Here is a 242,826-nt window from a genome sequence, read left to right on the forward strand (position 1 = left end):
ACAGAATGCTCAAAGGGCTCTCAGTAAGATGTACTCCCTAAGAGGTGAGAGTGGACTCCATTATTTGCTTGAAGAGAGATCAAGATAAGGCCTGGGCCCCACAAATCTCTCTTGGGTAATCAAAGAGAACTAATTCTAGTTTTTTCTTTCCTCTTCCTTAGCAGAAACAACAAAGATACTTGGCAGTAAAGGAAAGGGTGAGGTATTGGTGGCAGGAGGTGGGGAGGGTATGTGTGATTAACCTGCAAGCCAGGAAGAGATAATCAGTCAATTAGGGGTTGGTTTTGCCAGACAGAACAGAGAGAAGATAAATAACTTGAACAAATTAGTCTCTTTCACACTTTCTCCTCCCCACTCCTCCAAAGTTTAAGAAACTTCTTTTTTTTTAATTTAAGAGCACAAACAATTGTCAGATCCTCTCAGGGTCACAGGTCAGGGGCATTACAGGTTTAAAAATAAACAAGTTTTTTTTTAAGCCAATACAGAAAGGGCACTGAAGTTCATCTGATGAAACAGAAACAAGCGAAATACCAAGATATAGGTTTTAGGCTCAGCAAGTAGAGTTATAAAAGATTCAAAGGGGCCAGATGCTATTCCTAGGGAGGGTCCTGGCCAGTGGAAGGGGGCGTTTCCCTCTGTTCATGTCAGCAGGAAACCCAGCTAAGCCACCAGTGTGCCCAGGGCACTACTTGCACTCTGGAGAAAACCAGCCATAATTTATGGATAGACCAGTTGGAAAAATGTGATATTTGTTGAATTTTATCTCTATAGTCAGGATGGTGTCTCTGGAAGGAAGAACTGGGGTTGACATAATCAGAATGCATGAGTGTCAACTGGAAGTCTATTTATGGTTTCCTGAAAGGCCGATAAAGCTGAAAAACCCACCCAGTATACACACAATCAGAAGGACAGATGCAGGTAGCTCGCCTAGGTTTCTGCAAGAGGAGCAAGGGCCGTTCAGTCTGACCCAAGTGGCTTTTTGTTAGGTCTCAGCAAGACGGACTGCAGAGGTTTCTCTTTAGTTCTTACAAAAGTTGAATTTAATCTCTCCTGTTGGGTCCACTTATGTCTGAACCTGGACAAAAAGAGCTTGAAGGTGCAGGAAGGAAGGTGCTGGGATGTAGGATGGCAGTGTTTTCTAGAACAGGGATCTAATTTTAAGAAGAAAGTGTTTTTCTATACATCAGAACCAATCTGTAGGTTTGACTGAGTCTCAACTCCTGGAAATTCCCTCCTACTTTACAGAGGATTCCACTTCAAATTAAGAGTCAGGGACTTTCCTGGCCGTCCAGTGATTAAGACTCTGCCTTCCAACCTAGGGAGTGCGGGTTCAATCCCTGGCCAAGGAACTAAGATCCCACAGCCATGTGGCATGGCCAAAAGATTAAAAAAGAAAAAAAAAAGTGTTGCTACTGATATTGACCACTCTGTGGAGGAATGCTCTGTTTCCCACAGCTGTGGGCTTTATCCTAGGCCACTCACTCTCTGCTCTTCCCTCCCTTCCTTCCCATGGGACACTCAGAGAGTAAATACAGTGGCATAGCCCCAGCTTGATCCAAATCTAAGAGGGTGGAACAGGGCTGTAACTGCAGATCAGTTTCATGCTCCCGTGTGTTCAAAGCACACACTGCTTGGGTGTGGTGAGGAGTAGAATGAGGAAGCACTAGACAGGACTCACCTGTCACCTGCAAAGAAAAGAAAGAGGTCCGGCTACACTGGCTACATCTGATCTACTCTAGCGCTGAAAACTTTACCCTCAATTGAGAGCTAAGAATTCAGTGTATAATCTGATTCTCACTCAGGGAAATACTTATCTTTGGCAAGTGTGTCCTTGAAGGCTTAAAGATAAGGGTTTGAAGGTTCTAAACTGGCAGCTGGCAGGCAGGATCATTTACAGACCTGTTTTGTTTTGGTGTGCACAATGATCTTCTCTTTTTAAAATTAGTTCTTGACATTAGCAGAGCAGAAGCTTTCACATAAATATCTGAATTTCTGCCATTTCTTGAAAGATTGGAAGACCTGGTTATGCTGGGCTTCCCAATTCCACAGAGCAGTAGTCACAGATTTAGGTGGGGCTTGGGGGTCACAGTTCACCCCAGTTCTTACCACTCCCTGCAACCGTAATCTGAACTGTTTTAGCCTTACCTTATCTGCCCATATCAGAAAATAGTTTATAAATGTTCTGTTGCCCCAAATTAGTCAAAACCACCCTGTGAGCACAACAGCACAAGACCTTGTGGGTTTTTATCTCTGAATCTCTCAACTTGGCCTCCTGATCTTACAGGAGTCCCTTAAAAATTAGCTTTACCTCTGACCAGGGTATTTGGGTAACTCTTTATGTTAAGTGAAATTAGAACCATGGAGGAATCTTGGAGGAAATGGTTTTAAAAATGAGGCTATGAATTAAGGTCCTTTCTTTGCTTTCTTTGAAGAATGACCATCTCTGCCACAGATCTGTCTGATTATCTTAGAAATAAATTAATAATCCTTGAGTGAGAAATCCTAGTTTGGGTTGCTTGAAAATAAGAGGTTATCTTATTTTATTATTATCATCACAATTTATAACAATAGCATTGGTGTAGAAAATCATTGTACTGTAACTTTGAACTTGGACAGGCATCTGTTTCTGGAGCTAAGAATTCTTTTTAAATTCCACTTACTATCTGGTCAGCTGTGTATAATTTATAGTGAATATAACTTTATTATTACTGAAGTAAAATTCATATTGTATAAAATTAACCATTTTTAAAGTGTACAATTTAATGGCATGTAGTACATTCACATGGAGAAGGCAATGGCACCCCACTCCAGTACTCTTGCCTGGAAAATCCCATGGATGGAGGAGCCTGGTAGGCTGCAGTCCATGGGGTCGCAAAGAGTTGGACACAACTGAGCGACTTCGATTTCACTTTTCACTTTCATGCATCAGAGAAGGAAATGGCACCCCACTCCAGTGTTCTTGCCTGGAGAATCCCAGGGACGGGGGAGCCTGGTGAGCTGCCGTCTATGGTGTCGCACAGAGTCGGACACAACTGAAGTGACTTAGCAGCAGCAGCAGCAACAGTACATTCACAATATTGTACAAGCTGCCACCTCTGTCTGGTTCCAACACATTTTCATCACCCGCAAAGGAAACTTTGTACCCATAAAGCAGTTGATTCCATCCCCCTCTCCCTATCCCTGGAAAGGATCAATCTGCATTCTCTCTGTGTTAGTTTACCTATTCTAGATATTGTATGTGAACAGAATCAGACAATAGGCAACCTTCTGTGTCTGGCTGCTTTCGTGTAGCATAATGCTTTCTTGGTCCATCCGCATTGTAGCATGTATCAGCACTTCATTTCTTTTTATGACTGAATAATATTAATAATAATTTAATGACTGAATACTCTTTATTATTTAAAAAAGAGTACTTATTCTTGGTATTTCTGGTTTTTTTGCTCATTGACTGCTTCGTACCATAGAAGACCAAGACTTGAGATAAGAAAGGGAAATAGTTTTTCCACAAAACCTCTCACCAAGAAGGTGGAGATAAAGAAAAATGTACAATACTTGCAAGGATATGAAAGCCTTGTATTTCAAGGTTAGGCAAGTTTCCCTCAGGCTAAGATTGCAAATTGCCTTTCACAACTTTGTTGTTGTTTTTCAGTGGCTTAAGTTGTGTCTGACTCTGCAACCCCATTGGTTCAGACACCAGTTAGCCCCTTTTAAGGACCTCATCTCTGAGGTTTATGCCAAACTTCCCTGTCCTTCACTATCTCCCGGAGTTTGCTCAAACTGAGTTTGTCCACTGAGTTGATGATGCCATCCAGCCATCTCATCCTGTATCGTCCCTTTTCCCTCCTGCCCTCAATGTTTTCCAGCATCAGGGTCTTTTCCAGTGAGTTGGCTCTTCGCATAAGGTGGCCAAATTACTGGAGCTTCAACTTCAGTAGCAGTCCTTCCAATGAATAGTCAGGGTTGATTTCCTTTAGGACTCACTGGTTTGATCTCCTTGCTATCCAAGTGACTCTCAAGAATCTCCAAAACCACAGTTTGAAAGCATCAGTTTTTACTTGGGTGCTCAGCTCAGTCTTCTTTATGGACCAACTCTCATATCCATACATGACTACTGGAAAAAACATAGCTTGGACTATAGAGACCTTTGTTGGCAAAGTGACGTCTCTGCTTTTTAATACACTAAGTTTGCCATAACTTTTCTTCCAAAGAGCAAGCATCTTTTAATTTCATGGCTGCAGTCACTGTCCGCAGTGATCTTAACAACTTTAAGTTTCTGTAAAGGGTCTGTCGAGTTCTCTCATTTCCTTTCACTCACATATAGCCACCAGCAAAAGAGTGACCTGTAGGTTTTGGAAACCAGGTCAGAGACCCAGAGATGTTATCTCTTCATCTTGTGAATGTCCTACAGAATAGGTTCAAACCACAGAAAAGGAGCAACAGCTTTCACACCTTGAGCTCTTGCCAGGTCTCCCATTCAAGGCCCTCAAAATAGCCCTATTAACCTTACTTCTCAGTTGGAGAAACTGAGGCACTGCAAGGGTAAATAATCCACTGGAGGTCACACAGCAGGCTGGTAGTAAAGAGCACAGATGGAAGCAGTTTGAGTGCAGAACCCATGCTCTTAGCCAGAACACCTTCTGGGTCTGACATTCCTAACTGCTAACAAGATGTGCCAAGGTGCTACACAGTCCTTCTGGCCACTGGGGGTGCAGGAGGGCATGGCAGGTTGGGAGACGGTGGCAGCAGCGATGCTGATCCAATCTTCCTTTAGGTGAGAGGAGGGGCATCTGGCCCAGGCTCTGCTCAGTCAGCCTGTGTGCCATCTTGGGCTTGTGGACCAGAGATGGAAGGCCCTTGACTGCACCGTGATTTACCATTTCAGTGTATGCAGGAATCACAATTCCAGGGCCCTACCTGCAGGGAGTCAGATGCAATAGGTGGGTAGGACACAGGAAGATGTTTTTTTAGCAGGTGCCCAAGTAATTCTCATACCACATGGTCCTCAGACTACACTGTGGGAGAGATTTGTTATTCTCATCCCAGATCCGTTGTTATCCCTTTTCTCCTTCAGGCGTCTCGGAGAAGCACAGTTGCAGAGGTCCCAGTGGAGGTCACATGAAATGGGCCTGGGTCAGAGCCTGCAAGAGAGGTTCTGGGGGCTGCAGGTGGTCTCTGGGCATGCATTCTTAGATGTGCTGAACACTGGCAACATACATAAACATTAATTTTGTTACACGTCTAAAACAGCTGAACTTTGGCCCAGAGTCAGCTTCTTCCACCCCCTAAACTGCTGAGTCACCCACCTTTGTTCTGGCTCTCCTGCCCCTATAGCCCAGGGAGGAAGGCAAACAAAGCCCTGGGCATGTGGCCCTCAAATAAATTCCTAGAGACTTCCAGCTCTCTGGGTTCTCTTCCTCTAATACAAGGAATGCACTATGGATGAGGGAAGAGAAAATGCAAAATCCAAAGCCATTTAAAAGTCTAAGCATGAATTCTTCTCTATTCATGAAAATTCTCCCCTAATTTTTTTTTAATTGGTTCAGCTATTCATTAATTGTTGAATCTTTACCCTAAAACCTTTTAGTCTACAAATGTACTTGTGCTTAGGCCGGAGATGAGGTTTTGACATTGCATTCCCCTGTTGGATCACATCCATGCTGGAATCAATTTAAAAACTGCCTTCCTAAGGATTAAAATGCAGCAGATTTTAAAGTGTCTTCCTAGGCACAGGGTTGAGGAGCCTGAGGCTCTGAAAGGGAACACTGAGATCATGGTAGAAAAGGTGGAAGAGAGAGAAATGAATGAAGAAGAAAAAAAATCACCCACAGAAAACCACTGTCATTGTATCCATGTATTTCCTTCCATGTTTTTAATATTCTTAAGTATATCCTTTATTCAATTTTGGCTATTTTTTTCCTTTCTGTTAGTATTTACAACATGAGCATTTCTCCCACATTATCGGATAGACTTTGGCAATGTTGTATTTAATACTACATGATGTCCCACACTCTGGATGTACTATAATTTATTTGACTGGATTTTTATATGCTGAAGTCATTTCCACATATTTGACTTTAATAGATGAGCAATCCTTTTGCATTTAAGAAAATTATTTATTATTTGTTTTTGGCTGTGCTGGGTCTTCATTGCTGCACAGGTTTTTCTCATGTGGTTCATTGCGGTGGCTTCTTTTGCTGTGGAACACAGGATCTAGGACGTGCAGCTTCGTTAGTTGTGGCACCTGGGCTTAGAATTTGTGACGCCAGGCTCTAGAGCACAGGCTCAATATTTGTGGTGCACAGGCTTAGTAGCTCTGTGGCATGTGGGACGTTCCCGGATCAGGGATCAAACCTTTGTTTCCTGCATTGGCAGGTGGATTCTTTACCAGTGAGTCACCAGGGAACCTGCATATTTCTTTTCCTTTTTTTTTTTTAAGTTTATCACATCAACATGTTCCTTCATATGAAAATACTACATCAAAAATTGTGAATTCTTTTAAAGCTCCTGGTACATCTTACCAAATTGCTTTCCAAAAAGGCATTTTGATAGTTATTCCACCTACATCATGTAAGTGCTTATCAATCAAATTTTTGTCAGCATGCATATTGTAATTAAAAATAGAATGCAAGAAGCTTTTTCCATGTGATAAGTTTAAAATGGTCTACATTTTCACATGTGTTCCTTTGATACAAAGGGTGACTGGTTTACATATTTTTCTAATGAGGCATTGATATTTTTCTTGCTGACTTTATATATATTAAGTTAAATATAGCTATTAATTTATAATAAATTATATATAATATATAACAAAATTAGATATGTACATTGAATCTCTCAAGACAGAGGGGATGAGAGACAGTGTATAAGATATTAGTCTCTTGTTTTAAAAACTTGTTTAAAATAATGTTTCAGGTTTGTCATTAGACTTTTCATTGTTTTGGTCATTGTTTTTGATACGCAGAAATTTTGAATTTTATTTGCTCAACATGTGACTTTTTTTCACTTTATGATTTCCTCTAAATCTTTTTTGATTAGAGCCCTTGGCCATTTTAAATCTTAATTATAATTTTTAAATTATGATTACCTTATTTTCTATCAGTTAAAAAGTTGTTCATATTCTGATTTCTACTTGATTTTGGGGGAGTGTAATGTGGCACAAGTTTCCAGTTTTATATTTTCCTCCAAAAGAGCCAGTTTTCTTACCCTGTTGGTTTCCAGAAGGTCTTTTTTAAAAAATTATTTTTTATTGAAGCATAGTTGAATTACAATGTTGTTAATTTCTGCTGTACAGCCAAGTGACTCAGTTATACATAATACACATTTTTTCATATTATCTTCCATTATGGCTTATCACAGAATATCAAATATACTAATAGTTCCCTGTGCTATACAGTAGGACCTTCTTGTTTATCCATTCTCTATACATATCAGTTTGCATATGCTAATCCCCAGCTCCCACTCTTACACTCTCCTATTTCCCTCCCCATTGGCAATCACCAGTCTATTCTCTATATCCCTTATTCTGTTTCTGTCTCATGCTGCTGCTGCTAAGTTGCTTCAGTCATGTCCAACTCTGTGCGACCCCAGAGATGGCAGCCCACCAGGCTCCCCTGTCCCTGGGATTCTCCAGGCAAGAACACTGGAGTGGGTTGCCATTTCCTTCTCCAATGCATGAAAGTGAAAAGTGAAAGGGAAGTTGCTCAGTCGTGTGTGACTGTTAGTGACCCCATGGACTGCAGCCTACTGGGCTCCTCTGTCCATGGGATTTTCCAGGCAAGAGTTTTACTGGAGTGGGGTGCCATTGCCTTCTCCTTCTGTCTCATAGATAGGTTCATTTGTATCACATTTTAGATTCCATATATAAGTGAAGTCTTTTTCTTTCTGAATTATTCACTTAGTATGACAATCTCTAGTTGCATTCATGTTGTTGTAAATGGCATTATTTTGTTCTTTTTTATGACTGAGTAGTATTCCATTGTATGCATATACCACAGCTTCTTCATCCATTCCTCTTGTTGATGAATGTTCAGGTTGTTTCCGTGGCTTGGCTATTGTGAATTGTGCTGTTATGAACATAGCAGTGCATATCTCTTTTTGAGTCATAGTTTTGGGGGCTTCCCTGGTGGATCAGAGGTTAAAGCATCCACCTGCAATGCAGGAGACCTGGGTTCGATCCCTGGGTCAGGAAGATTCCCTGGAGAAGGAAATGGCAACCCACTCCAGTATTCTTGCCTGGAGAATCCCATGGATGGAGGAGCATGGTGGACTATAGTCCATGGGGTCGCAAAGAGTTGGACATGACTGAGCGACTTCACTTTCACTTTCACTTTCTTTGTCTAGATATATGCCCAGGAGTGGGATTGCTGGATCATATGATAATTCTATTTTTAGTTTTCTGGGGAGCCTCCATACTGTTTTCCACAATGGCTACACCAACTTAGATTCCCATCAGTAGTGTAGGAGGGTTCCCTTTTCTCCTTGCCAGCATTTATTATTTGTAGACTTTTTAAGATGGCCATTCTGATTGGTGTGAGGTGATACCTTATTGTAGTTTTGATTTGCATTTCTCTCATAATTAGTGATGTGGAGCGTATTTTCATATGTCTATTGGCCATCTGTATTTCTTCTTTGGAGAAATGTCTCCTTAGGTCTTCTGCCCATTCAAAAGACCTTTTTAGTCAGATATAAGTTCTTTCAAAATTAGAGCATCTCCTTTCCAATTGGCCATGGAAAAGGGTAATTGGACATGGTGGCTTCAGCTATAATGCAACTGGACTGGTTTTCTACCTCCTGTGTGGCCACCAGTGACAGGACACTAAGGAACAGGAGGGACCAGCCTGGAGTTTGAAGGGGAGGTAAGAGTGGTGTACTATCACCCTCGTCCTAGGCTCCAGGGACAGCTCAGCTCATGGGGGTAGAAAAACTCTAAACAAAAGGGGGATTTGCAGATCTGGCTTCTGTGCCCTTGAGAAAGCTCTTTTCTACCACCACTGTTAGCTCCCAGGCTGCCTGGCTTAATGCAGGTTCTTCTTGTAGCTGATACATTGTCACCAGCTCTCAAATATTCCCTTGCAGTGTGGCATAATTGGGAAGACCAATTGTCCCTTAGCACCCTGAGGCCCTCACTTAAGCCTGATGGGACCTGAACCCGCCCTCTGACCCCCAAATAAACAAACCAGAAAACAAACTAATGGTGTCTCCTGAACCTGGGCATAAGCCCTATTCCTGCACATTTAAACATAGTTGACCCATCCTCACACCACCTCAAGTGAGTACATCTAATCCTGTTGCTGTAGCAATAGGACCTGTCTACAGTATTTATCAAAGATCTCTTGCCTTTGGAGTCACTGTTCTTGATTTCTCAGTCTTTGATCCTCTATTAGCCTCTGACATCTGCTCTGTCTTTTGCAAATGGTTTGGATTCTCTTTCCACCTCTTGGCTTGGCACCTCCCTTGATGTTAAAGTCAGTCCTAGAGAACTTCCACCATATCCCCCCACTAGCCCCTCTTCCAAGGAAGAAGGCGCACAGGTCGTGAGATGACCTCTGTGGAAGACAGAGACTGGCAATTCACCTGAAACCTGACAACTGGCATGCCATGCCCTTCCACTCACCTTGGCCAGGTTAATAGGAAATAATGGAGAGATGGCAAACAGGGACTTGGGACTCTCAGTGCCCATCAAGTTGGTTTAACTTACTTGGTCATAAAGGGACACATTAAAAAAAATAACATGTTTGTCAGGCCAGATGAATTGAGTCAGCCTCACTGATCAGTTCTGTTTGACTGACAACCAGGCTTTTTTTCTACTATGGCACATTGCCTCCCATGGAATATTGTCAGAAATGCTTTGCAAACATTATGTGTTCAGAAAAAGAAGGCTCAAATGACTTAAGTTGTAACCTAGCTCCTGAGAGGTAGAATTTATCCCTAGGTTTTCTGACATCCACCCAGCTCAGCAAGTCACAGTGTAAAGTTTAAAAGACCATGAGATGTTTGAGCCCTACCCCTAGGAACTAGAGACCTTCACATCTTGTCATTCTGTGTTGGTAGAGGCATTTCTGAGGTTTTACCTTCTAAAGATAAGGGAAGTGCTGACTCTTTAGAAGGAGACAAGACAGCAAGAGAGCTGGTTCTTACAAAGGACAATATATATTCATTTCCTCATTCAGTAATATGTATTGAGCAATGACCACGGGCTGGGCACAGGACTAAGCACTGGGTACACAGTAACAAAGAAATAAGATAGCCATTGTCTTTGGTCTCATGGGTCTTAAAGACTAAAAAGGATTTTATTGATCTAAAATTATGCTTCTGCCATAAAACTGTTATGATTTCATTTATTCACACAACCAAGAAATATTTATTGACAACATAGTACATATCATGTTTTCTGTTAAGAGAAGGAAATAAAATGGTGAGCAAAGCCAGATATGATTCCTGCCTTAATGGAGCTTACAGTCTAATGAGGAAGATACTAAATAATTACATGCATACAGTTGCTCAGTTGTGTCCAACTCTTTGCGACCCCATGAACCGCAGCACACCAGGCCTCCCTGTCCATCACCAACTCCCGGAGTTTACCCAAACTCATGTTCATTGAGTCAGTGATGCCATCCAACCATCTCATCCTCTTTATCCCCTTCTTCTCCTGCCCTCAACCTTTCCCAGCATCAGGGTCTTTTCAAATGAGTCAGCTCTTCGCATCAGGTGGCCAAAATATTGGAGTTTCAGCTTCAACATCAGTCCTTCCAATAAACACCCAGGACTGATTTCCTTTAGGATGGACTGGTTGGATCTGCTTGCAGTCCAAGGGACTCTCAAGAGTCTTCTCCAACACCACACTTCAAAAGCATCAATTCTTCAGTGTTCAGCTTTCTTTGTAGTCCAACTCTCACATCCATTAATGACCACTGGAAAAAATATAGCCTTAACTAGACGGACCTTTGTTGACAAAGTAATGTCTCTGCTTTTTAATAATGCTTTCTAGGTTGGTCACAACTTTCCTTCCAAGGAGTAAGCGTCTTTTAATTTCATGGCTGCAATCACCATCTGCAGTGATTTTGGAGCCCAGAAAAATAAAGTCTGACACTGTTTCCACTGTTTCCCCATCTATTTGCCATGAAGTGATGGGACCGGATGCCATGATCTTCATTTTCTGAATGTTGAGCTTTAAGCCAACTTTTTCACTCTCCACTTTCACCTCCATCAAGAGGATATTTAGTTCTTCTTCACTTTTTGCCATAAGGGTGGTGTCATCTGCATATCTGAGGTTATTGATATTTCCCCTGGCAATCTTGATTTCAGCTCGTGCTTCCTCCAGCCCAGGGTTTCTTATGATGTACTCTGGATAGAAATTAAATAAGCAGGGTGATAATATACAACCTTGATGTATTTCTTTTCCTATTTGGAACCAGCCTGTTGTTCCATGTCCAGTTCTAACTGTTTCTTCCTGACCTGCATATAGGTTTCTCAAGAGGCAGGTCAGGTGGTCTGATATTCTCATTTCTTTCAGAATTTTCCACAGTTTATTGTGATCCACACAGTCAAAGGCTTTGGCATAGTCAATAAAGCACAAGTAGATGTTTTTCTGGAACTCTCTTGCTTTTTCGATGATCCAGCAGATGTTGCCAATTTGATCTCTGGTTCCTCTGTCTTTTCTAAAACCAGCTTGAACATCTGAAAGTTCATGTATTGCTAAAACCTGGCTTGGAGAATTTTGAGCATTACTTTACTAGCATGTGAGATGAGTGCAATTGTGCGGTAGTTTGAGCATTCTTTGGCATTGCCTTTCTTTGGGATTGGAATGAAAACTGACCTTTTCCAGTCCTGTGGCCACTGCTGAGTTTTCCAAATTTGTTGGCATGTTGAGTGCAGCACTTTCACAGCATCATCATTTAGGATTTGAGAGAACTCAACTGGAATTCCATCACCTCCACTACCTTTGTTTGTAGTGATGCTTCCTAAGGCCCACTTGACTTCACATTCCAGGATGTCTGGCTCTAGGTCAGTGATCACACCATTGTGATTATCTGGGTCATGAAGATCTTTTTTCTACAGTTCTGTGTATTCTTGCCATCTCTTCCTAATATCTTCTGCTTCTGTTAGGTCCATACCATTTCTGTCCTTTATCGAGCCCATCTTTGCATGAAATGTTCCCTTGGTATCTCTAATTTCCTTGAAGAGATCTCTAGTCTTTCCCATTCTATTGTTTTCCTCTATTTCTTTGCATTGATCGCTGAGGAAGGCTTTCTTATCTCTCCTTGCTATTCTTTGGAACTCTGTTTTCAGATGCTTATATCTTTCCTTTTCTCTTTTTGCTTTTCGTTTCTCTTCTTTTCACAGCTATTTGTAAGGCCTCCTCAGAGATTCATTTTGCCTTTTTGCATTTCTTTTCCATGGGAATGGTCTTGATCCCTGTCTCCTGTACAATGTCACAACCTCCATGGGTAGTTATCATGCACTCTATCAGATCTAGTCCCTTAAATCTGTTTCTCACTTCCACTGTATAATCATAAGGGATTTGATTTAGGTCATACATGAATGGTCTAGTGGTTTTCCTCATATTCTTAAATTTAAGTCTGAATTTGGCAATAAGGAGCTCATGATCTGAGCCGTGAGATCTTACAATTAGGGGAAACTGGATTCATTAGATTAGGAGGTTCTTGCTTGAGGAAGTTCCACTTAAGCTAAGACTTGAAGGATAAACAGGAGTTAAAACTAGGCAATGAGGGGAGGGAAGAACATTCTAGACAACTCAGCATGTGAGAAGATCCTCTTGTGGAAGGAAAGATGGTGAGCAGGAAGGACTTTGAAAGGCCAGTGTGGCTGGAGAATTGGGAATAAGGAGTGCCCTGGTCTCAAGTGGGCCTAAGTGGTAGGCAGGAGCAGACCAGTCGGGTAGTGCACCTTCCCAGTCAGTCTCTAGGTTAACAGGGTACCACAGCAACTCCATGTTGGAGATGCGGAGCTTTGAAGCAGACAGGCTCCTTGCAGCAGCATGCAGGAAGAAGACTAGATGCTCACTAGGATATACTCTAAAACCAAGGCTCATCCCCCCACAGGGCAACATGGAGGGAGGAATACCTTTTCTAAACCTTCCTTTCCAGAGTGCTATAAGCAATAGGCTGTTTTGGGAGCCGACTAAATTAGATCTAAGTCCTTCATCTGTTACCTGTAAGTTCCTCAGCTATTAAGTGGGAATAAAAATACCTTCTTTTCAGGATTCTTGTGAGAACCAAATGAGATAGTGTATTAAAGCACTTAACACGGTGCTTGGCTCCTGGCAGGTATTCAAGAAATAATAGCTATTATTTTTCTTAGTCTGTTAAATGGAGTCAGTGTCTACCTCACATGGTTATGATGATCTGTGATTAGATCACAGTACGTGGAAGCACGAGGCTAGGGCTCCTCTGTGCAGTCCTATTTCTAGTCTGAAGGGCTAGGAGCATACTATTTTTCAGAGCCTGTTCTAATGCTCCCTGCACAAGCTGGGCCATTGCCTTCATGATGCATAAATGATGACCCTCGTGCGGTCTTTTAAAAGCAGTCTCTTTTCTCACGTTTCCAAGTTTATGGAGATCAGTGGAGAAATAACTCCAGAAAGAATGAAGGAACAGAGCCAAAGCAAAAAGAATACCCAGCTGTGGATGTGACTGGTGATAGAAGCAAGGTCCGATGCTGTAAAGAGCAATATTGCATAGGACCCTGGAATGTCAGGTCCATGAATCAAGGCAAATTGGAAGTGGTCAAACAAGAGATGGCAAGAGTGAAAGTCGACATTCTAGGAATCAGCGAACTGAAATGGACTGGAATGGCTGAATTTAACTCAGATGACCATTATATCTATTACTGCAGGCAGGAATCCCTCAGAAGAAATGGAGTGGCCATCATGGTCAACAAAGAGTCCGAAATGCAATACTTGGATGCAATCTCAAAAATGACAGAATGATCTCTGTTCGTTTCCAAGGCAAACCATTCAATATCACAGTAATCCAAGTCTATGCCCCAACCAGTAACACTGAAGAAGCTGAAGTTGAATGGTTCTATGAAGACCTACAAGACCTTTTAGAACTAACACCCAAAAAAGACGTCCTTTTCATTATAGAGGACTGGAATGCAAAAGTAGGAAGTCAAGAAACACCTGGAGTAGCAGGCAAATTTGGCCTTGGAATACGGAATGAAGCAGGGCAAAGACTAATAGAATTTTGCCAAGAAAATGCACTGGTCATAATAAACACCCTCTTCCAACAACACAAGAGAAGACTCTACACATGGACATCACCAGATGGTCAACACCGAAATCAGATTGATTATATTCTTTGCAGCCAAAGATGGAGAAGCTCTATACAGTCAGCAAAAACAAGACCAGGAGCTGACTGTGGCTCAGACCATGAACTCCTTATTGCCAAATTCAGACTTAAATTGAAGAAAGTAGGGAAAACCACTAGACCATTCAGGTATGACCTAAATCAAATCCCTTATGATTATACAGTGGAAGTGAGAAATAGATTTAAGGGCCTAGATCTGATAGATAGAGTGCCTGATGAACTATGGACTGAGGTTCGTGACATTGTACAGGAGACAGGGATCAAGACCATCCCCATGGAAAAGAAATGCAAAAAAGCAAAATGACTGCCTGGGGAGGCCTTACAAATAGCTGTGAAAAGAAGAGAAGCCAAAAGCAAAGGAGAAAAGGAAAGATATAAACATCTGAAAACAGAGTTCCAAAGAATAGCAAGAAGAGATAAGAAAGCCTTCTTCAGCGATCAATGCAAAGAAATAGAGGAAAACAACAGAATGGGAAAGACTAGGGATCTCTTCAAGAACATTAGAGATATCAAAGGAACATTTCATGCAAAGATGGGCTCGATAAAGGACAGAAATGGTATGGACCTAACAGAAGCAGAAGATATTAGGAAGAGATGGCAAGAATACACAGAAGAACTGTACAAAAAAGATCTTCACGACCCAGATAATCACGATGGTGTGATCACTGACCTAGAGCCAGACATCCTGGAATGTGAAGTCAAGTGGGCCTTAGAAAGCATCACTATGAACAAAACTAGTGGAGGTGATGGAATTCCACTTGAGCTATTCCAAATCCTGAAAGATGATGCTGTGAAAGTGCTGCACTCAATATGCCAGCACATTTGGAAAACTCAGCAGTGGCCACAGGACTGGAAAAGGTCAGTTTTCATTCCAATCCCAAAGAAAGGCAATGCCAAAGAATGCTCAAACTACCGCACAATTGCACTCATCTCACATGCTAGTAAAGTAATGCTCAAAATTCTCCAAGCCAGGTTTCAGCAATACGTGAACCGTGAACTTCCTGATGTTCAAGCTGGTTTTAGAAAAGGCAGAGGAACCAGAGATCAAATTGCCAACATCTGCTGGATCATGGAAAAAGCAAGAGAGTTCCAGAAACACATCTATTTCTGCTTTATTGACTATGCCAAAGCCTTTGACTGTGTGGATCACAATACACTGTGGAAAATTCTGAAAGAGATGGGAATACCAGACCACCTGATCTGCCTCTTGAGAAATTTGTATGCAGGTCAGGAAGCAACAGTTAGAACTGGACATGGAACAACAGGCTGGTTCCAAATAGGAAAAGGAGTTCGTCAAGGCTGTATATTGTCACCCTGCTTATTTAACTTCTATGCAGAGTACATCATGAGAAACGCTGGACTGGAGGAAGCACAAGCTGGAGTCGATTGCCGGGAGAAATATCAATAACCTCAGATATGCAGATGACAGCACTCTTATGGCAGAAAGTAAAGAGGAACTAAAAAGCCTCTTGATGGAGGTGAAAGTGGAGAGTGAAAAAGTTGGCTTAAAGCTCAACATTCAGAAAACGAAGATCATGGCATCCGGGCCCATCACTTCATGGGAAATAGATGGGGAAACAGTGGAAACAGTGTCAGACTTAATTTTTCTGGGCTCCAAAATCACTACAGATGGTGACTGCAGCCATGAAATTAAAAGACACTTACTCCTTGGAAGGAAAGCTATGACTAACCTAGATAGCATATTGAAAAGCAGAGACATTACTTTGCCAACAAAGGTCCGTCTAGTCAAGGCTATGGTTTTTCCTGTGGTCATGTATGGAGGTTTGAGTTGGACTGTGAAGAAGGCTGGGTGCTGAAGAATTGATGCTTTTGAACTGTGGTGTTGGAGAAGACTCTTGAGAGTCCCTTGGACTGCAAGGAGAGCCAACCAGTCCATTCTGAAGGAGATCAGCCTGGGATTTCTTTGGAAGGAATGCTAAAGCTGAAACTCCAGTACTTTGGCCACCTCATGCGAAGAGTTGACTCATTGGAAAAGACTCTGATGCTGGGAGGGATTGGGGGCAAGAGGAGAAGGGGACGATAGAGGATGAGATGGCTGGATGGCATCACTGACTCGATGGACGTGAGTCTGAGAGAACTCCGGGAGTTGGTGATGGACAGGGAGGCCTGGCGTGCTGCGATTCATGGGGTCGCAAAGAGTCGGACACGACTGAGCGACTGATCTGATCTGATCTTCCATTTATTAATCTGCGTCCCAATGCCAGGCAGGGAACTCCTGCATAAGAAGGCACACCCATCACACCCAGTTGGCTCTGGGCGCTGCCGCTGAGCCTCAGGCAATCTGCCCAAAGAACCTGAGGCGCGGCGCCGCGGGACCGGCCAATCAGAAGAAGTTTGGCCCTCTGCAGTTTCCGTCCGCTCACTAGGAGGCGCTGCGGCCGCCGCGGCGGCTCCCAGAGCTGTAGCGGGCCGGGGCGGTTGGACTGGCTGCTGATTCTCGTGGCCATGGAGTGGGCTTCGGAGTCTGGGGCCGTGAGGCGGCACCGCATCGGAGGGGAGCGCCGGGACGGCCCGGCGGCTGCACAGCAACCGGAGAGGGAGGCCCTGGCGCCGGAGCCCCTGGCGGACGCGTGCGGCGGCGGCGCAAGGACGCGGAAGCGGAGCGGGGAGGGGAGCGGTGGCGGCGCGAGACGGGGCACGGGGACCGGACTGTCTGAGGCGCGCGCCGCGCTGGGACTAGCGCTTTACCTGCTCGCGCTGCGGGCGCTTGTGCAGCTCTCGCTGCGGCAACTCGTGCTCCGAGGGGCAGCTGTTGGCCACCAGGGAGAGTTCGACGCGCACCAAGCCAGGTACTGCCCCTCCCACCAGGCCGGTGCTTTCCTTTTCGGCCCGGGGCACCTCACCTGGGTGTACCCGCCCCGCGGGACCGCCCGGGCTCGCCGGCCCTGTCCGGCTGCACGTGGGGTGGAGTGAGGGTGGCCTCGCGTGTCCCCCTTCTAGAGGTACAATTTAAGGGACGCGGGGCTCGCATTGTCCCCTCTTTAAGCTCGTGTTGCTGGTGGTCAGGGCAATACGTCGGCTTTTCCAGCCACTTTTTGGTTGTTAGTCGTCCCCTATCTCTCAGAGCAACTTACACTTTTTACTCGCCCTCCTGCTATACAAACGAAAAGCTGTGAAATTTGTGAACCCAGTTAGGTTTTCGGGGAGGGTTCGGAAGGGAATAATGCAGTGATCTAAGTTTTTGAGGGGACAGGTCTCAAATCTGAGCACTCTGGAGGCTTTCTCTGGAACACGGCACATTCACAATTTTACAGGTTTAGAAGTTCTGAGATTCCTGGAGCTTGTTCTTGGCGTGTCAGGTTTTTTTGTTTGTTTTAATTAAAACTTTGCTCATTGGTTTAAGTGTGCCAGAAAACGTGAGTTAAGTCAGAGGTTTTGTAAAAACCTAAGTGTAAAAACCAAAGCTCATAAAATCATATGCTTGCAGAGTTTTCAACAACTACTGTGTTTCAAAAAAAACTTTTAAGTACAAAGCACTGGAATCTTATTTTTTTTTAAAGGCTTCCTGAAACACACCTCCGCCCCCTTTTTTTACTGATTTGGAATGCAGTGAAAAGACAAAAAAAAATTTTGTTTGTTTTAGGGGTAGAGTTGGTTTAGCCTGAATTGAAGTTACTAGGCCCTATGTGCACACACTGGGAGGGCTGAGTCCATTCTTCAAAATAAAAAGTTCTTTGCTTATTTAACCTCTTGTCTAAATTGTCTTTGCTCATTGGTTTCTGCTGCTTAGAATCAGTAACCCAGAGTCAATAACCCTCCAGAGTATGACAAAATAAAGTTGTATGCTGTCCTATCTAGCCATCAGCAGTTACGCATTTTGAGTAAACTCCCTGGTCCTTGTATCGTTTCTTTGTGGGTGCTGGGAGAAGTTGGGAGTGGTGTGGGTGGAGAAAACTGAAGGGATGAATTCATGAAAGGCAAAAAAAATGATGGAACTCAGCAAGTGATTTTCACATGTTACCTGAAATATTAAAGGCAGCCTTTTTGTGTGAGAAGAACTTGTTTTATGTCAAAGAACTTGTCTTTTGGGGAGGGAGAGTGTGGAGGGAAAGTTGCTCAAAGTGTTAGTTTTCAGCCAGCATGCCTTGTCATCATGCTTCTTTTCGTTGCTTCCAGGGATTATCTTGAACATATAACATCCATTGGCCCCAGGACTACAGGAAGTCCAGAAAATGAAATTCTGACAGTACATTACCTTTTGGAACAGATTAAACTGATTGAAGCTCAAAGCAACAGCCTTCACAAGATTTCAGTAGATGTACAACGGCCCACAGGCTCCTTTAGCATTGACTTCTTGGGAGGGTTTACAAGCTACTATGACAACATTACCAATGTTGTGGTAAAGCTGGAACCCAGAGATGGAGCCCAGCATGCTGTCCTGGCTAACTGTCATTTTGACTCAGTGGCGAACTCACCAGGTATGTGCCTGTTTTTTGGTCATTTTGAGGTCCTCATAGCCTCCAAAGTTTAACTCCAAACTGCTTGAGTAATTGTGGGACACCATTTTTTGAGACAAACCCTTTTTTCATTGTGGTGGAAGACAGGATAATTAGAATAGTATAATTTTGTTTATGATTCTACCTTTTAGTATTCTCTCAAGTGCTTTATTTACTTAATTTTCAAACAGTGCCAGCCGCCCAGCTACAGGGCATCGAGTGTTTCTACCAGACTGAAATAGCCTTATCATTGTTACCAGTGTGTGTTCTTGAGTCCTGGAGTTAGGTTCTGCCCCTTCAAGTGTTTACTCAGCTAGGTGTTGTGCTAGGCTCTGGGAATGTGGGATAAAGGAACAGTCTTGGCCTTTATGGGACGTGTAATTGGAGACTCATTCTCCTAGCAGTTTCTTTCAACCTGTTAAGTGAGAATTTTGATCCATCGGGGATGCCATACTCTTAGAGCACGTTAATTATTAATCCATAAATCTTGCCCTGAAAATAGTTTACCAAAATAGAGTACTTGATGTTTAGGACACGGCCTGAAACAATAAATATTTGTTGAATGAATATCTCCTAAATTCAACTTCAGTTTTTTAAAGCAAGATTCCTCAGAGAAAGGTTTTCAGTAGCTAGGGAATGTACATAGGGAAGAACAGAAAATAGCATTTTATAGTGAGATGGCATCTGGTTCAGTCCCCTCATTTGACATAGGAATACACTTAGCTGACTACCACTGATCTGAGACAGGGCCTGGACCTGGGTTTCCTGGCTAGTCGGTTCTTTTAGCTGTATTTGAAAGAAAGGAGAGTATTAGGATGTAGTTAATGTTCCATTTGGCAAACTACTTAACCTCTTCTTTCCTCAGTTTCTGATCAGAAAAATAGAGAGATAATAGTACTTTCTTAATGGCATTGCTTAGAGGATTAAGTGAAGATTAAATATGAGTGAAACAGTAGACTAGCAACTGGCATGAAAAATCCTTTTTTTTGTTATTAGTATTTATTTAATATTAAGTTCTTCCAGAATGTTTAAACTTAAACCAGGCCCAATGTAGACATGCAGAGTTATACAAAGTCTAAAATAAAATTTATCTGCTTGATAAAATTTTTTATACTAGGATATCTTTAGTGGGAAATCTTGCCAATTACATTTAGAATGTAACATGCTTTTTCAAAAATCAGCATGCACTCATGTTTTTTTTACAAAGTCAAAAATACCTTTTGTGTTGGGGAAATTAGTTGTCTTTTATGTCCAGTTCAAACCGGTAATAAGCATCACCTTTTGCCTACTGTTTTGATGCTTAAAATCTAGGAAGGAACAAATTAACACCATGGTTATTTAAGAGCATTATGTAAGAAAGATGTGTCTACAAGTGTCAGAAACAGTGCTAAATGTTAGAAATCATATATGGAGTCTGGGCATAAGGATGGGATTATTTGGTTACTGGAACCCATTTTTAACTAAAATTTTATAAGGATACCCATGCCAACAATCTCAGGGAAATTTCTGTCATTAATAAATTGTTAAAGATGGTTTTAAAGACATTTATAAAATAGACTATCACCTAAATTTTTTTAGTGGATGAACAAATTGAAGCATGAGTATTTTTTAAGAGTGCTTCTCAGCAAGAGATTTGAAACTTAGGAACTGATATCAGTTAGGAGTAGTGTTACCCACAGAAAGGCCTTAAATACCTTCTTGGGTTTGCACGGTTCCAGGCTATTATTCTGGAGGTGGCTTCAGTTTCAATGATAATTCTAAATGGAAAGGGATGTTGGTTAAGGATACAGCCCTTTTGACACTGTCCTCTAACTTTCCTTCTCTTTCTTAAAGATGTCTGACCCTTCTCTAGGTTTGTTCTCAGACACCAGAGCTATTAAAATAGATGATAAAAGTACAGTTTAACTTTTAATCCACCCTACAGAGATATATATCTTTCAACTTCCATTTGTCTTCTTTTGAATGAAGAAAAATTTTACTGCTTTTTATTTTAAAGTAACTCAGAGTCTCAAAGTTAAAGACCATTTATTTCATTTGGTTCTTGAAAGATGGCACTTTTTATTGATAGCTACATGTATTTCCTGCTCGATAGTATTGAGGTAATTATTACTTTGTTTCACTTTGATTAAATTACAGTCCAGTAATCACTACTAAGACAAGTATAGCTAACAGGTAGTTTCTTCTCAAGCAGGAGTGAGGTCTTGAATTTAATAGCACCAGAACAAACACTTTAGCTGGCTGCAGAGCAGTCCATAAATGTGTAGAGAAAAGAAGGGAAAACCGACACTGAACGCCTACCACGCATACTAGACACTCTGCGTTACTTTGTCATCCTCACAGCACATCTGTGAGTAGGTGTCGTCAATTTGCCCTTCAGTCCAGGAAGGAGAAAAGGGGCAGAGCTAGAATTGACATCCAAGTCTTTCTTACTCCAAAACCTACACTAATCTCTGTAACACCCTGCCTCCCAGCATGTAAACCCAGAAATGCTGTTGCCTGGGTTATTACTGTGCCTATTTACTTTGATTATTCTTTAAACTTTTCATTATGGAAAATTTCAAGTGTATACACAATGAATAGTTTAATGAACCTGAGTGTACCTATCACCCAGCTTCAACAGTTCAATCTTGTTTTTTCTGTACTCCCCCACCCCCTCCCCTTGACTATTTTGAAGCAGATCTCAGGTATATCAGTTCCTCTGTAGATATTTTGGGCTGTATCATTGAAAGATAAGAACTCTTTTTTTGACATGCTTATAATACCATGAATTACCTCACTAAAAAACTCAGTAGTAATTCCTTAATACCAGCAAATTGGAATAGGAAATGGCAACCGACTCCCATATTCTTGCCTGGAAAATCCCATGGATAGAGGAGCCTGGCAGGCTTACAGTCCATGGGGTCACACAGAGTCAGACATGACTGAGCATGCTAACGACATCAGCTAATATCCAGTTAGTTCCTTTAATTACCTCTTACGGTACTTTTAAAAGTGTCTAAGTACAAAAGTCACCTTTATAGTCATGTTTAATACCTAAAGTTTCTGAATCAAGAGGTTAAGTGATTTGATAAGGTTCTCTGTTTTATCAATTCTTAGACCTCGGATATTATTAATACTTTGGTCATTAACCCCCTTTCCTGTTTCTTATTAGGTGTCTTCTTTATATTTTTCCATCACACGATCCCCTTGGAGAAACTTTTAATATAATGCTACACTATCCAAACTGACCCCTCTAAATGTGGAATGATCTGCAGCTTTTATGATTTTTGGCAGAAAAACTAGCAGGAAAGGAGTGGGTGGCAGCTGGAGATGACATAGGAAACCAGAAGTGAAGATACTACAGAGGATATGAATAAGGATAAATTAAATTGCTTTTGGTGATGAGAATGCCAGTGTTCAGTATTGCTTTAGGTCCCCTCTAGTTGATTAGTTAACAAATACTAACTGAGCAACCGCTGTGGGACCAGGCACAGTTGGAGTTACTGAGAGTAAGTCAGCGAGCAAACCAAAGATCCCTGTCCTCCTGGAGGTCACTGCTGGCAGGTGCAGTTATTACCTGATGATGCCAGAGCGGTGCTACTGCAGATGTTCTGATGCTGCCTTGGTAGGAAAACTCCTTTTCTTGCCATGATGGTTTGTGCTATAAAGGTTTTAAAATCTGAGAAGCAAATCTGTTTTTCTGATTTAAAGGTGCCAGCGATGACGCAGTTAGCTGTTCAGTGATGCTGGAAGTCCTTCGTGTCTTGTCGACATCTTCAGAAGCCTTACATCATGCGGTCATATTTCTCTTTAATGGTGCTGAGGAGAACGTCTTGCAAGTGAGCTTTTACTATTTTAAAGACTAGGCTTGAGTAATAGTGACAATGAGAATAATAATAGTAGCTAACCCATGGGTTTTGATGGAGTAGTATAAAATGACATGTGAAAGAAATACTGTACTAGGCAGTACTTTAAAAAAAATCGATAGCCACTTATGTATTCATGCTTAATTTTGAAAACTCAGGACAGATCATCTTGTCAGTGTTTTAATTCATTAAAGGGCTCTCTGATGGCATAATTGTTTGCCTCAGGTTTTCTAGAGTTTCAGAGATGCTTTGAGGCAGGCATATGTCATGAGTGCCCAACCATAGGAATAGTGCCTTCTTTTGTTTTGTGCTTTCTTTTGCACAGGCTCACACTTAACTAAAGATGCTATTTGGCTTCACTCGTGGGAATGAGGCCGCCTTCTGTGACGAGTGACTTTCCACTGAGCAAACTGCACACGGCTGTTAGTCAGAGGGACAGAAACAGAGGAAGTCTTTCGATCCTGCCTTTGAAAAAAATGATTGTGCTTTTTTTTTCCTTTTTCTTTGCCTCATCAGCGTAGACGTTCCATCTTTTAAAAAAGCAACATAAAGACTTCAGTGATATTAGATTGTTTACCCAGTATTTGTTTTCTTCTCATTCAGGCCAGTCATGGTTTTATTACCCAGCACCCCTGGGCCAGCTCAGTCCGTGCATTTATTAACTTGGAGGCAGCAGGTGTAGGAGGGAAAGAACTTGTATTCCAAACAGGTACGTGAGGCTATGCATTGTATATTGTAATGCAATTTGTGTTTTTATAAAAGTGGAGAATTTCTGAATGTAAATAATCTAATGAACATTCTTTTTAAAGCATGAGATAGTTTTAGCTTGTCTTTTTAAAGTTTTTAACAAAATAATATTTAATGTTGTAAAAATCCGGTAAATCATACTAGAGTTCAGAGCTCAGATTTGTTTAGTTAGGAGATACTGAAATCTGCTGTTGGTAGTTTCATGCTATTATTTTTCTGCTCTGTTAGAAGTGTGTGTAATGCATTTTAGTGAGAGATGTTGCATTTGTTAGAAACTTAATAATGAACACTGTCTTTAGGCATGAGGTGGGCTAAGGGAAGTGAGTAAGGTGATATGGGAACTTTCTAAATATTTTTAGCACTTTTCACAGACATGGTATTGTTTAAGTTATAAAAATATGCTAAGTGTGTCTTCATAACCTAAACAATACACATTTTAATATTCTCCATCCAACTTTAGATTTTTTCCACTCAAATGTATATTTTAACTTCAGTTAAACCTTTGAGAATATCAAAGTTACGTGGTCAGAAGCAAGGTTCTCCCTTCTTTTCAACTCATAGCTTTCTGCTTACTCTTCATCTGAATAGTGAGAAGAAGCTGCTATGTAATGTCTGTGGGGGTAAGTGGATGACTCACTATTATTCATTTCCCTCTAATTCTTGGATATTGGTCAGGATAGGAGAAACACTTGATATAATAACTACCAGATCAAAAAGCAGCAGGAGAACATTCTGTAAGCAGAGAGGACACTGTGTCTTTCTTTTCTCTGAAAATATCTGGACCACAGATGGGCAGGAGTGTGTCTTTTTATAGTTTGTCTCCTGGAAGTATACTATAAGTACCTTCACATCCATGCTTTATTTGTTTATTTTTGGCTGTGGTGGGCCTTCATGGATGCATGCAGGCGAGCAGGGGCCACTCTTCACTGCTGTGCGCGGGCTTCTCATTGTTTTGGCTTCTCATTGCAGAGCACGGGCCCTAGGCGAACAGGCTTCAGTAGTTGCAGCGTACGGGCTCCGTAGTTGTAGCTCGTGGGCTTAGTTGCTCCACGGCATGTGAAGTCTTCCAACACCAAGGATCAAACCTGTGTCCCTTGTATTGGCAGGTGGATTCTTATCTACTATTCCAACAGGGAAGTGCCACACGCATTCTTTTTAATTTTTTATCACAGGACCCTGCCCCTGAACTTCTGTAACCCAGAGAAGAACCAGTTTTAAGGTTTAGTCTGTGCCTTTCCTGAATTTTTTCTGTGCATATGTATTAATTCATGCATACATATTCTGTGTGTATATATTAATATATCTTTCATACATATAATCCAGAGAAGTTAAAACACATTTACCTAACTCCTGGGTATATATCCAAAAAAAAAAACCCCCCAAACCCTGTTAATTCAAGCATACATGCAGTGTGATGTTTCTAGCAGCATTATTTACAATTGCCAAGATATGGAGGCACCTTGTGTCATCAACAGATGAATAGATAAGTGTGTGTGTGTGTGTGTGTGTGTGTATGTACAGTGAAATACTATTCGGCCATACAAAAGAATGAAATTTTGCCATTTTCAGCAATGTGGATGGACTTGGAGGATATTCTGCAAAGTGAAATAAGACAAAGACAGATACTGTGTGATATCACTTATATGTGAAATCTAAAAAATACAACAAACTAGTGAATATAACAAAGCAGGAGCAGACTCACAGAGCAAAACTAGCAGTTACCAGTGGTGGGGGGCACTCTACAGAGGTGAGGGAGGAAGAGGTACAAACTGTTGAGGGTAGGACAGGCTCAGGGATGCATTGAACAACATGGGGAATATTGCTCATACTTTGCAGTAACTTAGATGCAGTACCCTTTAAAAATTGTGTTCAAAAATTTTAAAAAAAGAGACACATTAACCTAGGGTTAGTGAGAGCAAGACACAAGTCATTTATTTCTTTACACTTATTGAGTACTCACTTTACTGGTTTAATTTATAGTCCATGCTCTTTCTACTAAATGCAGACAGTTAAGCTCAAGAATCCTACAGTTTACATTTTAGATATATTGGCATTATTATGATAATAACAGTCACCACTGGATGGTGGGCATTGTTGATGGAGCTGTGGTGTGAGTGACTAGAGGGGAGGATGGGGCAGACTGTGAAAAGCCAATTTGAATTCTCCATTGCTTCATAAACTTAAAACCAGAGTTGCCATTGCAGCTTTACTTATACTCTTTATAGTTTTCTGTACTGTTTACATTTTTGCATTTCATATGGGCTTCCCTGATAGCCCAGCTGGTAAACAATCCGCTTGCTATGCAGGAAACCCTAGTTCGATTCCTGGGTCAGGAAGTTCTCCTGGAGAAGGGATAGGCTACCCACTCCAGTATTCTTGACTGGGAAATCCCATGGAGGGAGAGGCCTGGTAGGCTACAGTCCATGGGGTCACAAAGAGTCGGACACGACTGAGTGACTTCACTCACTCACTCACTCACCCATTCCAGTATTCTTGGGCTTCCCTGGTGATTCAGATGGTAAAGAATTCACCTGCAATGTGAGAGACCTGGGTTCGTTCCCTGGGTTGGGAAGATCCCCTGGAGAAGGGCATGGCAACCCACTCCAGTATTCTTGCCTGGAGAATCCCCATGGACAGAGGAGCCTAGTGGGATATAGCCCATGGGATCGGGAAGAGTTGGATACAACTGAGTGACTAAGCACAGCACATGATTAGTAATAAAACAAAAAACAGACTTGTTACTAGTTAGCAATATATATGGCTTAGTGAGTAAAGAATCTACCTATAGTGCAGGAGACAGAGGAGTCGTGGGTTCAATCCCTGGGTCGGGAAGATTCCCTGGAGTAGGAAATGGTACCCAGTCCAGTATTCTTGCCTGAAAATCCAATGGACAGAGGAGCAATATATATACAGCTTAAGTGTTTTACTTACTCTAGAATAAAATTGCCATATTTCAAAATTAATTTTCTTTGTGAAGGGGCATTCTACAAAAGATTTGTAAAGAATGTCTTTCCCTTTTCTTTGAGTCTTTGTATGCTGTTTTCCCTCTAGATTTTGGTAGTTTATCCTTGTGGCTAAATGCTCTACCCCAAAGCTTTCTGGGCATTTTCGGATGGTCTAATACCTTTCTCAGTATATCTCTCACTTCCCAATGTTCTTGCTACAAAACACTAGCTTTCTCATGGGCATTGCTTTCAGAAAGCTAGTTAGTGTTGCTTCCGTGTCTGAAGAGGCAGGAGGAGGCCTCCTGGGTCTGGAGTCCTGGGGATCACTGCCAGACCAGTCCGTCCTCAGCTTCTGCGGCAGGCGCTTTTATCCTGAACAGTAGTGTTTGTCCTGCCTGGGAATGTTTCAGTTAAAACAGTTTGTACTCTGTAGTGTCCTGTTGTCGCTTCAGAGAGACATTCATTTGGGGAGGTTTTAGTGACTAGAATAATCACTACTACTTAATTTTTTTAAAAAGGGCCAGAATGCATGAAAGAATGGCATAATTTATCAGACTGATGATATATATCATGAGTCAAGGCTTAATTTAATAGATTTGAAGGTGTTACAAAATTCATTGTTTAAAATTTTAAAGTGATTAAACCAGTAATATATGTTCCTTGTAAAGAAATTATATGCTACCAACCTTGAGTAGAAGGAAGCCCATAAACAACGGGGTCAATGAAATCTTTTTTTTTCCCTCTTATGAAAAATATCCATGACCCTGTAATGTTACAACCCAGAGCAAACTATTGCTATAGTTTAGTCCCTATCCTTCTGGGATTTTTTTTTAAATTCATCTCTATATAAATATATAAAATATATACTATATGTAATCTTGAATTTGACTTGAACAAGTCTTTATTGAATTTGTTACAATATGGCTTCTGTTTTATGTTTGATATTTTTTGTCTGTGAGGTATGTGGGATCTTAGCACCCTGACCAGGGATCAAACCCAGACCCTCTGCATTGGAAGGTGAAGTCTTCACCACTGGACCATCAGGGAAGTCCCCAGTAGTTTTTAGGTATATTCACAGAGTTGTACAGTCATCACTACAATCAATTTCAGAATCTTTTCATCTCCCACCCTTTGGGGTGATAACCCCAAAGAGAAACCCCATACTCATGAGTGGTCTGGCTTCTTTCACTTCTTACAGTATTCTTTGATGCTCATGCATGTTGTAGTGTGTATCAGTACTTCATCCTCTTTTAAAAATTATTATTACTGTTATTTTTTGGCCACACCACATGGCTTGCAGGGATCTTAGTTCACCAACCAGGGATTGAACCTGCACATTTGGCAATGAAGACGTGGAGTCCTGACCTCTGGACCACAAGGGCATTCTTCATTCTTTTTTATGGCTAGATTATATTCCATGTAGGAATATCCTGCATTTCATTGATCCAGTCATCAGTTGATGGACATTTGGGTTGTTTCCACTTTTATGCCATTATGAATAATGCTGCTGTGAGCATTTGTGTGTAGTTCTCTGTGTGGACATGTATTTTTATTTCTTTTGAGTGGATTCCTAAGAATGGAATTACAGGGTTATATGACAAGTTTATGTTCTAACTTTTTGAGAAACTGTTAAACTAAGTTTTATTTTAGAAGAAATGTAAATTCAAATAACAGTAAGAACTTTTTAATAATTAGTTTTGCAAAAGGTAAGTAGAATGATAATGCCCAATTCTGATGAATAGAGAGGAACAGGCATTTTTATACACTATTGCTAGAAGTATCGATTGGTGCGGTTTTGGGGCAGTTTGGCCATATATATCACTTTAAAAAATGTACACGTCCTTCTTCTAGCAGGTCGCCTTGTAGGAATTTATTCTGTGGAAATAGTTGTACACAGATGCATAGATCTAAGTCCTGCATAGTCTTTTTGATTTTTTTTTCTTTTTTTATAAGAATGAAAAATTGAAAACACCTTTCAGGTCCATGCATAAGAGACTGTTTATATTAATGGTGAGTTTATTGACATTGAGATCTGCCTTCCCTTATTATCACACATGTGGATAACTTTTGCTTTAAGAAAGATGGGGTTCATTCTTTAAGAAGAAATTAACGCACAAGAAACTGGGAGCATTGTGGGATTTAGATGATGGTAGGAGAAAGACTATAAGGTGAAAATATTTCTCTATGAGATAATTAAGATAAGAGCTTTCTGGGGGAGGCAGGGTAGGTGGTGATAAAGAGCACAGGCTCTATAGTCTGCTGATCCAAGTTCAAATCTCAGTGCTGTAGCATTGCAACCTTGGACAAGTCACTCAACCACTCCATACTTCAGTTCCTTATCTGTAAAATTGGGCTAGTATTGGTGTGTACTTTTAGGATGAGTAACTACTTGCTAAAAACCTCAAGTCTGTAATTTCTTGTGGAAGAGCTCCCTTTGCCTTTTTTATATCATAGAGACTATCTTAGCCTGGAGCTCATCTGTCTTCCCCATCCCAGTCTCTCCAGTTTTCCCTTTTACACCATCACTGGACCTGTCTGTGGCCTGTAGGCCTCCATGGACAATCAGTGAGAGCCTAGGGTAGAGTTGGAGCACTGCTGTACAGCCATGGCATCTGTAAAGGGTCAAAGGCCAGGTAGCAGCTACTCAAAACCTTTTCCTATTGATGGATCTTATGGTTTTCTCAAGTATTTTTTATTGTACAGTGCATAAATTGAACTTTTATCTTTAGGTGTCTATTTCATCATTGATTGGTTGATTGGCTGTATTGGGTCTTAGTTGTGGCAGACAGGATCTTCTGTTACTGTGTGCGGGCTTAGATGCTCCGTGGCATGTGGGATCTTAGTTCCCTGACCGGGGATTGAACCTGAGTCCCCGGAATTGGAAGGTGGATTCTTAACCACTGGACCATTAGGAAAGCCCCTATGTCATGTTTTATTATAAGCTAAGAAAAGTGCACAGCTCTGAATGCTCAGCTTAATGAATTTTTATAGACTGAGTAAGTAATGTAACTAGAACCCAGATCAAGATTGAGAGTATTTTGGTTGCTTCCAGAAGCCTCTGCTGTGGTCCCTTCTCAGTCATTCCTTTCCCAGGATCACCGTATTTTAACTTGTTTCTTGGTAGATTTAATCTTGCTTGTGTTTGAACTTTAAATTGACTCATACATAGTGTTTCTTTTGTGTGTGGCTTTTTTTTCTCAGTATTATGTTTGTAAGATTCATCTGTGTTACGTTTAGTTCATTCTTTTTCATTGCCAGATAATACTCCATTCACAAGGATATCCATTGTACTAGTGATGTTAGATTGTTTCTAGGCTTTGGCTCTTATGAGTGGTCTTATGAACATTCTTAATGAGTGTCTTTTGTATACATGTTTGTGTATGCACATTTCTTAGTGAAACTAGAGTCATAAAGTGTGTGTAGTCTCAGCTTTGGTAGATAGTTTTGGTAAATAAATGCCATGCAAAAATCCTAAAAAAAAAAAATTAGTAAACTGAATCCAGCCATGTATCAATATGGGTATTTATATGTATATGTGTACGTACAAAAAAGGTAACGTTTCCAACCAGGTTGAGCTTATTTCAGGAATATAAGATTTTTTCAACTTTCAGGTATACAACATAGTGACCCAGTATTTGTATGTGTTGCAAAATGATCATCAATAAGTCTAGTTAACATCCATTACCATACAGATGCAGATGTTTTTTCCTTACGTTGAGAAGGTTTAAGATGTTTTCTTAGCAACTTTGTTAAAATTAAAAAAAATTAACTGGAAGATAATTGCTTGACAGTGTTGTGTTAATTTCTGCTATACAACAACATGAATCAACTGTAAGTGTACATGTACCCCCTCCGCGTTGAGCCTGCTTCCCATATTCCGTCCCACCCCTCTCGGTCGTTGTGGGCCGCTGAGCTGAGCTCCCGTGTTACACAGCAGCCTCCTGCAAGCTATTTCACGTATGGCAGTGTATATGTGTCAGTGCTGCTCTCCCTTTATCCTACTCTTTCCTTCCCCTGCTGTGTCCACAAGTCTCTTAGCAGCTTTCAAGTATGCAATACAGTATTATTAAATTTAGTCCCCATGCTGTACACACATTATGTCCCCGTAACTTACTTATTTTATGACTGGAAGTTTGTGCCTTTTGGCCACCTTCACCCGTTTCCCCCACCCCCCTCCCCCCATATTTGACAACCACAGTCTGTCCTCTGTTGTCTATGAAGTCCTTTTTTCAGGGGAGGGGTCAGGATTCCATGTGAGATCAAATGGTGTTTATCTTTCTCTTTCTGACTTAACTTCATTTAGGATGGGCTGAATGATATTCCAGTGTGTGTGTGGAAGAAAAAAATTTGCAACTGTATGATAATGGGTGTGTGTGTGTGTATACGCATACACACACATTTTCCTTATCCATGCATCTGTTGATGGATGCAGGTTGTTTCCATGTCTTGGCTATTGTAAATAATGCTCCAGTGCATATGGGGGTGCAGATATCTTTTTGAGTTTGTTTTTGTTTTTTGTTTTTTGGATAAACGCCCAGAAGTAGAATCATATAGTTTTTAATTTTTTGAGAAACTTCTATACTGTTTTCCCTAGTGGAAGCACCAATTTACTTTCCCACCAACAATGCACAGGATTCCCATTTCTCCACATCCTTACAAACACTTATTTCTTATCTTTGTGATAACAGCTGTGCTGACAGGTATGAAGTGATATGTCACTGTGATTTTGATCTGTGTATACCTGATGATTAGAGATGTTGAGCACCACTGAAGTACATCTTAGGCATCTGTTTACCATCGTTAGACAAGTGTCTATTCAAGTCCTGTGCCCATTTTTTAATCAGATTGTTTGGGATTTTTTATTTTGCTCTTAATTTGTATGAATTCTTTATATTTTAGATATTAACCCTTTATCATATATATGGTTTACAAATATTTTCTCTCATTCAGTACACTGCCTTTTCATTTTGTTGATGATTTTCTTTGCTGCGCTGAGGCTTTTTAGTTTGATGTAGCCCTGCTTGTTTATTTTTTGCTTTTGTGAAATCCAAAACATCATCACCAAGACCAATGTCAAGGAGCTCACTACCTATGTTTTCTCCTTAGAATTGTATGATTTCAGTTTTATGTATTCAATCTTTAACCCATTTTGAGTTAACTTTGTGTATAGTATAATACAGTTGTTCATTTCCATTATTCTGTGTGTGGCAGTCCAGTTTTCCCAATACCATTTGTTTCAAACACTGTTCCTTACCCACTGTATATTCTTGGCTCCTTGTTGTAAATTAATTGACCATATATGTATGGAGTTACTTCTGAATTCTCTGTTCTGTTTCACTGATCTGTGTTTCTGTTTTTATGCCAATATCATACTGTTTTCATGAGAAGAGCTTTGTCATACAGTTTGCAATCAAGAAGTGTGATGTCTCCAGCTTTATTCTTCTTGCTTAAAGTTGCTTTGGCTATTTGGGGTTTTTTATGGTTCCATACAAATTTTAGGATTGTTTTATTTCTGTGAGAAATGCCATTGGCATTTTGATAGGGATTGCATTGAATCTATGGAGAAGGCAATGGCACCCCACTCCAGTAGTCTTGCCTGGAAAATCCCATGGATGGAGGAGCCTGGAAGGCTGCAGTCCATGGAGTCGCTGAGGGTCGGACACGACTGAGCAACTTCACTTTCACTTTTCACTTTCATGCATTGGAGAAGGAAATGGCAACCCACTCCAGTGTTCTTGCCTGGAGAATCCCAGGGACGGGGGATTCCCTGCCTGGTGGGCTGCCGTCTATGGGGTCGCACAGAGTCGGACATGACTAAAGTGATTTAGCAGCAGCAGCAGCAGCAGCAGCATTGAATCTATAGATTACCTAGTCTAGCATGGATATTTACCAATATTAATATTTCTAATCTGTGTTGTTCAGTTGCAAAGTTGTGTCTGACTCTTTGGGACCCCATGGACTGCAGCACACCAGTCTTCCCTGTCCCTCCTTATCTCCCAGAATTTGCCTAAGTTCATGTCCAGTGAATCAGTGATGGCATCCAACCCATCTCATCTTCTGTTGCCATCTTCTCTTTCTGCTTTCAGTCTTTCCCAGTATCAGGGACTTTTCCAATGAGTTGGCTGTTTGCATCAGGTGGCCAAAGTATTGGAGCTTCAGCTTTAGCATCAGTCCTTCCAAAGAGTATTCAGGGTTGATTTCCTTTAAGAGTGACTGGTTTGATCTCCTTGCTTTCCAAGGAACTCTCAAGAGTCTTCTCCATTACCACAGTTCGAAAGCATCTATTTTTCTGTGCTCTGCCTTCTTTATTGTTTGGTTCTCACAGTTGTACTTGACTACTGGAAAGACTGTAGCCTTGCCTATAAGGACCCTTGTTGGTGAAGTGATGTCTTTGCTTTTTAACATATTGTATACGTTTGTCATAGCTTTCCGGCCAAGAAGCAATTTTCTTATAATTTCATTGCTGCAGTCACCATCTGCAGTGATTTTAGATTCCAAGGAGAGGAAATATGTCGCTGCTTCCACCTTTTCCCCTTTATTTGCCATGAAGTGATGGGACCAGATGCCATGATCTTAGTTTTTTTTAATAGAGTTTTAAGTCAGCTTTTTCACTCTCCTCGTTCACCCTCGTTAAGAGACTCTTTTGTTCCTCTTTGCTTTGTGCCATTAAAGTGGTATCATCTACATATCTGAGGTTGTTGATATTTCTCCTGCCAGTCTTGATTCCAGCTTGTAACTCATCCAGCCTGGCATTTTGCATGATGTGCTCTGCATATAACTTAAATAGGGTGACAGTAAACAGCCTTGACATACTCTTTCTCAACCCTGAACCACTCCATTGTTCGGTATAAGGTTCTAACTTTGATTCTTCTTTTTTTTTTTTTTTTTTTGGGCCTCGATCAGAAGGACTTGGGCCCCTAACTTTGATTCTTGACCTGCATACAGGTTTCTCAGGAAACAGGTAAGATGGTCTGGTATTCCTATCTCTTTAAGAATTTTCCAGTTTGTTATGATCCACATGGTCAAAGGTTTTAGTGTAGTCAATAAAGCAGAAGTAGATGGTTTTATTGGAGAAGGCAGTGGCACCCCACTCTAGTACTTTAGCCTAGAAAATCCCATGGATGGAGGAGCCTGGTAGGCTGCAGTCCATGGGGTCGCTAGAGTCGGACATGACTGAGCGACATCACTTTCACTTTTCACTTTCATGCATTGGAGAAGGAAATGGCAACCCACTCCAGTGTTCTTGCCTAGAGAATCCCAGGGACGGGGAAGCCTGGTGGGCTGCCGTCTGTGGGGTCGCACAGAGTCAGACACGACTGAAGTGACTTAGCAGCAGCAGCAGCAGATGGTTTTAAGGAATTCCCTTGCTTTCTCTATGATCCATCAAATATTGGCAATTTGATCTCTGGTTCCTCTGCCTTTTCTAAACCCAGCTTGAACATCTGGAAGTTCTTGGTTCATGTAATGCTGAAGCCTAGCTTGGAGGATTTTGAGCATAACCTTACTAGCATGGGAGATGAGTGCAGTTGTCCAGTGGTTTGAACATTCTTTAGTGTTGCTCTTCTTGGGAATTGGGATGAGGATCGACCTTTTCTACTCCTGTGGCCACTGCTGCGTTTTCCAAATTTGTTGACATATTGAGTGCAGCACTTTAATAGCATCATCTTTTAGGATTTTAAATATCTCTGCTGGAATTTCGTCTCCTCCAACCTTTATTGACACCAGTGCCTCCTATGTCCCACTTGACTTCACACTCCAGAATGTCTGGCTCTGAATGACAGACTACACCAATGAGGTTATCTGGGTCATTAAGATCTTTTTTGTACAGTTCTGTGTATTCTTTCTGGATATTTTCAATCTCTTCTGCTTCTATTAGGTCTTTACAGTTTCTGTCCTTTATTGTGTCCATCTTTGGAAGAAATGTTACTTTGATATTTCCAATTTTCTTGATGAGGTCTCTAGTCTTGCCCTTACTGTTGTTTTCCTCTATTTCTTTGTATTCATTGAAGAAGGCCTTCTTGTCTCTCTTTGCTGTTCTCTGGAACTCTGCATTTAGTTAATTTATGAGCACACAATTTATTCCATTTATTTGTGTTATTTTCAGTTTCTCTCATCAGTGTCTTAAAGTTTTCAGTGTATGTGTCATTCACCTCCTTGGTTAATTTGTTCCTTGGTATTTTATTCTTTTTAATACAATTGGAAATGGGATTGTTCTCTAAATTTCTTTTTCTGATAGCTCACTGGTGTATAGAAATACATCTGGTTTTGTGGAATGATTATATATCCCGAATTTTTACTAATGGTATATGAAGATGGCTTAATATTTAAAAGTCACTCTGTGTAGTTCATCACATTACCACCTCAGGTGAAAATCTCAGTGTAATCATCTCAGTATATAAAGAACAGGGTTTATGTTCCTTCAATAACAGTACATTTATCATATTCAGAAAGTATGATATTAATATAAAACTGTCAGTGAATAAACTGCATATTCAGATTTCTCTTGTTTTGATAACATTTTAGCTGTTTTTAATCTGAGTTCCAATTCAGGATCAAACAGCAGAGATATTTTGATGTATAATAATCATTACATAACATACAAGTAAAAAATTGTGTGAACATAATTATTATAAAGTCAATACACATCTGACTTCAATATGTGAAAGAGGATAGACTCTGGCCACATGCTCCCAGAAGTTTTCCACCTGCCTTTTCTCAAATACTAGGTTGGTGCAGAAGTAACTGTGGTTTTGGACCCTGAATTTTAAATCAGTATAATTAGGCTAAAACACATCTTTATTAATAAAACAGGAACCATCACAGTCAATACATTTTTGCCAACAGGAAATAAAAATAGGAACCATCACAGTACGTTTTTGCCAGTAGGAAATAAGTTTATTCCTATAGCATAAAAATCTGCTCTTTCAAATTCAACAAACTCTTGGAAAGCATTTTCTGTGTCTCCTGGTTGTGGAAGCATTTTCCCTGCAAAAAGTTGTTGAGATGCTTGAAGAAGTGGTAGTCGGTTGGTAAGAGGTCAGGTGAATATGGCAAATGAGACAAAAGTTCGTAACCCAATTTGTTCAACTTTTGAAGTGTTGGTTGTGCAATGAGTGGACAGGTGATGTGGTGGAGAAGAATTGGGCCTGTTCTGTTGAACAGTGCCAGCTGCAGACATTGCAGTTTTTGGTGTATCTCATCAATTTGCTGAGCATACTTCTCCGAGGTAATGGTTTTGCTAGGATTCAGAAAACTGTAGTAGATCAGAGAGGCAGCAGACCACCAAACAGTGACCATGACCTATTTTTGATGCAACTTTGGCTTTGGGATGTGCTTCAGAGCTTCATTTTGGTCCAGTCACTGAGCTGGTTGTCTCTGGTAGTATAAAATCCACTTTTTGTTGCATGTCACAATCTGATTGAGAAATTGTTCGTTGTTGTTGTATAGAATAAGAGAAGACAACATTTCAAAATGATGTTTTTGATTTGTAGTCAACTCAGTTCAGTTCAGAGAAGGCAGTGGCACCCCACTCCAGTACTCTTGCCTGGAAAATCCATGGATGGAGGAGCCTGGTAGGCTGCAGTCCATGGGGTCGCTAGGAGTTGGACACCACTGAGCGACTTCATTTTGACTTTTCACTTTCATGCATTGGAGAAGGAAATGGCAACCCACTCCAGGATTCTTGCCTGGAGAATCCCAGGGACGGGGGAGCCTGGTGGGCTGCCGTCTATGGGGTCGCACAGAGTCGGACATGACTGAAGTGACTTAGGAGCAGCAGTAGCAGCAGTTCAGTTCAGTCTCTCAGTCATGTCCGACTCTTTGTGACCCCATGGACTGCAGCATGCCAGGCCTCCCTGTCCAGAACCAACTTCCAGAGTTTACTCAGACTCATGTCCAATGAGTCTGTGATGCCATCCAACCATCTCATCCTCTTTCATCCCCTTCTTTTCCTGCCTTCAATCTTTCCCAACATCAGGGTCTTTTCCAATGAGTCGGGTATTCGCATTAGGTAGCCAAAGTATTGGAGTGTCAGCTTACCATCAGTCCTTCCAATGAATATTCAGGATTGATTTCCTTTAGGATGGACTGGTTGGATCTCCTTGGAGTCCAAGGGACTCTTCAAGAGTCTTCTCCAACACCACAGTTCAAAAGCATCAATTCTTCGGTGCTCAGCTTTCTTTATAGTCCAACTCTCACATCCATACATGACTACTGGAAAAACCATAGCTTTGACTAGATGGACCTTTGTTGGTAAAGTAATGTCTCTGCTTTTTAATATGTCGTCTAGGTTGGTCATAACTTTTCTTCCAAGGAGCAAGCGTCTTTTAATTTCATGGCTGCAGTCACCATCTGCAGTGATTTTGGAGCCCCCCAAAGTAAACTCTCTCACTGTTTCCATCGTTTTCCCATCTATTTGCCATGAAGTGATGGGACCAGATGCATGATCTTAGTTTTCTGAATGTTGAGCTTTAAGCCAACACTTTAAGCTTTTTCACTCTCCTCTTTCACTTTCATCAAGAGGCTTTTTATTTCTTCTTCACTTTCTGCCATAAGGGTGGTGTCATCTGCATATCCGAGGTTATTGATATTTCTCCTGGCAATCCTGATTCTAGATTGTGCTTCATCCAGCCCAGCGTTTCTCATGATGTACTCTGGATAGAAATTAAATAAGCAGGGTGACAATATACAACCTTGACATACTCCTTTCCCTGTTTGGAACCAGTCTGTTGTTCCATGTCCAGTTCTAACTGTTGCTTCCTGATCTGCATACAGATTTATCAGAAGGCAGGTCAGGTGGTCTTGTATTCCCATCTCTTTAAGAATTTTCCACAGTTTGTGGTGATCCACGCGGTCAAAGGCTTTGGCATAGTCAATAAAGCAGAAATAGATGCGGTCAACTCATGAGGCACCCAATTACTGACATTTTTCACCTTTCCAATTTGCTTCAAATGCCAAATGACTGTAGAATGGTTGACATTGAGTTCTCAGGCAACTTCTTGTGTAGTTATAAGAGGATCAGTTTCAATGATCTTCTCAGATGGTTTTTGTCAACTTCTGATGGCCAGCCACTGTGCTTCTTACTTTCAAGGCTCTTGTCTCCTTTGCAAAACTTCTTGACTACCACTGTACTGTACGCTCATTGGCAGTTCCTGAGCCAGATGTGTTGTTGATGTTGTGAGTTGTCTCTGCTGCTTTATGACCCATTTGAAGTCGAATAAGAAAACTGCTCAAATTCGCTTTTTTTGTCTAACATCATTTCCATAGTCTAAAATACATAGAAAATAAACAGCAAATAATAATTTATTAGCAGTTGACTGGCTACAGTCCAGTCCAGTTCAGTCGCTCAGTCGTGTCCGACTCTTTGCGACCTCATGGACTGCAGCATGCCAGGCTTCCCTGTCTGTTACCAACTCCCAGAACTTGCTCAAACTCATGTCCATCGAGTCAGTGATGCCATCTAATCATCTCATCCTCTGTCTTCCTCTTCTCCTCCTGCCTTCAATCTTTCCCAACATTAGAGTCTTTTTCAGTGAGTCAGCTTTTTGCATCAGGTGGCCAAAGTATTGGAGCTTCAGCTTCAGCATCAATCCTTCTAGTGAATATTCTGGGTTGATTTCCTTTAGGATTGATTGGTTTGATCTCCATGCTGTCCAAGGGACTCTGAAGAGTCTTCTCTAGCTCCACAATTGAATGTATCAATTCTTCCGTGCTCAGCCTTCTTTATGGTCCAACTTTCACGTCATATATGACTACTGGGGAAAGCATAGCTTTGACTTTATGGACCTTTGTTGGCAAAGTGATGTTCCTTTTTAATACACTGTCTGGGTTTGCCATGGCTCTTCTTCCAAGGAGCAAGCGTCTTTTTAATTTCCTGGCTGCAGTCACTGTCCACACTGATTTTGGGTCCCAAGAAAATAAAATCTGCCACTGTTTTCACTTTGTCCCCCATCTATTTGCCATGAAGTGATAGGACCAGATGCCATGATCTTTGTTGTTTGAATGTTTAGTTTGAAGCCAGCTTTTTCACTCTCCTTTTTCATCCTCATTAAGAGGCTCTTTAGTTTCTCTTTGTTTTCTGCCATTAGAGTGGTATCTTCTGCATATCTGAGGTTGTTAATATTTCTCCCAGAAGTTTTGATTCCAGCTTGTGATTCATCCAGCCCACCATTTCTCATATTCTCTGCATATAAGTTAAATAAACAGGGCGACAATATATAGCTTTGACATACTCTGTTCTCAAGTTTGAACCAGTCCATTGTTCCATGTCCAGTTCTGACTGTTGCTTCTTGTCCTTCATACAGGTTTCACAGGTGACAGGTAACGTGTTCTGGTATTCCCATCTCTTGAATTTTTCCAGTTTATTGTGATCCACACAGTCAAAGGCTTTGGCGTAGTGAATGAAGTAGAAGTAGATATCTTTTAGTATTCCCTTGCTTTTTCTATGATCTGCTGGATGTTGCAATTTGATCTCTGGCTCCTCAACCTTTTCTAAATCCAGCTTGTATATCTAGAAGTTCTCAGTTCATGTACTGTTGAAACCCAGCTTGAAGGATTTTGAGCATTACTTTGCTAGCATATGAAATGAGTGCAATTGTGTGGTAGTTTGAACATTCTTTGGCATTGCTCTTCTTGGAATTGGAATGAAAACTGACCTTTGCCAGTCCTGTGGCCACTGCTGAGTTTTCCAAATTTGCTAACTTGGTGAGTGCAGCACGTTAACAGCATCATCTTTTAGGATTTTAATTAGCTCAGTTGGAATTCACCACCTCCAGTAGCTTTATTTGTAGTAATGCTTTCTAAGGCCCACTTGACTTCATACTCCAGGATGTTTTGCTCTATGTGAGTAACCACACCACTGTGTTTATCTGTGTCATTAAGACTTTTTTCATGTAGTTCTTCTGTTTATTCTTGCCACATCTCTGCTTCTGTTAGGTCCTTGCTATTTCTGTCCTTTATCATGCCCATCTTTGCATGAAATGTTCCCTTGGCATCTCCAGTTTTCTTTACGGGATCTGTAGTCTTCCCCGTTCTGTTGTTTTCCTCTATTTCTTTGCACTGTTCACTTAAGAAGGTTTTTTCATTTCTCCTTGCTATTCTCTGGAATTCTGCATTCAGTTGGGTATATCTTTCCTTTTCTTCTTTGCCTTTCACTTCTCTTCTTCTCTCAGCTCCTTGTAAGACTTCTCCCTTGTGTGTGTGTGTTTATTTCAGTGTTTTTCATGTGTTTTATTTTATGGATTTTATATTATGTTATAACCATTTTAATGCATGACTTGATCCAGTTCAGGCCAATGGCAGCCCCTTCAGCTGGTGCCTGTCCTTTTGACACGTCTCTGACGTGTTTGAGCACTTCCTTTCTGGCACAAGATGTTCCCACTTTTGAGTATTTTCCTAGCCTCAGATTTGGAATTGGGCATATCTCTAGGGAGAACTGGTTCTTTTGGTGGATAATGGTATTCAAAAGCAAAGAGCCTGATGCTGAGTATGTTTTTCTTTATGTTTATCTTGTTTTGGCTTTCTAGGGCCTTTTGAATTCATAGCTTGGTGGTGGTTCCTGTAAGTTTTCAGAAGTTATTGGCCTTAACTTCTTTTAAACATTGCTTCTGTTCCCATCCTCCCCTTCCTCTGGGATTCCAGTTACTCATGTTAGACCTTTATACCCTATCCCATATGTCTTATAAGCATTTTTGAGTTTTCTATCCCTGTTTCCTTTTGTGCTTTAATTCTCTGGATCTATCATTTTTCTTCTGCTGTTTTTACCTTTGTTTCTTTTTTTTTTTCCTGTTATCTCCAACTTTTATTTATTTATTTTTAATATAAATTTATTTATTTTACTTGGAGGCCAATTACTTTACAATATTGTATTGGTTTTGCCATACATCAACATGAATCCACCACAGGTGTACACGTGTTCCCCATCCTGAACCCCCCTCCCTCCCTCCTCCCCGTACCATCCCTCTGGGTCATCCCAGTGCACCAGCCCTGAGCATCTTGTATCCTGCATCGAACCTGGACTGGCGATTCATTTCACATATGATATTATACATGTTTCAATGCCATTCTCCCAAATCATCCCACCCTCTCCCTCTCCCACAGAGTCCATAAGACTGTTCTATACATCAGTGTCTCTTTGCTGTCTCACATACAGGGTTATCGTTACCATCTTTCTAAATTCCATATATATGCATTAGTATACTGTATTGGTGTTTTTCTTTCTGGCTTACTTCACTCTGTATAATAGGCTCCAGTTTCATCCACCTCATTAGAACTGATTCAAATGTATTCTTTTTAATGGCTGAGTAATACTCCATTGTGTATATGTACCACAGCTTTCTTATCCATTCATCTGCTGATGGACATCTAGGTTGCTTCCATGTCCTGGCTTTTATAAACAGTGCTGCGATGAACATTGGGGTACACGTGTCTCTTTCAGTTCTGGTTTCCTCGGTGTGTATGCCCAGTAGTGGGATTGCTGGGTCATAAGGCAGTTCTATTTCCAGTTTTTTAAGGAATCTCCACACTGTTCTCCATAGTGGCTGTACTAGTTTGCATTCCCACCAACAGTGTAAGAGAGTTCCCTTTTCTCCACATCCTCTCCAGCATTTATTGCTTGTAGACTTTTGGATCACAGCCATTCTGACTGGCATGAAATGGTACCTCATTGTGGTTTTGATTTGCATTTCTCTGATAATGAGTGATGTTGAGCATCTTTTCATGTGTTTGTTAGCCAGCTGTATGTCTTCTTTGGAGAAATGTCTGTTTAGTTCTTTGGCCCATTTTTTGATTGGGTCATTGGAACAAAATAGAAAGCCTAGAGATAAATCCACGCACCTATGGACACCTTGTCTTTGACAAAGGAGGCAAGAATATACAATGGAGAAAAGACAATCTCTTTAACAAGTGGTGCTGGGAAAACTGGTCAACCACTTGTAAAAGAATGAAACTAGAACACTTTCTAACTCCATACACAAAAATAAACTCAAAATGGATTAAAAATCTAAACATAAGACCAGAAACTATAAAACTCCTAGAGGAGAACATAGGCAAAACACTCTCCGACATACATCACAGCAGGATCCTCTATGACCCACCTCCCAGAATATTGGAAATAAAAGCAAAAATAAACAAATGGGACCTAATTAAACTTAAAAGCTTCTGCACAACAAAGGAAACTATAAGCAAGGTGAAAAGACAGCCTTCAGAATGGGAGAAAATAGCAAATGAAGCAACTGCCAAAGAACTAATCTCAAAAATATACAAGCAACTCCTGCAGCTCAATTCCAGAAAAATAAACAGCCCAATCAAAAAATGTTTTTACCTTTGTATTAAGCTCTGTATGTATTAAAATTCTTAACAGCAGTTATTATTTTCAGTTCTAGGGTTTCTATTTGACACATTCTCTGTTAATGGTTTGTGCTTGTTTAGTGATACCCTTGCTATTATCTGTGTTTTTGAATAATTAATATTTATTTTAAAATTCATGCCTGGTAACTCCAGTATCTGGGTCACCTAGGTATCTGATTCTGTAGTGTTTCTTCACCCCTTCTGTCCTCCACCATTTATGTGTTTTTTTTTTTTTCCTGTAGGAAAGCAAATGATTATCTGGTTATAAAGTTATGAAAATGTTAATATTCTTGGATTCTCTGAAATGGAGTTACTTGATCTGTCAACATCAGATAACTTTTTGCTAAATTTAGTTATAATATACAACCCCTGAATCTCAGTGGATTACAACAGCAAAGGTTTATTTGTTGCTCATGTTACATTCTGGTCCCATGGTTATTGTGTTCCATGTGTCTTATTCATCCTGGGATCCAGGCTGAAGAAGCCCCCATCAGGGACATAGCGATCTCAGGGCCAAAGTTAATGGGAGAGGTGGACCATGTGATGGCTCTTCAGGGTCTGTGTCTCTCCCATTCACAGTCAGTTGGCTGAAGCAATTCATGTATGTGCTGCTTCCACAGGAGGCATTGTAAGTTATGTGAGAGGGAACAGTGAATAATTGGGGACAGTAATGTAATTTATCTTGTTATCTGAAAGAAAAAACTCCTTTATTTGAAAACTGTATATGATGGAGATGTTAATGTGGAATTGTTAATAATGATACAAGTTATGTGTAATAATAAGGAACTTTATGATATGTTCAGTAATTACACAGTTATTAAAATGATCATTTAAAAATTATTTGGCTGCTTTGGGTCTCCGTTGTGGCAGGCAGCATCTTTTCACTGCAACGTGCAGGCTCTCTAGTTGTCGTGTGCAAGCTCAGTTGCCCTGCAGCATGTGGGAGCTCAGTTCCTTGACCAGGAATTGAACCTGCATCTCCTGCATTGAAAGGTGGATTCTTAACCACTGGACCATGATCACTGTAATATCTAAAATAATCATTGTAATAACTAGCAACATAGGAATGTGTTTAGTACAACGTTAAGTGAAAGAGAAATGTAAAGATTATACATACCCTATCAGTACATCTGTGTACACACATACATTTATAAGTCATATATAAGTCGAAGACTTAAAAATGATAATAGTTATCTTTGGATGATGGGCTTGTGAGTAGTTTTTCATTTTTAAACTTAAACTTTTTATAGAGCTGTTACATTATTATTAAAAGCAATTTTGTTGTCCACAAGGTTATTTTTCATTTAAAAGAATCATATGCATTTATCAAAGAAATGTTGGAAAATATAGAAGAGGATTAAAAAAACAAAACTCTTGACCTATCTCCCCAAATCACCATAGTAACTACTTTATGTATGTTAAAAAGTTCCAGATTAACCTCATATTGTTGTCATATTTTATTTTAGGTCCTGAAAATCCTTGGTTGGTCCAAGCTTATGTCTCAGCAGCTAAACACCCATTTGCTTCGGTGGTGGCTCAGGAGGTTTTCCAGAGTGGAATCATTCCTTCAGATACTGACTTCCGGATCTACAGGGATTTTGGGAACATTCCAGGTATTGTCAATTGTTATGGACTTTTCTGTGACAATGATTAATTAAAAACAAGTCTTACTTTTTGGAAGTTTGTGGGTAAGCAGCATTTTCTAAGAGCAGATTTTTATGTGAGAACTGTATATACTGACTCAGTCAAAGAGAGTTCCTGATAGTCTCCTTTTCGTTAAACTCCAATTTACTTTAAATGCTTCCTTTTTCTAGAACATGTCATCTTGGCCCACAGTGTGACAGAAGAACAGGGGAGAACTGTTAGCACTTCATTCGCAAAAGATGGTGATAGATCCTTCAGGGGTCTTTTTCATCGTTACCTTGCTTTGCCAACTGCCCTGGGGACTTGTACAGCTTATTTAAAGTTAAAATTTGGCTCTGGCCAAATTCTACATCTGGCAAGATGTAGATGGTAAAGTTTTGATGACCTCCCATGCCAGTATTCCTACTCCTTGCTGTGTGACTTGTAATGCCCCAGTCATTACATATTGAATTATGTACCATAGCTATAGGTTCTGTGAGAATTTCATCATTCCTCCATGAATGTGACAAAGCAGTCATGCTACTGCTTTGCTGTCTTTTAGGAATTTAATACATTAAATACATTAAACAAAGAGGCCTTAAATTGAGGTCGATCTTTAAAGTAAAATGACTTTTATTTTGTTTTTTTTTTTCTGTATGTCTTAGGAATAGACTTAGCTTTTATTGAGAATGGATACATTTATCACACCAAGTATGACACAGCGGACAGAATTCTAACAGATTCCATTCAGAGAGCAGGTTGGTACTCTCATTTAGACTTTTGATATTAAGATGGAATATTATGGATGACCTGTGAGCCTATAGATACTCTGTGTCCTGTGCATTAAGGAGGCAGTGTATGGTGTGAATGAAGTGGGGCTTTGGAGTTAGATGAGGCTTTGAATTTTAGCCTTGAACTCTAGTTTAGCAGTTAGGAACCTAAGACTATTCATTATGAGGAATTTGAAAGGGAGTTGACTTAGGGTTATGGAAACATTGCTGAGTATTGAGAGTGTAGCCAAAATGGAAGCTGTACATTGGAGGTGGCACAAACACATTTGGGCAACTTGCCCAGGTATGGAAAAGTTACATTGATCCAAGGTTGGGTGGTGAGGACAGGTGAGCCAGTTATATAGGACAGGTGTCAGGACGGGAGTTAAAATGCTTTCCAGTGACATCAGTAGTAGTCAGGGGAGGTGAGTCTGAGGCTGAGCCTTCCAAAGAGTTGGGATTTGGCACAGTGGGAAAGAGTCTGTTTGAGTAAGAGCTCTACGTGAGTAGGGCTTGTTTGTGCTGAGGACTGTTAGACTACAGTGTGAATGGAGGTTGCATTTTTCAGACATAGAGGGAAATGAGGCAGAGGTGTATGGAGGTAGAGAAAGCTGTAGATGGCTTTAAAAGTCAGCAAGCGGATGCTATAGGAATAAGAGATCATTAAAGGCCTGCATATGTGAATGAATGATGGTTTAAAATGCTGTCAGTCTGGTGATGCAGTATGGAGTGTATGGGAGAAAAGGGGAGACAGCCAAGAGTCAGGGCTGTTCCAACAGTAATTTTAGTGTGGAATACGAAGACCTAGACTGTAGTGCTGGCAAAAGATAGACATGAAAGCAAGGGTGGAAAACTAGGTACATTTTGAATGAAAACTCAGTAAGACTTGATAGGTTACATAGCAGGGATGAATCAGATGGATGGCAGCAAAGAAGACCTCAGAGGGTAAAGCCTGGCTGGCTGGGGAGAGATGACACCACTGACCATAATTGGACATGGGAAGGTGGCTCTCGCCCAGAGCAGTAGTGAGAAGGGGGAGGAGGCTGTGAACTCTGTCAGATACGAGACAGAGGGTGTCTGTGAACTGACCAGATGAAAATGTAGATATGCCATTAGAGACTGTGGCAGAACTGGGTATCTGGGTTTGGAAATTAAAGGCACAGTCAAAACCACGGAAGTCTGGAGAATGGAAATGGTGTTTGGAAGGGTGAAACAAACCTGAGCTTAGGGGAAGATGCATTTGAAGGCGGCAGGAGAGCTGATGAAAGAAATCCCACAGTGAGACAGTGTGGTGTCTTCAGTGAAAAGAAGAGGAAGTCCAGGACGGAATGAGCATCAGGAAGATATGCCAGCCATTCAAAGCTTCTTACAATTCTTCATTATAGTTCAAACTCAGTCATTGATTGATGTAACAGATACTTATGACGGCCTCTGAGGTGCCAGCTTCTGCCTGACAATGACTCAGCCCGCTCTCCAGCTTCATTGCAAAATACTCTCGCTCCTCATTCTGGACATTTTTCCCCTCCTCAGGGCCTTTATCTACACGGGTCTCTAAACAAAATCTCTCCCCTGTCGTAGCTCCTATCCATCCTTTAGCTAGTTGATTTCTCCAACTCCACTAGTCTCCCTGATATGTTCTTAGGGCACTTTCTCCATACTATTTCTTTTTTTAATTGAGATATTATTGACGTTCCTTATTATTTTTTTTTAAAATATTTATTCGGCTGTATCAGGTCTTAGTTGCGGCACACAGGGATCTTTCATTGGGGCATGCAGGCTTCTCCAGTTGTGGGCACAGGCTCCAGAGCATGGGCTCAGTAGAGTAGGCATGAGGACTGAGTTGCCCCATGGCATGTGTGACCTTAGTTCCCTGAACAGGGGTTGAACCTGCATGTCCTGCGTTGCAGGGTGGATTCTTAACCACTGGACCAGCAGAGAAGTCCTTATTAATTCTTAATGCATGTGTAATAACTTGTTTGGTGTCAGAGAGCTTCTTGAGGTTCTTGGTTCCCCACTGAATTTCTATGTCAGAGCAGTGTCCGCTACATTAAGTATATATTAAATGAATAGAGACTGAGAAATAGCTGTTGGGTTTGTCACCAGCGAGGGTACAGTTGATCAGGGAGTAGCTATAATAACTAGAAGAGAAAGGATGAAGACCAGGTCACGGAGCTTCAAAGCAGAGAAGAAACAGTGTAGAGGGCATGGACCTTATAAGAGAGATTTAGCAAGAAAAACTGGGGCGAACAGTAGGATGGTAGAAAGCTGTTTCTGTTCATAGTCTTTCTAGGTACTCCTTGACTCCAGCAGTGGATGGTTTATTCAACGTTGTTACCTTTCATTTCTTTTTACTAATAGGTGACAACATTTTAGCAGTTCTTAAATATCTAGCTACATCTGATATGTTGGCTTCTTCTTCTAAGTATCAACATGGAAACATGGTCTTCTTTGATGTGCTTGGCCTGTTTGTCATTGCCTACCCGTCTCGTGTTGGCTCAATAATTAACTATATGGTGGTAATGGCTGTTGTTTTATACCTGGGAAGGAAATTACTGCATCCCAAATATAAGAGTAAGTATTTTCCTCTCAAACTACAATACTGGATGGGTATAGAGTTTACCTAAAGTTGTTTGGCACTTTTCTTGTATCTTTCCAAGAAGTTACAAATCTTAAGAAAAATAACATTTGATTTACACTATTGTAAGAAATACAATAAAGGACAGAAATGGTATGGACCTAACAAGAGGTGGCAAGAATACACAGAAGAATTATACAAAAAAGATCTTAATGACCTAGATAACCATGATGGTGTGATCACTCACCTAGAGCCAGATATCCTGGAACTGAAGTCAAGTTGGCTTTAGGAAGCATCACTATGAACAAAGCTAGTGTAAGTGATGGAATTCCAGTTGAGCTATTTCAAATCCTAAAAGATGATGCTGCGAAAGTGCTGCACTCAGTATGCCAGGAAATTTGGAAAACTCAGCAATGGCCACAGGACTGGAAAAGGTCAGTTTTCATTCCGATCCCAAAGAAAGGCAATGCCAAAGAATACTCAAACTGCTGTACAATTGCACTCATCTCACACGCTAGCAAAGTAATGCTCAGAATTCTCCAAGTGAGGCTTCAACAGTATATGAACCAAGAACTTCCAGATGTTCAGGCTGGATTTAGAAAAGGTAGAGGAACCAGAGATCAAATTGCCAATAAGTATCCGTTGGATAGAAAAAGCAAGAGAGTTCCAGAAAAACATCTGCTTCTGCTTTATTGACTTTGTGTGGATCACAACAAATTGTGGAAAAACTCAAGAGATGGGAATACCTCTGCCAACCATACCTGCCTCCTAAGAAATCTGTATGCACATCAAGAAGCAACAGTTAGAACTGGACATGGACCAACAGACTGGTTCCAAATTGGGAAAGGAGTATATCAAGGCTGTATATTGTCACCCTGCTTATTTAACTTATATGAAGAGTATATCATGTGAAATGCTGGGCTGGATGAAGCACAAGCTGGAATCAAGATTGCTGGGAGAAATATCAATAACCTCATATATGCAGAGGACACCACCCTTATGGCAGAAAGCGAAGAGGAACTAAAGAGCCTCTTAATGAAAGTGAAAGAGGAGAGTGAAAAAGCTGGCTTAAAACTCAACATTCAAAAAAGAAGATCATGGCATCTGGTCCCATCACTTCATGGCAAATAAATGGGGAAATGATGGATCAGTGACAGACTTTATTTTCTTGGGCTCCAAAATCACTCAGATGGTGACTGCAGCCATGAAATTAAAAGATGCTTTTTCCTTGGAAGAAAAGCTATGACAAAGCTAGACATCGTATTAAAAAGAAGAGACATTCCCTTGCTGACAAAGGCCCATCTATTCAAAGCTGTGATTTTTCCAGTAGTCACGTATGAATGTGAGAGTTGGACCATAAAGAAAGCTGAGCAGTGAAGAACTGATGCTTTTGCACTGTGGTATTGGAGAAGATTCTTCTGTTGAGTCCCTTGGACTGTAAGGAGATCAAACTAGTCAATCCTAAAGGAAATGAGTCCTGAATATTCATTGGAAGGACTGACGCTGAAGCTGGAAGTTCAATACTTTGACCACCTGATGTGAAGAACTGACTCAGTGGAAAAGGCCTTGATGCTGGGAAAGATTGAAGGCAGGAGAAGGGAACGACATCCAACAGACAGTTGGATGGCATCCCTGACTCAATGGACATGAGTTTGAGCAAGCTCTGGGAGTTGGTGATGGACAGGGAAGTCTGGCATGCTGCAGTTTGCAAAGAGTTGGATACAACTGAGCAACTGAATTGAAGAAATTTCTAAATGAGTATCAGGGTGATATGCTCATTATACTTTTAGTCTTGGTGAAGCATGCAATTTTTATGTACTTATGCACTTCATGGAAGTACTTCAAAAGCTTGTAGAAAATGGTTTGTAAAGATTGACTTTTAGTGAAGAGTCCCTTAAAAAGCGTTGTCCGCATTGCAGACCAGTAGCACCCTGTTCTGGAGTATGAATGAACTGTTTCTGGTTAAATTGGTCTGCTTCTGCTTGAACTGTTTTATAGTCTTAAGTTAGTGTGTGCTGTTAGCAGGTCAGATATTTAGCAGCGATTTAAATATTCCTTAATCACTGGTTATTTTCTCATGCTGCTTCTCTTACTGTGTTAAGTTTCTTTTGGTAAGACTTTATATGTAACTCTGCCTTCCATTTTTGCTGTTATTTCAATACACAAAGCATTCCAGAGGTGATAAAAATCAAGATGACTCCCTTTCCTAGTCAGGAATATAGCTGAACTTTTCCTGAAGACTTACCTCTTTGGGACCTTTGTACCCACAGACTCTCAGCAAATGTTCATACTTGAATTTTATTCACTGATACTTTCCTTGTTTGTTGTAATGTTTAACAAACCTTACCCCTAGGAAATTTTAATATTTTCAATTATAGTGGTAAATTTTGTTTTAATGTTTGCTCCTTTAATTCTACTAACTGGTGGTGAAATTGATTTGATAAAGACAGTGATCACTACTCTTGTTTTCTCTCCATCAGCTGCTACCTACACAAAGGACTTCTTCTGTGGACTTGGCATCACTCTGATAAGCTGGTTTACCAGCTTGGTTACAGTTCTCATTATAGCAGTGTTCATCTCACTTATTGGACAGTCCCTCTCATGGTATAACCACTTCTATGTCTCCGTTTGTCTGTATGGAACTGCAGCTGTAGCCAAAATAATATTCATACATACCCTTGCAAAAAGATTTTATTATGTGGTAAGTGTTGGGCTTTTTTATTAATTTCTTTCTGCCACCTTCAAGGATTGAAGTCAAACTCAGGTGGGGTTCCTTATGTTTGGCCTTTTGTGACACCAAAAATTGTTTGGCATGGTTATGGAAAATCGACTCCCAGAACCATGTTGACTTTCTGGAAAACTTCTTATTCTGAGGGTTGCAGACTTATTCAGTGAGTTTACACGGCTGGCAAACAGTGTTTGGGGTGTTGGTGACAGCAAGGCGTGTTAGCATAGCCTTCTGCCTCTGCTGACAGTGGCAGTTTTTATGATCATGCTCTTTAATCTGCCAGCCTTCCCTGGGACCACCGGTTATTTTTATTTGAATAGCCCTGTTCTCTGGTGGACTGTCAGCTCCTTGAGGGCAGGGATGATTCTGTTCACTGTCCCCTGTGCTTAGGCAGTCTCTGGCACAGAACTGACACACTGTTTTCTGCCTGGATGAGCACTGTATCTAAAGCTGCACTGAACTTGTTCAGTCTCCTTTACTGTTTTTTTTTTAAAGCTGTGTGTTGTTGATACAGATTCTGTCAGCATGCTAGGTGGTCTGGGGGTTAGTGACACATTGCTGAGGAGAGAAAGGGAGGGGAGATAGAGTTCCAAAATATTACATGCTGTCTTAGAGAAATAGCCATAGTCATGGTTTCAACTGTATACATTTGTTTGGTAAAAACAAAGTTAATATTAGGTTTATGAGAGAGCAGGACTAAAAATTGAATAATTAGTGAGAGAGCAAGCCACACACATTCTGATTTTCTAAGATAATAAAAGGGAAAATCTTTCTTTCTTCCCTCATTTTCAGTATGGCACGTGCACACCTGTTTATTTCAGTTTGTCCTGCTGGGGATTAGACTGGGGACACGGAAGACTGTAAACAGCATACTTTCACTAGCATGTCTTCAGTACCTGAAGCTTGGTCTCAGTTCAGTTCATGTTGGGATATGGTGTAAGGAGCCCTTCTGTGTGGCAGGCCCTACTCAAGAAAGATTCATTGAGGTTAGCCATCTGTTTATGGTTGAGCCAATACTTATATCTTCATGACTTCAGTTTCCAAAAGAACTACATGATGCGGCTCAATTTCAAGTGTTTATTCTTGCTGCAGTGGGATGTAACCAGAGTGTGGCTGACACTCTGGTTGATATGGCATTGGGGTACAGTAGAGGGTAAGACAGGAATGCTTAGTAAAATTCTAATTTCAGTTGTCCAATTATGAAACTTTGGGCTGAAGGCACAGTAGAAAGAGTAATATTTTCATTTTTGTCTCATATTGTCTTTGAGTACCCAGTGGGTTCCCATCCTCAGGCCTAGTCTTTTCTTTGAGAAGGTCACAGTCTCACTGGGGGATGAAATGATGGGGAAACCAGTGACTCCAATGCACTGGGATAAAGTGAAATAGTGATAGCTTCGCAGTGCTGTAGGATTGTAGGGCCAGGAGAGATTAACTTTGTGGAAGTCAGGAAGACTTCATGAAGGTGGTGACATTTGAACTGCGTTTTTTGTGGCCTGAGTAGAAATGTACCAGGGAACTGGTTGATGGGCAAAGGTTAGAATGTACAAGATGTATTTGGGTCACAGGCAATAAGAAGTTCAGTGTGGTGAAGATAAGGTTGATAGTTAGAGCATAACCCTAAAAATCACTGGGGCCACAGTTTAAACTTTCTAGGCAGGATATTGAATGAGAAGATTTGTGATTCAGCAGGAACACTCTGGTAACAGTATACATTACCAATGGACTGGAAGGGGGAAAGGGTGATAGAGGTAGGGAGAGGGGAGCTAGATTTGAGGGATGTTTGAACTTGGTATAAAGTGGGAACAGTGTAAAACATCTTATTATATAGTCTTCATTGTTGATATCTTTGTTTTTAAATATCTGAGTGGAATCTGGCTTCAAATTGAATCCTGAGAACTATTTTATTCTTTTCAGAGACCATGACTCTTGATTAATAGTGTTGAACATCTAACATTTTACCAACAATAGCCTATCTTTCATTGTCCAAGGAAGTTTGTCAAGTGACCTTTAGTTTGTTTTGAAACATGTGTGACTGAAACTCTTTTGCATTTTTGAAGTAGGGGCCCTTTTAACAAACATGCCCTGGACTGTACAGAAATGAGAAGGCAGAGGAGAGAAAAGCTTAAACATACCTATTTCTGTTTTGATGTTTCTGCACTGAAATTATAACTTTCATGTTTACAGTAATAGAATCACTGGTACAGAAGTTAAAATGTATAAAGTTCAAAAGGCAACCTTCTTCTGTAGAACTCAAGGTGCTGTACAGGAATCCTCAGACTTTCAGACTTCAAAGCTCAAAAAGTGTTGATCAAACCCCCCATGGCCCTGTGCTCTAAAGGTCCTGCAGTTCTTGAGGCATGCTGTTGGAGGCACTGCAACAGCTTATACTGTTCTTCATATGGGTTGTTTCTCTGGTTTGCTTGACATTCTTTGAAAATTTCATGAATAAGAGCTTATAGTAGTGAATGTTTTAAGGGAAGTCCTTTCTTCTACTTTAGAACATTTCCAAAGGTCTCTCAGCCCAGTGGAGGGAAAGCTTATATATAAGTAACGATGTTTTTACCCTAACTTGTTAAATTCTCCTTTCCTGTGCAGCAATTTGAACTTATTGCTTCCTGAGAGGAGGTAGCTTTGTCAGTGTTTACTTCATAGTTTAAAGGATAGACCCTGCTCAAGACAAAATGTAGCTTTTCTGAGCAGTGGAAATTATACTGCAGTAGAAGATCTTGATGAGTTGTCTGTATTTTTTTTCTTTCAGAATGCCAGTGGCCAGTATCTGGGAGAAGTATTTTTTGATGTCTCGTTGTTTGTTCACTGTGGGTTCCTTACAGCTCTCACTTACCGAGGGCTCTGCTCTGCATTTATTAGTGCTGTCTGGGTGGCATTCCCGTTGCTCACAAAGCTTTGCGTGCAAAAGGACTTGAAGCAGCATGGTAGGGTCTTTTTGGTTGCAATACAAACGGGAAATGCCTTAAAATACATTAAGGCTTCCAGAAACGTGTCTCCTTATTTGATTTTATTGGGTAGGCTTTCAAAATTGTTGCTGTTTTAAGATCACACAGATGTTTATCTTATACCCATCATTCTTACATAAATGAACACATGGTAATATATTACATTTTTTGTTTTCTTATTTGTATTTTACCCTCTCAAAGTGTTTTATCTCTGTTTATAACATGTACCAAAAGGCCAAGTTATTGCTAACCTAATTTTTGTTAGGTGTAAAGATACACTGTTGCTATAAAAAGCTATTATCTCACTGGAGAATTTCAGAGATGTATGTTTTCTTTCTCTTTTTCTCTAGGTGCTGGAGGAAAATATATTGCCTTTTACCTTTTGGGGATGTTTATTCCATATCTGTATGCACTGTACCTCATCTGGGCCGTATTTGAGATGTTTACCCCTATCCTTGGCAGGAGTGGTTCAGAAATTCCACCTGACGTTGTGCTGGCCTCTATTTTGGCTGGTTGTACCATAATTCTCTCATCCTATTTTGTAAGGAAAAAGTTTTTTTTTTTTTTTCATTTCCTTCTTCATTTTATATATAAATATGTGATGAGTTTAACCATGCTAGATCTTACAAAATAGTATTGAAGAGCTTCCCTGGTTTCTCAGACTGTAAAGAATCCGCCTGAAATGCAAGAGATCTGAGTTCAACCCCTGAGCCGGGAAGATCCCCTGGAGAAGGAAATGGCAACCCACTCCAGTATTCTTGCCTGGAAGATTCCATGGACAGAAGAGCCTGGCGGTCTACAGTCCATGGGGTCGCAGACTCGGACACGACTGAGTGGCCAACACTTTTTCTACTCTTAAGCCAAAGAAATGGTGCATATTGTAGGTTTGGTGTGGTCAGAAAACGTAGAAGTGGGGGTTTGTTAGTTTTGCTTTCTCATGCTCCCAAATCCTCTGATGATACTTTTCAGATAGCTTTCAAACCACCTGAATGTAAATGTGTGGAATGAATACCAAGTGAGAACTGGTAGAGATTGCTTGGTGGTGAATTTTTAGACTGTGTTTTGAACTTACTGACTAGAGGCAAGTGTTAATAAATACGTGGTAGTTTCACCGTTGCTGGTAGAGCCAGTGAAGGGAGACTCATTCTGATGGGGACTTTTCCACTGTCATTCACCCGCCTCATTGCTGGCACCGCCAAGGTCACTAGTTGAGTCTGTGTCCTTGAGTGACACACTTAAAGCACCCAAGCATGCTCATTTACCAAGTAATAAGAACGTGTCACAGCTCTTGTCATTTTGCTGTCTGTGTTCTGCCCGCAGAGAGAGAGTCCTGCCTTGCCATGCCTGCTTCTCTTCCCTGGGACTCTACAGGGGAGAGGGGGAAGAAATGGTGCAGAGTGGATAACATCCACCCTGCTGGAGCAAGCTCCAGGCAGAGCTCTGCCCTTCGAGTGGTGTCAGCACTCCCCAGTTCTGTGGTTCTTTTCATTGCAGTTCCTAAGAGTAAGACATAGTCATTGAATACCTGGAGTTATACTCTGAGACTTGAGGCTAGGGGACAAAACAGAAAAAATAGTTATGACTCTTACAATTCTTTCCTCCATGGAAATGACAGTGAGCTTTTGACACCGATACAGTAAAAGGCATCTCATGTGAAGACTCAGATCTAGGAACCAGAGATAAGAATACCACATGCATGGTCAGCACTATCCATGGAAGTCCCTTCAATAGACAGGTTGTCCTTGTTTAGTCACTAAGTCGTGTCTGACTCTTTTGTGACCCCATGGCCTGTAGCTGGCCAGGTACCTCTACCCATGGGATTTTCCAGGGAAGAATACTGGAGTGGGTTGCCATTTCCTTCTCTCAAATCACCAATAAATAGTGTATGTGACTGTGTCTATAGCCCTGTAGAGTAATTCTTATACACAGAACTGTTTTTTTTTTACCATTAATACTATGGTTAAGTCTTTACTGGTATTTGCAGGGATGGATGGAAAATTCTAAAGTGCTCTTTGTTCAAGGTTTACTTCTCTTGGTTTTAATGTTAAGCCTTTAAATCCTCTGTGTTTCTTGATAGGTTGGCTGTTGTGAGAATTAAAGGAGTTTGTAGTGTCATCATATGTAGATTAGGTTTAATCTAGAGTAAGAGAAGTTATGAACTGGATCCTCTACCCCCCAAATGTATTTAAATCATCTTCCGTGAGTGAAGGCTCTTGATGGCTCATAAAAGATGATCAAAGTGTGGGGCATTTCAGATCAGTTCCATATGAACTGGGGACAAAATGAACCCTGAAACTGGGAGTGACCCCAAAGCATGGAAATCTTTGAAACCGTGAACAACTAGATTAAAGTTATTATCTTCTAAATTATATTTTATTAGGAAAGCTTTTGGAGGTGCCTCTTGGAATATTTTAAGCTCTAATTTGATTGTCATTATAATGTGAGATAACTGCTGCTCTTTGATGCTGTGGGTTACCATTCTCTTCACTCCTATTTGTGTGTACCTGTGGTATAGATAGTGGCTTTTTAATAGAGTGAGCCTTTTCCCCTTGGGTAGTGAAGAACTGAACCATAATGCATACTTCTGAAAGCTTTTCTCTAAGTCTATGGGGATTTATTAACTATATTTGCTAGAAAGCAATTAAATTGCCGTCAAATGACTGGTTAACAGGCTTCTGGGAGTTATCCCATGCTGGGGCCGTCATGGTTATATTGATTACATGAGACTCCTGGTAGGAGGGGGATCAGGAGGAAACTGTCAGAGAGAAACAGAAAAAGCCAGTACACACTGGACATTCCATAGTCCCTTCTCATGCTTCTCTTCATTTTCATTCACACCCATTTCGGAACCATATCAGATATAATATTTAAGACAAAAGATAGTGACAGTTAAGACAGTGGGATCCAGACACATTGTTACTTAGGCCATTCTCTTCTTCCTTCTCTCCCTCTGTGATCACCTTTTCATTTATCACCATTAACCAAACCTCTTCCAGAAGGTGGACAGAAGAGGCAGAAGATGAGCCTCATAACCTGGAGAAGAGAGAATGTGGATGTGGGAACTATAGCCGAACCGGAAGCTGTAGGACAGCTCTAGGTGGAGAATGACAGGAACCACAGGGAGGTTTTATCTGGACCCACATGACTTTGTACCGAAACCTAACCAGCCTTCCACTGGAGGTGAAACTCATTTTGTGGCAGGGTATTCGGTACTGTGCTAAGGAGCCACATTTTAAATATTGTGATTCCTAGGAGGAAGAGGGACAGAGAGGGTAACAAACTGTGTTCTGCTAACTCACTACCCTAAATCCTTGGGTACTTTTTCTCCTTTCTGGCTCCAGTGTGAAAACATAAGGCCAGTACTCCTTTGCTGGAGATTACTCTGGATGGCGCATGTTACACTGTAGATATAAAATCTCTCTATTAGTTTCATATAGTTGAGTACTTGGTATGAATAATTTTTCATTTTCATCTCAAAAAAATATTTTCACCTTTATGTTCTTCACTTTTCTTTTTATTGACCGACCCTGGGAGGGTAGCCAATGAGGGGAGCTGGGATTAGGTCATTGTTTTTTGGAGTGGCTCCTTCAGAACCCCTAAGGGATCTGTGAACATATTCTATGAGTTGTGTGTCCCCCAAAACTTTAATTCAGTGATTTATTGCAATTAAGAAACTAATATATTTAGGACTTTCAGGATGCCCATCTTGAGACTGAGCTACTTGTTTTTCCTGCCCAAGTTCAGATTTGTTGTTTTGTGTTGGCTTTGGTTAACTCGGCAATGAAAAGAGCAGAATGACTTTTATTTTCCTAGTTTGTTTCAGTTTTCAGAGTTTTGTTTTTTTTCCAATTGAACTAAAAGTTGATTTATGGTATTGTGTAAGTTTCAAGTGCAGAACTACTTTTATAGCAGTCCTCCCTTACATGCAGCTTCACGGGCAGTCTTGAAGGCGCATCTGAATGCGCATTTGGGTGAATCCGGCAGCAGCAGCAGCACCTGGGCATGTTATGAAAGCATTACAAGTAGAACTTTAGTTTTGTTTTGAAATAGGCCTGCTTACTTGCATAAAGGGTTACTTCTTTAATAAAAACATGTCATGATGTCTAGTACAGTTAAATAGTTGTCTGCTGTACAGTTTTGGCTACAGAGTATTGATAGAATCAGAAATAAAGTAAGGCCATGGTTTGACTGACAGATGTACATGCTCTCATCTCTTGACTGAGCAGAGACCCTGTCTCAGTTTCCCTGATCTCCCTTACTGTCTGGCTGCCTTTCAAGAAGCCATCATCAATGCAGATAGGGGCATCTCTCATTTATTTAGACTCTTGACTTGTGATGGAAATCCCTTATAATTAGTGCCTTTTGTACTGGAAGCTGGAGTTATGTTAGCACATGCTGATACATGTCCTTCATTATCTGCTACAAGGCCTGTTAGAAAGTCACTAAAACCACTTTCCTGCCAATGGTAATTTTTCTGTTTTTGTGTTTTTAGATTAACTTCATCTACCTTGCCAAAAGCACAAAAAGAACAATGCTAAGTTTAACTTTGGTATGTACAGTTACATTCCTCCTTGTTTGCAGTGGAACTTTTTTCCCGTACAGCTCCAACTCTGCCAGTCCAAAGCCAAAGAGAGTGTTTCTTCAGGTAAGAGTGATTTTGTGTGAGCTATTTGAGAGTCTAGACAGGAAAGGCTTATGGTGTTTAGAGCTTCACTAGTCAACAGTAAAGCTCAAAACACATAACTGACTTTTCTACTGTTGACCTGTTAATTGTACCTTGACTATTTTGTGTAAGGCAGTGAGGAAAAGATTGACCATCAAGAGGCATTCTGATCAGCTAGAAACCCTTCTCCCAAGGGACTGAATGGAAACCTCTGTTTGTTTTTACTACTGTTCAAATTACAAAAATGTACTTAGAAAAACGAGAGCATGTATGTGTCATGGAGTAATGAACTGTTAGAAGTATAGATTGTAAAGCTGTCTGCAGACTGAGTAAAAACTTGAACTCCTATCAACTGGCAAAAGGAAACAGATTATTTAAAATGCTAGTAAGATTGATCTTAGGTAATATTCAAGGTAATATGGGATAGTGAAAGTATAACAACTTAGATATTAATAGAATGAGATTGACAACTTTCTTAGATTCAGGTTTTTCTGCAAACTTTTTAGAGCTTTTAAAAAAGAGGAAAAAGAACTTAAGTCATCTTACTTTCATTCTTTGTTAGAGGGCATGGAGTGGCCAAACAGAAAAGCCAAGAGTCATAACCTAGATTACTATTCAAAGACTTGAGTAAGTTAATAATAATACGTTTGAACTTAAATATAAGAGAGATTTTGAGGAAGAGTCAACTATTCCTTGTTTACAGACCTGTAGGACACAGTGATCCATTTTATGTGACTGATGTTACATCATTAGTCATTAGGAGAAGCTAGACTTTTATTATTTTTAAAAAACTCCTGTCTTGATTTGTTTTGGGGTTCTCTTCTTCCCCAGTTTCAGAACTTGGCAGATTTTTCCTATAAAGGGCCAGGTAATAAATATTTTAGGCTCTGCCAGCCATGCGGTCTCTGTTTTTACAGAGTGAAAGCTGCCGTGGACAATACCAGCAGATGCATGTGGCCGTGTTCCAGTAAAGCTTTCTTTATAAAAATAGTAGCAGGCCATTTGGCCTGTGGGCTTTGGTTTACCCCTGCCCTTTGTACTGTTTCTTTTCGAATTTGATATTCTTCAGGCTGGTTTCTGCTGTCAATAGAGCTATTCAGGATGGAGCAAGGTGCCTTTTCATTCTGTTAGGCACAAGCCTGTCATCTAGTGGTGAGCTGTGATTTCTGTTTTTCTTTGCACATGAGTTAGCTTCATGTAACAGACTGAAAGGGAAAGGGGTGTGTGTGTGTGTGTGTGTATTTCTTTTAGAATGTATTTAAGACCTTTAGGAGTTTTAGTGTTCATGTGTTTTAAATCTGAAATAGTTGGTTTTCAAAAAAATTTGTATGAAATACAAATATAGCAGTATATTTGTAAGAAATAGTAAAACAATCATCTTGAATTAAAGGGTCATTAATTGCACCTGAGAAAACCCTCGTGTTCCCTTCTTAACCCCAGCTCTCTTGCTCCTCTCCCTCTTACCACCCTCCAAAGTACTATCTTAAAGGTTGCAGTTAACCATCACTGTACCACATATGTATGAATCTCTAAACAACAACATATAAGTTTTGCCTGTTTTTGAACTTCTTATAGATAAAGCCAAACCATAAACGCTCTTTGGTGACTTTGCTTCTTATTGCCCAACAGCCTATCAGTGTTCCAGGTTGAATTGTGTCACTGTAGTTCATTATTTTTCATTGCTGGACTTCTGTTCTAGGATGACACCCTAATTTATTTGTCCATTCTACTGTTAATGGACATTTGGGTTGTGTCCAGTTTTTGCTAATACAGACAGTGCAGAACCAACACTCTTGTACCCTGTTTAAGCTTCTCTAAGGCCCACACTCAGGAGTGGAGTTGTGGGCGTGAAGGGTATGTGCACGCTAACTTTACGGGGCAATGCTAAGCAGTCTCCTGAAGTGTTGGTGCCACTGGTGCGTGAGGGTTCCTGTTGCTCGGTAGCCTCTGCATTTTTTGGTATTGTCACCTAGTCATTTTTGTTCATGTGGGGCAGGGATGTGGGTGAAGGAGTTCAAACAGTAGTTTCCTCATTAGGCTTGTTCTTCTCAGCATACAACTAGAACATTTCACGATCTGGATGGAAACGTAGCTAAACGGGACTCTGGAGTATGGATCAATGGATTTGATTATACCGGCATGTCTCACATAACACCTCACATTCCCGAAATCAATGATACCGTCCGAGCTGACTGTGAGGAGAACGCCCCGCTCTGCGGTTTCCCTTGGTACCTCCCTGTGCACTTCCTCATCAGGTTGGCTCACTACTTCTCTGCTTTAAGTTAGGGGTTAGTGTGTTCTCAGTTCCTGTCACTATGTCGGTACTCTGTTATTTAAACTGGTTAACATAGAAGTTGAGTGTTGTTTATATTATTTTCTTTTATATCTCTACAAAAGCTCTAATATCACTACAGATAAAGCACTCAGGAGTTTTTTGGTTTTTTTTTTTTCCTTCAAAATTTGCTTTTTCAAATTTAGTACGTCTTTCCTCTAGAAACCTGAACAAAGGGTAGCCCTCTTAACTGGTCTAACAGGTAGCAAGCAGCTAAGCATCAGTTTCTAATTGTTTTATTTCTGGGAAGTTTAATGGTTTGGCACTGAAGGAATGGAGGAGAAGAAATAGTATGGGTAATGGAACTCAGATCACCTGGGATCCTTGTTCTTAACTTCAGGAAGGTTTTACTACATAATAACCTGGGCTTCAGAGAAACTGACATTGTTTATCATCATTTCCATCAGAGTTTATGTGTTTGTTATATTCTGAGTGTGTCCATGAGTTATAGCTAGAAGTTAGTCAATAAAGCAGCTTAAATATTGAAGTTACCTTTCCAAATAGGAAAAACTGGTATCTTCCTGCCCCAGAAGTTTCTCCAAGAGAACCTGCTCATTTCAGACTTGTATCCAAAGAACAGACACCCTGGGATTCCATAAAGCTGACCTTTGAAGCAACAGGTAAGTCAGATAGTTTTTTTTCTTCTATCACTTCTTAAAAATTTCAATACGCATGTATATTTTTTCCTCAAATTTATAATACTGACCAGCAACTTAGGAAGAACTTAAGCGTTTTTAAAAGCAATTGAAGCTAGTTATGATTTTTAAAATAAAATATAATACTTTTTTTTTTAGAGCAGTTTAGAAAGTTTACAGAAAAATTTGAGCAGAAAGTACAAAGATTTCCCATGTTTGCCCCCCACCCTCCAGCTTACCTTATTATTCTCCTTTTGCATTAAGTATGGAACATATCTTATCATTGATGAGCCAACCTTGATACATTATTAATAACAAAGGTCCTTATTCTTTGTGTTGCTCAGTTCTGTGGGTTGTGACAAATGCGAATTGTCATGTATTCATTATTAAATATGATATAGCAGATTCACTGCCCTCAAGTCCCCTCGGTGATCCTCTCTGCTCACTCCCTCTGGCAACCACTGACCTTTTACCATATCCATTGTTTTGCCTTTTCCAGATTATCATATAGCTTGGAATTTTACTTGGTACCTTTTCTAGATTGGCTTCTTTTATTTAGTAATTTGCATTTAAGGTGCTTTTATGTCTTTTAATGGCTTGATAGCTTATTTCTTTTTATTGCTGTGAATGTACCACAGTTTATCTGCTGATCTGTTGAAGAATATCTTGGTTGTTTACAGTTTTTGGCAATTCTGAATAAAGCTGCTATAAACACTTATGTGCAGATTTTTGTATAGAATAAGTTTTCAACTCATTTGGATAAATATCTAGGAGTGCAATTGCTGGACTGTACAATAAGCCTATATTTACCTTTGTAAGAAGCTGCCGAAGCATTTTCAAAGTATGAATTCCTACCAGCAAGCAATGTGAGTTCCTGTTGCTCTGCATTCTCACCAGCATTGGTGCTGTTAGTGTTTTGGATTTTAGCCATTCTTATAGATGTGTAGTGGAGAAGGCAATGGCACCCCACTCCAGTACTCTTGCCTGGAAAATCCCATGGACAGAGGAGCCTGGTAGGGTGCAGTCCATGGGGTCGCTAAGAGTTGGACACGACTGAGCGACTTCACTTTCACTTTCCACTTTCATGCACTGGAGAAGGAAATGGCAACCCACTCCAGTGTTCTTGCCTGGAGAATCCCAGGGACGGGGGAGCCTGCTGGGCTGCCGTCTATGGCATCACACAGAGTCGGACACGACTGAAGCGATGCAGCAGCAGCAGCAGCATAGATGTGTAGATTGGAGAAGGAAATGGCAACCCACTCCAGTGTTCTTGCCTGGAGAATCCCAGGGACAGAGGAGCCTGGTGGGCTGCCATCTATCAGGTTGCACAGAGTTGGACACGACTGACGCGACTTAGCAGCAGCAGCATAGATGTGTAGTGGTATCTCGTTACTACCACCACATTAGGGAATGTAATGACATACGTTGTTAGCATCTTTTCATACTTATTTGCCATGTGTATAACTTCTTTGGTGAGGTGTCTATTCTGATCTTTTGTCCATTTATTAATTTATTGTTGAGATTTAAGAGTTCTTTATATATGGGTATAAGTCCTTTATCATGTATTTTGCAAATATTTTCTCCCACTTTGTATTTTCATATCTCAACAGGGTTTTTCATAGAGCATAAGTGTTTTAAAATATTGAACTCCAATTTTTTTTTTTACTGGAATGCACTTTTGGTGTTGTACCTAAAAATCATTGCCAAACCCAAGGCCTCTAAATTTTCTCTGATGTTACCTTCCAGAAGTTTTAAAATTCTGCTTTTTACACTTATGTCTGTGATACGTTTGGAACTAATTTTTGTGAAAGGTATATGGTCTGTGTCTAGATTGATTTTTTTGCATTTGTTCCAGTACCTTTTGTTGAAAACTATCCTGTCTCCACTGAGTTGCCTTTGTCAAAGATCAGTTGACTATATTTGTGTGGGACTATTTTGGGCTCTATTTTGTTCTACTCATCTGTTTCTCTATTCTTTTTCCATTAACTGCACTGTCTTGATTTCTGTAGCTTTATAGTATTTCTTGAAGTTGGGTAATGTCAGTGTCTCGACTTTACTTTTCTTCAGTATACTGCTTATTGCCTGTCTTTTGTCTTTCCATATATCAATTTGGCAATACCCACAAAATAGCTTTTTGTGATTTTGATTGGAATGGCATTGAACCTATGGATCAAGTTTGGGAAAATGACATCGTTATTGACTCTTCCGATCCATGATGTGGAACCTCTCCATTTATTTGTATCTTATTTTTGTAGTTTCACACTTTTGCTCATATAGATTTTGTACATATATTGTGAGATTTATACCTCAGTATGTAATTTTTGAGGTGCTAATGTAAATAGTATTGCTATTTACATTATATATAGGTATATAGGAAAGCAACTGACTTCTGTATATTAACCTTGTATCCTGTAACCTATAATTGTTAGTTCCAGGATTTCTTTGGTTGATTCTTTTGGATTTTCTACATAGATGATAATGTCATTTACAAAGGCAGTTTTCTTTCTTTCTTCCCAGTCTTTATACTTTTTATTTCCTTATCTCGTGGCATCAGCTAGGACTTCCTAGTTTGATTTTGAAACTGAGTGGTAAGAGGTCATCCTTGCCTTGTTCCTGACCTTAATGAGAAAGCTTTCTTACCAGCTGAGTATGATATTAGCTGAGGAGGATATTTTCTGTGGATGTTCTTTATCAGGTTGAGGAAGTTCCTGTTTTTAGTTTGCTGCTAGTTTCTATTGTAAATGAATGTTGGATTTTATCAAATATTTTTCTGTCTTTTGATACGACCTTGTGGTTTTTCTTTTAGCCTGATTATGTGATGGATTACATCACTTGATTTTTAAATGTTGAACCAATCTTGTATACCTGGAATAAATTCCACTTGGTTGTAGTGTATAATTCTTATACATTGTTGGATTTGATTTTCTAATATTATGTTGAGGATTTTTACATCTGTTTATGAAGTAATACTGATCTTTAAGTTTTCCTGTAATGTCTTTGTGTGGTTTTGGTATGAGGGTGATGCTGGCCTCAAAATTAGAAATTATTCCTTCTGCTCCTATCTTCTGGAAGAAATGGTAGAGAATTTGTATAATTTCTTCCTTAAATATTTGGTAGATTTCACTAGTGAACTCACCTGGGCCTGGTTCTTTCTGTTTTGGAAGGTTGTTAATCATTCAGTTTCGTTTAAGCAAAGACTTTCCGATCCTCTGTTTTTTCTTGTGTGTGTATTGGCAGATTGTGTCTTTGAAGGAATTGGTCTATTTCATTTGGGTTATCAAATTTTGGTGCCTCCAGTGTTCCTAATATTCTTTCATTATTCTTTTACTGTCCATGGGCTCATCCTGTAGTGTTGTCACCTATTTGATTTCTGAGATTAGTAATCTAGTAATTAGTAATCTATGTCTTCTCTTTTTTTCTTAGCCTAGCTAGAGCCTTATTGGTTTTACTGATCTTTTCAAAGAACTGGTCTTGACTTCCTATTACAATTTTATTTTTTATTTATTTTATTTATTTCTGCTGTTTTTAATTACTTATTTTTTCTACAGTTTAGAAAAAGAGTAAATTAAATCCAGTTTATTAAAATGGAAGCTTTAAGAGTATTGATTTTAGGTCATCTTTTCTAATGTATGCTTTCAATACTGTATTTTTCCCACTAAGCACTATTCATAAATTAAAATTCTGGTTCACTTTACTTTGTTAACATTTGTTTTTCAGTATTGATTTCTAGCATAATTTCACTGGGGTCTAAGAGCATACTTTATACTTCTGTTCTAAATGTATTGCAGTGTGTTTTATGGTGCAGGAGATGGTCTCTCGGTCAATGTTTCATGTGAGCTTGAAGGTGTATTCTGGTGTTGAAGTACTATGAATGTTTTTGATGGTAGTGTTTTTCAGCTAGCTCCCAGAGTCTGCTTAAATTCACGTTCATTGAATTGGTGATGCTCTCTAACCATCTCATCCTTTGCCCCCTTCTCTTTTGCTGACTTCAGTCTTTCCCCACATCAGGGTTTCTTCCTATGAGTCGGCTCTTCACAACAGGTGGCCAAAGTATTGGAGCTTCAGCATCAGTCCTTCCAATGAATAGTCAGGGTTGATTTCCTTTAGGATTGACTGGTTTGATTTCCTTACTGTCCAATGGACTCTCAAGAGTCTTCTCCAGCACAATTCAAAAGAAGCAATTCTTTAGCACTCAGCCTTCTTTATGGTCCAATTTTCACATCCATACATGCTACTAGAAAAACCTTAGCTTTGACTATACGAACTTTTGTCAGCGAAGTGATGTCTTTGTTTTTCAATACACTGTCTAGGTTTGTCTTAGCTTTCCTTCCAATGAGCAAGCATCATTTAGTTTCATGGCTGCAGTCACCGTCCACAGTGATTTTGGAGCCCAAGAGAAGAAAATCTGTCACTGCTTCAATCTTTTCCCTTTCTCTTTGCCATGAAGTGATAGAACTAGATGTCATGATCTTAGTTTTTTGAATGTTGAGTTTCAAGCCAGCTTTTTCACTCATCTTTTACCTTCCTCAAGAGGCTCTTTCGTTCCTCTTTACTTTCTGCCATTAAACTATTAACTATGTACCTGAGGTTGTTAATGTAACTCCCAGCAACCTTGACTCTACCTTGTGATTCACCTACCCTGGAATTTCACATGATATACTCTGCATCTAAGTTAAATAACCAGGATGACAATATACAGCCATGTTGTACTCCTTTCACAATTTTGAACCAGTCAGTTGTTCCATGTCCGGTTCTAACTGTTGGTTCTAAGGTGGTCTGGTACTCCCATCTCTTTAAGAATATTCCAGTTTGTTTCCACAGTTTGTTGTGATCCACACAGTCAAAGGCCTTAGTGTAGTCAATGAAGCAGAAACTTTTCTGGAAATCCCTTGCTTTCTCCACGATCCAATGAATGTTGGCAATTTGATCTCTGGTTCCTCTGCCTTTTCTAAACCCAGCTTGTACATCTGGAAGTTCCCAGTTCACGTACTGCTAAAGCTTAGCTCGAAGGATTCTGAGCATAACCTAGCTACCATGAGAAATGTACACAACTGTGTGATAGTTTAAGCATTCTTTGGCATTTTTTTCTTTAGGATTGGAATGAAAACTGACCTTTTCCAGTCCTGTGGCTGCTGCTGAAAGTGAAAGTGTCACTCAGTTATGTCCAACTCTTTGCAACCCCACGGACTGTAGTCTGCCAGGCTCCTCTGTCCATGGAATTCTCCAGGCAAGAATACTGGAGTGGGTAGCCATTCCCTTCTCCAGGGCATCTTCCTGACCCGGGAATTGAACCCAGGTTTCCTTCATTGCAGGCAGATTCTTTACCGGCCGAGCCACCAGGGAGTTTTCCAAATTTGCTGACATATTGAGTGCAGCATTTTAACAGCATCATTTTTTAGGGTTTTAAATAGCCCAGCTGCAATTCCATCATTTGCAGTAACTTTGTAGTAATGCTTCCTAAGGCCCACTGACTTTATACTCTAGGATGTCTGGCTCTGTCTGGCTCTAGGTGAGTGACCACACCATCATGGTTATCTGGGTCATTAAGACCTTTTTTGTACAGTTCATCTGTGTATTCTTGCCCTGTCTTCTTAATCTCTTCTGCATCTGTTAGGTCCTTACCATTTCTGTCCTTTATTGTGCCTATCTTTGTCTGAAGTGTTCCCATGATATCTCTAATTTTCTTGAAGAGAGCTCTGATCTTTCCCATTCTATTGTTTTCCTCTTATTTCTTTGCATTGTTCATTTTAGAAGGCCTTCTTCTCTCTCCTTGCTGTTCTCTGGAACTCTACATTCAGTTGGATGAATCTTTCCCTTTCTGCCTTGCCTTTCATTTCTCTTCTTTCCTCAGCTATTTGTAAAGCATTCTCAGACAACCACTTTGCCTTCTTGCGTTTTTCTTGGGGATGGTTTTGGTCACTGCCCCCTGTACAGTGTTACTAATTTCCACTCATAGTTCTTCAGGCACACTCTCTACCAGATCTAACCCCACTGATCTATTCGTCACTTCCACTGTATCATCATAAGTGATTTGATTTAGGTCATACCTGAATGACCTAGTGGTTTTCCCTACTTTCTTTAACCCTAAATTTTGCATTAATGATATATTAGCATTTTAATTATACTTGTTAAACATTATTTTCAGTGGTTTCAAGCTTTCAATAAGTTAACTTTCAAGTAACACTATACTGCTTCATGGGTGGTACAGACATTTTATAACATAGTATCTCCAGTTTTTCCCTCCCTGGAATTCTGTCAAGTTGACCTCTGAAGCAGTGAATAAGTCAGCTACTTTTCTCTCTCTCTCACGTCTTAAGCTTTTTAATGTTACATGTGGGTTTTTTTTCCCCTCCTCAGACTTATTTTTGATCAGCAACTTGAGTGCTTACAGTGTTTCTAAAAGTAATTGAAGCTAATAATTTTTAAGGAGCCTTAGTAAAAAACTTTCATTGTCAGAATTTGTTGTCGGGTAGATCGTAAGGGCATTTGACCTGGCATTAGTAGATAGTTTGACTTTGTTTACCTTTCTTGGTATATTTATCATGTTTAGAACCAGTAGTCAGGTCCTGGAGTTTTTCAAATGGTGGTCTGAAGTCTTCTAATATTATTTTGCAAAAGTATATTTGATCATGTCACTTCCCTACTTAAAAGAGCTATTCTATGATTTCTTGCCGAATGCACCCCAATTTTTTGGGAGAGAGCATGTTTGGTCTTTGGTAATCTGGCGTATGTACCTGTTTCAGCTTTTTCAGCACTTCCCTTATGCACTCCTTAGCTGTATCCAAGTGCTCATTTCCATCATCACATACTGCCTCTTGGTGAGAGTGATGTTTTCCTGCTTCTCTCTCTCTCTCTGGCACTGTTCCTTCTCTTGGTAAAATGTCAGTATTATTGAGACCTCTCTTTCATTGTCTCTAACAGACTGAGCAACTGCCATCTATTCTGTGCCTTTTGTACGTATCTCGATTGTAGCACTGACCTCCTTGTGTCATGGTTATTTAGTTCATGTCTGATTTTCCACTAGCATTCAAGGGAGGCAGATAGGGATGTGTTTTTATTTTTCTTTCTAGTCTCTGTGCCCAGTAAATATTACTACCGCCTAATGGGCACTCAATTGTGTTGAGTTACATATGGCAATTTTTTTTTTAAGATGGTATCCAGATACAAGGAGGGGAAAAAAAAAAACATGTTAGCTATTTCTAGTGAAGGTATTTATTGGATAGGATTGACGTTTAATTTAAATCAGTAAATTCTGAGTAAAGCAGGTTATTCTCCATAACCATGGTGGGCTTTGTTCAATCAGCCGACAGCCTTTAAAAAAAAAAAAAAAAAAAAGACTTGCCTCCTTCAAGGAGGGGGAGTTTTGCCAGCAAGTCCTGGGGATTCTAATTCTTCTCTGAGTCTCCAGCCTGCCTGCGCCTCCTGCAGAGTTTGGATTTGCCAGCCTGTACAATCACATGAGCCAGTTCTGTAAAATAATTCACTTTTTCTGCATATCCTGTTTGTCTAGAAAACCCTAATACAGGACGTTCACTTTTAACAGTTTCTGCTACTGTTCACTCTGTACGTTAACTATGAAGTTTAAAAAAGACTGACAGAAAGTTGTCTAGGACTTTGAGTGAAAAGTATCTTCAAACATAACTTTCCCTCTTATTTTTATTCATTCATATATAAATATAAAATATATAATGAATATTTCTGTATATAAGGCCTAATTTACATACATTGACATGTCCAGATCTTACACAGTTCCATTAGTTTTGATAAAATCATACATAACCTATCAAAACACAAATATTTCCATCACCCCATAAAGTTCCCTTACACTCTAGTCCTCTGAGCCTGAGTAGCACCTTTCTGTTTTCTGCATTAAGAGATTTGATTAGCCTGTTCTTGAATTTCATATGTACACATGGAATCATCCAGTATGTAATATTCAGTGTCTGGTCAGTTAAGCATAATGTATTTCAGATTGAGCTGTGGTGTTGTTAAGTTATCAATATTTTGTTCCTTTTCACTGCTGACTAGTAGTCAGTGTATCAGTCAGTAGTCAGACTGTCTTGTGGCTTATCACTCTCCTACTGATGGATACCTGGGCTCTTTCCAGTTTGGGGCTAAGGTGGATAAAGCTGTTATAACATTCTTAGGAAAAGCTTTTTGGGAATATGTTTTCCACCTCTTATAGTGGAATTGTTTAGTTCATAGGATAGACTTATGTTTAACTTTCTAAAAATTTTGTTTCCATTTTTCTCTCCTACCAGTATCCAAGAATTCCAGTTGCTTTACATTCTTCCTGAATTTGCTGGTTTTTCTTTTGTTTTTTCATTTTATCATTCCTTATAGGTGTTGAGTGGTAGTATCTCTTGCATTCCTCTTGTAATTAAGATGTGGAACACTTTTCGATGTGGAACACATTGGCCATTCATATGCTTTGTTTCCTCATGTCTTTTTCCCTTTTAAAAACTGGGCTTATTGTCTTAGAGGAGTTTATATATTCTAGACAAACTCTTTTATTAGATACAGTGTTACCAGATTTTCTTGCCCATCCATTTTCTTAATGATGTCTTCTGATGAGACTTCTGGATTAATGCTTTATGTGTCTTCCAAAAAAGCTTGTCTACCCAGACATTATGAAGATAGACTTTGTTTTCTTCTAGAAACTTTATAGCTTTAAATTTTTATGTTTAGGCTTAGGATCCACCTTGAATTAATTTTTGTGTATGGCTTGAGGTAGAGGTCAAGGTCCTTTTCCCTTATAGATATTCAGTTCCAGCACCATCTGTTGAAGACTCTGCTTACTGAGTCAGTCACTTTGGTGCTCTTGTCAAATTTTTGACTCTATATCCCTCAGCTTTGCCCACTTCCTTCTGAACTTTCTCTTCTGCACATAGTCTGTTTGGGTTTTGTATTTTTTGGTGACCAGTGGCCATCATATCAATTGTGAAAAGTAACTGCATTTATTGTGTGAAGGCATAGTTCATTCCGTTTTAACACAGAAGGGACTTGACAATCTAGTGGATAAGGGAAGCTGGAGGACACAAGATGGCAGTAGTGAAATAGTAGGATTTGCTTGTTAAGCAGTGGAGAGCAGTACCTGTAAGAGGTAAGGGCCCTAGCTGACACCTCTTATAGTGAATACTTCCCTTTTCTGGGCTTTAACATTTTAATTAGGAATAAATTCATTTTGTACCAACTGGTTTTCTTGTTCATGCCAATAAATTGGTTTTTATTTAAATGCTAGCCTGTAAAAAGGAAGCACAGAAAAATTTAAATCTCTCTCCTTCCTGCACAGTTTGGAGAATTCCAATAAAAATCAGGTCCCTGACAGGCAGATTGCACATCTATTGACCTGTTTTTTGTGATTACAGAGGTTAAGAAATCATTAAAAAGAAAATTGGTGGTATGTGTGTGGGTCTGTTTGTGCACCAGTTACCACATTTTTTTAATTGTAGAAGCTTAATCATTTAATCATTAGGAGAGTGAAGATCCTTTTCACTGTTTTCCTTGCCATTCTTTACATGCTTATTAATTTTAGTATTTAGAACTTTAGTATTCTCTAATATAAAATTATTGTAGTTAGGGTCATTATAAATTTATAAATTAAGAACTGACACTGTAATGTTGAATCACCCTATCCATCTTGCTATCTTACTGAATCTTTAATATTTTTTAGTTTATCATTGATACTAATGTTCTCCAGGTATACCAAGAACCGCTAAAATGTAAAGGGCTAGATAGTAAATATTGTAGACTTTGCTGTATGTCTCTGTTATAGATTCTTTCCTTTTTTGCTAGCCACTCTTTAAAAGCGAAAAAACCATTCTTAGCCCAAGAGCCATACTAACACAGACCTCAGGTATAGTTTGTCAACTACTGTATATCATGTGTAAATACAGTTTTCTTTACCAACTCTTATGCCTCTGGTCTGTCTAAACAGTATATCCTGTACTTCTAATATAGAACAGTTGTGTAAATAAGCATCCTTGCCTTATTCTTGACATTAGAACCAAGTCACAAGTCACAAGTGTTTGTTGTGTTTGACTTGGTTCTTGACACAAGAATCAAGTCACCCCAGTCACAAGTCTCTAGTGTTTTCCTGTTATGTAAGATATTGACTTTAGGACCAAAAGAGTGTATATTTTTTATCAGGTTAAATAAGCATTCAGAACTTACCATTCCTTCAATGTTTTTATAAGGAATAGGTTTTAATTTTGTGAAAATCTTTTTTAGCATCTATAAAAATAATCATCGGATTTTTCTCCTGTGGTGTATTAGGTTATCGTGTATTTTCTTAATGTGATGCATGATGCCGGTCTGCGGTATTTTTGGTACTGTTTTTAACAATTTAGGTATACATTATAAATGTAAACACACCGTGACTGTTACAGATCATAGAAACAGTTGGTAAGTTTTCCTTACTTTTCATGTCTTGCAGCAGTTTATGGGGCATTAGAACTGTTCTGTTGAAAAGATGGCTGGAATTCCTCTGAGACCCCTTGGGCCAGGTGCTGTTTTTTCTGAGGGTGGTTTCTTTTTCTAGAGAGATTGGCCTGTTTTAGCTTTATTATCTCTGTGTTCAATTTTGATAACCTGTATTTTCCTAACAACGTACCTATTTCATTCAGGGTTTCAAACTTATGGAGATAATAGTGGTTATGCAGTGATTTTTTAAATTTCTTCTGTTTATTTTTCTTATTTATCTTTTTTGTTGTGTCATTTTTAATTCTATTATTGGTAGTTTTTAAAAAATTTATTGATTTTAATTGGAGGCTAATTACAGTATTGTAGTGGTTTTGTCATACATTGACATGAATCAGCCGTTTGAATCTGTTCTTATTTATCTTTGTGTGTACTAGTGTTTGCTCTGCTCTTTTCCAGTCAGGTTACTGAGTGATTGTCTTGTTAAGTTTAAAAAAACAAAACAGATTTTTGCTTATTAGGTCGGTTTGTTCTATTGTCTATTTCATTGATTTCATCTGTAATATTTCCTTATCTTTTAAAGACTCTGTCCACTTGCCAGAAATAACCTTTGTTCTTTATTTTTACCCTTTCTGAATATCTTGGGATACACTATGTGGTTAGGTCTAGTTTTTTAAGCTACATTTTTCTTTTAGTAGCTGGGTTGTGTCTATTCACATTTATTTTTATGAGCAATACTTGCAGTCGCAACTGTCTCATAGTATTTATAATTACTTGAGTTTTACTTGCTGTATTTGTGTTCCTTTTTCTATGATGTATAAGCTGATAAGAATACCACAAAAACTGGCATACAAATAGCAAAAAGTTAAATAGGCGATGAAAACAAAAATATAAATCTTAAGTGCCAGAAACTTTTGAAAAGAGCAAAGCCAACACAACAGTTTTATCTGCTTTCCCCTTTCCCTCTGCGTGTTACAGGCAGCATTTGCACATTAGTCTTCCACCTTTACAGTAGTATTTGTCCTGATACAATATATGTGGATCCACTAAAATCCTCAGTGCTCTTTTGCTGTAGTTTTTGCAGTTATTCTGTAGATTTCTGAAGAAGGGCTTCTGAGTGGTAGGTAGGTTCTTGTATGTTTAAATGCCTGGGCCAAGATGTAAACACAAGTTTTCTTATTATGAACTCGGTGCTTTTTCTGCACCTCACTGCTTACCTTTGTTGATTCATGATGAACATCCAGACTGAAAGCCCTCCACTAGGTTTGCACTGAGTGTCTTTATTGTGGTGAAGCATGAACTTCGTAGTCTGGTTTGGGTTGTTTTTCTTGTTGCTTTTTTAGAAGGTTGTTTTAACTGTTCTTCCTTTTATCCTACAGGACCAAGCCATATGTCATTCTATGTTCGAACCCACAAAGGGGCTACGCTTTCTCAGTGGTCTCTCGGCAACGGCACCCCAGTCACAAGTAAAGGAGGGGACTACTTTGTCTTTTATTCCCATGGACTCCAGGCCTCCACATGGCACTTCTGGATAGAAGTACAGGTGGGAAGCTCCTAGCATCGCTGGTATCCCTGATCAGGTTCCCAGGTGGTATTTGGCAAGACCCTTGAAATCAGTCAGTATTCTGCCTCCTTACAGCTAGAGAACTAATTAACTTTCTCCTGCAGGTCTTGGAAGAACAGCCTGAAGGAATGGTCACTGTGGCCATTGCTGCCCACTATTTTTCTGGGGAAGACAAGAGATCCTCCCAGCTGGATGCTCTGAGAGAAAAGTTCCCAGATTGGACATTTCCCTCTGCCTGGGTGTGCACCTACAATCTCTTTGTATTTTAATCTTGTGGATGAGCTCTAAGTACATGTCCAGTGGGATACTCCATGTGGCACAGTTTCTCCTTATGTTGCATGGACGGTTGTATGTAAGTCAGTGAATTTTAACGAGCATATGTTCAAAGAGCTTTGTGGGCTAACACTCTTCAGGGCTGAGCATGATCTATAATGGTTATACTGTGGAGTAGAGTGCATGGCCCTTTTGACACTTGAAAATACCAGTTTTCTGGCACTTAAGCACACGTGGGTACTACACACACATGTCATTTTATATGACCTTAAGAACAAAAGCCAGCAAACCACTTTTAATAGTTGAACGCTTAGGATCATGAACGATGCAGAAGGTACTGTAAATCCCTTGTTAATGAGACAAATGACATTTCCAGTTAAAGCCCAAGACCATTGTTTTTTGTGTTAGTAGATGGTAGGTAAAGTATCACAGGAGTTAATGATTGGTCACAAGAAATTGAGATGAAGACTGGCTTCTGAGGCCCCAGCCTGTGCTGGGAGCGGTGCTTCTCTGGGCAGTCTTTAGAGTGTGTTTGGAGGCTCTAAGGCCTTAGTACTCTGATGTGGAAACCTGTATTGAAGTGGCGGCTCCTGTCCTTCAGACATGTTCCATCGTTGGGATGCTTTTCTGAGGTGGTTTTCAATACCTGTTTCCTTCTGGAATTTCCAGGCTCTTTTGGTTTAGAATACTGTTTGTGGAAGTACAGGACATGAACTTCCCTTCTCAGAGTCCTCAGTTGCCATGGTGGCTGTTCTCAGGGTGGGAGGAGAGTGGGAATAGCTGGGCATTTTATATTGATTCTTAAAGAAATGAACAGAATATTGTTATCCAAGGTTAATCCTTCAGGGCATAATATTATTGATGCACTGGGTCCTTGTTTTCTAGCCAGCTGAACAGGTTAGTTTCTCAGTAACTTGTTGTGGCTGGCAGAGCTGGCTTTCCTGAGACTCGAGGCTGTGGCTTGCTCTGGAGTGTCCTTCTAGCTGTTGGTGTTTAGGTCCTGCACAACATTAGCTCTAGGACTTAGAGGTGCTTTTCATGTTGAGGAGGAAGATGGCTGTTGGCTCCAGCAGTGTAAGAGTTTGGTGAGAGCAATGCTCAATTCTGCTAGCTTTCTTTTTTCCCCATTAAAAATGTAAAAAGTTAGACAGTTTTTGTCTTTACCAAGTCTAGGCTAAAAAAAACCCCCTTTTTTTTAAGCCATAGTGAAACAAACAAAACAGTGGCACTCGAATCTGCCTGAACAGAGAGCATAGTAGTGTGTGTCTTTGAAATTACTTCTTAAAGCTGCTTGTCCGATATATACAGTGTGCATTCTGAATCATGCTCCTCCTAGTTCCTTAAAAACCGAGCCTACACAGACAGCAGGGTTACAGCCAGAGCTGAACGGTAGGTACCATGCTGTCATATGCACGGACACTGGAACCAGTGCTTCTCCTGGACTTCGTAAGAGCCACAGAGTTGACCCTTGAACAACACAGGGATTAGGAGTGCTGACCTCTGCACCGTTGAAAATGTGCATCGTCACACCCCTGTATACAAGGTTTTGCATCTATCTGTGGATTCAACTATGGATCATGTAGTACTGTGATATCTGTTTAATGAAAAATCCCTGTATAATTGGACCTGTAACAGTTCAAACCATGTTGTCAAGGGTCAGCTGTATCACTAGTCTTAGATGATTCAAGTGACACACAAAGTTTGCACTGTTGATAGCTTTTATAGACTCAAAATTGTGGAGAAAAATAGTATCTAAATGAATTTCAAAATACAGGCATATTTTCTGTTTCTGTGGTTAATCTGAAATAGATTACTGGAAATTATTTATAGGGAAAAGAAAAGCAAACTTCCAAATGTGGAGGAAGGGCATTACCTGAGTTCCCTGTGATTCCCATCTGCCTACCCCCTCCTTGGGAAGCATGTTATTAACTCCTTTTTTGATAATAATCATGGTTTTCTTTTTGCCTTTTTTTCCCTGTGTGGACTATTTGCTCTTGTTTTGGTTTTCTTTGGCATTATAAAGCTCTAATGATGTAGAAGGTCAGTAACAAGATGCACATTAGACTCAGGGCATGCTTAGTATTCTGGGGCACTGCTTTAATGCCAAAAATGGTTAAATAATTGCACACAATACTCATGGCTCTTAATATGCACACCGTCAGATCAGCAGTCTGAAGAACTTGTTAGTTTTTGCACAGTACTGCACATTTGGGCAAAGTGTGAAGGATTGTGATTTTGAAGAAATTCTTAAAAATTTACCTAAGCATGACGGTTGCATGCAGTATTTGTTTCATACTTTAGCAGATGTACTTAGGCCTGATCAGATTTCTAAACCGTCACCACCACTTACTTAAGAAGCCAGCCTGCGGACTCAGGAAGCTGTAGGAAGAATGAATATGTCTGTCTGTTTCTTTTCACTGGTTTGCTAGGGATGAATTGTTGCCTTACAGTAATAAAAATACTAGTCAGTATCATTAACAGAGAAACAGACCATCATTGTTTATATTTTCCTGTAACCTCATCTGAAGAGTTATTTTAAATCCATAAAGCCTTTTAGAGCTTAAAAAAAAAAAAAAAAAACTCCGCTGTTAGAAAGACCTAGTTGGCTCTTGTGGGTATAATTGCTATTTTAAAGGGTCATGTGAGCAAAGAACTCAGCATGGCTTCAACTGGAATCTGTTTTACTGTGGAATGAAATTGTGCATTTGAATTTCACAGAAATTAAATGTTGAGCCTACAGCCTATTTAGCAGTTTTATCATTACTGTTGGCAAAGAAAATCACTGAAGAGCTAATAAAGGATGTTCTTTCATTGGGGGATGGGGTGGGGGGAGAAAATACTATCTTTCAGCCAGAGAGTGACCTGCTGCTCACAAGGAAGGCACACCACCAGGCCCCAAAATAGAGAGCCCACTTGTGAGCTCCAAGAGCTCCATGCAAGTTACCTCCCTTTCCAAGTGAGTTCCTTCAGAACAGTTCAGTACAAGGTGAAGCAGCCAAATAACTTATGTTCTTAATAATACCTTGTCTTTTAGGGCCAATAAAGCCAAAATGCATCTATGCCTCCTTATGTCTGTTTTTATTCGAAAAAACATCTTGGGCATTTTTGAAGTACATCAGTACTTTTCTTTTGATACTACCACTTCCTTACTTGATTAGTGAAAATACAAGTGTATTGATAATGTCTTTTCTTCAAGTTTGGCCTATATCATGACCAAAATGAGATTTAGCCTAAAAGTCAACATAATAGACCGTATTATTAGAATAAAGGACAACAATATAATCATCTCAACAGAAGTGAAATTTTTTTGACAGAGTTAACACCTCTTTATGATGAAAAATGTAATAGAAGGGAACTTCCTTAACCTGATAAAGGCCATCTATGAAAACTCAATAGTTGACATCTTAATGTATAATGAAAAACTCAGTACTTTCCCCCTAACATCAGAAAGATGAGGGTTATCTACTTACTGCCACTTGAATATTGTATTGGAGGCTCTAGCCCAGGCTCTGATTATAGATGACATCATTTTCTATATAGGAAATGCCCAGGAATCCACACACACAAAACGATTATATAGTTAGTAAGTGAATTGAACAGTGTTGTAGGATGCAATTTCAACATAGAAAAATCAATTATTTCTATATACTAACAATAATCCAAAAATAAAACAGTTCTATTTGCAATAGCATCAAGAATAAAATACTAATAAGCTTATTAAAAGTACCTATAAAACCCTCCTGAAAGAAACTGAAGCTATGAATAATTGGAAAGACACTCCATGTTCATGGGCTGGAAGGCCTATTATCAAGATGGCAAGATTTTCCAAAAATTGATCTGAATATAATCCTTATCAAACTTCCAGCTGCCTCATATGTGTGTGTGGGTGGGTGCACACAAAAACTGACAGGGTGACTCTAAAATTCAAATGGAAATGCAAGGGGCACAGAAGAGCCAAAACGGTCCTGAAAAAACTCAACGTCTCTCACGTTCAAAACTCCCTCCTCCTAAGTAGCAACAGTACTCAAAACAATGTAGTACTGGCATCAAGGAAAGACCCAGAAACCAATGTAATACAACCGACAGTTCCAGAAAGGAACCCATTCATTTGTAGTCAATTGATTCTCAACAATTCAATAGGAAAAAAATCTTTTCAGTAAATGGTGAGCTTTTCAGTAAATTATAACAACTGAGTAGTCACATACAAAAGAACAAAGTTAGACCTCTTCATACCATATACAAAAATTAACTCAAAATGTATCAAAGACCTAAATGTAGGTGCTAAAATATAAAACAAAAAAACAAGCATAAATCTTCATAACCTAGGATTCAGAAATGGTTTCTTGGATATAACACCCAGAAGCTCAAGGAACCAAAGAAAAAGTTGGGGACTTCACCAAAACGAAAAACTTTATGTCTCAAAAGACAGTATCATGAAAGTGAAAAGCCCTCAGAATGAAAAAATATTTGCAAAACTGTCTAGACTATATAAAGAACTCTTGCAAATCAACAATAAATGAGCCATCTGTGAAGTGGGCAAAGAATGTGAATACTGTTTTCTCCAAAGAGATATGAACAGCTAATAATCATATATGAAAAGATGTCAGTCATCAGGGAAATGTGAACCTAAACCATAAGGTACGACTTCACACGTAACTCAGACGGCTGTAACCAAAAATACAGAAACAAGTGTCGACAGCAGAAACTTGAACCCTCATCCACTACTAGTGGAATGCTTTTTTCTTTTAAAGTGGTACAGGCACTTTGTAATACAGTTAAGCATTCCCCGCCACCCCCCAGCCCCCAAAGTAACCAGTTCTCATAACCCAACGTTTCCACTCCTAAAGAGAACTGAAAACTCAGGTCCACACAGAAACCTGCGTATCAGTGTCCGAGTTGAATTCCTCCCAAATGTCCCTCAACTGATGAGTGAAGAAATACATCCATAAAATGGTATACCCATATACATTTTAAATATAAATTTCTAGTTGTAAGGAAAATTCTAAAAGGTGGAATTATATAATGAAATGACTTTTAATACATACACTTTTTGCTGTTAACTTGATGAATAAACAAAAAGTTCATGTAATGGTTTTATTGCCCTTTACCAAGTTAAAAAAAAAAATACACATTACAGAAGTAGCAGCAACTTTTAATTACAAGCAAAGGTTGACTCTACCCCCAAATAACTTGTTTTGGTATCAGCAAATAATTTAAACTTCAAATAGTTATATTGAATATTTAAATTCATTGGTTAAATATGGCTTAAACAGTCAAATACGTGATCCAAACAAGGCAAAATTAAAATATGATTTAAAAAATTAAAGTATATAACAAACTACCAAAGAAAAGTTTTTCTGTAAAGCTGCCAATCTTTTTGCCTTGGGGCCACCTATATCTGTTGGTTGCAAAACAAGTATTTTATACAAGAAAGGTTTCCGTCATGGCATTAACCATAGGAATACGGTTAACTTAAGGGTGCCCTGCTTTTAAGAGTGCAAGATGAACCCAGCAGCACATGAGGATATCTGTAAACATGGCTGTTTACAATGGTGAATCGTTTTTATTGACTAAATACACCAAACACAAAAGTAATGCTACTTCTTCTCATAATGGACTAGGACAGGAGAATTGCTTCAGTTTCTTGCTGGGCTGCATGGACTTACATGGGAAACATTTTCTATCTTAAGATTCAGGGAAAGGTGGTTTAAAACAAAGGCTTAAATAAACATAGCACCAGAAGGGCCAGGTACCAGTAATCACATATTCCACCTATTCAGGAATTTTAGTATGTCAAAGTATTGCACTTGTAATGTGAAAAGTAAGTGATAGTAAATTATCAAAATCAGTAATTTAAAACCATTGATGACTCTTGAACAAAGCATTTTTCAAATTTGAGTTTCCCTTCAAAGGACACCTGGCTAGGACAACTAAATCTAGCCATTCATTTTAAAAAGCAAGGATAGAGGACCAAGTTTTATTTCTAAACTGTAATTGCACTATGAGAGGAGAGGCTGTTTTACATAGTGGTATGAATTTGGTCCACATCAAATACGTTGTTACTATAAAAATAAGTTTGTTTTTGTAAAAAATAACATTGCATTCCTTTGTTCAAATTGCACAGTACAAACAAGCTATCTAAATTAATACTGTTATAAGGTAATTGATATACATACAGTGGATATGTGTTTAGTCTGAAGCAACTGAGTCTGCAATTGTGTTTTCATAATGTATGAAAACTAAAATTTAAGTCGTATCTAGAAATACATAAAATATTTAAGAAGTTATGATGAAGAATGCATTCTTTACATACTAATTTTTAGTAGCCGTGATAATACAGGATTCAGCAGTCTATTTACAGAGTTCATTTTTATTCAATTTACAAAAGCAATAAATAAGAAACTACATTAATTTGCACAAAACCTGTTTCATTTCATGATCAGTGTGACCATCTCTGTTACCTTATGACCAAGCCAATAAATGTGTCTTCCTTTATGAAGAGTGCTTATATCTGGAAAGAAGAGCAAGCCCTGTCTTTGTTCTAAGAGTGAGTATCTATAGCCATGCAGAATCCAGCATAAAACCTTACAAATTATAGTACAAGCCCTAAAAATAGGAACAGTGCCTTTGAGTATATGTACACAAAATTATTCACAAAAAGATACGATTCTTTGATACAAAATAGTTTAGTGGTATCTAATAGCATAATTGATAAGAACTCCTCAGGCCTCTGCCTACACTCACCTAGTAGGAACCAAGCTAGACAAAAAGCAGGCACGCTGACACAGGTAAATAGCTTCCATCAATTGAGGACCGGGATTAAGAGGCTAGAAGAGGAGCATCTTACAGGTGCCTGTTCTACCGGGGCAGGCATCTATTCAGAGGCCCAACTAGGGAGTCCAGTGCTCTTGATCCAGGGGGCATACTGGTAGCTCAAGTACTTGATGAGCTACAGCAAGCACCTTAGCATTTATTTTTAAAAAGCAGTCCGGAACACACGCTGAACCAGAAAACATAGGAAGCTTTAAGTAGTGAAAAAGTAAGCTCATCTGGGGCAAAACAATCCCTGTGGTTTAAGAGCTACCAATCTTTAAGAAAACCAAAATGTTCGCATGTACATCTGTACAATATTCTGCACAATTTTCCACTGCAGCTTAAAAAAAAACTTTTATGAAAGATGATCTTTTTTTTGATATCACATTTTTATGGACTCAAGATTTCGTAGAGGAAAAAGTTAAAATTTAATAATACCTTACCAGAGTCTCTGAGCTGTGTTCTCTCCCTGGTTAAATTTTCCAACTAGGTCACAGTGTCCTCAGTTGCACGCTGATGCTAATTAATACTGCCTGTGGTGATGGTACTCACTGTTGTTAGGACACAGAACAGTCGTAAGTCCCATCTTGAAAAGGTTCCTCCTCCTCTGCTCGAGTTGTGTCCTCTTCTTTCCGGCTGACCAAACTGCTACCTCCGACCTCGCCCTGGGGGATGCTTCCATGGCCCAAGGAGCTCCTGTTCTCCTCTGCCCGGGGGCTAGTCTGTTCAGGAGTCTTACCCACAGTCATTGGCTGGAAGGCTTCAGGCTGGACCTGCTCTTCTGTTATCTCACTAAGCTTCTGCAGGTGTGGCTTAATGATGTTTAAAAATGGCTTATATCCAGGACTATGCAGAAAAAAAAAGGAAATTGGCTCTTATCAGCAACATTCAAAAGGCTCCAGAGCATGTTATGGATAGATTCTTACTAAGCACTGATACAGCAGGGTCAGTGATAAAGATTATGGGGTACAGGAGGAGGCACAGAGGTAGGAGGAAGGGAAGGCTTTTAGATGCCTTTCTAAAAGGCCCCCATGGAGGGGGCTACACGTAACCTAAGTGTAAACACAGACAGCAAAGGTGGATATTCTTTATCCAGTATTGCAATTAAAAAGCATATTCTATAATCGTAAACACCATTAATAGGATTTTCAGACTTGAAAAGCAGGACCTTCAGAGAACATTTAACCTAAATGAATTTGCCAATTAAGGAAGACTAGACCCAAGTGAGGGAAACCCCAAAGCCACAAGTAACTGGTGACAAAGGGGGTAGATGACAGGCTCTTCCACTTTCACTCACTATTCTTATTTTGGGCTTGTCAGTAACTGCTATGGAATGTTCAACTCACACAGACCTTAAATTTTTACTTGTTTTTAGGTTATCATCTTCAATTCCACAGAACTAGAAACATCAAGTTCCACCCTGGTTCTAAGGTCATCTGTACTGTATTAGTCCTCAGTGACACACATCCACTGACAACAATGAATATGACTCATTTAAAATAACTGGGTCTAAAATGGTAACTAAAGAAAATACTCTTAAAAATGAATATACAAAAGGAGTTTTTATTTTAAGCAACCTATAAATCTCCAAATAAATGAACCAGAAATAAGCCTTAATGTGAAAGAGGAGGAGTCACCAGATGACAGTCAAGGTAACGAGCCTAATAACTTACCAATCTGTGGAGGCCCATCGGTCCACAGCATGCAGCCCTGTCTTTATGTTCTGTAACATCTCTCCATCTACCTCTGAAGACTGTATAATAACCAAAATCTGGTTGATTATTGAGGATTCTCTAAGAATCAGGCCTATAACAATGCACCAGTCCAGACATCCTGCCTCCATGAAGATGTGCAGCAAATACCTATATACAGAAGCAGAAACACAGTGACTGATGCTAGGAAGGATCTACGGATGAAGAGAAGGGCAGTTGTTATTGGGAAAGCAGCCTATATACCCAATTTGCCCAAACACCCTGAGGAGGCATCCTCTGCTTCCAAAATGTTGAGAAACTCACCGAAGCTGGACCTGGGATTTGTGAGGCCCTTTACTCGCCAACTCCATGGAGATATGCTCCAGCTCTGACTGGGTTAGACTGAGTGTGGAGAAATTTTCATCCACCATTGTCCAGTCTCCATCCACCATGGAGCTACTTTCAGTCAAGTCCGTGGCTGAACCAATACTGCATTCATCACCTGATGAAGAATTGTCAAAAGTCACAAACCAGCTTAATGTATGTTTTCCTTCAATTAAAAATATTAGCTGTCTCTCAGATGTTGCTTCCTCTTTAGGATTTTGAGACCAAAACATTAAATTCACTACTAAAATTCCCATGTTACATTAAATAGTAGAAGATGTTAAAAAAAAAAAAAAATCATCAGAGAGGTAACCAGGCATTATGTGCCATGGAAAAGAAAAATACACTACTACCTATTAAGCAGTCTTGCCCACCTCTGGAAACAACAAACCTAGCTACAATTTGTTCAAGTCTTTTTTGGGGGGAGGGAGGTGCCACACAGCTTATGGGATTTTAGTTTAGGTTCTAGGTCCTTGAGGCAGTGAGAATACAGAGTCCTAACCACTGGACCACCAGAGGATTCCCAATCAAGTCTTTAGATTCAGTCACCAATCTACAAGAAATACAGAAACTGTTTAAACCATGAAGATGCAATCAACTAAAATCCAGTCATGAGAAAATCCACAGAAGCAAGTCTCTTCAATGAATAAACTGCAAGAAGAAAAAAAGAGATGGGGAAGGGGAACAAGCACTAAAAGTGGAGTTTAAGAAACATAATCACTGTGTATGTATCTTACTTGGATCTTGATTCAAAGTATTCTTGGGCTTCCCTCGTGGCTCAGCTGGTAAAGAATCCACCTGCAACGCGGGAGACCTGGGGTCGATCCCTGGGGTGGAAAGATCCTCTGGAGAAGGGAATGGCTACCCACTCCAGTATTCTGGCCTGGAGAATTCCATGGACTGTATAGTCCATGGGATTGCAAAGAGTCAGACACGACTGAGTGACTCTCACTTTGTTTTAAACTGCAAAAATATTATGACATTGTAAAACAGCTGGAATTTGGATACTTACTGGATATTTGATCGTATTAAGGAATTACTGTTAAATTTTTAGAGAGATGTGACATTATTTTCAAAAAAAGTTATTTTAGAAATATATACTGAAACATTCACAAATACAACATATCATATCTTAGATTTAGTTCAATTATACAGGAAGGAGAAATTTATTCATGAGTTGGTAATAACTGAAGTGGGGGTTGGAGGGAAGGTGCCCATTATAGTATTATTTCTCCTTTTAACATATGTTTGAAATGATCTCTTTAAAAGGTTTTCTGAAGAAAAGCAATGATGCCACCTCAGGTCCATTAGGATGCTACTATTAACAAAATCATCAAAGAAGTGTTGGCGAGGATGTGGCAAAACTGGAATCCCTGCCAGTGTTGATAAGAAGTAAAGTGGGGCTGCTGCTATGACGAAAAATTTGAAAATAGAAATACCACATGAGCTGACAGTCCCCAGAAGAGTTGAAAACGGTCTCAAAGAGACTTCCCATATTCACAGTAGTCTCCCGTTCTTTGCAGCGTAATTCACAATAACCAAAAGGTGGAAGCAATGCAAGTGGCCACTGATGAATGGACAGACAAAATGTGCTTTGAACACACAACAGAATATTGCCAAACCGCAAAAAGGAAGGAGATTCCCATGAATGCTACAACAAGGATGAACTTTGAGAACATTATCTAAGTGAAATAAGCCAGACACAAAAAGGCAATTACACAGGGACAGAAAATAGAATGTAGTTGCCCAGAGTTGGGGGAGGGAGAGATGGAGAGTTTTCTTTAATGGGTATAAACTTTTGCTTTTGCAACGTAAAAGAGTTTTGCAGGTTGGTTGCCCAAGAATGTAAATGAACTGTACACTTAAAAATCCTTAAAGCAGTAGATTTGACATGTACTCTGCTACAATAACAGCAGCCATGGCTTCTACGCCTCCCTGCACAGAAGCAGCTCAGGCAGCAGTAAGCACACACTGAGAGTCAAGCATCAGGCGGATCTGCCATTGAAGCCACAGAATCAGACCAACTGCTGCTTCAGCTCTTACATAAACCTAGACAACATAAACCACTTTAGAGCTGCTTCAGTTTGTAATTCACCCATTACTATAACTGCAGAAGATGCACATTTTTTTGGTAAAGGGTCAGACAGTAATCTTAGGTTTGGAGGCTGAGATGCAAAATTAAGGGTATCATGCAGGAATTTACAAGATAAAAAAATTTTTCCCATAAGTTTTTACAGCTGAAATAAAAAGATAACTGGTAACAATTTTTTACAATACAGGTCCACCTATGAGAAGAATGGAATTCTTTACACATGGATAAAGTTTTGCTTACTTGAGGTTCAAAGTTCGTGTTTCTGTATCATCAAAATTGATTACAAAGGTTCATTTATTAGTGTTTAGCTGTAGTGAGGTTTTACCTGTTTCATTTATGTAAAATAAACATGGCAAAGTATAACCAAAGTTATTTTGGCCTTGTGCTAGTAACTCTTCACCTGTCCAGCAGATACTAATGCTAATTCTCAAGGACACATCTCGAAATGAGTGAAGCTCTCTCTGAAATGCTACACACGGCATATAAACTTTCCTCCAAAGAAACTAATGAGGAGCTAGGATTTAAAATGATATCTACCTTTATTAGATAAAGGTGACAGGAAGGCATCTTGCATCTGTGGCCCGTGAGATGAGGCTGTGTCTATTTCTTGATGAGCAGGACCAATGTTGCCGAGCCAGCTCTGACTTCGTTGGACATTAGAGACGCCAGCATCTATTTCGAGGTTTAAAAATGGGTCAGTGGACTGTGACTTTAACAGCTGCTCTCCCACTGCAAGTTGGAAACACACACAAAAAAAGGGAATTAAAGGTGCATATACTGCCATTTCCAATTCAGTTCTTTCAGCTTCTCTTCCCCCACCAACCCCAAATACGAAAAGTTCAAAGCCAATTAATGTCCCTACACCGCATCACCCATCCATGAACCAGGGAGGTTGGACTGGAACAGAATGCACTGACTAGACAATGCCACCCAGCAGTCATCTTCTATCATCATTTAACTCTAGGCAAAACCTTATTCATCCTTAAATGATTTTCCTTGGTTTTAAGACAACATGAAACTTCCAAATGCCATAATAAAAAGGGTTTTGTTTGAATTTTCACAAGTAATGATGATTACAACCTGAACTAAAAAACCTAAAAATTTTTTTTACCAAAATACAGTTCACTTTGCCCTCTCCTAATTTAGAAGATGGCCCAAGCTCTCAAAGACATATTTTTACCATTTCTCTGGAATGAATCCTGTCAGGTAAGTCACAATTTAGCTTATTTTGAGATCTGTGACTAACCAATGCCAAAGTGAAAGTGCAAGTCGCTCAGTTGTGTCCAACTCTTTGCGACCCCATGTACTATACAGTTCATGGAATTCTCCAGCCACAATACTGGAGTGGGTAGCCGTTCCCTTCTCCAGGAGCTTTTCCTGACCCACGAATTGAACCAGGGTCTCCTGCATTGCAGGAAACTTCCTACAAAAAAAAAAAAAAAAAAAAAGTGTGGTAGCTTCTGTACTCAGTCAATGCTCAACTTGCTGATAATCTGAGAAAACAGTTGGTTGGATTTATAAATTAAACTTCAAAGTCATAAGACCAAGAGACACATGATCTACTTCTATTTACATCCTTAGTCAAATGGTGGATGTTCCAACTGATCTACAAAAAGTCAGCTTTTATCTAAGCTTGGAATGAAAAGACTTCCTTGAATATCAACTAACAGAAAAACATCTAAACATTTGGAGCAAATACAATTTTTGTATAAGTAACACAAAGCCTATATCACCTGTTCGGTATTTTCCATTTTTGAAAGGAGAACTGACAGAAGAAGCTGGGATGATGGGAAGTGGCCAAAGGAAATCTTTGTGGAGCCTCTTCAGGGCCAACACGAAGTTGTCTACTCGGGCAGCACGGGCACGCTCCTTGCACAGCCAACTAATGAGTTCAAAGCCCAACTGGGCTGCAAAGCAGCCGAGATCCTTTAGCCGAACTTCTTCCAAGAGACGCCGAGCGTGTCTCCAGAGCATCATATCAATATACATGTTCTCAGCACAGTCACTGTCTTTGCTCCATCTGTAAGTGGGAACACAAGTAAGCTACGGAACAAGCTTCACATACTTCTTATGAAGTAGCACTGAAAATGCTGACAAGGAGGTAGGAGATTTGAGGGAAGAGGAAGATCAAGTATCAGAGCTTCTCCCTGCGATAGCACACCTGTTGAACAATAGGTGGAACACAGTAAGTAGCCTCTTACACATGTGTGTAAAATAAAAGTACAGAATAGAAAACAAAAAGGAGACTGATAAAGCCAAATGAGGAAGAGGATAGTGACTGGATGAAGTAAAGAAAGGAAGCAAATAAACGCTGTATTTGAAAAGACCAATGAAAAGAGGAAAGGAGGTCAGATCAAGGAGACTGAAGGGAAGCAAAGTGAAATGTAGTCTCTTAATGTGAGTTATACAGACACATAAGAAAAAAACAGATTTTAAAAAATGAATGACTAAATATCGTCTGTTCCCCCTTATTCCTATGAACTGGTGTGTCACAACTGGTTTGATACTGGGGTGATGGGGTGCCTTCAGAGAGGGCAGTATTGGAGCAGGACTACCTGCATTCTGAACTTGGCTCTGCCACACAGTTTTGTGAATATAAAGCAAGTTTATTTTTCTGGGCCTTTGTTTTTCACCTGTATAATGTGGATAATAACAGTATATTTACCCATAGGAGCTGTTACTGAAAGACCTATACATGGAAATGTTTTAATTGTGCCTGGCAAGCAGTGCGCACTTAGTATATATTAAACACCACTTACATTCAGGGTATAGCTGAGTAGCTACTGTTTGCCTGGCAATTGTTTTATAGTCTTTCACGGTTGCATTTAACTTGTTTATGGTGTGTGTGTGTGTCTGGGTATGTGTGTGTCTGAGTGTGTGTTTGCATTAATGGCTCTGATAAGAAAAAGCTGTAAAACATCACAGTAAAAATGTTCAGGAAGCTCTCATTCTGTGTCAGGAGCTGTAGTAAGAGTACACACGGAATATAAAAGAAAGGATTCTCTCGAAAGAAACGAAGAGCCAAGACCACATAACAACAGAGGAAGGAAAGCAAGGACCTCACAAAACAGGAAAATCTATTTTACAATGTTCAGCATGAGTTCAGAGTTTACTGCATATTAACCCATCTACATATAATGCAGGTTTCAGACTCCAGGATACACTTTTTGGCACGAACTGTTTAATGACTTCTCCACTCAAAAGGGTCACAAGAGAGTCCAGTACATGAGGACTAAAATGTCAAAAGGTACACTGGGAAAGAATGGGAAAACTGTTGACTGTAAGAAGGCTTTTGAATTATTTGCAGATCTATCTTCCTTTTTATTCTGGTCCTCTATTATCAGAGGTAATTTAATGTTAGTCACATTTAGAATGGGCACATTGAGACCTATTCTAGTACAAAGGGCAAAAACACTACAAAGAATAAAGTGAATTTAGAAGAAAGAAAAAAGGGAAGCCTTTTGGGAATGTAAAAAGGAATTGCAATCGGATCAAATAGTTTTTTCCTAAGATCCAATTTTACAAAGACTCTGAAATGCAATGTGTTATAGAATTCCCTAAAAGCAGGAACAGTTCTTCATTCTTTTACCTTTTTCCAGAAGGACCGGATGGCATACTTAGTGTTTTCTGTAAGCTGAATTTACTAGCAGGAACACTGTCAGCTGACTGGGATAAACTGATGCTTCGATTCCTGAAGAACTCAAATCCACCACCACTTGAACTGGGTTCCTGTGATTACACACAAGGTGCAGTATGGTCAAAGAAAGATGCCACGTGGGTGTGTGGCCTAGCAAAGCTGTGCAGTTCTTCAACTCACCTGAGCTGTAGGTGTGGATGGGGGCGTCTCAGATTCTCCAGAGCCAATGGCTTTCAGAAATCGAATCATGTGTCGACATAGGTCCCACTTGCCTTGTTCCAGGGCTGTGTTGAAAAGAAGGGTGGCATGTTGCCTACTTACTGCTGGGACTTCCATGTTCTAGAAAAACAACCAAGAATTCCTTTTATACTACAAATGATTTGAGAAGACATGAGTAATTCTTTATCTCCACGCTTCCCTAAACCCAAAGAAGTAATGCAGATATAGCACTGTAGGGAATAATTTACTAGTAAAATCAAAAGAAGCATTAAAAAGTACCATACAAGAAGAAGTGAGGCAAATACTCCCCTGGTGTAATACAATTTATGATTTCTTGCACTCCCATTACTGCCATATATCTTAAACTTTACATACACGCTTTCATTTCTCCTAGTGACTTTCAAAAGAGGTATATCATTCTCATTTTACACATGAGAAAACTGAGTTAAACAACTTGTTGAAATTATGCATTTAGAACTTTTTTAAAATTATAATTGCATGGTAATGCAGAGTGTAATGCCCATGTACAAATATAAGCACAGGATAAAAAGTTAAATAGTATCTCAATATTAATATGAAAATTAGTTTGATTCTGAAGTCTTCCTGAATATGTCTCAGAAACCCCCAGAATTCTGTAGACCACACACTGAGAATCCCCTGCCCTCAAGAGTGTCAGAAATCCAAAATGAAAGAAATCAGGTTCCCAAAAACAGGACTGTTAGATAAGAGAGAAATAAAAATATATGTTCTAAACAAAGAAATAAATAAACAACTTGTTGAAGATCAGCAGAAAAGCAAGAGTATAAATTTGTCTTTCTGACTCCAAAAAAGCTCTGGTCTATGTCCTGTGGCAGAGCTTTCTGAGGATGTGATTTAATCAAAAACTTTGCTTTGGGCAACAGTATGTACTACTGCTGCACAATGGGCGCCCACAGTGACCTTTCACAGATTTAATCTTGCTGCTTGCCCTGGCCTTCATGGAGAGGCGCCTAACAGGCAAGTTCAACTATAATTATCATCTGTCAGTCACAACTTAGGAATCCTGATAAAGTTTCTAATTCCATTGCTTGGGAGATCACTGAAATCTAAGCAGTGACCTAAATTAAACAAACAAACAAAAGACTGCATTTATTGTGTTTCTGTTTTTATGATTGTGAGGCCTTTTAAGAATAGACAGAATCTTAGGGCCACCCACCTTCTGCCACAGTATCTCCTCTGATATCTCAGTCAACTGCCATGAAGCATATAAACTGACAGGAAAACTGCTTCAGGCAGAATCTCAAACCAGGTTTATGGTTAGCTTCTTTAAACAATAAAAACAATGGTAATTTGGAAGAACTTTTACCTCTCAGCAATTCCATGGCACCAGGAGAGAGATTACTGTGGAGGGCTCAGATAAACCCACTAATATTCAGAATAATTATTTATTAGTATGTTTCTTATATAATAAACATACTGCAACCGGCGCGGTAAGCGTGGCTGAGAGAAGCCACACCACGTCCGAAGTCAGGGGCAGAAGCGGGAGGACCCCATGCCTGAAGGGTGGCGGCCAAGAGGAGTTACCCCACGACCGAGGTCAGGGACAGCAGCTGAGAGTACCAGACTGCGACGGCGCAGGAACGGTGGAGAGGAGATACCCCGCGTCCAGGTCAGGGGTGGCGATGAGAGGAGTTACCCACCCCCCCGCACCCCCGGTTGGAGGTCAGGGGCGGCGGCCGGGAGGAGCCACCCCACGCCCCTACGCCCGAGGCCAGGGGCGGCGGCCGGGAGGAGCCACCCCACGCCCCTACGCCCGAGGCCAGGGGCGGTGGCCGGGAGGAGCAACCCACGCCTGAGGCCAGGGGCGGTGGCCGGGAGGACCAACCCCAGGTCCAAGGAGCCCTGGCTGCAGGAGGGCCTAGAGGAGCTAGTCCACATTGAAGGTCAGGAAGGGTGACGGTGAGGAGATCCCCTCATCCAAGGTAAGGAGCAATGGCTGCGCTTTGCTGGAGCAGCCGTGAAGAGATACCCCACGCCCAAGGTAAGAGAAACCCAAGTAAGACGGTAGGTGTTGCAAGAGGGGGCATCAGAGGGCAAACACACTCAAACCATACTCACAGAAAACTAGTCAATCTAATCACACTAGGACCACAGCCTTGTCTACCTCAATGAAACTAAGCCGTGCCCATGGGGCAACCCAAGATGGGCGGGTCATGGTGGAGAGATCTGACAGAATGTGGTCTACTGGAGAAGGGAATGGCAAACCACTTCAGTATTCTTGCCTTGAGAACCCCATGAACAGTATGAAAAGGCAAAATGATAGGATACTGAAAGAGAAACTCCCCAGGTCAGTAGGTACCCAATATGCTACTGGAGATCAGTGGAGAAATAACTCCAGAAAGAATGAAGGGACGGAGCCAAAGCAAAAAGAATACCCAGCTGTGGATGTGACTGGTGATAGAAGCAAGGTCCGATACTGTAAAGAGCAATATTGCATAGGAACCTGGAATGTCAGGTCCATGAATCAAGGCAAATTGGAAGTGGTCAAACAAGAGATGGCAAGAATGAATGTTGACATTCTAGGAATCAGTGAACTGAAATGGACTGAAATGGGTGAATTTAACTCAGATGACCATTATATCTACTACTGCGGGCAGGAATCCCTCAAAAGAAATGGAGTAGCCATCACAGTCAACAAGAGAGTCCGAAATGCAGTACTTGGATGCAATCTCAAAAACGACAGAATGATCTCTGTTCGTTTCCAAGGCAAACCATTCAATATCTCAGTAATCCAAGTCTATGCCCCAACCAGTAATGCTGAAGAAGCTGAACGGTTCTATGAAGACCTACAGGACCTTTTAGAACTAACACTCAAAAAAGATGTCCTTTTCATTATAGGGGACTGGAATGCAAAAGTAGGAAGTCAAGAAATACCTGGAGTAACAGGCAAATTTGGCCTTGGAATACGGAATGAAGCAGGGCAGAGACTAATAGAGTTTTGCCAAGAAAATGCACTGGTCATAACAAACACCCTCTTCCAACAACGCAAGAGAAGACTCTACACATGGACATCACCAGATGGTCAACACCGAAATCAGACTGATTATATTCTTTGCAGCCAAAGATGGAGAAGCTCTATACAGTCAGCAAAAACAAGACCAGGAGCTGACTGTGGCTCAGACCATGAACTCTTTATTGCCAAATTCAGACTGAAATTGAGGAAAGTAGGGAAAACCACTACACCATTCAGGTATGACCTAAATCAAATCCCTTATGATTATACAGTGGAAGTGAGAAATAGATTTAAGGGCCTAGATCTGATAGATAGAGTGCCTGATGAACTATGGAATGAGGTTCGTGACAGTGTACAGGAGACAGTGATCAAGACCATTCCCATGGCAAAGAAATGCAAAAAAGCAAAATGGCTGTCTGGGGAGGCCTTACAAATAGCTGTGAAAAGAAGAGAAGCCAAAAGCAAAGGAGAAAAGGAAAGATATAAGCATCTGAATGCAGAGTTACAAAGAATAGCATGAAGAGATAAGAAAGCCTCAGCGACCAATGCAAAGAAATAGAGGAAAACAACAGAATGGGAAAGACTAGAGATCTCTTCAAGAAAATCAGAGATACCAAAGGAACATTTCATGCAAAGATGGGCTCGATAAAGGACAGAAATGGTATGGACCTAACAGAAGCAGAAGATATTAAGAAAAGATGGCAAGAATACACAGAAGAACTGTACAAAAAAGATCTTCACGACCCAGATAATCAAGATGGTGTGATCACTGACCTAGAGCCAGACATCTTGGAATGTGAAGTCAAGTGGGCCTTAGAAAGCATCACTACAAACAAAGCTAGTGGAGGTGATGGAATTCCAGTTGAGCTATTCCAAATCCTGAAAGACGATGCTGTGAAAGTGCTGCACTCAATATGCCAGCAAATTTGGAAAACTCAGCAGTGGCCACAGGACTGGAAAAGGTCCGTTTTCATTCCAATCCCAAAGAAAGGCAATGCCAAAGAATGCTCAAACTACCGCACAACTGCACTCATCTCACACGCTAGTAAAGTAATGCTCAAAATTCTCCAAGCCAGGCTTCAGCAATATGTGAACCGTGAACTTCCTTCCTTCAAGCTGGTTTTAGAAAAGGCAGAGGAACCAGAGATCAAATTGCCAACATCCGCTGGATCATGGAAAAAGCAAGAGAGTTCCAGAAAAACATCTATTTCTGCTTTATTGACTATGCCAAAGCCTTTGACTGTGTGGATCACAATAAACTGTGGAAAATTCTGAAAGAGATGGGAATACCAGACCACCTGATCTGCCTCTTGAGAAATTTGTACTTAGGTCAGGAAGCAACAGTTAGAACTGGACATGGAACAACAGACTGGTTCCAAATAGGAAAAGGAGTACGTCAAGGCTGTATATTGTCACCCTGTTTATTTAACTTACATGCAGAGTACATCATGAGAAATGCTGGATTGGAAAAACACAAGCTGGAATCAAGATTGCCGGGAGAAATATCAATAACCTCAGATATGCAGATGACACCACCCTTATGGCAGAAAGTGAAGAGGAACTAAAAAGCCTCTTGATGGAGGTGAAAGTGGAGAGTGAAAAAGTTGGCTTAAAGCTCAACATTCAGAAAATGAAGATCATGGCATCCGGTCCCATCCCTTCATGGGAAATAGATGAGGAACAGTGGAAACAGTGTCAGACTATTTTTCTGGGCTCCAAAATCACTCAGATGGTGACTGCAGCTATGAAATTAAAAGATGCTTACTCTTTGGAAGGAAAGTTATGACCAACCTAGATAGCATATTGAAAAACAGAGACATTACTTTGCCAACAAAGGTTCGTCTAGTCAAGGCTATGGTTTTTCCAGTGGTCATGTATGGATGTGCGAGTTGGACTGTGAAGAAGGCTGAGCACCAAAGAATTGATGCTTTTGAACTGTGGTGTTGGAGAAGACTCCTGAGAGTCCCTTGGACTGCAAGGAGATCCAACCAGTCCATTCTGAAGGAGATCAGCCCTGGGGTTTCTTTGGAAGGGATGATGCTAAAGCTGAAACTCCAGTACTTTGGCCACCTCACACGAAGAGTTGACTCATTGGAAAAGACTCTGATGCTGGGAGTGATTGGGGGCAAGAGGAGAAGGGGACGACAGAGGATGAGATGGCTGGATGGCATCAGTGACTCGATGGACATGAGTCTGAGTGAACTCCGGGAATTGGTGATGGACAGGGAGGCCTGGCGTGCTGCAATTCATGGGGTTGCAAAGAGTCAGACATGACTGAGCGACTGATCTGATCTGATCTTATTATATAATATTTTGATAATCTTATGTAATATGGGCATATTATTATATGTATTATAATACATTATATGTACATACATACACGGGCTTCCCTGATGGCTCAGACAGTAAAGAATCCACCTGCAATGCAGGAGACCTGGGTTCGATCCCTGAGTTGGGAAGATCCCCTGGAGGAGGGCGTGGCAACCCACGCCAGTATTTCTGCCTGGAGAATTCCCACGGACAGAGGAGCTTGGGCTATAGTCCATGGGGTCACAAAGAGTCCGACACGACTGAGTGACTAGGCACAATGTATATACATATATGTATACATACAAGACATTCCTTTAATATTATTCAAAATAATACTGTAAACTCATTAATTTGTTTTAGGCCTATTTATGGGCAAACAGGATAAAAAAAAAAAAAAACAAAACCAACCCTGCAATGCTACTTTTTAACAGTAATTTTCTGCCATCATATAGTAAGATTGAGTTCTTCAAAAGTAAAGATAAAAACTGAACAGAAAACTTGACTCTAATAGTTCTTTTTTTTCTTTTTAGTATTTACTTATTTCGCTGCACCGAGTCTCAGTGGCAGCATGTGGACTCTTTAGCTGCAGCATGCAGGATCTAGATCCCTGAGACCAGGGATTGAACCCACGCCCCCTGCATTGGGAGCATGGAGTCTTAACCACTGGACCACCAGGGAAGTCCCTGTACTAGTTCTTTAAGCACGATTACAGTGCCAACCAAGGACATTTGCTTTCTTTTTCCTCTAGGTTTATGCTCACTAATTCTTATACATTTACAAGAAGAGAATTGTTACCTGTAAGATAATAAGGTAAGACGCAGCAGTATCTAAATCCTGAGCCATCAAACATTCCTCAAACAAGTCCTTGGGGTTTCCAACAGCTGCAAAAAGGTAGTTCCACAGGGCATACTCAGTCTTCCTGGCACAGTGAACAACTGTCTGCAGGAAGAGGGGGAACTCGGTGATAAATTTTGCCACTGTGGGAAGCAGAGGGTCGGGAATGGGCTCCCGTGAGGTAGCTTCTTCTTCCAGCACTTCATGGAGCATGAGCTCCAGCACGTGAGGAAAGTAAGGCAGCGTGGCACAGGACTGGGCTAAGAGCAGAGCTTGCTCCCCGAGGTTCCTCACCAGCAGCTGACGCAAAATATGATGGAGGTAGATCTGAGAGGTTCTCTCCACGACACAGAAAGGGAAGAGCACCTCCAGCTGTTCCCTAGCACTGTTCCGAGAATACAGAGAATCGTAGAGCAGAGTGTCGTTGACAGCACCAAGGACTAACGCATCTTCAAACAGAACAGCCAGGGGATAGATATTTATGTGGAAAGGCAGCATGATCCGCTGGGACAAGAAGGAATGGGGCTTGCGGTGATCCCTGGGGAAAAGAGGGAGCCAGACTTTCATCCCGGCACCTCCACAGCTCAGCCAGAGGGCCTCCAACAGGTGACGCTTCTGTTTATTTGCGCGGCACGTGGTCCAGACATTTTCAACAGACTGGGCTAGTACAACAGGAGGACAGAATGGCAACTGGAGGAGAAGAGACTGAAATCAGTTCTTTTCCCATTAAATTTGTAGGTGAAGTTTTCCTAGGTACTAGTTTCTTAAGTCTTTCAAAATGATAGTATAAATTTTGAGGAAAATTAGAGGAATCTGTTTATAATTAATAATAAAAAGTTAATAATACTGCCCTGCCTTTCAAAGTAAGTGTACTTAAATCTAAAAACAAAACAACCCCCCTCCCCCAAGGAACTTCACCAATTTATCCTGTTTTTCCATTAGAATTATTCCAAGCAATAACACCTAAGCAGTAATGTCTGGCATACAGAACATTTTATTATCATTTTAGGATCTTATCCTCCACTTTTCACAGTCTTGCACCCAAAGGCTTACAACTAATTTTATATACTTTCTCAGTTTCCAAATCATAAGCTAATCTGCTATTAAATTCTTTTATCCCTTCATCCTTCTCCCAGACATTCTTTACATTTTAAGTGACTTGCATTTAACTCACAAGTTTCCTTTGGTTAGGGTTGCTGTCCTTCTCTCGGATCTGAGGGCCGGACCTGTCCCTCTGCATCATGATGAGCTGTCCTGCCAGATTTAGCATAATGCTTTCTGCATCACGAGCCTGAAAGGAAAATAAATTGGATTCATATGAATTAACAAGTATATTTTCAGCATTTCCCCTGCCAAGGCATAATGCTTACAGGTTAAACAAACAATACTGAGTGTGTATTATGGTCAGTCATTCTGTTAGACTCTGTTGGAGTCAAGGAGCTGTCTGGCTCCAGTAGTACATGCTTAACACAACGCAATTAATAATTAATTAATGAAAAAGTGAATTCAAATTGATGGCAGAGTTGAATTACCCTGAAAAAACTAAGAGACTTCCAGAAGTTCATAAAAGTGAGACATTGCTTCAGTGACCTGGTGGTCATAGCTAGAGAAGGCTTAAGGATGAAGTGGGACTTGAAGGACGAGGATGACATACATGGGTGGGAGAAAAACATTTGGTACTTTACTTGGAGAATGAAATAGAAATGACACAAGAAGATAAAATAGTCCTACTGGGAAAGTGAGAACAATCTGGCTAGATTAGGGATATTACAAGAAAAAATACTGACGGTAACAGACCTTCAAAGAGGGCCTGGAAAGTCAAGTAAAAATATATCAGGAAATAAGCCACTACTTATGGTCTTTGAATAAAAGAGTTATTAAAAATTCATGTTGATGTATGGCAAAACCAATACAATATTGTAAAGTAATTAGCCTCCAATTAAAATAAATAAATTTATATTAAAAATTAAAAAAAAAATTCTGAGTTATTCAGGATGGATGACTGAGGGGAGGAAGACATCATGTGTGGTGACTTCAGGAATGAAGTAAATAGTCTGCGTTTTATTAAGGAAAATTTCAATCAAACCCCAAAGTAGAAAACCTAGGATTCCCATCTTTAAGTTTGAGGAACACTGCTTAAAGCAGTGTTAAAGTATATTTTCAGCTATCAAGTCATTTTCACTTGTAAAGAGGAAGAACATTTTGATTAAAACAAACCAAAAGCTTACTTATATTCTAGACATGAAGGATAAAAAAACAAAGCTGAGTCAAAGATGATCTCAGGGTGCTGAATCTAGGTGAGGTGTTAGAGAAGTTGTGGTCTTCATGGACAGAAGTCAGAAGGAGATAATAACTTAGGAAAGGGAATCTGAAGAGTTTCCTTTTACTGCCCATTAAATTAGAAAGAATCTTAAGACTTCCAGATAAAAATGTTGTGAGAGATGACTAAACTGGAGATGAATACCAGAATCACTGAACTATAATGGTAAGGCTGGTAAACTGAAGGTAACAGATGAATTTTCTGAAGCAAAGTATGTGGCAACAACAGAGCAAGGGACCACTGGCTAAGCTTTTGAAGGCAAGAAGAGAAACACAGCATGATGCTGCTAACCAAAGAAGGAAAGAGTTTTAGGAAGGAAAGGATGATGAATAAGATGACATGGACTGTGTCCTAGCTTTGACTCCTGCTGGCTGGATGAATTTAAGCTCCACTATCATTTAGGGTTCGGTCAGGAAAACCACCATCACCCTATGTATTCTCCTTGCAAAAAATAATCAGATACATGAAATGCTCATTTGTACTGCTCTAAGACACAAGAGATAGTATGTAAAAAAATGGCAAAGGGTGCTGAATACTCATAGACTTTGTCACTCATTTTTGCTTTATATCATCCGGGTAGGTGATAAGCATGTTAATTTAAAATGCAGGAATTTGAAAAATTATCCCACAAAAATCTGTAAGCAACTGTCAGAAAGCTCAAGAATTTTACTTGGAAAGGAGTCTTCTGTTCCCAATTTAGCACATAAACTAAAAATTTGAACATCTGTCCATAATAATGAGAAACAGCAAATAACTTGGAGTTAGGAGAAGGAAAAATGGAATTGAAAAGCTGTGTGAGAATTATAAGAACTAGAGAGGAGAGGAAACCAAACATGCCATCCCAAGAATCAAACAGTATGACTGGAGACTGGCATAGGGACAAACGGGCTTCCCTGGTAGCCCACATGGTAAGAATCTGCCTGCAATGCAGGAGACCCAGGTTCGATCCCTGGGTTGGGAAGATTACCTAGAGAAAGGAATAGCAATCCACTCCAGCATTCTTGCCTGGAGAATTCCATGGGCAGAGGAGCCTGATGAGCTATAGTCTGCAGGGTCATGAAGAGTCAGACATGACTGAGTGAATAACACACACCCCCACAGTGACAAACTCCTCAAACACTTCCAAAGACCTGAAGAACATTCACTGCAGTTTACTAAAATATGTTAATGTTCATAATGACCACTTTTACATTTTCAGATAGTACACTCACCACTGTATTTTATATTATTTCATTAAAAAAAAAAAAGGGCTTCCCTGGTGACTCAGTGGTAAAGACTTTGCCTGCCAATGCAAGAGACATGGGTTCGATCTCTGGTCTGGGAAGATCCCACATGCCCCAGAGCAACCGAGCCTGTGCTCTAGAACCTTGGAGCTGCATCTACTGAAGCCCACACACCCTAGAGCCAGTGCTCTGCAGCAAGAGAAGCCATCACACTGAGAAGCCTGTGCACCGCAATTAGAGTAGTCCCCGCCTGCCGCAACTAGAGAGAAGTCTGCTCAGCAATGAACAACCAGCACAGCAAAAAATAAAAACACAAAATTCTCTATTTTTCCCTTCAGCTCTATCCACGCAGTCAACATTCTTTACTGATAATATCACAGTACGTAAGAACAGGTGACCATTACAGCCCTCTCAAGCAACTTTGATGAACTTTTCAGAAACCAAATATACACAAAAGCTGGGACCACATGTATCCTCAAGGTCCTAAATCTGAAGGAACCCAACAAACCATCTCTTACCCTAAAAATCCCTGGTAGGTAATTCTCACTGGAACATCAGAAACAAGGAGCTCACCAGTCTCCTGAGGGAGGCCACCTTACTGTTGAACAGTTCTCATTGCTGGATTTTTTGTTGTTAAACCAAGACTTCCTTTGCTTTTTAAACCTTGGCCTTCTCTCTGTGCAAGATGTAATCTATTTCCTCTTACCTTTCAACTTCTTATTCTGCTCTTTACAAAGTTAAGTATTTCCTCTTTGTAAAGGGGCCTCTTAATTAAAATGGGGCACCCAGTGTTATTCATCTTCTGACTGCCTACTCTATCTAGAATATTCAAGAAGCTTTTTTCTTTAATATGACTTCAAACATGATGAAAAGTACATAAAATGTACACCCCCCCATCTTATTCTTATTATTCACATTGACAATTACCAAGGTTTGTTTCACCTATCCCTTTTCTCTTTTTATTAATACTTATTTTGCCAAAGTATTTTAAAGGAAGATATCATGCCATTTTACTCCTATACATTTAAATAGGCATCTTGCAAATATAGGGACATTTGATTATATAATTACAACACCAACATCACATCTAAATTAAATAAAATTTAGAACTATTTCTCAGTGTCATCTCTCAGTCAATATCGCTAACTGTTTTAACAGTGTCTTTTTGTAGCCTATTTGAATCAAGATACAAATGACCTTATGAATTGCATTTTGTTGTTATAGCTCTAAAGTCTAAAAGAGTCTTTTCTTTTTTCCTCCACATTAATGACCTGCAGTTTTCCTACAGAATGTTATTAAACTAAACCTCTATCCCTGTATTTCTGATGAATAGAAAATGACTCGAGAAGCTTGGTTCAGTTCAGGCTCAATGCTTTTGGCAGTAATTCTTCATGTGATCCTCAGGCTGAATCACCCCAGGAAGCATGCATGGTCCTCCTACTTTTAGTGATGCTAAGATTGACTAGTAAGGCTTAGGCATGACAACTCAATACCTTCATTGTGAAGTTCCCATCAACCTTTCATTGGTTTCAACTGGTGTCACTGAATCCACTCATTTTTTCAAAGGCTGAAAAACTGATTCTTAATTCTCAAATTCCTTCCATATCTTTTAGCTAGAGTTCTTCTGTAAAACATTCCTTTTTTATTAACTAGGACTATCTGGTTACATGAAATACGAGTTTGCAGAGAAAATGGAACCTGTATTTTAAAGGCACTCAGTGGAAGTGCCTTAATCAGTTCAGTTCAGTCCAGTCGCTCAGTCGTATCCGACTCTTCGCGACTCCATGAATCATAGCATGCTAGGCCTCCCTGTCCATCACCAACTCCCGGAGTTCACTCAGACTCACGTCCATCGAGTCAGTGATGCCATAGGAAGTTTTAAAAGACTATACAGACAGGGATGACAAGTAAATCCACACAGAACTTTTCTTTGAAGATGGGTTCCACATTGACATGAAGTTTGGAAACATAAGTTATGCAACCTGGATCCTGGTGGCAACGCTACCTACACAGTTACTTTAACCAGAAGCTATGGGAGTATCCCTTCTCTTTGCTCATAATTAACTAATCATGGAGTCCTCTATATGTCATATTCCTTCTACTTCTTTCTATCTTCTTTTCACTACCCAAGTTTGGGCCACAGACACCATTCACCTAGATTACTGCAATGGACTCTTAGCTGCTCTCCCTTCATCCAGTTTTGTCCAACTCTGGTTCATTTTCTTCCTTTGTAATGTTTTCTCTAGTATTACAAAGCTTAGATCTAATAATATCTAGCTTAAAACACTTTAGACTTTAAGACAAAGTCCTTAGTATCAATAAGACTGTCATACTCTGTTCCAGTCACTGTGAAATTTCTTCTAATTCCCTGAATGTGTCGTGTTCTCTCTTATCTACAGGCCTTTGAACTGTTCCCTCTGACTGAAATTCCTTTTTACTTAGATAACCACCACTTATTCTTCAGGTTTCAATTTAAATGATAGAGAAACCATCTGTGATTGCTTAGACTACTCTAAGGCTTTTGTTACACAGTATAACTTTTATACACAGTATAATGTTTTAACACTGTATCACTTTTTGGTATACACAGTAACCTGTATTACTTTTTGGTATACACATTACACTTATATTAATTATCTATGTAATTCTTTCTTTCCAGTATTAGCAAAAACCATGTTTGTTTAGTTGGCACTGTAACCCAGCATCTTCACACAAGGCAAATTCTATATATTTAGTATGTATTTTCTGAACAAACGAATAGTTCCTAATACCAAATTAAAACACAAAGACCCGAAAACTCTAAAGAGCTCTGATAACAGAATGGTACCTGCTGTGGCATTTTCAAGGTGATTCCATTCTCTGTACTCACTGATGTCAGAGTGACAGATACCACTAGGAAAGGGTGAGGAATGTAGCGTGACATGGACACTTCCTGAAGAACCTGAATACCAGCAGCATTTGGACTGTAAGAGAGAAAGAAACCATACATCTCAACAATTCTAATGAGTTTTTTTCCCCCCATTTCCACTACAAATAGTTTGAGAGTTTATGTTTATAGGGGTCCCAGAAGGCAATGGCACCCCACTCCAGTACTCTTGCCTGGAAAATCCCATGGATGGAGGAGCTTGGTGGGCTGCAGTCCATGGGGTCGCTAAGAGTCAGACACGACTGAGCGACTTCACTTTCACTTCTTACTTTCATGCATTGGAGAAGGAAATGGCAACCCACTCCAGTGTTCTTGCCTGGAGAATCCCAGGGATGGGGGAGCCTGGTGGGCTATCGTCTATGGGGTTGCACAGAGTCGGACACGACTGAAGCGACTTAGCAGCAGCAAATACTTTCTACCTACCATTTCCACCTCCCCAAGTATCCTTTAAACAGCAGAATGACAAGGCTGTGGCACCCAAGAACACAAATGGAGATGAAGGGAGGGAAAGAGGGAGTAATATATAAAAAGTAAAAAAGAAATTGGGAAGAAGCTTATAGGAATAGCTTAGTCAGCTGAGAAATAGTTGGCTGACGAAGGAAATGGGTTCTATATAACTGCTACTGCTAAGTCACTTCAGTTGTGTCCAACTCTGTGAAACCCATAGAAGGCAGCCCACCAGGCTCCCCCGTCCCTGGGATTCTCCAGGCAAGAACACTGGAGTGGGTTGCCATTTCCTTCTCCAATGCATGAAAGTGAAAAGTGAAAGTGAAGTCGCTCAGTAGTGTCCGACCCTCAGCGACCCCATGGATGGCAGCCCTCCAGGCTCCTCCATCCATGGGATTTTCCAGGCAAGAGTACTGGAGTGGGTTGCCATTGCCTTCTCCAGGGTTCTATCTAAGGTGATCTGTTAATTTTTATCTTTATAAAAGATATCCTCAATTACTAAGCTACTTCAGCAAACACGCACTTCATAGCTTTTTTATAAAAAGAAACAAAAGCCATCTGAGAACAAAATAAAACTCAAGAAGTGTGGTCTAAATGCTGCAAGTCAGCCAGACACCAAGAAGAATATAGGCAAGAAAACAGCAAGACGACTGTCTGTTTTTCCTTTTCTAGACTACAGCCAGCTAGGCCAGTGAAAATGTGCAAGAGTCTGCTAAGGTCATGCTTCCTAAACCCCTAAAGCTATAGAAATACTATAAATTTCCCCAAGTTTCTAGAACACTAGGAAAATTAGTAACAACTTGTTATCAAGATGTATAAAAAAAAATTAATATTTAAAATTTTACCCCATCCCAAACCAGCTTGTTTTTTCAAATGAATCCAGTAAGATTAGCTGAAAAAAAATTGGTAAAGCTTTATAGTTTATTTCCTTTGGTAGCTAAAAAATAACTATCATACAAAGATCACTAATTAAAATTCCTTGCTTTACGAAACTCTTAAAACAAAGGAAATCAAATATAAAATTAAAATAACTGTTTTGAGAAATAAAACTACAGAGGAAGCATGATAAATAAGAGCAAAAAATGACTGTATATTTTATATACTTACCCATCAGATTTTCTTTCAATACTATAAAGGCATATTGAACAGTCTGCTCTAAAAACTATTACCATGTCCCGGAAGACACTAAGCAGTAATGTTTCTGCTTGTGTTTTGGTGACATGAGCAAAAGCATTGTCCAGATTTGAGGTTCGCAAATACACTCTGAGCTGTAGAAAATAGAAATAAAGACAACTGTAAAAAGAAGATACCTACCATGGATGACTAAATACTTTAGACATACCATTTTTTCATCTACTTTTTTTCAAGTAAGAGGAGCTAAAGACTAATTTGAGCACTAATAATAAGTGGATGTTTCTATTTTGACAAAGTAGGCACATTCTACAAATAACTAAAAGATGAGTGATCAAAACTGTGATGTACTATTATGAGATACTCCTTTTAGACCTGCATATTTAGACATGACATCAGGAAATGTAGTTTCTCAAAAAATAAATATATCAATCAACCAATCAATATATCTCTAAGGACAGACATTCTTATAAACTTTTCAACTTTTAACTATTTTTTATTAGTTACAAATTTTGTAACAGAGAATGGCTAAAATCATTAGAAAAAGCAATCACAGAAATCCTGATTATTCCTTTAATTTTTTTTAAAATAGTAACTTGAAAATCCCATTAGCTAAAAATGTGGAATTTTTGATTAAAAGGAAAATGTCTCATTCATTTTCAGTAGGTTATTTTTATACAGATCAAACAATGCTGTGAAAGTGAAAATTGTTAGTCACTCAGTTGTGTCTAACTCTTTGTGACCCCACGGACTGTAGCCTGCCTCTGTCCATGTGATTTCCAGGTAAGAGTATTGGAGTGGGTTGTCAATTTCTTCTCCAGGGGATCTTTGGCAGGCAGATTATTTACTGTCTGAGCCATCTGCAAAGTCCTTAAATAATGCTTAATATATTTAAAATATAAAAATTTATTACTTCTGAGAGAACAAAAACATACCTCTTCTTGACGATCACTTATGTTATAACATGCAAGGACAATAAAATCATTCCACCAGGCTAAGCCGCCTGTCACAATCATATTCTGCTCCTTAAAAAAAATAAAAAACATTTACATTTATTCCTGACAGTAATACATTTGTAAAATATTCCTAATCAGACAATGAAAGCTCTAATTATTTCTGCTCTACTCTCTATTCCTCCCGCCCCACAACATTAAGTGTTACTTGAGGGCCTTTATTAATAATGATTCAGATCCTATTTTTGAAAAAAAAATGTGTATTTCTGTAAGGCAGAAAATACATCACTGAAAGTAACTGGGAACCATGTAGCATCATTATTCCACATTCAGTACATCTTGGTTTACATTCTGGCTTTATCATTTATCAGCTGCCTGACTCTGAATCCTATATAAAATGGTAATAGTAGTGCCCTCACTGGGTTGTTATTAAGATCAGTGAGATATATGAAAAGTGCCTGGTACATAGTAGGCACCTGCTGCTGCTGCTAAGTCGCTTCAGTCGTGTCCAACTCTGTGTGACCCCATAGACCGCAGCCCACCAGGCTCTCCTGTCCCTGGGATTCTCCAGGCAAGAACACTGGAGTGGGTTGCCATTTCCTTCTCCGATGCATGGAAGTGAGAAGGTAAAGTGAAGTCGCTCAGTCATGTCTGACTCTTAGCAACCCCATGGATTGCATGCAGCCCACCAGGCTCCTCTGTCCATGGGATTTTCCAGGCAGGAGTACTTGAGTGGGGTGCCATTGCCTTCTCCAGTAGGCACCTCGTAAATGTCAACTTCCTTTTCTTTTCCTCCTATTTGATTCTTGCAAAACCCAAACGCATGTTTTTACGCTACCCAGATGTTTATATTGTACACAGACAAGCAGGGAATGACCTCAAATTTTGTGGAGATTTATTCCAATCATATCTGATGAACTCTACCTGAAATGGAAGAGTAAATTCTCAATTACAGGATTAGCATCTGATTAACAAGAATTAAAAATTAACTATCTCAACAGACATGAACTTGGGCGAACTCCAGGTGATGGTAAGGGACAGGGGGGCCTGGCATGCTGCAGTCCAAGGGGTTGCAAAGACTTGGACACAATTTAGCGACTGAACAACTATCTCAATACAAAATCCATTATTAAATACCAAGTACCTTATCAGAACTGACCCTTGGACATAATTCAGTCATTTTGTAATGTTTTGATTTTACTTTTTAGTAAGTAAACAGTGGTTTACTCTATACTTAATTCATATTGTAGTTCTCCCACACTTTGACAAATAGGTTTTTAACCTCAAAAAGACTAACCTGGGTAATGTTTCCAAAAAGCTTCCATTTTTTGGTGAGTAAAGAGTAATGTGCAAAACCAAACTTGCCAACAACAGCAATATTCTGGCCAAGCTTATCAATAGCTGAAAACTGAATTAAAAAAAATTAAGATCTCTTCCTTGAATTTTTTATTTAGACATAAAGAGCTAAGGATTATGTCAGGATGGCAGACTATTAATAAACATTTGCGAAGTGAATTAAATGTAAAATGCTAAATTCAAAAATCATATTTAAATTATATTTAACAAAATTATAGATTTACACTAACAATGTACAAGGAATCAAGTATTGAAACTTTTATCAATGCACCCACTGAAAGGCTCAATCCCCAGAATACCTCTTGCAGCACATGCCATTCAATGAAAGTTAACACCAACAAAGTAACAAATAACTCACCCGTATAGGCCAATTGCTCTCTAGATAGGTGCTGGAAATCTAGGAAATAATATATCAGTTTGTAAGACTTTTGAAATGTTTACTATATTTAAATGTAAAGCATTAGCATCATAATATGAGATTAATTTTCCTGTAATGTTTAAAGTGCTCCCAAATAATTGAGTATTACTAGCAGCCAATATTGCATATCGCCTGTCTTATCCATTTCATTATGTATTTCTAGACATCAGGCTTTCCTCTTTTTTCTCTATACTGTTTTTGTTTGTTTGTTTTAAATATTGAACACTCAATCAATAACAGAATGACAAAAGATATTTAGAGAAGCATCTACAATGGTAGCCAAGAACTGTGTAGATGAACAGTCTGGTTTTGCTGATATGAACCATCCCTAAAATCTTATCTAATAAAATCAGAGCCTCAGCAAGAGTTTGTTTTTTTTTTTTAAATAGTACTTTCTTATTTTTATATTTTTCTGATTAAAAAAGCAATGCACACTTATAAATTTTAAACAATATAAAAGTACACAAAGTACAAACTGAAATTCTTCTCTTACATCACTGCTCAGGGGAAACAACTGATTAGTTTTTATTCTGTCTCTAAACAGCCATGTACACATAAAAGTGTGCATAAGTCACGGCTATTTATTCACCTGCAAGACTTTTAATATATTACAGATATGAACTCTTCATCTGCAACATCAGCAATAGATGTATCTTTCCATGCTGTCTGTCTCATTTTTGTACATGGTATCATTTTATTACTCTAATGAGAATTTTAAACTTAAAAAATCCTCTGTGAGATATCAATGCAAATTAAGCCAAGTCTAGCTTTATTGAGACTGTGACCTCTCTCTTAGTCTGCTGATTAAATAGTTTCATGAGCACATGGTGAATGAAGGGTGAAAATTAACAGAACAAAGGAAAAATCTTCTGTTCCTGGAATAACTACTGAACCTTCAATTCATTTATTTTCCTTTTACTCAAAGAAAAATTATTACATATTTAAAAAAGGAGAGCCAAATGAAAAAGCCAAGTAAATGCAATCAAATCCAATAAGCTTCTTTGTGTAATGTGAAGATGAAACCAAAGTCAAGCAAAAAAAAAAAAAACCTCCAGAAAACCTGCTGAAAACATCTGTATTAATCTTGATAAAATTTATTCATAAAACTATTTTTGTTAGACTTCACTTATTATCCAGTTAGTCAACCTAAAATCTAAATAAATTAATAGCTTTTAGTACATTAGGAAGTTCTTAACCCCAGAACTGCTTATGTGTGGATGCCTACCTTAGAGAATTAAGTGACAGATATACTTGAAGAATGCTTAACTTGTATCTTAACAGATATGCTGTACCATTCAGGCCAACTAGTAAAATTCATTATGATGGGTGAAATTAGTGCAGAATAATGGTAATCTGAGGTAACGATCAGGTGGCAAAGTAAAATCTGAAAGTAGTTTTGTAGGGGGATATAAGTGAAATTCTTTTTTTGAATGAAGAAAATAAAAATAGTCACTTGAAGAAGGATGTTCCTGGAGTATAACTGAGCTAGCACCCAAGACACTGAAAAAAACAAGCAATCAAAAAACCAAAAATGCCCCTACTTCCCCCAAACCTTGGTATTTCTTAGTATTTATGAAATGTGTGAGTGTGTAAAGTGGGAAGTGAAATCTCACAGCCAAAATGGATTCCAACACGAAGAGTTTCCAATCATAGGAACCACGGTTAAATCTTATCATTTGATCACATTCTGATGAATATCTCTAAGAAAAAACAATTTATTCTTCTATCCTCCAAAAGTGTATGAGATGCCACAAATGGTAAATGGTTTGCTTTCAAAACTTACACTGAAGCTTTATTTATACAGTTTTATGTCTTAAAGATGCTATAAGAACAAAAACTTTTATTTTCCCTAGGAGATCTACATATTACCTGAACTTTTGAGTTCCACCCCTAATACTGAGAAGAGAAAATGGCAAAACTAAGAAAAGAGGTGGCTAATGGATGATGAAGAAACTCAGGTCAGGACTGCATACTCAGTGCATAAAAAGTCATGTCACACTACTGGGAAACCCAGTGCTAAGCTACAGAATCTCTACTCTTAACATCTTAGGATTTTTCCATCTCTTGTAGAACCTACATCTACCTTTTTCCCTTTAAAGTCATTCTGCTAAAACCCTGTCTCCTCCTCAGATTTACTTCTGTCTGTATCTGGTGAGATTGTGAAAACCATCATCCTAGGAGATCTGATCTGTGCCAAATACCCGGAACATCTGATTCACATTGTAGGAATGAGAGCAAATCATTTATAAATTAAATAGCCTTTACAATCCTCTTTGTTGACTTAACAAAGTGCCTGATACATTACCCTGCTTCTGACAAGTATGCATCTGTGTTATTTTTGTTAAAGGAGAAAACATAATTAACATAGAATCTTCTGACCAGGAAACTAATGAGTATAAGGTAGAAAGCTTAAACAAACAAACAAAAAACCTAGTAGTCTAGATGGGGAACAGACAGAGCAAGCAGGATTAGTTGAGCTCATCTGATGAACTCTAAGCTGTACAAGAAGCATACAAAGTACTAATCACACAAACAAAGCCACTTTGATGGAGGATGCAGGCACTCTCCTGGACAAGAGTATGTGCTGAAGGCGGAATTAAACAGGCACCCATGTTTCTTCAGGGAATACTTACTAAAGGCTAAAATGTCTGGAAGGTAAAGTATTAACATTATATAGACACTGTAAAACCACACTACCAAACACACACCACCAAAACACTGCATTGACTCTTGTGGCTGGATTACCAGCAAACAAAGCTTAGGGCAACTCAAAGTAAAAACAATGCCAAGTAGGCACATGCTAGGTTTTATTAATAGATCTAAGTCAGCAGTATATCATATGCTTCAACATTTAGTACCTAGGTTTTAAGATAGGTTCTATTATTCCCTTAATTTGTATCATGGTAAGGATCAAGTCTGCCACTATTCTGCTGTGTGACCTTGGGCAAGTCACCTAACTTCCCTGAGCTTCAATTTCCTCATGTATAAAATCTAGTTGGACTACATGATTGCTAAGGTCCTTCCAGCTCTAAAAATTCTATGAGTCCATTATAACTTAATTTGGGGGGAATACAACAACTCTAGCATTATTTTTATTAGCTTTAAGGAAATGGAAACCATTAGGTAAAGCTAGAGTTAAGTTTATCTTTCTGAGTACTTTAGATATCTAAAGAACAGAATGACAGAAGAATATTGCTAGTACCTATTTGTCTGAAGTTGTAAAAGCAGTGTTATATGCTTCTAACACAGGATACTTCATAGATGGCTATGAATCACAGAATCACTGAATTTTTGAGCTGGAAGGAAATTCCATTTTTGTTATTGCCTGATGGATTTTTGAGTTCCAGACCTACCTTCTTCGATCCTCTGCTCTACTTGGCTCTCTGGCAACACAGACCTGGCTAGGCAGAACTGGCATTCATGCTAGGTCAGTGTAGAATGAATAGTTCAAAGTATGGGGGAATGAAAATAGCAGAGAAATGGCTATAGGAGAGAAGGGAGCAGTGGAAAATTTTAGTCAAGGAAGTAGCTGATGCAGTTTTATTTAATAACTGTTACTAATTATAAAATGGTATGCACATTGTTTGATTTTATGAATTTATCAATGTAAGTTAAATACATTTTCTTTTAGTGTATACCACATGTCAATGTAGGAGATATTCTTCCTTTAATTTTTCACACAGAGACCATTCTTCTATCTCTCATTATCTTCACTCAAAGTCAACTGAAAATAACATGGGTGGTGAAGTAAGCTAGGTAAAAGTATAGAATGTAGAAGACAAAGAATTGTGAAAATAGACAATGACTAAAAGAAACTAACTCAAGAGTAGACTCTGATGTATCTAAGACATTTTGGTGACAAAACTGGGAAGAAAACACTTAGGACTCAAATATGTATGAAAGTTTCTTTCAAGCAACTTCAGTTTACTAACTTGTCCAAATTAATTTTGTTTTCAAAACTCAGAAGTAATTTCTATATTAAATTTCAATTTATCAGAATTACTAAAAGAAACCACTAATTTGAAAGTTACATCAGAATGAGTAAATAATCTGGAGCAAGACCAAGTAATAATAAAATTATTAACAATAATGTTCTAGACTAATCACAAGTCTTCAACTTGGGTCCAAAGTCAGGCAATTAACCTCAATGTGTACCCATTAGGACTACAAGATCATCTGGACAGGGGACTAATTGACAGTGTCACTTTTCATGAAATTACCACACTTCTGCCTCTGCAAATCTAGAGCTAAATTTATACCAAAAGAAGGCTGACAGTCCTGCACAGTAAAAGGGCAAAGCATAAACTTCTAGTTTTTCAAACTATTCACTTACTAATGGACTGGGGGAAAGAAAGGAGAAGACAAGAGGACAAGAGCACAGAAAAGCAGAAGAGAGACGTGACAGTCAAAAAAGGTTAGAAAGTTCCTCAGCAAATGAATTACTTAAAAATCTGTTTTAGGTGCTATCTTAGCAAGGACTAAGTCACTAGTCAACAGCATCTGAAGACTTACCTGTACTACATGCCAATGCCGATGACCAAGTAAAGTGCTTAAACTCTGAGACTCTAAACCACCACCTGCAAATGGGCTCTTTTCCCGACGGGTTCTGTGATCAGAGTGAGCTGAAGAACTCCTGGGATTCTGGCTCTGTGAGGCCTCTCCACAGTTCAAGTACAATCGATCCTCCCCCTGAAGCAACACTTGCTCTTGGTTATTCTAGATGAGGGAAAAGGAAGCAGAGGGAAGGAAAGCAAATAAAAACAAGTAAGGTGGGGGAAAGTAAGTAAAATGTCAATTTAGTTTTATTGCTGGGAATATACCATACATTTCAGCATTGATTTTCCTCACAGAGGACAAGACTACATAAAAAGTGCTCACCCTGTTACATTTAAGACTAACAGGCAACATTTTAAGGATTTCTTCCCAGTGTAAAATAATCTTTATTAAAGTTTGTTTTATCATATAGATTCCAAAACATGCCCATGCCCAGGGTTACAACTGCTATAGAAGTATCTTTCATAACTACTTCAAAATGGCAATGCTATGAGAGATTTTCCATCTGAAAACTGAATAAAACTACTCAATGTCTACAGTTTACAAAGTAGTTTTATATAAAGTATCTCATGAACGATGATAAGAAAAGATGTCTGGTCACTTTGTGTACATGCTCACCGATGTGCCCACATGGCAAGGAGTGGATTAGACACAGGGATAACTGGATTCTGGAGGATCTTTGAAATCATGGGGAGGAGGAAGAGTAGCCTACAGCCTGGTTCAGAACAATTCAATAACTGCTTGGTGAATGCTTGGTTAGTACCAAAGGATGTGCCAGGCTCTGAAGACATTTAGACAAAAAGTTTCTACTTCTGTGAAAGGCCTGTGTTTTCAAATGCAGGCAGATTATTCACTCACTATTTTTTGTAAATTAGATAGATCAGCATCCCGACCCCTCATGTTCCCATTGTAGTCCAAATATCATCTTGACATAAAACTTGGGGTGCTTTTATATTATTATTTTGGATGAGGGAGCAGAGGAAGAAATCCTCTACCCTTGTTTTTCTTATTATTCAACTACAGTAATAAGGTCTGAGATCCACAGTACTTTCATTCTTTCTCAGTGTGTTGTAAATTTTAATTAGAAACTGGTTGCACCATATATTTAAAAACCCATTGATGGCAGATACTAAGATATGCATTTCTATCATGTAACACATACTATTCTTATGTATAAATAGCGTATTAATATCTTATTTCAGACTGATAAACATGAATTTATGTTATAATTTGGGGCAGTGTTTCCCAAAGTAGGATTCTAAGGCTTATTTTCTTGCAGGTCTTCCTTAAAAATTCATAGGTAAGTAAGCTTGGGAAATATTGCTTTTTATACACCAACTCCTGGACTTTTACGATGCACATTAGCATATTAAAGACTAGATTACTATGCTAAAGAAATTTCTACAGCTTTAACTCCTTTATTTCACACAAGACAACAGAACATTTTCTTATTCTATGTAATTACTATTTATATTTCTCACAAATTGTGCCTGGTGGAACACACTTTGGGAAATGTTATTAACACTAAATTTTATTCAAGTAAATCTGTAAACACTGTTTTTTTCAAGTTGCTTATGATCCTACTTAAAAAAAAAAAAAAAGCATGGGACTTCCGTGGTGGTCCAGTGGTTACAACTCAGTGCATCTACTGCAGAGGGCGCAGGTCTGACCCCTGGTCAGGGAACTAAGATCCTGCGGCCTACCCCCTCCAAAAGCTAATCCTGCTCAGAAATAAAATTTGGCGGTATTATTTAATATAAATTAAAAAGAAACCTAATAATCATAGAAAATATACAAAAGAAGATCATATGCCAATTTTAGGAGTACATGCAATATTATCTGTGTCATAAGGACATATCTGTGTCTGATATTCTACATCAAAGCCATTAAAAACAAAACCAAACAGAGTTTTAATTAAATAAACTTACCATACAAGGGTTTACAGTGAGTGCACTCTTGATAAACTGAAACAGTAGAATACCAGGCTGTTTAACTATACTCTTGGAGTCAGACTCATTTTCAGTATTTTGAGAACCAAATCCACTGATTACCCAGAGGTGATAGCCTTCAGCACCCCAGCTCTTAGGGAAAGAGGTCGGGGAGAAAAAGAAGAGGGGGGAAATCAAAGCAATAGAAAATTTGTTATTTTTTCCTGGCTTTAAATATTTAAATTCTCAAATAACCAACAATAAGCATTATTAATTACTTCTGAAGGCTGGAGATACCATGACAAACACCACAGACAAGAATCATATACCTCCATCTACTACATCTTAGATCTCCAGTAGAAACCATCATTGCTCTCCACCTAGAATAGTGAAAACACTACATCCTAATCCTAGCTTGAAATCCTAAGAAATGCCTACTGCTATCTGCAACTTCTCTATGAATTTAACTGCCTCTCAAATACAAAGAACTTCCTCAGAAAGACAAGATCCACATTACATAGCTGAAGCTTGACAAACAAGCACCGAAACAGATACAATCTTGTACAGAACAAAGAACAATGGACTGGCGACTATGAGACTAGGGTTTCCACTGCAGCTTGGCTACCATTTTGTTGTACTACCTTGGCCAAACTATTTGGTTTCACAGGGTTTAAGTTTCTTCCTTTATAAAATGAGAGAGCTCAAAGAAATTAACCAGGCCCAGTCAATTTTAATATTCTATAATTAGATTTCATGATTGTTAAAATCACTTAAAAAAAAAAATCATGGGAAGAGTATTAATTGCTAACCTGCAAGGCCAAGAAAATACTAATGAGGGGAGGAGAGGTCCATGAACTGTTGCAAAATTTCAGAAGTTCTGCTTTCCCATGAGAAGTTTCAGTTGTACAAGTTAACTAAAATGCTAAGATTCTTAGTTTGTGATTAAAATATCAGCTTAGTGAGGCTGGTAACACCAGTTGTTGCACACCATTCAGAAGTACTGATTGGCAGTCACAGAAACGGTGTTTGAAAATTACAAGTATGAAGGTGTGTAGAGCCATCAAATGGGATCCTTGGTGATGAAAGGTTGGGAAGCCCATGGTTTCAAGGCAACCATGGTGGTTTAAATTCTTTGAGAAACCCATGATCAGAAAATGCCTTCCTCTGTGGAGCAGGAGAGAAAGGTAGTGATAAGCCTAAGCCTCACAGCCACTAATTTCACAAAGATGGTATGGAGAGGGCTATAGTAAGAAAATGTTTTTATGTAAGGACAAGGGTAGTTATACCTCACTGCTTTCTACAGAAGCTGTTGAAAACTGATGGTAAAAATACTATTACAACAAGGACTACAATTCTTTTAAGTCTACGGAAAAGTTTAAAATATGCTCAATATGTCCTCCAGGAAAAAGACCCAATGAACACTTCACATTAAAAGAAAGGAGGCTATGGGAAGTGGGTGCTGAGTCACATAAGAAATGCAGGTTGTTTTGGAAAAACAAACGCCTGATCTGAACAGTCACTGTGTTCACAGAGACGACAGGGCTTATTGGACACATCAAAACAAAATAAAAATCAAACACTGAAAATTAGATAGCCTGTTAAAGACAGACTGTTAAAGATAACGCTTTTATTAAAGCAAGAACTGTTTAAGAAGAGTCTCATGAGACTAGAAGAGCTTTTTTTTTTTTTTTTCTTTTCTGAGCATGCAGGCATAGCTTATTACCAGTGTTGTGATAGTTTCAGGTGGACATCAAAGGACTCAGGCACACGTATACATGCATCCATTCTCTCTCAAATTCCCCTTCCATCTAGACTGCCATATAACATTGAGCAGAGTGCTGTACAGTAGGACTTAGGACTTTGTTGGTTATCCATATCAAATATAACAGTGTGTACATGTTGATCTCCAACTCCCTAGCTATCCCTTCTCTCCATCCTTCCCTCCTGGCAACCATAAGTTTCTTCTCAAAGTCTGTAAGTCTGTTTTTATTTTGTAAATAAGTTCATTTGTATCATTTCTTTTTAGATTTCTCATATAAGGGATGGCGTATGATATTTCTCCAAGAAGGTCCAAGTTTTCTTTTGGGGTTTAAGTGAAGACTCATACACATGATGAGGTGCCTGGGGCATAAACTGATTTTGGAGTGGAAGAAGTCAGTGTGGGACTTCCTTTTGAGAACAAGTGCAACTATTCCAGAGTTCTCAGAGCCTTATCAGCATCAGCAGCATCATTACTCCGTTTACCTTGCAACTTCTCATACTCAGATAATAGCATGTCCTCCTGTGCTGTGTGGTTAGTTGTGTCTGACTTTTTGTGACTCTATGAACTGTAGCCAGCCAGGCTCTTCTGTCTATGGAATTCTCCAGGCGAGAATACTGGAGTGGGTTGCCATGCCTTCCTCTAAGGGATCTTCCTGACCTATGGATAGAACCCAGGTCTCCCACTTTGTAGGCGGATTCTTTACCATCTGAGCCACCAGGGAAGCCCGGATAACAGCATAGGTAATAATAATAGCTAATAATACATAATAATGGGAGGGCAATTATCTCAGGCTCCTTAGGCCACTAGCTGAGGGAAAACAAACCCAGGCGCAGGTCTGGTTCATCCGCTCAGGGCATCACACAGGACACCCTTGGGATCTGGCAACCCTGAGGTTTGACACTAAGGATATGTAGGTGGGACTGGCAAAAAGCAGGGAGGTTCAAGATAAAATAATCTGGGCGTTAACCAGTTAAAGTTTCTGCTTTAGTGTAGACGTTAATATCTACACTTAAATTTAACTTAGGACTCCTTTGTCACCAAACCTTTGAATAAATAAGGAAAGGGACCAAGAAAATATGCAATGTAAGACTGGCCCCTGAGTGACCAAAAAAAAAAAATTATGCAAAAAGCTACCCTAGTGGGAACCTTGAAAAGATTCAGGTGACTTTTGTTGCTCACACCCTCTTGCAGATTCTCAACAGAGCACTGCTCCAATTCTGCATAAATAAAATACCCCCCTAGACTTTATTCTCATTTTGGAGAAGAGCTTTTTTAATTTTATTAGGTCAGTATGAGGGAAAAACAGGAAGAAAAAAAACAAGTTTTTCACATTGTATCAATATTTTATAGAAAGAACTTACCATAGAGTTGATTTTAAGGGGATCTTTTTTGGTACCATCTGACCTATAGCTGAAACAGAACAGAAAATTTAAAAGAATCTTCTAATTGCATACAACATTTAGCTTTAATTTTTTTTTAAATGATTTTTTTCCTTTGAAAGAGAAATACCCAATACTGTGTGAAATATGAGACTCCTGGTCAATGTACCTAGGTATGTCACTGAGATACAGTCTTCCAGGTACTAAATAATTTCTTGACAGGGTCATGCAGTTTGGGCAGGTGTGTTCATTACGTCAGAACTAAAGTTCAGCGTAGTATATGAAACAGGCAGAGAAATTAACCCACTTCTGTCAACCCACAGAGAACCTATACTAACTCAATGAGATAATGTAATTTTTTACTTCCTACTAGCTACTTATATATATAGTTTACAGCTCTTATTAGATAATAAGCTACTTGAACAGATTCATGTGTGATTTAGCCTTGAGTCAAACATTTATCACATATACAACAGGGGTTCGATAAATAAATGCATTTTTATTGAATGAACAATCAACTGAAAGAGGATGGATGTACGAGGAATTGATACATTCTGAATAAATTAATTCTGAACCTTATAAACTGTTTTGGGGCAAGTGTCAAATAAGGCAAACTGTGAGCTGTATGACAAAGTGCATGCATGTGTGTGTGTGTATTGTCTCAGAGAAAATGGAGTTATTTTGTCCAAAATTTCTTTAATGACTCACGCAAAATCTCCTCCAAGTGTACAAATCAGCTGGGCTCCAAATACACTCCATAAAGAAAGGCCTCCATATTCCCAGGTCACTATTACAACACTATTGTCAGGAGACCACCTGACCAACTTAACAGCTCCTGTTTTGTTCCAAATGTCTGTTAAGAAACCACAGAAAAGTTAAGGATAAATGACTGCTTCATACTTAGTACTTTTTACAGCCTCTATCTTCAACTTGAAACAAGCAAAAAGGCATGTCTGCTTCAGTGAGATGAATTCAGTTCATTTAGGGCTATTTAAAATTAGTATGATCATCAGCCTGGGCCTGATTTAAGCAGAACAAACTCTGTACCCAAGTGATTCGTAAGAACCCAGAACCATTTCTTGCTGCTATTAGCTTAAATAACTATTGATATAACTGTGTGGTCTTAAAAACTCTTTGGCTTTGGGAAAATCAGTTTCTCTAAGATGGGAATAATATTTCCCTTGAATAATTCAATACAATATCAAAGTACTCTACAAAGTATGAGGTGTTTCAAAATATAAAATATTTTGCCATGATCTCCATGTTTTTTCAGTAATATCAAAGGGAGTCAAATTAAAGCAAATTGAAGTTTAACCTTATGTTAGGATTAAGTAGGTAAACTCCAGCTTTGGCACTATAGATGCTTACATCTTCTTTTAACTAATAATATGTCTTCTAACCCTATATATAATTACTAAAGCGGAAAATTTCATTGCATAGTAAAATCCAAGTTTCTTTACTGCAGAGTTAAATGAAACATACCAGCATTTCCCATCAGGAATTCAACAAGATCTGTATGACCTTCTTTACAATTACAGTTCTTTACATCTGCAGTATTAATAAATTTTTGTTGTAAATATATCTGCTGCAAAGGGGTGGTATACAGATATTAGCCTACAAAAGACAGGCTTGGTTAACAGAGTAAAACTTTTTCCCTCTGCCTATGTTTGAATCCTCACATTACCATTTCCCACCATAATTCAGGTATATGAGTAACTGGTATTTATGTATATAAAAATGGGAACATGTCTAAGCAACATCATATCTTATTAGTATACTTTATACACTTAGGAGAGAAATTTAAATCCAAACCAAGAAAAAAATACAAACTCAAATCAAGGCTTATAAAACGAAAGCAATTCCATGTGCAAGGAAAAAAAAAAAGGTTTAGATGTGTATTTACTATCACAAAAAGCTGCTAGTGTTTTAGCTTATAAACAGTATTCCTATTATCCCAAGTAAACATATATATCTGTATGTATATATCTACATACACACATATGTACGTATTTTCCAAGCATTGTACACATGTTAAAAAAATCTAGGTACATAGATGTACAATAAAATAGTAATGATGGTTAACCTAATTTTCAAGTGGCAGGAATACAAAAAATTTATCTAGCTGGTAACCTACCGTAAACTTAAGATTGTGATAATTTGCATAATGAGAAAAATGTAAAAAATAATCCCCAAACTTGCTGTTACAGTTGAATTTGCAAGACAGAAAGGATGATCTCCAGGAGCCAGAAGAAAAAAACCAAAAGTGAGACTGGTTAGTGCTTGAATTAAGGCAGCCTAGGTGTGAAGAGTCAGAGAAGGCAATGGCACCCCACTCCAGTACTCTTGCCTGGAAAATCCCACGGATGGAGGAGCCTGGTAGGCTGCAGTCCATGGGGTCGCTAAGAGTCGGGTACGACTGAGCGACTTCACTTTCAATACTGACTTTCACTTTTCACTTTCCTGCATTGGAGAAGGAAATGGCAACCCACTCCAGTGTTCTTGCCTGGAGAATCCCAGGGACGGGGGAGCCTGGTGGGCTGCCGTCTATGGGGTTGCACAGAGTCGGACACAACTGAAGGGACTTAGCAGCAGCAGGTGTGAAGAGTGGGAAGTGATGAGGCAAAAATAGTTGGAAATATAGGGACAGAAGGTTGGAATGGGACCTAGGTGTGACTAGGGAGTTGGGGGTCCTTATACAAAGACAAAAAAGGGGTTTCAGGGCAACATGAGTCTGAGAATCAGAATGGAAGCTGATGATCATGTAAGGATTCCTGATGTGCTGCCACCTGTAAAAATCAGCCAGTGAAGCCAGAAGAAACATAGACGCTTATGTCTGTTCAAGAGGCAGGACAACACAAGTCTCCCAACATTTTAAGCAGCTGTATAGCCAAAAGTTACATAATCCAAAAGGGCAGCCCTCTCCCATAACAAAGACCACAAGAGCAGGAATTAGCAGATAACTAAAGGGAGAAATGGCATGCCAAGAACCTGAGAAAAGGAAACAACCTGAAAAATTCAGTACAGTGTTGTCAAACGATCAACAGAAGGGATCAACAGAACTTCCTGAAATGATGTAAATATTCTATATTTGCTTGGTCTAACAGACAGCCACTAAGCTGCATCAGGCTATTTAACATTTAGGTGTAAAGAGGCAACTGAGATTTCATAGTAATCCAAATCTATGCCCCCAAATCACTAATCCCAAAGAAGGTGAAGCTGAACGGTTCTATGATGACCTACAAGAGCTTTTAGAACTAACACCAAAAAAATAAAAGATGTCCTTTTCATCATAGGAGACTGGAGTGCAAAAGTAGGAAGTCAAGAGATAACCTGGAGTAACAGGCAAGTTTGACCTTGGAGTACAGAATGAAGCAGGGCAAAGGCTAACAGAGTTTTGTCAAGAGAACACGCTAGTCACAGCACACACCTTCTTCCAACAACACAAGAGATAACTCTACACATGGACATCACCAGAAGGCCAATACCAAAAACAGACTGATTATATTCTTCGCAGCCAAAGATGGAAAAGCTAAGCAAAAACAAGATGGGGAGGTGACTGTAGCTCAGATCATGAACTCCTTATTGAAGAAAGTAATAAAAACCACTAAGTCATTCAGGTTTAAATGAATCCCTAAATCAAATCCCTTACGATTATACAGTGGCGGTGACAAATAGATTCAAGGGATTAGATCTGACAGACGGAGTGCCTGAAGAACTATGGATGGAGGTTCAAACATTGTACAGGAGGCAGTGATCAAGACCATCCCCAAGAAAAAGAAATGCAAAAAGGCAAAATGGCTCTCTGAGGAGGTCTTACAGATAGCTGTGAAAAGAAGAGAAGCAAAAGGCAAAGGAGAAAAGGACAGATATAACCATCTGAATGCAGAGTTCAAAAAAATAGCAATGAGAGATAAGAAAGCCTTCCTCAGTGATCAATGCAAAGAAAGAGGAAAACAATAGAATGGGAAAGACTAGAGATTTCTTCAAGAAAATTACAGATACCACAGGAACATTTCATGCAATGATGGGCACAATAAAGGACAGAAATGGTATTGACCTAACAGAAGCAGAAGATACTAAGAAGAGGTGGCAACAATACACAAAAGATCTTCATGACCCAGATAATCACGATGATGTGATCACTCACCTAGAACCAGACATCCTGGAATGTGAAGTCAAGTAGGTCTTAGGAAGCATCACTATGAACAAAGCTAGTGAAGGTGATGGAATTCCAATTGAGCTAGTTCAAATCCTAAACAGTGATGCTTTTAAAGTGCTGCACTCAACATGCCAGCATATCTGGAAAACTCAGCTGTGGCCACAGGACAGGAAAAGGTCAGTGTTCATTCCAATCCCAAGAAAGGCAATGCCAAACTACTGTATAATTGCACTCATCTCACAGGCTAGCAAAGTAATGCTCAAAATTCGCCCAGTGAGGCTTCAATAGTATGTGAACCAAGAACGTCCAGATGTTCAAGCTGGATTTCAAAAAGGCAGAGGAACCAAAAATCAAACTGCCAACATCCACTGGATCACAGAAATACAAGAAAGTTCCAGAAAAACATATACTTCTGCTTTACTGACTAAAGCCTTTGTCTGTATGGATCACAACAAACTGTGGAAAATTCTTAGAGATGGGAATACCAGACCACCTTACCTGCCTCCTGAGAAATCTGTATGCAGGTCAAGAAGCAACTGTTAGAACCAGCCATGGAACAATGGACTGGTTCCAAATTGAGAAAGAAGTACATATAGGCGGCATATTGCCACCCTACTTATTTAACTTATATGAAGAAAATCATGCGAGATGCTGGGCTGGATGAGGCACAAGCTGAAATCAACACTGCTGGGAGAAACAGAATAACCTCAGATATGCAGATGACACCATCCTCATGGCAGAAAATGAAGAGGAACTAAAGAACTTCTTGATGAAAGTGAAAGAGGAGAGTGAAAATGCTGGCTTAAAACTCAACATTCAAAAAATGAAGATCATGGTATCCAGTCACATCACTTCATGGCAAATAGATGGGAAACTGGAAATAGTGACAGACTTCATTGTCTTGGGCTCCAAAATCTTTGCAGATGGTGACTGCAGCCATGAAATTAAAGGACGATTGCTCCTTGGAAGAAAAGCTATGACCAACCTAGACAGCATATTAAAAAGCAGAAACACTACTTTGCTGACAAAGGTCTGTCTAGTCAAAGCTATGGTTATTCCAGTGATCATGTATGGATGTGAGAGCTGGACCATAAAGAAACGTGAGTGCTGAAGAATTGATGTTTTTCTTGAGAGTCCCTTGGACTGCAAGGAGACCAAACCAGTCAATCCTAAAGGAAATCAGTCCTGAATATCATTGGAAGGACTGATGCTGAAGCTCCAATATTTGGGCCACCTGATGTGAAGAAATGATTTATTGGTAAAGACCCTGATGTTGGGAAAGAGTGAAGGCAGGAGGAGAAGGGGAAGATGGAAGATGAGATGGCTGGATGGCACTGCCAACTCGATGGATATGAACTTGAGCAATCTCCGGAAAGTTGTGATGGACTGGGAAGCCTGGTGTGCTGCAGTCCACGGAGTAGCAAAGAGTCAGACGCGACTGAGCGACTAAACTGACTGAGGCAACTAAGAAACATTTTGATTTTCTTTTAGTTTCATTTAAATGACCACATGTGGTTATCGCACTGGACATCACATCAACAGTATGGATAAAAAAGAAACAGATAAAAGGGTTAGAAAACACAATCAAAATACACAACACCCTGTTCTTGCCAGCTGCAGCAAAAATTCTTTAGGAGATAAGAAAAAAAAAGCAACCTTTAAAAGCTATGCAATAAGAGTGATAAAAACTTAAGGAACTAATTTCTATTTCTGGCAATATAGCAAATTTGATAGCTGGAATGACTCTCCACACTGCAACAAGTAAAATGTTAAACAGAATACTTAAATATTTCAAAATATTAAAAAACACTGGGAGGTAAGTGAGTGTACAAACTGCTGTTGCCCTGAATTTTTCTGCCAAAACCTAGAGACCTGACTTTCACCTATGATGACTCTCAACATATGAGGAACAGAAGATAAAACTCAGAGCTTGGTCAAGACGGGGAATAGAAGATACCCATGTAATGCTGAGAATACAATGTCATATTCAAGGGAGAGTGAGAAATAAACTCTACCACATAGAAGGTGAAAAAAATAGCAAGAAGCACTTTCCTGTTTTTGCCCATGGTATTGAATGGAAAATAAAGAAGCTCCCCTGAGAATCTGCAACCACAAGCCAGTTCTCAGGCTCATCTAAAATCTGTATAACTTGTAGGATTCAAAAATGAAAAAAATCTCAAACAGAGAATATAATGCAAAGGCTTCAAGACTAATGTAGTTTTCCCAGGTGACTGGAAGAAACAAACAGATATCCTCTCAGCAAAAACTCATTTCAATCTAGTTTCTGCTTTCCTGATCAGAAAACATACATATGCTTTCTTTCCTCCTCTGTTCTTGACTCAAGAAGTAACAGTTGGGCCTTAGAAGTTAACCTGTGATCATGAAAGAAAAGGCCAAATGAATGCCAGTAGAAGCTTACCTTTGGATTTCTTGCCATTATAGAGAATAAATACTATTTGTTTAAGGGATAGTAAGTTGGGTTTTCTGTTAGTTTCAGTCAAACACATTTCCAATAATAACAGATTTTACACTTACTCCAGTGGACAGAATTCACCTAAGAGTCACAAAGGGAGTTCCAAGAGAGACTTTTTGTTTTGTTCACTACTGTGTACCAGCATTTAGAACAATGTCTGGCCTATAGTAGGTACTCAATAATTACTTGTTGAATGACTAAATGGAAATGAAGGCATAAAATAACAGAGGCAATGAAATTAGGAAAGAGTCTAAAGCAAAGCCCAGACAAGCAACATAGAGGCTACAACTAAGTGAGGATAAAGAAAACTGAATGGAAGATAAAAGAGGTCTCCCAGGAGACTCTAGTAGAAATCCTTGAGTCAGAGAGAATTGTTGTTACATGTTTTAATAATACTTGGCCTTTGGCATCCATCATCTAATTCAAATCAAAACTCACTACACATATTATCTGTAATTAAGAAGAAAGGGGAAAAAAAAAAAGAAGAGGACTCACCAGGATACTGTTTTGCTGTTAATTCTAGTTTATGAGACAGCTGCATGGCTCCAGTGGTGTTATCTATTGTATAAACCTGTACAGAACCACTGTGAAAATCAAAAAGACTTTCAGTGTAAAAAGACAAATACAAATACAAAAAACATGACTATGGAAATATGTTCTGCTGATAGTATAAACTAGAACACAACCATTTTGTAAATAATTTACAGTCATCTCATAATCTGAAACAAATGCATATTCTACAGTCTAGTGATTTCACCTATAGATATATCCTAGAAATATCCTTGTCTTTGTGACATATACAATGTTCATTATAAGACTTTAAGTGCAAACAAATGCCAACCATTCACATGTCCAGCAACGACAAAGGGAAGAGAAACTGGTATATTCATATAATAGTATACCATATAGAACTGAAAATGAATTTTTGTCCTATACCTTAAAATGGACAGCATCTCTCTCTACCCACCCATCTATCTATATATCTATATAAATAGTATAATTTCATTTCTATACTGTGAAAAACATCCAAAACATAGTAGTGAAATACATTTGTGGTAAAAATACACAAAGAACTAGTGCACACAAGTTCCAGATTAGTAACTGCCCTGGTAGAAAGAAGAATGTTTCACAGAAGAGGAGGAAGCAGGGACTTCATCAGTTCAATACTGGTAATATGCTACTTTTCATTTTATATTATTTTTTGTATGTATACATTATCAGATCAGATCAGTCGCTCAGTCGTGTCTGACTCTTTGCGACCCCATGAATCGCAGCACACCAGGCCTCCCTGTCCGTGACCAATTCCCGGAGTTCACTCATACTCATGTCCATTGAGTCAGTGATGCCATCCAGCCATCTCATCCTCTGTCGTCCCCTTCTCCTCCTGCCCCCAATCCCTCCCAGCATCAGAGTCTTTTCCAATGAGTCAACTCTTCACATGAGGTGGCCAAAGTACTGGAGTTTCAGCTTTAGCATCATTCTTTCCAAAGAAATCCCAGGACTGATCTCCTTTAGGATGGACTGGTTGGATCTCCTTGCAGTCCAAGGGACTCTCAAGAGTCTTCTCCAACACCACAGTTCAAAAGCATCAATTCTTTGGCACTCAGCCTTCTTCACAGTCCAACTCTCACATCCATACATGACCACAGGAAAAACCATCTCCTTGACTAGACGAACCTTTGTTGGCAAAGTAATGTCTCTGCTTTTCAATATGCTATCTAGGTTGGTCATAACTTTCCTTCCAAGGAGTAAGCGTCTTTTAATTTCATGGCTGCAGTCACCATCTGCAGTGATTTTGGAGCCCAGAAAAATAAAGTCTGACACTGTTTCTCCATCTACTTCCCATGAAGTGATGGGATCGGATGCCATGATCTTCATTTTCTGAATGTTGAGCTTTAAGCCAACTTTTTCACTCTCCACTTTCACCTCCATCAAGAGGCTTTTTAGTACCTCTTCACTTTCTGCCATAAGGGTGGTGTCATCTGCATATCTGAGGTTATTGATATTTCTCCCAGCAGTCTTGATTCCAGCTTGTGTTTTTCCAGTCCAGCATTTCTCATGATGTACTCTGCGTATAAGTTAAACAAGCAGGGTGACAATATACAGCCTTGACGAACTCCTTTTCCTATTTGGAACCAGTCTGTTGTTCCATGTCCAGTTCTAACTGTTGCTTCCTGACCTAAATACAAATTTCTCAAGAGGCAGATCAGGTGGTCTGGTATTCGCATCTCTTTCAGAATTTCCCACAGTTTATTGTGATCCACACAATCAAAGGCTTTGGCATAGTCAATAAAGCAGAAACAGAATGTTTTTCTGGAACTCTCTTGCTTTTTCCATGATCCAGCGGATGTTGGCAATTTGATCTCTGGTTCCTCTGCCTTTACTAAAACCAGCTTGAACATCAGGAAGTTCACGGTTTACATACTGCTGAAGCCTGGCTTGGAGAATTTTGAGCATTACTTTACTAGCGTGTGAGATGAGTGCAGTTGTGCAGTAGTTTGAGCGTTCTTTGGCATTGCCTTTCTTTGGGATTGGAATGAAAACTGACCTTTTCCAGTCCTGTGGCCACTGCTGAGTTTTCCAAATGTGCTGGCATATTGAGTGCAGCACTTTCACAGCTTCATCTTTCAGGATTTGGAATAGCTCAACTGGAATTCCATCACCTCCACTAGCTTTGTTCGTAGTGATGCTTTCTAAGGCCCACTTGACTTCACATTCCAGGATATCTGGCTCTAGGTTAGTGATCACACCATTGTGATTATCTGGGTCGTGAAGATCTTTTTTGTACAGTTCTTCTGTGTATTCTTGCCATCTCTTCTTATTATCTTCTGCTTCTGTTAGGTCCATACCATTTCTGTCCTTTATCGAGCCTATCTTTATACATACTCGTATATCTATGATATGTGTTATGATTCTGTTAAAAAAATTTTTTAGAAGGGTCAAACTGTTACAAAGGGCCAGAAACCAAGAGAGTTTTTCTATTACATCTAAGCTACATTTCAAAATTGAACTACAATAATCATAAAAAACACCATTTCTCCTTACATGGCTATTCTCAGGTCAAAATTTAACATCAATGTTGTTTTTAAAATGATTTAAACCCAAGGCTGCTTCTGCACATACCAGGATGACACCAAGCATATGACTGCCAGAATGTTCTGACCCTAATGTGTAATCCTTCAAGGTAGGAGAAGTCAGACGGTCTCCTCACAGCAGCTCTGATCGGTTTCCAGCCAGGCCTAACTCTTAAGGATCAGAATGGGACTAAAAACACCTGCAATAACAGGCTGCTTAAAGCTATCCCATAGCTCCCTGATGCTCTGTTTTTAAATTCCTTTTTTTCTGTTTCATTTTGTATCCTTTCTCTTGCTATGTTCTTCAAGTATATTAATCTTTTCTTCTGTAATATTTGATTTGGGTCTTTTATCTTCCACATTTCAATTTAATACTCAAAAGAAGTTCTCTCTTTGTGCCACTCTCTCCTCTCTGGTGTCTGGTCTGTGATCCCCTGCTGCTTTGGTCTCCCAGACTTTCATTTGCACACACTCAGTCCAGGGAATCTGCCAGGCTCTGTCTCCCCATCCACGTGCTGGAAACTCTCTCAAAGAAATTAAAACTGGGACAGTTGAAGAGTTGTTTTTTTTTAAATTTTTTTATTTAGATTCTCATCTCTCAGGGACCACTGTCCTTTGTTGCCTGATGTCCTATGTCTTGAATTTGAAATAGCTGTTTCATCTCTTTGTCCATTTTCTTGACTATTTCAGGTGGGAGAGAAAATCTGATCTGTTATTTCAACCTGTCAGAAGACAAATGCCTGGAACATCTATCTGGACTACCTGCCCAATTAGCTACCTTGCAGAGACACAGCACTAAGTGGCTAGCAGGTATTGTTTTTGCTTTGCATCTAAAATTGTCAAGTGCTAACTCTGGGTTGCTGAGCTCTAATAAGTCAGTGAGGAATCCAGACATCTCTAATATAAGAAGTAGGTGTTAATAATTACAAAAGATTGACAATTTAAGTATTTATAGTGCCTATATTCTTTTTCTTTCCATTTCTCATAAGCCCAAAATTATTTTTTTTATTAAAAAACTACCTACTAATCTCAAAACAAAAAAACTTCTATAATAAAGATATACGTAGCTATTATCACTACAAGTAATCAAATTTAGCTCATCAATATTGAGACAGCTTGATGCTATTGCTACATGATGTCACAGGAAGTACAAAACATCACCTATGACAAAAATGTCTAACTAGAATCTAATCAAACCTTAAATACAAGGGTAAGAATAAGGTTTTAAACTGGTAACCTAAAAGAAAGTGACTTTCTACAGAACTCTAAGGACACCAGCTACAGACAGATTAATTGTTCAAAGTAAGTACTAAGAGATCAGGGCTAGAAGCCACTAGTAGGATATGTCACGTAGCTATAATCACAAAAATTTCATCCCAACCCACAATCATGCCGTAAGAAGGGCTGATTCTGCCCCAACTCATGAAAACCGAGGTGACTAAAAGACTGAAGGCCAAGATTCCATTTTCATCCTGGAAGAAGGGTTGAAATCCTCGATTCTAATCTGGCCTTGCTATACCCCTGGGTGCTAGCCCTGAATGCAGATGATGTAGAAGTGCACACCCACCACTGTTCCTATCTGTGAGCTTCCTACTAATTTGACTGTAATGGTTCAGTAAGAACCACCTTCAAGGTTCAAACAGGTGTTACAGAAAGTAATTAAATGCCATTATGAGAAAACATAAGACACTTTAGAATGTAGGATATTCTATAAACAACTGACCTAGACTCTTAAAAAAAAGTTAATATCATAAAAATAACAAAGGCATTATAGGTTGGCACAAAAGTAACTGCAATTTTGCACTGCTGAACTCTGCTGTTTGACACTGGAATATATTCTTAAATAAATGTGGTTATGTTATACATCATTTTAATGGGCATTTCTCGCTTTTTTTTTTTGCTAATGACTTATTACTTGCTGTTTATATTTATTTTACACTAGGGAAATGATGTTAGGCAAAAAGCAAATTTGAGGGATTTTCTTATTTAAGTTCAAAATGGGTTACAAAGCAGCAGAGATAACTAGTAACATCAACAACGCATTTGGCCCGGAAACTGCTAATGAACATACGGGGCAGTGGTGGTTCAATTAGTTTTGCAAACGAGATGAGAGCCCTGAAGAGAAGTGCAGTGGCCAGCCATCAGAATTTGACAACAACCGAGAGGATCATCAAAGCTGATCCTCCTGTAACTAGAAGTTGCCAAAGAATTCAACATTGACTGTTCTACAGTCATTCGGCATTTGAAGCACTTTCTGGAAAGATGAAAAAGTTCGATAAGTGGGTGCCTCATAAGCTGACCACAAATCAAAAAATCATCGTTCTGAAGCGTCATCTTCTCTTATTCTATGCAACAATGAACTATTTCTAGATCAGACTGTGACATGCGACAAAAAGTGGATTTTACATATCAACTGGCAATGATCAGCTCAGTGGTTGAACTGAGAAGAAGCTCCAAAGCACTTCCCAAAGCCAAGCTTGTACCAAAAAAAATAGTCATGGTCAGTGTTTGGTGGTCTGATCCACTACAGCTTTCCAAATCCCAGCGAAACTACTACATCTGAGAAATATGCGCAGCAAATCAATGAGCTGCACTGATGCACTGAAAACTGCAATGCCTGCAGCCAGCACTGGTCAACAGAATGTGCCCAGTTCTTCCACATGTCACACAATCAATGCTTCAAAAGATGAATGAATGGGGCTATAAAGTTTTGCCTCATCCACCATATTCATCTGACCTCTCCCCAACCGACTACTACTTCTTCAAGCAGCTCAACTTTTTTGCAGGGAAAATGCTTTCACAACCAGCAGGACACAGAAAATGCTTTCCAAGTGTTTATTAAATTCTGAAGCACAGATTTTTACACCACAGAAATAAACTTATTTCTTTCTGGCAAAAATGTGTTGATTGTAATGGTTCCTATTTTTATTAATACAGATGTGTGTGAGCCTAGTTATAATGATTTAAAATTCATCATCCGAAACCACGATTACTTTTGTACTAAGAATTTTTATAGGCAAAAGGTAACTAAAGAGAAATGATAACCAAATATAATTCATGAATTTTGAATGATTCTGACTAAAAAAAAAGAGATATAAAGGAAATTTGGTGGCAATTAGGTTAGTCTGAATATGAATGAGTTTTAGATCTTATTGAGGATTTATCATTAATTTACCCATGCATTTGATTAAAGATTGTGTGTCTATGTAAGAGAAAATGAATTAGGAAGGGACTGGGAGACGTGATTAGGAAGTAGGAGTGATAAAATTTATATTGGCTAGCAATGTTCTATTTCTTGATCAAGTTGTGAAAAGATGGATGCTTGTACTATAATTATTTGTAAAACTGTGACTATCTTGATTACACACTTCCCCATTTGTTTTTATTTTATAATATGAAAATTACAAAGGGTATTATAAGTTCTATGTCAATAAATTTGACAGTGTATATAAAAGAAACCAATTCCTAGAAAAATATAACTTGCCAAAATGACTGAGGAAGAGATAGAAAAATCTGAAACTTCTGTAAGGCTATTTTAAAAATGAACTGGCATTCAATTTTACTTTGAAAACCTTCATTATTTGAATCAAGTCAAGAAAATGATTTTACAAATGAGCTTTAAATGTGCTTGTTAACTAAGGCACACTCACTAACTCAAAGGCAAGTCAACAGTGATGTCTTAAAAAGAAAGGATTAGGGGCTTCCCTGGTGGCTCAGAGGTAAAGAATCCACCTGCAGCAGACATAGGTTTGATCTCTGGTCCAGGAGGCTTCTACACGCTGTGGAGCAACCAAGCCCATGTGCCGTAACTCTAGACCTCAGGAGCCAAGCCCATGTGCCACAACTACTGAAACTTGTGCCCCCTAGAGCCTGTGTTCCACAACAAGAGAAGCCATCTGCAATGAGAAGTCCAGTGGCCCCCACTCACCACAACTAGAGAAAATCCTGTACAGCAACTGAAGACCCAGCACAGCCAAAAATAAACAAAACCTCCTCCTGATGTTATTTAAAACAATAAAGAACCTAAATTTTAACTGATTTAACCTTAACTTGTGACTCAATTTCCTACCACTGAAAAAAAGCTCACAAATTAAAACACCTAATCTCCAAAACCCTTTATATTTGCTTGCTTCAATTAAAATACTTTTACATTTTATACTAAGGTTGATTCATAAATTATAAAAGGCACAACAAAATTCCTAAGTGTGTTAATAAGAACATCTTATGTTTTTTAAAAAAATTATTTTTGGCAATAAGTCTTAAAATACAGGCATCTACATTTATTACCTCGCACAACCAAATGCCATCAGTCGATACTTGTTATTTACTGCTACACAAGTTCCATCAACAACATCTTGTGGCCAAACTCCATGAAGCTGCTAAAATTAAGAAAAATAGTTAAGATTTAAAATGTGTTCTCCAAATATACTTCAATTAACATAATTCCCCTTCAGTAAACATAATTTCATAAGGTTTTATATGGTTCTTTATATGGTTTCATCTGGATAGGAAAACATCCCATCAGGACTACCATCTGGATTCTTTCCCTTAAAATCTCAATTTCATTAACTGGTTTAATAAATATTTCCAGATGAGCTCAGTCCAGTGCTAATTCATTTATAAAACACTAAAAGATGGATATCTGATCTCTAAATTCAAATTAATTGAAGACAATTTTCCTATTAAAATGTAAACCTCTTGATGGTAGAAACTGCATCTAACTTACTCACTATTCTTCTTCTTCCCACTTAGCACATAGTGTTTAACTTTCCCAATCAATGGGAATTAGTCAATTTTATTTGGTCTATCTCGTCTCTTGAGAAACCTGTATGGGGGTCAAGAAGTAACAGAACCCTGTATGGAATAATTGAATGGCTCAGGATAGAGAAAGGAGTATGACAAAGCTGTTTATTGTCACCCTGTTTATTTAACTTATACACAGAGCACATCATGCAAAATGCCAGGCTGGATGAATTACAAGCTGGAATCAAGACTGTCGGGAGAAATATCAACAATCTGAGATATGTGGATGACACCACTCTAATGGCAGAAAGCAAAGAGGAACTAAACAGCCTCTTGATGAAGGTGAAGGAGTAGAGTGAAAAAGCCAGCTTAAAACTCAATATTAAAAAAAACTTAAGATCATGGCACCCAGTATCATCACTTCACGGCAAACAGAAGGGGAAAAGGTGGAAGCAGCGACAGATTCCTCTTCTTAGGCTCTAAAATCACTGCAGATGGTGATTGCCGCTATGAAATTCGAATACGATTGCTTCTTGGTAGGAAAGCCATGACAAACCTAGTCAGTATGTTAAAAAGCAAAGACATCACTTTGCCAACAAAGGTCCCTTATAGTCAAGGCTATGGTCTTTCCAGTAGTCATGTACCAATGTGAGAGCTGGACAATAAAGAAGGCAGAGTGCTGGAGAACTGATGCTTTGAATTGTGGTGCTGGAGAAGACTCTTAGGAGTCCCTTGGAAAGCAAGGAGATCAAACTGGTCAATCTTAAAGGAAATCAACCCTGAATACTCTTTGGAAGGACTGGTGCTGAAACTGAAACTCCAATACTATGGCTACTTGATGCAAACAGCTGACTCAACTGGAAAAGACCCTGATGCTGGCAAAGACTGAAGGCAGAAGGAGAAGAGGGTGACAGAGGATGAGATGGTTGGATGGCATCACTGATTCAATGGACATGATCTTTGGCAAACTCCAGGAGATGGTGAGGGACAAGGAAGCCTGGTGTGCTGTAGTCCTTAGGGTCTTGAAGAGTCGGACATGACTCGGGGCTGAACAACAACAACATTCTTTAGAAGTGATTAATGATTTGTCAATTGCTTACTATTCTCTTTTACTCTTTTGCTTTATAGTATAATAGCATGGTATATGGCAGCCTAACATTACATCTCAGATCTACCACTCACTTGTAAAAATGACTTTGTGACATTTTCAAGCTTCAGTTTTCTTTTCTGTAATTACCTCTTAGAGTGTTTTGAAGTTTAAATGGGAGTAGATATATTCAATACATGTAACCCACTTAATATAATGCCTGGAATTCAACAAGTTAAATAAGCTTCGATGAATAAATGATATTATTATTAAGCTTTATATACTACTTAATTTTGAATACAGACACAGATTCAACTCTACTGTCTGTTTTTATTTGTCAGATCAAGGGCATCTTAGATCATATATTCTAAGGTAAAGGTCACCATGACTGCTAGTTTAGTAAGCACAAAAATTAGCACACTACAATACAGCACTTTATTTTTGGATTCTCACAACAGTAAACATTAGATGATCCGATATAATTAAGCTGTTCAAAACATAATACTATAGATTTTTTAAAATTCCTAAATAAACTATATAATCTACTATCTAAATATGAAATGTTTGCTTCTTTGTAGGAGTTTTATTTATTTTACTTTAATAATAAAACTATACTTCAGATAATGGAAAATGGCAAAAGAGAGCAATGAGCATTATTTCTTTGGACTACTGTCTAGACTGGAATTCATTCATTCATCCCTACCATAAAAGTCTTCCAGGCACCCACTATTCACCAGATGCTGCTCTAGATACTGAGGATACTGCAGATATTCAAACATACTAAAATCCTCAGCTGTATCCCTGCCTTACATTTGTTAAGAGACTGACAAGTTTAAAAAATTGTACAGTATTATGCAGAAAGTTGGTAAATGCTACAAAAAAAATAATAAAACAATTATGGAGAAGACAGTGTATGGGGAAAGGATGTAATATTAAACTATTTTCCCTATGATGAAGGTGCCTCTCAAGGAAAGTACTGAAAGAGATAGAGCAACAGAAAGGCCCTGTCACAGCAGCATTTCTGGCATGTTCAAAGATAAAAGAAACTTGTGTGGCTGGAGTGGAGTGGAATAAGGGAAGAAGTAGTAAAGGAGGTAACGGATGAAATAGCAGGCCAGATTTATAGGGCTTTGAAAGCCACCATGATGAGACCTTTGACTTTTTCTCCATTTCATATATAGGGAGTCATCTGGAGAGTCTTTAATTTTTTTAACCCTTTCTATTATAAATTATGATACATTAAAGAAAAATACCAAAACCAAAAATGTACATCATAATAATATCACAAAGGAAACACTTGTGAAATTACCACTCAGCTAGGAATTACGAGTACCGAAAGTCTCCCAATAGTGTCACTCCTGATCAATATACCCTCACCCCAACCACAAAATTAACCAATATCCAGATTTACATGGTAATCACTTTCTTCTTTTCCTTTAAACTATTAACACTTAAACATGCACATACAAACTCTAATTCAGAGCTGCCTAGGTTTTAAGACTTCCTTCTGCTTTATGTGAAATAGAATCACAGCACATACTTTTTTGTGTCTGGCTGTTTCCACTGAATATTTTTGTGAGATTCATCCATATTGTTGCATACAGTCTTGTTTGCGCATTGCTCATTTTAGCTCACTGGGCCTCTGGCCTCCCCTAGCCTCTGAATTCCTTACTGTTCTGTTAGCTCTCCAAAGCCTTTAAGCACATTAAAAAAATTATTTCTTCTCCAGCTTTTCTAGTTGACCCCAGCAGGTTTTGTCCTAAAACTCTAGTCCTACTAAAGGGTTCTGAGCAGAGGAGTGGCATAGTCTGACATATTTTAATAGATGTGTCTACTGTAGTTTTACAGTGTATATTGTAAGTTATACATAGTGTATATGTGTGTGTGTGTGTATATATATGATGTGTATATAGATGTGTATACTGTATAGTGGCTGTAAATTTGTACAGCCATTATAGACTGCCAAACAGGAGTTTTTATAAGGCACTTAAATAATTTCTAATATAAATACACCATTAGAGTATTTCCCTATTACCAGTAATACATATGTAATGTTTTCATGTAACTTATATTTTCTACTTATAACTTCCTTAATAATGTCCATCTACTTTTCATTATTTAAATCCTTAAATTACTAGAAAATTTTCTTTAACCAAATACTAATAAAAGCTGATATTCAGAAATGAGTCAATTACCTTCCAGCTCTAACATGTTTATTTTCAGGAAATAAATTTAAATCCCAAACATACGTCAACAAAATGAAAAGGCAGTCTACTGAATGGGAGAAAATATTTGCAGATCACATATGTGACAAAAGGTTATATTCAAAATATATAAAGAACTCATGTATTTAATAACAAAAAAATTGATTAAAAAAGGGGGCAGATGATCTGAACAGACATTTTTCTAAAGAACACATCAGATCAGATCAGTCGCTCAGGCGTGTCCAACTCTTTGCGAGCCCATGAATCGCAGCATGCCAGGCCTCCCTGTCCATCACCAACTCCCGGAGTTCACTCAGACTCACGTCCATCGAGTCAGTGATGCCATCCAGCCATCTCATCCTCTGTCGTCCCCTTCTCCTCCTGTCCACAATCCCTCCCAGCATCAGAGTCTTTTCCAATGAGTAAACTCTTCGCGTGAGGTGGCCAAAGTACTGGAGTTTCAGCTTTAGCATCATTCCTTCCAAAGAAATCCCAGGGCTGATCTCCTTCAGAATGGACTGGCTGGATCTCCTTGCAGTCCAAGGGACTCTCAAGAGTCTTCTCCAACACCACAGTTCAAAAGCATCAATTCTTCGGCGCTCAGCTTTCTTCACAGTCCAACTCTCACATCCATACATGACTACTGGAAAAACCATAGCCTTGACTAGATGGACCTTTGTTGGCAAAGTAATGTCTCTGCTTTTCAATATGCTATCTAGGTTAGTCATAACTTTCCTTCCAAGGAGTAAGTGTCTTTTACTTTCATGGCTGTAATCACCATTTGCAGTGATTTTGGAGCCCCAAAAAATAAAGTCTGACACTGTTTCCACTGTTTCTCCATCTATTTCCCATGAAGTGGTGGGACCGTAAGGATACCGAAAAAGTACCTGAAAAGATGCTCAACACCACTAATATAAGAGAAACGCACATCAAAACCACAATGAGATGTTACCTAACACCTGTCAGAATGGCTGTTATCAAAAAGACAAGAAATAATTAAGTGCTGGGACAATGGGAGAAAAAGGAACCCTTATGCATTCCTGATGGCAATGTAAATTTGTACAGCTACTATACATCCATGTTCAATGCAACATTGTTTATAAAAGCCAAAATATGGAAACACTTAAGTGTTCACTGATGGATGAATGGATAGAGAAAATTTGGTATATGTACATACACACACACAAAACGGAATACAGTTGAATCAAACAACATGAGGGTTAGGGGTACCTATCCCCCACAGTAGAAAATACACACACAACTTTACAGCTGGCCCTCCATATCCATGGGTCTGTATCTGTAGATTCAAGCAATTGCAGATTATAGAGTACCACAGTGTGTATTTATTAAAAAAAATCCAGGTGTCAGTGGACCTGTGCAGTTCAAATCTATGTTGTTCAAGGGTCAACTGTGTTTAGCCATAAGGAAGAATGAAATCTTGCCTTTTACAATATGCTGAGTGAAATAAATTAGGCGAGAAAGCTGATACCATATAGAAAAATATACTTTAACAACTTAAAATTCTTTCCAGTTAGAGAGAGTAGGCTGAACATGAATATTTAGTTTCTCTGACTCTTAAAACCCCAAATGTGTAAGTTGGCAAGGACAGAATGGGAGAGGAGGTAGTATCAGAAAATTTTGTAAGCTGGGAAGCAAGCGTATGAGTAGAGTCCTTCACTAGCAGTAAGGAACACTTTGAAAAACAGTCAAATTTGCATTATAGGTTACACAAAGGGCTTGGGGAATTAAAATATCTCTTAAAAGCTGAACTAAAAGCAGCAGGACTGGTTCAAAGACTGTTTATTCAATGCCTGGGTCTGCTTAGGTTACCTCCCACTCTGAGCAGCTAAGGAATATTCTACCTCCACTCCAAGAGAAAACTGAAAATTTTCTTTAGAGAAAAACAAGACAAAAATCTCAGTGGTCTCTAAACAACACTGAAAATAGGGATACGTGGGAGTTTACTTCCTGAATTTGGAATCTCTAGTCTAACTCTTTCATAACTCAAAATCCCAAAATACTGGGCCAGCCAGGTACATCGTCTTTGGAGAAGACTGGATAAGGCGTGGGGAGGAAAAAAATAACCCAGTTAGCTCACGTTATGAAGAGCACAGTCAACCAAACCCACCAAATCCCACACAGCCTTCGGGGAATCTAAATTTTTATTCTGGGTCTTTGTCACAACCAAATTCATACATTAACTAATCAAATATTTACCATTAACTCTGAAAGGATCTAAGAGTAAAGGAATATAGGGAATCCTTAGGATGATGATGATGGACAGCCCCCACATGCAGCTGTGTTAAAGGTATGCATAGCAAGCAATCCATCCAGAAGAATCCAAGAGAAATTTCTTCAAGATGACGAAACAAATACTAATACAATCAAAATCACATTATCTATATTGGAATGATGGGAAGAACTTACAGACGTTGTGGGACCAGGGAAGAGGGAAGTAAACAGTCATTTTCCACAACGGCAAGTCAATAAACACAGCCTAAAAACTAAAAACTACAGGAAATACTCAGAGTAGTGGAGATAAACAGCAAAATAACCAATAAAGGAGTAAAAAGTAGTTGCCTCTGAGAATGAACACTGGGCATGAAGAGAGGAAAGGAACGATCACTTTTCATTAACATGTCAAAAGACTTCCTTGTTTATGTATAGTTAAGACTTCTTTGTTTATGTTAGTTGTATGTATAGCTTTGATAAAAAAAAAATTAACCACTCCTAAAATCTTAAATAAGGAAAACTGGAGGGGGATTTAATGAAGATTAAAATTAATAAATGCAAAATTGAAAAACATACATTGAAAGTAAATCCTACCTCTGCAGTAAATCTACTTGACACTGGTGTAATAAATCCAACTTTACCATCATTAAACACAACAGCAAATCCATCAAGTGTGGCACAGTATTCCATGTCTCTAATGTGCACATCTGCAAAACCCAGGAATGAACCTGCTGATGAAAAAATAAGTATTTGAAATATGAATATAAATATAGTAAATTAATTCTCTTACACTTTTGCTTGCAAACCATGTAAGAACAGTTAAAAGGTCGAAATTTGAAGACCTAACAGCACTGAACAAACTACTCCTTCCTACACACACACGCACACTCACTCAACTCACTCTCCTTTTCTTCCCTTGCATAATTAATTTCATAGTAGAAAAATCAATGTTCATCCATAGAAAATATCTGTCTATATTATATAAAATATTAAACACCTGGTTCTATCTCATGTAAAAAGTATTACTACCTCTAGATGACTGCAGGTCTACTGAAAAGGGTACTGTACAAAGATTAATAGCTTTCCTCCCATTTGTCATTCCTTCCCAGTGAATAAGATGAAGAAGTCCATCAGAAGTAGCAACCAGGAGATCTTCCAGCACAGACTGCAAACTGTAGGGAAGCAATAAGCAATTTATCAGTTATCTTTTAAGAAAAGCATACTGGGAAAGCAATGAATATAACTGCTCTGAAGAATATTCAAGCAAAGACCATGAAACCACTTATAAAACTGCCATTTATCAACAATTTCACTATACAGTAGTTTATCCATGTATAATTCAATCTAGAGCAGAAATTCTGGGGGGAAAAAAAAAAGACCATAGTTGCTATTATTACAAACCTGACGGACTGAGTTTAAAAACCAGACACACTGAAATGACAGATTAGAAGATGGAAGGATAAGTGAAGCTGAGAAGAAAGGAAAGAGGCAGAGAAACCATAAAAATGAACTAATGATAGAATGACAGTCTAGAGCTAGGGATCGTAGTGGTTCCCATTCTCTACCCCTGTCCAAGAGAACTTTCACCAGTGATGGAGATATTCCGTAATCCGTACTACTGAACACAGTAGCCGTTAGCCATGTGTGGTGACCGCACATTTGAAATACCGAATGAGTGTAACAAAAACACTAAATTTTAAGTTTTATTTTATCTACAATTAACATTTAAGTCACTTCATTTGACTAGTGGCTACTGTCATGGAAAACACAGTTCCAGACCACAGTATTTCTAAGGTATCACAGAATCTCCTGTTAAACGGTCTGGGCTCTGTGACAGGCGCTATGCTTGTCGAAGATTCAAAGGTGAAGAAATATAGTTTCTCCCTCCAGAAGACCTCTCAGGTAACTAAGTACTGAGAATAAATTATGTAGTATGAGCTCAGCATTTATTAATACTTGCAAAGAGCTTTAACAATTACAGTTTCCATGGCAATAAACACCTAATTTGCTTACTCCTATAATGCTAAGCCTGGAGGGCAGTGTTATTTACATCTGGTACCAAATGTTTATGGGAGGAAGGTCAAGAGTGAGGAATAATCCAAAAATGAAGCTACAAAGATACTGGCAGAAAGAAAGAAAGAGAACCAATGGAAACTTGGCATCAAGAAAGCCAAGGGAATAGTGAAAGTCAAAGTGTCAGTCGCTCAATTGTGTTGACTCTTTGCGACCCCATGAACTATATAGCCTGCCAGGGTCCTCTGTCCATAGGATTTCCCAGGCAAGAATACTGGAGTGGGTTGCCATTTCCTTCTCCAGGGAATATTCCTGACCCAGGGATCGGACCCAGGCCTCCTGCATTGCAAGCAGACTCTTTACTGTCTAAGCTACCAGGGAAGGTCTCAAGAGTATCAAATGCTATAAAAAAAATTGAGTATAAGAAAGAATGAAAAATGTATGTCTAACATACACTCTATTATATACTATTAAATTAGCTTTCACACTTAAGAGGTTAAACGTTTACTTCAGAAATATTTTAATTCATAATGGTGAAAAGAATGTTTTTCAATGTTTTCTTTAACCTTCATTTCTTTGGAGTCCAATGACTTATTCTACTATGTATTTCAGATAATTAACAATTTACTGTATTTTCTTCCCAACTATAAAAATATTTTAAGAGATTATCCCCTTAGTGAGCTCCATCTCTGGAACTTCAGAGCATTTGTAATCAATTACAACTTCCAGTTTAAAGAAAATTCATCTTTTATTTTATTTTTATTTATTTTTTTATTTTTTTAAATTTTATTTTATTTTTAAACTTTACAATATTGTATTGGTTTTGCCAAATATCGAAATGAATCCACCACAGGTATACATGAAAGTTCATCTTTTAAAATATTATATATTCTTTTATTTCAAATTTATATTTTTATGTGTAGCATGTGGTGGCTAGAATATAAAAACTTTATGTTTTAGACCTGCTACTGCAAGATCAAACCAGTCAATCTTAAAGGAAATGAACCCTGAATATTCATTGGAAAGGCTGATGCTGAAGCTCCAATACTTCAAGCACATGAAGTGAAGAGCTGACTCACTGGAAAAGACCCTGATGCTGGGAAAGACTGATGGCAAAAGGAGAAGCAGGTGGCAAAGAATGAGATGGTTAGCGTCGCTGACTCTATGGACATGAATTTGAGCAAACTTTGGGAAATAGTGACAAACAAGGAAGCCTGCTGGGCTACAGCTCACGGGATCACAAAGAGTCAGACATGACTTAGTGACTGAACAATAACAACTGCATGTCAAAAGAAATAATTTAGTGGAGCAGTCACTGGACTTCCCTGGTAGCTCAGTGGTAAAGAATCTGCCTGCAATGCAGGTCGGGAAGATACGCTGGAGACGGGATAGGCTACCCACTCCAGTATTCTTGGGCTTCCCTGGTGGCTCAGCTGGTAAAAAATCCATCTGCAGTGTGAGAGTCCTGGGTTTGACCCCTGGTTGGGAAGATCCCCTGGAGAAGGCTACCCACTCCAGTATTCTGGCCTGGAGAATTCCATGGACTGTATAGTCCATGGGGTCGCAAACAGTTGGACACAACTGAGCAACTTTCACTTTCAGTCACTGGTTTACCAGTGATCTTCATTCAGTAGGAGTCAGCCTAGGTTTATTTCAAATTGCATTCTTTCTCTTCCTTTCTCATATGTCCCTAGAAAAATCACTGCATATGATGGTTAGGAACAAGATCAAGGTTAACCTCCAGTAATTTAACTGCCTGACAGACAAAACTCAACACTCCTTTGACAAAGTTAACAGAATTCAGAATCTCTACCATCGTTCACCATGCTGTGACAAAAAATGACCAGGCATCTGAATAAACAAGAAAACAGGATCCAGAGTTATGAGAAAAATCCATCAATGTAAACTGACTCATAAAAAATCCTGATGCTGGAATTAACAATGACTTTACAATAACTGAGACAAATATGATAAACAATCTATATAAAAAGATAGACCCTTCTTGTTTAATTGAAAGTAAACAAACTTTCAGTTAAAGGCTGACTTCAGATGTTAAAGTACTGAATATTTCCATAATTTAGTAAACAGGTCTTGTTCCAAGTCACCCAAGTGTTTTCCCTCACCACTGATTCATGTTCTCACAAAGACCTAAAGGATTGATTCTGGGCATCTGGGGGATGTCAAGATCCTATACAAATAATCAGTATCCTTGGGAAGATCCCTTGGAGAAGGGACTGTTTACCCACTCTAGTATTTGGCCCTGGAGAATTTCAAGGACTATATAGTCCATGGGGTCGCAAAGAGTTGGACATGACCGAGCGACTTTTACTTTCACTTTTCTTTCATGTATGTCTTTGTATGTCGCACTGATTTTTATTGAAAATAAAAATCACCCTGGGTATAAGTAAACACAGAATACATATAAATATACTCTAAGTTATGCCTTTAGAGAGAGGCTCTCCAATCACTAACTTCTATGGGCTTTACTAACAGCTATGTGATATCCCAGGGGTGTCTGTTATTGCTGTTGTTATTCAATTAAGGATCTTAGAAGCAGAATAATAGGATTTTAGAAGGAGAATAACAGGATTTTGGAATCTAATTAGTCAAATATTCTTAATAGGAAATATATAATTAATAATTACCAATTCTCAAATATATAAATATGTTTGTTACCTAATTAATATTAAATACTATATACACTACATGGGGCTTTCTATGTGCCTGAGAAAAAGGAAGATAGAGAATAAACTATAAAATTTATTAGCATTTATTATTAGTTAGAAACACAGTAAGAGTTTTAATTAAAAATCATATTAGTACTTTTTTCTTTTTTAAATTAAAAAAATTTTTTTGTACTGGGATATAGCCAGCTAACAATGTTGTGACAGTTTTAGATGAACAGAGAAGAGCCTCAGCCATACATACACATGTACCCATTCTCCTGCCAGCCCCACTCCCATCCAGGCTGCCACATAACACTGAGCAGAGTTCCATGTGCTATACAGTAGGTCCTTGCTGGTTATCCATTGTAAGTATCGCAGCGTAGTACTTTTTATTTTCTAAACATACTCTATCCTTAATCAATAACAAAAAAAAGATGTTTAACATTCAATCCTATTCCTTCTTCAATAAAAAATTAAAGATGGCAGTACTCTTGCCATCTTATGCCTATAAGCAGCGGTCTGTCCCTGTCTTTATTTGACTTATTTTCAGCAGTTTTCAGAGAGAAAACAGAAGGCTAAAAGCCCAATTTTCATACCTCCTCACTCAATTGAAAATTATATAGGAATTCTCCAACTAAATTTCCAGGAGGTCCATGTTACAGGTGCTAATAGTAACACTCATCTGAAATACAATCATTTTACTGACGTTTTGAGAGAAACCTTAGAGATTTCCAATCATCTAAATAAGTAGGTTAAAAACGAGCACAAGTTACACTTGTACAAGATAGCAGGAATTCTTTTTTTTAAAGGTTTTTTTCCTATCCTATTTCCATGAACTGTATATTTTTCCCCCCACCAGGTGGAGGCAGAAAGCCATGCTTGTACAGTCCCACATAGCTTGGTTCCTAGACATTCAAAATTCCTCACACAAGTTACATTCTTAAACAGAATCTCTATGCTGAAATAAAATCCGAGATAGAGAGTAACCTTAATGCAATCTTTTGTAGCCCTCATCACATTTGAAAGTGAATAGAAACACCAAAAAGGCATTCTTTTTCTCTGAGAATTGGAGTGAAAAAGGATAGATTAAACAAGGCAAGACAACAGTCAGCCACTTGCACACAATACTATTTAGTATGTTCCACTATCTGTACTGTATTCTAATAAGAGAAACAATAAAAGAAGCCGTTCATTACAACTGTGAATCGGAAGGATTTAAAAAACATAGGTACTGCACTCATATACAATAGCTTAATATATTCACATATTGCATTCATATAAATACTTCTTCCAAAACCTGTCCCCCTGCGCCACTCAGTTCTCATGCCCAGTTTCTTAGGTATTCTTCCAGAACAACACCTAATCTACCACCACCAGCGCTCATTAAAAACAGGAACAGTAATGCTAGCATTATTACATACAGCATATTTTTCTTTTTTTTTTTAATCCAACAACATATTTGGGAGATTTTTCAACAAAGAGTGCCCTCAACGTTTGTACAAAAGCAGAAGTATCTTTTTAAGTAATAACACTATGTTATACCATTTGAAACGAAGAGAACAGAGTAGCACTCATAGTCAACAAAAGTCAGAAATGCAGTTCTTGGGTGCAATCTCAAAAACGACAGAATGATCTCTATTCGTTTCCAAGGCAAACCATTTAATATTACAGTAATCCAAGTCTATGCCCCAAGCAGTAATGCTGAAGAAGGTGAAGTTCAATGGTTCTATCAAGACCTATAAGACATCTAGAACTAACACCCAAAAAGATGTTCTTTTCATTATAGAGGACTGGAATGCAAAAGTAGGAAATCAAGAGACACCTGGAATAACAGGCAAATTTGGCCTTGGAGTACAGAATGAAGCAGGGTAAAACCTAATACAGTTTTGCCAAGAGAATGCACTGGTCACAGCAAACACTCTCTTCAACAACACAAGAGACAACTCTACACATGGACATCACCAGATGCTCAAAACTGAAATCAAACTGATTATATTCTTTGCAGTCAAAGATGGAGAAGCTCTATACAGTCAGCAAAAACAAGACCAGGAGCTGACTGTGGCTCAGATCATGAATTCCTTATTTCCAATTCAGACTTAAATTGAAGAAAGTAACACCACCAATAGACCATTCAGGTATGACCTAAATCAAATCCCTTATGATTATCAGTGGGAGTGACAAACAGATTCAAGGGATTAGATCTGATAGAGTGCCTGAAGAGCTATGGACAAAGGTTTGTGACATTATATAGGAGGCAGTGATCAAAACCATCCCCATGAAAAAGAAATGCAAAAAGGCAAAATGGTTGTCTGAGGATGCCGTACAAATAGCTGAAAAAAGAACAGAAGTGAAAGGCAAAGGAGAAATGAAAAGATTTGAATTCAAATTCCACCCATTTGAATGCAGAGTTCCAAAGAACAGCAAGGAGCAATAAGAAAGCCTTCCTTAGTGATCAATGCAAAGAAACAGAGGAAAACAATAGAATGGGAAAGACTAGAGATCTCTTCAAGAAAATTAGAGATACCAAGGGAACATTTCATGCAACGATGGGCTCAATAAAGGACAGAAATGGTATGGAACTAACAGTAGCAGAAGATATCAAGAAGAGGTGGCTAGAATACACACAAGACCTATACAAAGAAGATCTTCATGAGCCAGATAATCATGATGGTGTGGTCACTCACCTAGAGCCAGACATCCTGGAATGTGAAGTCAAGTGGGCCTTAGAAAGCATCACTACGAACAAAGCTAGTGGAGGTGATAGAATTCCAGTTGAGCTATTTCAAGTGCTAAAAGATGATGCTGTGAAAGTCCTGTACTCAATATGCCAGCAAATTTGGAAAACTCAGCAGTGGCCACAGGACTGGAAAAGGTCAGTTTTCATTCCAATCCCAAAGAAAGGCAATGCCAAAGAATGCTCAAACTACTGCACAAGTGCACTGACCTCACACGCTAGCAAAGTAACACTCAAAATTCTCCAAGCCAGGCTTCAACAGTACGTGAACGGTGAACTTCCAGATGTTCAAGCTGGATTCAGAAAAGGCAGAGGAACCAGAGATCAAATTGTCAACATCCGTTGGATCACTGAGAAAGCGAGAGAGTTCCAGAAAAACATCTACTTCTGCTTTATTGACTACGCTAAAGCCTTTGCCTGTGTTGATCACAGCAAACTGTGGAAAATTCTTAAAGAGATGGGAATACCAGACCACCTTACCTGCACCCTGAGAAATCTGTATGCAGGTCAAGAAGCAACAGTTAGAACTGGACATGGAACAACAGACTGGTTCCAAATTGGGAAAGGAGTACATCAAGGCTGTATACTATCACTCTGCTTATTTAACTTATATGCAGAGTACATCATGTGAAATGCCAGGCTGGGTGAAGCACAAGCTGGAATCAAGATTGCTGGAGAAGTATCAATAACCTCAGATACACAGATGACACCACCCTTATGGCAGAAAGCGAAGAAGAGCTAAAGAGCCTGTTGATGAAACTGAAAGAGTGAAAAAGTTGGCTTAAAACTCAACATTCAGAAAACTAAGATCATGGCATCACTTCATGGCAAATAGATGGGGAAACAATGGAAACAGTGACAGACTTAATGTTGGGGGGCTCCAAATTCACTGCAGATGGTAACTATAGCCATGAAATTAAAAGACACTTGCTCCCTGAATAAAAGCTATGACAAACTTAGTCAGCATATTAACAAGCAGAGACACTACTTTGCCAACAAAGGTCCATCTAATCAAGGCTATAATTTTTCCAGTAGTCATGTATGATGTGAGAGTTGTACTATAAGGAAAGCTGAGTGCTGAAGAATTGATGCTTTTGAACTGTGGTGTTGGAGAAGACTCTTGAGAACCCCCTGGACTGCAAGGAGATCAAACCAGTCAATCCTAAATGAAATCAGTCCTGAATACTCATTGGAAGGACTGATGCTGAAGCTGAAGCCCCAATACCTTGGCTATCTGATGTGAAGAACCAGAAAAGACCCTGGTTCAACCCTTTTCTAACCATGGTCCTTGGAAAAGACCCTGATGCTGGCAAAGATTGAAGGCAGGAGAAGGGGACGACAGAGGATGAGATGGTTGGATGGCATCATTGACTCCATGGATGTGAGTTTGAGCAAGCTCCAGGAGGTGATGGGACAGGGAAGCCTGGCGTGCTGCAGTCCATGGGATCACAAAGAATCAGACACGACTCAGCAACTGAACTGAACTATATCATTTGAACAATTCTAGATCTTATAAAAAAATAAAAATTTCTAAATAGAATTATAATTGATGTATCCAAACTGTGGGCTTTATTATTATAATTTAAATATAATAATGTACTATTTTGTAAGGTTTTACATTTTTTATAAGACTAATCAAGAATTTCTAGGACTAAAAAGAAATGATCCTCGATGACAAGAAGTAAAATCAACTTTCCTATTGCTCATGTGATTAACAAACCCCACACTGTATATTGTCATCACGAAATGCTAAGTTTAACCAAAGTACTGTACCTCATGATGGGTGCTTGCAAATCCAGTATTTTCTTCATCTCTAAATTTAATGCTGGAGCACACTGTTCTTCCTTAAAATGGGGTGTCCCTTTCATTTGCGGGCTTCCTCTAAAAAAAAGAATACACAGGATTAAAGAGAAAGATATTTAATTCAATCATATGTACAAATTAAGTGTTCATCCTTTAGGTTCTCAAGTAAAAAACATATTTAAATTCCATTTTAGCAGACAATATCAATTAGAAATTAATGTGTTTGACCAATGTAACCTGTGTTGGGGGCGGGGGAGGGTTGGTAGTAGAGGGAGAAAAGCAAAGAATCTAAAACACACACACACACACACACACACGACAGTCAAGATAAAAGTGAATTCTCAAAGGAACCAAGAGATAGCTTATTTAAAATGACTGATTGCCTTTTTCTGAGTTGGACAACTATGGAACTTATATACCATTCTATCGTATAGTGCATATCCGAAGTGATCCAAATCGTCACCTCATCTTACCTTAGTCCACACCTTACTCTTGCTTTCTATCCTTTAGGTGTATATCAGACAGAAGGTCAGATTCAGGGATACAATTAGGAGATGTTTTAAGTAAGTGGTAATAAATGGCAGAATGGCTAAATTTGAAAACTCCTTGGCACTAAATGGCTGCACTACAGCAGCTAGGTCAATGCCAACATAATTGAGCTGTCACACACACACCCTCAAAAGGACTATAAAGATGTTTTAGGATCTTTATAACCATATGGCATTTGGACATTCTTTCTCAATGCCTGTGCTAGGATTTAACAGCTATCTGTCTATTCTCTTACTATCAGTTATGATTAACTCAAGGCAACAATTAGTCTGCCTCCATCATCTTTCCATCTTGTTAGCTATAATCCTATAAACCAATTTGTCAATATTACTAAAATTATGTGCAAAGAGTCTAACAAGTTAAACAGCTTTTAAGAGTCCTAGCTTTGAGTAAGAAAATTATTCAGATACTTTTTTAGTTTTAGGTTATTTCCCATACTGAAGCCTGATGGGGCTTTATCATCATCCAGCTACTGCCATGTGCTGGAATATCTGATTCTTTCTACATGTCTGAATGGCTAAACGGGCTAATGTTTAACCAAACATGTTCATATTCAATTAGTATGTCTGAGTGATATGAAAGCCCTTAGAAGGCCACTATGAGTTATTATCAATAATTTATAGGAGTCACATCTGACCAATCACACAAAACACTGTGATGAATTTCCTGAGACATTCTCCATGTACATCTAGTTTTAAAGTTATTTTTCAAAGTAATACATACATATACTGATAAAAAGTCAAACAATGCTAGAAGGCTTACAACCAAGAAAACTACAGAAGTAGTCTTCTTTCAGTGACAAAGCAGCCAGCTTGAATTCTTTGAGCTGTTATCTTTTTTTATCTACTTGCATATTTTTAAACCATGTGTTTACACTGCTTTAGCATCATTAATTTTAGACATTATTAACTTTCTATTCTCAGTTACCATTTTCTCCCCATCCTCCCAACATAATTACACCAAATGTTTTCATTATGATGATTATATAAATATGTTTCACTTCTGGGTCAAGTAGTGTTCAGTAATTACATTTCTTTCCTTATATAACTTGATAATTTTCTTGAAGTTAACTTTACCACATGCCTCCATTTGCTTGATTTCCTTTAAACTTATACCTAATTGTCTCATATTCCTTAACAGCTCTGACAAAACAACTCTCAATAAAATCTTCTATTTGGGCAAACCTGTTATAGAACTTATCATTTCCATTCCCCCTGCCCCTGCTTCTGGAGTCACCCTTCTTTATGCCCAATGGCCTACTGCCTAAGTCTAGTGCATAGCTATTGAATATGATATCTACTTTGTCATCATCCTTATGATTTCTTTGCTTCCTTCCTATGTTGAATCCTTTATTTTATAGATCCCGTATCTTCCTTGGTTCACATATTCTTGGGGCTTCCTGGAAAGGTGCATGAGAAGTAAACTTAGAACTCTCAAGTCTGAAATGTCTCTATTTTATTATGACACTTGAATGAATGCTTGTCCCTCCAAAAAAGACTATGATAAAGTTGTCTGAAAAGGCATTTCTTTTGCTACTGTTCTACATCCTAGGAGGGTCCCACAAATGTTTCTTCCAATGCTTTTACTGAATTTTAAATTTCTGCTATCATACTTCTCAATTCCAGGAACTTTCTCACCGATTTCCCCTTTTTTCTTATAGAATCATTTTTTTTAAATTAGGCAGTATCTGTTTAAGGTTGTTTATTATTATCTCCCCAAAGTGTTTTTTTTCCCTGCACTATTTCCTTTCCATCATTTGCATTTTTAAAAAAGGTTTATTTATTTATTTGGCTGCACTGGGTCTTCACTGCAATGTGCAAGCTTTCTCTAGCTGTGGCACAAGGGTTCTAGAGGGTGCAGGCTCAGCAGCTGCAGTGAGCCGGCTCTCTAGTCACAGCACACGGACTTAGCTGCCTCATGGCTCGTGGGATCTTCTCGAGCCAGGGATCGAATCCGCATTCCCTGCACTGGAAAGCAGATTCTCAACCTCTGGACCACCAGGGAAGTCTCATCTATTTCCTGTGAGTTTCCTTTTTTCTGTGTGTGTGTCTATTTTACATTGGAAACTCTCTTAAGATGGCTAACAATCCTTAGCTAACAATATTTCTTCATGTTTAACAGGTTAGTAAGAAAAAACAAATTATAAGCTCTGTGTTAAGTTGGGTTGTCAACTGGTGGCCCTCAGTATACTGGCCAGAAGTCTTCCAATATGATAGCCTGTTGGGTCATTCATCTGGAGTGATTTAATTTCTCCAGGAAGAATCCCTCAATCCTATCTGGGATATTTAAGTACAGAAGCCAGATGTCTGGAGCAGAGCAAGGGAAGAAAGCTTGACATCCTATCATTCAGCACAACTTTCACTTAATCACCATCTTTAGTTTAGCATCTCATCCTTGCCCTATTCTATGCCTGGAATCCCTCTGGTTTAAACAGACAGTGTATTTCCTGCCTCCTGTGAGGTAAGAACATAGAAATTCCATTCCCTGTTCAGATTTTTCAAACAATCCCCATTTATGGCCCTCTATATTCTGTGATATTAGTACCTGAGCCATTCTAGAGTTCTGATCAAACAAGTTGTTGTTCATCAATATCAAATATGCAACCACAGGCTCTCAGGTTTGATCTTCTTCTTGAGTCATTTATTCTTATCCAAATTTTTGGTTATTGGTTAGATATTTCCAGCTGTCATTAAAGGTGAAAAAAGAATTTCAACTTTTCGTTCTAATTGCTGATTTTCAAGAAAAAAGCAGAGGTCTTCCCTGGTGGTCCAATGGATGGGAATCCGCCTGCCAATGCAGGGTACACAGGTTTGATCCCTGGTCTGGGACGATTCTACATACTGAGGAGCAACTGAGCAGGAGCACCACAACTACTGAGTTCATGTGCTACAACTACTGAAGCCTGGGCGCCTAGAGCCTGTGCACCACAGCAGAGAGGAGCCACTGCTTGCCACGACTAGAGAAAGCCAGCACATAGCAACAAAGATCCAGCGCAACCAAAAAAAGTGGAAACCTCATCACCCATCTTTAAACTGCAAACTATTTTCCTTTATATAAATACTATCATTTAGTAAAGCTAAAGTATTAACCATTTTACAGCAAATTCAAGTAAATTCTGACTTCTCAGTGACTTTCACTGCAAAACTAAGAAATATATTTCACAGTATAGTTTCCATTGCTTCCTCTAAACGTACTAAAATGCAGTCAACTGTTAAAATCACAATAACAAAAAAAATTAACTTTCTGATCAAAAATACTCTTACTTATAATTCAACAATAATTTGAGTACTGCATCAGATTTTTGAAAGGGCAGGTTTCTCTGGTGGCTCAGATGGTAAAGAATCTGCCTGCAATGTGGGAGACCTGGGTTCGATCCCTGGGTTGGGATGATCCCCTGGAGAAGGGAATGGCTACCCACTCCAGTATTCTTGCCTGGAGAATTCCATGGACAGAGGAGTCTGGAGGGCATAAATGATCAGACATGACTGAGCAACTTTCACTCATCCATGAAAGATGAGGCGGGAAGGGTAAATTAAAGTCTAACTATGAAGAGCACTGAATGCCAGAAGGAAAAAAAAGCAGTAAATTGAGCATTCACTAAATATGAGTACACAATAAATTCTGCAAACATTATCTCAATCGACTGACTACCATCCTTTGAATCAGGCATTATCATCTCTATTTTTCCAGAAAAGAAATTGAAGCTTCAGTTTATTATTAAGAATTCTGTTTACAGTCACACAACTAGTAAGCGCAAGAGTTGACATGTGAGCCAGTGGTTTCAATTCCAGGTGGTAAGAAACTGAAAACTAGTAGAATTAAAGAGGTTAATAATAACCTTTGTGTACACAAAGAAATATTACAATGAATGCCAAAGAAGGGATTAGGGATAGAGTGGGGAGGAACAGTCTGTAGATTACTTAGGAGACTATTAGCAAGAGTACGCAAAGTCATCTGCTGGCAGACAACTTTATCATAACCTTTTCTGAAAGGAGATAATAAAAGCATACTGAGAATTATAACTCTCACTCAGTAACAGAGGCTTCTTAGAGACAGACACAACCACACTGTATGCATACCTGGTTGTCATTTAAGCTACTGAAAAATAATGTATTTCTCATTCTTGGGCACATAAAATTGTGCTTTCCTGATCACTTAAGATGATGCTGTTAAAGTGCTGCACTCAATATGCCAGCAAACTTGGAAAACTCAGCAGTGGCCACAGGACTGGAAAAGGTCAGTTTTCATTCCAATCCCAAGGAAAGGCAATGCCAAAGAATGCTCAAACTACAACACAATTGTACTCATCTCACACACTAGTAAAGTAATGCTCAAAATTCTCCAAGCCAGGCTTCAGCAATATGTGAACTGTGAACTTACTGATGTTCAAGCTGCTTTTAGAAAAGGCAGAGGAACCAAAGATCAAACTGCCAACATCCACTGGATCATGGAAAAAGCAAGAGAGTTCCAGAAAAACATCTATTTCTGCTTTATTGACTATGCCAAAGCCTTTGACTGTGTGGATCACAATAAATTGTGGGAAATTCTGAAAGAGATGGGAATACCAGACCACCTGATCTACCTCTGGAGAAATTTGTATGCAGGTCAGGAAGCAACAGTTAGAACTAGACATGGAACAACAGACTGGTTCCAAATAGGAAAAGGAGTACGTCAAGGCTGTATATTGTCACCCTGCTTATTTAATTTATATGCAGAGTACATCATGAGAAACGCTGGACTCGAAGAAATATGAGCTGGAATCAAGACTGCCGGGAGAAATATCAATAACCTCAGATATGCAGATGACACCACCCTTATGGCAAAAAGTGAAGAGGAACTCAAAAGCCTCTTGATGAAAGTGAAAGAGGAGAGTGAAAAAGTTGGCTTAAAGCTCAACATTCAGAAAGCGAAGATCATGGCATCCGGGCCCATCACTTCATGGCAAATAGATGGGGAAACAGTGGAAACAGTGTCAGACTTTATTTTTCTGGGCTCCAAAATCACTACAGATGGTGACTGCAGCCATGAAATTAAAAGATGCTTACTCCTTGGAAGGAGTAAGTAAGGAAGGAAGAAGGAAAGTTATGACCAACCTAGATAGCATATTCAAAAGCAGAGACATTACTTTGCCAACAAAGTTCCGTCTAGTCGAGGCTATGGTTTTTCCTGTGGTCATGTATGGATGTGAGAGTTGGACTATGAAGAAGGCTGAGCGCCGAAGAATTAATGCTTTTGAACTGTGGTGTTGGAGAAGACTCTTGAGAGTCCCTTAGACTGCAAGGAGATCCAACCAGTCCATTCTGAAGGAGATCAGCCCTGGGATTTCTTTAGAGGGAATGATGCTAAAGCTGAAACTCCAGTACTTTGGCCACCTCATGCGAAGAGTTGACTCATTGGAAAAGACTCTGATGCTGGGAGGGATTGGGGGCAGGAGGAGAAGGGGACGACAGAGGATGAGATGGCCGGATGGCCTCACTGACTCGATGAACGTGAGTCTGGGTGAACTCCGGGAGTTGGTGATGGACAGGGAGGCCTGGTGTGCTGTGATTCATGGGCTCGCAAAGAGTCAGACACAACTGAGCGACTGAACTGACTGACTGACCACTTAAAATGAGGTACGGCCATGTGACTTGTTTTGGCCTACAAAACACAAGGGGAAGTGATTTGTGTTACTTCTGGGCAGAGTATTTAAGAGCCAACACTTAGCAAATGATGCTCTGCTTTAATCCTCTATCTCAGGGACTTAGCTGTCATAAGCTTAGCTTATGACATATAATACAGCTGTCCCTTGGTGTCTGGAGAGGACCGATTTCAGGACCCACCATGCATATCAAAATCTACTGATACTTAAGTCCCACAGTTAGTCCTCTTTATCTGTGGTTCTGCATTCACAGATTCCACTAACCATGTGTCATGTTGTACTATATCTTTATTGAAAACAATCCACTCATAAGTGAACCTGTACAGTTCAAACCCATGTTGTTCAAGGGTCATCTATATACTATGTCAAATAACTATAAGAGTTATTAGACTGTGGTCCAGTAAAACCCAACAGTAGCTTGTGATTATCATTCATAGGTGATTTTATTCAGTATGCAGTCTGAAGAGCAGAAAGAAAGAATGAAGAAAAATGAATGTAGCTTAAGAGACCATGGGGCGCCACCATGCATACCATCACACATATAATGGGAGTACCAAAGGAAAGGCAAGAGAAAGGACAAAGGAAGAATAACTGAGGAAATAATGGATAAAAATGTTCCAGATATGATGAAGACATGAAATCTACTATCCAAGGAACATAGCAAACTCCCAAGAAGGATAAATTTAAAAAGATTCACACCAAGATACATAATCTGTAAACTACTGAAAGACAGAATCTTGAAAGCAACAAGGGAAGTGACTTGTCATATGCAAGGGATCCTCAGGACTTCCCTAGTGGTCCAGCGGTAAAGAATCCATTGTGCAGTGCAGGGGGTGTGAGCTCAACTGCTGGCTGGGGAACTAAGATCCCACATGCTGCAGAGGAACTAAGCCTGCATGCTCATTCATGAACACCTTATTGACAAATTCAGACTTAAATTGAAGAAAGTAGGGAAAACCACTAGGCCATTCAGGTATAACCTAAACCAAATCCCTTACGATTGATTATACAGTAGAAGTGGCAAATAGATTCAAGGCATTAGATCTGATAGATGGAGTGCCTGAAGAACTATGGATGGAGATTCGTAACACTGTACAGGAGGCAGTCAGTGATCAAGACCATCCCCAGGAAAAAGAAATGCAACAAGGCAAATGGTTGTCTGAGGAGGGCTTACAAATAGCTGAGAAAAGAGGAGAAACGAAAGGCAAATGAGACAAAAAAGACATACCCATCTGAATGCAGAATTCCAAAGAATAGCAAAGAGAGATAAGAAAGTCTTCTTAAATGAACAATGCATAGAAACAGAGGACAACAATAGAATAGGAAAGACTAGGATCTCTTCAAGAAAATCAGAGATACCAAGAGAACATTTCATGCAAAGATGGGCACAATAAAGAATAGAAATGGTATACACCTAACAGAAATAGAAGATATTAAGAACAGGCAGCAAGAATACACAGAAGAACTGTACAAAAAAAGGTCCTAATGATCCAGATAACCATGATGGTGTGATCACTCACCTACAGCCAGACATCCTGGAGTGTGAAGTCAAGTGGACCTTAGGAAGCATTACTACAAACAAAGCTACTGGGTGTGATGGAATTCCAGCTGAGCTATCTCAAATCCTAAAAGATGCTGCTGCTAAAGTGCTGCACTCAATATGCCAACAAATTTGGAAAACTCAGCAGTGGCCATAGAACTGGAAAAGGTCAGTTTTCATCCCAATTCCAAAAAAGGGCAATGCCAAAGAAAGTTCAAACTACTGTACAATTGCACTCATTTCACACGCTAGCAAGGTAATGCGCAAAATCCTACAAGCCAGGCTTCAACAGTATGTGTACCGAGAACCTCCAGATGTTCAAGCTGGATTCAGAAAAGGCAGAGGAACCAGAGATCAAATTGCCAATATCTGATGGGTCATAAAAAAAGCAAGGGAATTCCAGAAAAACATCTACTTCTGCTTCATTGACTACGCTAAAGCCTTTGACTGTGTGGATCACAACAAACTGTGGAACATTCTCAAAGAGATGGAAATACCAGACCACCTTGCCTGTCTCCTGAGAAACCTGTATGCAGGTCAAGAAGCAACAGTCAGAATCGGAGGTTCAAAATTGGGAAAGGAGTATGTCAAAGCTGCATACTGTCACCTTGCTTATTTAATTTCTACGCAGAGTACATCATGCAAAATGCCTGCTTGGATGAAGCTCAAGCTGGAATCAAGATTACTGGGAGAAATATCAGTAACTTCAGATATGCAGATGACACCACCCTAATGGCAGAAACCGAAGAGGAACTAAAGAGTCTCTTAATGAAAGTGAAAGAGGAGAGTGAAAAAACTGGCTCAAAACTCAACATTCAAAAAATGAAGATCATGGCATCTGGTCCCATCACTTCATGGCAGCTAGATGGGGAAAAAAATGGAAACAGTGACAGACTTTAGTTTCTTGGGCTCCAGAATCACTGACTACAGCCATGAAATTAAAAGACGCTTACTCCTTGGGAGAAAAGTTATGACCAAACTAGACAGCATATTAAAAGGCAGAGATATCACTTTGCCTACAAAGGTCCGTACAGTCAAAGCTATGGCTTTTCCAGTAGTCATGTACAGATGTGAGAGCTGGACCATAGAGAAGGCTGAGCTGAGCATCAAAGGAAGAACTGCTGCTTTCAAACTGTGGCACGAGACAGAGTCCCTTGGACTTCAAGGAGACCAAACCAGGGTTAGGGTTTAGGGTTAGGATTTTCCTTCCCAATCCTAAAGGAAATCAATCCTGATTATTCACTGGAAGAACTGATACTGAAGCTCCAATATTTTGCCCATCTGATGTGAAGAGCCACCTCACTGGAAAAGACCCAAATGCTAGGAAAGATAGAGGGCAAAAGGAGAAGGGGGCAGTGGAGGATGAGATGGTTAGATGGTATCACAGACTCAATGGACTTGAGACTGAACATACTCAGGTAGACAGTGAAGGACAGGGAAGCCTGGCATGCCGCCATCCATGGGGTAGCAAAGAGCTGGACACAACTGAGAAAGGAACAACAACAATGAATGAAAAGATAATTCTAGATCTACATTATGGGCTCACGATGCATAATGATGTAATGTGTGACAATAAGAAAAAATGAGAGGGATGAATTTGTACAGGAATATAGCTTTAGTATTGAAATCAAGTTGTTATTAATTCAATCTAGGTTGTTTAAATGTAAGATGCTAAGTAATTCCCAAGGTAACCACTGAGAAAAACTAAAAATATACAGAGAGAAGGAAATGAAAGAGGAATCAAAATTAAACACAAAAGAAGACAGTATGGAGAAACTGAGGATCAAAAAAGATATGACACATGGAAAACAAATAGCAAAATAGCAGAATTCCTTTATCATCAATTACCTTATTTGTAAACAGATTAAACTCTCCAATTAAAAGACACATTGACTGAATATAAAAATAAATAAATAAAAAATAAAAATAAAATAAAAAATAAAAAAATATATGATCCCACCTCTACGTTTTCTATAAGAAACTCATTTTAGAGCAAAAGAAGTAAGTTGAATATAAAAGGATGAAAAAATATTTCATGCAAATAGCAAATAAGACAAAGCTAGGTGGTTGTAGTAATATCTGACAAAATACTTCAAACAAAAAATTGTTACAAGAGATAAAGGACATTGCATATTGATGAAAGAGTCAATCCAGCAAGAAGATATAACTATTATAAACAGATAAAACTTTTAATAACAAGAGTCTGAAAACTTATGAAGCAAATACTGAAGCAACGGAAGGGAGAAATAATTCAAAAGTAACAAATGGACATTTCAATACCCCACTTTCAATAATGCACAGTACAATTAGACGGAAGATTAGTAAGGAAATAGAGAATCTGAACATTATAAACCACTCAGAACTAAGACACATACCAGACTACCAGGTAACAGCAGAATATACACTCTTTCACAAACATACATGAATAGAACACATTAGGTCACCAAAATGCCTCAATACATTTAAAAAGACTGAAATCAATATCTGATCACCATGGAATGAAACTACATAGCAATAACAGAAGGGAAATTATGAAATATCCAAAAATGTAGAAATTAAACAAGTCTCAGAGACCGCCAACAGGTTAAAGACCAAAAGGAAAATTAAAAATCCTTTGAGACTAATGAAAATGAAAACACAACGTCATAGAGGGCAGTAAATGCAGTCATCAGAGGAAAATATACAGCCAAGATGCTTACACTTAAAAGAGAAGAAAAATCTCAAATCTATAACCTAACTTCACATCTCCTAAAAGGAACAACAGAAGGAGCAAACTTAAAAGAGTTGGATGTGACTTACCGACTGAACAACAACAAAACTAGCAGAAGGAAGGATATAATGAAGACTGGAATGGATATGAACAACAACAACAAAAAAACCCCAGAGAACTGGAAAATAATAGAGAAAATCAAATAAAGCACAGGTAGTTCTCTGAAAACATCAATAAAACTGAAAAACCTAAGGAAAAAAGATTCAACTTACTAAAATTAGAAATGAAAGAAGGGGCATTACTACTGACCACAGAGAAATAAATGGATTATAAGAGAATTCATATATTTCAGTTCAGTTCAGTCACTCAGTCGTGTCCGACTCTTTGCGACTCCATGAATCGCAGCACGCCAGGCCTCCCTGTCATCACCATCTCCCAGTGAACTTGAATTTTCTTCTTTTCCGAACACACACATTGTCAAATGTCCAGTGGAAGTAGATTATGTTTAATAATTCAAAAGGCAACCCAGACAATAACAACTGCAACTTACTAAAGACCTACTAACTCACTATTCTTATCTTACAGATGCATAAAAGCATAGAAAATAACCGAACAAGCAGCTTTTCCAAGTCAATGCCTGCAAAAAGTAGGACACAGATTGAAACCCAGGTGTCTCCAATTTCAAATTCTATTCTCTTCTCCAGATCTCTAAACTGCTATGTATTTATTAGAAGTAATAATACTAAGTCCAATATCATAAGAATGAAAAATGAAATTAAGCCATTTTTAGAGTTTTGTTTTACTGATGTATTTTTCATGAATTAAAAGCAAAGTTTCACTATACAATTAAGTAAGGGCTTCCCCGGTGGCACAGTGGTAAAAATTCCACCTGCCAATATGAGAGACAAGCGTCTGGCAGATTCCCTAGAGAAAGAAATGGCAACCCATTCCAGTATTCTTGCTTGAGAAATTCCATGGACACAGAAGCCTGGCGGGCTACAGACCCATGGGGTTGCAAAGAGTCAGACAAGCTGAGCACATGCGCGTGCACACACACACGTGCACACACACAATTAAACTCAACAGGCATTTATTTCAACAAAGTCTACTCGTGCAAGAAATCTCAAATACTTTAAATGCCAGCTAAAGAAAACAACGAGGTGGCTCAGGTGGTAAACAATGAGGGAGACTCAGGTTCAACCAGTTGGGAAGATCTTCTGGAGAAGGAAATGGCAACCCACTCCAGTACTCTTGCCTGGAAAATCCCATGGACAGAGAAGCATGGTAGGCTACAGTCAATGGGATCACAAAAAATTGGACATGACTAAGCGACTTCACTTTACTTCACTTCAAAGAAAACAACATGGCAGATGACCTGATAAATCTTGTGGTAGAGGGGCAAGGAGGGGTATGGAGGGCACAGTAACACAGGGACATGGGACAGGAATTTCAAAACTACAGTGTTTTCCTAGCAACGTAACTTACCCAAGGCCTATCTTTCCTTCTAAGTATAGCTCAAATGTCCCTATCTACAAAACTTTCCCTGACAATTCAAGCATCTTTGCCTGAAATGCTATTAATATTACCACTTTCAGGGATGTTCACTGGGCATTTCTCATTTTTATACTGCTGTTAAATACTTATTTCTTCCTTAGCATCTTATACCTTTCATCATCAGGACAGCTAATGTCTTACAAATGATACCATAGCACACAATAAGTGCTTGATGATGATAATGAAAATGAATCTAACTTCAGATTTTTACATCTTTTCTTTTTCCCCAGTTTACTGAGGTGTAACTGACATAGAACCCTGTATGAGTTTAAGGTGCACAACAAAATGATTTACATATATATTTTAAAATATATATGTATATATATATAATATATATACATATATATATGTAAATATATATACTTATTTCTTCCTTAGCATCTTATACCTTTCATCATCAGGACAGCTAATGTCTTACAAATGATACCATAGCACACAATAAGTGTTTGAAGATGATAATGAAAATGAAAATGTATATATACATATACATACATATACATATATACATGTATATATATTTACATATATATTTTAAAATAATTACATTTTTTTTCCCTTGTGATGAGAACTTTTAAGATCTATTCTCTTACAACTCAGATTATCAAGTTTTAAAATGTCTGGAATGTGTTAGACTTGATCCAGCAAGTTCTGGCAGTCCTAAGTGAATTCTGGACTAAAAGGCTTTGATTCTCCAACCAGAGTTCTGGTAAGGCTCAGGATGTTTTCTTTCCTCAAACTCCATACCTCATATAGCATCATTCTGAGTCAATCTAATTGTTTGCCAGAATGTCAATAATGAAAACATTTTGGGATGAAATAAAATGATGATATCTTAAATGTGCTAAAACATACCCAACGAAAAAAGACCAGAAACTGTTCAAGTTGACGGACAGGTACATAGATGGTTAGTCACTTTATTACTAGAGTAACAGAAAACTGGTGCCAAATTAGCCCTCCAGATACAATTGAAAACAAACAAAAAAAAGGACAAAATATAAGAAACAGTTTTCAGACACTGCATAACAGGCAGCACAGGACTGTACTCCTGAGTGAAGGGAGGCAAACAAAGCTTCCTGGTAGAAGTCACTTTTGAGATTACCATGTAAGTTAGGAGAACACAAGCATAATACAGCAGTCTTGTTAAGTTGAGCAGAAGAAGATTAAAGTTTAGGGAAGCAGAAGCAGCTATTTGTGGAACAGAGTACAAGAGAGGCAGGAGATACAGAAAAAGAGCTCTGGAAACCAATATAGGTTCCCCTTAAATGTTGCTAAATACTAAGCTACGACTGTATATAGGGAAACTCCACAAGGTCAGCCAAAGAAAAACTTCCAGAGTTTCAAACTGTATAGCTCATAGAGGGCTTGGGGAAATCCTAGCTCTGACCAGATCAAAGAGACCTGTTTAAAGACCCAGGACGTTAGAATAGAGCTCAGAAGTGCTAATATAGCCTAAAGGTTGAATCCACCCTAAAAATACATAAATAAGCTCCAAAAGGATCAAGAAAATCTCCAACTTAACTGCTCTCCAAGACAAACCTCAACATTCTTTAAAGCAAAAGAATAAAAATCAGACACTCAATACGTAATACAATGTCCATTCTCCAATCTTAAATCACTAGACATGTGATATGCCCCAGCAATTCAACTCCTAGGTATTTATTTACTGAAATATAAAGCTAATTGGAGAGTAAAACGAGACTGGAATCTGAAAAAGCAGACTAGGTTCACAATTTCACTTATTACTGTTTATATGTCTCTATTTGTGCATTTAATGTAATTTTTTTTAAAGATAACACTCCCTTTACAGTTGTCACAAAATATTGGATAAATTTCCTGTGCTGTTCAATATATCCTTGTAGTCTATCTTACACTCAATGGTTTCTATCTGCTACTCTCTCATGCCTATATTGCCCCTCTCCTCACAGGTAACCAGTCGTTTGTTCTCTGTATCTGTGAGTCTATTTCTTTTTTGTTATGTTCATTAGTTTGTTATATTTTTAAGATTCCACATAGAAGTGATATACAGTATCTGTCTTTCTTTTTCTTTCTCTGTCTGGTTTATTTCACTTAGCACAATGCTCTCTAAGCCCATGCCCTCTAAATCCGTGATCTCTGCATGGAGATCAAACCAGTCAATCCTAAAGGAAATGAATCCTGAATATTCACTGGAAGGACTGAAGCTGAAGCTCCAATTCTTTGGCTACCTGATGTGAAGAGCCGATTCATTAGAAAAGACCCTGATGCCGGGAAAGACTGAAGGCAGAAGGAGAAGGGGACAACAGAGGATGAGATGGCTGGATAGCATCACCAACTCAATGGACATGAGTTTTGGCAAACTCTGGGAAGCCTGGCATGCTGCAGTCCATAGGGTCAGAGAGTCAAACATGACTGAGAGACTGAACAACAACCTGTTCTAAGATAGAGCATGGATCCCCTGGTAGTTCCGTGGTAAAGAATCTGCCTGCAATGCATGAGACATAGTTCGATCCCTGGGTCAGGAAGTTCCCTGGAGAAGGAGATAGCAACCCACTCCTGTATTCTTGCCTGGGAAATCCCACGGACAGAGGAATCTGGGAGGTTGTAGTCCACAGGGTCATAAAAGAGTGAGACATGACTTAGTGACTAAACAACAACAAAGATGGAGTATATGAGAAAAGATAGGCAGTCTGAGAGTTAAGATGCTGTCACATAATTTGACGATGCTGAGATACTCTAGAAAAACTCATATGATAAACTCCTAAGATTCAGAAAAGAGAAGCAAGAGACAATAGTATTTCTAATTGAGAAGATGACTGACTACTGGCCTCAACTATACTGCCTCTAATCTTTAAGACTACTATAAACCACTCCAGATCTTTCATTCATTTTTTTTTTTTATTAAATTCCTGACTCACCAAATAAATCCAAGAGTAACAGAAGACTAGATGGAAAGAGGGTTGAGGCAGTGTAGTACTGGTGATTAAATACACAGATTCTGAAGTTACAACATTTAGGTCTGATCCTGAGTGTGTCATTTACTAGTGTGTGACTCTCGATGGGTTACTTGGCCTCTCTGCTGCAAGTAACTGTCCGTAACTACCTCATCAGGTTGCGACAGGGATTAAATGAGTTTGAAAAGTGCTTAAAACAGTGTCTTGAACTGCATAAGTGTTTACAATGGCACAGATGATAATAATACACTCATTAAAACTAAATTTTTTCATTTAAAAATTTTATACAATTTTTAAAGGTTACTTTCCATTTATAGTTATTACAAAATATTGGCTGTATTCCCTATGTTGTGCAATACCTCCCTGAGCTTATCTTACATCCTATAAAAACTATTTTTTTTTAACTCTCCTCAAATCAAATTTTAAAAACCTAAGCCATACAATCCTGCAAAGAGCTGAAGAAGAAAATATTTTTATTCCCATTTTATAAACAGGTTCTACTAGAAAAACTAAGAAACTTACTAGACTAAAAAATCCAACTAGAAAGTAGTCTAGCACACAAATATTGGATTGGCCAAAAAGTTTGTTTGGGCTTTATGTCACATATTTTGGCCAGCCTAATATATAACAGACTGACTAATTTGCTCTGCAAAACTGTTCCTATATAAGAGATTTTATTTCGTTTTCTAAAGCAGTTACTAGAAGTTAGACTCTAAAAAAAGTATACTATCAACTCAAAAGCAAAAAATGTACAACATACAGTATTCTTGCCTGCGAAATCCCATGGACAGAGGAGCCTGCCAGGCTACAGTCTATGGGATCACAAAGAGTCAGACACGACTGAGCAACCAACACAGGAAAAGCGTACAAATAATAGCAGTTGTCCATATTACTTTTTCCATCTATTAGGTGCTTATCTAAACATTTAATATGCATGATCTCATTTAATCCTTAAAATAATTACAACTGCTATTTCATTCTACAGATGAGGAAACTGAGGTTTTAGAGGGATTAACTTGATAGAAGTCATACAGCTGAAAAACAGCAGAACTGACATTTAATTCCAAGTCTATCTGATATCAAAGGCTATATCCCCTTTCATTACTATTCATGCTGCTCTAAGGCAATACATACTTTATTGAGGCTCACATACTAAAAAATCTTCAATACAATGAAGATCATCCAAGTCAAAAAATAATAATAATAATGCTCTTTACTTCTCTAGCTTAACATATGCAGTTAAACAGCAAAATTCATGCATTGTTGGGATACTACTTAGTATTACAAGGTAAGAAACTTTTAAAAACCTCTGGAAAACAAAAAATGAATCTCAAAATACTATTTCAAAACACTGGAAATATATGTAAATCATGTTGGTAAAATGAAGTAAACTGTATCTTTCACTGTTTCCAGAGATGTCATTTACCTCCCCTGCCCATCTAGAAGAGAATAATCATCATCATCATCACCTATAAGGTGACCCTGTTTATTGCTTTTTATTTACAGGACTGTGTCTAAATTGAGAATTAAAATGGATTACATTTCCTCTTATAAGATTGCTCTTACCTATTTATTTTTGAAATCTTTGTGCTTTTTAGCAATTTATATGACTCCTTCATATAAAAAATAGTAAGCCTTGGTCCTATCGACTGCATAACTTTCCCCCAGTGCTACTTTTAATGTTTGTCAGTTTTACCACTGTTAATTTTCAGAAATTTAAACTTACATATAATGAAATCTATTTTCTCTTTCACTTCTTATATAACCAATATCTTCCACCGTCTAGAAATATGATAAATAATTCATTTATATTTTCATCCAGTTTTAATGGCTTGTTTTTTTAAAAAGGTATCATACATGAAAATTATGTTATTTTATTTCTAAAGTTCTTTTGATAAAATGTTCTTATTTCAAAAGGCAAACAACAACAAAAACAATATAAAACATACTGAACAACATAGATTAAAGATCAAAAGTTCAAGTTCCCTCAATTCTTTCGGGGCACGTACTTAGTCTATGCATATACTAAAACATACAGAACAAAGTACCTATAGCTTACTGACATTTTACCTCTTCTCTTCATAATCTGTTAGCTCATACATCCCCAATAGAGACTAAAGAATGCTAAAACTAGAGTATATTAACAGTAATTCTGAATGTCCAATAAGGGAGATAGTATTGGGTTGGCCAAAAAGTTCATTTGGGTTTTCCCATAAAACATTATGGAATATATTAATCCAACATTTCCAGACTTACTATAGAATTTTTTTATTCAAGTGACAGCAGTTTGAAGACCTAGTAATTTCTGAAACAGTGTTTTTGGAAATGCTGGCCCAGCACTTCAGACAACCCTAAACTGCAACATTTTGTGAATACAAAGTACACAAATATTTAAAAAATAAAAGATAATGAACTTACTTGGGATACACTGGTTCATAAAGGTACTTGTCCCCTCTTGTAGATGTTATGTGAAAAAACAAGATGTAGCCATTTGCCGTCTGAAAGATAAATTTTAATTACCATGAATTAAAGGGTAAAGCTATGATTGTAACCTTAATTTTAATTTTATTTAAAGTATTTATTTCAAAGTATTTCTTTCTTTGAAAATATTTTACTCTTAAGAATACTCTTTTGAAGACCTACAGCTAAATTATGCAAGAAAATGAATCACTTTGTTTCAGTATAATCTATCTTGTTCATAAAGTAACTCATGAAAGAAATTAATAGGTTTCAAAATATTCCATAGGTAATTGAAATTAATAATTTATAATATGCTGTAGACATTAGTATTCTAAAATAACTATTATTCAGGTAATAGATGGTTATTTTGCAAAATATACAGACTGTTCTGAACTCTGGAATAATATGGTAAAATTTTTCTGAGTTTTTAAAGCAATGACATCACCAAATGGTAATAGTATGATGAAATTCAACATACTTTATACATTTCAAAATCAATAAATTAGCCTGATTTACTACAAAATATACTCTTGAGAAAAAAGAAAAATAGAGAACCTTCAATTTCAAAAGTTTGAACATCAACTAATTTTTCTAAGTTAACAAAATGCTTCAAACTGTATTAAGTAGGTCAGAAAGAAAAATACAGTATCACTTATATATGGAACCTAAAATATGACACAAATGAAACTTATTTACAGGACAGAAACAGACTAACAGACACAGAAAACAGACATGGTTTCCACGGTTGGGGATGGACAGACTGGGAGTTTAGGATGAGGCAGATACAAATTGTTATATAAGGAATGGACAAATAACAAGGTCCTACTGCACAGGGATCTACATTCAATATTCAATGTCTTGTGATAAACTATAATGGAAAAGAATATTAAAAAGACCATGTGTGTGTATATGTATGTATAACTGAATCACTATGCTGCAGAGCAATTAACACAGCATTGCAAATCAACTACACTTCAATTAAAAAATTATAAATTGTACTAAAACAAAGTGTCATGTGATCATGGCAGATATCTACTTGTGAAGCTCAACCAACCATTTTACATTTATATAAATATATTAAAAAAAACTATAGCTTTTTCTAAACAAGTACTTTCAGACATAACAGAATCAAATGGCAATGTTTTACTCAAACTACTTTATATTCATAGTGAATTCCTGGCATTTTAGTGGCAGGACAGCTTTACCAAAAATAGAAATAAAAAAAAAAATAAAAATTTTTTAAAATTATTCAAGGTTTCAAATTTCTTTCCAGTACAGGTTTTCTGTTTTTCATATAAAGGAATGCAAGAGGAAACACTAAATTTCTTCAGCAAAGCCAGGTGATCTGTTTTTAAGCTAAAAACTTTAATATTTCATAATGTTTTCCAAAACTCTAGTTCAACATATTGGGATACCAAATAAAAAAGGCTAAAATCCTCCAGATAAGATAGTCATTCTAATTCCTCATGTGCAATTTTATATTATTCTAATGTGAAAACTATGAGATCAAAAAGAAAATGGATGCAAATAAAAACCATACTGAAAGTTTCACAGACATCACGACCCCTATATAGATTTACTGACTGTTTAAAATGTGTAAACTCTACTACTACATGGGCTAGAAAAATAACATACATAGTTTGTCTGGAATATCAGTCACTCAAAGTCAAAAGTTTAACATTTCAGAATATCAAATGCTAATAATATACTGAGAGTTTTAACAACCGCTTAGAAGACTATAATGCCAGGGAAACTATAGCATCACTTTGCCCCAGCATTTAGAAACCTTACATAGACAGTATACTAGATGAAGTTACAAATATGGCTTGATTTACTATTTTGGTATTCTGTATCAATCATCTCTACAAGGTAAAATTGGTTTTGCATGTATATTAAATGTTATATATTTCCAGATATTAATGATATTCATCAGTGATAATTTCATAAACATGCCTGCCTTTGAACAACAAAAGTTTTGGTGGTAAACAATTGTTCTTAAAAAAGAGCATCTTTGTGTATCTATACCAAAACTGTTATTATTATGTAGTGAGACCGTAGTTAGGACGGTCCTTCTCTTCCTATCCCCAAATACTGCAAATTTAAGTATACAACTCAATAAGTGTATTGCTCAATCAACAATTTCAAAACTTTCTTCTAGTATATATAATAAACGTAAGTACACACTCTAAGACCAGCTTTTCCAAAAAGTTAATGAAAAGACAAAATAAAGAACTTCAAAGTTCTCTTTCCTGTTATCATTCCTAATCTTCCTGTTATCATTCCTAATCTTAAAATATTTTTTTCTTTCTCCAAGGCATATTACTGGATTATATGGCTTTAACTACAGAGGTCCAGGAAGCAACAGTTAGAACTGGACATGGAACAACAGACTGGTTCCACATTGGGAAAGGAATACGTCAAGGCTGTATATTGTCACCCTGCTTATTTAACTTATATGTAGAGTACATCATGAGAAACGCTGGGCTGGATGAAGCACAAGCTGGAATCAAGACTGCTGGGAGAAATATCAATAACCCCAGATACACAGATGACACAACTTTTTCTTTTTTTAATTTTTTAAAATCAATTTTTAAATTTTAATTGGAGGCTAATTTCTTTATAATATTGTAGTGGTTTTTGCCATACATTGACATGAAATCAGCCACGGTGTACATGTGTTCCCCATTCTGAACCCCCCTCCCACGTTCCTCCCCATCCCTCTGGGTCATTCCAGTGCACCAGCCCTGAGCACCCTGTCTCATGCATCGAACCTGGACTGGCAATCTATTTCACATATGATAATATACATGTTTCAATGCTATTCTCTCAAATCATCCCACCCTCGCCTCCTCCCACAGAGTCCAAAAATCTGTTCTTTACATCTGTGTCTCTTTTGCTGTCTCGCATATAGGGTCATCGTTACCATCTTTCTAAACTCCATATATATGCATCAATATACTGTATTGGTGTTTTTCTTTCTGACTTACTTCATTCTGTATAATAGGCTCCAGTTTCATCCACCTCATTAGAATGATTCAAATGTATTCTTTTTAATGGCTGAGTAATATTCCATTGTGTATATGCACCACAGCTTTCTTATCCATTCATCTGCTGATGACATCTAGGTTGCTTCCATGTTCTGGCTATTGTAAACAGTGCTGTGATGAACACTGGGGTACACGTGTTTCTTTCCATTCTGGTGTCCTTGGTGTGTATGCCCAGCAGTGGGATTGCTGGGTCGTACAGCAGTTCTATTTCCAGTTTTTAAAGGAATCTCCGCACTGTTATCCATAATGGCTGTACTAATTTGCATTCCCACAAACAGTGAGAGGGTTCCCTTTTCTCCCCACCTCTCCGGCATTTATTGTCTGGAGACTTTTTGATAGCAGCCATTCTGACCGGTGTGAGATGGTACCTCATTGTGGTTTTGATTTGCATTTCTCTGATAATGAGTGATGTTGAGCATCTTTTCATGCGTTTGTTAGCCATCTTTATGTCTTCTTTGGAGAATGTCTGTAGAGTTCTTTGGCCCATTTTTTGATTGGGTCATTTATTTTTCTGGAATTGAGCTGCAGGAGCTGCTTGCATATTTTTGAGATTCTTTGTCAGTTGCTTCATTTGCTATTAATTTCTCCCATTCTGAAAGCTGTCTTTTCACCCTGCTTATGGTTTCCTTTGTTGTGAAAAAGCTTTTAAGTTTAATTAAATTTAACTTAAATTTAGTTTAAGTTTAATTAGTTAGATTATTTTTGCTTTTATTTCCATTACTCTGGGAGGTGGGTCATAGAGGATCCTGCTGTGATTTACGTCAGAGAGTGTTTTGCCTATGTTTTCCTCTAGGAGTTTTGTAGTTTCTGGTTTCACATTTAGATCTTTAATCCATTTCGAGTTCATTTCTGTGTATGGTGTTAGAAAGTGTTCTAGTTTCATTCTTTTACAAGTGGCTGACCAGTTTTCCCAGCACCACTTGTTAAAGAGATTGTCTTTTCTCCATTGTATATTCTTGCCTCCTTTGTCACAGATAAGGTCTCCATAGATATGTGGATTTATCTCTGGGCTTTCTATTTTGTTCCACTGATCTATATTTCTGTCTTTGTGCCGGTACCATACTGTCTTGATGACTGTAGCTTTGTAGTATAGTCTGAAGTCAGGGAGGTTGATTCCTCCAGTTCCATTCTTCTTTCTCAAGATTGCTTTGCCTATTCGAGGTTTTGGTATTTCCATACAAACTGTGAAATTATTTGTTCTAGGTCCCTGAAAAATACCACTGATGGCTTGAATGGGTTTGCATTGAATCTACAGATTGCTTTGGGTATTATACTCATTTTCACTATATTGATTCTTCCAAACCAGGAACACGGTATATTTCTCATCTATTTGTGTCATCTTTGATTTCTTTCATCAGTGTTTTATAGTTTTCTATATAAAGGTCTTTTGTTTCTTTATGTAGATTTATTCCTGAGTATTTTATTCTTTTTGTTGCAATGGTGAATGGAATTGTTTCCTTAATTTCTCTTTCTGTTTTCTCATTGTTAGTGTATAGGAATGCAAGGGATTTCTCTGTGTTAATTTTATATCCTACAACTTTACTGTATTCATTGATAGCTCTAGTAATTTTCTGGTGGCATCTTTAGGGTTTTCTAAATAGAGGATCATGTCATCTGCAAACAGTGAGAGTTTTACTTCTTCTTTTTCATTCTGGGTTCCTTTTATTTATTTTTCTTCTCTGATTACTGTGGCTAAAACTTCCAAAACTATGTTGAATAGTAGTGGTGAGAGTGGGCACCCTTGTCTTGTTCCTGACTTTAGGGGAAATGCTTTCAATTTTTCACCATTGAGGATAATGTTTGCTGTGGGTTTGTAATATATGGCTTTTATTATGTTGAGGTATGTTCCTTCTATGCCTGCTTTCTGGAGGGTTTTTATCATAAATGGATGTTGCATTTTGTCAAAGGCTTTCTCTGTATCTATTGAGATAATCATATGGTTTTTATCTTTCAATTTGTTAATGTGATGTATCACATTGATTTGCAACTACTGAAGAATCCTTGCATCCCTGGGATAAAGCCCAGTTGGTCATGATGTATGATTTCTTCAATCTGTGGTTGGATTCTGTTTGCTAGGATTTTGTTAAGGATTTTTGCATCTATGTTCATCAGTGATATTGGCCTGTAGTTTTTTTTGTGGCATCTTTGTCTAGTTTTGATATTAGGGTGACGGCAGCCTCACAGAATGAGTTTGGAAGTTTACCTTCCTCTGCAACTTTCTGGAAGTGTTTGAGTAGGATAGGTGTTAGCTCTTCTCTAAATTTTTGGTAGAATTCAGCTGTGACACTGTCTGGTCCTGGGCTTTTGTTTGTTGGAAGATTTTTGATCTCAGTTTCAATTTCCATGCTTGTGATGGGTCTGTTAAGATTTTCTATTTCTTCCTGGTTTAGTTTTGGAAAGTTATAGTTTTCTAAGAATTTGTCCATTTCTTCCAAGTCCATTTTATCAGCATATAGTTGCTGATTAGTAGTCTCTTATGATCCTTTGTATTTCTGTGTTATCTGTTGTGATCTCTCCATTTTCATTTCTAATTTTGTTGATTTGATTCTTCTCCCCTTTTTTCTTGATAAGTCTGGCTAATGGCTTGTCTGTTTAGCTTTGTTGATTTTTGCTATAGTCTTCTTTGTTTCTTTTTCATTTATTTCCGCCCTAATTTTTATGACTTCTTTCCTTCTACTAACCTGGAGTTCTTCATTTCTTCTTTTTCTAGTAGCTTTAGATGTAGAGTAAGGTTATTGATTTTTCCCTTGTTTCTTGAGGTAGCTTGTATTCCTATGAACCCTCCCCTTAGCACTGCTTTTACTGAATCCCATAGGTTTTTGGTTATTGTGTTTTTATTTTCATTTGTTTCTACGGATATTTTGATTTCTTTTTGGATTTCTTCTGTGATTTGTTGGTTATTCAGAAGTGGATGACACCACTCTTATGGCAGAAAGTGAAGAAGAACTGAGTCTCTTGATGAAAGTGAAAGAGGAGAGTGAAAAAGTCAGCTTCAAACTCAACATTCAAAACACTAAGATCATGGTATCTGGTCCCATCACTTCATGGAAAATAGATGAGGAAACAATGGAAACAGTGACAGACTTTATTTTGGGGGGCTCCAAAATCACTGCAGATGGTGACTACAGCCATGAAATTAAAAGATGCTTGCTCCTTGGAAGAAAAGTTATCATCAACCTGGACAATATATTAAAAAGCAGAGACATTACTTTGCCAACAAAGGTCCATCTAGTTAAAGATATGGTTTTTCCAGTAGTTATGAATGGATGTGAGTTGACCATAAAGAAAGCTGAGCTCCAAAGAACTGATGCCTTTGAACTGTGGTGTTGGAGAAGACTCTTGAGAGTCCTTTGGACTGCAAAGAGATTCAACCAGTCCATCTTAAAGGAAACTGGTCCTGAACATTCACTGGAAGGACTGATGCTGAAGCTGAAACTACAATATTTTGGCCACCTGATACGAATAACTGACTCACTTCAAAAGACCCTGATGCTGGGAAAGACTGAAGACAGGAGGTGAAGGGGACAACAGAGGATGAGATGGTAGGATGGCATCACTGACTCATGAGTTTGAGTAAACTCTAGTAGTTGGTGATGGACAGGGAGGCCTGGCGTGCTGCATTCCATGGGGTCACAAAGAGTTGCATACGACTGAGCTACTGAACTGGACTATACAGAGGTCCAATGACCTGCAGGCAATTTATATGACATTCTTTATGTTCATGTCTTTTGTATATCCATGCATTAGGGCCATAAGATCATAAGGATAAAGGGTATTAAGGCAATGAAAGAAGGAAATCATTACTTAAATGGAGGATAGAAAAAACACATGTCTCACTTAATGCCACTTAGAAGAAAGAACTACAAACAATAACATAAAAGATACCAACAAGGCAATAAACAGTCAGAGGCATAAATATTAGGCTTCATTTTTTAAAATTGCAAATCTAGTAATAGACATTTAAAAAATCACGCAAATTACCTCACTTAATTCCACATTTTAAAAAGAAGAGACTGAATTCTCTGGTGGTGGTAGGTGATATGGTTATCATTGTTATTAACTGCCTGTTTTTATTCTGCTGTGTTTGGGCATTTGGGACGTTTCACTAGGCACTTCAAATTAAATGTGTTTTAAAATTATTTTATGATTGATGAATGATATATATACCAGAAATAGTAACTTTCTGTAAAGAGGAAGAATTTAAATCTAACTGTGAACAAGTACAACACTGTAAAGCAATTATCCTGTGGCTGAGGCTAAAGCGTCTGCCTCCAATGTGGGAGACTTGGGTTCAATCACTGGGTTGGGAAGATCCCCTGGAGAAGGAAATGGCAACCCACTCCAGTACTCTTGTCTGGAGAATCCCATGGACAGAGGAGCCTGGTAGGCTACACTCCACGGGGTAGCAAAGAGTCGGACACGACTTTACTTTCACTTTCAACTGCGTAATTAGACAAATCAACAGTTACATATAACTAATGCTTAACCTGTAGGCAGCTTCTTTACCAATACTTTCTTCTACCAACCAAATGCTTTTACTGCACATGAATTCACCAGATACTTTAGAATTTCAAGTCACAGGGCATTTCTTCCTTTGCATATACCATTTTTACCATAAGGGACAGAATGGATTTATGCATCTGGCTCCAATGACTTGAATCATGGAATCATAAGGATTTCTATAATAATTTAAGAGATATGGATTTGATGATTTAGATCTTTTATCCCAACACATGGTCATATTAGGTTTCAAATATGGCTGACAGAAGAACATTTTAAAACTCTTTACACTGATTCATAAATGGTGTTTTCTGTTTTTAGCTATATTTCTTTATTATACATGTGAAGTATATAAAATTACTCTAAATCATTCCTCTAAAAAAATGATTTAACATTTTGAATACTTTCAGACTTTGCACATACATATGTATATATTTAAATGAAAAATAACAAAAAGTTGTAAATAGCACATTCTCTCAAAAACAGGTGATGAATATCTTTTGATACAAATAGTCGTCACATTATTATTCCTAGTTCTATAACACTGTTTTATACCAGAGCACTTGAAGACTTCTGGTTCTAACCAAGATGAATTAAGTTGAAGATAGTTTATGCTCCCATCTGAAATAAACAACCCAGAACCAAGCAAAATATATGAAACAATGGTTTCAAAACACTGATATCAGCAGTGAAGGCCAGTGATCCCTGACAGATGGGAAACTGAGCTGAGTTCTACTGTTTCAGCTTACTCTCTTGAGAGTTCTCAGGTCACAGCACTGATAAGGGAAATGGAGACAAAGCCTAGGAGACTCCCGGTGTTGAGAAGATGATGCTGAGAGTTCAGGAAGAACAGGCATTTACAATTTGTATGACAGAGTACTACCAGAGACAAGAGAGTTCTATGGAGAAAGAATCAAAGAGCACCAATAAGCATATGCATGTGAAGACACTACCAATGTAGAAGAAAACCAAAAGGATTAGAAAAGCGAACAGTGCGTGGTGCTCAAACAGTCCTGAAAACAGTCCCTGTCCCATCAGCAAGACTGAGAAAACTCATAATGCACACAGCTTTGATTAGTTGCTCATAACAGTGTTTTCAGGTATGGCTGTGGTAAACCTTAGAAAGGTGTTGTCTTAGTAGTAGGGAATAATTAGCTCTAGATTGAGTATTATTCCAACACTTGCAATACAAACCCACAAAACAAAATATGAATACACCAAACTGCCTCCAAGTAACATAAGCACTTCCCAGGATAAAGCTAAAGATTTATAGGACCACAAAAAAATCCAGCAAACAACAAAGTAAAACCATAATGTCTGGCATCCAATGAAAGATTACTACATATGTAGACAGGCAGAAGAACACAAGACACACAGTAAGAAGAAAACTCAACCAATCAAAAATGATCCAGAATTCAATCTGATGTTAGAATTAGCGAAAAAGGACACTGAGAACAGTTATAACTGTGTTCAATATGTTCAAAGGCTAGGGAACATAGAAAACCCAAACCAAACTCTAGGGATAAAAAAACTAAACTATCTGAGATAAAAATACACTAAAAGGAATTAATGGCAGATTAGACATTAAAAAGTTTACTGGTCATAAAAGCATAGCAATAAAGATTACCCTTAATGAAACACATGCAAAAAGACTAAAACTCATAAAGTATCAGTAAATTACAGCCCAACATACACATAGACAGAGTTCCCAAAGGAGAGGGGTAAGAGGGGAAAAAAAAAAAGCTGCATTAAATTTAATACAAATTTCATTTGTTTCACTTAAACTTCTTTAAAAGATAACTGACTTTTAAAATAAGAATATTAAAAATAAAATGTATATAATATATGTTTCTTGACCCCAACAGAATTAAACTAGAAACTGATGACAGAAGCTTTCTGGAGAACTCTCAAATATATGCTTCTAAGTAATTCACAAAAGAAGAAATCAAGACAGAAATTTAGAAAAACACAGGAATTAATGGGGTATTATTATAGCAGTGCTTAAGGGAAATTTTATAGCTTCAAATGCCTGTATTAGAAAAAAAGAATAAGGCCAAATCAGCGACCCTGGGTTCTACTTTAAACTAGAAACAGATGAGCAAATGAAACCAAAAGTAAACAAGTTTTTAAAATAAAGAAAATAATAGAGATCAGCATGGAAATCAGTGAAACAGAAAAGAAAATCAATGAAACTAAAATCTGGGTTTTGTTTTGTTTTTAAAAAAGATCATTAAGATCTTCTATACGTCTAGTCATAGTGTCCAGGAAAAAAAGAAACAGGATAACCACTATCAGAAATGAGAGAGGTGACATCACTACATAGTTTACACATATTTAAAAATAACAAGTGAGTACTGTGAATACCTTTATGACAGTAAATTTACAACTTGGATGAAATGGATAGATTCCGTGAAAGACATAAACTGTCAAACTTGCTTGTATCTACTAAAGAAATTAAATCCTTTCCACGAAACAAAACTCTAGGCCTAGATGCTATCATTGGTGAATTCTACCAAATATTTAGAAAAGAGACAATATCGATTCAACACAAAGTCATCTAAAAAACCAAAAAGGATGGAAAATTTTGATCTCATTTTATGAGGCCAGCATTACCTTCACAGCAAAAAATGATAAAGACATTTTGAGGAAAAGAAACTACAAACCAATATCCTTTATTAACACCTATGTAAAATTTCTAAACAAAGTTTTAGCAAATTAAATCTAACAATGTATTGTCCGAATAACAGATCATGTTTATTCAGGAATACAAGGTTGGTTTAACATTCAAAAATCAATAAATGTAATTTACAATATTAACAAACTAAAAAAGGAAAATTTTATGATCGTCTCAATAAATACAAAAAAGGCATCAAACAAAATCCAATATAACACTTCTAATTAAAAACTATCAGCAAATTAACAAGAGAGGGTTAACTTTTACCACGTAATAAAGAGAATTTTAAAAATACCTATGATTCTTAATACCAAAAGATAAATACTTTCCTATTCAAAATTGTACTGGACAGTCTTACCAATAAAATCAATAAAGAAAAAGGAATAAAAAGTATCCAGATTGATATCATAGTCTTTTGAGAAAATATGATGAGATCTACAAAAAAAGTAGAATAAGTGAGTTTAGCATGGTTGTAAGATACAAGATCAACAGAAAAATCAACTGCATTTCTATATATTAGATATGAACAATTAGAAAATTAAGTTTTCAAAAAAATAAAAAAATATAAAATACTTTGAGATAAATCTGGCCAAAGATGTGAAATACTTGTACACTAATAATAAAACACTGATGAAGTTAAAAATATCTAAATAAGAGATATAACTTGTTTATAGGTCAGAAGATTCAATACTGCAAAGATGACAACGCTCCTCAAATGGATCCACAGATCCAACACAATTCCAATCAAAAGTCCAGCAGTCATATTCATAGAAACCAACTAGGTCATTCTATAATTCATATGGAAACAAAAGCTCCTACAACAGTGAAAGCAACTTTGAAAAGAAAGTTGAAAAAGCAACACTATATGATTTCAAAAATAATTACAGAGCTAGAGTAATCAAAGTAATACTGTATTAACATAAAGACAGACAAACACTTCATGGAACTGAAGAGAATGCAGACAAAACCCCCCACACACAAAGACAACTGATTTATGACAAAGATGCAAAAGAAATGCAGTGTAGAAAGGATAACCTTTTCAACAGACTGTGTTGAACAACTGAGAATCAACAGGCAAACAATTAACTTGGAACCATACCCTGCACCATATACAAAAGTTAATTCAACATACAGCACAGACCTAAATATAAAACCTAAATCAATAAGATTTCTAAAAGAAAGCACAGGAAGAAGATATGACACATTAAAAAAAAAAAGAAGAATGAACTGGACTTCATCAAAATTAAGTACTTCATTGGAAAACCACTGTTAACAGAATGAAAAGACAAGTAACATACTAGGAGAAATTCTTTGTAAAGCATATGTGTAATAAAGGACTTTTATCCAAAATATACTAAGAAGTCTAAAAAGTCAAAAAGAAAGCAAATAATAAATAAATAAAATGGGTAAATGGCAAATAAACAAATGAAAAGATGTTCAACATCATTAGTCATTATAGAAATGTAAATTATAACTATAATCAGATACCACCACCCACCCATCAGAATAACTAAATTTAAAAAGGCATACCATAAACTGGCAAAGAGGAATGAAAACTCCTGTACATTGCTGGCAAGGATGTACACTGATACAACTACTCTGTAAAAAGTCTAGCATTTCCTTAAAAAGTTAAACATAAGGTACCTACCTTTCGATCTAGCTGTTCCATTCATAGTTATTTACCCAAGAAAAAAGGAGATATATATCCACATCAAGATTTGTACTTGAACGTCCATAATGCTTTACTTGAAATAGACCAAAACTGTAAACAACTCAAATGCCCATCAACAGATAAATGGATAAGCCAATTGTGTTATATCCATAAGATGGAATGCTACTCAGCACGAACTACTGATTCATGACAACATGCTTGAATCTCAAAATAACTGTACTCAAATTATGTCAGTAAAGTAAATTAGAAAAAAAGCATACATTGGATGATTCCATCTATTTAAAACTCTACTCATCTACTGACAGAAAGCAAATCAATTGGTTTTAGAGGAAGGTACATCATGGCAGGAGGGAAGAATTACAAAAGGGTAGAAGGAAACCTCTGCAGCTGCTCATCTGTTCACTAACTTGATTGTAGTTACAGTTTCAAAATTAATCTAATTGTACATTTCAAGTATGTGCAGTTTATTGTATATCAACTGTACTTCAATAAAGCTATTTAGAAAAATGGAATGGAAATGATGGCTGGACTTGGAAACTTTTGCTCTCTTGAAAAGCTTCTACCATCACAGTGAAAAACAAACAAACAAACAAACCTTATCTAGCCTACTGGAAAATAAGAAGTTACAAAGAAAACCAAAGTGGACAGCAACAGTCAACTACCAGACATGTAACTAAAAGACCATCCAGCATCAACAGAGCTGTCAGATGTCTGCAGTCACATCAGTACTACAGGTACTGAGATCAGGAGAACCGCTTGACCAAACCCATAGCAAATCACAGGAGAGCAAACAAATGGTTGTTCTGAGCCACCATTTTGAAGTTAGACATTAAATGTGAAAAATAACAACTCTAACAAAAACAGTGTAACTTAAGGACATATAAAATTTAAGGGAATATAAATAGTACAATTAAAGGACACCAAGTTATAGAAATAAGAGCAAAATTCAAAGACATTCAGGAGAAGAGCAATCATTTCCAAAACAGTGTTTGGTCAAACCAAGATGAAAAAGAGAGAGAGATGAATGAGTACTATGTAGAACACTATATTCCTCTACAACTTGTCGTAGTCCACTCTCTTTGCTTTCGGCTGTTACTTGGCGACTCAATACATTACCATGTTAGCAAGAGGGGGGAAAAAACCCGACAACGAAACAACAGGAATTCTAAGTTAAACTGATGTTTTTCCCTTATTCAAAAAAAAGTTATATTCTAATACATGTTACAGTAACTCTCATGTTGTGGCAGAACAATGTACACTTCCACCTAGCTAAGTGTGAAAGAGAATATCAAGGGTAGCAAGGAGAAACAGAGTTGGAATGGCATGTTGAGGCCAGATCACAAGATGCCCTGAATATTAGACTAAGAAGTTTAGAACACATTTTGAATACAAGGAGAAGCCACCAAAAGGTTTAAAAGTAAGAATAAGGGCTGTGATTTAGAAACAGCTATGTATAATTTAGGCACATTTCAAGTAGACAAAAAAAAAAAAAATAGCTAAAAGTTTTGAGTTCTAGCCATTCTACAAAATATACTAAAGGCCTGTGCTAAGGTAATGACAATGAGAATAAAGAGGATGCCAATAAATTAGAGTCAGGATTTAGCAAAATACTGGTGACTGGAAGAGAATGCAGAATCAAGAGACTCCAGGTTTTTTCCTATTATAAGCAAAGCCTCAATAAAAATATTTATGCATATGCCTAATACATTGGTGCTACTTGCCACATAGAGTGCTAGGAATGAGACAGCACTTAAAATTCATTTTAATGTTCCTTGTGCACATATATCAGAGAAAGTGATGGCACCCCACTCCAGTACTCTTGCCTGGAAATCCTACGGATGGAGGAGCCTGGTAGGCTGCAGTCCACAGGGTCGCGAAGAGCCAGACACAACTGAGCGACTTCACTTTCCCTTTTCACTTTCATGCATTGGAGAAGGAAATGGCAACCCACCCCAATGTTCTTGCCTGGAGAATCCCAGGGACGGCGGAGCCTGGTGGGCTGCCATCTATAGGGTTCACACAGAGTCGGACATGACTGAAGTGACTAAGCAGCAATGTACATATATATATATATTAATTGTCTGAAACTGAGGAAAACTGTAGGGATATTTATGGCCTAGTATGATATCTACTAAAATGATATTCTACTTTTGATATTCAGAGAAAACACTCCCAAACACTATGGGCCAATTCTTCAAATGGTAAAGGATTTTCTTTCTCACACTTAAAATATCAAGGTACAATTTGATAAGGAGGTAACTGTGGCTCTGTTGATGATATAGTAATAGAATTTTCATGCCAGAGCACACAATGACTATTCTTGGCAATTGGGGGGAAGGCCGTAAAAATTGCTTTGGTTTTGACTTAAAAGTGCAGACAGAGAATGATGCTGTATTGCTCTACAGGTCATACAACTGTATATGCTTCTCACACAGTCTATTGATGTTTTTGTAAAAGCAAATTGCAAAATATCTCCTAGATTAAGCTTTATTCCATAATAACTAGTAGGATTAAACAACCATGCTAACAGTGAAAGGCAGTAAAGCAAAATTATTAAGACTTTCAAATTCTAGAACCAGGCTTCATGGGTTAGAATTTCATTATCAGTAGTCTGATCTGAGGTACACAGTATCTATGTAATCTGGGGCTGTTGCTAAATCGCTTAAGTTGTGTCCGACTCTGTGCGATCCCATGGACGGCAGCCCACCAGGCTCCCCTGTCTCTGGGATTCTCCAGGCAAGAACACTGGAGTGGGTTGCCATTTCCTTCTCCAATGCAGGAAAGTGAAAAGTGAAAGTGAAGTTGCTCAGTCGTATCCGACTCTCAGCGACCCCATGGACTGCAGCCTACTAGGCTCCTCCGTCCATGGGATTTTCCAGGCAAGAGTACTGGAGTGGGGTGCCATTGCCTTCTCCGGTATGTAATCTGGGGCGGGTGCTTTAACCTGTCTACCACAGTCAACTCAACTCTATGATGGAAGTAACAAAATTACCTATCATCAGAGGGTTGTTATGAAAAATAATTTTAATACACATAGGCACTTAAATAGTGCCTAGCACACAGCAGACACCAAAAAAGTTAACCATCATAATAACTCAATTTTTAAGTAGTTAATTCACAATCAATGGATTCATGTATGAGTCTAAGAAAATGTAAAATACATTTGAGACAAAGAACCATCAAAACTACAAAACTCTAGAATCCAATTAAACTTCTAATTATCTAGAAAGTTCACTGATCTAATACACATGGCATGGTAATATACAATTTTTAAGATTATTTTTATGTGTCCCATGATAGATTTTCTTTTAGTACAAATGACTGCAAAGAAGAATGATTGCTTTGTACTGTGTGTGATCAGTCGTGTTCAACTCCTTGTGACCCCATGCAGTCCAGGCCAGGCTCCACTGTCCATGGAATTTTCAAGGCAAGAATAATTCCTACTTCAAGTGATTGCCTCACTAAACAGATAATACAAAAATACCAGTGACCTTACTAAACTATTATCAAAAAACTAATAGTTCTCCATCTGTATTATTCTACATTATTGTACTGCTGCTGCTGCTAAGTCGCTTCAGTCGTATCCGACTCTGTGCAACCCCATAGACAGCAGCCCACCAGGCTCCCCTGTCCCTGGGATTCTCCAGGCAAGAACACTGGAGTGGGTTGCCATTTCCTTCTCCGATGCATGAAAGTGAAAAGTGAAAGTGAAGTCGCTCAGTCGTATCCGACTCCTAGCGACCCCAAGCGACCCCATGGACTGCAGCCTACCAGGCCCCTCCATCCATGGGATTTTCCAGGCAAGAGTACTGGAGTGGGTTGCCATTGCCTTCTCCAAAATTATTGTACATTATAATATAAAAAATGAAGATAAAATATAACCTCTCTTGCAGGCAGAGGCAAATGAAAGTTGAACAATGGGATAAAATGGTTTACTTTAAGTTAGCTTCTGCTAAGTTGGAAAGACTGAAACCACATTCCTAACTTTCTTCTTTTCTCAGTTGCTGTTGTTCTTATTCTTTAAATGGTGTCTGACTCTCTTGCCACCTGATGGACTAAAGCCTGCCAGGCTCCTCTGTCCATGCAATTTCCTAGGCAAGAATACTGGAGTGAGTAGCCATTTCCTTCTCCAGAGGATCTTCCCAACCCAGGGACCAAAACCTGCATTTCCTGCATCTCCTGCATTGCAGGCAGACACTTTACCTGCTGAGCCATGTGGGAATACAACACAGTTACCAAAAAGCATGCTGTGACTGCTCCCAGAAGTAAATCCTGACAGGGCTTGCTCCTTGGAAGGAAAGCTATGACAAATCTAGACAGGGTAACAAAAGGCAGAAACATTACATTGGTGACAAAGGTCTGTATAGTCAAAGCTATGGTTTTTCCAGTAGTCATGTACAAATGGGAGAGTTGGACCATAAAGAAAGCTCAGTGCCAAAGAATTAATGCTTTCAAACTGGGGTGCTGAAGAAGACTCTTGAGAGTCCCTTGAACAGAAGGGAGATGAAACCAGTCAATCCTAAAGGAAATCAACCCTGAATATTCACTGGGATGGACAGATGCTGAAGCTAAAGCTCCAATACCCTGGCCACCTGATTTGAAGAGCTTACTGACTGGAAAAGACCCTGATGCTGGAAAAGACTGAGTACAAGAGAACAGGGCAATAGAGACTGAGATGGTTAGATGGCATCATCGACTCAATGGACACGAGTCTGAGCAAACTCTGGGAGATAGTGTGGCATGCTGCAGTCCATGGGGTTGCAGAGTCAGACTCGACTTAGCAACTGAACAACAACAAAGACAGGAAAGCAACCTAAGTGTCCATCGACAGATGAATGAATAAAAGATGTTGTACATACAGTGGAATTATTACTCAGCAGTAGAAAGAATGAAATAATGCCCATTTGCAGCAACATGGATGGACTCAGAGATTATCATAAGGAAAGTAAGTCAGATACACAAAGACAAATATTATATGATACCACTTACATATGGAATCTAAAATATGATGCAAATGAACTTTTTCACAAAACAGAAACAGACTCACAGACATAGAAAACAAATTTATGGTTACTAAAGGGGGAAGGAGGGGTAGGAAGGATAAATCAGGAATTTGGGATTAGCAGATACAGACAACTAAATATGTAATAAATAACCAAGGTCCTACTATACAGCACAGGGAACTATATTTAATATCCTGTAACAAACCACAAAGGAAAAGGATGTAAATATATATATATAACTGAATCACTTTGCTGTACAACAGAAACTAACACAACATGTAAATTAACTATATTTCAATTAAAACTAAAGTTAGTATTCCCTATGATCAAAAGGCAATGCCAAAGAATGCTCAAACTACTGCACAATTGCACTCATCTCACACGCTAGTAATGCTCAAAATTCTCCAAGCCAGGCTTCAGCAATATGTGAACCGTGAACTTCCTGATGTTCAAGCTGGTTTTAGAAAAGGCAGAGGAACCAGAGACCAAACTGCCAACATCCACTGGATCATGGAAAAAGCAAGAGAGTTCCAGAAAAACATCTATTTCTGCTTTATTGACTATGCCAAAGCTTTTGTCTGTGTGGATCACAATAAACTGGAAAATTCTGAAAGAGATGGGAATAGCAGACCACCTGATCTACCTCTTGAGAAATCTGTATGCAGGTCAGGAAGCAACAGTCAGAACTGGACATGGAACAGACTGGTTCCAAATAGGAAAAGGAGTACGTCAAGGCTGTATATTGTCACCCTGTTTATTTAACTTATATGCAGAGTACATCATGAGAAACACTGGACTGGAAGAAACACAAGCTGGGATCAAGATCGCCAGGAGAAATATCAATAACCTCAGACATGCAGATGACACCACTCTTATGGCAAAAAGTGAAGAGGAACTCAAAAGCCTCTTGATGAAAGTGAAGTGGAGAGTGAAAAAGTTGGCTTAAAGCTCAACATTCAGAAAACAAAGATCACGGCATCCAGTCCCATCACTTCATGGAAATAGATGGGGAAACAGTGGAAACAGTGTCAGACTTTATTTTTCTGGGCTCCAAAATCACTGCAGATGGTGACTGCAGCCATGAAATTAAAAGGCGCTTACTCTTTGGAAGGAAAGTTATGACCAACCTAGATAGCATATTGAAAAGCAGAGACATTACTTTGCCAACAGAGGTTCGTCTAGTCAAGACTACGGTTTTTCCTGTGGTCGTGTATGGATGTGAGAGTTGGACTGTGAAGAAGGCTGAGTGCCGAAGAATTGATGGTTTTGAACTGTGGTGTTGGAGAAGACTCTTGAGAGTCCCTTGGACTGCAAGGAGATCCAACCAGTCCATTCTGAAGGAGATCAGCCCTGGGATTTCTTTGGAAAGAATGATGCTAAAGCTGAAACTCCAGTACTTTGGCCACCTCATGTGAAGAGTTGACTCATTGGAAAAGACTCTGATGCTGGGAGAATTGGGGGCAAGAGGAGAAGGGGACGACAGAGGATGAGATGGCTGGATGGCATCACTGACTCGATGGACATGAGTCTGAGTGAACTCCGGGAGTTGGTGATGGACAGGGAGGCCTGGTGTGCTGCGATTCATGGGGTTGCAAAGAGTCGGACATGACTGAGCGACTGATCTGACCTGATCTGATGATCAAAATTGATTCCTCAAAGTTTCCTCAATGCTAATGTGTAATTTTACAAATTTCATGTGAAAATGTCTTTTCAAACCCATACTACCAAATACTGATATCAATCCATGAGCATGATTTTAATTGAACACATTCATTACTTGATAGGCAATTATAAAGTCTACTAGATTTCTTTTATGTTTGCATGTTAACATGTCATTACATTGTAATCACTTCCAACTGAAGGTCAGGTGGAAGCACTCCTCATTTGTACAATTAATGGGTTCTGAAATATGGAAATTTCTTCCACAACGGCATCAAAGTTCAAAAAAATATTATCAGAATCATGGTTTTGAGTTCAGAAAAAATATCCATTGCTAAACTGTCTTAGACATCTCACTTCTTGTTAACTTTTGACAGCAATGGAAGTATAAAAAGCAGCCTGACATTACTTGTAATTCAAACAATCAGTTCAGTCGCTCAGTTGTGTAGGACTCTTTGCGACCCCATGAATCACAGCATGCCAGGCCTCCCTGTCCATCACCAACTCCCAGAGTTTACCCAAACTCACGTCCATCGAGTCGGTGATGCCATCCAGCAATTTCGTCCTCTCTCATCCCCTTCTCCTCCTGCCCCCAATCCCTCCCAGCATCAGGGTCTTTTCCAATGAGTCAACTCTTCGCATGAGGTGGCCAAAGTATTGGAGTTTCAGCTTCAGCATCAGTCCTTCCAATGAACACCCTGGACTGATCTCCTTTGGGATGGACTGGTTGGATCTCCTTGCAGTCCAAGGGACTCTCAAGAGTCTTCTCCAACACCACACTTCAAAAGCATCAATTCTTCGGCACTCAGCCTTCTTCACAGTCCAACTCTCACATCCATACATGACCACAGGAAAAACCGTAGTCTTGACTAGATGGACCTTTGTTGGCAAAGTAATGTCTCTGCTTTTGAATATACTATCTAGGTTGGTCATAACTTTCCTTCCAAGGAGTAAGCGTCTTTGAATTTCATGGCTGCAGTCACCATCTGCAGTGATTTTGGAGCCCAAGAAAATAAAGTCCTTCACTATTTCCACTGTTTCTCCATCAATTTGCCATGAAGTGATGGGACCAGATGCTATGATCCTCGTTTTCTGAATGTTGAGCTTTAAGCCAACTTTTTCACTCTCCTCTTTCACTTTCATCAAGAGGCTTTTGAGTTCCTCTTCACTTTCTGCCATAAGGGTGGCATTATCTGCATTAGTTGTCATCAAAATGGCTTAACCACATATAAATTTCTGACTGCTAAGTCATTGAAAGGCTTTGGGCTTGGGTAAGTCAGAATATTCAGCTTCTATTTCTAACAAAAACTTAAAATATAACCATCTGTTTTACAATGTTTACACAATGATTAGTTTTGTAAATTTGCCAACTAAGCCTTTTTCTGCTCCATGTTTTTACCACCATCAATTAAAACACGTTAGCAGATTCTACTTCAGGTTATACCGAATTAGTGCTTTCTCAACCTTTTTGAAAATTTTTTACCTATTGTTTCACACATGCTATTCATGGGGAATAATTCATAATCATTTCACACTCTGCCTTAACTATTCAAATAACAACTGAGAAGAATTAACATCTGTCAGTTCATCATAAGAACCAAGGAAATGTACTTTGATTGCACTTTCATTTTAATTGTTTATGTTTGTGAAAAAAGTTCTGATGTGATAAGAGTCCATTTTAAATTTTCTAACTTTTCCTGACTACTAATTTCAGTGAGTTGAGAATACTATGATGAGTACTTAGCTGGGTAATGTCAACTTACATTGTATTCTTTTCACATCACTATAGTCATTCTAAAATAAACAATATGTTGCCATCTGATTCAATAGTAAAATAATGCACACTCCCATGTGCTTTAAAACCATGACATTCAAAATTTATTTTTCACTTCTTTCATTCCGACACGATTTCATTCCTACACGATTTCATTCCTTATGCACTAGTAATAAAAATAATATGAAATGTCACAGTACAGCAATATGCATGGTACTTGAAACACAAAATTTATAAATGTTTCATTATAATTTATAGTACACTGAGCAGAAGAGTGAAGAGATGAAGCACCATATATGGTCACTGTTGGGAGTATTCAACTCAGATGCTGTCACTTGAAAGCAGCCATAAACAACATGTAAATAAATAGGTATTTTCAAGGAAATGTTATTTATGGATAGTAAAATTTAAATTTTAAATAATTTTCAACTGTCAAAAATATTTTTCCTCTTTGATTGTTTTCAATCATTTAAATATGCAAAACTATTCTTATAGTCCACATACCAACAGGAAGCAGAGTAGATATGATACATAGTTGGTAATCTGCTAAACCTTTCTATAGGAAGTGAGTAACTACTCAATATTTTTTATTTTATGGAGGCATTTTTGGATGATTAACCCAGTCAGTATTAAACAGCATGAACTGGAAAAGGATTGAAAGCAGAGAGATAAATTAGTGCAGTAGTTGAAAGGACAGTAAATGGAATCTAAGTACCTCATTTTAAAGCCCTTCTCTCTAATATATACTATCTGTGTAACTGGATAAAACTTAATTTCTCAAACCCTCAATACAACTAATCTACTAGAAACGGCAATTGTATTTACTTTGAAGTGTTCATTTAAAGATTAAAAGAGATGATGCACATAATCTAATTATAACAACACTTTCATAGAAGGTGCTCAATAAATGTTAACAATGCTACTTCACAAATTAGGTGATGATGACAATGAAAAAATAGAATTTGAAAAGGTAAGATCAACCAGATCTAAGCACATTAATGGACCAGAGAAGAGATACAGAAATGAATTCAAATGGATATGAGAATGTTGTATGACATAAACACAAAATTTATCATTTTTGTGAAACATCCTTGGGAATAAAGGGAAGGATTCATAGTATAAATTTGAGAATACCATGTGAATATAGACGAAAGCTTAAAAAATCTGGATTAGACTTTAAGGAAAATGAGAGGAATAAAAAGAAAACAAAGTAGGCACCATTTAGGGATGGGAAGAAGTAGAAGAATCAAGAAAGAAGATATAGTAGGAGGAGTAACCTAAATAGAACAACTGCTATCACAGACAGTAAATACTAAAGGGTGTGAAAGAGTAAAAAGATCTCACCAAAGAAAATCCAATTTAGATGCAATGTAATGATTTCATAAGAAAAAAAAAATCTACTTACTGACACAGCTATCATGGTACTATCTGGCCTCCATTCAGCTTGCTTGTAGGACCCAAACTGAGAAGATGATTTTGCAGGTTCCTTGTAGGTTACAATTAATACACTGGGCTGGAAGAAAAAAGTTGTACTTTATTCATGTGTCATAATAAGTAAATCTAAGATAACATCATGAAGTACTGACAGTATTTTAATAATTTAAGAAGTATAATAAAAGATAACATAACCTTTTCTAACTCAACATTAAAAAATGAAGATCATGGCATGCAGTCCCATCACTTCATGGCAAACAGAAGGGGAAAAAGCGGAAGCACTGACAGATTTTATTTTCCTGGGCTCCAAAACCACTGCAGATGGGGTCAGCCACAAAATTAAAAGATGCTTCCTCCTTGGAAGGAAAAAGCTATGACAAAACTAGATAGTGTATTAAAAAGCAGAGACATCACTGTGCCAACAAAGGTCCATATAGTCAGAGCTATGTTTTTTCCAGTAGTCATGTACGGATGGGAGAGTTGGACCATAAAGAAGGCTGAGGGCTGAAGAATTGATGCTTTTGAACTGTGGTGCTGGAAAAGACCCTTGAGAGTCACTTGCACTGCAAGTTAATCCTAAAGGAAACCAGTCAATCCTAAAGGAAATCAACCCTTAACATTCATTAGAAGGACTGATGCTGAAGCTTCAAAACTTTGGCCACCTGAGTCGACTCACTGGAAAAGACCCTCATGGTGGGAAAGATTGAGGGCAGGGGAAGAAGAGGGTGGCAGAGGATGAGATGGCTGGATGGCATCACCAACTCAATGGACAAGAATCTGAGCAAACTCTGGGAAATAGTAAAGGACAGGGAAGCCTGGAGTGCTGCAGTCCATGGGGCTGCAAAGGGTTAAGACACAACTTAGCAACTGAACAACAACAATATTAATTCCTAAGTTTAAACAGTCAAGCAAATCAGATAAAAAGAACCATCAATAAAAACAATCTAAATAAGCCTATATCTATTAAAGAAATTGAACTGATAATTAATAAGGTTCAAAGACAGAAAGGATCAGCCCAGATGGGTTCACTGGTAGATTCTATCAAACACTTAAGAAAAAAATTATACAAAATTTCTACAATCTCTTTCAGAAGATAAAAGCAGAGAATACTAACTCCTTCCTTGAGGCCTGCATCACCCAATACTAAAACCAGAAAGACAAAAATAAGAAAATGACAAACCAGTATCTGTCATGCACACAGATGCAAAAATTCTGAACACAATAGTAGCAAATCAAATCCAACAACGTAAAAGAGAATTATATACCATAATCAAGTGGGATTTACTACAGGGCTTCAAGATTGGTACATGTGAAAACTAATATAATCAACCATCATATCAACAGGTTAAAGGAATCAACAGATGTAGAAAAAGAATTTGACAAAATTCAACACCATTCAGGACAAAAATTCTCAGCAAACTAGGAACAGAGGGGAACTTCTTCAACCTGACAAAGAAGATCTATAAAAGCCTATAGCTAACAGCATACTGACTGGAAAAAAACCAGTTTTACTGATTAGATCAGGTAGGTACCCCCTTCCTTTTCAAACTCATACTGAGCTAATGCAATAACATAAGAAAAGGAAATAAAAGATACACAGATTAAGAAGAAAAATTCAACTTGTTCTTAGATGATATGGCCAAGCATACAGAAAATCAGAAAGAATGAACAAAAAACTTGTGAAAATAAGAAGTGATTACAGCAGGGTTGCAGGATAAAGTGTTAATAAATAAAAATCAATTGATTTTCTATATACTAGTGACAGATAAGTAGAAGTTTCAACATAAAATACTTAGGTACAAATTCAAAGTATGTGTAAGACCTATATGAGGAAATCTACAAAGTTTCAATGAACAAACGAAAAATCTTCATTTCTTCCCAACTTGATCTACAGATTCAACACAATCCCAATCAAAATCACAGCAAGTTATTTTATAGATACTGACCAACTGGTTCTAAAGTTTACACGGAGAGGCAAAAGATCCAGAACACTCAATTCAATATTAAAAGAAACAAACTAAACTGAAAGACTGACACCAAACTTCAAGACTTACTATAAAGACCAAGAAATGAAGACCATGTGGTATTGGCAAAAGAGTAGAAAACAGATCAATGCAACAGAATAGAGAGCCCAGAAACAGACACACACAAATACAGTCAACTAACCTCTGACAAAGGAGCAAAGGCAACAGAATGGAGAAGAGATGGTCTTCTCATCAAATGATGCTGGAACAACTGGACATCCAATTTCTGGCACTAAAAAAAAGCTCCACAAGGTCATCTGGTACTTTGTCTGCCTTTGCTCTAGAATCAGCAACTTTTTCAGAAATTCCTGACTCTTTTAATTAGAAACAATATTTAGAAAACAAGACCTGAAAACAAGATGCTTACTGCTAGTGGGATGTCATTACCTTTAGGTTTTCTCAGAAAATACAGTAGGAAATATATGAACCTATACTAACCCACATATACACACATATCTATAAATATTTTAATATACTCAAATGTTTATAAACAGAAACATATGTGATGATAATCAAGCACAATGTGCTTCATTCTAGACTTCACCCTTACTTGGAACTTTCTTCTGACAGTGAGTGCTTGGCTATCATTTCATACAATTAATTTAGTTCTCTGTTCTACATATGTGTATAGTATTTTGGAACTGCTAAATATATTCTCATAAAAAACAATTTTACCAAATAGAATACAGTTGTTATGGATAACTTCTTTTAATTTAGCTTGAGAATAACCAGTTACAACACCATTTTCCAAAGCTACCTAAGTTATCCCCTCAGAAGCTTTTTTCAATCTCTAAAAGTGAAATACAGAAGTTTCTAAGACACTGACAAAACTCTGAACACATTAAAACGGCTAGTCATTAGTGTTTGTACTTCAAATATCAATTAAAAGTTAAAAACAAATACCTTGGTGGGAAATGACATTAGCAAAATGTCAGAATAAGTACTTCTGGGTTCTCTCAACCCCTAACAATTCAGGACAAATCCCCTTTTGTGAGGAATACAGAAACTAATTGAAAAGCACCTGAATGCTGGATGAACGAGTGAGAAGACTCATTAAAAACTGGTAGGGAAATTCAGGACACCTTCTCACCAGAATTCCTACCACTAACACAGTGCCGTACAATCAGGATGAAACCCTCCAGCCCACAGCTAATCCCTACAAAGGAAAAGCAGTGGTCTGTGTGTCCAATGCGCCAACCTTTCCACGGGGGCTCCTCAGAGGAAAGGCTTCTATCTTGTTGGTCTTGCATAAGATACTGTCAGAACTGGCATAATCAAGCTACCTGGGGGAGGACAGAGACCGTGGCTTGGAATAGTAGTCACCGTCGCTATTCTCTACAGCTCAGTACAAGATTAGCAGAGAAGAAAATTCTAGCTCTCAGCTTCCCCCTGGACAAAGAAAGAATTGGTCCACATGTCCAAAACCCCAACTTTATGGGGTCTACTCAAACTAATGGGTTCTGTCTTATCTGTCTCAGCGTGCTGACAGGACCTGGAAATGTCTAGCTGTCTGGGGGCTAGCGAACACAGAAACAAGAGGTTTGGGTAGGCAGTTGCCATAGCTGCTCCCCCTGGCTAAGTATAGTCAGTCAGTTCAGTTGCTCAGTCGTGCCCAACTCTTTGCAACTCCATGGGCTGTAGCACGCAGGCTTCCCTATCCATCAACTCCCAGAGCTTGCTCAAACTCACGTTCATTGAGTTGGTGATGCCATCCAACCATCTCATCCTCTGTTATCCCCTTCTCCTCCTGCCTTCAATCTTTCCCAGCATCAGGGTCTTTTCCAATGAGTCAGTTCTTCATATCAGGTGGCCAGAGTATTGGAGCTTCAGCTTCAGTCCTCCAGTTGACTGGTTTGACCTCCTTGCTGTCCAAGGGACTCTCAGGAGTCTTCTCCAACATCACAGTTCAAAAGCATCAATTCTTCAGTGCTCAGCTTTCTTTATGGTCCAACTCTCACAACATGACTACAGGAAAAACCAAAGCTTTGACTAGATGGACCTTTGTTGGTAAAGCAATGTTTCTGCTTTTTAATATGCTGTCTAGGTTTGTCATAGCTTTTCTTCCAAGGAGCAAGCATCTCTTAATTTCATGGCTGCAGTCACCATCTGCAGTGATTCTGGAGCCCAGAAAAATAAAGTCTGTCACTGTTTCCATTGTTTCCCCATCTGTTTGCCATGAAGTGATGGGACCCAATGCTATGATCTTCATTTTCTGAATGTTGGGTTTTAAGTCAGCTTTTTCACTCTACTCTTTCACTAAGCATACAGTGAGTGGATAACCACTGCCCCGCCACAACCATAGTTTCTCCCTGTGGAGCTACAGAATTAGTCCACAACTTCAATGCCTTAACTTTTCTGGGGGCTGCCCAGAGTGCAGGGTAGGGGTGGGGTCGGGGTGGGGGTCTCTCTTGCATTCCACTGAGCAGTGATGATACTGACATAATTTATCCACAAAGGAGTTTATGAGAATAGAGACCAAGGTTTGGGCTAGCGTTGCTCCTCCTCCAGCTCAGCACAGAGCAACTGGATTAAAAAGCCCAGCTCTTAGCTTCTCCCTAGGGAGGGAAACAGTTAGATGAAGCATCAAATGATCCAACTTTTTTAGAAGAGGCCTGAAAAATGGCTTCAGTATTACTAGTTTTGATGCTCTGAGGGGATCCAGCATAACCCAGATACTGCTGCTGCTGCTGCTGCTGCTGCTAAGTCACTTCAGTCGTGTCCGATTCTGTGCGACCCCATAGACGGCAGCCCACCAGGCTCCCCCATCCCTGGGATTCTCCAGGCAAGAACACTGGAGTGGGTTGCCATTTCCTTCTCCAATGCATGAAAGTGAAAAGTGAAAGTGAAGTCGCGCAGTAGTGTCCAACTCTTTGAGACCCCATGGACTGCAGCCCACCAGGCTCCTCCATCCATGGGATTTTCCAGGCAAGAGTAGTGGAGTGGGTGCCATTGCCTTCTCCAAACCCAGATACTAGGGGGCTGCAAAGAACAAAGTAAGCATGTGGGACTAGCATAAAGTTTTGAGATGCCATCGGAATCTCTGGCTGAGCTGACTGGTAGGGATCTTCTACTATATGAGGCCAATCCATTAAGACTGAAGAGTTGCTTGCTTTGTCTAATGCACAGATACCAACAAAGAGAGTCAAGGAAGATGAAGAAACAGGCAACTATGTTCCAAAGGACACAGGATAAATCTCTAGAAAGAGACCATAGTGAACTAGAGATTTATCATTTACTGGACAGATTCAAAATAACCATCACACATGTGTTCACTTAAGTGAGGAAAACAATGCATGAACAAAGTGAGAATTCCAACATAAAATACTAATTATTAAATATATACACACCCACATACGTGTATATACACCCACACACACATATATGCCTGCCAAGCAAAAATCATAGAGCTAAAATATATAATAACTGAAATAAAATTTCACTAGAGGGGTTCAACAGGAAACTATCAAGCAGAAAGGTCTAAGAAAAGTGATCAGGAATCACTTAGTTACAAAAGCAATGGGACTTCTCTGGCAGTCCAGTAGTTAAGACTGCACTTCCAATGCAAGGGGCATAGGTTTGATCCCTGGTTGGGGAACTAATATCCCACATGCTGTGTGGCACAACCATGAAAATTAAAAACAAAAACACAAAAGCATAAGAAAAAAAAGTTAAAAAAAAAAATCTAAGGAACTTGCCAGACACCAACAAGCAGACCAATTTATGTACAGAAGAAAAAATGACCAGAAACTTTATTCAAAGAAATAATGGCTGAAAGCTTCCCAAATCTGAGGAAGGAAATGGATTCCCAGATCCAAGAAGTCCAAAATACCCCAAAGAAAAGGAACTCAAAGAAATCTCCAATGAGACAAATTAAGATTAAACTGTCAAAAGTCAAACCAAAGATGGAATTTTGAAAGCACAAGAAAAAGGCAACTTCTCATGTACAAGGGAATCACGTGACTTTCTCAGCAAAAACTTTGCAGGTCAGAAGGAGGATATATTCAAAGTGCTAAAAGATAAAAGCTGTCAACCAAGAATACTATAATGGCAAGCTGTCTTTCAAAAAGGAAGGAAAACTAAAATATTTCCCAAATAAACAAAAGTTGAGGGAGTTCATCACCACTAGACCTACTCACCAACTCTTCAGGTTGAAATGAAGACTCACTAAACAGCAACATAACAGCATAAGAAAGTATAAAATTGGCTGGCACAGGTACAGTAAGTACATATGAACATTCAAGTTGCAAACTTCCATCAATATGAGGCAAACTGTAGCTTGCCCTCTGTCTCTCATCTCCCACCTTCTCTCCCTCCTCCCATCAGTAACTCTTCTTGCCTGTTCATGCAACGCCAGCCTCTGTATGCCAGCTGTTGTACTGTACTGCTATACTTTTCAAGGTACTGTACTGTAAGATTAAAAATACTTTATTTTTTGTTTTTTACATATCCCTTGTGTGAAAAGTACTATAAACATATAATGAAGTCAGGCAGAAAGAGAAAAACAAATATCATATATTAACACATATCTATGGACTCTAGAAAAAGAGTACCGATGAACCTATTTGCAGGGCAGAAGTAGAGAATGCAGGAAGGAGAGGGTGGGATAAATTGACAGAGCAGCACTGACTGACACACACCACCATGTGTAGAATGTATAGCTAGTGGGAAGCTCTGTATAACACAGTGAGCCCAGCTCACTGCTCTGTGATGACCTAAAGGGGTGGAATGGAATATATGTATACTTATAGTTGATTCACATTGTTGTTCAGCAAAAACTAACATAGCATTGTAAAATAATTATCCTTCAATTAATTTTTTTAATTAAAAAAAAAACCTATTATAGTACAGTATCACACAGCCGATTGTGTTAGCTGGGTACCTAGGCTAACTTTGGTGGACTTAGGACAAACTGGACTTACGAACTTGCTTTCAGAACACAACTCATTTGTATGTAGGGGACTTAGGCTACCCACTCCAATATTCTTGCTTGAAGAATTTCATGGACAGAAGAGCCTAGCAGACTACAGTTCATGGGATCATAAAGAATCAGACATGACTAAGTGACTAACACTTCAGTAAGTTCCGTTCAGTCGCTCAGTCATGTCGGACTCTTTGCAACCCCATGAATCTCAGCATGCCACGCCTCCTGGTCCATCACCAACTCCTGGAGTTCACCCAAACTCATGTGCATCGAGTCAGTGATGCCATCCAGCCATCTCATCCTCTGTCGTCCCCTTCTCCTCTTGCCCCCAATCCCTCCCGGCATCAGGGTCTTTTCCAATGAGTCAACTCTTCGCATGAGGTGGCCAAAGTACTGGAGTTTCAGCCTCAGCATCAGTCCTTCCAATGAACACCCAGGACTGGTCTCCTTTAGGATGGACTGGTTGGATCTCCTTGCAGTCCAAGGGACTCTCAAGAGTCTTCTCCAACACCACAGTTTTCACTACTATAAATATACAAATACAGAATACTGTAATGGTGATAGGTAAATTTCTTTTAATCCTACTATAAAAGTTAAAAGACAAAAATATTAAAATAACTATACCTAAACCAGATCACCTGACCTGCCTCTTGAGAAACCTCTATGCAGTCAGGAAACAACAGTTAGAACAGGACATGGAACAACACACAGGTTCCAAATAGAAAAAGGAGTACGTCAAGGCTGTATATTGTCACCCTGCTTATTTAACTTATATGCAGAGTACATCAAGAGAAACACTGGGCTGGAAGAAGCACAAGCTGGAATCAAGATTGCTGGGAGAAATATCAATAACCTCAGATATGTAGATGACACCACCCTTATGGCAGAAAGTGAAGAAGAACTAAAGAGTCTCTTGATGAAAGTGAAAGTGGAGAGTGAAAAAGTTGGCTTAAAGCTCAACATTCAGAAAACAAAGGTCATGGCATCTGGTCCCATCACTTCATGGCAAACAGATGGAGAAACAGTGCAAACGGTGGCTGACTTTATTTTTTGGGGCTCCAAAATCACTACAGATGGTGATTGCAGCCATGAAATTAAAAGACGCTTACTCCTTGAAAGGAAAGTTATGACCAACCTAGACAGCATATTAAAAAGCAGAGACATTACTTTGTCAACAAAAGTCTGTCTAGTCAAGACTATGGTTTTTCCAGTAGTCATGTATGAATGTGAGAGTTGGACTGTAATGAAAACTGAGTGCCGAAGAATTGATGCTTTTGAACTGTGGTGTTGGAGAAGACTCTTGAGAGTCCCTTGGACTGCAAAGAGATCCAACCAGTCCATCCTAAAGGAGATCAGTCCTGAGTGTTCATTGGAAGGACTGATGTTGAAGCTGAAACTCCACTACTTTGGCCACCTGATGTGAAGAGCTGACTCATTTGAAAAGACCCTGATGCTGGGAAAGATTGAGGGCAGGAGGGGGAGGGCAGGACAGAGGATGAGATGGTTGGATGGCATCACCGACTCAATGGACATGAGTTTGGGTAAACTCCGGGAGTTGGTGATAGACAGGGAGGCCTGGCGTGCTGCGGTTCATGGGGGTCACAAAGAGTCAGATACTACTGAGCAACTGAACTGAACTGGAAAGATATATTAATACATATACATTAATTAATATAATTAATTCACCTATTATAGACCTATATGTAAGACCTGATCCATCAAAGTTCAGGATACAGGAGAAAATCTTCTGTGGTCTTGGATTAGGAAAAGATTTCTTAGATAAGATATAAAAATCATGACTCACAAAATAAATATTATTAAAACTGACAAAGTGATCCTTATAAAAATTAAAAAACACTTTAAAACACTTTAGAAAACACTACTAAAAAGAATAAAGACATGCTACAAACAAATTAAAAAAAAAAAACAACAACAAGGAAATCATATCTGCATCAGTGACTTGTATCCAAAACAAATGAAAAATTCTTAAGAGTAAAAACAAAATTCAATTTTTTAAATAGTCAAAAATTTAAATAAAATTAGTGTTGTATTTTAACATATATATACAAAAATATACTGATATAAGTTACTGAATAAATGAAAGCAAAAGGACAGCTTTCTTACATTAGAGTTCCAATTAATAAATGTAAAAGGAAACAGGGATGCAAAGAATTAGATAAACATCACATAACAGCATAATAGCTGCAGCCAAGATCCAACAATGGACACTAAAATCAGCAAGCAAAAGTTGCAGGAAAAACAGGATATGCACAATATCTTCTCCAAGTTACAATAACTTTACAGTAGAGAAAACTGGCAGACAAGAAGTGATCAAGGTAAAGGTCAACAATACAAAGACATATGAACATCATGAACTCTGATATAATACTGAGAAGGACATTTTTATGATATTTCTGCCAAAAATACATAAGCACATTCCATTCATGAAGGAAAAAAAAAAGAATAAACAAGCTGACTGATGCTATAAATAAACTGAACAATATTCTTCCAAAGGATCATAAAAGACAAGGAAAACTGAACAATTGTACTGAATGGAAGACTAAGGGGAAATAACAACTACATGCAATGTGAAATACAAGTCTAGAACAGAAACAAATCATCTGTAAAAAAAAAAAAATTGGGGAAAATTTCAATGAGATTTATACTTACTGTACACATGTTAATTTCCTCTTTACAATGATGCTAAGTGAAACACACACAACAACCAAAAAACAAGTACATATGTATGATTTCATTTATACAAAATTTTAGAAAATGCAAACTAATCTACAGTGAGAGAAGTAAGCAGATGAATCACTGTCAAGAGATGAAAAACAGTGGGAAGCAACTATAAAAAGACAGGAGGAAACATATAGTGATAAAAGATATGTTCATTATCAGGATTACAGTGGTAGTTATATGGGTATATATGTGTCAAAAAATCAAATTTAAACTACAAATATGTACAATTTATACATATGTCAATTATACACTAAAAAAAGTTGTTTGAAAGTTAAAAACAAGTTGGTCTTTTGAAGAACTAAAGGGAAAAAATACTTAGGCCTACTCAGAATCGATTGCAAAAGCCTAAAGAGAAACATGAACTATGGCAAAAGGTAGGAGGGACAGAAAGAAGACAAAAACAACAAAAATTGATTGTAATTTGTTTCGCAACTAAAATGAATACATGTAAGATACAAGTTAGCATAAATTCTACATTTTTGATGATTTATGGATCTTTGACCTATCTGAAAAATTATTTAATATTGATTACCAAGAAGGCATTAACCAATTCAATAAGAGGGCTTTGAAAACAAAAATGTTTCTATTGTTATAATCAGCAATGACAATAATTTGCCTATTGGATTAATAAAGGTCAAAGAGTCAATCAGAGTGACATTTAATCACTAAACTTAAAATCATAGCTATGTTTTAGTATTTGCTAATTTTTAATTTCTATTTCAATGTTTAAATATTTCATAAATTTTTCAATTCTCAAAATGAATAATTCTGTAATTTGGAAGTCAGAAAGCATACTAAACCTGATGGTTTTTTTTTTTTTACTCTTTTTGGATCCACACTGAAACAAAAGAATAATGTACAATAACATGGGCTTATGAAACTACCAAGTTTTTATGTAAAGCAGACAAGCAGCAGTCTTCAGTCTCACCTCTCTTCTTCTCTTCATTTTGCATAAATGTAAGTAATAAATGTTTTAAATGTTAATAAGTACCACTCTGACTCTGTAGATAGCAGAAATCAACACGTTTAAAGGCCCCCTCAATTAACTGTTGACTCTACTAAAAAAAAAATTCTTTTTCTGGTACTGGAGGTTAGGACATCAACTTATTTTTTGGTGGGAGACATGATTCAATCTATCACAGTCTCCCTTTGTAATGCTCCATAATAACTGAAAAGTAGAATACTAAGAGTAAATTAAAACATCCTATGACTGTATGTCTTATTGTATTACCCATACTAACACTTTCCCATCAAGCTTTCAGCAAGACGAGAAATGCACTGTCCAATATAATACATACTAGTAACACATGACTACTGAGCACTTGAAATGTGGCCAGTTTAAGGAATTTATTTTATTTAATTCTTAATAAACTAAGAATTTTAATAACGTGACCAGCAGTTTCCATGCTGTATATACCTAAGTAGGTTCTGTAGAAACTAGTGATTATTTAAAGGACTAGAGATCCATTCAGCTGCAAAAATCCTGTGTTGAAGTTGAACATGTGTCTTTACCATAGAGCTTTAGCAAATCTTTATTGGGCTGATGTACACTATCAATCTTCAATAGATACAGTATGTATATTTCCTAAGTCTATTTGATTAAACAACTCATCTTTCACAGTATAAAGAGCTCCTTATACCAGCCTTCAGGAAATTCTACTTTTCAAATAATTATAAATGTATATTATGTCTGATAAACTAAATATTATCAACTTTTAAAGTCTATTTTTTATTTTTTATAGTGTCTAATTTACCAGGTTTCTGTATATTCAGAGTTGTGCAATCATCCATATAATTCCAGAATATTTTCAATCACTTCAATAAGACACTCTGTATCTACTAGTGGTCATTCTTCAATCCCTCCCTACCCCCCAGCTCCTAGCAACCAATAATCTACTTTCTGACCTATGGATGTGACTATTCTGGAGATTTCATATAAACAGAATCATATGATTTGTGGCCTTTCATATCTGGTCTCTTTCATTTAGCATAATCTTTTAAAGTTCCTCCATGTTGTAGCATGTATCAATACATTATTATTATATGACTGAATAATATTCCCTTGTATCTATATACCATATTGTGTTTATCCATTCATCTATTGATGGATATGTGGTCTGTTTCCACCTTTCGGCTACTGTGAAAAGCTCTACTATCAATGTTCATCCACAAATTCCTGATTGCACACCTGTTACCAATCATTTTGGCTATATACATACGAATGGAATTGCTAGTCATATGATAACTGTGTTAACTTTTTGAGGAACTGTCAAACTGTTTTCCACAGTGACTGCACTATTTCACATTCACACCAGCAGCCCATGAGAGTTCTAATTTTTCCACCTCCTTGCCAACACTTGCTATCTTTTTAATAGTATCCATTCTAGTGAGTATGGTAGTATCTTGTAGTTTATTTACCATTTCCCTAATGAATACATCATTTTGAGCCTCTTTTCATGTGCTTATTGGCTATATTACATCATTTTGATGAAACATCTATCCAAACCCATTGTCTATTTTTTTAACTGCGAACTCCAACTTTCAAGAAGTAATATTCCAGTATCTGTCTTAAATTGATTTTTGGGGTCCTATATGAAAACTCACCATAAATGGTGATTAGATTACTTATTCAGCTCAAAAAGGTCTACTCAGCCCACATATACTAACCGGGAACATAGTATAGTGGTTTAGAATATAGGCTCTGAAGTCTGAACACAAGGTTCAAATATCTGCTCTGCCATTTAATAGCTTTGTGAGCTTAAACAAACTATTTGTCCTATGCTTCAGTTTCTCTATCTTTACAATAAATCCAACAATAGAACCTACCTCATTGGTAGGTTCTGCAGAAATTGAATAAATAATACGCCACTTGGCAGAATGTTTAGTACTCAATAAGCACTGTGTGTGTGTTAGTTGCTCAGTTGTGGCCGACTCTTTGCGACCCCATGGACTGCAGCCCACCAGGTTATCTGTTGCTGTTTCATTATTTTAACATCTCAAGATTACATTATTAAACATACTACAGAACAAAACTCCCAACTGCTTCCTTGAAATAGTTTATTTGAAACGCCTACTTAAGACACCAATAACAGCCTAGCTTAATCAAAAAAGACACCTGGAGGAGGGCATGGCAACTCACTCCAGTATTCTTGCCTGGAGAATCCTGGAGACAGAGGAACCCAGTAGGTTACAGTCCATAAGGGTCACAGAATCAGACATGACTAAAGCGACCTCACACGCCCTCGTGCAGTCAACAAAGACAAGATCAGTCCAACTTTCTGGCAATACAGGGCTTGGACCACCAGATACCTGAAAGGGGAAAAGAACCAGACTGACTGGAAGTGGGCACGGGAACTTTCTGGAATGATGAAAATATTCTGAATCCTGACTGGAATAATCATTATATCAGTATATACACCTATCAAAATCCACTTAAGATCAACACTTCACTGCGCATCCAAAAATAGTCCAAAAGTAAGTAAATAGGCCACCATTTAAGTATATTTAATGCTATTTACAAAAACAGAGAAAATTACAAATGTGTTTTAGATGATTTTCAAAAAAAAGGTTTTTCTGGTTAACTACTGACATTCCATTAGGGTAGACACAGGGCACTTTTATCAGTAACATGCTACTTCTTCTACTGATACCATGTCACTGCTGCTGCTGCTAAGTCACTTTAGTCGTGTCCGACTCCGCGTGACCCCATAGACAGCAGCCCACCAGGCCCCCGTGTCCCTGGGATTCTCCAGGCAAGAACACTGGAGTGGGTTGCCATTTCCTTCTCCAATGCATGAAAGTGAAAAGTGAAAGTGAAGTCGCTCAGTAGTGTCCGACCCTCAGCGACCCCATGGACTGCAGCCCACCAGGCTCCGTCCATGGGATTCTCCAGGCAATAGTACTGGAGTGGGGTGCCATTGCCTTCTCCGATCATGTCACTAGTGATGAGTAATCAACTTCACGCTTCGAACATTCCTCAAATTTCAAAGTGCAACTTTCCTTAAGGGCAGTACTGTGACTGATGACCCAATCTCAACATCAATGCTCCTGGCATCCAACTGAGATGCTCACATTCCTGCACAGGAAGAAGATAGCCAATAATCTGACTATTTTCTTTCTTTTCTATACACAGTGAGTAACATTTCAGAAATCCCTGATTCCCACTTTCAAGCTCTTAAAATCAGGGTGTTTCTCTCCTACCTTGTTACTGTTCTTTATCCTGTGCGATATTATTTCAATTCACAAGTATTCTTGAATAGAAACATTTAAAAAATTAATTTGGATTGTCAATCATTAACCAATAAAGTTATATGCAGATTTACAACTACAGAGAAGGTCAGGGCCCCTAACCCCTATTATTCAAGGGTCAACTTAACTATATTTGCAAAGTGATTGATGGCATACACAAATTAAGAACACTTTATGCATGAAAAACTGCTGCATCTCAGGTAAGAAGAGTGGCAATAAATGATGTTTTTGCCAGGACTATTCCTATCCCCTCAAGGAAGCTTGGTAGGTAGTAGTGCCACCAAGGTGGGGCTGCCAGTGAAAAACCAGCAGTTTTGTTGCTAAAGGTAGGCTGCCTGATATGGAGCAGAGTGCAATATACCCTTTAGCATTGTTGATAAAAGTGGCAAGTTCTTAGAAAATAAACAGAAAAGGCTGACAGTGCTGCTAAGCTAGAGTTTGCAGACTTGCTTTGGGCAAGTAGCACATCCCACAACCAGCCAGAAATTTAACAGGAAAATCCTGGAAACCAGGGAGTCAAAGAGGGAACTGATAAGATTGCCACAGATCCTTGGCTCAATGGGAGGCAGAACTTAGCAAGAGGAAAAACTCTTAAGCACCCAAGCTCCCCACTCATCCCTGTCTGTCAGCAAGGCTGTGTACAGGCACAGATAAAAAGAGTACCAATCAGCTAATAAGCTCCCCACACAACACAGACTCACTAAGACGCTGTTTGCAAAGAAGTTTCCAAAGGGCCAGACAGGAAGTACAAGCTGAGCCAGACATAAAATCGTCCTAAACTTTGCCTACATTCCCTAAGTCATATATCAACCAATAATCAACTCAGCTTTACTGGCTCAAGATGTTTGAACATCTAAACACTCACTATGCAGACATGGAGGCAACTCCTAGAAAGCCATGGTAAAAATGAAACTAAGAAAAATAACCAGGAATGTTAGTCAGTTGCTGCAGTTGCAGGGGACATAAATTTTGCAGATTAAATCCATCCAATTAACTTAATAAAACATAATACTAACACAAAAAATCGGCCACAATGACTCTCAGGGGAAAAAAAAAGAGAGAGACTTTAGAGTTATTATAATAAATTAACCAAAATGGCCAATTATCAACAAAAAATCAGAAGATATACAATCAGTGAGTCAGACAAAAGGAAAAAGAAACTACTGTGAGTGGACCCAGAACACCAGGCAAATAAACCAGTCATGATAATATATTAAAGGAATAAAGCAAAGTATGTTTAAATAATAAAAAGAAAATATGATGATACCCAAACAAGTTGGGAATCTCAAAAGAGTAAAATTAATAAAACAGAACCCACTCTAGAAATTTCAGTTTAAAAGTACATTAACTGAAATGAAAACTTCATTATATAGACTTAGCAGATTTGAGATGGCAGAACAATCAAAAAACATGAAAACAGTTCAATAAAACTAAGCAATCTAAAAAATAAAAAATAAACACTGAACTGAAGAAAGCCTCTGAGATCTGTAAGACATCAAGTGCACCAATATATGTATAGTGGGAAGTTCCATGAGATGACACAAGGGATAAAAAATAAATAATGACTGTTAATGTCCCAAGTCTGGTGATAAACAGTAAACCCCAGATTTGGAATGATTGACAGAACCCCAGTGGGATAAACACTTGTATATATACATCATAAACTACTTATAGTCAACAAGATGATGTTAAAAGAGCATGTGTATAACAGGTAACCACACACAAAAGAACAAAAATACAATTAATGGCTGAGTTCTTGTCAGAAGTAATGGGAGACCAGATGGCATTTAAAGTACATATTTAAATGCTGAAAACAGAAAAACTGTCAGCTATGAATACTATATCCAGCAAAATTAGCCTTTGAAGCTGGAGGCAAAGGAAAGTCATCCCAGATAAAAAAAAAAAAAGATAAAAATTGTTCTTAGCAAGCCTGCCACCTTATAAGAAATACTAAAAGAAATCCCTCAGAAAAAAAAAATGTCATCAAATAGTATGCAAAAAATAGTTAACCTAAGATGTCTAAGACTGCTGTGCCTGGGGGAGGAAAAAAAAAAAAAGCTAACACACAATGTTGGTCCTGAGTTGGCATATGGGAACCTGGATTTTGGGAGGGTTCCCACCATTCCTTAACTGATCAGAGTGGCTGACTGTGCCTGCTGTTTACACAAACCTGTTTTCTTTCAGAGAATATGAAATTTGGTGTGCACTGGGCAAAAAGCTCCTAATAAAAACCTTGGGAACTAGGTCTATAATGAACTTCCTTGGTGTTTAACACTGCACAAATAGTATCACAAAATGACACTGGAGAAAATAAGCACAACCTACATAACTAACTGAAAGAGGACTATTGGAAGCTTACAGCTAGTTCCTCCAGATTTTGCTCACTAAATCTTCTCCCTTTGGCAAATTTGCTTTGTATACTTTTGTTGTAATAAATGACAGTTATGAGTATGACTTTATGCTATGTACTGTGAGTCTTCAAAACAAATCACTGAACTGGGAGTGGGGATGATCTGGGAGACTACTGACAAAGATGGCAACTCAAATCAAAAGAAGAAACACAGACAATAGGAAATGGTAAATCAGATCAGATCAGATCAGTCGCTCAGTCATGTCCGACTCTGCGACCCCGTGAATCGCAGCACGCCAGGCCTCCCTGTCCATCACCAACTCCCAGAGTTCACTCAGACTCATGTCCATCGAGTCAGTGATGCCATCCAGCCATCTCATCCTCTGTCGTCCCCTTCTCCTCCTGTCCACAATCCCTCCCAGCATCAGAGTCTTTTCCAATGAGTCAACTCTTCACATGAGGTGGCCAAAGTACTGGAGTTTCAGCTTTAGCATCATTCCTTCCAAAGAAATCCCAGGGCTGATCTCCTTCAGAATGGACTGGTTGGATCTCCTTGCAGTCCAAGGGACTCTCAAGAGTCTTCTCCCAACACCACAGTTCAAAAGCATCAATTCTTCGGCGCTCAGCCTTCTTCACAGTCCAAATCTCACATCCATACATGACCACAGGAAAAACCATAGCCTTGACTAGACGGACCTTTGTTGGCAAAGTAATGTCTCTGCTTTTGAATATGTTATTTAGGTTGGTCATAACTTTCCTTCCAAGGAGTAAGCGTCTTTTAATTTCATGGCTGCAGTCACCATCTGCAGTGATTTTGGAGCCCAGAAAAATACAGTCTGACACTGTTTCCACTGTTTCCCCATCTATTTCCCATCAAGTGATGGGACTGGATGCCATGATCTTCGTTTTCTGAATGTTGAGCTTTAAGCCAACTTTTTCACTCTCCTCTTTCACTTTCATCAAGAGGCTTTTGAGTTCCTCTTCACTTTCTGCCATAATGGTGGTGTCATCTGCATATCTGAGGTTATTGATATTTCTCCCGGCAATCTTGATTCCAGCTTGGGCTTCTTCCATCGCAGCATTTCTCATGATGTACTCTGCATATAAGTTAAATAAGCAGGGTGACGATACACAGCCTTGACGTACTCCTTTTCCTATTTGGAACCAGTCTGTTGTTCCATGTCCAGTTCTAACCGTTGCTTCCTGACCTAAATACAAATTTCTCAAGAGGCAGATCAGGTGGTCTGGTATTCCCATCTCTTTCAGAATTTCCCACAGTTTATTGTGATCCACACAGTCAAAGGCTTTGGCATAGTCAATAAAGCAGAAATAGATGCTTTTCTGGAACTCTCTTGCTTTTTCCATGATCCAGCGGATGTTGGCAATTTGATCTCTGGTTCCTCTGCCTTTACTAAAACCAGCTTGAACATCAGGAAGTTCACGGTTCACATATTGCTGAAGCCTGGCTTGGAGAATTTTGAGCATTACTTTACTAGCGTGTGAGATGAGTGCAATTGTGCGGTAGTTTGAGCATTCTCTGGCATTGCCTTTCTTTGGTATTGGAATGAAAACTGACCTTTTCCAGTCCTGTGGCCACTGTGGAGTTTTCCAAATTTGCTGGCATATTGAATACAACACTTTCACAGAATCATCTTTCAGGATTTGGAATAGCTCAACTGGAATTCTATCACCTCCACTAGCTTTGTTCGTAGTGATGCTTTCTAAGACCCACTTGACTTCACGTTCCAGGATGTCTGGCTCTAGGTCAGTGATCACACCATCGTGATTATCTGGGTCATGAAGATCTTTTTTGTACAGTTCTTCTGTATATTCTTGCCATCTCTTCTTAATATCTTCTGCTTCTGTTAGGTCCATACCATTTCTGTCCTTTATTGAGCCCATCTTTGCATGAAATGTTCCTTTGGTATCTCTGAGTTTCTTGAAGAGATCTCTAGTCTTTCCCATTCTGTTGTTTTCTTCTGTTTCTTTGCATTGATCACTGAAGAAGGCTTTCTTAACTCTTCTTGCTATTCTTTTGAACTCTGCATTCAGATGTTTATATCTTTCCTTTTCTCTTTTGCTCTTCTCTTCTCTTCTTTTCACAGCTATTTGTAAGGCCTCCCCAGACAGCCATTTTGCTTTTTTGCATTTCTTTTCCATGGGGATGGTCTTGATCCCTGTCTCCTGTACAATGTCACGAACCAAGTGCAAAAGACCGAATAAATGTATTTTTATCATTCCTCGTTCTAATTTCTCTAAAATATATCACTCTATAAAATAATAATTTTTAAAATAAAGTATACTGTACTATTATGGGGTTCATAACATACAGACATTACATCAGTTCAGTTCACTTCAGTCACTCTGTCGTATCCGACTCTTTACGACCCCATGGACTGCACCATGACAGGCCTCCCTGTCCATCACCAACTCCCGAAGTTTACCCAAACTCATGTCCACTGAGTCAGTGATGCCATTCAACCATCTCATCCTCTGTCATCCCCTTCTCCTCCCACCTTCAATCTTTCCCAGCATCAGGGTCTTTTCAAATGAGTCAGTTCTTCACAACAGGTGGCCAAAGTATTGGAGCTTCAGCTACATCATCAGTCCTTCCAATGAACCCTCAGGACTGATCTCTTTTAGCATGAGGATCTTGCAGTCCAAGGGACTCTCAAGAGTCTTCTCCAGCACCACAGTTCAAAAGCATCAATTCTTCAGCGCTCGGCTTTCTTTATAGTCCAACTCTCACATCTATACATAACTACTGGAAAAACCATACCCTTGACTAGACGGACCTTTGTGGACAAAGTAATGTCTCTGCTTTTTAATATGCTATTTAGGTTGGTCATAACTTTCCTTCCAAGGAATAAGCGTCTTTTAATTTCATGGTTGCAATCACCATCTGCAGTGATTCTGGAGCCCAAGAAAAGAAAGTCTATCACTATTTCCATTGTTTCCCCATCTATTTGCCTTGAAGTGATGGGATCGGATGCCATGATCTTCGTTTTCTGAATGTTGAGTTTTAAGCCAACTTTTCACTCTCCACTTTCACTTTCATCAAGAGGCTCTTTAGTTCTTCTTTGCTTTCTGCCATAAGGGTAGTGTCATCTGCATATCTGAGGTTATTGATATTTCTCCCAGCAATCTTGATTCCAGCTTGTAATTTATCCAGCCCAGTGTTTCTCATGATGTACTCAGCATATAAGTTAAATAAGCAGGGTAACAATATACAGCCTTGATGTACTCTTTTTCCTATTTAGAACCAGTCTGTTGTTCTATGTCCAGTTCTAACTGTTGCTTCCTGACCTGCATACAGATTTCTCAAGAGGCAGGTCAGGTGGTGTGGTATTCCCATCTCTTTCATACATGACAATAACACCTCAAAAAAAACCACCTGAGAACATAACAACCAGACAAAAAATCAGTAAGAGGTAACTTGAATAACACTATAGTCTAATTACTGAGAAGGCAATGGCAACCCACTCCAGTACTCTTGCCTGGAAAATCCCATGGACGGAGGAGCCTGGTAGGCTGAAGTCCATGGGGTCACCAAGAGTCAGACAAGGCTGAGTGACTTCACTTTCATTTTTCACTTTCATGCATTGGAGAAGGAAATGGCAATCCACTCCAGTGTTCTTGCCTGGAGAATCCCAGGGACGAGGGAGCCTGATGGGCTGCCATCTATGGGGACGCACAGAGTTGGACACGACTAAAGTGACTTAGCAGCAGCATAGACTAATTAATTTCACTTAAAACATTTCACAGATAACTCCATACAACAGAAAAATACACATTTTTGCCAAATGCACATATAATATCCTCTAAGATAGACTATAAGTTAGGCACAAAACAAGTCTTCAGTTCAGTTGCTCAGTCATGTCCGACTCTTTGTGACCCCATAGACTGCAGCACGCCAGGCTTCCCTGTCTGTCACCAACTCCCGTAGCCTACTCAAACTCATGTCCATCGAGTCGGTGATGCCATCCAATCATCTGTCATCCCCTTCTCCTCCTGCCTTCAATCTTTCCCAGCATCAGGGTCTTTTCCAATGAGCTGGTTCTTTGCATCAGGTGGACAAAGCATTGCAGTTTCAGCTTCAGCATCAGTCTTTCCAATGAACATTTAGGACTAATTTCCCTTAGGATGGACTGGATCTCCTTGCTGTCCAAGGGATCCTCAAGAGTCTTGTCAAACACCACAGTTCAGAAGCATCAATTCTTCGGTGCTTAGCTTTCTTTATAGTCCAACTCTCATATCCATACAAGGCTACTGGAAAAACCATAGCTTTGATTAGACGGACCTTTGTCAGTAAAGTAATGTCTCTGCTTTTTAATATGCTGCCTAGGTTGGTCATAGCTTTTCTTCCAAGGAGCAAGTGTCTTTTAGTTTCATGGCTGCAGTCACCGTCTGCAATGATTCTGGAGCCCCCCAAAATAAAGACTCTCACTGTTTCCTTTGTTTCCCCATCTATTTGCCATGAAGTGACAGGATCGGATGCCATGATCTTAGTTTTCTGAATGCTGAGTTTGAAGCGAACTTTTTCACTCTCCTCTTTCACTTTCATCAAGAGGCTCTTTAGTTCTTCTTCACTTTCTCCCATAACGGTGGTGTCATCTGCATATCTGAGGTTATTGATATTTCTCCCAGCAATCTTGATTCCAGCTTGTGCTTCAACCAGTCCAGCACTTCTCATGATGTACTCTGCATACAAGTTAAATAAGCAGGGCAAAAAACTGAAAAGCTTTTCTCTAAGATCAGGAAGGGTGCTTTCACTAATTCCATTCAAAACATTACCGGAAATCCTGCCCAGAGAAATCAGTAAGAAAATAAAAAGCACCCAACTGGAAGAGAAGAAGAATTATCTCTCTTCTCTGAAAATATGATCTTCTATGTAGAATACCCTATAGATTTCACACAAAACTGTTAGAAGTGATTAACAATTTAGCACAACTGCAGGGTGCAGTATTAGCACACAAAAATCTGTTGAATTTCTATGTAATAAGGAATGTGTACAAATAAAATTTTTAAAATCACATTTATAGTAGTATTGAAAACAATAAAATATTCAGAATTAAGCTTACACAAGGAAGTGAAAGGCTTGTATGCTAAAAACTACAAAATATTGCTGAAATGAAGATGCATGTAAATGGCAAGACATCTCATGTTCACAGGTTAAAAAACAATGTTAAGATGTCAATAATACCAAAGCAATTTACAGATTCAAAGTAAGCCCTATCAAAATTACACCAGTTTTTTGCAGAATCTCAAGGGACTTCAATAGCTAAAACAAGCATAAAACAGAAGAAAGTTGGAGGTCTCACACTTTCTGATTTCAAAACTTAATACAAAGCTATGGTAATCAAAATAGTACCACACTGGCATAAAGACTGACATACACAACAATGAAATACAACAGAGAGCCCAAGATTAATAGTAATACATCACATACATGGCTAAAGGATTTTCAACAAGTGCCAAAACCATTCAATGGGGGGAAAAAGTAGTGTTTTACAAATTGTACCAGGAAAACTGAATATCCACAAGGAAAAAAATAAAATTTGATCCTTATCTTACACCATATACAAAAATCAACTCAAAATGGATCACAAATCTAAACACAAGCTAAAACTATTAAAGTCTTAAAAGAAAAACACAGGACAAAAACTTCATGACTTTGGATTTGGCAATCATTTCTTGCACATGACACCAAAAGCACAGGCAACAAAAGAAAAAATAGTTAAGCTGGAATTCATCAATATTAAAAGCTTTTGGACATCAAAGGACACTATCAACAGAGTACAATGGCAACCCATATAATGGAAGAAAATGTTTGCAAATCATATATATAAGGAATTGATATTCAGAATACAGTTGACCCTTGCAATGCAGGAACTGACCCTCTGTCAAAAACCTCAGTATAACTTACCAGTGGGCCTTTCATCACTGCAGTTCCACATCTGAGAATTCAACCAACCATTGATAATGTAGTACTATAGTATTTTACTAATGAAAAACATTCACATGTTTGGGTCAGGCCAGACCCACGCTGTTCAAGGGCTAACTGTGAATACAGAATGCCAAGAACTCAACAACAAAAAGAAAGTCACATGATTTTAAAATGGGCTAAGAATTTGAAGAGACGTTTCTCCAAAGATGATACAGAAGCAACCAATAAACACATTAAAAGGTATTCAATCCAGGTGGCTCACTGGTAAACAATCCACCTTCCAATGAAGGAACTGCAAGAGACTCAGGTTTGATTCCTTGGTCTGGAAGATCCCATGGAGGAGGAAATGGCAACCCTCTCCAATAATCTTGCCAGGATAATCCTATGGACAAAGGAGCCTGGCAGGCTACGCTCCATAGGGCCACAGAGTCAGATATAAATGAGCATACACAATGACAAGTGATGTCATGTGTGTGCATGTGAGCTCAGTCACGTCCAACTCTTTATGACCCTGTGGACTATAGCCCTCCAGGCTCCTCTGTCCGTGGGATTTTCCAGGCAACAATACTGAGTGGGATGCCATTTCCTACTTTAGAGGATCTTCCCGACCAAGGGATTGAACCCACATCTCCACCGTCTCCTGCACTGCAGGCCAATTCTTTACCACTGCGTCACCATGGAAGCCTGGGAGATACAAATCAAAACCACAATGAGATACCACTTTGCACTCATTAGGATAGCTATAATTAAAAAAAAAAAAAAAAAAAACAGGAAAAAGAAAGTTTTGGCAAAGATGTGGGAAAATATAAACCCCTGTGTATTGCTGGTGGGAATGTAAAATGGTGCAGCCACTGTGAAAAAACCGTATGACAAAACAAAACAAAACCCCAGCAATTTCTCAAAAAATCAGACAGAGAATTACCATATGATCCAGCAATTCCACTTTGGATATATACAAGTGAATTAAAAACAGGGACTGAAACAGATATTTGTGCACTAATGTTCACAGCAGTACTATTCACAAAAAGTGAAAGCAACCCCCAAAATAATGCAATTCAAATGTTCATCAACATATGAATGGATAAACTGTAATATACACCTACAATAAAATATTATTCAGCCTTAAAAAGGTAACATATTCTGGTACATGCTATATAACATGGAAGAACCTTGAATACATTCTAAATGAATTAAGTCTATCACTAACAAACATTGTGTTTCTACAACAGGCAAATTCATAGGGAAACTAAAATGGTGGTTGCCAGGGACTGGGAAGAGGGGGAAATGGGGAATTACTGTTTATCAGAAATGGAGTTTCAATATGAAAAAGTTCTAGAAATGGATCAAAGTAATGGTTGCACAAATGTGAATATACTTAGGGCCACAGAATTATATGTTTAAAAATTATTAAAATGGTAAATTTTATATTATGCATATTTTACCATTTTAAAAGCATTAAAGTAAAAAGTGGGATGAAACATTTTCTATACTTAACCGGAGTTAATTCAGAATCAACCTGAAATATATTGTAATAGATTTTTAATTGCTAGAGCAACCATCAGTAAAATAACTCAAAAAGTATGTTTATGAAATCAAAGCGATTAAAGGCATAACAGATAAACAGAAAACATCTTAAGTATAGAAAAGAAATAGCAAATTATCTAATGTAAACCCAACCACATCAATAATCATACGTGAAACAGACTAAACACTCCAATCAAAAGGCAGGAGCTGCAGCAGACTCAGGTTTGATCCCTTGGTCAGGAAGATCTCCCGGAGGAGGAAACGTCAATTTCCTCTCAATTTTACTACAAACGTGAAAATGTTCAAAAGAAAAAAATTATGGAATACAACTAATACAGTGCTTAGAAGAAAACTTAAGAGCTTAAAATGCCTACATTAAAAAAAGGGTAAAAAAAATGCCTACATTAAAAAAACGTCTCAACTTAATAACCTAAGTTTTCAACCTAGCAAAAGTAAAGCAAGCTAAATCCAAAGCAAGCTGGAGAAAATAATTAAAAAAAAAAAAATCAATGCAGAAATCAGTAAAATAGAAAACAGAAACTTAATAGATTAAGGTCAGTAAAAACAAAAGTTGTTTCTCTGTAAAGATCTAAAAAATGGATAAAATTTCAGCTAGACTGAAGAGGGAAGTCCCTTGTGATTCCGTATCAATTTTAGAATGGATTTTCATATTTCTACAAAAAGCACTGGTGGGATTGCACTGAATCTGTAGACTGCTTTTGGCAGTACAGTCCTGGCATTTCAACAACATTGTCTCCCAATCCATAAAAATGGGATGTCTTTCCATTTATTTGCATCTTCTTTCTTTCAGCAATTTTTGTAGTTCTTAGCATACGTCTTTAGCCTCTTTAATTAAGTTTCATTCTAAGTATTTCTTTATTAATATCAATTTTTTAAATTGAAATATAGTTAATTTACAAGCTGTGTATTAGCTTCAGGTATGTAGAAAAGTGACTCAGTTATATCAAGTGTACACATACACACACTCTTTTTCACAGTCTTTTCCATTATAGGTTATTACAAGACATTGAATATAGTTTCCTGTGCTAAAGAGTAGGTTCTTGTTGCTTATCTATTTTATACACAGCAGTGTGTATATGTTAATCCTGAACTCCTAATCCATTTCCCCTCACACTCTGTATTTTATTCTTTTTGATGCTACTGTGGAATGGAACTATTTCCTTAATTTCATTTTTGGATGTTCACTGTTTCTGTATAAAAATGCAACTGAATTTTGCATCTTGATTTTATGTCCTGTAATTTTGCTGAATTCATTTATTAGTTCTCACTACCAAAAAAAAAATCCTACTGAAGTAAATAAATTTTGGCAAGGCTGCAGAACAATATACAAAAATCAATTTCATATCTATGTCAGTAATGATCTGAAAATGAAACTGATAATTACATTCACAACACCATCATAGAAGATAAACACAACTTAGAAATAAGCTTAAAAAAAGTAACAGACCTGTACACTGCAAACTAAAAAAATACTGCCAACAGAAACTTTTCAAAATATAAATAAATGAAGAGACACTCATGTTTGTAAGTGTCTGATTTAGTGTCATTTCCTGAAAAATCCCAGCAAGGTTTTTCTTTCTTTCTTTTGTAGAAACTGACAAAGACTCTAAAATCTATATAGAATTGCAAAAGACTTAGAATAGGCAAAATAATTTTGAAAACAAGAAGTAGGACTTTCACCAACGTGCTATAAAAGCTCCAGTGTGATGATGCTTGTACAATGATAGACATACTGATCAACAGAACAGAAAATACAGAAATAAACCCTTACATTTATGGTCAATAGATTTCCGACAAATATTCCAATGCAATTCAATAGTGAAAAGAGTTTTTCTAACAAATAACGCTAAAGCAATTGGATCTATATGTAAAAACAGAAACTGATCTTAGATCTTTACCTGAAACCACTCATGATAATCAACTCAAAACATCTGACAGACCTATGTATAAGAGTTCAGATGATAACACTTATAAAAGAAAATGCAGAACATGTTTGTGATCTTGTACTGGCAAAAGGTTTCTTAGATAGGACACAAAAAGCATGACTCATAAAAGAAATGATAATCCAGACTTCACCAAAACCAAACTTTTTCTCTTCAGAGGGCCCTATTAAGAAACTGAGAAGACAAATACAGACTGTGATAAAATATATGCAAGGCATATCTAATGAAGAATTTGCATCTAGAATATATAAAGAACTCTTACAACTGAATGAGACAAATGCTCCAATTTAAAAAAAAGGAATGGGCAAAGCATGTGGGTGGACATTTCATCAAATGAGGCACACAAATAGCTAATAAGCACATGAAAAGATGCTAAACATTTTTAGTTATCAGGAAGATACAAATTAAAGTCACAATGAGCTATCACTACAAAGCCACTAAATAGCTGTAACAAAAAGACTGACAATAATAAATATTAACAAGAATGTGGAGAAACACAAACCTTGATATACTGCTGTTGGGAACATAAAATTTTATAGCTACATTGGAACATCTTGGCATTTTCCTAAAAAGCTAAACACAAACTTAACAAATGACCTAGCAGGTCCACTCTTAGGTATCTCCCCAAAAGACATGATAATATATAACTGGGGAAAAAAAAAGTATACAGAGATGTTTATAGTAGCATTATTCACAATGGTTCCAAATTAGAAACAATCTAAATATCCATCAATTGATGAATGGACTACTGGAAATGGACTACAATGGAATACAATTATTCCATTGTATATCCATACAATGGAATAATATTCAGCAATAAAAAGGTATACCACAAAAGCGTTATACTAAATGAAAGTCAGACACAAGACCAAATATTATATGGTTATGTTTACATGAAATTTACAGGAAAGCGAAATCCAAAGAGACAAAAGGCAGTCAATAATTTTCTGGGGCTGGAGGGGGAGCAGAAACTGAATGCAAATGAGCACAGTACTTTTGAGGTTGCTATCAATGCTCTTTAAACTAGATAGTAATGATGATTGCACAACTCTACTAATTTACTAAAAATCATGGCACACTTACGGGATGTATTTTATACACCTCAATAAAACTGAAAATTAAGCTACAGTAAATTCTACAGTATAGCTACAATAATATCCAAAATTTTATTTGCAAATTTAGGTATGATTTATGACTGAAATAAGACAAATTACTTGAGGAGACAGGTTTAAGCAAAGCTTAAAAGAAATGTGAGATACCTTGACTTCAACCAATTGATGCTTGCTAGTCAATTAAAAAAAAAAAAAACTGTCTCACCCTGTGGCAAGTCTGAATTCTAGAACACTTTAAAAAGATTAAATTATAAATTCATCACTTGCCCCTTGGAAGGAAAGCTATGACAAACCTAAACAGCATATTAAAAAGCAGAGACATCATTTTGCTGATAATGACTATGGCTTTTCCAGTAGTCATGTACGGATGGGAGAGTCGGACCATAAAGAAGGCTGAGTGCCAAAGAATTGATGCTTTTGAACTCCAGTACTGGAGAAGACTTTTGAGAGTCCCTTGATCAGCAAGGAGATCAAACCAGTCAATCCTAAAGGAAATCAGTCCTGAATATTCATTGGAAAGACTGATGCTGAAGCTCCAACACTTTGGCCACCTGACGCGAAGGGCTGATTCACTGGAAAAGACACTGATGCTGGCAAAGATTGAGAGCAGGAGGAGAAGGGGATGACAGAGGATGAGATGGTTTTGACAGCATCACTGACTCAATGGACATGAGTTTGAGCAAACTCTGGGAGACAGTGCAGGACAAGGAAGCCTGGCATGCTACAGTCCACTTAGCAACTGAACAACAAAATTTATTCTAATTTGATAAACTGCATAATAAATACTTTATCTAGCAGTAAATGGAATGCTATGAATGCAATATTTTCTATACCACCATTTTAGGAGACATATAAACACTGTATTAAATATTTAATCATATGTGAGAAAATAAACTTTTTCAATTACTCAGTCCTTTTGACTTTGGTAAGGAGGAAACCTGTATGAGGGGATAGTGTACTTCTAACCATCTCTCACGTAATCTGCAAACTGCCCTTCTCAAGGCAAGGGTAAGAGCCTTTGGCAAGAAACTAGTTTTTCATAACATTCATTTTGCTCCTCACGAGTAACCCTCTATTCACACAAGTGATGCTAACTTTCCATGAATAATGATGATATAAATTATTTTGAAAGAGAACTTTAAGTCTAAAAGTTAGGCTGTACAGGTTACTCTGAGGAAAGGACAAACATCATGAGTTGTTAAGAACCTAAATTCAGCAAACTTTGCTTCCCATGATGTAAATCACACAGTCCATAGTAAACTCAGAATCAACATTCACAAGTAAAATGGATTGCTTCAATAATTCACAAGCACTGAAGATGAGCAAAATGTCTTTACTTAGATGTTTTTATTCTGCTTCATTTGTGTGACCTTCTTTTTCCATTGTTGTTTAGTTGCTAAGTTGTCTCCGACTCTTCTGCAATCCCACATACTGTAACCACCAGGCTCCTCTGTCCATGGGATTGCCATTTCCTTCTGCAGGGGATCTTTCTGATCCAGGGATTGAACCTGTGTCTCCTGCATTAGCAGGAGGATTCTTTACCACTGAGCCACCAGGAAAGACGCTATATACCAAATACCCATCCTAAAAGCCTGATTTTTCCTGGACTTCAAATGCCATTATTCGTACTATTTTGCTGTTGCTGCTACTTCTTTACCATGTATACGCTATCCAAACAGCAGCCAGCCACTACTAAAACTTAAGTTGTATCACATCACACTAAAACCCTTCAAATGGCCCCCCATCTTGCTTGTTAAAAGCCAAGTCCTCACAATGGCCTATAACGCTCTGCATCATCAGTGCACGTCCCTATGCCTCACCCCCAACCTTGTCTCTGACATATTTCTTAATATCCTCTTTACTCATTTTACTCCAGCCACACTGACTTTCCACTCTTCTACTATACTGGTGTCACAGCATTCAGTTCCTTCCTCAGAACCTTTGGACTTGGCATCACCCTTACCTGAAAAAAAATCCAATCCAAGATGGCGGAGTAAGGACGTGCGCTCATCTTCTGCGAGAACTCCAAAATTACAACTCACTGCTGAACAACCATTGACAGGATAATGCTGGATCCCACCAAAAAAAGATACCCCATGTCCAAGGGCAAAGGCAAAGACCCAGCAAGACGGTAGGACGGGCGAAACTGCATTTAGAATCAAAACCCATACCTACCAGAGACACTCAGAGGACTCAAACAAAACCTTGTGCGCACCAGAAGATGCCACAGAGACTGAGCCAGATCTGCCTTTGAGTGTCTGAGTGGCTCCTGCGGAAGTATGAGTCAGCAGTGGCCTTCCGCAAGTGCAGGGGCTCTGGGTGCAGCAGACCTGGGTATGGCATAAGCCCTCTTAGAGAAGGACACCATTAACCCCACGGTACAGCCGCCAGAACTTACACAGGACTGGAGAAAAAGACTCGTGGAGGGCACAGACAAAACCTTGTGTGCGCTAGGAGAAAGGAGCATGACGCCACAAGAGATAGACCCAGATGTGCCCGTGAGTGTCCTGGAGTCTCTGGCAGAGTTGTCGGTTGACGGTGGCCTGCTGCAGGGTCGGGGCACTGAGTGCCGCAGTGTATCGCCATTATCTTCATTTCTTCCACCATAGTTTGGCCTCAGGTCAAACATCAGGGAGGGAACACAGTCCCAAAACAGAAAATTGGAGTAAGGATTTACAGAGCATGACCCTGCACATCAGAACAAGACCCAGTTTCCCCCAGTCAGTCTCTAACATCAGGAAGCTTCCATAAGCCCCTTATCCATCAGAGGGCAGACAGAAGGAAAACCACAATCACAGAAAACTAATCAAACTGATCACATAGCCTTGTCTAACTCAATGAAACTATGAGCCATGCCGTGGAGGGGCACCCAAGACAGACAGGTCATGGTGGAAAGTTCTGAAAAAACATGGTCCAATGGCGAAGGGAATGGTAAACCACTTCAGTATTCTTGCCTTGAGAACCCCATGAACAGTATGAAAAGGCAAAAAGATAGGACACTGAAAGAGGAACTCCCCAAGTCAGCAGGTGCCCAATATGCTACTGGAGAACACTGGAGAAATAACTCCAGAAACAATGAAAAGACAAAGCCAAGGCAAAAACAACACACAGTTATGGATGTGACTGGTGATGGAAGTAAAGTCCAATGCTCTAAAGGACAATATTGCACAGGAACCTAGAATGTTAGGTCCAATCAAGGTAAATTGGAAGTGGTCAAACAGAAGATGGCAGTAGCGAATATCGACATTTTAGGAATCAGTGAACTAAAATGGGACTGGAATGGGTGAATTTAACTCAGATGACCATTAAATCTACTACTGTGGACAAAAATCCCTTAGAAGAAATGGAGTAGCCCTTGTTGTCAACAATAGAGTCTGAAATGCATTTCTTGGGTGAAACCTCAAAAACGACAGAATGATCTCTGTTCGTTTCCAAGGTAAACCATTCAGTATCACAGTAAGCCAAGTCTATGCCCCAACCAGTAATGCTGAAGAAGCTGAACGGTTCTATAAAGTGAAACTGAAAGTCACTCAGTCGTGTCTGACTCTTTGCGACCCCATCAACCATTCATGGAATTCTCCAGACCAGAATACTGGAGTGGGTAGCCTTTCCCTTCTCCAAGGGATCTTTCCAACCCAGGGAGCAAACCCAGGTCCCCCGCATTGCAGGCGGATTCTTTACCAGCTGAGCCACAAGAGAGGCCCAAGAACAGTGGAGTGGGTAGCCTAGCCCTTCTCCAGGGGATCTTTTGGACAGGAATCAAACCAGGGTCTCCCACATCACAGGCAGATTCTTTACCAACTGAGCTATCAGGGAACGGTTCTATGAAAACCTACAAGACCTTCTAGAACTAACACTCCCCAAAAAATGTCCTTTTCATTATAGGGCACTGGAATACAAAAGTAGGGAGTCAAGAGATTACCTGGAGTAACAGGCAAATTTAGCCCTGGAGAACAAAATGAAGCAGGGCAAAGGCTAAGAGAGTTTTGCCGAGAGAACGCACTGGTCATAGCAAACACCCTCTTACAACAACACAAGAGAAGACTCTACACATGGACATCACCAGATGGTCAATACTGAAATCAGACTGATTATATTCTTTGCAGCCAAAGATAAGAGAAGTTCTATACAGTCAGCAAAACAAGATGGGGAGCTGACTGGCTCAGATCATGAACTTCTTATTGCCAAATTTAGACTTAAAGGAAGTAGGGAAAACCACTAGACCATTCAGGTATGACCTAAATTAAACCCCTTATAATTATACAGTGGAAGTGACAAATAGGTTCAAGGGATTAGATCTGATATTCAGAGTCCCTGAAGAACTATGGCCGGAGGTTCATGACATTGTACAGGAGGCAGGGATCAAGACCATCCCCAAGAAAAAGAAATGCAAAAAGGCAAAATGGTTGTCTGAGGAGGCCTTACAATAGCTGTGAAAACAAGAGAAGCAAAAGGCAAAGGAGAAAAGGAAAGATATACCCAGTTCCAAAGAATAGCAAGGAGAGAAAAGAAAGCCCTCCTCAGTGATCAATGCAAAGAAATAGAGGAAAACAATAGAATGGGAAGGACTAGAGATCTCTTCGAGATCTTTCTCTTTGAGAAAATCAGAGATACCAAGGGAACATTTCATGCAAAGATGGGCACAATAAAGGACAGAAATGGTATGACCCTAACAGAAGCACGAGATATTAACAGGTGGCAACAACACACATAAGAACTCTACAGAAAAGATCTTCATGACCCAGATAACCATGATGGTGTGATCACCCACCTGGAGCCAGACATCCTGGAATGCGAAGTCAAGTGGGCCTGAGAAAGCATCACTGCGAACAAAGCTAGTGGAGGTGATGGAATTCCAGTTGAGCTATTTCAAATCCTGAAAGATGATGCTGTGAAAGTGCTGCACTCAATATGCCAGCAAATTTGGAACTCTACAGTGGCCATAGGACTGGAAAAGGTCACTTTTCATTCCAATCTCAAAGAAAGAAAATGTCAAAGCATGTTCAAACTACCGCACAATTGCACTCATCTCACAGGCTACCAAAGTAATGCTCAAAATTCTCCAAGCCAGGCTTCAACAGTACATGAACTATGGACTTCCAGATGTTCAAGCCGGATTTAGAAAAGGCAGAGGAACCAGAGATTAAATTGCCAACAGCCGCTGGATCATCGAAAAAGCAGAGTTCCAGAAAAACATCTACATCTGCTTTATTGACTATGCCACAGTCGTTGACTGTATGAATCACAACAAACTGTGGAAAATTCTTCAAGAGATGGGAATACCAGACCACCTTACCTGCCTCCTGAGAAATCTGTATGCAGATCAAGAAGCAAAAGTTAGAATTGAACATGGGACAACAGTTCAGTTTAGTCGCTCAGTTGTGTCCAACTCTTTGCGACCCCATGGACTACAGCACAATAGGCTTCCCTGACCATCACCAACTCCAAGAGCTTACACAAACTCATGTCCATCGAGTCAGTGATTCCATCTAACCATCTCATCCTCTGTCATCCCCTTCTCCTCCTGCCTTCATTCTTTCCCAGCCATCAGGGTCTTATCAAGTGAGTCAGATCTTCACATTAGGTTGCCAAAGTATTGCAGTTTCAGCTTCAGCATCAGTCCATCCAATGAATATCAGGACTGATTTCCTTCAGGATGGACTGATTTGATTTCCATACTGTCAAAGGGATTCTCAAGAGTCTTCTCCAACACCACAGTTCAAAAGCATCAATTCTTTGGCGCTTAACTTTCTTTATAGTACAACTCTCACATCCATAAAAGACTACTAGAAAAACCATAGCTTTGACTAGATGGACCTTTGTTGGCAAAGTAATGTTTCTGCTTTTTAATATGTTGTCTAAGTTGGTCATAGCTTTTCTTCCAATGAGCAAGCATCTTTTAATTTCATGGCTGCAGTCACCATCTGCAGTGATTTTGGAAACCAAAAAAAATAAAGTCTTTCACTGTTTTCATTGTTTCCCCATCTATTTGCCATGAAGTGATGGGACCAGATGCCATGATCTGTTTTCTGAATGTTGAGTTTTAAGCCAACTTTTTCACTGTTTTTGGACTGTGTTGGTGGAGAAGGCTCTTGAGAGTCCCTCAGACTGCAAGTAGATCAAACCAGTCAATCCTCAAGGAAATCAGTTGTGAAGATTCATCCAAAGTACTGATGCTGAAGCTGAAGCTCCAATACTTTGGGTACCTGATGCCAAGAGCTGACTCATTGGAAAAGACCCTGATGGCTGGGAAAGATTGAAGGCAGGAGAAAGGGACGACAGAGGATGAGATGGTTGGACGGCATCACCGACTAGATGGACATGAGTTTGAGCAGCCTCCTGAAGTTGGTGAAGGACAGGGAAGCCAATGTATTGCAGTCCATGGGGTTGCAAAGTGTTGGACACGACTGAGCAACAGAACTGAAGTTACCTGAAATGTTCTTCTCTCAGATACCTACGTGGCTTGGTCACTTAGTTCTTTAAGGTCTGTGCTGAAATGCAACCTCCCTAAGGAGGCTTTCTCCAACCATCTTTAGCTAAAATAACAATGCCACACGAACATTCCCTGACAGCCTTACTCTGCTCTTCTCCATGGCACTCATTATATTGACATATGGATATGTTTGCTGCCTGTCTCCCCTCACCAAAGCAGAAGCTTCATGCAGGCAGGAACTGTTTCTGTGTACTGCTGACATCCTGGCACCAGTGTCTGGCAGAGTAAGTATTTAAATTTTATTTTACTGTGTTTGCATCAAAACTTTTCAAACTTTGCTAGTAGTGCCTGTATAGTGGGAAGTTAAACAGGGACTCAAGGCTTCTAGAAATGTATATTCTCCAGCTTTCATGGATTGGCACTAGAGACTCCCAACAAGTAGTTCCACTTTAGGTCTACGTTCCATTTCACTAGGATCTGAAGTAAGAGGAGGGGAATCCAGTCACTAAAATCTCTTCCACTACACTGACCATCAGCACTGAACTCCTTCCTCTCCATCTCACCTCAAGGTCCTCTTTTCTCACAGGAAAGTCAGGGGTCCCTGTAATACTGTGCCATAACTTGCACAAAAGGTTTTGGGGTTGTAGTCAACCCAGGCTTACTACATTTCAGTCTTAGAACCAGCCCACACCAAATCTCTTCAGAGTGCAGGTGATAACCAGAAAAGAAAGCCTTCTCAATCACAGACTTGAATCTTATAGAAGCTTTTATTTCAGTGATTAAAAGATGCAGTAAATGGAAACTATACTGATTGACATTAAGCATGCACCTCTACTGATGCTGCTGTTAGTTTCTGACTGGCCCTAATCTTAATTTTTTTTATTTGGGAACATCGTTATTTTGGACCCTGATATACAGGGTAAGTTAATTTCTTCCTTGTGGCAATTTAGTATGAAAATTATGTTCACTGGCTAGATACCTTTAACTAAAGGCTGCTAGACTCTCAGGCAACTTGTACTACTTTGAGACCATACTTTAGATAAATAAGTGAATCACAGACTAAAGGAGAGAGATAATCTAGAAAGCTGAAATGTAGTGTATGAATATTCCATACATTTTTTCCAGTACTGAGAGTCAAACACTAGATAAGGAGGCAAACACTAGATAAGGCGGCCTATAGTGAAGAACCAAATTACTCTTCCCCCACCGTTGCCCTTTCTGAGACACGCAAAGATGTTTACTGATCTCAAAAATCTGAAATAAATCCACACAAATAACAGATTACCTATCCCTGGTGGCTCAGTCGGTAAAGAATCCGCCTGGAATGTGGAAGACCTGGGTTCGATCCCTGGGTTGGAAAGATCCCCAGGAGAAGCCAATGGCAACCCATTCCAGTATTCTCGCCTGGAGAATCCCCATGGACACAGAAGCCTGGTGGGCTGCAGTCCATGGGGTTGCAAAGAGTCAGACATGACTGAAAAACTAAAAGCACACACACGTGGTCCCACTACCAAATTATAGATCACATCAATATAAATATACATTGGGAACAAGGAGTTCAACTGGCTATATATAATACTGCACAGTAATTTAAGTTCCGGCAAGCTGCAGATTACCCAATAATTAAAGAAAGACCCTTTATAAGGTAGCACTTCCACTACCACCCCTGCCCAGCTTTAATGAGATACAATTCGCATAAACACTGTTTAAGATGTACAACATGTTGATTTGATGCCCTTATACATTGCAAAAAGATTACCACCAGTCTTAGCTAACACATGCATCATGTTACATAATTACCATTTCTTTTTTTGTAGAGAAAAAACTGAAAATCTACTCTCATCTAAGCAACTTTCAAGCATATAATACAGTATTATCAACTATAATCACCATGCTGTACATGAACTTATTCAGTTTACAGCTTGAAGTTTACGCTCTCCTATCAACATCTCCCCTTTTCCACCACTCCCTAGCCCCTCATATCCACCATTCTAGTATGTTTCTATCCATTTCGCTTTTTCAGATTGCATATATGTAAGTGATATATACATAATTTCTCTTTGACTTATTTCACTTAGCATAATGCCTTCTAGGTCCTTCCATATATGCTGCAAATAGTTTAAGATGTCCTTTCTCACGGCTAAACAATATTCCATTATGCATATAAACTACATCTTCTTTATCCATTCATCCATTGACAGATACTTAGGTTACTTCCACATCTTGGCTATTATGAATAACGTACTATTTTTCTAATATAATTTGGGCTGGGTATAATAAAAAAGCATTTAATTAACCTTAACTTTTATAACCCTAATACAATTTTTTCTGATTTTAAGTTGTAATTTAATATCATCACATTTTTAAAGTTACATGTCAACATTTAAAAATCTTCAAATTATTAAAACTTGAAAAAAGTATGTGTTATGCATAGGACAGATATCTTAAATTATTTTTAAAATGCTTACTAAACATCTTTGTGCAAAACATAAATACAAAATAAGATTACTTATAAATTAACATAATATTGTAAATCAATTATACTTCAATTTAAAATAAATTAAGATCACTTGTGCTCTCCAGAAACTTACAATCCAGTTGGAAAAATAAACCAAGTGTGAAAAACTACACTACAAACAGTACTGTTCATCAAAAACAATGAACTCAATGAATAACAGTGTTCATCAAAAACAATTATAGTAAATAAAGAATGACTCAGAGCACGATTTCAACAGAAGCTAAGGTTTGGGTAATATTCTGATAGGCAGAGACAGGGCAAGAGAGCATTCCAAGAGAGGAAAGTCTCTGATATTAAACCAAGGAGTTTTTGAACTTCATCCTTTAACCAACAGTGAACCCTAAATGACTTCCAAGCAGTGGGTTTATAAGGAAGGCTCTTTGGAGGCATTAACAAAATAGGGTTGAAAGCGTGAGAAATGAGAGAGCTGGAAAAAATACAGGTACAAATTGTTGGGTTAACCAAAAAGTTTGTTTGAGTTTTTCCATGACATCTTAACCACACACCTGATTGAATATCTGTCTCATTGTTTTCCATTATTAGTACACAGCAAAAAGAGGATAAGTTTTCACTCAGGGTGCTCAAAGACAATTTATTATATTTCATAAGTCCAGTAATTCTACCTATTTCACCTTTTTATTAGCAGTGATAACTCACAAAATTTTCATTTATATTAACATACTAGCATCTTTGAACATAATGTTTTTCTCTCACATACAATATGTCCCCTTAATCCTTTTCATACGCTGCCTATTGATACTATCTTTTTCACAGAAAGTGTTCATATATTTAAAATAATCAATGACCTGAAAATTAAGATAAGATTAATTTAGAATTACAGCATTCTAAAGTATCATTCTGTGGTTCACAGAGACTTTTATAGTCACAGTTAAGTAGTATATTAAAGGAATAATTCTAGGCTCTCTGATACAGTACAAAACACAATTTATCTCCTACAACCCCCATGTCAATCATAAATCATAATGTGCTTTAAACAGCAGCTTCATCTTCAAAGCTGAAATCAGTCCTTTTACAATACCCTTGCCAGAAATACATCAACTGCTCCATCAAGTAACTCGCATCTCTAGCACCTCAATCTAACAGACATACCAAAACTTTTTGGAGTCCCCTTTTTTGGTTCCAAAATATATGAATGATCTCTGTTGTAAATTCAAGTAGTTTAAAACTCCTAAGTAGAATCACTAAGTAGAGAAAGCAAATTTACACCAACACGTTACAATGAAAATGAGTCACACCCTCACACTAAAAATGAAATCAAAAGCAAAATGACTATCGACAGAAACTCTTAGTTATCAACACATCTAAAAAGCACTCTACTACACTTCTCAAATTTGAAGTCAGGAAAGAATTTTGAAGAGATATGACTGTAACACTCGGATCCCAAACAGCTACATACGGTATACAACAGTCACTATAAGAGGTACATAAAAGCTCACTAGAAGACCCACAAAATACACACGTTATTCTTAGAGATTTTATTTTACTGTTTTCATAGCCTCATGTCTAATCAACACTTTCCAGGCAGCTATTCTTTTAGACATTAAAATAAATAAAAAAATTAACAGCCAGACTATTAAATGCACGTTCCTCCCACAAGGCTAGTTTTCTCTTTTTAAAAATGCATTCCTCCTAAGTGAATTTAACTTACTAAAAGAGCCCTAACAAAATTTTAAGAAAGCAAATTGTATTATATCCTCACATCTTTTTGAGCATGTTTTTCCATGTCTCTAAATGCCCTCAAGCTGCTTTTAAGACCTCAAATTCCATAAAACCCTTCTTCAGATCTTCAAAATTCTCTTTATTCTGTAAAATTACTTGCATATACAATGTCTCCAAAATCAAAGCTTTCATGTTCTCATGCAAACATTTTAAACCCATTCACTCTAAATTACATAGGAACGACTGATAGCTACTCAATTTAGCTAGAGGTATTTTCACTTTAAAAGAAGTTTGTTAACTTAACTTACATAGGTTTAACTTACATAGTTTAAGTTTAGAAATTTAAAAAATCAAAACAAACACTGGAGTCTGGCACCTGTTTCCCCATTCACCCAGTTATAAACTTTAAAATCATCTCATCCGATACTTGATTTCTAAAGTGACGATGATGTCAAGAGTTCATAGCTAACCGTAAGTCAACTTACAGTACCATGGAGCCTCCTCGAACGTATTCCTGAATTTCCTTTCACATACTTCTGAACCCATACACCCTGTACAACCTAAATTTTTGCACAATCTTAATGATAGTGGCCCCGGCAATCTATGAGCACCATTGGAATTTGAAGGAAAGGGGTATGACCAGTTTTACGTTGACCAGGACTGCCGTAGATTTGTTTAGTATCTAAGTCCAAAAGCAAAACAAAACACACACAAAAAACCCTGATATTCTCAATATTCACAATATCCCTAAGACAGTCAAGGAACATTTTTGTTTCTTTTACAGATAAATAAAGTAGTCTACAGGCTTCTGGTCTATTCTTCCTTCATATTAAGTTTATGCTGTGTACTGCACTTAGTCACTGTCATGTCTGACAGTGACCCCATGGACTGCAGCCCACCAGGCTTTTCTGTCCATGGGGATTCTCCAGGCAAGAATATTAAGAATGGGTTGCCATGCCCTCCTCCAGGGGATTTTCCCAACCTAGGGATCACACCCACATCTCCTGCATTGCAGGTGGATTCTTTACCAACTGAGCCACCTGGGAAGCCCAAGAATACTAATGTGGGTAGCCTTTCCCTTCCCCAGGTGATCTTCCCAACCCAGGAATCGAACCGGAGTCTCCAGCATTGCCAGACGATTCTCTACCAACTGAGCTATGAGGGAAGCCCATATTAAGTTTCAGTTTAGTTCAGCCACTCAGTCGAGTCAGACTCTTAGCGACCCCATGAATTACAGCACGCCAGGCCTCCCTGTCCATCACCAACTCCCGGAGTTCACTGAGACTCACATCCATCGAGTCAGTGATGCCATCCAGCCATCTCATCCTCTGTCATCCCCTTCTCCTCCTACTCCCAATCCTTCCCAGCATCAGAGTCTTTTCCAATGAGTCAACTCTTCACATGAGGTGGCCAAAGTACTGGAGTTTCAGCTTTAGCATCATTCCCTCCAAAGAACACCCAGGACTGATCTCCTTCAGAATGGACTGGTTGGATCTCCTTGCAGTCCAAGGGACTCTCAAGAGTCTTCTCCAACACCACAGTTCAAAAGCATCAATTCTTCGGCGCTCAGCTTTCTTCACAGTCCAACTCTCATATCCATACATGACCAATGGAAAAACCACAGCCTTGACTAGACAGACCTTTGTTGGCAAAGTAATGTCTCTGTTTTTGAATATGCTATCTAAGTTGGTCATAACTTTCCTTCCAAGGAGTAAGCGTCTTTTAATTTCACGGCTGCAATCACCTAAAATTAAGTTGTGTTAGTCGCTCAGTCCTGTCTGACTCTCTGTGACTCAATGAACTACAGTCTGCCAGGCTCTACTGTCCATGGAATCCTCCAGGCAAGAATAGTGGAGTGGGTAGCCATTCCCTCCTCCAGGGGATTTTCCTGACCCAGGGATCGAATCCGAGTCTCCTGCATTGCAGGCAGATTCTTCACCGTCTAAGCCACCAGGCGTTGGGTGATAAAATTAAGTTAGGCCTGTCCTTTATGGAGTTAAGGAAAGTTGTATTTCAGGCTTTACAGTTTGTTACATTAGAGTGAAATTATGAACTAAAGTTAAGAAGGCAATTTAAAATTCACCTAATTTTTTTATATGCCTTAAAAATAATATATACAAACAAAAAAAGAAATTACTCAAGTGGTATACATGATGTAAATGAATTAGTATCTCATTTAAGAACCAGATGATATGCAATACATAAAAACATGCAATCAAGCACCAGACAGAAGTGTCACATTGCTGTTTTGTGACAACAAAACAACACAAAGCCCTGTTTTGTTCTGAGACGTATTTAAAAATTAACCAAAACTTAATGGCAAACACTATAATTTAAAACCTAATTATTACAGTCATATAAAAGATACCAGAAATACCTAAATCTCATCATTACTTTTACCAGGGCTGTGTGTGAGGATAGTCAAAGCATAGACAGGCATTCAAATAGTCACACAGATGTGACAGTTTTAACTAATTTGATTAAACCCAGTATTTCACATGTATCTAACAAAGCTAAGATCAAAACCTATTTCCACCTGGTAAAAATCAGCTTTCAAGGCATAACAACTTCACTCTGACATACACTAGCACCGCCTTCTCTTGGGAAGGTGGGGGAAAATTTTTATACTCTATTCTGTTGCTTATAAACAGACCTGTAGCAGCGTTCAAGGAAAATAAGGAAACCCACCAGCTATTTTTTAAGTTATTCTTTCAACCACTCACTAATTAGATACAAGAAATAAAAAAGCACGATTCACAGAAAGCAAAAACAGAACACTGGTTCAAGCGCTTCCCAAATCTTATTACTTCCAGGTGCGAATACCAAGAGGCAAGCGGAGAGATTGAGTCCCACTTCCGCTCCTACTAACCCCTCTATAACTCTCTACAGAAGAGTCCAAGAGCTGCAGAGAAAATAACTGACCTAAAAGTGGAGAGATGTTAGGGTAAGGCGAGGAATTGGGTTACCAGACCTTCAGTATTAACAAAAAAAAAAAAAAAAAAAACTCTGGCTGTAGTTGTAGAAATGTTATCACCGCATGTCAAGTCTGGCACTGACTGGGTAAAGCCCAACAGGCTTTCCCCAACTTCAAAACAATGGTCTTTAAAGCAAGGTAGGACTAGGAACACAACAGCGGCCAGATTCCTAGTTGTGGAAAGTTTAACCAAATTTGTTCCTCGGCGAAAGGGGGAAGAGAGAGGAAGGAAAATCTGGGCTCGGCCGAAGGAGCGCGTGGGGTCCGCACTGTGCGCGGCCGCCGGCCCAACGCAGGGAGGTGCAGGGATTTGGGGCAGCAGCGACGGCATCCCCCCCGGAGCCCTGGCCAGAGGACGTGTCCAGATCCGGGGGTTCGCGCAACCAAGGAGGTGGAACAAGGAGGGCGAAGACGAGTGGGTCTGGTGCGAAGGGGCAGGGGTCCCAGGCTCTGGGTGGAAGTTGGGGGCGGGATGGTGCCGGGAAGCCGGGAGGAAGAGGCGAGAGGCTCTACTTACCCGACTGTACCAGATGCTGAGGCGAGCTGGGGCCAGTACGGCGAAGAAAGTCCTCTGGGGGTCGGACTGAACGTGGAAAGGCGCCTCGGCCGGGCTCCCCAAAGGGCAGAGCAGCCTCTTGGGCCAGCCGCTCAGGAAATACATGGTCCGCGCGGAGCCTCAGACGCCGCGGCGCCAGGCGGCCCCCGGCCCCGTCCGTCACACTCAGCGGCCCAGGGTCGGACGCCCGTCTCCCACACCGCCACCGGCCGAGTCGGCGGCGGCGCCGGTGGCAGCTCCGGGCATCTGCCCTCTGGCCGGGCCGGGCCAGGCCGACACAACGCTAAGTGACGAAGGCACCCCAGAGCAGACGGGGCCCAGTGTGGGGGTAGGAGGGGGAGGGAGAGTCTGGATGGAGAGGGGGCGGGAGGAGCTGGAAGTCCCGCCCCGGCCCTGGCCCCGCCCCTTCCTCGGGCCGCACTGGCGTCACCACGCAGCGCCGCGTGTGTCTTGCCTGTGAGGGCTGCTGCGCGCGTGCGTACTGGAGATAATTTTCACTCCCCTCTGCTGTCTGAAACTCCGCCTTGGGCTTCAGCTCAACACGCATGCGCCTAGCCCTGCTCTGGCTCCTCTGCGCCTCACAGTTGCTAAGTAGGCTGTATAGTCAAGGCTAGCAGGCAGGACTAATGCCTGAGACTCGGCGACAAGTGGGCCGAGCCGGCAAGACGCAGCTACTCGGAGACTAGTAGCTGGGACCGCCCCTTGCCTGGCCAAATTTAACTTTCCTTCCCTGATTGGTGAAGTCTCTGGCGGGGGTGGGTCCGGAGCTGCATCGTCTGGGTCGCGGGGCACGTGCAGAGGAGGGCTACTCACGTGACGTTTGGTGCTCCAATTCCTGTCCTGGCCTGTGGGCCGCGGTCTCTGTGCAGGGTTGTGGGGTCCCTTGTCCAGTGAACCCTTGTTGTATGCCAAGGTCTGCAGTGAAAGCTGGTGGTGAAGTCCCTGCCCTCATGGAGTTTACACGCTAGAGGGGGCCTTTATTTCAATTCATAAATAAACCACTTGCCGTGAAAGTGCCTTAATCCTGTTCTCTATCCTAAAGGAATCCTAAATATAGTGTATATTTTTTAATTCGGTTTGCAATCTTGTGTGCATTTACCAGCCATAATGTTAGATAAGGCAAGGCTTTCTCTTTTGCACTCTCAGTAGAGTATGTGATTTAATTTTGGAACTGGAACCGACTGTAGCGATTCTGTAGTTCGATGTTTAACTTTTTGGACCCCAGGGATCACCTTAACAATAAGAGTTTATTTAAGCGTTGACCCTGGGATTACCTCTGAAAAGAAGGATGCAGGAGTGGCGAGGGAATGTTGAGTAGGGGAAAGGGGTTCTGGATTAAAAGACTTTCCTCTCATTATCTGTGTCTTTGTACAGTCTGAAATTTTCCCTGTGTTTCAATTAAAAGTTTTTTTTTAAGAGCCCAAGTTTTTTTTTTTTTTTTTTTTTTTTAAGTTAACTCACATGAATAAATAAACAGCAAGAAAGGAAACTAACTTAATCCATATCAGATGTAGTATTGTAGCTGGTACTCATAGCAAAATATGTAACTTTCCATAATTTTCCTAAACATTCACTGCATTCCCCAGAAGGTGATCAAAGAATCCAGGATTCCTCAAAGCAAAGTTTAAACTGCCTCACCACTCACCAGCCTCTTGTGGCCAGACTGTGTCTCCTTCCTGGTGTTTTTTTCCCAACAAACAGCATAGCAGTCTGGAACATATTAAATAGTAAGGATAGTAAACTGAAAATATTTGTCAAAGGAAGATTTGGATGAAACCCTGATCCAACTAAACTGCACCATTAGACAAATAAAGAGGCCCAGCGCAGTTTCTTGACTTGCTAATATAAAATTGTAGAAAAATAACACAGTTGCATCATACAGTCATCTAACATTCTCAGATTCAGTTATGCATTTGGCAGAGAGAGAGAGGAAATTAAAGTTAAGTTACAGGGCACCAGTTCCACTTGAAAATTTCCTGAGGGTGTATTTCTCCCAGCTCTCCTTCAGAGGGTCTTTGTTCTCACGTGCCTCCAAAATGTCAGCATTTAACTGCACTCACACACAGTTTAAAGAATTTGTAAGTACTTTTCATTGCACTCAGTTTTAACTTTACTAGCTGATTTATTATCTAATTTCCCTAACACACTCCTTTGTAGCATTTAAGGTTTGAAAATATTTTCAAATGCATGACTTGATTTGTTCCGTAGCCAATCTTCAAGGTAGGTAATATTGGTGTGATGTTAACAGGACCAGAGTGGTGGACATGCCTAAAGTCACCAGTTCTGAAAAAAACTGGTCTTCCTTCTACAGATCTATTGATTTCTAGATTGAACTGACCTGTGGTAGTTGCTCCAGGCAGTGAGATCCTGTAGGCCTTTCTCCCTGTCCAGGGAGAAGTAAAATATCTGACTCTCTCCACAACCCCTTACTTAAGAGTCCCCCCCTCCATTGTGATAGAAACCCTATGAATGGGATTTTCAAACTTTCAGATATCATAGTCTAACATTAATCTGTAAAATACACTAGCAATTCCTATGCTCTGGATATACCTTCTCTTCCTTTCTGCACATCACCGTCACTTTCAAGTCAAACTTATTGAACTCTATTCTGAGCTAAGACTAAAGTGTAAGGGAAATCTAATAGGTACAAGGTTTCATGTATCAAACTAATGGACTCTTTTTAATTACAAGCAATAGTGTTGGGGCACAGGAACAGAGGTACATTTATAAATTGTTGCTGGAAGAATAGTTGGTGAAATTTTTCTAAAGAGTAGCTGGTGTGCTGTGTGCTTAGTCGCTCAGCTGTGTCCTACTCTGCAACCCCATGGACTGTAGCCTGCCAGGCTTCTCTGTCCATTAAGATTGTCCAGTCAAGAACACTGGAGTGGGTTGTCATACCTTTCTCCAGAGGATCTTCCCAAACCAGGGATAGAGCCCAGGTCTCCCACATAGCAGGCAGATTCTTTACGGTCTGAGCCACCAGGGAAGCTCAAAGAGTAGCTGGTATTACATTTTTAAAAAGAGAGAGAGAGAGAGCTTAAAGATATGTTACCTTTGGAACCAACAATTTCTTTTCCTTTAGTGATTTTTTTAAGAAATAAACACTAGTATGCACAGAGTTTAGCTTTAAGAATGTACCCCACGAAGATAGCTAAGAGGAAATAATCTAAATGTCCTTCAAAAGACATTAGTTATAGTCCTTCCTTACAATTAAATATTTTGCAAAAATAAAAGTTCTGGGGAATAAAATTTAATCACATAGAAGTATATTCAGTATATATTATGAAGTAATAAAAGTGAAGAGGAACTAAAAAGCTTCTTGATGAAGGTGAAAGAGGAGAGTGAAAAAGTTGGCTTAAAACTCAACATTCAGAAAACGAAGATCATGGCATCTGGTCCCATCACTTCATGGGAAATAGATGGGGAAACAGTGGAAACAGTGTCAGACTTTATTTTTTTGGGCTCCAAAATCACTACAGGTGGTGACTGCAGCCGGGAAATTAAAAGATGCTTACTCCTTGGAAGGAAAGTTATGACCAACCTAGATAGCATATTCAAAAGCAGAGACATTACTTTGCCAACAAAGGTCCATCTAGTCAAGGCTATAGTTTTTCCAGTCGTCATGTACAGCTGTGAGAGTTGGACTGTGAAGAAAGCTGAGTGCTGAAGAATTGATGCTTTTAAACTGTGGTGTTGGAGAAGACTCTTGAGAGTCCCTTGGACTGCAAGGAGATCCAACCAGTCCATTCTAAAGGAGATCAGTCCTGGGTGTTCTTTGGAAGGAATGATGCTAAAGCTGAAACTCCAGTACTTTGGCCACCTCATGTGAAGAGTTGACTCATTGGAAAAGACTCTAATGCTGGGAGGGATTGGGGGCAAGAGGAGAAGGGGACAACAGAGGATAAGATGGCATCACTGACTCAATGGACGTGAGTCTCAGTGAACTCCGGGAGCTGGTGATGGACAGGGAGGCCTGGTGTGCTGGGATTCATGGGGTCGCAAAGAGTCGGACATGACTGAGCGACAGAACTGAACTGAATGAAAGCACAAAAAAGGCGGTATGTAAAATATCCTGTGTTCATGAAAAAAAAATGTATAAAAATGCCTAGGAGAAAATGGAAGAAAATTCACTAAAATATTGGTGTTTTAAAGGACAGAAATGAAAAAATAAATAAATAAAGGACAGAAATGGTATGGACCTAACAGAAGCAGAAGATGTTAAGAAGAGATGGTAAGAATAAACAGAAGAACTGTACAAAAAAGATCTTCATGACCCAGATAATCACGATGGTATGATCACTGACCTAGAGCCAGACATCCTGGAATGTGAAGTCAAGTGGGCCTTAGAAAGCATCACTAAGAACAAAGCTAGTGGAAGTGATGGAATTCCAGTTGAGCTATTCCAAATCCTGAAAGACGATGCTGTGAAAGTGCTTCACTCAATATGCCAGCAAATTTGGAAAACTCAGCAGTGGCCGCAGGACTGGAAAAGGTCAGTTTTCATTCCAATCCCAAAGAAAGGCAATGCCAGAGAACGCTCAAACTACTGCACAAGTGCACTCATCTCACACGCTAGTAAAGTAATGCTCAAAATTCTCCAAGCCAGGCTTCAGCAATATGTGAACCGTGACCTTCCTGATGTTCAAGCTGGTTTTAGAAAAGGCAGAGGAACCAGAGATCAAATCGCCAACATCTTCTGGATCATGGAAAAAGCAAGAGAGTTCCAGAAAAACATCTATTTCTGCTTTATTGACTATGCCAAAGCCTTTGACTGTGTGGATCACAATAAACTGTGGGAAATTCTGAAAGAGATGGGAATACCAGACCACCTGACCTGCCTCTTGAGAAATCTGTATGCAGGTCAGGAAGCAACAGTCAGAACTGGACATGGAACAACAGGCTGGTTCCAAATAGGAAAAGGAGTACGTCAAGGCTGTATATTGTCACCCTGCTTATTTAACTTTTATGCAGAGTACATCATGAGAAACACTGGACTGGAAGAAACACAAGCTGGAATCAAGATTGCTGGGAGAAATATCAATAACCTCAGATATGCAGATGACACCACTCTTATGGCAGAAAGTGAAGAGGAACTAAAAAGCTTCTTGATGAAAGTGAAAGAGGAGAGTGAAAAAGTTGGCTTAAAGCTCAACATTCAGAAAGCAAAGATCACGGCATCCAGTCCCATCACTTCATGGGAAATAGATGGGGAAACAGTGGAAACAGTGTCAGACTTTATTTTTTTGGGCTCCAAAATCACTACAGGTGGTGACTGCAGCCATGAAATTAAAAGATGCTTACTCCTTGGAAGGAAAGTTATGACCAACCTAGATAGCATATTCAAAAGCAGAGACATTACTTTGCCAACAAAGGTCTGTCTAGTCAAGGCTATGGTTTTTCCAGTGGTCATGTATGGATGTGAGAGTTGGACTGTGAAGAAGGCTGAGCGCTGAAGAATTGATGGTTTTGAACTGTGGTGTTGGAGAAGACTCTTGAGAGTCCCTTGGACTGCAAGGAGATCCAACCAGTCCATTCTGAAGATCAGCCCTGGGATTTCTTTGGAAGAAATGATGCTAAAGCTGAAACTCCAGTACTTTGGCCACTTCACGCGAAGAGTTGACTCATTGGAAAAGATTCTGATGCTGGGAGGGATTGTGGACAGGAGGAGAAGGGGAAGACAGAGGATGAGATGGCTGGATGGCATCACTGACTCGATGGACGTGAGTCTGAGTGAACTCCAGGAGTTGCTGATGGACAGGGAGGCCTGGCGTGCTGCGATTCATGGGGTCGCAAAGAGTCAGACACGACTGAGCAACTGATCTGATCTGATCTGATCTGATGGGTGCTTTTTTGTGTTCTTTGGGAGGGTTTTTTGTGTTTTCCAAATTGTCTATAATGAATACATGTTACTTTTGTAATGAAAAAAAATTCCATAAGACAAAGTTACTAATGATTGATAATGCCCCACTTTTCTGCTTTAAATGAGGCCTACAGTGCAGGCAAATCAAAGAGAGGAATGTAGTAATGTGGAGCTTCAGGCACTGTCGCAAGACTGGAGAGAGAAGGATTAGGAGGAAAAGCACTCTGAGTCATCAAACTAAAAGTAAGCTCTCTGCCCTTCACACATTCACAGACTTCTTTCTTTCTTTCCTTATTTTGGAGGCTAATTACTTTACAATATTGTATTGGTTTTGTCATACATTGACATGAATCCGCCACGGGTGTACATGTGTTCCCCATCCTGAACCCCCTCCCACCTCCTTCCCATCCCATCTCTCTGGGTCATCCCAGTTCACCAGCCCCAAGCACCCTGTATCATGCATGGAACCCTGGACTGCAATCCGTTTCACATATGATAATATATGTGTTTCAATGCCATTCTCCCAAACCATCCCACTCTCGCCCTCTCCCACAGAGTCCAAAAGACTTCTTATGATGGTACAAACTGACTGGATTCTGATTCTGCACACACCACTCCCAACTTGGGGGGACCTCTATAAGAGCCTATCACAATATTCACTGAATATGATACTGCTTTAGTTTTGGATTGTTTAATATGCTTTAAACATTCAACTTTATGATATTTTTGTATTGCTTTTTTGTATTTTTTGTATGATGCTTTTGTATTTATATTTGCTAATGTATTTGCTTCTGGGATGGATTCTTGATTAGCATTTATGCCCTCCTGAAGATTGATAATATCTCAGCTGAAATAATACGATGTCTGGGTTGTGCTTCAAGATAATCTAGGGGTGAGTGGAGAAGGTGGAAGTATGTATGAAACAAAGTTGGCCATGAGTTGATTATATTCAAAGCTAAGTGATGGCTACTAGGGAACTCAACATGTTATTCACTCAACTTTTCCATATGGTTGAAAATTTTATTTAAAAAGTACAAACATTTAAATTTTTTTTAAATTTCAGTAAATGAAAATGTGATTAACCAGTCTACCTTGTCCAAAGTCCTCTTCATGGTAAATAGTGCTAAATTTTACTAAGAATCATTTAATTAACCATAAAGCCAGAATGGCTTATTATTAATAACCCTTAATGGATGAAAATGAGACTCTCCAAGCTAGGCTTCAACAATGCATGAACCGAGAATTTCCAGATGTTCAAGCTGGATTTGAAAATTGCAGAGGAACCAGAGGTCAAATTGCCATCATCTGTTGGATCATAGAAAAAGCAAGAGATTCCAGAAAAATATCTACTTCTGCATCATTGACAGTGTAGATCACAACAAACTGTGGAAAATTCTTAAAAAGATGGGAATACCAGGCCACCTTACCTGCCTCCTGAGAAATCTGTATGCAGGTCAAGAAGCAACAGTTAGAACCAGACATGGAACAACAGACTAGTTCCAAATTGGGAAGGGAGTACATCAAGGCTGTATATTGTCATGCTGCTTACTTAACTTATGTGCAGAGTACATCATGCAAAATGCCGGGCTGGATGAACCACAAGGTGGAATCAAGATTGCCAGGAGAAATATCAATAACCTCAGATATGCAGGTGACACCACTCTTATGGCAGAAAGTGAAGAGGAACTAAAGAGCCTCTTGATGAAAGTGAAAGAGGAGAGTGAAAAAGTTGGCTTAAAGCTCAACATTCAGAAAATGAAGATCATGGCATCTGGTCCCATCACTTCATGGGAAATAGATGGGGAAACAGTGGAAGCAGTGTCAGACTTTATTTTCTTGGGCTCCAAATCACTGCAGATGGTGACTGCAGCCATGAAATTAAAAGACACTTGCTCCTTGGAAGAAAAGCTATGACAAATCTAGACAGCATATTAAAAAGCAGAAACATTACTTTGCCAACAAAGATCCATCTAGTCAAAGTTATGGTTTTTCCAGTAGTCATGTATGGGTGTAAGTTGGACCAGAAAGAAGACTGAGTGCCAAAGAACTGATGCTTTTGAACTGTGGTATTGGAAAAGACTCTTGAGTGTACCTTGGACTGCAAGGAGATCCAACCAGTCAATCCTAAAGGAAATCAGTCCTGAATATTCATTGGAAGGACTGATGCTGAAGCTGAAACTCCAATACTTTGGCCACTTGATGTGAAGAATTGACTCATTGGAAAAGACCCTGATGCTGGGAAAGATCGAAGGCAGGAGGATAAGGGGACGAAAGAGGATGAGATGGTTGGATGGCATCACCGACTCGAAGGACATGAGTTTGGGTAAGCTCCGGGAGTTCTAAGCTCTGGGAGTTCGTGATGCCAGGGAAGCCTGGAGTGCTGCAGTCTATGGGGTCACAAAGAGTCAGACATGACTGAGCAACTGCACTGAACTATTTTTAGTATATTCACCCTGTCTGAAACAGATCACCAGAACTTTCCATTTTGTAAAACTGAAACTATATATCTTGTCAACAATAGCTTCTTTTTCCCCCTGCCTCCCAGTGCCTAATAACCACCATTCTACTTTCTGTTTCTGTGAGTTTGACTAGTTTAGTTTCCACCTCATATAAGTGGAATCATACAATAATTGTCTTTTTTGCAACTGGCTTGTTTCACTTAGTATAATGTCCTTAAGATTCATCCGTGTTGTATGTAGCATGTGATAGTATGTCATTCTTTTTTAAGGCAAATAGCCCATTGTATAAATATATTACACATTCTGTTTATCCATTCATCCATATGTGGATGCTTAGGTTGTTTCTACACTTTGGCTACTGTGAATAAAGCTGCTGGGAACTTTGGTGCACAAACATCTGTTCAAGTCCCGGCTTTCAATTCCTTTAGAAATACACCCAGAAAGGGGATGACTGGATCATATGGTAGTGCCATTTTTAATTTTTTGAGGAACATCCAATACTGTTTTTCATAGAGGTTGAACCATTTTTCAACCCAGGCAACAGTGCACAGGGTTTTAATTTCTCCACATCCTCACCAACACTTGTTATTTTCTGCTTCTTTAATAGTAGCTGTCTTCATGGATGTGAGATAATATCCATTTTGGGTTTTGATTTTAATTTCTCTGATGATTAGTGATATTGAACAGCTTTTTACATAGTTGTTGGCCAAGTGTATATCATCTTTGAACAAATGTTATTATTACCTTTGATATAATGTCACATCAGCAGATCTGTAGAGAAAGATAAAGCCCAAGAGCAAATCTTTGAGCTTAAGTTTTGGAGAATGTAATTTTAGATTCTGTATCAGGTTTGAATGGGGTTAATTCTTACACTCAAAGAATTACACGAATCTTACAAGTATGAGATCTTAATCAGAATGGGCCTGAAATATTACCTAGTCCAATCTCCAGCCTCGACAAAAATATAAGTAGATTTCATAGAGTAAGTTTACATATATTTAAAACACAAAATTAATTTATAAAACCACTAAAGACTTAATATAAAAGGAACATATCTATGAAACCACATTTAATACGTTTGATTATAAGTACTAAAGGATATGAAAAAGTGGCTACACATTAAAAAATAAAACTAAAGGGAAAGCCATCAAAATATTTGCAGTACTCATCTCTAGAAAATGTAATTATGCATACTTTTCTTTTCTTTTTCATTCCTGGCATTTTCTTTTTTTTTTCCTTTTATAAGCAGAAAAATGGTAATATTTTTCTCTTTTAATCAGAAAAAATAGCTATTTTGTATGTTAATTTGTTATTGAAGAGATCAATTTCCCCAAATTGTGGTCCACTTATCACCTGCATCAGAACTGTCTGGAGATACACTTAAAATGCAGATATCTATAAGCTATTGTATATAAAATAAGCTACAAGGATATATTGTATAGCATAAGGAATATAGCCAGTATTTTATGATATCCACAAATGGAGTATAACCTTTAAAATAGTGAATCACTGTATTATACACCTATAACATGTAATATTGTATATAATTATACTTCAATTTAAAAAAGAAAAGAGAATCTGCCACACACAAAACAATATAAAATAAAATGCAGCTTCCATGACTGAATCCCAGGCTTCCTGAGTCAGAATCCCTTCATGGTGTGGCCCAAGAATTAACATTTTAAACAAATACCTACAAGATTCTCATGCATATTAATAAGAGCTAATAAAGAGTTGATTAGGAGTTAAAAGCTAAAGTGCCTTCTGTCTGTACTCTGTATGTAGGCTAGAATCTCTATACAGTTCTCCTATCAGCATACAAACAAGTCAAAATCCTGGTACACTGGATTCTGAGGAAATGTGGGCATGAATTCTGTTCCAGAAAATCTGAATTTTGTTAATTTCCTGGTGAAAGAGCTATCCAAAGGGTGTAACAACTCCACTGTAGAGACCAGAGGATACCAAGGGGTTGAAGTAACTTTAGGTCATTCAATAGCGGTCCTCATGAGTGAGTGGAGCCCACGCTTATGGACTACTTGGCCTTGTTCATCACCTTTGTGTTGCCTTGTTAGCCCTCTAAACTACCTTTAACTATTCCTTGTCTGTGGAGTGGAGATGCTAATACCTATCTTGTCAGATTCTTTTTTTTAATGATGCCGGAGACTGAAAGGTCAGAGTAATCTATGCCCTTAGAAGCATATTTTGAATTAGACACAAAGAACTTCCTAATGATGAGTGCTATTACACAAATGATAATAATAATAATAACAAGTATTCAGCTCTCATCATGTGCTAGATACTGCTCTAAGCACTTTATAACGCTTAATGTTTATCATCCTAACAACCATATGCTGCTGCTGCTGCTGCTAAGTCACTTCAGTCGTGTCCGACTCTGTGCAACCCCATAGACGGCAGCCCACCAGGCCCTGCCGTCCCTGGGATTCGCCAGGCAAGAACACTGGAGTGGGTTGCCATTTCCTCCTCCGATACATGAAAGTGAAAAGTGAAAGTGAAGTCACTCAGTCGTGTCCGACTCTTATCGACCCCATGGACTGCAGCCTACCAGGCTCCTCCATCCGTGGGATTTTCCAGGCAAGAGTACTGGAGTGGGTTGCCATTGCCTTCTCCAAACAACCATATGAGGTAGCTATTATTATCCTTACTTTACAGGTGAAGAAACTAAGGCTCAGAGAGGCTCAAGGTTCAGAGTAAAGAAGGAAGTGGTGGAGTCAAAACTTGAACCCAGAACACTAACACTTAACAACTTGAATACAGTCTCTCTCTACAAACTTATTTTCTCACTAATAAAATTTACATATTTTGTATTAGGCAGACTTAACTATTTTTTTCAATTCCTAAAAATATTTTTTATGAATCCTTCATGCAGAAAAATTGCTTTGCTAAGAAAATGAATGAAATTGGCATTTTCATATTCACCTAGCAAATAACATCCTTTATATCTTAAGCAAAAATGAAATGATAATCTATCCAAAAGGTCATGTGAAAATATTAATAAGCTATGGAAGGAAGAGAGGGAAGAAGGAATTACATCACTTAAGTAGGATGTTGAATCTATAAAGTGAATCAAGAAATTAGCCTTTTAGCAGTTGGATAGTATTTCAACAACATTAATGCATCACATCATTTAATACATGATTCACCAAGGAAGACTCTCCCCTACTCAGTGGGCATTTTTAGAAAGTGAGCAAATGCAGGCTGTTTCCTGTGAAAGGCCCTTGGGGTTTGATTGTGTGCTGCACTGTCTGTTGCTTCCCATCAGAGAGCAATTTCTGCAGGACCCTGAGGAAGGGAGCATTACAATTTCTCCCCTCAACCTACACTTTCCCAATCCCAAGCAAGATTACAGTTCTCAGAGGTTTTCCCCTCTGTAATAAAGACAAGAAAACTGACAAAGGTGGCAAGAGCTCCCTCCAGGTTTTTACCTTAACCAGGTAGAAGGAAACGTCTTCTATCAGCCAGGTGTATTGGAAGAAGCTGGCCACTGCCTGTATATATTTGTTATTAAGCCCACGTCCTTCCATGATCAAGGAAATAAAAAACAGTTTACCTGTTGTGCGTTTGTGCTAAGTCGCTTCAGTTGTGTTCAACTCTGTGACCCCATGGACTGTAGCCCCCAGGCTCCTCTGTCTATGCAAGAACAGAGGAGTGGGTTGCCATTGCTCCTCTTTCTCCAGGCAAGAATACTGGAGTGGGTTGCCGTTCCCTTCTCCAGGGGATCCTCCCAACCCAGGGATGAAACCCAGGTCTCCTGCATTGCAGGCAGATTCTTTTACTGTCTGAGCCACCAGGGAAGCTTCTCTTACTTCCAACTAAAACGCTAGGCAAAAGTACACTTAAAAACAGTGGAGCAAAAGAGACCTCTGACAAACATTCCACCAAGTGAGCCATAAAAGAGCCATCCAGTGTGTCAATATTCAATAATCCTTTGAAACCTTTCTCTCATGTCTCACAAAGACACTGTCGCCTTCAAGAGTAGGGAACCACCTATGAGGCTACTTTCTACAGAAGCAACCCCGTGCTCCTTCCAGAAATGCAGCAGCTCCTCCACCTGCCTTCTCCTTCTTCACAGACCCTCCTTTCCTTTACTCTTTGTCTTTGTTTTGGTTCTCCTAGAAGCCAACAAGAATACACATGCCAATAGTTCACTTCAGTGTTGGTATCAGGAAATGCCAGCAGGGAAATATGCAAGAATGGGAAGACAACCAATGAGGAGAGTGTTTTCAAGCACGTGAGCACTATGGGTAATGGGTGCTTAGTCCCTCTGGGGAATTCTGGGAACCAGTATAGATCCCATACTTCTGAATTACTGCATCTGAGAAGCAAGGGCACTGGAGATTTATAAACCAGCTCCTACCAATCAGTAGTTAAGGGCTGCTCCTGGGAGGCATTAAATCTCCCCACACCCAACCTCCATACTCACAGCTGGACCTCTAAGCACTAGAGAAAGTCACTGATCGGTGGTGCAGTTGCTGGCAGTTGGTACAGCCTCAAGGAGACATGGGCAGGGCACCAACAAGCATCTGCTACCCTGGTGCCTGAGATTCCAATCTACTACATGGAGACCCATTAATAAATGTCAGGGCTCGCAGAATAGGGAAGAAGATCAAGAGCTCTGGAGACAGGCTGATTGGTTTCAAACTCTGGGTTCTTAAACTTCCCTAAGCATCAAATACCACAAAGGATTGTTGTGGGGATTAAATAAGGTAATTCACATTAAAAAAACAACAACAACAAACACCCAGTATTGCGACTGACACATAGTATATATTCCCCCAAATGCTAGTTATTAATGTTATTCTTAACACTGGATCCCCTTAAACCTGACCAGACCTTAAAATGTTGTGCTTGGCCAGTTTTCCCTGCAGGAACCCAGAAGTTCTAGTCTTGCTACTGGCACAGCATTTACACTGACGTCAGCAAGTAGAACAGTGAGCCAACTGGTCTTGAAGATCAGGCCAGAGGGAGCCCTGAATTCTCATCAGAGGGGGAAAGGGTTATCTGAAGCTGAGTGGGGCTTAGTAGATCCCACAAAATAGATACGGATCTCCCAAGGAAGGCATAGGTTTCAGGACAGAACATGGTCCGACTCATCCCCTCCATATTATTTTTCTGCCCAGCCACTCAGTCTTTAATTTTTTTTATGTTTATGAGAAAAAGTGGAGGAAAGAACTAGCACTTATCCTTCTCCATAACAAGTTTCAACACAAAAACATAACTGTGTTTTCAATAAGCAAGTATTTTTGGAATTCCTGAGTTCAAATAAAATTACATGGTTCACATGCTGAAGGCATTTTTTTTTTTTCCCCCAAGCTGGTTTTCCTCCCCAGTCAGTGAAGACCAGATTTTGGAAAAACTCAAACTTTCATTAAAGTTCAGCCATGCAGGATATAAAAGCTGGGTGGGTCCTGCTTAGATTTTTCTTTGTTGCTAAATTTCTCTACCTGACAGCAAGAACAGATTTTGGAAAGCGATGCACAGGGCATAGAGAGAGCTATGAGGCCACATAAGGCAAAAACAAAAGGAAACTTTGAGAAGAAAATGTATCATATTTTCCAAAAAGCAAAACCACCAGTTTTTCAATTCTTAAGATAGGGTCTGGAAAATATAGTAAATTTGTTTCAGTAACAATGCTATGTTCTTCTAAATTGCTCATTGATAATGAAGATTGTGATTGAATTTCAATTTTTTGAAAATGTTTAGCCACTAATATTTATAGGCCCTTGATTTAAAAAATGTTGCCTTCTTTAATTAAAATAAACACATATCCTCCAAAATCAATATTCAAAAGAGAATATCCACATGGAAAGGAACAGCTGGATCTTATATCCCCCTGCGTCTACCACCCATGCTCCGCAGCAAGAGAAGCCACTGCAGTGAAAAGCCCATGTATTGCAACTGGAGAGTAGGCCCCCTCTCAGCGACTAGAGAGAGCCAGCACATAGCAATGAAGACCCAGTGCAGCCAAAAATAAATTAATAAATAAACAAAACAATAGTATTGGTCTAGTCCAGAGCAATAGATTGGTTTGATTCCAAAAGCACGTCCTAATAAACTTCCTTACCTTAATCTCTGTCTTGAATCTAGTTCTCATGGCAGGTACTCAGAGCCCAGGTACAAATATCTAGATACCTTAACTCCTCAAGTATAGACCCAAAGGAGTAAAGAAAGAGAAAGTCAAAGCAGCCAGTTATTGCTTGTATGTAGAACTGTCTTATGCTCAGTCGACCGGTGGTTTTAGTGACTGACGGCTCCCTTGCAGGAGGAACTTTGTCTCTGTCTCTCTTTTGATGTTTCTGAATAATAACCATACTAGAATATAACTCAGTAAGTACTATATTTACAAAAAATTATCTTACAGTGAAAATAAATTAACAAAAAAGAATAAAGAAAGAGATTTAGAAATGAAAGAAATACTAACATATCTCACTTTGTACAAAAAAATACATCTCTGAAAAACTGGACTATGAATCATATTTTGGTGAATTAAATTATATTTTAAAGTCAGTAGCAGAACTCACCATGTGAAGACTTTTATGACAAACAGTTCTACAGAGAAAAGAATTGCAAATTAAAATCACTAACTTCCAATTAGTTACTTTACAGAATCAGATTTTCACTCACTGAAATGATTTAAACTAAAGTGTTTGTTATTTAAAATCTAAAGCCACAGCAAAACATCTAATATAAAATTGCTTCACTTCTGATTAATTACCTCTGGCCCAACACTTTTAGATACAGAGGGGGAAAAAGTCACTTCAAGTTACATATTGTGATATTGTTCTTAAGAATATTAGCCAAATTCTTTTCCAGTACTGGAACTTTATTGTATTATTTTTGCTCAAAATAAATGAATTGGCAAAGACTTAGTCTCTCTCTTAAATAATTTTAATTCTATTGTTATGTTTTGGTAATGGATTTAAACTTCATCCCAATGTCTCTGAGAATAGAGAAATGAAGGTTGGGAACTGACTTCCTCTTCTGCCAAAGAGTGTTTCCCCCACTAGATTAGTAGTTGCAGAGTAACCATGGATAATTTGGTACCAAACTTGGACAGAGGTTTGAGAATTTGTCTTTAGCTGAAAGCCAGCAATTCCCATTTAAATAAAATGTACATTTGGATGCACTGCTCAAATTTAGATAAGATGATGTTATTCAGGAGGAAATCAGTCCTAAGATGACATCTGTTTACAGTGGAATGAGGAACTTCCTTGGCGGCTAATCATGTAAGAAGATCTGTTATTACAAAGCTACCTAAGCCTGCTTAAACGGTATCATGAGAGGCAACAGGCACAAGTACCTGTGTCAGGAATGTCCTTTGGAGATGAGGAATAGCAGATACTCAGATCCAAAATATTGCAATGAGCTCTCTTGAGAAGAAATGCAGAAAGATGCAGAAAGACACTGCTTAAAATAGGGTTCTATAGGTCACAGGTCACTTCACTTCTCTGGGCCTCTCAGGGTTATGTGAAAAGACAAAGAGACATTTTGTGCTCAGTAAAGAAGGCAGCAGTGAAGGAGTGGCCCTATTTCCTTATATGGAGGAAGTCCCTGCAGGCCCATAGCTCCCCAATTCCTTCATATTGTCAGCTTCAGCTTCTCCAACTCTTGGGCCAGGTGTGTGTTTAACTCCACAATGAATGTCACCAGGGGTTTGGGAGGAGGGAAAGACTAGTGCGGATTCCAATCTACCCTTGTGGGTTCCCGTATGTCCTTGCTCCCCCCACTTCACATCCTGTCTTCCCGTCCTGTGGACTTTAGCTCTAGTATCAGATACAGGAACAACAGCTTCACATAGACAGTGCTGCCAGCTTCTGGAATTGCGTACAGTTAAATCCCCTATAATAAATCCCTTATTGCATTAATTTTTCACAGTGGTTCTGCTTCTTCGAACAAACCCTGACTGATACATTTGGGCTGAATTTTATTTGTTTGTTTTTTACTATTATAGAAATGCTACCATGAACATTCATGTTTGTGCTTTCTGGTATACTTGTGCTAAAATCCCTCTAAAATAGATACCTAAAGAGTACATATTTCTGGATTGTAGGGTATTCAAATATTCAACTTTTAAGATAATAAAAATTTTAAATTCTTGAGTAGTTGTGCCAGTTTATACTCACAGAAGCATTGTTTAAGAGTTCCTCTTGGACTCACAGACTTGGAGAAAAAACCTGTGGTTGCCAGTAGGAGGTATGCGGGGAAGGGATATTTAGGGAGTTTGGGGTAGACATATACACTCTGCTATATTTAAAATGAATAAACAACAAGGACCTACTGTATAGCACATGGAACTTGGCTCATTGTTATGTGGCAGTCTAGATGGGACAGGAGTCTGGGGGAGAATAGATACATGTATATGTATGGCTGAGTCCCTTCTCTGTTCATCTGAAACTATCACAACATAAATCAGCTATACCCCAATACAAAATAAAAAGTTTTAAGAAAAAGAGTTTCTCTTGATCCAAGTCTTTGCAATTTCTTAGTATTAATATACTTCTTAATTTTAACCCACCTATAGAGTATATATGGTTTCTTATTGTAATCTTAATTATAACATTTGTATGATTATTAATGAAGGTGGAGAATCTTTGTATATTTCTATTCTCCACATTTTCTCTTTTGTAAAATGACTATTTATGTCTTTTACACATTTTTCTATGACATTGCTTGATGTTTAATTATTGATATTCAGAAAGAGTTCTTCGTATATTCTGGAAACAAATCCTTAATGTAATATGCAGTGGTGCACTGGAACTGGCTTGCCTGGTCTCATAAGAGTAATTTTGTGCATCTCTTCCAAACTGTGTGTAAGACATCATTTTGGTAGTTTGAAATAAGCTATGGTGGGATTATTTCCTCCATGGTAAAATCAAACCCTACAAATCATGACAAGCACATCACTAGTTATATATTTTGCAAATATCTATTCTTGGTTTGTGGTTTGTCTACAAATTTTTTGGGGTCTTTTGAAGAACATAAATCTTTTAATTTTAGTAGAGTCAAATTTGTTGATGTTTTCAGTTGTCAGTTTTGGATAAGATTGTGTGTGTGTTTTAAGAAATTCTTCTTTATCCCAAACACATAAAGATACTATTCTTTATTTTCCTCTTAGATGTTTAAAAATCAGCTTTTCCATCCAAGTCTTTAATACAACTAGAATTCATTTCCTATATACCCATGGGGTAGGAATCTGCTTTTTCCCCCTGTATTTCCCTAGCACCACTTATTGACTAATTCTTCCTTTCCATAGTATGTTCCATACCACTTCTCTTTTTATTTATTTATTTTTGGTTGTGCTGGGTCTTTGGTGCTGTGCACAGGCTTTCTCTAGTTGTGGTGTGTGAGCTTCTCATTATGGTAGCTTCTCTTGTTGCAGAGCACTGGCTCTAGGCATGTGGGCGTCAGTAGTTGCAGCATTCAAGATCAGTAGTTGAGACTCGCAAGCTCTAGAGCGCAGGCTCAGTGGTTGTGGTGTGCGGACTTAGCTGCTCCACAGCTTGTGGAATCTTCCTGGACCAGAGATTGAACCTGTGTCCCCTGCAGTGGCAGGCTGATTCCTATCCATTGCACCACCAGGTAAGTCCACCACTCCTCTTTTATATTATGTCCATAAATACATAAATCTGCCTCTGGAATCTCTACTATTCCATGAATCCACTTGTCTACTGCAGCATCAGTACCACACTCTCTTCATTCTTATGACTTTATAATTAAATTCTTAAAATCTAATACAACAAGTCTTCCTACCTTATTCTCCAAAAGAGTGTTTGTTATATATCAACTTTTGTTTTATCTGTACAAATTTTAGAATCAGCTTATCAGTTTTAGTCGGGGTTGGGGGATGGGAATCCCATGGGATTTGGAATTAGATTACATTGAATCTATAGATCAAATTGGGGAGAACTGGCAACTTCACAAAAGAGTCTTCCTATTGAACATCTTCCACCATGTATTTCTGTGATAGGTCTTCCTTGATGTTCATCAAATAGAGTTTTGGAATTTATTGCATATAGGCCTTATGAAAGAGGTAGCTTATGTTTTTTTAATTGTTATGGTAAACTGCATTTTTTTTTTCAAAATTGTATTTTCTAACTCTTTTTTGCCAGTGCTTAGAAGTATATTTGATTTTGTGTATTGGTCTTCTATTCAGCCATGTTACTGAGCTCTGCATTCATTACTAATCATTTGCCTGAAGATTCACTGGAATGTAGACAACTATATTTTTATGAAAAAAGACCACTCCAATACTTTCACCAGCTACCGCTTCTCCTATCTTTGTGCTCTGTTATTTCTTGTCTTACCACACTAGTTAAGAAATACATTATAATACCAAATAGAGGTAAATAGACTTTCCTTGCTCCTGAACTTTTTAGGGTTTGCTTCTCATTTTTCTATCATTAGGGATATTACTTGTTGCATATTTAGGATGAGCATATGTTTTTTCCTGTTTAATGTTAATGTGGTGAATTATATTTATTTTCTAGTATTTAACTTCAGCTGCATTTCTGGATAAACCCAAAATTGCTCTAGATATTTTATCTTTTTAAAATAAACTCTTAAAATTAGCATTTGGGGTGATATACCGGACAAAGGGATGATTCACTTTCCAGGTGGGATGGAGCGGGTGGTACACGATTTCATCACACTACTCAAAAGGGTGCATAATTTAAAACTTAACAATTGTTTGTTTCTGGATTTTTCCATTAATGTTTTCAGACTGTGGTTGCCTGCAGGTAATTGATAGCATGGGAAGTGAAACCATGGGTAAGAGGGGACTACTGTATCAGACTTTTTGATTGTTGCCAATTTGATAAGTAAAAAGAATACTGTATAAATATATTCATTTTCTACTAAGGAAAAAAATAATAGACGTTATTTTAAAAATCTTCAAGGATTCAAAGGAGGGAGAGATAGCTGTTTGGAAATGAGGGGCAGGGGAAATCTCAGAGGAGGTAGCCCTTAAGCAGTGTCAGGGATAATAGGTAAAACTGTGGCAGTAGATGCAGGCAGGGGTGGCGAAACATTCAAGGCATGAACAGTGCAGAGTGGGTGACATGAGCAAAACATGGAGAGTGGAAAATTGTCTTACATGTAACCTAGTTTGCCTAAAGTGAAAGGAGCACATTCTGGTTAGTGAGGGAAACACACCTTATAGACAGCAATGAATCCTTAAAGCCGGGACTCCCAGCCTGGTGGCCCATTACACCCACTGTGGATTTTGGAAACAAACAAAAAATCAATGCCTGAGTCCCAGACCTCAAACCAGTTAAATTAGAATTTCCAGTAAGATCTTTCTAAACTCCCTAAGAAATACATTTTTTTTTTTGTAGCCAGGGTTAAGAATTCCTGCACTAAGGACATTGAACAGAGAAGCGACAAGCTCAGAAGTGGGCTTAGGGAAGGTTTACTATCTTAGATCACATGCTGTTTACCTCTAATTTTATTTATCAGTTTGAAATATGAGGGAGGGGAATCTTAACTATTTAGTTTAAAATTGAATTAAAATTCAAGCTTCACTATCTCTTTAAGAGAAATAACAACAAATGTTCTGTGTCTCAAAATAATTACTTTCTACTTTCAGGGGATA

At 38.7% G+C, this 242,826-nt stretch overlaps 2 protein-coding genes across 24 annotated transcripts; one reads left to right on the plus strand and one right to left on the minus strand.

Annotated features, from left to right (window-relative positions):
* Positions 1–16,736: 16,736 nt before the first annotated feature.
* On the plus strand, positions 16,737–83,550 carry ERMP1 (endoplasmic reticulum metallopeptidase 1). Of its 12 annotated transcripts, none has more exons than XM_086415210.1 (17): positions 16,737–17,137; positions 18,465–18,766; positions 22,475–22,602; positions 23,233–23,338; positions 43,133–43,279; positions 43,955–44,047; positions 46,418–46,630; positions 49,115–49,335; positions 52,121–52,295; positions 52,667–52,857; positions 56,809–56,961; positions 59,032–59,234; positions 59,816–59,931; positions 71,745–71,908; positions 72,034–72,168; positions 78,646–78,749; positions 82,360–83,550. In XM_086415210.1, exons 1-16 carry the CDS (start codon positions 16,794–16,796, stop codon positions 78,745–78,747), a joined length of 2,793 nt encoding a protein of 930 aa, XP_086271336.1. In that variant the 5' UTR covers positions 16,737–16,793; the 3' UTR covers positions 78,748–78,749; positions 82,360–83,550. The 12 variants fall into 12 exon arrangements, 10 of the variants coding, with proteins under 10 accessions (XP_086271336.1, XP_086271337.1, XP_086271340.1 ...); XM_086415211.1 differs by lacking the exon at positions 82,360–83,550 and adding an exon at positions 80,391–80,559; XM_086415218.1 differs by having other exon boundaries at positions 17,103–17,290.
* Positions 77,283–223,332, minus strand: RIC1 (RIC1 partner of RAB6A GEF complex). Of its 12 annotated transcripts, none has more exons than XM_086415197.1 (27): positions 222,861–223,321; positions 181,878–181,985; positions 160,102–160,181; positions 142,730–142,837; positions 134,573–134,715; positions 134,138–134,274; positions 127,565–127,656; positions 120,699–120,787; positions 115,054–115,119; positions 114,280–114,424; positions 113,554–113,602; positions 110,431–110,583; positions 108,461–108,664; positions 103,889–103,927; positions 103,472–103,582; positions 102,157–102,246; positions 101,198–101,358; positions 99,545–99,680; positions 94,349–94,465; positions 93,136–93,864; positions 87,000–87,158; positions 86,772–86,911; positions 84,916–85,202; positions 83,720–83,854; positions 81,031–81,208; positions 80,689–80,877; positions 77,283–79,861 (listed from the first exon to the last, which is right to left on the minus strand). In XM_086415197.1, exons 1-27 carry the CDS (start codon positions 223,002–223,004, stop codon positions 79,573–79,575), a joined length of 4,278 nt encoding a protein of 1,425 aa, XP_086271323.1. In that variant the 5' UTR covers positions 223,005–223,321; the 3' UTR covers positions 77,283–79,572. The 12 variants fall into 12 exon arrangements, with proteins under 12 accessions (XP_086271323.1, XP_086271320.1, XP_086271321.1 ...); XM_086415194.1 differs by having other exon boundaries at positions 83,720–83,911; XM_086415195.1 differs by having other exon boundaries at positions 83,720–83,911; positions 134,138–134,271; positions 222,861–223,317.
* Between the last annotated feature and the right edge of the window lie 19,494 nt (positions 223,333–242,826).

Source organism: Bos grunniens, chromosome 8 (assembly GCF_055505025.1).
Source record: "Bos grunniens cultivar Pamir isolate PY7600 chromosome 8, Bosgru_T2T1.0, whole genome shotgun sequence".
NCBI classification, from domain to species: domain Eukaryota; kingdom Metazoa; phylum Chordata; class Mammalia; order Artiodactyla; family Bovidae; genus Bos; species Bos grunniens.

Bases quoted from the DNA above. Each gene is read 5' to 3' on its own strand.
- ERMP1 (XM_086415210.1), top strand. From the start codon at position 16,794: ATGGAGTGGGCTTCGGAGTCTGGGGCCGTGAGGCGGCACCGCATCGGA. The intron at 49,336-52,120 runs GTAAGTGTTGGG...TTTTTCTTTCAG, and splicing joins CAAAAAGATTTTATTATGTG to AATGCCAGTGGCCAGTATCT. The intron at 56,962-59,031 runs GTAAGAGTGATT...TGTTCTTCTCAG, and splicing joins CAAAGAGAGTGTTTCTTCAG to CATACAACTAGAACATTTCA.
- RIC1 (XM_086415194.1), bottom strand. From the start codon at position 223,004: ATGTATTTCCTGAGCGGCTGGCCCAAGAGGCTGCTCTGCCCTTTGGGG. The intron at 115,120-120,698 runs GTGAGTCCTCTT...TTAATACTGCAG, and splicing joins AACAGCAAAACAGTATCCTG to ATGTAAAGAACTGTAATTGT. The intron at 113,603-114,279 runs GTGAGTCATTAA...GTTCTGTTTCAG, and splicing joins ACACTTGGAGGAGATTTTGC to CTATAGGTCAGATGGTACCA.